Source organism: Bos indicus, chromosome 11 (genome assembly GCF_029378745.1).
Source record: "Bos indicus isolate NIAB-ARS_2022 breed Sahiwal x Tharparkar chromosome 11, NIAB-ARS_B.indTharparkar_mat_pri_1.0, whole genome shotgun sequence".
Lineage (NCBI taxonomy): Eukaryota > Metazoa > Chordata > Mammalia > Artiodactyla > Bovidae > Bos > Bos indicus.
The window spans coordinates 62,694,433-62,982,790 of record NC_091770.1 but is presented as its reverse complement, the minus strand read 5'-3'; the positions used below and the strand labels follow the sequence as shown (position 1 = coordinate 62,982,790).

At 41.4% G+C, this 288,358-nt stretch overlaps 2 protein-coding genes, 2 long non-coding RNA genes and 1 other non-coding gene across 14 annotated transcripts; 3 read left to right on the top strand and 2 right to left on the bottom strand.

The window, feature by feature from the left end:
• The first annotated feature begins 51,490 nt into the window (after positions 1–51,490).
• On the top strand, positions 51,491–167,702 carry SERTAD2 (SERTA domain containing 2). 7 transcript variants are annotated; one of them, XM_070798879.1, is made up of 3 exons: positions 51,525–52,315; positions 154,625–155,247; positions 162,457–167,702. In XM_070798879.1, exons 2-3 carry the CDS (start codon positions 155,237–155,239, stop codon positions 163,409–163,411), a joined length of 966 nt encoding a protein of 321 aa, XP_070654980.1. In that variant the 5' UTR covers positions 51,525–52,315; positions 154,625–155,236; the 3' UTR covers positions 163,412–167,702. The 7 variants fall into 7 exon arrangements, 4 of the variants coding, with proteins under 4 accessions (XP_070654980.1, XP_019825954.2, XP_019825952.2 ...); XM_019970393.2 differs by lacking the exon at positions 51,525–52,315 and adding an exon at positions 143,976–144,315; XR_011569307.1 differs by lacking the exons at positions 154,625–155,247; positions 162,457–167,702 and adding an exon at positions 122,836–139,280 and having other exon boundaries at positions 51,491–52,315.
• Positions 167,703–171,724: 4,022 nt separating this feature from the next.
• LOC139185664 (uncharacterized) lies at positions 171,725–177,406 on the top strand. Its single transcript, XR_011569157.1, has 3 exons — positions 171,725–172,209; positions 176,088–176,176; positions 176,921–177,406. It is a non-coding gene; the product is annotated as an uncharacterized lncRNA (long non-coding RNA).
• A 16,240-nt stretch (positions 177,407–193,646) lies between these two features.
• On the top strand, positions 193,647–207,148 carry LOC139185796 (uncharacterized). Of its 2 annotated transcripts, XR_011569304.1 has the most exons (3): positions 193,647–198,774; positions 199,842–199,901; positions 201,093–207,148. It is a non-coding gene; the product is annotated as an uncharacterized lncRNA (long non-coding RNA). The 2 variants fall into 2 exon arrangements; XR_011569303.1 differs by having other exon boundaries at positions 199,842–207,148.
• AFTPH (aftiphilin) lies at positions 206,601–281,161 on the bottom strand. 3 transcript variants are annotated; one of them, XM_019970392.2, is made up of 10 exons: positions 280,926–281,160; positions 244,951–246,904; positions 231,892–232,043; positions 229,917–230,043; positions 229,446–229,502; positions 225,951–226,073; positions 220,540–220,600; positions 218,933–219,016; positions 214,846–214,969; positions 206,601–207,745 (listed from the first exon to the last, which is right to left on the bottom strand). In XM_019970392.2, the coding sequence occupies exons 2-10, from the start codon at positions 246,871–246,873 to the stop codon at positions 207,598–207,600; spliced, it is 2,799 nt and encodes a 932-aa protein (XP_019825951.2). In that variant the 5' UTR covers positions 246,874–246,904; positions 280,926–281,160; the 3' UTR covers positions 206,601–207,597. The 3 variants fall into 3 exon arrangements, 2 of the variants coding, with proteins under 2 accessions (XP_019825951.2, XP_070654978.1); XM_070798877.1 differs by lacking the exon at positions 218,933–219,016; XR_011569302.1 differs by lacking the exons at positions 218,933–219,016; positions 220,540–220,600 and having other exon boundaries at positions 280,926–281,161.
• On the bottom strand, positions 239,485–239,557 carry TRNAS-GGA (transfer RNA serine (anticodon GGA)). The gene has a single exon. It is a non-coding gene; the product is annotated as a tRNA-Ser (tRNA).
• Positions 281,162–288,358: the final 7,197 nt, after the last annotated feature.

Here is a 288,358-nt window from a genome sequence, read left to right as displayed (position 1 = left end):
GGAGTTGGTGATGGACTGGGAGGCCTGGTGTGCTGTGGTTCATGGGGTCACAAAGAGTCGGACACAACTGAGCAACTGAAATGAACTGAACTGAACTGAGTGATAGATTTGGACTCATTATGTAGATTTCTCACTCTCTCTCTTTTTTTAAAAAATTATTTATTTATTTATTGTTTTGGATGTGGTGGGTCTTCGTTGATGCTTGGGAACTTTCTCCAGTTGTGGTGAGTGGGGGCTATTTTTTGTTATAGTGTGCAGGCTTCTCACTGTGGTGGCTTCTCTTGTTTTGGAGGGCTCTAGGCTCTCAGGCTCAGCAGTTGCAGTGTGTGGGCTCAGTCGTTGTACATGGGCTCAGTTGCCCCACTGCATGTGGGAGCTTCCTGGACCAGGGATTAAACCAGTGTCCTCTGCATTGCAAGGCAGACTCTCCTCCCCTCGACCACCAGGGAAACCCCAAATTTTTCTTTTTTGAAGTCATCACTTCTAAAATAGCGCCACTTGCAGCAACATGGATGGACCTAGAGATTGTCATACCGAGTGAAGCAAGTCAGACAGAGGAGAAATATTGTGTATGTTATCCTTTATATGCGGAATCTAAAAATAAATGATGCAAATGAACATATTTACAAAACAGAAACAGACTCATAGACTTAGAGAATAAGCTTATGGTTGCTGGTGGGGTGAGGGGATGGGGTAGATAGGGGTTTGAGGGGGAAGATGGGGGGAGGGATAGTTAGGGAGTTTGGAATCAACACATACACACTGCTGAATTTAAAATGGATAAGCAACAAGGTCCTACTGTATAGCATAGGGAACTCTGCTCAATGTTATGTGGCAGCCTAGATGGGAGGGGAGTTTGGGGGAGAATAGATACATGTATATTTATGGTTGAGTCCCTTTGCCATCCACCTGAAACTATCACAAGATTGTTAATTGACTATACTCCAATATAAAAAAAATTTTTTTTTAATAAAATCATTCTATTCTAAAAGGGAGGGTTTAGTAATTAGTCCTGGTTGTGACTCCTAGTTACATAGGTGATATTAACACACACACATACAACACACAAGCTGCTGCTGCTGCTAAGTCGCTTCAGTCGTGTCCGACTCTGTGTGACCCCACAGACGGCAGCCCACCAGGCTCCCCCGCCCCTGGGATTTTCCAGGCAAGAACACTGGAGTGGGTTGCCATTTCCTTCTCCAATGCATGAAACTGAAAAGTGAAAGTGAAGTTGCTCAGTCGTGCCCGACTCTTCGCAACCCCATGGACTGCAGCCTACCAGGCTCCTCCGCCCATGGGATTTTCCAGACAGGAGTACTGGAGTGACAACACACACACAAAACACTGCAAATCTTAAAACAGAGAAGCATGGCTGCCGAGTTAAAATCAGGTCAAAACCATCTGAGGCAAGTGACTAGGTTACTCAAGATCTGTTTGAAGGAGATGCATCTAAAAGAGAGGTTTGCAGTATGGATATGGAAAGGGACGGAATGATAAACCATACAGCACAATAGCGGTTCAGTTTCCCGTCCATGATAGGAGCTGAAATAAACACTCATACTAGTATCCTACCAACGGTATCTTCCAAAGTAAAGAATAGAAGAAGTAATTTCATTAACTGCTGCTTCAATGGCTGGCTAAATATTTATATACCCCACATGCCCTGTACTCAAAATTTGTACTAGCAAAGCAGCCTGCAGCAAGCAAAATATTGATTGAGTCATAAAAACTCAAGATTACTAACCCGAATATCTTCTTGCTTTGTATAAAACTAATTGCTCGGCCAGGGAACGCAATTTCTGAGACAATTACCAGGAATGGGGGCTTTAATGACTTTGTCTTAATGTTTTGCATAAGTGAATAGTAGCTGTCTGATTCAGGACCCTGAGTGAGTTTCCTTCCACTGTGCAGAGTTAATGGAATGCATTTCTCACCAGGAGCCCGGGTGATTCTTTACCTGAAGTCAGACCCGTGTACATCCCAAACTTGAAATTTCTTTGTGTTCCTGAAGCAGTTCCCACCCTCAGGTCATCCTCAGTGTCTGATGCTACATTATCAACTGTCAAATTGTGTGAAGGAAAGCAAACAGAAGTGTAAGTCATCAAACAGTGAAAGGTATTTCTATTACCAAAGCCCCAGGTACTCATTTGCTGGGTTTGACACTGCAAACAGACTGCAAGCCAGTTGGCTTCGGGACTGGTAGGGAAGTGTCAGGTCAGGGGAGACTAAGCACTCATATTATGTGCTTCCTGTCAGGAGCCTGACAACCCTTTCCCCACTTATCTCAGGACATAACCAGGCATGGCCTCGTTAATTGCTATAGGACAGGATGGACAAGGAGGAGTCAGGGCCTAGAAGCCAATCTCCTCCAGGAGTAGATAGACCCTGGGAAGGCCCAGCCAGCCGAAGGAGCAGTGAGGGTAGAGTTTAGCGTCCAGAGGGTATGGCAATAGGTAAACTTTGGTAGTGCCAGCAAGACGTCGGCAATAGGCAGCTCCACACAGAAGAGCGGAGGTGTCAGGACAGACAGGCAAAGTATGATGATTGCTAATCCTGGAGTTGCTGATGGTCAGAAATCCAGGAAGATGGTCAGTTTCACTGGGGCTGTAGGTCAGTGGAGTCAGGACTCCAGCACAGAGAATTTATAGGCAGGTAGAGCTTGAGATTGATCCAAACAGCATGGAAGCCCAATGTTTTAGTTAAGGTATAGCTGGATAAGTGAAGTGAAGTTGCTCAGTCGTGTCTGACTCTTTGCAACCCCATGGACTATAGCCTACCAGGCTCCTCTGTCCATGGGATTCTCTAGGCAATAGTACTGGAGTGGGGTGCCATTTCCTTCTCCAGGGTATCTTCCCGATCCAGGGATCAAACCCAGGTCTCTCACACTGCAGGGAGATTTTTTTTACCATCTGTGCCACCAGAGTGTGTCCAGCTAAATTTCACACCCTGATCAACACAGCAAACCTCACTCAATGCTGAGCACCAAACAATTTGTCACCAGCTCTTCCTATTTCCCCAGTTGGGTACTAGATTGGTGTGGAGCCTGAACTGGGCTAGACCCTGACTGGGGCCAAGTCAGGCAGGTGGCCCTGGCCATGAGGGAAGAAGGGCCACTGAACAAAGGGAGCAAGTAGGCAGGCAGTGTGTGCTTTGTAAACAGTGTCACCCACAGTGAGAAAGCTCAGTGACTGTTACCCAAGGGCACACATGAGGTTCCTGGACAACTAAGTAGGTACTGAGACCTTGGTACAGCCTTGTTTGCAGGTCACAGCCCCTTAAGACAGAAGGGTGCCTCCCACCTCCGCATTCCTTACTTTCCTCACTCACTGCACCCACAAATACCCAAACAGTCCAGATGCTTGTGAGTGAGACGGCAAAATCCCCTTTTACCCACTTCCCCAATTCGACTCCCCAGAATTCACCACTGTTAACCATGTGATCCTTCCTGACTTTCCTTCATGTGTTTATAAACACGAACACAGAGAAAAATACAGTGGTTCCTTTTCACGTAAGTGGGATTGTGACCCACATGTGTTTTATTTCTTCACTTAATAATATATCATCAAGAATTCTCTGGTGGTCCATCGTTAAGACTTGGCACTTCTGCTGCCAAGGGCCTGGGTTCTATCCATGGTTGGGGATCATAACCACCTTCTTGACTGGGTGCTGTTATTTTCCCCTCTTAAAAATGATAGTTATGGGGAGTTTAAGTGACTTGCTCTTACACAGTTGGTGAGAAGTCTAACTACGATTGGAATTCCGACCTCAGTCTTTTTGTGAGCATCCTTTGCTATCACACTTATGCTGTGGACATCCTTGTGCATCTTGTCTTGCAGTTCTTCCTCAGCGAACCTTGTCAGCAGTTGCACCAGAAAAGCTTAACTTTTGCATCACCACCTCTTAGACTCCCCTGGAAATGGAATCAGTCTCCCTGATTACTGGATCGCTGCTTGTCTCATAGGGCACATGGCTTTAGCTGCTCCAGTTGACTTGTGCTGGGAAGGGGCCCTCAACTCCATTCCAACCACTGTACCTGCCCTAGCTCCAGCCCCTAGGCTGTCTTTCTCTCTACCTCCAAACTCGTCCTCTTAAACACTAGTAGGTCTGACCCAGCATCTGTCACCCCTGCTCAGATAAGCCGACCCTGCCTGGTACCTTCTGCCTAAAAGTTTACAGCCATGAATGATGTAGATTTTCCCTCCCCTCTGCTGCTACAGCAAATAGAAAGTCTTTGAGGGGTCAGTGTCCATCATCCACCTTTCCTCCTCAGTCTCCCTGTTAGGCAGGAGCAGGTAGCAAGGGCCTGATACCAGGGAGACCTCTGCTCCCCTTCTGGGTCATCACTATGGAAAACAATGTTCTTCAGGGGCTATATCCCCCTCCTGTCTATTTCCCTTCACCTTTAGTAGGCTCTGTCCCTCTCACTTCCCTCTTGCCTATCTTCCTATCATTAAAACCTTCTTTAGCACATGTGAAAATGTGGGTCCCAAGCCCATGGCCTTGTCTTCCCCCGCAGAGAACAGGACTTTGATGCAAGGGTGAACTGCTCTGAGAGTGGTGGACATGGACATGGATGTTGGTGTCTGCTGCTAATGGGGTAGGGGGAATGTGTCCATCAAACTTTTGAAGCTGGTGGCTCTGATTCTGGATCTTTAGAAACTGAAGGCTCTGCCAGGCACACAGTGGCTCTGAGGTGTCAGGACAAAAGGCCCCCAAACCTATACTCCCCACCTCCCCCTGCCCTCAGCTCTCCCTGGTGTGGCTGCTTCTCTGGACCCTACTTGTGGTCACACCCTCCATGAAGCTGGTCTCCCTCATCTGTCAGGCGGAAGGCTTCATTTTCTGACCTGGCTGCCTTGTTATTTAGTTGCTAAATCATGTCCAATTCTTTGCGACCCCATGGACTGCAGCACACAAGGCTTCCCTATCCTTCACCATCCCCCAGAGCTTGCTCACACTCATGTCCATTGAGTTGACCTTCCAAAACGAGGGCAGATAAAGCAAGTAAAACTCAGGAGTTGCCACGACACCGGCCATGGAGATGCCATGGTCTCAGGGTGAGTCTCACGGTCTCAGGGTGGTTTCTCACAGGCCTGCTGACCTCACCCCTGTTCCACCCCAGATCCTCTGAGTCTGGGTCTCTGGGGTGCTGCCCACAATGTGTTTTAAGAAGTCCCCCGGGCCCAGGGAAGTCTGTTGCATGCTCAAGTGTGAGAACATTCTTCTGTGTGTGGCTCCTCATTCTCTCTCCTGGGCGGAAAGAGTGTCCACTTTCCTCACAAGACTAAGGGTTTTCTGTGGTTTGTCACTTGAAGCAAGGTGGTCAACCCCTGTTAGCCTAGGCTCAATCTGTTCTGGGCCATGAACCGAACATTTCTATCCTTTGTTTGGAGAAGCCAGGTGTATGCCCAAGAAAAGAAGGAAGTATCGCCCCTCTTGGGGGTACTATTGTTTCATGAGGCCAAGAAAACTAACAGTGGAGTCTTGGGATTTGGGGAGAGGAAGAATTTGAGGGAGGCAGCAGTTTTCCGGGTTTTCTGGAAACTGGCATGTTGAGAGGATCCCCTTGTTGCAGAAAGGGGGACTATACTTCTTAATCCTTCATGTACCACTCATGCTGAAGTCAGATTTCTAGTAACCAGTCTTCTAGAATTCAGATAGGGCTGGAGTAGGAGCCAGGATCATGAGGGCCCTTGAAAGCTGTTTGTAAAATGTTAGGTAGTTAGAATAGGGAAAAGGAGTCCAAAATGGCGGAGGCTAAAAGACAGGGAAGAGAAAAGCCTGCGAAAATAGAACAGAGGAAGGTCAAAGGAAGGTCAAAGGAGGTCCGAGGACCAGAGTGAGGACTTCAGGTAGAACAGCACTCCGGACTAAGCCCAATTTGCATAGGGCAGGCCCAGGGGGAAGGAAAAAAAAACATAAAAACAGGAGCCAAAGGGCTCTCTCTCTCTCTCCCACCCGCTGGGGCACTCATGTCTTCGCATCTTTGTATCGATGTGCCCTCAAGCTTGGAAGATGGATTTTCCTGCTATCTTCTAAATAAAATAGAGCTGTAACACTGAGCTGTAACACTGATTTGTCTAAGAGCTATAACATGGACCATTCGAGACCTGAGAGCTATAACACGGTCTGTCCAAGACCCGAGAGCTGTGACACGCTGAGGGGGCTTTAATGTCCGTCACTCCACATCTTTGTTGTGACGAGACAAAGAACCTAGGAACATACACTCGCCTGACATAACAGTTAGTCTTTATCCTCAGAATGATGGAGGAGCTTCCAGGCATGGGAACGGTATGCTCAGATTTGAATGCAGGGGACAGCTCTGTCTCCCTTGCAAAGAACAGATTGGAGTGTGGCATGATGGGGTCACAAGAGTGAATGTTCAGAAACCAGTCAGGGACACAGGTGAGGCGGAATGGCAGCTTGACTCAGGATATTGGCTGGGGAGATGGTCAGATTTTCAAGATAATGTATATGGAGGAAGGGGTGAGGGGAAGAACACACTTACATGCCATTCACTCTGTGTGAGTCACTTGACTGCTGACAGCAGCAACCTTATGTGATTTAGGTGAAAGTTTGAAAATTCAGTTGCTAAGTCATGTCCGACTCTTTTGCAACCCCATGGACTGTAGCCTGCCAGGTTCCTCTGTCTATGAGATTTCCCAGGCAAGAATACTGGAGTGGGTTGTCATTTCTTTTTCCAGGGGATCTTCCCAACCCAGGGATTGAACCAGTGTCTCCTGCATTGGAGGTGACTTCTTTACTGCTGAGCCACCAGGGGAGCCCCAATAGTATCAATAGCATTTCATACATTTATTAACTAATCCAATTTGATGTGATGTGTTTACCTAGGGAAACTGTGAAGTACTATCATAATACTCATCTTTTTTTTTTATGTTCTTTTTTTTAAATTAATTTATTTTTTATTGAAAAATAATTGCTTTACAGAATTTTGTTGTTTTCTGTCAAATCTCAACATGAATCAGCTATCAGTTCAGTTCAGTTCAATAGCTCAGTTGTGTCCTACTCTTTGTGACCCCATGAACCGCAGCATGCCAGGCTTTCCTCTCCATCACCAACTCCCGGAGTTTACCCAAACTCATGTCCATTGAGTCGGTGATGCCATCTAACCATCTCATCCTCTGTCATCCCTTTCTTCTGCCCTCAATCTTTCCCAGTATCAGGGTCTTTTCCAATGAGTCAGCTCGTTGCATGAGGTGGCCAAAGTATTGGAGTTTCAGCTTCAACATCAGTCCTTTCAATGAATGCTCAGGACTGATTTCCTTTAGGATGGACTGGCTGGATCTCCTTGCAGTCCAAGGGACTCTCAAGAGTCTTCTCCAACACCACAGTTCAAAAGCATCAATTCTTCAGCACTCAGCTTTCTTTATAGTCCAACTCTCACATCCATACATGACTACTGGAAAAACCATAGCCTTGACTAGACAGACCTTTGTTGATAAAGTAATGTCTCTGCTTTTAATATGCTGTCTAGGTTGGTCATAACTTTCCTTCCAAGGAGTAAGTGTCTTTTAATTTCATGGCTTCAATCACCATCTGCAGTGAATTTGGAGCCCCCACAAATAAAGTCAGCCACTGTTTCCACTGTTTCCCCATCTATTTGCTGTGAAGTGATGGGACCAGATGCCATGATCTTAGTTTTCTGAATGTTGAGCTTTAAGCCAACTTTTTCACTCTCCTCTTTCACTTTCAATAAGAGGCTCTTTAGTTTCTCTTCACTTTCTGCCATAAGGGTGGTGTTATCTGCATATCTGAGGTTATTGATATTTCTCCTGGCAATCTTGATTCCAGCTTGTGCTTCAATCAGCCATAGATAAACATATATCCCCTCCCTTTTGAAACTCCCTCCCATCTCCCTCCCCATCTCACCCATCTAGGTTATACAGAGCCCCTGTATTATCCTCATCTTATAGATACAGAAACTGAGGCACAGAGAAGCGAAATAACATGCCCAGAGAGTTTCTGATTGCATGAAGATACTGGGGGGTGGGTGGGGGGAGGGCGGGAGGAAAGAGTAAAGGAAGGCACTTTACTTTCTGACATAAACGCTGGTAGATACCCATACCATTTCCTAAAACCAGGAACCTGGGGGGAAAAGCAAGCTTTTTAGGGGGAAGATCATGAGCTGTCCCTTGGTCTTGGGTTGGAGAGACAGAGCTCTCCAGCCTTATCTCTTTAATGTTCTCTTTTTACAGAAGACACCATGGTGCAACCTAAGCATTTTTATCAGAAAGATCATGATGAAAAAATATTCAGGTATTGGGAGGGGGTGAGTTCCAGTGATGTGGATTACTTTTAAGGCTCTTGGGCTAAGCCTATCTTTGAGATTCTGATCCCTAAGTCATGAAAGACAAAACCTTTGTCTTTTCATTAGTAGCCTTGACCTCAGAGCATTTAACTCTCTCTCTCTCTTTTTTTTAAATGTAAAGCTGCTTCTTTAGAGAAGGATTCCTCACCCAGGAGATGAGCATGAATCAGGAAATATGTGTTTAGGCAGTTTCTAAAAATCTGTAGTTTAAGCCAAGAGACCAGAAAGGTTTCTGTCTCCTAGGTAAACAGCAATTAAATGGTATATTAAAATGTATATTACGTACCCAATTGGTGCATGGAGTAATTACGTATTTTAGGAATATTTTAAAACACGTGTTCTGCCTCCCTCAGCACTGTTTCAATCCATCAAGTAACTGTATACTTACAACATGTGTTCTGCATAGTAAGAGTCGTTTTATAAACCTCTCATTAAAGGGAACCAAACGAAAAGGCATCAGCTGCAGCCCATTTTTCAGAAGTGTTTATGCCAACCAAATGTAGACAAAGGAAAACAAAACCGTAGAGGCAAGTCATGGACCACGGAACTTCTGTCACTGACTGTAGAGACTCAGCAGTGATCCTGGGCTGGGAAGAGCAGAGGTCAGGACTCACTGGAACACCTTCTGAAGTGAGGCTAGAAGACGTTGATAAAGAAAACCAGGGGAAGTGTTAGAGCCCAAGCACAGTTTTTTCCCCCCAAGGGGAAACCTCACACTCCCCCGAAGAGAATGAAAAGCAGGTGTTCTCCTGGCTGGTTGGCAACTGAGAAGCAGTGGGCCAAGGTCCAGCTCTGTGGGGTGTGCTGTGTTTGCCAAGGGGCTGGAGCTGGCCAGGTGAGCTGGGCACCCGGGTCGGTGGAGGTGGGAGGGCACAACAGGAGAAGGAGTGGCAGGAGCCCCCTCTGAAACCCGTGGCCCGGGGCCAGTGGGATACCCACACCAGCCATGGCCTCATCACCGCGCTAAAGGACACAGCAGCATGCAGAGCACTTTCCTTTCCTGGTATTTCAGTCTCTGCTTAGTATTTGTAAAGTGCTGTTTGCATGTTAACTCTTTCCAGCTGTAAGGGAGCAAGGGTGTACTGAACGTGCCTTTTTCCTGGTCTGAGAGCCATTAAATAGAAGGCACCAGGGCTTCTTCTAACCTCGGTGGATTTGGTGGTTAAGGGAAGTTATGAACTCTCTGAGCCAAGGTGGCATCAACTATCACTGAAAGGCCAGAAGAGCTGTTACACAGGAGAGGAGCTTAGGAACTTGGGATCCCACGTGAAAGGACTATTGGGGGTGGAAATAAAGCAACTCACTGAAAACTAGGTACATAAGGCAAAGAAGAGAGATCACAAAAAGAGGGTGGCGGTGGGATGGGGGTGGCGGGGAGGAGCTGAAGAGGAGTACTGGAGTGGCAAAAAAATTTGTTCGGCCTTTCCCAGCTTATGGGAAAACCCAAACGAACTTTTTGGCCAACCAAAAAGTTGGCCAAAAATAATAGGAGGGAAAATTTGAAATGCAAAAGGGAGAAATGGAAAAGTAAAACCTTCAAAGGAAAAATCAGGCCATGTCAAAATATAGGCTTTTATGTGTGTTTGTGTGTGAAGTCACTTCAGTCACATAAGACTCTGCAACCCTATAGATAGTCGCCCCCCCAGGCTCCTCTGTCCATGGGATTCTCCAGGTAAGAATAATGGAGTGTGTTGCCATGCCCTCCTCCAGGGGATCGTCTCAACCCAGGGATCGAAACCGTGTTTCTCATGTCTCCTGCATTGGCAGGAGAGTTCTTTACCACTAGTGTCACCTGAGAAACCCATGGGCTTTCATGGGATTGATCAATGATTTGCTTGTTTTAGGGCTTCCCTTGTGGCTCGGGTGGTAGAGAATCTGCCTGCAGTGCGGGAGACATGTGTTTGATCCCTGGGTTGGGAACCCCTGGCGGAGGGCATGGCAACCCACTCTAGTATTCTTGCCTGGAGAATCCCCATGGGCAGAGGAGCCTGGCAGGCTACAGTCCATGGGGTAGCAAAGAGTTGGACACGACTAAGCACACAGCACATTGCTTGTTTTAAGTTCGCTAGTGGTGGAGACAACATTTTTTTCTCCATGTAAAAAGAGAATTCCCTCTGCCAGAGAAGATGGCAGCACCCATCTTGTTTTAATTGTGATATTATAACGGCTCACAGCAGTGGCTATTATCTGTGAACCGGGGAATTCTTTTGACATTATTTTTGGACCCAGTCCTAATCAGTTTTAAAGTATGACACATTCTTCTAATGTTTAATGTCTAAAGTCATTGATGCTGCTGGGTGAGGAAGGAAATGAGCTGCGTGAAATGCCTGAGTGGGTCTTGGCAAGGTCTTACTTGAAGTCTTAAGAAATAACTGTGTCCTCAGAACCTGCCGCAGGTAAGGCTGCTAAATGACCCCGGACTTTGCAACAAGTCACATATTCATTACCATCCATGTTGTTGTCGCTGCATTGGATAGGAGAGTGCTGACCCCATTTCATCATCTAATAGCCCTCATCTATTGGGCACACACCATGTACAAGCATTGCCATGGATGTGTCACATTCATCCTGCCAGATCCCAACAGCATCTGGACAAGGTAGAGTTTCTCGGCTTCACTTCACAACATGGGAAATCTATCATGATCTTGGCCCCGTAAATGACTGCACTTCAGTACTGCCTGTTTAACTACCCAGAGGTGGTGTCTTTGCTGAATGGTGTTTAATGTGCTCATTCTTTACAGGACCAGCTTGTCATCTATCCAGACTGAATTTCTGGCGGGGCGTAAGTGGGTCTGCAAGGTGGTGGCCAAAGAGATAAAAGGAACCCTAGGGCATCAGATCCAGGACAGCCCCCTCCCCAGGGTCCACTTGATCATCTGCCACATGACAAAACATGCTAGGTGCTACAGGGGTCATGAGAGAAGCCTTACGTCCAAGGAGCTTGTGGCTTGTTTAGGACGTGAGTTACAACAAATCGGTCCATCAGTCCACCATAGTTTTTTTGTTTTGTTTTCTGGCCTCCCAGCATGCCAGAATCTTAGGTCCTCAACCAGAAATCAAACCCGTGCCCCCTGCATTGGAAGTGCAGAGTCTTAGCCACTGGACAGCCAGGCAAGTCCAAATCTACCACTGATTTTTGAGCATTTATTCAACTCTGTGCTGGATAAGACATGATCTAGGCCCTGGAATAGAGCAGTGAGCAAAACAGACAAAAATCCCTGCCCTCATGGAGCTTATAGTCTAACGTGGACAATAGAAAAATAATTGAAATGTATAGCTTGTTAAACAGCAAGAAGGAAAAGAGCATTGTAAAGAGGGAAGGAGCTTCGAAATTTTTTTTTCAAACTTCTTATTTTGTATTGGGGTGTAGCTGATTAACAAGGTTGTGGTAGTTTCAGGTGAACAGTGAAGGGACTGAGCCATATATATATATGTATATATACATATATATATATATATACACATCCATTCTCCCTGAAAACCTCCTATCCAGACTGGCATGCAACATTGAGCAGAGTTCCATGTGCTATACAACAAGTCTTTGCTGGTTATCCATTTTAAGCATAGCAGTGTGTACATGACCTTCCCAAAGTCCTTAACTGTCTCTTTCCCCTGGCAACCGTAAGTTTTTCTAAGTCTGTGAGTCTCCTTCTCTTTTGTAAGTAAGTTCATTTGTATCGTTTCTTTTTCGATTCCACAAATAAGGGATGTCATATGACATTTCTCCTTCTCTGTCGGACTTCACTCAGTATGACACCCCCTGGGTCCATCCATGTTGTCGCGAATAGCATTATTTCATTCTTTTTAATGGAGCCTTGGAATTAACAGAGGGTCTTGCACTTTTAAATAGTGTGGTCTGGAAAGGCCTTGGTGAAGAAGTGACAACTGAGTAGAGACTGGAAGGAAGCAAGGTCACTAGCTGGGGGAATGGAAACTGCTGAGACAGTGGGGTGGGACAGTGTCATGTGGAGCTGGAGCAGAGGACACAACAGAAAAGGCAACAGAGTGGAAACTGGGTTCCAGGAGGAAAGGAGGCAAGGGATGGGGCTAGAGGAAGGAGGAGGACTCTACAGACCATTGTTTAGGAACTGTGGGCTTCCCTGGTGGCTCAGACAGTAATGTCTGCAATGTGGGAGACCTGGGTTCGATCCCTGGGTTGGGAAGATTCCCTGGAGAAGGGAACAGCTACTCACTCCAGTATTCTTGCCTGGAGAATTCCACGCACAGAGGAGTCTGGCAGACTACAGTCCATGGGGTCGCAAAGAGTTGGACACAACAGACCGACTTTCACTTCACTTAATAACTGTGGTAAGAATCACCAGGAAGAAACTGAAAGCTTCTGAGTGGAAGAGGAAAAGATTCTAGTTTTTTAATCAGCTCAGTGTGTTGAAAACAGCATGTATAGGTCTTAGGAGAGAAAAGACTAGTGCCAAAAGACCTGTTAGGAAGTTTCCAGATTTCCAGTCCTCCTTCCCCTTTTCCCCACCATTTAACTCATCATTCAAGTTTAATGATTCTGCCTCCATTTTCGTTTTGCCACTCTCTCTGCTAGTGACCTCTTGCAGAACCTTGTCGTCCTTCAGTGGGAGTGATGCCAAGGATCTTCTTGCTTCTAGTCTCTTGCTCCCCAAGCCTTCCTCCACATCACTGCCCGTGGAATTGCCTCAAAAATGCAGATCTGATACTGTCATTTTTCTGGACAGTTTTAATGTGCCAGTTGCTGGGGAGATTGAAAGATGATAAAGAGATGCCCTTTGCTGCTGAGGAACTCTGTCAAGTGAGACACACGAAAGAGCAGCGACCCGCAGCACCAGGTGACATGTACCATCTCAGAGCAGGGCACCAATCTCTGCTAATCAAAAGGGGAGTGTAGAAGTAGTCCTTGGGGAAACAGAACACCATTACACCATGCCTGGGCATTCACAGATGAGAAAAAATTCTCCTCTGGAAAAGAAAAGAGCATTTGAGGCTCAGAGAATCACCGGGTCCATTCATTTCAGTCCAAGAAGGAAGACATGCTGACCCTGCTGGCACACTAGATGGGACTCCATCTCTCGGCAGTGGACTCACATTAGCCCAACTCACACTGACTGACACAAACATTTCAATTTGAATTTTTTAAAAATATATAGTTGTTGTTGTTTTTTTTTTTTAACAGCAGTTTTAGATTTGGAGCAAAATTGAATAGAAGGTATAGAGAGTTCTTGTATACCTTATGAGTCCATTATACATAGTGCCTCCCCGATATCAAAATCCTGCACCAGAGCGATACGTTTGTCACAATCTTTGAACACATACTGACATAGCATAATCACTCAATACTATACTATACTATACTAAGTCGCTTCAGTCGTGTCCAACCCTGTGCGACCCCATACACGGCAGCCCACCAGGCTCCCCAGTCCCTGGGATTCTCCAGGCAAGAACACTGGAGTGGGTTGCCATTTCCTTCTCCAATGCAGAAAAGTGAAAAGTGAAAGTGAAGTCATTCAGTTGTGTCCAACTCTTCGTGACCCCGTGGACTGCACCCCACCAGGCTCCTCCATCCATGGGATTTTCTAGGCAAGAGTACTGGAGTGGGGTGCCATTGCCAGTAGTCCATAAGTTTCCCTAGGGTTCACTCTTGGTATTCTACATTTTATAGGTTTTGACAAATATGTGATGGCATGTATTATACAGCATATCATATAATATTGTATATACAGTATCATACAGAGTAATTTCACTGTCTTAAAATCCTCCATGTTCCACCTATTCATCCCTCCCACTACAATCCCCAATCTCTGGCAACCACTGACGTTTTTATTGTCTCCACAGGTTTGCCTTTTCTAGAGTTGAAGTCACACAGTATGTTGCTTTTCCAGTTTTCCTTCTTTCACTTAGTAATATGCATTTGTTTCCTCCGTGTCTTTCCATGGATAGAAATGAGCTTTGATAACTCATTTCTTTTTAACACCAGATAATACTTCTTATCTGAATATATCACAATTTTTTTAATCCATTTACCTATTAAAGGATAGGTATCCTTTAATAGGATAAAAGATAGGATAAAAGATATCCTATTAAAGGATATCTTGGTTGCTTCCAAATTTGGGCAATTATGAATAAGCTGCTATAAACATTTTCGTGCAAGTTTTTGGGTGGACATACATTTTCTGCTCATTTGGGTAAATATCAAGATTGCTGGATCATATGGTAAGAATATTCTTAGCTTTATAAAAAACTGCCCAGCTGTCTTCCAAAACAGCCGTACTATTTTACATTCCCACTGGAAATGAATGAGAGTTCCTGTTGCTCCACGACCTTACCAGCATTTGGTGTTGTTCAACTTGAATTTGAAATAAAAAATCTGGGGAATTCCTTGGTGGTCCAGGGGTTAGGACTTAATGATCTCACTGCCAGGGTCCAGGGTTTGATCCCTGGTCAGGGAACTAAGATCCTACAAGTTGTGCAGCACAGCCAAAAAAAAAAAAAAAAAATGAAATAAGAAATCTGAATACGTTACAAGCTGAAGGTAGTCTCATGTTTGCCAATTGGATTTCTCTCCTTATATGAAAAACTACTTAGGAAGCCACACGGAAACCAGCAAGTTGCTTGGTAAACAGGAAGGCTGAACTAGAGGAATTACCAGAATCCTCTTAATGTCTGGCATTAGTCCTAGTGGCCTGCGCCCTCAAAACAACTCTCTAGGACTTTGTGAGCTGGAAAAGAGATGTTATTTTTTTCATTGGTTCCTTAATTCTCCCACTGATTGTGACTTTCTATACAAAATATAATCATACCTGGGGCCATTCCTTCTCTTGCAGGCAAAGATGCTCAATCATTTTTGTGCCATGGACCTCTTCGACTATCCAGAACTCCTTTCTTGGATCCCTTTTTGTAATAATGCTTTTAAATGCATAAAATTAAATGAATGGGATTATAAAGTAAATCAAATATATATAGCAACATGTAAATTGTGATTTAATAATACACATTTCTTTATTAAAATATTAATTAACCTGATCTAATGGTGAGTTTAATAGCTATAGTAATTTTGAAAAGATAATGAATGTTAAAGCAGAGGAACCAGAGATCAAGTTGCCAACATCCATTGGATCATCAAAAAAGCAAGAGAATTCCAAAAAAAAAAACATCTACTTCTGCTTTATTGACTATGCCAAAGCCTTTGACTGTGTGGATCAAAACAAAGTGTGGAAAATTCTTAAAGAGATGGGAATACCAGACCACCTTACCTGCCTCCTGAGAAATTTGTATGTAGGTCAAGAAGCAACAATTAGAACTGGACATGGAACAACAGACTGGTTCCAAATCGGGAAAGAAGTACATCAAGACTGTATATTGTCACTCTGCTTATTTAACTTATATGCAGAGTACATCATGAGAAATGCTGGGCTGGATGAAAGCACAAGCTGGAATAAAGATTGCCAGGAGACATATCAATAACCTCAGATATGCAGATGACACCACCCTTATGGCAGAAAGTGAAAAGGAACTAAAGAGCCTCTTGATGAAAGTGAAAGAGGAGAGTGAAAAAGTTGGCTTAAAACTCAACACATTCAACATAGTTTTGGAGGTTTTGGCCACAGCAATCAGGGCAGAAAAAGAAATAAAAGAAATCCAAATTGGAAAAGAAGAAGTAAAACTCTCACTATTTGCAGATGACATGATCCTCTACATAGAAAACCCTAAAGACTCCACCAGAAAATTACTAGAACTAATCAATGATTATAGTAAAGTTGCAGGATATAAAATCAACACACAGAAATCCCTTGCATTCCTATACACTAATAATGAGAAAACAGAAAGAGAAATTAAGGAAACAATTCCATTCACCATTGCAACAGAAAGAATAAAATACTTAGGAATATATCTGCCTAAAGAAACTAAAGATCTATATATAGAAAACTATAAAACACTGGTGAAAGAAATCAAAGAGGACACTAATAGATGGAGAAATATACCATGTTCATGGATTGGAATAATCAATATAGTGAAAATGAGTATACTACCCAAAGCAATTTATAGATTCAATGCAATCCCTATCAAGCTACCAACGGTATTCTTCACAGAGCTAGAACAAAAAATTTCACAATTTGTATGGAAATACAAAAATCCTCAAATAGCCAAAGCTATCTTGAGAAAGAAGAATGGAACTGGAGGAATCAACCTACCTGACTTCAGGCTCTGCTACAAAGCCACAGTTATCAAGACAGTATGGTACTGGCACAAAGACAGAAATATAGATCAATGGAACAAAATAGAAAGCCCAGAGATAAATCCACGTACCTATGGACACCTTATCATTGACTAAGGAGGCAAGAATATACAATGGATTAAAGACAATCTCTTTAACAAGTGGTGCTGGGAAATCTGGTCAACCACTTGTAAAAGAATGAAACTAGAACACTTTCTAACACCATACACAAAAATAAACTCAAAATGGATTGAAGATCTAAATGTAAGACCAGAAACTATAAAACTCCTAGAGGAGAACATAGGCAAAACACTCTCTGACATACATCACAGCAGGATCCTCTATGACCCACCTCCCAGAATATTGGAAATAAAAGCAAAAATAAACAAATGGGACCTAATTAAACTTAAAAGCTTCTGCACATCAAAGGAAACTATTAGCAAGGTGAAAAGGCAGCCTTCAGAATGGGAGAAAATAATAGCAAATGAAGCAACCGACAAACAACTAATCTCAAAAATATACAAGCAACTCCTACAGCTCAACTCCAGAAAAATAAATGACCCAATCAAAAAATGGGCCAAAGAACTAAATAGACATTTCTCCAAAGAAGACATACAGATGGCTAACAAACACATGAAAAGATGCTCAACATCACTCATTATCAGAGAAATGCAAATCAAAACCACTATGAGGTACCATTTCACGCCAGTCAGAATGGCTGTGATCCAAAAGTCTACAAGCAATAAATGCTGGAGAGGGTGTGGAGAAAAGGGAACCCTCTTACACTGTTGGTGGGAATGCAAACTAGTACAGCCACTATGGAGAACAGTGTGGAGATTCCTTAAAAAACTGGAAATAGAACTGCCTTATGATCCAGCAATCCCACTGCTGGGCATACACACTGAGGAAACCAGAAGGGAAAGAGACACGTGTACCCCATTGTTCATCGCAGCACTGTTTATAATAGCCAGGACATGGAAGCAACCTAGATGTCTATCAGCAGATGAATGGATAAGAAAGCTATGGTACATATACACAATGGAGTATTACTCAGCCATTAAAAAGAATACATTTGAATCAGTTCTAATGAGGTGGATGAAACTGGAGCCTATTATACAGAGTGAAGTAAGCCAGAAAGAAAAACACCAATACAGTATACTAACGCATATATATGGAATTTAGAAAGGTGGTAACAATAACCCTGTGTACGAGACAGCAAAAGAGACACTGATGTATAGAACAGTCTTATGGTCTCTGTGGGAGAGGGAGAGGGTGGGAAGATTTGGGAGAATGGCATTGAAACATGTATAATATCATGTATGAAACGAATTGCCAGTCCAGGTTCGATGCACGATACTGGATGCTTGGGGTTGGTGCACTGGGACGACCCAGAGGGATGGTATGGGGAGGGAGGAGGGAGGAGGGTTCAGGATGGGGAACACATGTATACCTGTGGTGGATTCATTTCAATATTTGGCAAAACTAATACAATATTGTAAAGTTTAAAAATAAAATAAAATTAAAAACAAAAACAAAAACTCAACATTCAGAAAAGTAAGATCATGGCATCTGGTCCCATCACTTCATGGCAAATAGATGGGGAAACAGTGGAAACAGTGACAGACTTTATTTTCTTGAGCTCCAAAATCACTGCAGATGGTGATTTCAGCCATGAAATTGAAAGACATTCCTTGGAAGAAAAGTTATGACCAACCTAGACAGCATATTAAAAAGCAGAGACATTACTTTGCCAACAAAGGTCCGTCTAGGCAAAGACATGGTTTTTCCAGTAGTCATGTATGGATGTGAGAATTGGACTATAAAGAAAGCTGAGCACCCGAAGAATTGATGCTTTTGACCTGTGGTGTTGCACTCTTGAGAGTCCCTTGGACTGCAGAGAGATCCATCCAGTCAATCCTAAAGGAAATCAGTCCTGAATATTCATTGGAAGAACTGATATTGAAGCTGAAACTCCAATACTTTGGCCACCTGATGCGAAGAACTGACTCATTTGAAAAGACCCTGATGCTGGGAAAGATTGAAGGTGGGAGGAGAAGGGGACAACAGGGGATGAGATGGCATCACCGACTCAATGAACATGAGTTTGAGTAAACTCCAGGAGTTGGTGATGGACAGGGAGGCCTGGCATGCTGCCGTTCATGGGGTCGCAAAGAGTTGGACACAACTGAGCGACTGAACTGAACTGAACTGAAGACATATGCAGTAGTTTTTATATGATTTGAAAATATCTGAAGTTTCTACTGCTGAAAAAGTCATAGTTCTTGGTGATATTGCTGTATAGGTTGTTTATACTCAAAATGGAATGGAATTCTAAATTTCAATTATACATTAAGGAAAAGAGATATGTTAACTTTTTCCCACTCATGTTCATGGAGCCCCTGACTTTTTCCCTCAGGCCTCCAGTTTGAGAACCACTGCTTTAAGCATATTTTGCCTGCGTCAGCTTTCCTGATAGCTCAGTTGGTAAAGAATCCGCCTGGGTTTGATCCCTGGGTTGAGTCGATCCCTGGATTGAGACAATCCCCTGGAGAAAGGAAAGACTACCTACTCCAGTATTGTGGCCTGGAGAATTCCATGGACTGAATAGTCAATGGGGTCGCAAAGAGTTGGATGCGACTGAGTGACTTTCACTTTCACTTTTTTTGGCCTGCATCTGTTGTATATGGTTTTTATCATCGAATTTTCTCCTGTTTCCAAGTCTGTTTGCACAGGAGCTTCTCTTCCAGGAAGCTTTCTCAGGTTCATCTAAGCAGGTCCCTTCCCTGTGATTCCTTCCCAAGCACCATGAGCTTCTTCCTTCTCATTTTGCCCTCAGTCATAGCATCCTATTTGTGTGTTTTCCCTTTTAAAAAATATTAAATATGGGACTTCCCTGGTGGTCCAGTAGTTACAAATCCACCTTGCAATGCAGAGGATGCAGTTTCCACCCCTAGTCAGGGAACTAAGATCCCACATGACCCAGGGCAGCTGAGCCTGTTTGCCACAACTAGAGAGTCTGCATAACACAGCAAAGATCCTGCATGTGCCACAACTAAGATCTGACGCAGCCAGATAAATGAATAAATATTTTTTAAAAATTAAATGTAACTTTTTTCCTGATAATATAAATAATATGGGTTCATTGCAACAATTTTGAACATTACATAAAAGGACAAGGGAGACAATGAAAATCACCCAGACCCCAGTTCTTTGAGATAGCCACTGCTCATATTGTTTTTGTTTAGTTGCTAAACAATTGTATCTGACTCCTTTGCAACTCCAAGGAACACCAGACTCCTCTGTCCATGGGATTTCCCAGACAACAGTACTAGAGTGGGTTGCCATTTCCTTCTCCAGGGGATCTTCCCCACCAGGGATAGAATCCTCATCTCCTATAGTAGCAGGCAGATTCTTTACCATCTGAGCCACCAGGAAAGCCCACTGTTCATATTAGATCAGAATAAATTCTTGATCCCTGTGTGATGTCTTGGTATATGTTGGTCTCCCCTGCTAGAATGTAGCCCTACAAGTGGCGGAGAGTGAGAGGGAAAGAAACTTGTTGGTGTTAAAGGAAAAATAAAATCTGAGGGCCCAGAGGCTGAGCATTGAATGAATTTTTTTTTCTCTCTCCCAGGAGAGCCTGATCTATGGGGGATGAGACTGGAGGAGGGAAAAATTGTCCTTTAAAAGCAAAAATCTTGCTCATCATCTCTTTCCGATATTAACTAGCAAATCAGTGCTGGGTTTGTTGGTTGGGGAAATATTGGGCTATGTGGGGTGCTCACCCTGGGCTTTGGTGTCCATCTGCTTTCTATGGCACTCAGGTCTATCAGCAGCTGGGTGGCCGTTTCAGGCACCATAACTGGTGTCTGCTCTCCCCCGGGACCTGGAGTGTAGGGGATGTTTAGTAAATATCTGCTGAATCTTTATTCCCCATTATTCCCTCCATGTTCCACTTTGTGATAATGTTTGAAACCCCTCCTTCATCTCTTTGACTCTGCCCACTCCTAGTTCTCTTAAGTAATTGACTTCCCTTCTTTTGTCTCTGAGAGACCTCATTAAGTTTTTCTTTACCTCAGTGGTGATTCCATATCATTTTTCATTCATTTGAAAAATGAATGAAAATTTGTCAGTGATGTCTATTTACTTGGTTTTTGTCCTTCACCCCAACAAGAATAACAACTTATTGAGAGCAGAGACAGGACGCCTCCAGTCACATGTCCATTTCCCAGGAAACAATTTGTGGTCTATCACAGGTGCCCAGTAAACACTTATTGATGAAACTTAAAATGAATGATAAAGTAATTTCTCAGACCAAATCCTCCTTCTCATCATAGGCTACAAGACTTTCCTGGTGGGTCTGGGTATTTGTGTGCATGTCCATTCTTTTTTCTTTTTTGGCTGCTCTGGCTCTTTACTGTAGCATGAGAAGGCTTCTCTAGTTTCAGCACGCAGGCCTAGTTTCCCCACAGCATGTGGGATCTTAGTTCCCTGACTAGGAATTGAACCTGTGTCTCCAGCATTGGAAGGTGGATTCTTAACCACTGGACAACCAAGGAAGTTCCACATGTCCATTCTCATTGCAGAAAACCAATCTGCACTAATGTCTGCCCAAGCCCTTCCACTTTCCTGGCTCCTCTTGGTCACAGGTGTTCTAATAATTCAGTGCTGGTTTTGTGCTCACAACACATTTTCAATTTCTGAAATTTGGTTGTGTACTTGAAGAAATTTAAAGATTCAGAACAAGACTAAAGAAGTGAACAGTGATTACAAAACGACGTCTCATAGTAATTATAAAATTATCTATGGTTCCCGTGGTGGTATCAACATTTTACCTCCCCGACAATACATCTACATACATCTATCCATATGCTAACATTATATGTCGCTTCTTTAGTACTATAATCTCAGCAAGTTGCACAGACGCAAGTTGTGTCCACACCAAGTTGCAATACTCATTGACTGATACTGTTGCAGTGATTTTATGTCTCATCATAGCAAAAATACATTTTACACATGATTCTGAATTCACCCACCTATGCAGGTCTGGCAGCTCACCACTCGCACATCATGGTGCCAATCTATTGATTATCAGTTTTCTGATGCTTGGCCCGACCCAAATGCAAGACAGCCACTGTTGACCCACATGGGTTCCTCATTAAATATGTATCTATAAAGTGAGGGTATGGAGCCCTCTGTACATGTGGGGAGTGGTTGCAGATATTCTATTGAGTGTATTTCTAACTGTTAGGTAGAGCTGGGAATTTCTCTCCAACTGTGTAAATGGCAAAGGTTGGATAAAAAGAACTAAGAGTAAGCCAAATTGGCACCAGCCAAAGCAGGAACTGTATGAAGAACAGGTGTAACAGGTCGGCCACACCCAATAAACAGAGTGAAAGGAGATTAAAAGCCAAGATCAGCTAACTGTCCAGGAGAGCTCCCTAAAGACTCCCACCCACCTACTGTCCCCTAGGAAACCAACCCTTGCTTAATTATAATGAGACGGTACCAGACATAGAGAGAGAAGTAGTCGACTAAAGCAGGATATTCTAGGGTTAAGATGTGGTGGGCAATGGAATATTACTCAGCCATAAAAAAGAATGTATTTTGAGTCAGTTCTAATGAGGTGGATAAAACTGGAGCCTGTTGTACAGAATGAAGTAAGTCAGAAAGAGAAACACCAATATAGTATATTAACACGCATATGTGGAATTTAGAAAGACAGTAACAATCATTCTATATGCAAGGCAGCAAAAGAGACGTAGATGTAAAGAACAGACTTTTCGACTATGTGGGAGAAGGTGAGGTTGGGAAGATATGAGAGAATAACTTTGAAACATGTATATTACCATATGTAAAATAGATGACCAGTGCAAGTTCCATGCATGAAGCAGGGCATTCAAAGCCAGTGCTCTGGGACAACCCGGAGGGATGGGGTGGGGAAGGAGATGGGAGGAGGGTTCAGGATGGGTGGATACGTGCACCTGTGACTGATTCATGTTGATGTATGGCAAAACCATCACAATATTGTAAAGTAATTATCCTCCAATTAAAAGAAACAATTTTTTAAAAAAGATGTGGTAGACATGAGGGCAGAGAGAAGAGATGCTTGAGCAAAGGACACAGAAGAAGACGACAGGGTTGTGGTGCATGTGGGTTAGACTGCACACCATGTTGTTGAGGTCAGCTGACTCCCATTAGGAGTACACCCTGCCAGGTAGGATTACACACGGGCTATCAAGTGGGAATAAAGTGGAAGTATTTGGATACACGGCTTTGGCCTTTCACTAGGAGTGATCTTGATCGGTGGGTTCCTTTTGGGCTCCAGATGATGATCTTGAGAGTGCAAGCCAGTAATTAGGCATCACTGATACACCAGGTCTCTCCCATATCATCAACGCTTTGTTATTCAAGTGTGCTAATATCTCTGTAGTGGCTCATACAAGTGCCAGCCTCCTCCTCCCTCTTCTCACTTCTCACTTACCTATGATTTCACATCTTACAAGGTCTTCAACTAAAAAAAGGTGGGCTAAGAAACTCTGTGAAACCCCAAATAGTTTTACTTCTATACCTGTAAGCACTGGTTTAAGATTTTTTTCCTGGGGAGATTGAAAGAGATGGGAATACCAGACCACTTGACCTGCCTCTTGAGAAATCTGTATGCAGGTCAGTTAGAACTGGACATGGAATAACAGACTGGTACCAAATAGGAAAAGGAGTATGTCAAGGCTGTATATTGTCACCCTGCTTATTTAACTTCTATGAAGAGTACATCATGAGAAACGCTAGGCTGGATGAAGCACAAGCTGGAATCAAGATTGTCAGGAGAAATATCAATAACCTCAGATATGCAGATAACACCACCCTTATGGCAGGAAGTGAAGAGGAACTACAAAGCCTCTTGATGAAAGTGAAAGAGAAGAGTGAAAAAGCTGGCTTAAAGCTCAACATTCAGAAAACTAAGATCATGGCATCCAGTCCCATCACTTCATGGCAAATAGATGTGGAAACAGTGTCAGACTTTATTTTTTTGGGCTCCAAAATCACTGCAGATGGTGATTGCAGCCATGAAATTAAAAGATGCTTACTCCTTGGAAGGAAAGTTATGAACAACCTAGACAGCATATTCAAAAGCAGAGACATTACTTTGCCAACAAAGGTCCATCTAGTCAAGGCTATGGTTTTTCCAGTGGTCATGGATGTGAAAGTTGGACTATAGAGAAAGCTGAGTGCCAAAGAATTGATGCTTTTGAACTGTGGTGTTGGAGAAGACTCTTGAGAGTCCCTTGGACTGCAAGGAGATCCAACCAGTCCATCCTAAAGGAGATCAGTCCTGGGTGTTAATTGGAAGGACTGAGGTTAAGCTGAAACTCCAATACTTTGGCCACCTGATGAGAAGAGCTGACTCATTTGAAAAGACCCTGATGCTGGGAAAGAATGAGGGCAGGAGGAGAAGGGGACTACAGAGGATGAGATGGTTGGATGGCATCACTGACTTGATGGACATGGGTTTGGGTCGACTCCGGGAGTTGGTGATGGACAGGGAGGCCTGGCGTGCTGCAGTTCATGGGATCACAAAGAGACACGACTGAGCGACTGAACTGAACTGAATAGCATAAAATAAGATCTCATAATTTTCTGTACAGTTGGATTTCAATTAGTACTATCTATGAAAGCATCATCTCTCATACCATTAGTTATCAAGAATTAACTCTAGCAGAACAAGAATAAAACACAGTTATAGATATAAATAAGGACACATAGGCATGCATTTTAAATTTAATATTCAGGTGAGGTCATTAAAAATAAACAGAAAGATTTATTGTTACCAGACATTCCTGAGTTATTTTATCATGGGAAAAATTATAGAGTTTTGTATATTGAAATTCATGAATGCTAAGAAACCAAAAAAAAATTTTGTTGAAAGCTAACAAAGGTCCATCTAGTCAAGGCTATGGTTTTTCCAGTGGTCATGTATGGATGCGAGAGTTGGACTGTGAAGAAGGCTGAGCGCCGAAGGATTGATGCTTTTGAACTGTGGTGTTGGAGAAGACTCTTGAGAGTCCCTTGAACTGCAAGGAGATCCAGCCAGTCCATTCTAAAGGAGATCAGGCCTGGGATTTCTTTGGAAGTAATGATGCTAAAGCTGAAACTTCAGTACTTTGGCCACCTCATGGGAAGAGTTGACTCATTGGAAAAGACTCTGATGCTGGGAGGGATTGGGGGGAGGAGGAAAAGGGGATGACAGAGGATGAGATGGCTGGATGGCATCACTGACTCGATGGACATGAGTCTGAGTGAACTCCGGGAGTTGGTGATGGACAGGGAGGCCTGGTGTGCTGCGATTCATGGGGTCGCAAAGAGTCGGACACGACTGAGTGACTGAACTGAACTGAACTATAAGTTATTTTTAATAATACACATACGGATGGATGTATTAGAGTAGAAATCAGAAGGAGAATCAGATAGCTATATCTGCTTAAACCAAAAGAAAGAAAAGATTTCACTCGCTCATTGCTAACTAGGTACTGTAGAGAAACCGGGGAATTTAGAGTAGTGACACTATGATCATGTTTCTAAACTTTGATCTTCATCAAGCCAAAGTCTAACCTCCCTCTTGTGTTATACTGGGCATAGGAAAAAAATGGCTTCAATTTCAAAACCAGGTCACTACATCAACAGTTTTGAAATCAATTTTTATAGTTTAATGGCCGATTTCCTCACAGTTCACCAAAACACCAGATCTTGACCTATTTATTCCTTTCATTTAGATCAAATAAAAGGCTATAGAGAGTCTTGAACCTATTCTACACTTGTGAGTTAAATGAGGGTTCTTTTTAAAAAATCTTCGATTATACCATACACCTAAACAAGGTTGCAAGAAATAGCCCTATTTGAACACCATTCATTTATTTTTTGTATAATAGCATAGACATTTGGAGCTAAAGGGATCTTAGAAATAAAGTAGTCTGTATCAGTCAGGAATATGGATTTTACGATTGACAGAATACGATCTCAAAACATCTTAGGCAAAAAGGAGAGTGGATTGGAATCAATCTTAATGTCCCATAACTGCAGATCAGGCAATATACATGGGTCTCAGTGACACCTGGTCCAAATGCCACCAGAATGATCTCTTACATCTGCTTTTCACTGCATGTTAGCACTTCAATTTCATGTGCCAGAACCAGGACTGCCAAGTGGTTGTGAGCCCCATTCTACACACTTTACCCAGAGATGGTGACTCTTTTCACAGTTCCAGTTCAACAACAAAAACAAACAAACAAAATATCTCAAGTGAGCTTTCTGATCGGTCCAGCTTCGGTCAGGTGCCCCTCCGAACTAATCAGTGATGGCCAGGGAGGTGAATGAAGTCCTGTAAGAAAATGGAGGTCCAACATTTGGAGTGTGGGAGAGAAACAGCTCCTGGAAGAAGGGAGGGAGATGATGGGCAGACACCCCCAAAAAATCCATTCTGACTCATTTTACAGATGTGGAAATTTAGGCTCAGAGAAATTAAGTGACTTACTCAAGGTCACAGCTTGTTCTTAAACTTGGCTCATCTGGCAGTCTGTCAAACACTTGCCTCACTCCCCTACACTGCTGCTCATTCTGTACAAGCTTCATTTCAAGCTCTTTCAGCAGGAAAGACAGCAGGCTAGGGGTGAAGGAGGGTGGGATTAATGGTCTTATGTTGAACTTCTTGCCAGTCTTTTGCTAAAGTTCTAACTTCACCAGTCTTTCTGTTGTCCAGTTTTGCTTTATTTTCTTAGTGGGGACACCTGAAGCAGGAATCCCCCTTCTGCCCTTGTCAGTCCCAAGGGGCTTCAGCCAAGCTGAAGTTACATAACTATCACCATAACAGCCTACACTGGAGAGAGGACTCACAATATGCCAGAGACTGTGCTTTTGATACATTCTCTCATTTAAGTCTCCTAACAGCCCTGTGAGAGAAGCATTAATATCATCATCACCCTATTTTGGGGCTTTCCAGGTGGCGTTAGTGGTAAGAACCTCCTTGTCAGTGCAGGAGATGTAAGAGACTTGGGTTTGATCCCTGGGTGGGGAAGATCCCCTGGAGGAAGATATGGCAACCCACTCCAGTATTCTTGCCTGAAGAAACCCATGGACAGAGGAGCTATAGCCCACAGGGTTGCAAAGAGATGTGACAGAAAGGACTTAGTACGCATGCATCCCATTTTGCAGTAAGAAAACAGGCAGAGAGAGGTTAATTAATTTGTTGAAAGTTGTAACTGGGAAAGAATGTAGGTATTGTTGGAACCCAGGCAGTTTGATTCCAGGCCCACTGAAGGCCTGATTGTGTCTGAGACTCCTCAGGTGCCTGCTGACCTAGAGCAGGTTCAAGTCTGGAGATAAACTGTTTAGGCTTTGGAGCTAAATTAGAGTTTGAGAGCTGGTCAACTGCTCACTAGCCTTGTGATTTTGGGCAAATAAGTTCTTAGCCATTAATCTTTGCCGTGGTTTTCTTAAAAAAAACAACAAAACACTTATTTTTATTTATTTATTTGGCTGCATTAGGTCTTAGTTGCTGCATGTGGAATCTAGTTCACTGACCAGAGATCAAACGTGGGCTTCCTGCATTGAGATTGAGGTGTCTTAGACCACCAGGGAAGTCCCCTACCTTGGTTTTCTTATGTGTAAAGTGAAGGTAGTAGTATCTGCCTCAAAGTCTTGTAAAGATTGAGTGAGATAAGATGTTAGAGCCAACAGCAGAGTGCCTGGCAGAAAATAAATTTCAAAAAGGTCATTTTAGTTTTGAGTCTTATTCTTGGGGGCTGGGTCTGACTTTTGGGCACCCAAATCCTTACACTTTTTTGAAGAGTATGAGGATAGCTTATGTAAATAGGATTGTTCGTGACCTGAAGCTTGACCTTGATCCACCTTCAACCTGGGCTGGCTGGAGGAAAGTGGGTTTGGTAACTCAGGAAGGCATGTGGACATGGTGGCAGGAGAGAGGAGACCCTTGCCCTCCACAGATGGTGCTGAAAAAGACAAGGCTGCCAGTTACCCTCTACTCCCTTCTCATCAATCAGGGGACTCTTTCTTTCCTTTGGAGGATATTGCTGTGGTCCTTGTTTTTTTCTTTCCTTTGTCATGGCTGCACCAGGTTTATTTCTGATATCATCTGATTTGTGCCATATTCAGGCCCCTCCCAACCTGAGGGTTGGCCCTGGCAGAGCAAAATGCCTCCTGGATCTGTGTAATGATTGCACAAGTCCAACCTTACTTCCAGCCTCTCACATCCATTCTCACCTCCAAATATTTTAGCCACAAAAGGTATGCCTTTTGTTAAAACTTTAACCAGTTTTTGCCTGGATTTTTTTCAGGTCCGAGGTCTAGGAGCTCTTTCTGATTTGTGTGGCTGATAAAGGGTTGCATTTTTACTCCAGACAGGACCCACAGCAAAGAGGCAAGCGGTCAGCCATTTCACAGATGGGAACAAGAGCAAAAAGATGACCAAAGAGATGACACAGTGGATGAATGAAAGATGCCAGTGTCCTTTCAAATACTGTAATGATCAAAATTTTGCTTTAGAATGTGTGTGCATGTATCTTTGTATGAACGTCATATCTGAAAATACCTCCCCCCCTCCACCTCACTTTCCCTGCAGGCCTTTTTATTGTAAGCAAGCAGCCCAGCACCCAAAGACATTACAGAAGTTTGTGATTCCTTCAGCTAAGACGGTTTGACCTATATATAAGTAGAAAAATCCCAGCTAGTCCAGACTCTCCGAAAGTGGAACTATATAACACATTTCCCTGAGATAAAATGCCATGAAATCCTCTTGGTTTTTTCCAGGAACCCTTGAGTCCTTAAAGGGATAGAACTTAAGGCAATGGGAAGAGGGGGAAAACAAACAAACAAACAAAAACTCACGCAACCTGTGAAAGAAAAACGAAAGAACCGAAGGGAGCAGATTATGAGAAAGAGTGAAATAAAATCAACAGAAAAGGACAGGGAAACCCAATGGAGGAGCCAATCAGAAGCGAGAAGGAACTGCTGGACATGCACACAGACACAGACACACACACACACACACACACACATTTTCAAGAAAAAGGTGCAAAGGAAACAAAACTGTTTGTTGTGGAAAAGGGAAGGGGGCGGGGAGGGAGAAAAGAATGAAGAGAGAAGCAGATTGAAATCTCAAGATCTAGAGCGGGTCAAGCTGGAAGGACTGGCAGAGTGAGAACCAAGGACTTGGTGGGGAATCCCATAGCGATCTGTTTACAAAAAGATAGGCCTATGGAAATTCCACAAGTGACTTTCGAGATTCAAATCCGAAATAGAGAAGGACCCAAAGCACACACTATCTGTGTGTATTTTAACCGCCGGACGAGCTTCTATCTAGAGGAAATTCTCCCCAGCCTTGAACAGACACTGAAATTTTACGTTTCAACAGACCTAAATACCCTCCACGTGGCCTCCAACAGTGCCTGGGGGGCCGGCCAGTGGCCGCGGTCCCGCCCCCTACCTCCGGGAGCCCCGCGGGCACGCGCAGCGCGCGGGGGCCGCCCCCTCGGAACTCCCCTCGCATTGTCTGTGCGCCAGGGAGTCTCCGCTTCCCCTGCGCGCTCCGGGTTATTGTTCTCCCTGCGCCCGCGGGGAGAAAGGAGGGATGGGTGGGAAGGGGGCGGCGGTGGCGTGCGGTGGCCACCTGGGCAGGGGCGCCTGGATCCTGGAATCGTGCACACGGGGGTGGGTCCGTCCAATGCCACCTGAGGCGGGGGGGTCGGGAGGATGCGGGGGCCGCCTCGCGCCTCCCCAGGCCCGTTCCTGTCCCGCAGGTCCCCAGCTCCTGGGTGACAGCCGGACAGGCTGGGAGCGGGAAGCCGGGCGGGCGTCCCGGTGCCGCGCAGTGGCTCCCGCGGCCGCCTGGCCGCTTGCAGCTCAGGGGAGGGACGCTGTGACGCACCCTCCGGGTATTAGAACACTTCACCTTCTATTTATAGACACTCCTCCAACCGCAGACCTAGCTCTCCTTCCCTCCGTCGTGAAGGAAAGGACGAAAAATCCTACCTAGAATGGAAGCTCCTAATACGCAGTGATAAGGAAGAATTCCATTTTGCGCGTTCCTTTATAATTCCAACTATTAATTGCAGGTCTAGGGAGCTCTCTCTGGCACAGGGAATTTCTGAAGCTTTAAAACCTAGGCGACTTTATTTTATATGTCTCCTAAACATATCAAATAAATTCGTCTCTTGGGAGTTCATGAAATATTCGCCAAGAATTTGCTCAAACTGGGTAAGGCACAAACCCACTGAATTCAGAGAAAGGGTGCTTCTATCTGGTTTTCTGTATTTACTAAAAACTAGTAATTCTAACCATAAAATTTATTTGGGAGGGGACGTATTTGGAGGGAAAATATTGCACATTTCAAACAAAAGTAAAGTTTGCCTTAGGGTTTGGTGTTTTTTTTTTTTTTTTTTTTAATTGGTGCTTTTGGATACTGACTTTATGCTCTTAGATGTACACCATCCATGTAATTATAGGTGATTAAAAATAATTCTTACCTAGTCATAGTAACATTTGCAGTAATTAAAACAGGGGATTTTTTAAAACTGTAATTTATTTCTCATAATTTGGTTGTTTGTGCTGCAGTCAACACTTAAAAGGAAGCCTGATCGTTATCTTTCATCTTGGTTTCTATTCAGTTTCACTTTCTAAACTCCAGAGTCAACCAAAGAAATACTGCCCTTTACATTTATTAACAAAAAAGATATACATATGTAAATATAAGCATTTTCTATGCCTTTTTGAAAGGCTTTTTTTTAGAGCCACAAAATTGAGAGCAATGTACAGAGATTTGCCAGATAGCCTCTGCCCCTACCCAAGCATAGCCTCTCCCATCATCATTATCACTCACCAGAATTATACGTTTTTTACCAAGGATGAGCCTACCTTTACAAATCAATCACCCAAAGTCCATAGTTTACCTTAAGGTTCATTCTTGGCCTTGTACATTATATGGGTTTGGACATTATAATACAAAGTCTTTTCACTGCTCTAAAAATCCTCTAAACTCTCTATAGGTCCATTTTTAAAAGCCTAGCTTAACCACAGATTGCTTACCATGCAGACAATTCTAAGACCGCAAAATGCAAGCAGAATGCCCCGTGTGGCATTCCTGCTAACACCTAGTGTGTAAAGTGACGGGTATCTGTATGTGAAAGCAATATAGTTGACCATTGAACAAAGCAAGGAGGTTGGAACACTGACCTTCCTATGCCCTGTGCAGTCAAAGATCCCAGTATAATTTAAAGTGGGCCCTACATATCCCCAGGGCTTCCCTGGTGGCTCAGTGGTAAAGAATCTGCCTGGGATTCAGGAGACGCCAGTATTATCCCTGAGTTGGGAAGATCCCTGGAGAAGGAAATGGCAACCCACTCCAGTATTCTTGCCTGGGAAATCTCATGGACAGAGGAGCCTGGCCGGCTACGGTCCATAGAGTCACAAAGAGTGGGACATGACTGAAGCAACTTTGTACACACGCACACAGTTCAAACCTTGTTTAAGGGCCAACTGTATTAAAACTTTATTTTACTATACAAAAATCATATGCTATTACTGTAGAAGCATTTAATAAACTTTAAGAGCAAGCAAGAGCAACCACAATAGCAGTTGTTAGTGCTTTATAAAATATCCATTTGATAGTAGATCACCCTGTGAGAGACAATTTGGCAATAGCCATCACATTTTAAAACATATTAATATTTGCCCTTGGACCCAGCAATTCCTCTCCTGGGAATATATGCTACAGATGCAGTACACACATGTGAAGTCATTGGTTTGTTGCAGGGTTTGTACTAACAAAAAGTTAGAAACAGTATAAATGCCCTACAATTATGATGCATCCATATACACCCATATTCCATAGGCTTGAAGAAGATTAAAGCAACCTCTTTTTGTGCTGACACACTATTAAGTAAAAAAAGAAAGGTGCAGAAACAGTATAAAATATCATCAATTACATTACAAAAATAAATATAATGCTATGTTAATTTTATAAATATCAAATGGATATTTATATGGAAATATTTATAAACTGGTAGCAATGTTTGCCTCCTGTGAGGTAACTAAGAGGCTAGAATGGGAGACAAACATTTTCTATTATCTATCCTTTTGTATCTTTGAATTTTGTTCCATAAGGATGCATCATCAATTTGCAAGTTTTTAGTCTAAAATTACATTTAAATTCCTTTCTAAATTTACCTACATATGATAGGTCTCTCTTTAGTTTGTAGAAGTTCTACATTTGGGATTATTGTCATTTTAGAGAAGTTTACTGTGATGAAACAATATTAAATTAAACTAAACTAAGCTAAACTTTTATCCTCAGCACTCTTTTATTCTAGCTCTACCTGATCCGTGCGTGAGTCATCACAGAAATGCTTTACCCAGAGGTTGCTAGCACTTTAAAAGAAGATTCTCAGTTATTGATATATATTTTTCTCTATTCATGTGGCATGTTATGAATGGGAGTAATGGCAAAGTTAATGGCCTATTGAGTATCTATTATAAAATAATTACTTAAAGATATTTTTTTATAACTCATCTATTTTATTTTGCACTAGACTGTCACTTAATGCAAGGGACTGTTTATCAGAAGTCATATTTTTGTGACTACAATGACCTACAATGACTTTTTGTGCTAGAGATCAAGTGGTTAGGTTTCAAACTATTCCAGTGGGATAATGGTGCACAGAGTGTTTCTGCTTCTGTTTTTTTTTTTTTTATTTTTTTTATTTTTAAACTTTACATAATTGTATTAGTTTTGCCAAATATCAAAATGAATCTGCCACAGGTATACATGTGTTCCCCATCCTGAACCCTCCTCCCTCCTCCCTCCCCATACCATCCCTCTGGGTCGTCCCAGTGCACTAGCCCCAAGCATCCAGTATCGTGCATCGAACCTGGACTGGCAACTCATTTCATACATGATATTTTACATGTTTCAATGCCATTCTCCCAAATCATCCCACCCTCTCCCTCTCCCACAGAGTCCATAAGACTGTTCTATACATCAGTGTCTCTTTTGCTGTCTCGTACACAGGGTTATTGTTACCATCTTTCTAAATTCCATATATATGCATTAGTATACTGTATTGGTGTTTTTCTTTCTGGCTTACTTCACTCTGTATAATAGGTTCCAGTTTCATCCACCTCATTAGAACTGATTCAAATGTATTCTTTTTAATGGCTGAGTAATACTCCATTGTGTATATGTACCACTGCTTTCTTATCCATTCATCTGCTGATGGACATCTAGGTTGCTTCCATGTCCTGACTATTATAAACAGTGCTGCGATGAACATTGGGGTACACGTGTCTCTTTCCCTTCTGGTTTCCTCAGTGTGTATGCCCAGCAGTGGGATTGCTGGATCATAAGGCAGTTCTATTTCCAGTTTTTTAAGGAATCTCCACACTGTTCTCCATAGTGGCTGTACTTTTAAAAGTCAAAAAACAGAAGCATCAGGGTAGATGAGAGGTGTGCACCAAAAAGTTATACCAGACATGAGATAAATTATGTTTTCAATTCCATTGTAGATATTTCTTTTTTCCCCCTTCCAGCTTCATTGAGATATAATTTACATATAATATTGTGTACGTTTAAGGTGTACAAAGTGTTGACTTGATACCCTTACCTATTGCAAAATCATATTGCAGGTATAAGTTCATGTAAGTTTGTGCCATTACCCTTCAACATAACAACAGGACTAGGTGCGGGATTGACTTTGCCAAGATGGTTTTCTTCAGAGGAACCAGCACCAAAGCCTTGTGATGAAGGTGATGATGAAGATAAAGAGGAGAGATATCTTTGAACAAGCACAACTATTACTCACTATATGAACTAATGCACGTAGGGCACTTTGCAAGAGTCTGGCAGAGAAAGGGGGCTCAACATAGAATTATTATTGGAATGAGGAGAGGTTTATTGTCTCCTGGGTCACAAGTTGTGTTTGGGGTCATAAGGGCTGCCCACGTTCCACTATTCTTAAGAGCTGCCAAGTCCCTGTGCAATGTTTCCCACCTACAGGTACCACCACAGTGAACCGTGTTCATGATTTGTTCTATCTCTAGGCACCAGTTACACTACTGTTAATACAGGTAGAGAGTGCTGGCATGCTGCTGTCCATGGGGTCACAAAGAGCCGGACATGACTGAGTGACTGAATAACAAGAGAGTTTTTAAATCATTAATTCAAGCTGGTTTTGCTCTCTACTTTAGCTAAGCTTTGTTCAAAGCAATAATCATGGCTTTTAGGTGTCAGTGACATACGTAATATGCATATAATATTTTATGGCAGAAAGTGAAGAGGAACTAAAAAGCCTCTTGATGAAAGTGAAAGTGGAGAATGAAAAAGTTGGCTTAAAGCTCAACATTCAGAAAACGATCATGGCATCCGGTCCCATCACTTCATGGGAAATAGATGGGGAAACAGTGTCAGACTTTATTTTTCTGGGCTCCAAAATCACTACAGATGGTGACTGCAGCCATGAAATTAAAAGATGCTTACTCCTTGGAAGGAAAGTTATGACCAACCTAGATAGCATATTCAAAAGCAGAGACATTACTTTGCCAACAAAGGTTCGTCTAGTCAAGGCTATGGTTTTTCCTGTGGTCATGTATGGATGTGAGAGTTGGACTGTGAAGAAGGCTGAGCACCGAAGAATTGATGCTTTTGAACTGTGGTGTTGGAGAAGAGTCTTGAGAGTCCCTTGGACTGCAAGGAGATCCAACCAGTCCATTCTGAAGGAGATCAGCCCTGGGATTTCTTTGGAAGGAATGATGCTAAAGCTGAAACTCCAGTACTTTGGCCACCTCATGGGAAGAGTTGACTCATTGGAAAAGACTCTGATGCTGGGAGGGATTGGGGGCAGGAGGAGAAAGGGATTACAAAGGATGAGATGGCTGGATGGCATCACTGACTCGATGGACGTGAGTCTGGGTGCACTCCGGGAGTTGGTGATGGACAGGGAGGCCTGGCGTGCTGCGATTCATGGGGTTGCAAAGAGTCGGACACGACTGAGCGACTGACCTGATCTGATCTGATATCACACTAGAATAAAAAATGCTTGTCTGTGAACCTGCTGAAAGTATGTTGACTCATGTAGCTTATTGACCCAATTGCCGTGTAACTGTCTTCCGTAACTTGAAGTGGACCCTGTGAGCCACTTGGCAGATATTCCTCCTCTTCATGGCTTCCCTGGTGGCTCAGTAGTAAAGAATCCACCTGCCAATGCAGGAGATGTAGGTTCTCTCCCTGGGTCAGGAAGGTCCCCTATAGACAAAGATGGTAACCCATTCCAGTATTCTTGCCTGGGAAATCTCATGGACAGAGGAGTCTGGTGGGCTATGGTCCAAGGGGTCACAAAGAGTTACACATGACTTAGCTACTAAACAACAATAGTGACAACTCCCCTTCACATCCTAGATTTGGTTGGGGTGGCTGCTTCAGAAGCAGTAACAGTGTGCTAATCACTGTTGCACTGTGTGCAACTGTGTGCAACTGTGTGCACTGTGTGCACACACTTTCGGAGCAGAAAGCTCTTCTGGCTCCTGGCCATGTGTAATTAGACCTGCATGTATTCATGTGTCTGTGCGTCCATGATTCAGGTGGACGTTTGCACTGCAGTTGATCTCAGCTCAGAAAGGACACGCTCTGATAAATATACTCCAGTCAGTTATTGAAGAACCAGAGCACCTTATGTGGGTAGTGAAGATGTCAAAAAGATGGGAGTGTTTTGGGGGAAAAGCCCCAGTTTGTGTGACCTCTGTGGCAAAGCCTCAGGTTACAGAAGAGTGAGAGGTTGTGGAAAACCTTATCTTTGGGCATCAGCCTAAGATATATTGGCTTAGATTAAATCATGCATACAAAAGAATATAAGGCATACCTCGTCTTTATTTCACTTCAAGGTATTGCCTTTCCTGGATGTGTTTTCTGCAAATTCAAGGTTTATGGCAACCCTATATTGATCAAGTCTATTGGTGCCATTCTTTCCAACAGCATTTGCTCACTTTGTGTCTTTGTGTGACATTTTGGTAATTTGTGGAAATTTTCAAACTTTTTCCTTATTCTGTTTGTTATGGTGATCTGTGATCAGTGATCTTTGATGTTACTGTTGTTTTGGGGAACCACAAACAACAACCATATAAGACAGAAAACAATTGATAAATGTTGTGGTGTCTGCTTTACTCTTCTCCTGTCCCTCCCTCTCCTTGGGCCTTCCTATTCTCTGAGGCACAATGATGTTGAAATTAGACCAGTTAATGACCCTACATTGGCCTCTAAATGTTCTAATGATAGAAAGAGTCGCATGTTTCTCACTTTAAATCAAAAGTTAGAAATGATTAAGCTTAGTGAGGAAGATCAAAGAAGGCAATGGCAACCCACTCCAGTACTCTTGCCTGGAAAATCCCATAGACGGAGGAGCCTGGTAGGCTGTAGTCCATGGGGTCGCTAAAAGTCGGTCATGACTGAGCGACTTCACTTTCACTTTTTCTTTCATGCATTGTAGAAAGAAATTGGCAACCCATTCCAGTGTTCTTGCCTGGAGAATCCCAGGGACAGGGGAGCCTGGTGGGCTGCTGTCTATGGGGTCGCAGAGAGTCGGACACGACTGAAGCGACTTAGCAGCAGCAGCAGCAGCAGTGAGAAAGATATGTCAAAAGCTGTGATAGGCTAAAAGCTAAGCCAAGTTGTGAATGCAAAGGAAAACTTTTTGAAGGAAATTAAAAGTGCGACTCCAGTGAACACACAATGATAAGAAAATAAAACAGGCTTACTGCTGGCATGGAGAAAATTTTAGCCATCTGGAGAGAAGATCAAAGGAGCCACAACATGCCCTTAAGCCAAAGCCTAATCCAGAGCAAGGCCCTAACTCTAATTCTCTTCAATTCAGTGAAAGCTGAGAGAGGTGAGGAAGCTGCAGAAGAAAAATCTGAAGCTGTTAGATGTTGGTTCATGAGATTTAAGGAAAGAAGCCATCTCCAGAACATCAAAGTGGAAGGTGAAGCAGTAAGTGCTGACATAGAAACTTCAGCAAGTCATTCAGAAGATCCGGCAAGATAACTAATGAAGGTGGCTATACTAAACAACAGATTTTCAATGTGGATGAAACAGCCTTCTATTGGAAGAAGATATCATTTAGAGCTTTCACAGCTAGAGAGAAGTCAATGCCTGGTTTCAAAGCTTCAAAAGACAAGCTGACTCTCTTGTTAAGGGCTAATGCAGCTGGTAACTTGAAGTCAAAGTCAATGTTAATTTACCATTCCAGAAATCCCAGAGCCTTTAAGAATTATTCTAAACCTACTCTGCCTGTGCTCTATAAATGGAAAAATAAAGCCTAGGTGATAGCTCATCTCTTTAGTACATAGTCTTCTGAACATTTTAAGCCTACTGTTAAGACCTATTGCTCAGAAAGATTCCTTTCAGCTCCTTGACAATGTACCTGGTTACCCAATAGTTGGGATGGAGATGTACAATGAGATTAATGTTTTCATGCCTGCTAACACAACATTCATTCTGTAGCCCATGAATCAAGGAATAGTTTCTACTTTCAAGTCTTATTATTGAAGAAATAGATTTCACCATGCTCTAGCTGCCATAGATAGTGATTTCTCTGATGAATCCAGGCAAAATCAGTCGAAAACCTTCTAAAAAGGATTTACCATTGTATACTCTATTAAGAACATTTGTGATTCATGGGAAGAGATCAAAATATCAACATTAGCCAGAGTTTGGAAGAATTTGATTTCAACCCTCCAAATGACTTTGAGGGTTCGAGACTTCAGTTGAGGAAATAACTGCAGAAGTCATACAAATACCAGGAGAACTAGAGTTAGAAGTGCAGCCTGAGGATGTGACTAAACTGTAATCTCATGATAAAACTTTGACAGATGAGGAATTGCTTCTTATAGATGAGCAAAGAAAGTGGTTTCTTGAGATGGAATCTACTCCTGGTAAAAATACTGTGAAGATTGTTGAAATGACAAAAAAGGATTTAGAATATTACATAAACTCAGTTGATAGAGCAGTCACAGGGTTTTATAGGATTGAGTGCAATTTGAAAGAAGTTATCCTCTGGGTAAAATATTATCAAACAGAATTGCATGCTACAGAGAAACTTTTTGTGATAGGAAGACTCAATCAATGCGGCAAACTTCACTGTTGTCTCATTTTAATAAATTACCACAGCTGCCCCAACCCTCAGCCACTACCACCCTGATCAGCCAGCAGTCATCGACAAGAGGAAACCAGGAAACCAGGAAAGTGCTTATGACTCTCTGAAGGTGCAGGTGATGGTTACCTTTTTCTTTAAACAATAAAGTATTTTTAAATTAAGGTAAGTATATACATATATATTTTAGACATAATGCTATTGCACACTTAATAGACTACGGAGAAGTGTAAATATAACCTTTATGTGCACTGAGAAACCAAAAAATTCATGACTCACTTTATTTTGATATTTGCTTTATTGTACTGGTCAGCAGTTAAAGATTTCGCCTGTAATGTGGAGGAGATGCAGGAGACACAGGTTCGATTCCGGATCAGGCAGATCTCCTGGAGGACAGCATGGCTGCTCAGTCCAGTATTCTTGCCTGGAGAATCCCATGGACCTGAGCCTAGTGGACTACAGTCCACGGGGTCACAAAGAGTCAGGATACGACTGAAGCAACTGAGCACTGGTCTGGAACCAAACTTGCAAACAGTCTCAAATTTATTTGGGCCATTTCTTAAAATCAGTTAAAAACTCCAAAGCATTTGTCTCTGATGTGTGCCTGAATAAAATGAAAGGGTATTGTTTACGAAATTCAAAAATTGGCCACTCATATGTCTACCACACCAGCTTAAGAAACAGGCTATTACCAGCCCCTTAGGAAGTGCCTGTGTGCCCATTTCTGAACATATCTGCCTCCATGGCTTCTCTTGGGAACTACCTTTCTGAATTTTATTTTGCTTTATAGCTGTAATGGTTATGTATGTATTCCTGAATAACATAGTATTTGATTTTATCTGCCTTTGAACTAGAAATAGATGGAATCTTTGACAACTTGGTATTTTTTTGCTCTGCATTCTATTTTGAGCCTCATCTAGTTCCTTCTTTTCTCTCCTCTTCCCAGACCTCCAGCCCAGATCCCCTCTGGGATTCTTGCATTTATCTCCTGACCAGGATCTCTTGACAGACTCTTCCCTCCAGAATTCACTTTGCAAACCACCACCAAATCCTCACCTTCAAATGGGAAGTTATATTTAAAACTATTTTCTAGCAGTGTATTCAAGTGGCCTGAGAAATGTTTATCTTTAAAATTTTGCACACAAAAAACATTTTGTATGACTATAGATTACAATGGAGATGGAAATGGCAACCCACTCCAGTATTCTTACCTGGAGAATCCCATGGACAGGGGAGCCCGGTGGGCTGCTGTCCATGGGGTCACACAGAGTCTGACATGACTGAAGTGACTTAGCATGCATGCATGCATGCATAGATTACAAATCACACAAAATTTTAACAATGACTCTCTCTGGATGGTAGGATGATAAATAGCTTTTTTGTGTGTGTGTGATTTTTTCTATTCGCCAACTGTTCAGTGGAAGCTTAGGATGCAAGGTTCAGGTCTTCCCTGCTTTTATCTTCTCCTGGTGACTTAGCAGCAGCAGCAGCAGTGGTTTCTGAGGTCTGGCCTGGTGAACAGGTGGGCGTGTGGGGTACAAGAGCAGAACATGGAGACCCTTTCTCAACGACACTCGTATTCAAAGCCACAGCCTTTCTTTTCCATCCCCAAGCCAGCACATCATTATTTCCTCTGAGTGAGGCAACCGGGCCCTTCAACCATTCTTGGAAACAGTGCCAGGATCGTATGCCACCTTGCAAACACACAGGAGCCTGCACTCAGAAGGGCTTTCTGCTGCTATGCTGTCTTGATGTTATTTTTGAACCTATGTTTTGTATGTGAAATTGGGTGAGACAGTGGAGCAGAGGGCATATTCATGCATTGTATGTTTGCTGTTCCTGTTGCCACATGAGCACAGACTTCTGGTTGTCCCAAGTGTTTGTGAGTTCGGCAAGATGTAAGAGTGTTTCATCTTTGATTGAGTAAGCAGGGGCGCTGGCAGCCCTGAGAGGTCATGCCTTCCATTCAAACCAGGACTTGTTCTGAAGCAAGAAAAAGGGCCATAGCATTCTAAAGACATGAATAGCCACGGAATCTTATATCCTGAAAATGAAGACACAGAAGGAAAGGGAAATGTAGGGCACTCCATAGTTCCTTTTCCTTTTAGTCCTTCCTTACTCTTCAGAAAGTTGAAAGTAGAGGGTTGAGCATATATCAAGAAGTGAAATAAAAACAACTCGAATTGGTTTTGTGCAGTAGTTTCCATTGTTCTGGTAAGAATGGACTACATAAGCACCTACAATCTACAAAATATGAATTAGATCTTTTTAATGTTTCTGCTTATAAGTTGAATGCTCTTATACTTGCATTTAAAGTGGATATTCTAATATAAAAATAATGAAATTCAGGCTAATATTTTTAATTTTTGTTTACTTTTTGTTTTGTTTAGTCACTAAGTTGAGTCCGACTCTTTGGGACCCCATAGACTGTAGCCTGCCAGACTCCTCTGTCCATGGGATTTCCAGGCAAAAATACTGGAGTGGGTTGTCATTTCCTTCTCCAAGGAACCTTCCTGACCCAGGCATCAAACCTGTGTCTTCTGCATTGGCAGGCGTGTTCTTTACCACAAGCCATGAGGGAAGTCCCTTTGTTTACTTAGAATAACATGAAACAACAATTTTTTTTTAAACATGGCAAGTTGAGAGAGACTGTGGGAAAACTATTAACAGTACCTTTTGGGCCACCCCTCCCCCCACTGCAAATTATAATTCCAAACCTATAGTTTATGTTGCCTTGCAGCTCAAGAAACCCCAGGCTTTTTCTCTAAAACTTTTGTCTCTGCCGTGACTTCCTAAAGTCCATTTCAAGACCTAGAAGTCAAGAGATGACTCTTCTTTCTAAATCTCTGCCGTGTAGTAGCCGTACCCTGAGGGAACAGGCTGGGATACAGAAAGCATAGGAAAATCACACTGGTTAAAATCTCAGAATAGTGCCCCACCCCATATTAAAAACAAAAACGGAACACCTAGTGAGCATAAATTCCTTAGAGGCAAGGACCTTCTTCCTCTTGTGCTTCAGTTCAGTTCAGTTCAGTCGCTCAGTCATGTCTGATCCTTTGCGACCCCATGGACTGCAGCACACCAGGCTGCCCTGTCCATCACCAACTCCTGGAGTTTACTCAAACTCATGTCCATTGAGTCAGTGATGCCATCCAACCATCTCATCCTCTGTCGTCCCCTTCTTCTCCTGCCTTCAATTTTTCCCAGCATCAGGGTCTTTTCAAATAAATCAGTCACATCAGGTGGACAAAGTATTGGAGTTTCAGCTTCAACATCAGTCCTTCCAATGAATATTCAGGACTGATATCTTTTAGGATGGACTGGTTGGATCTCCTTGCAGTCTAAGGGACTCTCAAGAGTCTTCTCCAACACCACAGTTCAAAAGCATCAATTCTTTGGCACTCAGCTTTCTTCACAGTCCAACTCTCACATCCATACATGACTACTGGAAAAACCACAGCTTTAACTAGACAGACCTTTGTTGGCAAAGTAATGTCTCTGCTTCTTAATGTGCTATCTAGGTTGGTCATAACTTTTCTTCCAAGGAGTGTCTTTTAATTTCATAGCTGCAATCACCATCTGCAGTGATTTTGGAGCCCCCAAAAATAAAGTCTGACACTGTTTCCAGTGTCATCCAACAGTGTCATCCAAAACAGTGTTTCCACTGTTTCCCCATCTATTTGCCATGAAGTGATGGGACCAGATGCCAGGATTTTAGTTTTCTGAATGTTGAGTTTTAAGCCAACTTTTTCACTCTCCTCTTTCACTTTCAATAAGAGGCTCTTCAGTTCTTCTTCGCTTTCTGCCATAAGGGTGGTGTCATCTGCATATCTGAGGTTATTGATATTTCTCCTGGCAATCTTGATTCCAGCTTGTGCTTCATCCAGCCCAGCATTTCTCATGATGTACTCTGCATATAAGTTAAATAAGCAGGGTGACAATATACAGCCTTGACGTACTCCTTTTCCTATTTGGAACCAGTCTGTTGTTCCACGTCCAGTTCTAACTGTTGCTTCCTGACTGCACACAGATTTCTCAAGAGGCAGGTCAGGTGGTCTGGTATTCCCATCTCTTTAAGAATTTTCCAGAATTTGTTGTAGTCTGCACAGTCAAAGGTTTTGGCCTAGTCAATAAAGCAGAAGTAGATGTTTTTCTGGAACTTTCTTGCTTTTTCGATGATCCAAAGGATGTTGGCAATCTGATCTCTGGTTCCTCTGCCTTTTCTAAATCCAGTCTTGAATATCTGGAAGTTCACAGTTCACGTACTGTTGAAGCTTGGCTTGGAGAATTTTGAGCATTACTTTACTAGCGTGTGAGATGAGAGCAATTGTGTGGTAGTTTGAGCATTCTTTGGCATTGCCTTTCTTTGGGATTGGAATGAAAACTGACCTTTTCCAGTCCCGTGGGCACTGCTGAGTTTTCCAGATTTGCTGGCATATTGAGTGTAGCACTTTCACAATAGTGCTTACCATGTAGCTTTCCTATAATAGGGACTTAATAACTGTCCATTTTCTCAATAAACATTTTCTACCTTAAATTTAAAACACTCTTTTTTCATCAGACCTTTCTCAAACACCTTAAAAGACTCTCTATTGCTTTAACCTACAAATTGAAACTCCTAATCAGACATTTTAGGTTCTATAATCTGGGTTCAATCTACTTTTCCTAATTCATCTCCCCAAACTCCCTAGAACTCTGTTAGTAATGGTTGAACAAATATGGGATGATTGGATTACACAGCTCCCAGGAGTTACAGAAGCTACTGATGGATAAATCATTAGCTCTTTTTAGGGTTACGTAATACATGTGAGCTCACATTAATGTCCCAATACTGGGACCTGGTGATGAGTCTTACAGACCCTAAATGAGAGTCGTAAGATATTTGATCTCAAAAAAGTCATCTCTGCAAGATCACATCCTAGCTTCTGCAGAAATCGGGGACCAAAGCTGGTCAGAGAGAAGCCTGCACGTGTTTTTTAGTCCTCCTGGAAGTGTGTGGGCTGCCGCCCTGTGGAACTCCCCACCTGGACTCTGGCAAATTCTTGGACTTTGAGGGCCATGAAATCATAGCGTAGCATTACTAAGCACCAGAATTTCATATGCTAGTAATGAGCCATTAAGGATAGTTTAGGGCAGAGACAAGCTTTTAAGGCAGTATAACCCAAGCAGCGGCTGTTCTCGTGTACCTTTGTGGGAATCAATTGTGTTTCCCACATGTCTGCGTGGGGGAGATTCTTAACCTGATGGGGCTGGGAGAAACTTCAAGAGCCATCACATCCATTCCCCTTGTCTTGAAGATTAGGAAACCCTTAAATCTTTTTGAAAAATTACCAATCTATCTCCAAACTTAGGGGGTAAGGGGAAAGGACCTGCATGAAAACCTGCCACAACCTCATATGAAAACTAGAAGGAAATATTTGAGTTAAAAGTGAATCACAACAGCACCTTCTTATCCCTCCTTCAAAGTGCCCCAGCTAATAGCAGAAATGAAAAACACTCATGTATCCTTTAGTGAAAGACATCCCAAGGCCTGGGGCTTACACTGTTTTCTTGTTTCTTATCCTTTTTCAGTATAAAACATTTTAAAGATTTATCCATGTTGTAAGACATACATTTAGTGCACTACTTTTAGCAGCTGCTTGTTATTCCATAGTATCTGCTACATTTTATTTCCTCTCTGTATTGCACAGTGATACATACTAAGCTTGCCAACCACATGCTGCTACTTCAAGTGCTGCTATGATGACTATTCTCAGTTGTACCCTTTTATGGACATGTTTCAAGATTTTCTTAAAGGTATATATTCCCAGGAATGAAACTGCTGGGCCATTAGGAAAACATATGCTACTTTTTCTTTTCTTTTGATGTGGACCATGTTCAAAGTCTTTATTGAATTTGTTACAATATTGCTTCTGTTTTATGCTTTGGTGTTTTGGACAGGGAGGCATGTGGGATCTTACCTCCCCAACTAGGGATCGAACCAGCAGACCCTGCACTGGAAGGCAAAGTCTTAACCACTGGATCACCAGAGAAGTCCCCACATGCTACATTTTATTACCTATTTCCAGATAACTCCAAAATGACTATCAGATCAGATCAGATCAGTCGCTCAGTCATGTCCGACTCTTTGCGACCCCATGAATCACAGCACGCCAGGCCTCCCTGTCCATCACCAACTCCCGGAGTTCACCCAGATTCACGTCCATCAAGTCAGCGATGCCATCCAGCCATCTCATCCTCTGTCGTCCCCTTCTCCTCCTGCCCCCAATCCCTCCCAGCATCAGCCACCCAATAGCAATGCATGAGGATTCCTGATTCCCCCCATCCTAGCCAACACTTGGTGTTACCCAACTTTCACATTTTTGCCTATTTAATTGATGTAAAGAAGTGTCTTGCTTTAATATGCAGTTATCTGATTATAAGTGGAATTGTATATCTCTTCATCTACTTCTTTAAACTGAAATATGGTTGGTAAACTGGCAAAAAATTGGCAAAAGGAGAAGAGGGCAGCAGAGGATGAGATGGTTGGATAGTATCACCGATTCAATGGAGGTAAACTTGAGCAAACTGGGAGATAGTGAGGGCCTGGCCTGCTGCAGTCCATGGGGTCACAAAGAAGTGGCCATGACTTTGCGACTGAACAGCAACAATAGTTGGTATACAGTATTATATAAGTTCAGTTCAGTTCAGTTCAGTAGCTCACTTGTGTCCGACTCTTTGCGACCCCATGAATTGCAGCACGCCAGGCCTCCCTGTCCATCACCAACTCCCGGAGTTCACTCAGATTCACGTCCATTGAGTCAGTGATGCCATCCAGCCATCTCATCCTCTGTCATCCCCTTCTCCTCCTGCCCCCAATCCCTCCCAGCTTCAGAGTCTTTTCCAATGAGTCAACTGGTGTACAATATCATGATTTACAATTTTTAAAGGTTATATTCTGTTTATAGTTATTATAAGATATTTGCTATAGTCTCCATGTTATACAATATATCTATTCATCCAGTTGTCAGTCTCTCAAGCCTCCTTTCTGTAAATTTGCCTGTTCATTTCCTTTGGCTATTTTTCTATTGTGTTTCCTGTTTTTTTTTTTTTTTTCTTTTTCTCTCAATGATTTGCAGGAATTCCTAGCATATTGTAGACATTAATTTCTTCTTGGTTTGGAAACACCCCTCAATGTATCAACTTTCTCTTGTCTTATGATGTTCTTTGTTCACCAGAAAACTAATTTTGATATAGTCAAGTTCATCAATCTTTTGGTTTTATAGTTTATGCTTTCAGAGTCTTTGAAGAAATCTTTTCCTATCCTAAGATTCCAAAGAAATTCTTCTGCTTTTAATTTCTATTAGCTTTACAGTTTTCCCTTTCATTTTTAGGCAACGTTCAGAAAACTAACATCATGGCATCTGGTCCCATCACTTCATGGCAAATAGATGGGGAAACAGTGGAAACAGTGTCAGACTTTATTTTTGGGGGGCTCCCAAATCACTGCAGATGGTGATTGCAGCCATGAAATTAAAAGACGCTTACTCCTTGGAAGGAAAGTTATGACTAACCTAGATAGCGTATTAAAAAGCAGAGACATTACTTTGCCAACAAAGGTCCGTCTAGTCAAGGCTATGGTTTTTCCAGTGGTCATGTATGGATGTGAGAGTTGGACTGTGAAGAAAGCTGAGTGCCGAAGAATTGATGCTTTTGAACTGTGGTGTTGGAGAAGACTCTTGAGAGTCCCTTGGACTGCAAGGAGATCCAGCCAGTCCATCCTAAAGGAGATCAGTCCTGGGTGTTCATTGGAAGGACTGATGCTAAAGCTGAAACTCCGATACTTTGGCCACCTCATGCGAAGAGTTGACTCATTGGAAAAGACTCTGATGCTGGGAGGGATTGGGGGCAGGAGGAGAAGGGGATGACAGAGGATGAGAAGGCCGGATGGCATCACCGACTCGATGGACATGAGTTTGAGTAAACTCTGGAAGTTGGTGATGGACAGGGAGGCCTGGCGTGCTGCGATTCATGGGATCGCAAAGAGTCGGACGTGACTGAGTTGACTGAACTGAACTGAACGGATTCATTGAAATATTACCTTTGCAAATGGTATGAAATATGGATGCAACTTTATTTTCCTCTATGGTGAACCAATTTTTCCAACATTATCTATGAAACAAAACTTTTCTGTTAGGTTGGATTATTTTTCCCAATCCTTCACATCCTCCTGGTTATAGAATTATATACCCATGCTCTTTGCCATGTGGTTTTGCAGCACCTTCCACTACTTTGGTGGACTTGGCCATGTGACTTATTTGGCCAATGGAATATTAGGAGATGTGATGGCAGCAGAAGTGTTAAATGTGTTTGAGTGACTTGACTTCACCTCTTGAGCTCCTGTCATTGCCAGAGACATGTGATAAAGACCTGAATTTAACCTGTGTCCTGGGGCAAAACTCAGCTGAGTCCAACCAAGTCTTAACCAGATGGAATCAGCAGAGTCTCAGTTCACATACAGACCTGTGAAAGAGAAAAAACAACGGCTTTAATAAGTCACTGATATTTCAGGGTTATTTGTTATATGGTATTATTATTGTAGTGATAGTTGACTATCTCTACATGATTTCCTCATAGATTTGTCATGTTACCATTATCACATACAAAGTTCACATAGGTAAATGGGTTGTTTCTGAGTTGTGTATTCTGGTTCTCTGTTTTACATGTCTGCTACTATGACTTATAATATGTCATTATCTGGAAGGGTAAATTTCCCCTCTCTGATTTTTATTTTTAAAAATGACCAGATTATAATGGAATTTAATCTTCCATATATATTTGAGAATGTTTAAATTCTTCAAATCCTGTTACAAGTTTGAATGGTTTGCACTGAGTTTATGAATACATTTAGAGATCATTAAAATCTTAGTGGGCTTCCTCAGTGGCTCAGTGGTTAAAGAATCTGCCTGCAATGCAGGAGATGCAGCAGGAGCCACAGGTTTGATCCCTTGGTCAAGAAGATAGATGCCCTGAGGAAAGAAATGGCAACCCACTCCAGTATTCTTGCCTGGAAAATCCCACGGACAGAGGAGCCTGGCAGGCTACAGTCCATGGGTCGCAAAGAGTCAGACACGACTTAGCAACTAATCACACACACATACACACACAATTATCTTAGTAACGTTACTTCATCCTATCCACAAACATTATACACACCCCTATTTAGGTCTTCTTTGAAGTCTTTAAATAGCATTAACATTTTTTCTTTAGTCTGTTTTTTTTTGGCCGCACCACGCGGTGTGCAGAATCTTAGTTTCCCAACCAGGGATCGAATCTGCATCCCTTGCAATGGAAGGGTAGAATCGTAACCACTGGACCGCCAGGGAAGTCTAGTATTAACATTTTTTTTTTTCATGAAAGTTTTGTGCATTTTTCTTAGGTTAATCCCCGAAGACTTTTAGAGTTTTCTTGCTATTGTAAATAGTATCTTATTTTTAGTTTTTTAGTACTAGTATGTGAGTATACTTCTGGTTTTCATGAAATGATTTTGAATTTGGGAATGTTGCTATATCATGTAGGATTAGGTTTGGCTGTCTGTAACAACATACACGCATACACACACACACACAAACTAAAATAAGAGTGGCACAAATAAGATGGAGGTGTGTTCAAGAAGTTCCAGAAGCCTGGAGGTAGCTGCTTTAAGGTTGGTGCTGGTACAGAAGGTGCCTTCTTTCTAGTTTCTCTGTGTGTGGTTTCCATATCCAACCTCAGCTCATGGTCTAAGATGACTGCTGAAGCTCCAGCTACTGTATCTCATTTCAGATGGCAGGAAAGAGGATGAGGCATACTCTCTCCCTTTAGGAATGTGTGCACCAGATCTGCTTTTAACCCATTGCCTAGAACGTGGCAACACTTAGCTACAAAGGAGGCTAGCAAACATTGTCTTTATTCTGGTTGGCCATATGCCCCATAAAAGAGTAGTTCTGGAAAAAAGAGAAAAAAATTGCTCGCTGTCATTTTGTGGCTTTCTCATATTATTTCTAATAGCTTATTGTTTCTATTAGGTGTTTTATGTGGTTGATCATATTATTGCAAAAATCCCGATTTTATCCCTTTCCTTCTGATTCTTCCATTTAATTTCTTCATCCTTTTATTACAAATCTTATTTTGTCAGCCAGGACTTTCAATATCATTTAAGGAGCTGTGGCAAACTTGTCTTGATCCCATACTTAAATGGAATGTGTTAAAGTTAATCCATTAATAATATTTTGCAGTACATTTTTGGTCCTTCATAAAGTTAAGTACATTTCTTCCTATTCCTAATTTTTCTGAAAGTTTCTATTATTAATAAGGGATGCACATTCTCCAATGCTTTCTCTCTTAGCCTTCTTGAGGTACATATTTGGATAGGTTTTCTGATGTTAAATCATACTTGAATTTCTGAAATAAGCCCTACTTGATTTATTACATTTTCATGATAAACGGCTAGACAGGTAGCTAGACAAGTATATTCTAAAGAGGGGGAAAAAAATAAAGAGAGGGAAATGAATCTCAAGGTTTCTTCTAGTTTTTCTGGAGTAAGAATGTTGGATTCAGTTAGCTAATATTTAGAATTTTTTGCATATATGTTCATAAGCAAATGGGCCTATTCTTGTTCTTTTTCAGATTTAGAATCTAATTATAATTTTCCTTTTTTTCTGCCTCTGCCTCCTCTTGCTGATTACAACTTTTTAATTAATTTATTCTGTAATTTGGATTGTGAGCTAATGTTCATTTGGGCTCTATCTGTAGGAATGCTAATGAAACTCGGGTTGAAACTTCCATCTTCAATAAAGGATGTACTTTTGCTTCCTGGTTCATGTGAGTTGTATTTAAGCTCTTTGAGATAACAAAAATCTCATATAGCACTTTTTATTTTTTTTGGTAAACATAACAGTTCTTAGTACATCATTAGTCTCACTCCATTGTTTAGAAAATGATAGTAACAAATCATTTGTACATTGAAATTTGCATTTTGAAACATGACTCTCCCATGTAAAAAATTCTTTTTGTATACTTCGAAACCATAAACTAGTAAGTTTCACACATACTGAAATTTATACATAACATCAATTACAGTGTTATTTTTAAGCTTATACATCTATTTGACTTAGTATACATTTTAAATGGTGTAATTATAAAGTATACCTATGGTATTTATCAAAGGCAATTTGCCAACTTCACCTTTTTTTTTTTTTTTTTTAGGGATTACCCTGCCAGTGTATTATACAATCCTGTGCACAAGAAATATAGAAAGGTAAGTGAACACAAAAATGAGAGAAAAAATGTGTAAGAGAAAGGAATATATGTGGAAAAAAGGAAAGAGATATGTGTGAGAAAGAAAAAAGGAAGGAATAAATAAGTAACAGTTCTTAAATTTTCAAAAGAAAGGAATAAAATGGGGGTTTCAAATGAAACATTTGATTTTTTAATATTTATTCATGTCACAGGCATATTTGCTAAAAATGCAGAAGCCCATGACCAGCTTACAGAGATGATGATTCAGTAGGTCTGAGAGCAAACTCAGGAATCTAGGTGGGCCTAAGACAACCATTTAAGAAATACTGGAATAGGGTGAGCACAGAATTAGAAGATGACACATGGTGGGGACTGGAGGCATGCCAATAACAACTGACAAGGGAGCAACTTCTGCCACAGGAGGCTAACCCTGGCTATTTGGAGATCCTCTGAAAGATCCTCTAGTGTAGTTTAGACTCAAAATCTTATGTTTTTAGTGACATTCATAGTATGTAAGATAATACCACAATCAGTTATATTCACCTGAGTCATAAAATGACCTCACAGCAAGAGAAATATGAAATAGGCTTTCTGAAAGTATCATTAGCACACTCTTAAATGTAGTAGCATAGCCCACACTAGAAATGGAGCTGATTCTTCCCACAGGAGGGATTTAGTGTGTTTCAATCGTCACAGGGTGATCTGGCTAAGGGAACACAGCCCCCTCCTGAATATCATTATGTCCTGGGATGATGATGCTGGCGTCCTTGCATTGCCAAACTGCAAAGAAGTTTCAACACAATGAGGGGCAATGCATACACAATCTGGGCACTATAGGAAGTGTGTAAGTTGGTTCATTTTCTTAGGTGGACTCAGGATGCAGGCTGACATCATGGAATAAGGCTAAAATCAGAAAGAGAAGAGGCAAGAGGTGTCAGGCTGAGTGTCACAATTACAGTTTATGGGAAGGGTCCCTATCTTAAAACAACAGTAATCAAGGAAAGCCTCCGTATGACTAGGGTAAGCCTTAAGGCTTATTGTTCACTTACTACCTCTCCTCTGAATTCCAGACCACTGTAGGTTTTACTCTGATAATCATGGGGAAAACATGATCTTGCTCCCTTCAAGACCACAAGTCAATCCTGGGTCTCTCCAGTTGACTTGTCTAAAGAAAATGGATACTGAGTATTCTAAGTGGACTGGAAAATCTTTTTTTCTAGGGATGTGATACGTGATTTGTCTTTCCTTGGTTTTTTAATAGGAAGCAAATGTCATAAATTTCAATAACCTGCAGAAATGTCCCTTGTGGTTAAGAAGGTGGATTTTTGCCAGTGTATTTCTTTTGCCGGCACCTCTGTTCAGGTTCATTAGTGATCCCAGTTACTTTCAAGTACAAGTGCGTGCAGTGTTAAGGTGTGTACAATGATTCCTAGACAGTAGGCAAGAAACTGAGAAAAAGCCGTAGCTCCGGGGAATGAGCAGCGAGATCTAGTAGTGAGTACAAGGTGTCAGGGTCCAAGGTGAGGAGAGTGGGCAGAGAAGTGGGAGAAAAAGAGTAATGCATGCGGGAGCAAGGGCTGGAGGAAGCTGATATTTACAAGCACAAAACCCACACAGCTTCACTCACGTCAGGTTAAGTACCTTTTCCAGAAACCCAATAAAGAAATGTTATGTATTCAGGAGGTGTTTCAACCTGTCCACACCCTACTCTGACTTCCCCAGAACACAGGCAAGCAAGGAGGGAAATGCCTCCGGTCTTGGCGTCCAGCTCCCTCGGCTCCCGGAGCACAGCCCCACAGAACGTCACACGGAGCTGTCTGCTAGAGTGGGCACAGCATCGACGGGAGGCAAAGTTTTGATCCGATTTACTCCACATCTGTCTGCCACTCGGGAGTGGGGTTTGGCCGCAGGGGCTCCCAGGCAGCGCCGGGCAGAGGCTGAGCAGCAAGAGCAGCAGCTTGAAGGCTGAGTAAGGAGCCAGCCTTCTTCATCGCCTCCTCCGGTAGGTGCGGAGTCGGCAGCACAGCCAGTCCCTATCGCTGTCACGCCTTCTGTAGCGCGGCCCTCCGCCGCCCCACCCCCTCGCCGCACGGCCCCATCCCTCACACTGTTATTTGCGTGACTGACCTGAACAGGGCGGGAGGGAGGACCCGGGTGCCGGAGGGAGGGGAGGACCTTGGCCCGCCCACTCCTTCCCCTGTGGCTCGGAGCGGCACCTTCTTTTCCTCATTGGGCACACGCTTGCGTCCATCACCCCCATGCGGCCCTCGGATTGGCAGAAGGCGCACTTCTGGAGCGAGGAGAGCTGAGTGACTCCGCCGGTCTCCGGTGCCTCATCTTTCTCTCCACCGCTCCCTCCCTACTTCAACGTCCACCCACCACTCCCCACCCCCCACTCCACTTCCCCCCGCCCGGTTAGCGGCAGTGTCCTTAGAAGACTCATTGGGCCAGGGGCGAAGCCTGCCGCCTATCGAGCCGCACCGTCATTGGCCGACCCCCACGCCCGTCGGAGCGGCGGGCTTCGGCATTGAGTGATTCCGCTTCGCTCCCCGCCCCCCATAACGCCTCGCCCTCTCACTCTCCTCCTCCCCTCCCGGCTCTTTCACAGCCCCCCTTTCCCTAGCCGTCCCCACCGCATCTCCCCTGTCCAGCTGGGCGGGGACTGCTTTACGACTCTGTAAAGTCTGTGAGTCACTGCACAACCCATCAATCCAATTAAATGTCTTGAGCTAGCCGAGCAGGCGGTGCTGCTGCCGCGGCCGCTCGCCCCGCCGCGGCCGCCCCTGCTCGCAGCGCCCCTCTGATCCATGGCTGTCTGTCTGTACTTGTTACGGTGTAACCTCCTCCTCCGCCTCCTCCGCCTCCTCCTCGGGAGCCGCTGCAACTTCCCCTCAGCCAGCCTCCTCCTCCGCTTGGGGACTGCAAAGGCATGGGATAGACCTAGAGCCACTTCTGTCACCCCTCCAGACCTCGCTCAGTCTCCCCCCTTTAAATTAAAGTCTGATCCTTGCTTCTCATCGTTTTAGAGGTTTATTTGTCAGTCTTTTTATTTCCCCGGATTTTATTTTCCCTTCCTGGGGCAGGGGGGTCGCAGGGGCCGGTGGGCTTATTTTAGGGAAGGGGCTTTCTCCTCCATCCCCTCGTTGCTCCTCGTCCCTTTTCGGCAGTGACTTGGTTTCCCGGCTCCGCTCCACTCCCACCCCTCGAACTCACCGTCCTGCACTCTAGTGACGCACCGACACCCCCCGCCCACAGCCCAGACGTCCCCTCCCTCGCTGCCACCCCGACCCGTCTCGGAGCTGGACCGGGTGCCGACTTCGCTGAAGGGTGAGTGCTGTGTTGGGTTAGCGGGGGTGGGTGTTGGGGCGGAGGGAGGGTCTGGGCAAATGTAGCGGGTCCACTTTGGGGAGGGCAAGGGATCGCGCTGTGGACTGGAGGTTCCCGGTCCGGCGTGGATTTGAGGTGGCGACTGCCTTCCTCCCTCGCTCCCTCTTCCCCCGCCCCTCGACTCCTTATTCACCAGCCTTGCTGTATTTCTAGGTATTGCCAACGCTTATAAAATGAGCGGTAATGGCAAGCTTTCTTAGTGAGCGGTCATAATCAGCGAATTGAACTGATAGACTCTATGACCTGCAAAAAGTGTCAGACGGCTAATAATGGGTACGTTGTCTTCCAAATCAGAGTTAAACTTTTATTCAGTAAAGGCAAAGCAAAAGGTACGTCTGATTTGAATGAGATAGACCACGAGAAGACAGGTTGCCTAGTGGCATGTCTTGCTGTTTTTATTTTTAAATAGTTTCGTAGGTTCTCTTTTGGAAAAAAAAGAAAAGATAATTCAATATTAATGTAAAGATTACAAAGTCTTTGAACCTGTTGGAGGAAAACGAGGTAAGATGGAAATCCAGTTTGACACTTCATCTTTAGCTCACCTCTATTCTGGCCAGAAATTACAACACAGAATTTTTTATTTCCTGGTCACTGGGCACAGTGGGGTGTGTTAAAAGACAAATAGGGATTTTTTTATCTTTTGATAGCCCTTTTTTGTATACTAGATTGCTCTTGAGCAAAATTTTAATTTGGTTTCTTGGTTGCAGGCTGTTCAAAAGTACACATGCATGGCCGTATATATGCTTTATAAGACTTGCCCTATGCATCTTTAGTATTTAATTTGAGGTAAAAATAAGAATTATGAGAAATACTTACTCTGAATCGCCTTCTGAGGTTACGTTTGAGAATTCAGCCTGTTTAAAATGGTACTTATTCTTTTTGAATCAAGTTCTGGTCTACTTGTCCACAAGATTCAAATTAGGCCAAACCAAACATCTTTTGAAATATTAAAGTACACGAAAGGCCTCTTAGTAGTTCATTCTCTCCTTTTCTTTCAGACTAACCAGAATAAGTTGTTGCTAAATTTAATTGTAAAGAATAGACTGTTCCTGTACTGAAGTCTGCCAAGTTTCTACAGAAAAATTTCTTTTTAAAGAGGAGCAATGTGTTTATGATCAGCCCAAAGTAGTAAAGTTGACTCAAATGTAAATGCTGTCATAAGGAAATGCTTGTCATAAGCCCCCAAACCTGGCAGAGTGTTTCAGGAAGACTTATACAAAGCCTTTCTGAATTGTTTAATACATTTCATCATGTGGCCTTTTTCATGAGTGTTTAAGACTGAAATCATTCAGAGGCCTTATAACACAGGGGAGCCATGCTGCCTGAGTTTGAATCTAGCCACAGTCACAGGATGGCTGACTGACCTTAGGCAAGTTCAAACCTGGCCTGTGAGGGTTTTCTCCTGTAAATGGGAGGGATGACTTTCCCCTCTAAGGGTTGCCTTAAGGGTAAGTGAGAGGGCACAGGTCACCGAGCACTTGGTGTTAGCTGCCCTACCTCCATCATCATCATCACCACCCCCTGAGAGGGTGTCTGGTCTAGTGGTTAAGAAGGGGACCTCCATAACCAGTCTCTGTAGGTTCAAGTCTCAGTATTTCCTCGTGCTATCTTTGTGATCTTGGCCAAATCAACCTCAGATTCCCCATCTATAAAGTGGGGATTAATAGAAAAATTTTCTTCATAGGGTTATCATGAGGTCAGAATGAGTTTAGACCAGTGTTTAGTGCTTATTTTCAAGTTTAATTCTTTGCTCTGTTCCTAGTACATCTAGAAATGTGAGTGACTGTATTTTTTAGAAGTATGCTTTTTGTAAAGATAAAGAATTATTACTGTCGGATTTACACTTTTAAGTAAAGTTTATATGAGTTTTTATGAAATTTAGTTATTGGATGAGTTGAGCTGATTACTTTTTGATTTTAACTTGCACAACAGAGTATGGATACCTCTATTATAATGATACGTATCACGCATTTGCTGTTACATGTGATTTTCTCCTCTACTAAACACAAAGCTCTTTGAGAATAAGAGTAGTATTTCATTCATGATTTAATCTCAGGTGCCTAGCATTGTGCCTGGTACATAACAGTCTTGATAAATGTTGTGGAATGGATTAAACAATCTTGTTCTCGTAGTTAAACGACATTGTAAGTGATATTATGGAGAATACTATTATTTGTGTTGTTGAGTTGAATTTTTATGTTTTCAATTACTATTTTTGTAAATAGAAATGGAATTATAATGTTTTATTAGGAAAATAATTTTTATTTTGAAGATTAAACTTAAAATATTCTGAAAAGTACTTACCAAATATCTCATCTTAATACCTAACATGGTCTCTTTTTTAATTGAAAAACTTTCTGATTCCCAAACTTCCTTTCACTACATTGGATGTTATTATAATTAGTATAGATTATACAAATTAGATTTTGAATGTCCTTAATGATGATGTGATGTTATTATTGGCTTCAGAATTAATAATAATAAAAGTGAACTTATCAAACCAACACTGTGGAAATAAAATAGCATAATTTCCTTAAGGACCTAAGCTTTATTTCTTTTTTCATTCAAGAGTGAAATTCTTTCTCTTGAGCAGACTTAATAAATAATTAGCTTTTCAAATAGTTGTAGTAAATAGTATAACAGGAATCATAAAGAAGGTATATGTAATCAGTAAATAAAACACTTTAAACTTCATTACACACTTAATTAGCATTATACAACTGGGTAATACATATTTTTTCAATAAGCAAAATTGATGGGGCCTGCACCACCTGCTTCATTTATAGACTCATTCTGCTTTACTTGTCAGTAAAACCACTAATTACTGTGCCCTCTGAAAGTATAAAATGCAAGAAATGTCTTTCATGAAAGAGATGTCCTCGATAACAAAATCTGAATGCTCATCTACTCAGAAGTGTTACAGTGTTCCATAGCATTGTTAAAACATTTCAAATGGGTGAACTATCTAGCACAATGTGGGTAATTTTATATACATAATCCTTTGTTTAACCAAATAATCAGTTAATCCATTTTAGTTGAATATATTCCATTTTCATTGGCTAAAACAATTAATTTTAAAAACTTGCCTTTTTTGTTCATATACTTTGAAAGCAGTTAATCTAAAATGAAACTTTAAACAATTAATTTATAGGCACTTAGAAACTACACTGAAGCATATATTCTACAGGATGGAAGGTCTAATTTTTTGCTTGACAGATTTCAACATGATTTCTATAGCTCACATCTTTTTCTTTTATTTAACATTTTTTGGTGAGGACAGTTGAGTACTTTTGGTATTTTACAGATATATAGGATGTCCTCAGCTTTTAAAAAAACAAAGTTTCTGATGAAGAATTGTCTGGAAAGAAGAGGGAAAGAGGAATAAAAATAACCTTTAGGGCCTATCCGTGTCTTTTAGTATTAGGAAAATGGATAACAATATACTCTTGTCAGTGATCAAAAGGAGAAGAAAATTATTTTTGTGTTATGTGTTGCCATACACTTAGAATTAAAGTCCATGGAGGTCTAGACTGAGCCATGTTAACAACTGGCACGTGACCTTGAGCATTACACTTAACCTCCAAGACTCTCCCAGTTCTTTCAGTGTGAAGAGAGAAGGCAGTTGCCTGGCCCTCACTCGCAGGGGACATTGTAGGGGTAATTTGTAAGTGCTTTTTAAAAGCACTGGAGAATGACAAAGTGCAAGCAAATACAAAGTAAACATTCACATTTAGAAATGAACATTTGTTTTGTCATTATTAAAAAATTGTGACTTTAGATCTTTTGTCTTAAGCCCATTTTTTCCTTTTAACTTTGTATTTATGGAGACTTCTTATTGGTATGTTAAGAAGAATGAATAAGGTACCTAAAGAGGCGAGGAACTTTGAAAGGGATTTTAAATGCTAACATTAAGTTTTGGTGTATCCTGGGTTGTAGCACATGTTGATGTTCTAAGATCAAACTTTATGTGTCTAGAAGATAATACATTTTATTAAAGATTGTAAAACTTGCACGTATAGGACCCCCTCCTGACCCTCATTTTGTACCTTGAGTACAATGAAATGTGCATGTGTCAGAATATAGTAGCTTAGAGGATTTCATTTATTCCATATAATCTTTTATTTAGGAAGGTGAGTGAAGACACGTATGGAAAGGCTGTATTTTAAGAAACTAGTTCTTTTTTTTTTAACATCTTGTCCCAAAAAGTGAGTTCTGAGTCTTTAAAAATAGAAAGCCTAGAGTTAGCACATTATATCAGTTTCTTTGAATTCAGCTTTTCCTCTCTATGGTTATTAACAGAAGAGTTGTCACAACCTAATGGTATTATATCACTTTTTAAAGTAGAAATGAAATTCTGGTTTATTCAGAGTAAGACTTTATTAAAACAGGTGGGACATACAAAGAAATATTTCTTTTGTTCCAACTAAATATTAAGTATGGTGAACAGTGATCCTCAAATGCAAGGTTGCTAAGAAGAAAGCAACTTTTAAAAGTATATTATCCTTTTGTCCTTATTGCTGAACATTCAGTTGATGAAAACTCAGACTGATCAGATTTCTTTTCTACTTCTGAATGTATAGTCCGCACTGTTGTTTATAAAGTTTCGTGTGATGTTATGTACAATCCTTTAGTATTGAATGTTTGCTTTTAACTTACTAAATGGCCAAAACAGTCCACCTTTTAAATTTTATCTGATTTTCACAACCTTCTTTGTTTTGTTCTACCACTGTTTTTCAATTTTCTTAATATTACTGCATGAATTTGTCTTTTAACGCTGTGTCTTTCTCATTTTGCTCTTCTTCTCCACTGGTCTTTTTCCTTGATTACTGCAGGTTTTTTTCTTTGGCTCTCTTTTGCCTTTGCCTCTGTTTAAGGCATGGAAAAGGGGTTTTCATCTATTTCATTCTGCTTTTCTGAGACTGAGGCAAAGGCCTTCTATATAGAAAATTTGCTTTGCCCTATCTCAAAAGATGAACTTTCTGATCATCTTATCTACACAAAACTTAAGGAACCATTTTGTAAACCTAAAACCAAGTTTTAACTTATGTGAGGTGATAAAAAGGGACAATAATGATGTGTTTAGTACTTCTTGCTTTTCTGTTAATCTCTTTTTTGGAGAGATACCCACAGAATTTTTTATGTCTACATTATCTTAAAACATCTCAAGCATCCATTGCTTGGCACCCAGCGCCTGATGAGCACTGGTGGCTGTCTGAGCTGTGACTGTGGCCACCTGACTATTTGAAGGGGCGTGCAGGCCTGAGAACAGCACGTGAGACGTGAAAAGCAGGTCCTTTGTTTTGTTTTTAACTCTGTTCAAACCAGACAGAACCCCAGACTCTGTCCACTGAGGTTTTCCAGGGTTCGCCATTGTTGAATGATTAATGGTTCCTGATGAAGTAACCATCAGCTTTATTGTGTTCCAATAATTTCAACTCAACTGAAATGTATCCCTTTGAGTTAACTTTTGTTTTGATTTTTAAGACTTTTTACTGAGAAAATCAAGGAGTATGAAAATAAATATGTATTTTTAAATAAAAAAATTTATATGAAAATCCTTTGAGTAAAAAGATTTTCTAAGGACCCAAATCCATTGACTTGGAGAGAATGTTTAGTAGTTTCTTAAAATACTTCACATTATTCAGACATTAGTGGTAGAAGACCTTTCTATTTGATTAAATGAAATGAATCCCCCTTTTGATTTACAAAACAAATGCTCCATTATACCTTTATTTAAACAATTCAAATATGAGATTAGATAAACTGCATTTTGGAGTTGGTGGAATGAGACTTTCCAGAAATTATCCTTTGTAAAATCTATGCCTTTTAGAGGAAGTTTGGTCTTTTTTTTTTTGTACACCGGTATCCCATTCCTGACTTCTGTTCATTTCATTCAACAGATTTATTGAGCATTTATTATGTGCCAGCTACTTTTACGAGGCAATACATTACAGCAGTGAAGAAAATGAACAAATATTATTGTCCTTGTAGAAATTACATTCTAAACTATTTTGATATGTATTTAGAGCTAGTTGTCTACTACTTTGAGTAGTCACAGCTCCACATTGTGTAATAGTGGTCTACAAAAATGTTAAGATTTCTTCATATGGATTTTATGCCTTTTGACTTAGTGTGAAGGTCTAAAAGTGAATCCTGAAACAACTGCATTCGAGTTGACCATTTTTATTTGAGTTTGAGATGAAACATTAAAAGCATAATGTTGCCGATGTTTCCACCAGAAATCATGAAATTATCCTCGTTTATGAACCCCAGGACACCTTACAGTGGACGTGGTCTGAAATTTCTCCTAGCTTTTCTTTACACCTTTGAAGTTGTTTTCTCCCTTTGCTTTGTTTTCTTTGTGACAGAGCCTGAAAAAAATGTGTAACACTGAAAATTGCACAATGTAAATGTAGTCCTCATAGCTGTACTGCACAGTTTACAGGAAAATCTTAAATTTCCTTTGTCTAGTGTATGTAAAGAACTAATCTACTAATCTTTTGTTTCCATTATTATAAAAACTATATAATTTCCTAAACAAGTAAAACCCTTAGGGTACGTTTCACCTCAAATATTAAAATAGATACATGTGTTTTTATAGTATAACTAGCACTAATCTCAAAGAAGGCAATGGCACCCTACTGCAATACTCTTGCCTGGAAAATCCTATGGGCGGAGGAGCCTGGTAGGCTGCAGTCCATGGGGTCACAAAGAGTCGGACATGACTGAGCGACTTCACTTTCACTTTTCACTTTCATGCATTGGAGAAGGAAATGGCAACCCACTCCAGTGTTCTTGCCTGGAGAATCTCAGGGTTGGAGGAGCCTGATGGGCTGCTGTCTGTGGGGTCGCACAGAGTCAGACACGACTGAAGCGACTTAGCAGCAGCAGCAGCACTAATCTGAGATAATGACTTTTATTAATTATTTTATTTTTGTTTATAGATAACACTTGTCCCAAGTGTGTGGGGGTTGCTGCTGCTGCTACTGTTTAGTAGCTAAATCGTATCCGATTCTACAATCCCATGGACTGTAGCCCACCAGGCTCTTCTGTACATGGGATTTCCCAGGCAATAATACTGGAGTAGGTGGCTATTTCCTTCTCCAGGGGATCTTCCCGACCCAGGGATCAAACACTCATCTCCTCCATTGGCAGGTGAATTCTTTACCACGGAGCCACTTGGGAAGCCCTAATCAGAGACCGATAGACATGGCACCTGTCCATAATGGTGTTCACGGTCCAGATGGGAGAGAAAAGATCCCCACATGAAGATGGTCTCTTGTGTTGAACAATATGCGATCTAACTTGATGGGAAGTCTGGGAGAGGCCACTACAGTAAGCTAGGTCAGATGGACTTGCCTCCTGGAAATCCTGGACAGCCTTCATGGGAATCCATCCTTCCTTTTTTTTTCATCCTTCCTTTTAAGTTTGGCAAAGAGGGCCTTCTTTGTGCATTAGACACCTAAGGGTAGAACAGTCCCTTTTCTGGCCACTGCAGCTAGCTGCTCAGGGAGGACGGAAAGGAAATGGAGCACGCATCCTAGGCATTCATTACATTTGTTAGCTATCCCCATGGGAGGCAGAAACTGCACCCAGAAATAGAATACAGCTGAGCCAAATTACCGGGGTTCAGCTTCCAGTGATTTGACTTTACAGAGGTGTGAAAGTTCTACACATTCTGTAGAAACTGGAGTTTTGAGTTTTGACAGTTTTTCTGGACCAATGGTATGCTACCAGTGGTATGCTAAACGATGCTCTTGTGATGATAGTCGTGAGGTAAGTAACCAGGGTACTTACAACCATTCTGTACCACACAGCCATTCTGTTTTTCACTTTCAGTACAGTATTCAACAAATTACATGAGATATTTAATACTTAATTAGAAAATAGGTTTTGTGTTAAGTGTTTTTGCCCAGTTGTAGGCCAGTGGAAGTGTTCTCAGCATGTTTAAAGTAGGTTTAACTAAGCTGTGGTAGTTGGTAGTTTGTTTTAATATATTTTCAACCTAGAATATTTTCAGTTTACATGTGTCTCATCAGAATGTAACCCTCTTGTAAGCTGAGGGAGATCTGTGTATGGACACATAATGGATGTGGTTTGGATTCTTGAGAACAAAAATTTTTCCATAGCTTTGGGAGGGCTGGTACATCAGTGAGGGTTCTGTACACAAGGAGTGTTCCCTGAAAAATGGAAGAAACGCTGAAAGAGGAGGAAAGAAGTAGAGAGGGAAGTTTTTGACAGTTACCAAAGACTCACTCATTTTCCCTCAGTTTTGCCCAGACCAGTCCTGCCTGGGAGATGGGCATGTCCTGGGCCTAATATGCCAAAATTAGAAAGTCTGTATATTGCTGTAATATGTAGGTGTAATCTTTCTAAATTGTTTTGCTTTGCAGTCAGCTGAAATCTGGATGTGTATATGTTTAAATTCTCAAATATAATGCCTTGTTACTATGGCTTTTGTTTTCATTTTCCTGCACATTTGAAGATACCAAGATTTTCTTTGTTTTTTGAGTATATTTGTTTATTTGGACCTAAATCTAAGCTAGAATAATACAATATGTGCTTATCTCTTTAAATTAGGGGAAAGAATCTAAAGCTTTAATGTTTATTTTATCTGTTGATGAAAATATCTGGACACTTGTGTGGACTCTTCTTTTTTTTTAAAATAACAATTCTATCAAGAGTTTCTTTTCCTAAAAACTGCATCTGTGCTAGAACCATCATGTATCTATTTGACTTAAAGGCCACTTGGGATAGTTATGTTCATTATCCTGATTGCTAGTGGTTTCAAGGGTATATACCTATGTCATGACTTATTGAATTATACATTTTAAATATATGTATTTATTGCATATCAATGAAACTTAAAAAACAACCTATGTTGTAAGGTATGTTTTTCAAGATAAAAATCTCTACTGTAAGATTATATTTTTAAAGTTGGTCATTTATTTTTTATTTCTTTTAAAATTTTATCTACTGTTTGTTTACTTCTATCCCATACCCAAGACACATATAGTTTAAGAAAGACAAATGGAACCACGGAGACTCATGTGCCAGCTGAAATTTAGATATAGGACCTTAGAGAGCTTTTTACTCTATGTAATGCTCACTGGAGTATCTTTAAGTCATTTGCACAAATTTGAATTTGGAGAATTGGAGTTGTGTATTTTTCAAGGAATTCTCCTTTCCTTATAGTTTAACAAGATGATGACTCATCCTTGGTGTGGAGTAAAGAGCATGATTTTAGTAAGACTTTTTTTTTTTTTGAGAGGTTAAGTGGCTTAATACTTCTTCTTAAATATTGTTCCTTTTATAAAATTGCATTTTTGTAAGTCAAATTTTGGCATGTTGGACCATAGACTCTGAATAGATTTGTTTAGGGAATAACCAAGTCTACTGTATTCTTCTTGCCCTCCTGGTCTTGATCACAGCTTAGGACCCTGATGCTGGGAAAGATTGAAGGCAGGAGGAGAAGGGGATGACAGAGGATAAGATGGTTGCATGGCATCACTGACTCGATGGACACGAGTTTGAGCAAGCTCCAGGAGTTGGCAATGGACAGAGAAGCCTGGTGTGCTGCAGTCCATGGGGTTGAGTCAGACACGACTGAGTGACTAAACTGAGTCATATAGATCTGTTAAAGTCGTGGTCTAATTTTAATTTAGTTTTCCTTCTCTCACTCAATGTATGTTTCTAGAGAAGTTTCTTTGTTGTTGGAATTAATATGTTAACTTTAAAACAGCAACTTTTTTATGGATAAAAAACATTCTAGAAAAAAATTCAGAATTGTTTTTCTGGGCTTGGGACTGTCAGGGTATTAATGAGTTGTGACTTTCAAGCCCAGGCTCTTTCTACCATATAAGAGGGCCGCATTACAATCACCCTTCCCCAGGCCACAATCCAGGGTGGGGCCCTGGTTTCAGTATTTTTGAAAATCCTTAACTTACTCCAGTGTACAGCCACGCTGTGTTCTGCAGCGCTGTTTCCCACACCATATTCCCCCACACCCAAACTTTCTATTGTAAAACTTTTAAGCCATGTATAAATCTTGAAAGAGTAATTCAATAAAAGACCCATATTTCCTCCACCCAGATTCAGTAATTCTTAATCTTTTGCTATATTAGTTTTATGACTGTTTGTCTCCCTTTCTTTATGTGTATACTTTTTTGTACCAGGTGAAATTAAATTTTAGACATCCTGACTCTTTTACCATTAAATATTTCAGTATGCATCTCCTGAGAATAAGGACATTTTTCCTACTTAACCACAGTACCATTATCACACCTAGGAAAATTAATAATAACTCAGAATGCTCTTCATGGAGAAGGCAATGGCACACCACTCTAGTACTCTTACCTGGAAAATCCCATGGATGGAGGAGCCTGGTGGGCTGCCGTCTGTGGGGTCGCACAGTGTCAGACACGACTGAGCGACTTCGCTTTCACTTTTCACTTTCATGCATTGGAGAAGGGAATGGCAACCCACTCCAGTGTTCTTGCCTGGAGAATCCCAGGGACGGGGGAGCCTGGTGGGCTGCCATCTATGGGGTCGCACAGAGTCGGACACAACTGAAGCGATTGAGCTGCAGCAGTAGCAGAATGCTTTTCAAGAGCTCAATTTCATTTATTAAATGTGTATAAATTCACATTCTACTAAAAATTAAATGCAAATGGAGTGAGAAGTTCTGCAGAATATGAAAATCTGAGAATTTTTGCCAAAGATATGTGCAAGTAAGGTCACTACTTCAAACATTTCCATAAAGTAAATGCCTTTTTAATGTATGTTTGCGGTAAGATCCTTTTTTGGATCTAACATCATTTGATCTTATCATGAGAAAAAACATTTATGAAAGTTCAGCCACAGTGTGGTTTAGTGGAAGAAGCCCCATTTTGGGCCAGAATGACCTTGGCTCATTCTCGCTCTGCCTCTTACTGCAGGTGACCTTGGAGAAGTTAAATTCATGTATCAGTTAGGATGCTTTCAGAAACTACTCCCAAGCTTGCTAGAATCATCAGGAAATTCACTGTTTTACAACAAATCCACAGGCAAGGCAGGCTCCAGGGTTGGTCAGTTCTGAGCTCCGGTTCTTAGCTACGCTCAGCTCCCAGCTGGACTCCTTGCTGGCTCCTGCTTCTGTTTTGGCTCCTTCCTCAGGCTGGTTCAGAGCCGTATGTTCTGGTATTCAGAAGAAGTCAGAAACCTCCACAGGTGTGGACGGTAAGCAGGGCTGGCTGAGGTTCTCTCAGGGAGGGGAAGGGAGGAATGGATGTTAGGTATACCGCTAACGGTATTCATTACTCCTCTCTAAGTCTCCGTTTTCCTTGCTTTTGACTAGAAACAGTGATATCTACCTCTGTGATTATTCCTTGATATATAATAGGTAAAGCAGTAAACACATAACTGATTTTAATAAATGGTGATTCCTATTTTTTTCTTCTTTCCATTTTATGGCAAATCCTGTCTGCCTTTGACCCTGCTACACTACATTCTAGTAAGTATATACTAAGTGACTCTCTTTCAACTGGTTTTTTACCTGTCCTCTTACCTCAGTATCTAGGGTGTAGCATTTTATATGAATTTTTCACATTGGTCAGGAATCCTCCATTAATCTATCTTGGCCCTTCTTATTTTTTTCTTATATATTTCAGTTTATATTATTTCAAAGCCAGGGAAGGGAAACTGTCAACAGTGTATGTATATTCATCAAAATACAGATCTGATGGGAACAAAAATCTCTTTAATTTCACTATTCATAAAAGCAGCAGAGTTGAAATAGATTTTTTCCCCCTTTTATTCAAAGAAATGCACCATGTCCTGTGGAAAAATCAGCAAAAGTGCTGTACTTGAAATATAGTATCTTATTAGTTGAGGATGGACCAGGTCTTTGATGTTTTGGGGATGTCAGACTTATCATGGTAGTTTAGCTGCTCTGGTTTCTCTAGACCTTATTTTCTAAATACAATTGTGTCTGATTTACATGTCAGTCTTTTCTGGATTGTTTGGTCTTGAACCCTCTCTTACCTACCATGAGAAAACATCTAAACACATCTAAAGATGTGTTTTCCAGTATGTGTGCATGCTGGAAGGTCTTTGTTCAGGCATGCCCTTCTCAAAATATGTAGAGAAGGATTGTCACATTTTTTTCCCCTATGGAATTTCTAAAGCACTCCTGAATGAATCACCTATGAAGTCTGCATCACAACCCAATTACCTGGGAAGATCTTCACTTTTTTTTTTCCTAAATTTTCTTCCTAATTGATGGGATCATTCTCAAAGAAGAGCTACTGGATTCTTCTTGACCCCTCAAGAGACTAATTGCTGCCAACCTCCATGGCAAGAATAGAAGAAGGGTGCAAGTCCAGTGTCTCTTTTGACTTGAAAGATGCCAAGTTTTGGCCTGTCCCTAAATTTTCAGTTAACAGTTTTTTCACTTTGTCTTTAAGTTTTAGATTTAGTGTTGATGAGATGTCTTATTGCTGTAGTAAGCTCTGTGAATACTGAAACCTCTCAGATTTTGAATCATTCCATCCATAATTCAAAGCTTCTGCTGGCATGAATTGTTTCAGCCAGAGGGATGCTTTTTAAAAAAACTTAAGTGTGTTTTGATGTTTCTTACACATCTCAAGTGAAAGTTCTATAAACTGTAAATTATGAAGCAGTACATTGAATGTGGAACTCTGAAATACATTTTATTTTATTAAAGAAACCAAGAAGGGACATTGTGGCAATAATTTTAGTTAAAAGTGCAAGATTTTGGGGGCAGGGGAGTTAGAGCTTGGTATTGCAACTCCTCAAAATGCTATTGGTTACTTTTAAAAAGGGTGACATAAGACTTTAACTTGTGAAGCCTGGTTTTGTTTGGCCAATTTTTAATTTTAGTACCTTGCAGAAAAGTTTAGTGGGCAAGATTCCCTTTGCTGTGTAACAAATGTTTTTACTGTTTAGCTAAGGTTTGCTCCCGATGGCTCAGAGGCTGAAAGGAAAAGTGAAATGGCTGTTGTTTCCCATCTGACACCAGATTTTGTTTTTATTTCCACTACCCAGTGTTAAAAAAAGAAATGAAAAGAAAGCAAAGATCAAGATCCAAAAGCTCAAACTAAAGTTTAATTTCCTAACTAGAATAAGGCTGGTTTTGCCATGATGTGAAAAGTCATGGGTAGGAAACATTTGTTAATAGCTAAACAGTTGGCCATGCTGATTGCTAAGATGAGTAGTTGGATGGGCATGTATTCCTGTCTACAGATACTGAATCAGGCAGGTAAAAACCAATCAAGGGTAAGCAGTTGGAGCCAACTCAATTGCTTTTTCTCCTTCCCACAGGTAAATGTTTCAACTATGCTTCTTGTCCCTACTCTTTAGTCTCCCTGAGAGGTTGAAACGAAAGTCCGGGTGACAAGTGGGTTGGAGAGCAGTGCATTATCTGTCTTACTACTCAAGACTTACATACTCTAATGATTAGAATAATTGCTAGAGCTTTGTCTTTTTTTCTTTCTTGATTCTATCATTTCTGCATTGCCTTGGAGCTTCTCATGCTGCTGCTGCTGCTGGTGCTAAGTCGCTTCGTCCGACTCTGTGCGACCCCAGAGACACAGTGCATGGGCGGGGTCTAAAGTTAAGTGGAGTAGATTCTGAGGTCAAACTTCTTTGTCCCAGCTCATTTATTGTTTTCACTTTCCATAAGAAGTTCTTATTTTAGCTGAAAAATGGCAGTATGACCAACGAAAAATTGTTGACCAGCTAAGAAAAGTGTATTTATAATAGTTTTGAAAAAATTATTTGGAAAAGAGATTATACTTAGAGAATGATTTTTATTATTATTTCTGAAAGACCCACATACCACGGAGAAATTTTCCAGCCATGAATATATTATTGTATTAACCATTTGTGCCATTCAGTTTGTGCATTTTTAACTATACACTATATATTTGAACATGAAGCATTTGGGGACACTTCCTGGTCAACTTTGAGTTTTGAGAAATAATTCTTTTTAAATTTGCAGCTGGACAAAACCAAAGGATAGTTTGAGGGTATTATTGGAATTGTATCATGGTTAAAATTTTTTATTTATAGGAAATTTGTCTGTAATAGCCATGAATTTAGCTTTATTCTGGAGATGCAGCCCATCTTTCCTAACTTAGTGTGAAAACCTCGTGGTTCAGGGACTGTCTTGTCTTCTCAGCACTGTTGTCATGTTCTCCTGCAACCCGTGTCACCTGTTGTGGCCAGTATAGTGACTGCTGAGTGGTTAGCATACTAGGTCAGGGGGTTGTTTTTTGCAGTACTTATGCAATAAGAACAACATGATGAAAACGGAAACATTTTCTATTAGGGCTAATACATGATCACCAATAGACACATAGAGGCATTTGAACACTTCCCCTCCTCCCCCAGTTTTGCTCTTACCTGCTTGCTGGTTGGGGAGATGGCCATAGAATCCATGTTGAGAGAGGGTGGTGGAGGAGAGGTGCTTGGTGCTGCAGCTTTTTGTTCATCTGTGTAGTAGTCTACTGATCATTTCATATGATCTTTGGCAACTGTTCTGGTGACAAGTTTCACTTCTTTTGAAGGAACTGTGATTTTTATTTTTGAATAATTATATGAGTAAGAAAATGGGTTTTTTCAAAACAGATTTCCTATTTCCTAAAATAAAGTAGAAGCCTTTTCTTTTGTTCTTCTGCTTCATCTTCTATTAGCCATTTGTACACTTATAAACATTATGGTGTGAGAATTTCTCTTTTGAATTCCTTCAAGTTGCTTTTTGGTTCAAGTTATTGACATCCTACCTGACAGTGTCCCTGCTTCTTGTTTTAGGAATACAAAAGGAGATGTACTTTAGATTATTTGTACTTTAACTTGTGAATACTAGATGTAGGTATTAGTGCAAACTCAGTATGCCATTATGTGATGAGGAAAAAAAAAAAGACATGTTTATGACTAGGAAAACATTCTTGGTGAAAGAAAAGTTCTGTCCTGCTCAGTTACTGAAATGAAACTGAGTTTTCTTTTATTATGTGTCTTGAAGTTGCAGTGATTCAGTAGTCATCTACAAGCATTAGAGTAGTAAGTTCTTGGGACTCTTTATACTCCCAAGGAGGCAGTTTGTGAAGCAAATGCATAATGCGTAAATGTATTGTGGCTTTTCTAACTACATGCTATAAGAGCAGATAATGTTTAGACTAGTGGGGAACAGCAGTTAAGCTGCAAGGTGTCAAGTGGAAACTTAGTCCCTTAGCCAATTCAGTTATCAGAGGCTTCCCTGTTGGTTCAAACGGTAAACAATCCACCTGCAGTGCAGGAGTATCTGGGTGGGGAAGATCCCCTGCAGAAGGAAATGGCAACCCACCCCAGTATTCTTGCCTGGGAAATCCCACGGACAAAGGGGCTTAGTTGGCTGTAGTCCATGGGGTCTCGAGAGTCAGATATGGCTTTGCGACTAGCCATCACCACCACTCCTCATATGCCCTTATTTTCTCAGTATGTATTTGTAATTGTTTAAAGTGATCCTATCAATTTGAAAACCAGAAAGAGTAATGGAAACAAAGCCCAAAGAGTTGATTCTAGAGTTTTATAGAAGTCTCATAGGGGGAACATATTAAGTGTGAGGATAATCATCAATTTGATTTTTCTTACTCATCCTCTTCCTTATCACCTGGACTGACAAGTTGACTTCTTCACTTTATGTAAAGTTTTATTTCTTCTAAATTAAAAATAAACCTTCATGAACTTTGAACTATAACAGGATGTGCGATGGGTGCTTTAATCACTGCTCTGTTCAGTCAGTAAAATTCCTGTACTTTTAAAACATTCCTGACTGTCAGACTGTCAGTGTTACTGCATGCTGCCATTTTGTTACCATTGTTTTGCCTCATTGTTGACTCATGTGATCAGGTGTCCTTCATCACATAAAGGAATGAAGCTGGCAACAGCCATTTTATAATGGTGTGTATAAATGTATAATGTATAATCTACTCCATATCTTTCTACAAGATTTTCTCGCATCTTTTTTATCATTCATGTTTAGGAGGCACTCAGGATGGCCCTTCAGGTTTCTTGATGTGTTTAAGAATGGGTGGCCACTGTTACTTGCTGGAACCAGCCCTGGAAAAGTTGAACTGGTGCCATATATTTCTTGCTACTGTTATGTCTGACTACAAAATGAAGGAAGTGCTAATAACACTTCCTACTTGTTTAGCACGTTTTCCTCCCCAGCTTTCCAAGGAGTTGACCAATATCAGGCAGGATTCCCAGCCTGTGTTTCTGTTATTTTCTAATTCCTGTAACATAATACTGCATAAGGCCTCCACTCATTATCTTTTTTCCTATGTTCTCCTAAAGTTTGGAAAGTAGTATTTGCTAATATCATCCCCACTTCTCAGATGCTAAGAATAAGGAATATTTTGGCTAAGTATTTGACCTGGGATTATACTGTAATCAGCCGCAGTGCCAAAAACAGAGCTTGGGATTCTTCCTCGACTTCATTTTATTACTGAGCAATAGTTTTTCTCCTTCTCAGATGTACATTCTTACAACAGAACCAAAGAAAATACATTTCCAGGTTCCAAAAATATTTCCCACATCTCTTCTTCAGTGTTCGTTCCAATGTTAGGATTTATACTAGATTTATTGTCTGAAGTAAAGTTTCAGCGCCAGTTATAAACATGATCCATTCCCATATTATTCCTGATTTGACTGCTATCCCAGAAGGAACTGGATAGTTGAAGAAAGAGTGTAATGAATGCATCCCCTATTTTCTTTTTGCCCTTCTAAATTTGATTTAATATAAGGTTGCTTTCTGCCAGGAAATTTCATGAATGGGCATATGTTAATAAGCCAGATTTTTTTTTCTACTATAGTAATAAACTAAACAAAATATCTCCCTGAAGTGGATTTAGTTAAAGTGTGTTAATACTTAAGCAAGTACTTCCTGAACTTACAGGAGGAAGCAACTCCAACCACTCTGAAAATGAAGTTGTTCCTATAAAACTTAAGTTACCGCAGTCTGAATATATTTTATGCTTTGAAGTATATCTTCCATAATTCTTTTTGTTGGTGAATGTTTGTAGAACTTGAGGGGGAGTCTGTCAAAACTAGAAGAATTGACTGTTCTTGCTTTAAAAATGCTTTTTTAAAAAAATCTAACTGAAGATAAAGTTCCTGAGAGTGGCAGGTTTTTTTTTTTCCCTTTCAGAGTAACAAAAGTGAAAGTTGCATTTTGATCAGTTTTGCTCGGCCTCTTTAGTGACAACTCCAGGCGCAGAGCGTGTGCTGGTGCACACACAAAGCGGGCTCCTTGTTTGGGTGCCCCGCACGTGAACCACTGCATGTCCACACAAGCCGCGCATAAAGAGTCCATTCTTGCTCACACGCAGCCAAAGGAGGCTGGCCGCTGCCGTCTTCTGCTCAGTGGAAATTGGCAGGCTTTCTTCTCCTGTAAACAACAGCCTGACGTCACCCCATGCAGCAGTGACAGTGAACCCACTTTAGAGATTCTCAGTTGGCAGATCTGCTGAAGGCCTGTCACTGGCTTTGATCTTCATTCACACCTGAATCAGTGCAGTGCAGAGAGATTCGTTTATGTCAGGAATACTAGCATAGCCCTTTAAAAGTTTGCAAAGTACATGACCTTGAATTTTCACATATAATGCTAATGAAAAACCTGTGTGATTGGCAGGAGAATTGTAGTTATTTCGATTTTAGAAATAAGCTAACTCAGGTCCAGAGAATTCAAAAGTTAGTCAGGGGTAGAATGACTGAAATGTAGGCCTTCTAAACACTGTTTTGTCTCTCTTTTTACTATATTAAATCACTTCTTTAATAATTGTTAATTGTTCTGTTCTGTTACTTCCTCTCCCATCCAAAATGTGTGGGAAGATAATTTATGAGTTTTTTTTTTTTTTTTTCCCCAGTCAAGACATCTGTGCATTAAAATCAGATACAGTCTTGTTGCATTTGGGAACTCCCAGACATTACATTAACCCACTCCCTTGCCTCAGACAGAGCCTTTCGAAAAATCTAGCATAAGTCTACACTCACCAGCCTAATTGGGAAGATTTATTAACAAGGTGATCCTGTTCTTCATTTGGCCTCTGAAAGCTACATAAAATCATAATTCTTCTGTGTTGTTAACAGGAAGAGACAAAGCTGACATGAAGTGGCTGTTCTATTAGTTAGAAATCAGGATTTTATTGGGAAGGAGGAGAGAGTTGAGCTGCTGGTTAAAATATAATGTGCTTGTTATATAAATAGTTGTCTTTCTCATGTGCCCACTTCTAGTTTATTTTCAGACAGTTACAAAAAGTGAAAAAGAACAATGACCCTTCCTGATTTATAGTTGCATATGTGGTTTGGGAACACTTGAGGCTGTAGATAACTCTTGGTTTTCTCTTTTTGACTCCGAGTAGGTTTTTCAATGTGACATTGAAGAGTAGGCAGAAGGGTGTTTAGATGTGAGTGGACTATCCACGGTAAATTAGTGGGACCTTAACTTCTCTACTGAATGCCCCAACTTGAGCCAGCTCCCCTCATTTTGACGTGTGTGTTTAGGGAATGAAAATTAATGTTGATTTTAGCTTACCCCTGACAGAAAATGCATTTAAATCCTATGTATTAAAAAAGAAAATATAATTAAAAAAAAAAACTGCTTTCTAAAACTGCATTTTGGTACATAGTGGGCACTCAAAAAGGAATTTTAAATGAAACTGTGGTAATCAGAAATTAACTGTATTAGCAACCTCAATAAGTCTAGCATCTATATATAGTAGTTGACTAAACTATATCCAAGAAAAAAAGTGCATTTGGGGTGAAAGAAATATATTTTATTGCATAACTTAAAATGAACCAAAGAGCTGTTTGTTTTGCTTTTTATTTCACTGAATAGAAAAAGTCGTTTTGCCTTTAAAAGACGGTACTGCTAGTTTTAAAAATTATAGCAGTTTGAAGGAATAGAGGGGTAGTACATCAGATCTACTTTAACACAAGTCACTACCTTCTTAGCATCTTTTGCTTCCTTCTATCTGTGACAGTGAATAAGGAGCAAAGTAACAGCTGCCAGTCAGAACCCCTCATTTCTGTTGGGGAGTGAAGTCTCAAAGTCTGGGGGTGCTGGGGGAGTGGAATGGCCAGGGCAGTGAGTGGCTCCCGCAGTGAGGGCAGTGCCAACCAGTGCGGGGCAGGCACCAGTGTGGGACTTCCCCAGTGCTGCCCATGGGGGATGCCCGTGCCCACTGGTTACAGGAAAGGCCGCAGGGGGTCTGCCAAACCCAGCTTTAAGTTAAAGAACTGATGCCTAAGTGTCCCAGGCTATCACTTAACAGCATGGAGTTTCTCATCTCTGCAAGCGGCTGCTTGTAATTGTGAACGCACAGGAGCAAGGGCAGAGGACAGACGTTAGGTAATGAAGTCAGGGGAGAGCCAAGCTGGCCCTAGATCTTAACTCTTAAGTGATCATCTTGTTATGTGTCCCACAGTGCATAAAACATGAGCAGAAAACAAGGTGGAATTTGAATTTTAGCCCTCCATAAGAGCACCAGGTTTTTATTTCAGCATTTCAGAGTTGGAAAATACCATTTTGGCAGATTTGGTACAAATGATTATGCCACCTGAATTTGTATGGTGTGTTGCGGTTTGTAATCACTCTCAGGAGCATTATTTTATTTTATTTAGCACCCGCAGCCTTGACCACCTCATGAGGAACTGCCCTTTCTCTTTATAAATGAGAAAACAGAATTCTGAGAGGTTTGACTGGTCAAAGGGCACCTAGCTAGTAGGCAGTACTAGAGTTCAACTGAAATCTCTGGCCTTTGACTCCAGTGTTCCCTTTGTGGAGCTAGGAAGGAGCACCTCGATAGCGCCCAGCTTTGTGGTCTTCCCACCTCTCGCTCTCGCATCTGCACAGAAAACCACAGGCAGCAAATCAAGCTTAGTGACCAGTTCCTGTTGCTCACAGTAAAAGTATATCATCAAAGGGCAGCTTCTTGATTGACTTTGAAGTTAATAATCCAATAAAGAAAGGGGACCCTCGTTATTTCTTACTCAGAATTAGAAGAGCTGTGTGGAGTGAACCGTAGGGACCATTTGGTTTTAATACACATTGTTTTACCCAGAGTAAAGCCCTGTATAAGGAAAGTGAAACTCCAGTTAATTGCAGAGAACTAGAGCCCATTTCCCAAGCCTCAGACCAGGTTGCATTTTCTCTTAAAAAGGACACCTCTTTCAACAGAGACCACAGTTCTCATCCCAGATATTTGAGTTGAGCTTCCAGCAAAAGCATTTATCCTGTGCAAAACCTTGTGCTGGAACCAGCTTTGTGAGAGTTTAGGATCTTTGCGGGAGACTTAATCTGGGTGAGACGCCCGCATGTTAAGTGTTTAGTCATTTAAGAGACTGAGAAGGTCACAGATAGATTCATGGATAACTCAGATTTGGCCTCAGTCTTCTGGAAACATATGAAGAATCCCTTTCTTACATGACCTCTTTGTAAGAAAAATGACAACTGTGGCCACTTTGGAGTGTTTCAGAGTAAGGTTGCCCATCTCTAAGAAGCTGAAGTCTGAAGATTAGAAGTAAATCAAATCGTGATTGTTAGCACTGGATTTCTCTGTTGGCATTGTCCCTAGAAGTTTTGACTGAGAAAATCGTATATTGTGCCTTGTTGTAAAAGCTCTGCTAATACCTTTGAATTCCTTGGCATACATTTTCAAAGAACCAGTGGTGAGTGAGTCCAGCTGAGAGCCTGAAGAGCCCTTTTGAACCCCCTGGTGATTTGGGCAGTCTCCAAGTCAGGCTGAATTGATAGGGGATGCAGAATTGATCAGAATAATTACAGGCTCCATTATGTAAAACTTTGCCAACAAACACGCTCGCGGAATGCCTTTATAGGACCTAACTTGCACCAGAATTAAACTTGTCTTTCTTACTAGTTACTTCCAAAGCCAAACAAACTACGTTGTGTAACTGGATCAGTTGGTGCAGTATTCTGCATGAAATGTCCAAGTGTACACAAAGGCAGCTGGGTTATAAAGGGCAAGTTAGCGTCCAGTATAGGAGGAAGCTATCTTATATTCTTAGAGAAAGAGAAAATTCTCTTTCATATAAAAGTGGCATTCTATAAAAGTGGCATTCAAGTTCCCAGTGTCTTGGCTCAGATCATGCTCACCCCTGTCAGCTTCAGGTTTGGCTCTTCAGCCAACCTCCCTTTACTCTCATGTTTCACCTCTAAGTCCTTGACTTGCACTCAGCTGTGCTTGCTTAAAATCAGGTGCCCCTGCCCTCACTTGGTTCTTAGGGCCTAAGAACTGGATGGAATGATTTGGGTTTAGCTTTTAAAAAGATAAACAGATATCCCATTGACTACAGTCTGAGTAGTACCTTTCTGCTGTAATGTGTTTCACTGCTTCAAATCAGGCCAAAGACAGAGGTAAAAAACTATAAATGGTATGTATGTAAACTTTGCGAAGAGGCTACAAGGGTTCTACCTTCATTTACTACATTTACTCAGAAGCGTCCCTCATTTCATTTAGTATTAAAGCCCAAAATTGAATTTCAATAACCATCTTTGTATATTTGTAGCTTTCTGTGAGTTGTGTCAATTTTTTCTCTTAGGTGATAAATGGTGGTGGTGATAAAGGGAAGTTCCATAAATTTTTAGGCAAGACCCCAACTCATTATTCATTTTGTTAATTATTCATCATTTAAATTTTCGTTCATCGTGTTAGTCCCCAAAACTTTAGGAGAAAAACAGGCGTTGCCTTTTCTGTTTGTTTGACGAAAAGTGTTAGAAACCTGTCAAACTAACTTGGAAAATGGAGACTTCCTGAGACTTCCTGATTTGCCCTTTCGCCTGGGCCACCAGACTGTGGGAGCACCAGTACCCCAGTCAGCTTGAATATGGCCAGGACTCTCTCCATCTTTCATCTCTGCCTGTTTTCTGCATGTTTGTCTCATTCCTTCTCATAGCTAGAGACATGGCCACTGATAGTTTATCTTATAGCTTATGTCACAGAAAAGTTCTCTGGATGCAAGGTTAGGAAAAAAATCGAGCTCAGATCTGTTTGTGTCTCGTGTTCATCCCTGAGTCACTTGGCAGAATCAGGGAAGTAGGGGTCATATAGAAACATGGCGGCACATAATGTTTGCCCATATTACTAAAAATGGATAGTTATTTCCCAGGATAAGAGATGATGGTTGGGAAGAAAATTCCCTAGCATATATGCTCACTACAATATGTCAGACCACTGGCTTTTAAATATTTTGGCAGAAAACCATAGTGAAAAAAAATACACTTTACATTGAAGCACACATATACTCACACGTTTAATTGGGGGGAAATGTTGTGAAACCTTATTTACCCTCACTATGTACAAGGCATTCTGATACTTTCTGTTACATTCTATTGTAGTTCATTTTTAACAAATATTGATCATAATCTACCTAATTGATTTCATGACTCATTCATGGTTAAGATCTGTAGTTTGGAAAATACTGTGCTAGATGTTTAAAAATAGCGGTCCTTGGGCAAGGATATTTGTTCAGTCTTGTTGAAGAAATAACTTACATTCTGTAAAGATGCTGGGTCTCATAGGGTGACAGATATGTGATGTAAATGCCTTATCCAGATTCGTGGTGGATGATATGATGGTAGTTTTCCTACTGAGGAGAATTCTGGAGCCACTTCCTAGGCCTTTGTAAAATAAGCAAGGTGAGTGCCATGTGCTGTCAGCTGCACTCCGCTGTTTTGGACTTACCTTTTGCTGAGAGATACTGAAATCCTATGGACCTAGAAAATTTCCCGAAGTACTTTCAGTTCTTTCTTAAAACATCAACACTGCTTTCTTAAAAACTTTGTTGTGACAGTCTGAGAGGCATCTTTATTGATCATGGTAATACTGTAAAAGAATGGATGAAATCTTACTTATCCAGAAGTCAGTTCAGAAACTAAGGCCTCTTATTTTTCTTATTTTCTACTGAAACATTTGATTCCCTAGCCTTTGATCTTTTAAGCTGAATTGAGAAATTCAGATGGAAACTTAACAGCAGTAGAGAAGAAGTCACTCCTTAACGAGACATTTGAAAATGCCGAGAAGAGTGGTGTAGAGTTCCTTCCTGCAGAAGCCCATGGAGATCCTATGTAACAGCTGATTAGCATGTGGTGCTGTGAATCTCACTGTGAGGTGCGCACCCATACAACATTTAGAAGAATATATTGGAGAATATAAAATTAGACGTACAGAGCGGTTTCATAAACAAGATACAAAAAATGCTGACCATCAAGGAAAAGACTGATAAATTTGACAACCGTTGATGAACTTTTATTCACTAAAAAGACTAGGAAAAGTAGATTAGGAAAAATATTTAGAACACACATAATAGACAAAGGACTCATACTCAAAATATATAAAGAACTGTTGATGGGACTGTAAACTGGTATAACCATGTTAGGAAAAAATTTGGCATTATGTAGTAAAGCTGAAGATAAGATACAATGTGATCCAGCAGTTTTGCTCCTACTAGATTTATAACCTAGAGCAATAGTTCCTCAAACCTTCTAATCTCACTTTACACTTTTGAAAATTATTGAGGACCTCAAAAAACTTTTGTTTATGTGGATTATGTCTGATGATATCTACCATATTAGTAAATAAAAATTTTAAATATTGTTTATTCATTGAAAAAATCATTATGTATTAACATGACATTGTTTATGAAAAATAACTAAATTTATCCAAAGCAAAAAAGATTAGGCATTCTGATAGTTTCTATTACATTCTATTGTAGTTCATATAATGCAAAAAAAAATTAGTGGGAATACCTATGGCTGATCCATGTTGATGTATGGCAGAAACTAACATGATATTGTAATTATCCTTCAATTAAAAATAAATTAAAAAATAATTATCGGGAAGACTGGCATTGTTTTAGTTGTGTAGACCGATTTAATGGCTAGCTTAATAGAAGAGAGCTAGAGTCTCCTATTTGCTTTTGCATTTATCTGTTGTGGTGTGTTGTCTTGGTTGAAGTAGACAAAGACTATATAGCCTCACACAGTAATGTAACTGGAAAAAAGAGGAATATTTTAATAATCTTTTCAAACAATTGTGGATACTATTTGTAAAATCTGAAATCATATCAATAACCGTTTAGTTTACTTAAAATCTGTTAGTACCTTGCATATTTATTGAGTAGATCTTTCACTCATGCCTAATTTTGTAATGTCATACATTGATTATTTGGAAAATACTGTTTCACTGAGCTATGCAGATCTTTTCATTGTTGACACATTTCATTATACAATATTAAAATGTCACATTCTTTAACTTTATTACTGATCTCATCAGAAAAGTATTGAGATGCTATCAAGCATACTGTGGCAGATAAACAGTTTTCCAAAATTCTCATTTTCACTTGAAAGCCCAAATTTTATCACTGGCACCAAAACTCAGTTTTTCTTGAAGCGATAGGCTTCCTTGTCTGCTAGGTATTCAAGTCTGAATAACCACAGTTTGTCTGACTGTCATTCCTTCGGTAAGAATGGTGTCCCATGAAACAAGTGGCTACTGTTAGCTCAAAGGCAAACAATTGCCCAAGCCCTCTCTCCAGGCAACCTTCGTACCTTGGTATGTGGCAGGAGTGCTTTATGTGTACTCTCCCATTTTGTCACGTGGAACTTTAAAAAGGCATGTACTTAAGGGCTGAGATTTAATTGAATTAGTATTTTTCTCTGCTGTAGTGGGTGGAGGTCAGGAAAATAATGACTGCTAGTACAGTTTGGTGCTACTGTGTTTGTTCATGTCCTCCTGAATCCATCCAAGCTTTTCACTGTTTTTCCAATAGTAAAAAATGCAAATAATATCTTAGAATTATTATGAAAATAATTTGATTTTGTGGACGCTCTGAAAGGGTCTGGAGATCCCCAGGGATACTAGAACGTCCTTCCCCATCCAGGAGTTGGACCACACTTGAGAACTGTGCCCAAGAGAAAGCACGGCTCTTGTGTACCAGGACCGTTACACATCTGGGATACATGAGTGTGAGTGGAGGTCAGGTGGGGGCGTATGATCAAGAGGGGTATACGGTAAGGAAGATGCTTTCAGGATGTTGACAATGTTCTGTTTCTTGGCCTGAGTGAGAATGTTTGTTCTATGGTATGTCAATCTGTCCATTTTTATTTATATACTTTTCTGTATGTCTTTTACTTACAAGTCTGATTCTCTGACTTTTTTTAGCATCCTTAGTTAGTGATACAAGGGTGTTGAGAAGGGGAAACCACCCTCCAGTGCTCCCCTCTTTGTATTGTGTATGGGATGTATTTCTTCAGTTTTTTATGCATTTTGGGCTGTGGTTCCTTTGGTGATATTACAGCCGAGGTCAAGTACCTCTGGTGTGTTTCCCTCATCATAGTTTCTGACATGGCTAAGGCAGTGAAAATTATGAGGAGAGAGCTTTTCTCTTTTTTAATTGAAAACTTTATGTAGTTCTTAGTTATTTGAAACTTAGGAACCTTACTATAGAAGATACTCCCACATTCTTCTTTTCTGGGAGGGAAACAAAGTGAGAAGTAACTCATTAAGGACACAAGTAGAAAATAAAACCACTCCTTCTTTTGCTGTTATTAAATCATGAAACAATGGTGACCATACACGAAATAGGAAGTCATGATAAGATTTTGACATTTCTGGATAATCTTACTTATGGTCATGCTTTGGGAACATTTTCACTATAGTTGTCTAATTTTATCTCCACAACACTGATTTAAGCACAATAGATACTAATACTCCCATTTCATAAGTAAGAAAACTGAGGCACCGAAAAGATCAATGAATTAATTCAGTAGCAAAGTCAGAACTACACTGTACTCTAGATTTCATGACTCCTAAGGAATTCAAGATAGTCATCAAAACTTGGACATTTTTGTCTTGGCCTTGTTGGTCCTCCTGCTGTAAACAAAGCCATTCCACTTTTGGCCAGGAAAATCAAGTCAGTGTTCTGATGTACATCAGTAAGTACCATGTACCTATCATGCTTCCTTATGCTCTGATACTTGGAGTGAGAACATTTAGAAAACTGCAAAGACTTAACTGAAATTTCAGTTTTGCTTGTTAAGAGACTGAATCCACTGAGGTGTGCGTTCTACGCTACTAATCTTGACGTTCAACCTGAACCCGTGTGCCATAAGTGAGAGGAGTGTTTATGCTCCTTTTATTAGCTCTCAGGGTAGGTAACTGGAGGGTGGAGGATCTGGAGTGCAGATGAAACCAATTCACTTTGAGATGTACCTGATGTCCCAACAGTACCGTCTTTTTGTTCCTTGGCTGAGGTTTACACACATGGGATTTATGTGTGCAAGAATGTATTTGCACTAACAGAAAAGAATGATCTCAGTTTGGGGCGTTAGGCAAAGATGATCTGGACTCTGGAGGATGTGGAAACTGGCCCATAGAACTGGCTTTGTCTTAAATGGACGAGTGGCAACACTTGTTGGACAAGTGGATCTATATCAGTCCATCTCAGACCTGTCTTTGGGTTTTACCTAGGAATGCAAAGGCACAGAAAAAAGCTGGAAAAAAAATTTTTTTTTGAAAACTACCCTTCCCCCTACTTGAAATTGAATGTCGTTTATTGGGGGAAATTGTTTAAAATAAGATGTTTCTGTTGCAACCTGCTCATAACTGCTGACTCCTCCCAAATTATTTCTAAAAATCTGGCAGTAGAAAGGACTTCTCTGAAAAACCATCTACAGCACTCACTTCCCTGAATCGCATTCTCCCTTTGTCAGGCAGTCTATCTAATGTCCCAGATAAAATGAACTCTTTGGGAGAATCTGAGTGCATTTCCACTTATGAGCACAGAGAAATAGTTTATTTAGAGATAGGAAGGATTTTGTCATATGCCAGTCCTTGTAGCAGCAGAGAGCTCCTATCCAAAAATTAAAGAAGGTGGGGATGGTGTGGGGGCACCTCTCCTGGATTTGCCTGGATTAGGCCTAGACTCAGAAGTCTGAGAAGGGACAGTGGTTTATGTTCTTTCCAGTTAATATAAATATGAAGAGTGAGAAGAAAGGCCATTGTTAATTCTGCCTTAGAAATCAGATTAATTAGGCAGAACCACACATGGGAGAACTCTTACAAAGTTTCCTCCACTATAAAGAAACTAGAATATTGATACAAATGGTAAAGACAATAAAAAGACAATAGAATAATATTATTATAAGAAGTTTTTATTTTAAGAAAGACACATAATAACCATTAAACTGCCATTTTTACTTTTGACATCTGCCTTGTTTCATGTGTGTTTTAATATAGATATAAATAATATCTATACAATGATGTCAGGAATATATATGTATTTGAAATATAACAATAATTTTCTTGTATTTCTATAGCATTTTTATGATTGAAATTTAGTGTTATAAATATTCTATGTTGATAAATCATATTTTACCAAAAAGTTATCTAATGCTGGATTATTAGATTGTTTCTTGTTTTGAGCCGGTAAAGAACCTGCCTGTCAATGCAGGAGATGCAAGAGACACAGATTTGATCTCTGGGTTCAAAAGATCCCCTGAGAAGGAAATGGCAACCCCCTCCAGTATTCTTTCCTGGAAAATTCCACAGGCAGAGGAGCCTGGTGGGCTATAGTCCATGGAGTGGCAAAGTCAGACACGACTGGGCAACTAGTGCATGCGCACACACACACACACACACATACACACACACACGCACTGTGTTGTGTGTCTTCTATACATGTGCCTTTTTGCTCTTATTCAACTATATCTCTAGAATACAGTTGTAAGAGTAGATTTATTTACTCAAAGGGTATAATATCTTTATGGTGCTAGTCTCAGTTCTTTTTTGAAAATGAGTACTTTCTATAACTGCTTAACACGCTAATGATAATAAACCTAGAAATATAAAACTTCATTACCACAATTTTGATTTCAGGTTTTTCATCTCAAATTGATAAAAACTATTATTCCCTTAAATTTCAGAAATACAGTTCCATCTGTAATATAAGTTAAAAATAAATTCCATTTGTGAATGTATAATTATCTAAATAAGCTCTATCCTTTATTATCTAAAATAAATCTCGCATATTATCTTCTCTTTTTTTCAGTATTTCCAGGAGGTTTATATCACTAGTTTTTTAAAACTATAAAGCCCTATAAAATCCGAATTTTTCTTTTTTTTCATAATAATGCTAGATGATTTCAATCATATGAATATATACCTAGTATGTACCAGAATTTGCTTTTTAAAAATTGATGTTTGTGCATGAATGCATGTTTCTTTTGTTAATTTTTAAAAGGAAAAACCTAATTTTAATTTGCGTTATTAGATATCAGTGTGGAATATTAAAATAATGTTTTTCTGCAAGCTGCAAGTCATCTTGTGTTCAGGTGGGTCTTTTTCCGAGGACTTGTTTTCTGTGTGTCTGATATATAGCTGTGTTAAGACTAAAGTAAGCTTTGTGGCTTAGAATAGTCTCCTTGCCAGTCGGTTGCTGCCACACTTTTCTTTCCCCTTCAGTCCATCCTATTCATTACTCCCAGATTAATTTTCCCAAAACACTACTTACTGAAAAACCTCACTGGAAACCTTAATTGACTCCCTGTTTCTAGCTGAATTGAGTATAAACTTTTCACCTTGGCATTTAAGATCCATTACAAAACATGCCTTTGCAGACTTATGAGAACTACCAGCCAGAAGATGAGCATGCTACTGTGGTCCCCAATCCCAGATTTGCCTCATCATAAACTTCTAGATGTGGGAATTTCCAAAATATCTCTTTTTTCAAAGTCCCCCAGGTAAAGCACCACTGGGCAGGGGGATGCCCTCTGCCATTGGCAAAGGGGAGAAACAGATTTACATCCTGTCTTTGCCACTTAGCAGCCCAGTGATTTCTAGCATGGGTGCAGACCACTACACCTAGACTTTCTTCTCTTTTCTTAAAATGGAGTCAAATAGCATTTTGTGAGAATAATCTCAATTATGCATACCAAGGTTGGTGGAGGGTAAGTACTAAACAAATGCTGGCTGCTACTGTTTATAGTGGCAGGTGTTCAGTCACCCAGTTGTGTCTGACTCTGTGACTCCATGGACTGCAGCATGCCAGGCTTCCCTGTCCTTCCTTCACCATCTCCTGGACCTTGCTCAAACTCATGTTTGTTGAGTCAGTGATGCTGTCCAACCATCTCGTCCTTTGTCGTCCCCTTCTCCTCCTGCCTTCAGTCTTTCCCAGCATCAGGGTCTTTTCTAATGAGTTGGTTCTTTGCATCAGGTGACCACAGTATTGGAGCTTCAGTTTCAGCATCAGTCCTTCTAATGAGTATTCAGGATTGATTTCCTTTAGGATTGACTGGTTTGATCTCTTTGCAGTCCAAGAGACTCTCAAGAGTCTTCTCCAACACCACAGATCAAAAGCATCAATTCTTTGTCATTCAGCTTTTTTTATGGTCCAACTCTCACATCCATACATGACTACTGGAAAAACCATAGCTTTCACTATATGGACCTTTGTCAGCAAAGTAATATCTGTGCTTTTTAATACGCTGTCTGGGTTTGTCATAGCTTTTCTTCCGAGGAGCAAGTGCCTTTTAATTTCATGGCTGCAGTCACCATCTGCAGTGATTTTAGAACCCAAGAAAATAAAGTCTGTCACTGTTTCCATTGTTTCCCCATCTATTTGCCATTACGTGATGGGACCAGGTGCCATGACCTTCATTTTTTGAATGTTGACTTTTAAGCCAGCTTTTTCACTCTCCTGTTTCACCTTCATCAAGAAGCTCTTTAGTTCCTCTTCACTTTCTGCTGTAAGTGTGGTATAATCTGAATATCTGAGGTTGTTGATATTTTTCATAAGAAATATCTTGATATTTCTTAAGATATTTCTCCAAGTAATCTTGATTCCAGCTTGTGATTCACCCAGCCTGGCATTTCACATGATGTACTCTGCATATAAGTTAAATAAGCAAGGTGACAATACACAGCCTTGATGTACTCCTTTCCCATAGTGGCAGTAGTAGTAATAAAAATCAGAAGCTTTATAATCAGGCAGATGTGGACTGAACTCACAACTCTGTTCCTCCTCTCTTTATCTTATCCAGATTGCATTATTCTCTGACCCTCAGACTCCTCATCTACAAACAGGGCTAATAATGCCTCCCTTATTTAATATGAGAAATAAAAAAAATAGGCTTCCCTGTTGGCTCAGTTGGTAAAGAATCTGCCTGCAATGCAGGAGACCTGGGTTGGATCCCTGGTCAGAAAGATCCCCTGGAGAAGGGACTGGCAACGCATTCTAGAATTCAATATCACATTGACACATAGAGGCACAAAATGATAGCAACTGTTTTTATTGTATGTCAGTTGGTGTCCTGGGGAGCTTCCCATGTGGCACAATAGTAAAGAATCTGCCTGCCAGTGCAGGAGACACAAGAGATGTTGGTTGGATCCCTGGGTCGGGAAGATTCTCTGGGGTAGGAAATGGCAACGCACTGTAGTCTTCTTGCCTGGAAAATTCCACAGACAGAGGAGCCTGGCAACTACAGTTCATGTGGTCACATAGAGTTGGACATGACTGAGTGACTGAGCACACACAATTACTGTCCTAATAAGCTCTTTGTGTTTTAACTACTCTTGTTATGAACCTTGTGAGGTGATACGACTATCATCATTATTTTACAGATGAAGAAAGTAAGATGCAGAGAAGTTAAATAACTTGCTTAAGGTCACACAAGCTATGGATTTGGACTCACTCCTCTGACTGCAGAGCCCATATCACCCACCAGGCAGTGTTCCTTCTCATTATTGCATTGCATTTTTATTGACTTTATTTCTCCCCATTTTCCTCCTCTGTGCTGTATCTATCTATCCCTTGTGCTTAATCACTCAGTCATATCCAACTCTTTGCAACCCCATGGACTGTAGCCCACCTGGCTCCTCTGTCCATGGGGATTCTCAGAGCAAGAATACTGGAGGACTGCCATGCCCTTCTCCAGAGAGCTTCCCAATCCAGGGATCGAATCCAGGTCTCCTGCATTGCAGGCAGATTCCTTACCATCTGAACCACCAAGGAAGCCCGTCTATCCCTTTGGAAGGTGAGTAATTTTTCTTTATATCCCCTATAGCACCTGGTAAGTACCTCATCTGTAGAAGATAACTTTACAAGCATGTGTTCAGTTGAGCACAATAAGCATACCCATTTATCACATCTGGTCACAGGTGAACTACTCTTGGTTTTAGGCAACTGTCTTCTGGCAGTCTATCTTCCAGCCACAAATCAGGACTCTAATTTGCCCAGTTAGCTGCTTTCCCAGCCTCTTGCCTCTGAGCTTTAAAAATTGCTGTTCTGAGGAGGGGAAGAGGTATCATGGGTCATGGAACTTGGCAGGGACTCTCTGGAAAGAACCAGATACCTGGAAGCAGCTTAGCTGGAGTGCTGGGAGGTAAGAGGCCAGGCTCGGAAACAGGTGTCTCAGGGGCAGGCTGGTTCATATGCCACCCAGGTCTCCCCTCCCCGGTGACTGTGATTGCGCCAGGAAGAAGCTTCCTCCTGCAGTTAATCTTACTCCTCATCCATTGCTGACAGATGTTGCATTCATGTCTTCAAAGTATGACCCTGTTTTGACTTGCTGTTTTATTTACTTATTTTCTGATTCTTTAAACAAATGTTTTATTTATGTATTTATTTTTGACTGTGCTTGATCTTGGTTGCTGCGCGTGGGCTTTCTCTAGTTGCAGTGCACTGGCGTCGCTTACTGCAGAGCACGGGCTCTAGGTGCATGGACTCAGTAGTTGCAACGCATGGGCAGTTGCCTCATGGTATGTGGGATTTTTCCAGACCAGGGATCGAACAGTTGTCCCCTGCATTGGCAGGTGGATTCTTAACCACTGGACCACCAGGGAAGCCAGTGAGTCACTGTTTTCAAGGGTCCATTTCTGAGTTGATCATCTTCTCTGACCTCTTTCCCATTCTGTGGCATAATGAGAGTGTCAGTTATGTTCTTTTTTCATGCTGCTACACTTACTTCTATGGATTTCACACTTACCCCTTAAAGACCCTTTTATTTTAGTTTTTCTCCAAAGGAGAGGTTTAGGTGTACATCTTCCTTTATTTTATTACTTTTATTTTGATTGGAGAGTTCATCAAAATTGCTATTTCTTGAGTAATCTGAAATTATGTATTACAGTTGTGATTATTTTTCTTTGATACTAATGTTTTATCAGGATATTTGATTTCTGTTTTTCATAATACCTACTCTTGAATTTTTATTATTACAAAATCAATAAATATTCATTGTAGGAAACTTAAAAATTCAGGAAAGTGTAAGTTAAAATGTACAAACAGTGTTGCATTCTGGTATTGAGTGATATTTATTTTTAACAATTTGACACATGTTCTTCATGAAATTAGCATTTGACTATACATACTATATCTTAATTTTCTTTTATTGTATGACTAAGAAGTATGGTACTTTGACTTGTTTAGGAAAATAATGGCAATGAAAGACAGGGAGATGGTGTACATGGCCAATAATCAGCATTAGGCATTTTTTGCTAATGCATTTCTTGGGACCTAGGCAGCCTTTTGTCCAAGCTCCATTTGGAAGTCTGTCTCCATAGTAAGAGCGACTAAAAGAAAATGAGCTTGACGGGGCATTTTGAGGTGGTTCCCTCTGTGAATTGCCAGCACTGGCCTTTACCCTGCTGTTTGAGTCTTGTTACTGTAAACAAAGCTGGCTTTGGACTGTGCACTACTGTGTGTGGTACTGGGTTCTGTATGCCTTGGTTTTCCATATGCTTTGCCAAATTGGTTTCCTGACCATGACCTTGTAGTTCAGCATTTCCCTTTTCCTCCACCCATTTCCTGCCTTTACTTTGACCATCAGGCTTCTTTTTCACATGACTCCCACGGTAGTAAGGTATAGTAGTCAGACCCATAGTCAGGAGACCACCCCACCCTTGGTCTCCTGAAATTCGTTTTGGAAAAGTACATTTTCCAGGTCTGTACTCAATAATTGTAATTTCAAACTACAACACAATTTCTAAAATGTCTTTTTTGTTCTGTTCTTAGTAGCACATTTTGGAATAGACCATTTTTTTTTCCTTTCCTTTTATCAGTCCTGGCATTGACATTGCTCTTAAGGAGCTTTTTCAACTCTTACCTGTATGCACATGGTGAGTCCTACAGCTTGTTCAGTCCTCACATCTTCCCTCTGCTTCTGTCCTGTATTTCTGTTTACTTTTATTAGGACATCTCCAGTTAAGTATAACATTGTCACTATTTGACCTCATTATCTTGCATACAAACTTGCTTCAACTACCTTTTTTCTTTCCTGTGGAATCTAATACTCTTTCCCTCTCCCAAAGTACCAACTGTTAGAACTAGTAAGAGAAAACAGTAAAGCAGCCAGATGCAAAGTGAAGTATGCAGAATTCAATAGCTTTCCTGTACATTATCAGTGATAATGATGAAATAAGGAAAATATAATGATAAAAGATATATTTGAAAATATAATGAAATAAAGTCTCAATCACTATAGCCATTAAAGCTATATAATACCCAGAAATGATTTTAAATAATAGGTCTGCAAGACTTATAAATTTTTTTTTGCTAAAGGACTAAATATGGACAGAAACATATTCCTAGGTGAGAAGATGCCAGTTCTCCCCAAGATGATCTGTAGATTCAGTGCAGTTACAACCAAGGCCCTGATGGAATTTTTAATAGAATTTGATGAGCTAATTCCAGCATTTCTCAAAATGTGAATAGAGAAGAATGAAAAGCATAATTCTACCAGGTACAAACATCTACCTCAAATTTATAGTTATTTAAACGTGGCATTGGCACAGGAAGAGACCAACAGATCAAAACACAGAATAGAGCCCAGAAAAAAAAATGCAGAACCAAACTGAATATATGATAAATATAGCATTTACAATCAAAGGGAACAGGACAGACTCCAGTAAACTAGAGAGCACACGAACCTAGCAGAGACCCTCAGATGAGAGACCCGTGTGGTGCTTCTGTTGGAGCAAGAGATTCTCTTAACTGGAGAGGAGGAGTAGGGGCAGGAGAAAGAAATGGTGTTAAGGAGATAAGCAAGGGTCTTCGTTTGTTCTTCCAAAGAGTTTAGGCCTTTTATTCAAGTACCTTATTCATCCTGCTGCTGCTGCTGCTGCTGCTGCTAAGTCGCTTCAGTCGTGCCCAACTCTGTGCAACCCCATAGACGGCAGCCCACCAGGCTCCCCCATCCCTGGGATTCTCCAGGCAAGAACACTGGAGTGGGTTGCCATTTCCTCCTCCAATGCATGAAAGTGAAAAGTGAAAGTGAAGTCGCTCAGTCGTGTCCGACTCTTTGTGACCCCATGGACTACAGCCTACCAGGCTCCTCCATCCATGGGATTTTCCAGGCAAGAGTACTGGAGTGGGGTGCCATTGCCTTCTCCAACCTTATTCATCCTAGCTTAGTACAAATTTTCTCATATATTTTCTTCTATGTGCTTTTATGGTTTGTTTTATTACATTTAGATCTTTACTTCGAATTTATACCCATTCATTATATGAGGTAAGGGTACAGTTTTAATTTTTCCTAACTAAACAGCCAATTATCCCAATTCCATTAATTGAATCTTATTCCACTGCTTTTAAGTGCTGCTTTAAATGTCATCATATATATTTTTCTGGATTTGTTTCTGAACTCCATTGCATCCCATAAATCTTTTTGTCTGTTCCCATGCCTATATAAAATGCACCATCTTGAATAGTCTTAAGCAGCAGAATGACATGATCAGATTTGTAGAGAGATCCAGAGAGCCGTCCCAGTAAAACTCAAGAGATAGCCTCAACCTGAGCTGAACTGAAACAGTTGGGCTGGCATGGTACATGCTGGAATGTGGTGGGTTTCCAAAGAGAAGGGGATAAGGAAGACGCCACAGTTTCTCACTTGGGAAACTGGTTGGGTAACAGTGATACCTTTCACTGAGAAAGGGCATGAGCAGCAGCGTTTGAGAAGAGGATGAGTTCAGTCTCGGACACGTTGTATTTTAGAAACCCATACGACTTCTCACAGGGGAAGTAGAATCAGGCATTTGAATTTATAAATCTGAATGCCATGAAAGATCTGGATGGAAAATACTTGTGAGGCAGATTGACCTTAGGGAGTAGATGAGAGTGGAGAGGATGTAAGTGAGCAGGATAGTTTTTTGAGTTCCTTTTTTTTTTAAATGGGCATGACTTTACTATACTTAGATGCTGACGGGAAGGATCCAGAAGAGGGAAAAGGAAATAATTGATAAGTCCTGGACTCCAGGGTGACTGAGAACAAGAGCCCCAGAGATGTTGGGGTGCCAAGAAAGAGTGCATGTCTCTGTCACTTTCTTGGAGTGGGAAAAGTTAGGAGATTGTAAAGGCTTCTGTTTTCTCTGTGAACTAGGAGTGAGGTTTTCTGCTATAAATAAGGAGAGATGTAGTGGAATGAAGGGTTTGAATGAGGGGTGGAATGCGAAATGTTTGAAACAGCTACTGTGTGGAATGGAGAGCAAGACAGCTAGCACAATGATAGGATTTTGGACATGTAGAGTCCGAATTCAGAGGGACAGTGTCTATGTGAGGTGTGGGTCTGGAGCTGAGGCTTGAGTTCAAGATTAGATCTGGAGATTTGAGATCTGGGATTGTTAGAAATCTTAAATTAAGGGTCTAGAGGAAAAGGAACAGTTGGCAGAGCAAATGGAATCAGAGAAAGAGCCTCCAGTCAAGGATATTGAAGAAAAAACACTAGGAGCAAATAGAAATACCCAGCAAGTGTGATACTGTGGTGGCCAAGGGTTTCAAATAGAAGGGGCAAGTTACTGAATGGAGTCAGTACTGTAGACGGTGGTTCTTCGTCCTATAGAATCACCTGTGAAGCTTTAAGTGAGTACCCAGCCCTCTACCAACCCAAGACCAATTAAATTGGATTCTCCAGGTGGGGCCCTGGCATCAGTATTTTCTTCATAGTTGTAATTTGTAGCCAGGGTTAAGAATCAGTCATATACCAAGAGTTTGAAGACTGAGACGTAATTGGATTTGGCAACTAAGTCATCAGTGACTTTTGAGAGCAGTTTCAGTAAAAGGGTAAGCTGCTGCTGCTGCTGCTAAGTCGCTTCAGTCGTGTCAGACTCTCTGCGGCCCCATAGACGGCAGCCCACCAGTCTCTCCTGCCCCTGGGATTCTCCAGGCAAGAACACTGGAGTGGGTTGCCATTTCCTTCTCCAGTGCATGAAAGTGAAAAGTGAAGGTGAAGTTGCTCAGTTGTGTCTGACTCTTCGCAACCCCATGGACTGCAGCTTACCAGGCTCCTCTGCCCATGGGATTTTCCAGGCAAGAGTACTGGAGTGGGGTGCCATTGCCTTCTCCAAAAGGGTGAGACTAGACCCCAAATTGTAGCAGGAGGGGCTGGATGAGTATACGGAGTTTTGTGGTAAACATAGACTAAATGGAGGGAATTGATGCCACATGGCCCCCATCTTCTTACAAAATAAATGTTGTCAGCTACTATATGAGTGGGGTGTGGATCTATTTGAGATTGTGTGCAGAGTAGGGAAGAAGGTGAACAGATGCTCTGAGGAATATAAGAGACTGCAAAGCCACAGTAATGGCCCAGACGAGTGTGAATTGCATTTTGTAATTGGCCTCTATTATTCATGGTTATTGAGGTAATACATGCAGTGCTGATACGTAGCATGGAGTTGCATCTAAGACAGGAGGTATGTTTTGGAGTTAGTATGTAAGGCAAAAAATGCATTTGGTCAAAGTTGTTCATGTAAATCCTTTAGAAAGGTGTGCAGTGGGGACTGCCATTCTGTCTCCCCAGAGAGCCAGTTTCCCCCTAGGAGCAGTGGAATTATCACTGTTTATTCCACTGAGCACCAGATGAAATAGTTGACTTGTATATAAATAAAATTATATAAAAAATGTCTCTTTACACTAAAACCACACTCAACTTAATTAAATATTCTCATTAAAGAGAAGTATTTGGGTCATTAAGCAAGAATACTTAAGTACTAAAATGGATTATGGGTACAAAAGAATTAGTTTCCCATATCTGCCCTGGGCATACAATGAGTAGAACAGGGGGTACTGTCCTATTCTACCTAAATTGTTATTTTCCAGTTTTTTTTTTTTTTAAATCAGCATATAGTAGTTGAACTTGCAGAAATTACATATGATAATGTAACTCACACTACTATATTTTTTTATTTCTTGCTTATCCAAAATCATCTTGAAAGAGTGTAATACAATGGTTATGGGCCCCGGCCGACCTGGGTTCAAACGATGTTACTGTCACTCACAGTATGTGCGACTTTGGTCACGTTGCTTAATCTCTCTTCTCCTCTGATTTCTCATCTATAAAGTCAGTATGAAAATAATATCTACCTCATAGATATATTGGGAGGACTGGTAAATAAGTCAATCCATGGAAAGCACCCAGTGCTGTTAGAAATTATTACTGTGAGTTGTAATAACAGTGGCGTGTGCTGATTCATAAGTGTGATTCGAAGTTAGGCTAAACTTACATCACAAGGTCAGATTTTTTATTAGATCTTAGACTGTGGCCAGGAGATGAAAAAGCTGCTGGCAAAATTCAGATGTTTACTACCAAAATTGGGGGCTGTATTTATGACTTGTAAATACTCAAACCTGCCACAAAAGCATCTCTCTCAAATCTCAAAATTAAACAAATACATCCTTGACTAACAGGTTACATCCTGATAAAACCATTGTAAGTTGAAAATATCATAAATCGAATAATGCGTTTAATACACCTAACATACTGAGCCTGTCTTAGATGTGCTCAGAGCACTTCCATTAGCCCACAGACGGGCAAAATCATTTCACACAAAGTCTCTTTTATAATAAAGAGTTGAGTGTCTTCTGTAATTTAGTGAATACTGTACTTCAAGTGAAAAACACACAATGGTTACAGGGTCCAGGGTAGTTGTATAGATGGTTTCCCCTATCTGGGAGATCTGGCTACCCCTGCCCAGTATCACGAAAGAGCGTATCACTAGCCCAGGAAAAGGTCCAAATTCAAAATTCGAAGTCTGGTTTCTACTGAAGGTATATTCCTTTCACACCATCATAAAACTGAAAAATCGTTAAGTTGAAGCATTGAAGTCAGAGACCGTCTGTACACCAAGCAACACTCAAAATCATGGTCTTTGCACTAAGATAAATGGCAACTGTGTTGGGAGGTACTAGATTTCTAGAAATGTGGATTTTCTAGATTGTCTCTGTCAAAACCAACAGTGCTGTGTTTTAAAGACAGACTTTTTTTCTTCTATTTTTTACACTGACGTATAGTTGATTTACAATGTTATGTTATTTTTCAGGTGTACTAAATAGTGATTCAAAGGCACACTCTTTTATGTGAAATAATATGATGAGTTGGATGGATTTTTAGACCTTATGATTTTTTTAAAAATTGGAGAGACATTTTAAAAGACCTTCCCTGTTGAAAAGGAACAATGAAATGATGTCTAATGATGTGTTAATGAAATTAAAGAATGACTAAAAGAAGAATGATAAAGAAGTAAGAAGAAAGAAGCTTCATTTTGATAGAGTGGAGGGATTTTTTGATAGAGTGGAGGGAGAAATGTACATTAAGATTAGAGCATTTCTTAGTACAAGGTTTTTCATGTAGTTGAATTTTGTAATGGTCTCTTTCAAATTTGCAGTAATTACTGGCATAAACTCATTACCTCTCTTTTGAAGTATATGTGTCATGTTTGCAGAGATTTTTTTTTTTTTTTTCCAGAATAAAACCTGCAACTGGTAAACGTACCCACTTTCAGAAATTATCTATCTGAGGAAAATAACACCATGTTTTGGCTCAGAAAATAAATAACTAGATTAAACCTCTGAGTTGTGAAGATCCCCTGGAGAAGGGAAAGGCTACCCACTCCAGTATTCTGGCCTGGAGAATTCCATAGACTCTATAGTCCATGGGATCACAAAGAGTCAGGCATGACTGAGTGACTTTCACTTTCACTTTCAAACCTCTGAGCTCTTTGAAACAACTGTACTATATAACTTTATGAATAACATTTAGTTAATGCAAAGTGTTAAAGCATCTCAAAGGAAGAGAATCATTCACCACTTTTTTAAAAAGTCAGAACCATAATAAGTTGAATTATAAATGCCTTCAGTTCAGTTCAGTTGCTCAGTCGTGTCCGACTCTGTGACCCCATGGACCGAAGCATGCCAGGCCTCCCTGTCCATTACCAACTCCCTGAGTTTACCCAAACTCATGTCCATTGAGTCAGTGATGCCATCCCGCCATCTCATCCTCTTTTGTCCCCTTCTCCTCCTGCCTTCAATCTTTCCCAACATCAGGGTCTTTTCAAATGAGTCAGATCATTTTAATTCAGAAGAGCATCATTTACAAGATAAAACAATTTCAATTCTTGGGATGCTTTACCTGGATAAACTGCTCTAGCCTCCATTTTTTCCCTTGGGTTTTATACCTCTGGAATGAAAAGGGGGATTGTATTCCCTATTAGGCTAATATGATAAATTTTTGGTTTACTTTCCCATAATGAAAAGATTAAGATTCTGTCATGTCTTTTGTGACTTCATATTAAATTTAATTCCTTTGGAAATTGCACTAAGTCTGTATATATGAATGTGTATATTGTTTTTATTATTCTGTATGTTTATAAAGAGATTAGATACTTGTTCAAGCAATCCAAAGTATAAAAGTATACCCCCTCTGACTAAAATCCCTCCATTCAGAATCTACTGGCACCATTTTAATGAATAAGCTTCTAATCCCTCCCCCCGGGAGATATAAAGAGATAAATGGCTTCATTAAATAAAGCCACACTAGAAATACTGTTTTGCTTTTTGTTATTTTCAGTCATGGAACTCTTTCCATGTCAATATAGATTATATTTTTAAATAGCAGCATAGTATTCCAATGTGAATGTATATATAATAATTTATTCAGTAAACCATTATTTCCAGACAGACATTTGTACTGTTTTTGTTTGTTCTCTTGGAAATAGTATGCTGCTGGGAACAGCACTTATATCTTTGCACACCATTTTTCTCAGTAAGATAAGTTGATAGGTATGGGCTTGCTGAGTCTAGCAGCATATTAAAACACATGATAGATAGTATTGCTGATTTGCTCTCCAGCGTCTGTACCAGTGTGTGCTCCTAGTAGTGCATGAGAAGGTCTGTTTTATTACACTCAGTTGCTTCTTTCCTAACTGATTCACTTATTCAAAAAAAAAGTGAGTGCTTACTACATGCCAAGGTATACTAAGGTTTCAATAATGAATAATATAGAAAAGATACAGGATTTGTTTGGGGAGGCTAGTATCTGTTTTCTAAACCTTCACTTCTTTTCTTCTCATTAATTTGAATAGTTAAATATTGCATGTTTACAGACTTATTTTTCCTGTAATTTGTTCTTATTTTATTACTACTTTTAGCTTGTTCTATAGTCAGATCTATCTTTCTATGCAGGACTTCTCAACTCTTAAGACCACAAAATTGTTTGCTCATTGGACGAGCTAAAGTTCTTGGTTGGAAAAACAGAAACTGACCCTGTTCTTCGTAAGCCCAAAATGGTATGAGGTGCTCAGAGAATTGCCAGGAAAGCTAGAAACAGGTAGTCCAGAGGAGATGGGTGGCCTGCAGCTGAGTAAGAGCACATGGCTAAGACGGACTGGTAAGATCAACCTTCTCATCCTGAATCTGCTTCTACTAAAATAATAATGTCAGGAATATGTAATCTTTTCTTGCTTTCCTTCATTCCTCTCCCCCGCCCCCTGCCCCCCATGGTAGCATCATTCTTAGGTATATTGTCCCCATGTGGTAGTAATGACAGCCAGAAGTGATTGTCTTACCTTTTTAGCATCCTTGGCAGAAAGAGGGCACTTCTTTACCAATTGTTTGTGCAGAAGTCTTGGATTGAATCTCATTGGCCTCTTTGGGGACACATATGTATCTATGAACCAATCATGAGGGGTGGAATGCTTTGACTGGCCAGCCATAGGTCATGTGCCCTTCCCCTCTACTGGTAGTAGAATCAACTGGATTGAGGAAAAAGGGAGGAGTGGTTCTCACAGAAACTTGGGGTTCTGTTATGGAAGAAGAGGGACAGATGCAGCAAAGCAGCAGATGTCCTCTGTCATCATGATGTTTGACATTTTCAGTAATACTGCATTCTGCATTCTTTCGGAGGAACAGAATTTCGCTGTGCAACTTATTGTTTCAGAAAATGAAAATTTCTTTTTTTATTAAATTAGTTATTTCTTATTGTACATCAGTCACTGTGCTGTGCTGTTTGCTTAGTCACTCAGTCATGTCCAACTCTGCGACCCCATGGACTATAGCCTGCCAGGCTCCTCTGTCCTTTGGGATTCTCCAGGCAAGAACACTGGAGTGGGTTGCCATGCCCTCCTGCAGGGGATCTTCCCAGTCCAGGGATCCAACCCAGGTCTCCCGCATTGCAGGCAGATTCTTTACCAGCTGAGTCATCAGGGAAGCCCAAGAATACTGGTATGGGTAGTTTATCCCTGCTCTGGAACTTCCCGACCCAGGAATTGAACCGGGGTGTCCTGCATTGGCAGGCAGATTCTTTACCAACTGAGTTACCAAGGAAGCCCACAGGAAGAGGAAATATTAAAATCCCAATAAGGAAAGTAAGCTATATCCTTCATTTTAGAGTAGATTGTAGGCGGTAGCCTGTGGGGTCGCTAAGAGTCGGACACCACCGGGTGACTTCCCTTTCACTTTTCACTTTCATGCATTGGAGAAGGAAATGGCAACCCACTCCAGTGTTCTTGCCTGGAGAATCCCAGAGACGGGGGAGCCTGATGGGCTGCCGTCTGTGGGGTCTCACAGAGTCGGACATGACTGAAGTGACTTAGCAGCAGCAGCAGCGTATTGAATAAAAGACAGCTATATAGAGGAGCAAAGAATTGCTTTCTTTTTTTTTTCTGCTTCTTTTTTTATTATATACATTGAACACAGATCCTTAAAGATGCAAGATTCATATCTGGTGAAGATATACATCTTCCTAAAAATCCATTTGTTATTGAAATCTGATTTAGTGTTAAAATATGTTTAGAGGTCCAGAAACAAGGAAAGCCAAAGATATAAAACACAAAAGAAAAATACACATACCCTCAGTCACATAGCATGAAAAACCACTGCTGTGTGTTCCGAGACATTCCTGCAGTCATTCAGAACTGTTTCCCTGTTTGAGTCAGTACTTGCTTAATGTGTTTTCTCCCACAAGTGCCAGTAACACACAGAAAATATCAAGAAACAATGCGGAGTAGTGAAGCAAAGAAGGGTTTTGGAGTCAGCCGAACTTGAGTTTCAATCTGATCTTAAATGATGTGACTTCAAGCGTGCATCCCCATCTGACAAATGATGTAATATCTATCTCATGAGTTTAAAGATTTAAGTGACACAGTTTGCATAACAACAGTAACTATTATTATTATTGCAATTTAGAGTTATTATGTGGGGAAAAGGTAACATGCTTTCAGAAAATCCATTGCGTCAGTTAGCAAATTCAGAGACAGTTGTGTAGATGAAAGAAATACGAATGTGCACTGGAATTTTCTTTTAGAGTGTAGGTATTGCTGTGGTAAACCTTGGGGTGAAAAGATTGATTTACCAAAGACAGGCTCTGATGTGCTGATTTGGATTTTTCTAGTGTTCAGGATCTGTGAGAAACATCCTATACGTTTTCAGGTTCCAGGAAGAACAGCAGCAGCTCCAAGTGCCTGGTGACTATGCCATGGTCCAGCACCCTAGAAACTGAATGACTTATCTGTGGAGTGAGCCCAGTCTGGCCCAGCAGCATTTGAACTCAGGGTCATATTTTACTTTGATTAACACTTTCGCTTATTGATGAGCTTGTTGTTTCAGCACTTTGTAGTTGAATGATTTACACAAAGGCTTTATCTTTTATTTGTTGTCTAACTATGGAGTCTAGCAATAATTTTATGACAGACCACATTTGGCATGCCTAGTTATTCAGGGAATTTTCAAAGAACTGTAGTGGGACTTTTTAGTCACACATCCTCTCTGTTCTTAGTCATCCATTCCTTTTATGGTAGTCATTAGCAAATATCTCTCAACCACTTCTATAATAGTTAACAGTGTAAGCTCTCTGTTGTGTTGGCTGTTTTGAGCTCTGTGTACTTAATTATGAGGCAGTCAGCATATACTTGTGAAAACATAAACTAAATGTTGGTATATTCTCTGCATGGTTTCTTTTTACAGAACTACAGTTGTAAATACACGCATTAAACTAGTTCAAAATCATTAATTAAAAGATTTTTCCCATATACATAGTTTTGGGGGTTACTATCTTTTCTCTCCTTCAGTTGTACCCCTTACCTGAGTGTGATAAATTACTTTTAGAATTAAGGAAAAAGAGAACTGAAAATCAGGGTGATTAGAGGTTTTATTTTATTTAATAGGGAAACAGACATTTTGAAATTCCAGGTGATCAGAAGCACCTTTTCCATTTAACTGCTTGACCCTAACGGCCTGGTCAAATTCCAGTGTTGCACAATTGTATTCTACCTTCCCTGAAACCTAGTAAATCTAATTGTTTGGCTGCTCCCTATTTCCTTAACTTTAAAAACTGTTTATAGGCTATGCTCTTATTAATAGTAAGTGTACACCAAAAGCAGAACTTGGCACCTTCTTTAAAAACTTTCACTCCAACTCCTTCTTCCAACCCTCTACTTTCTTCCCAAACTCACAGACACATTTCTCCATACGTACTCAGTAGCGTTCTTTTCTGTATATCCAAAAGACGTTGGACACAAGGTCTGAAAGCTGCACCAAGGGTAATAATTAATTAAGGTGAGAAAAGGAGATACTGGGCAGGACCTTGCTCCTGATGTCAAGAAAGTATTACAAAGTGCTCTTCTTGGCTCCTTGCAGGCCCCTGACTCAGCATATCCTGAGTTAAACTTGCTAACTTGCCCCAGCCTCTGGCTCTCCCGTTATGGCATATCTCTCCATCCTCTTATCGTCTTGACCACATCCCAACTCTTCCTCACACTCCCTATGCAATGCTCTGAGCTCTTGGTGGTGTGGGAGTGGTCCTGGCAAGCCCCAGATCCCAGTGAACTCATCCAGCAACCAATAAGGGCATCCATTCATGTCAGTTTGCTCCACAGATATCACTGTCTTGATAATTGTGGGTCTGGTTTGAACAAGTTTGGGAAATACCACTCTATAGGATAAAATATTCTCTCCCATAAAGACTGTGCCAAAAATGACCCCGACTGACTTCTGGCTTCAGCTCCTCTGATTTCCCACAAGTGCATTTTATGTTATAATCTCATCAGACAAGTCTCAGTACTCTAGTTACACTTGGCTGTTTCATTCCCCTGTCAGAATTGGCTCATTTTGTAGTTGCTTTTCCTTGTTTCTGCCATGTGAAATTGTGTTCACCCTTTAAGCACAACCTGAATATTATGTCTTCGTCAGCCCACTAGGTGGGATTAATAGCGTTTTTTTCTGTGACTCCGGAGCTTAAGCTTTTTAACCACTAGACTGTGTGGGCCAGTAAATCTCTATTGCTTGGAGTCAGACTCCCTGAGTTCAGATCCCAGCTGTACAGCAGCTGCCTGACCTTGAGTGATCACATAAACCTTCGAGTACTCAGTTTTCTTTTTTGTAAAGGTACATCATAATAGTGAGTAACTCATGGAGTTTCCCAGGTGGCGCAGTGGTAAAGAATCTTCCTGCCAATGCAGGAGATGGAAGAGATGCCAGTTTGATCCCTGGGTCAGGAAGATCCTCTGGAGGATGAATTGGTAACCTGCTCCAGTATTCTTGCCTAAAAGATTCCATGGACAGAGGACACTGGTGGGCTACAGTCTGTGGAGTCGTGAAGAGTTGGACATGACTGAGCATACAGTCACTCACTCATAGAGTTGCTATGAGGATCCTTTCTAAAAAAAATTTTTGCCCGTGCAGCACAGCACGTGAGATCTTCGTTCCCCACACAGGGATCAAACCTGTGCCCCCCTTCAGTGGAAATGTGGAGTCTTAACCACTGGACCACCAGGGAGGATTAAGTGACAGGTAATTAGTGCTTAGTAAATGTTTTCTTACAATGATTATTTGAACTTCTGATATATTACTATGGTGCTTCTGATGGTGTGCCCTTTGCTGGGTTGTTAACTCCTCAGAGAAAGGGGCTGTGCCTTACTTTTGTCCAACGTCTGTGATAATGCTTGGTGCTGTTAGTAGTGGCACTAATGGTGCTGGTGGTGCTCTGTAGATCTTCCTTTGTATCAGGTACTATTCTAGGAAGTTTGTAAAAGTATCTCCTTCAGAGGGTTGTTAAGGTCAAATGCCCTGGTAACCACATTATAAGGGAAATTCTATTGAATCTGCTTAACTGATGAGGAAACTGAGGCACCTTGTCTAAAGCTACAAAACTGGTAAGAATAATAACCAGAATTTGGACCCAGGCAACCTGGTTAGATGCTGTGCTCTTAACTGTTACACTAGGCTCCCTAATAAAATGAGCCAATTTGGGCAGGGGAATGTAAGAGCAGAGTGTATCTAGGAGAAGGGGGTGGCAGAGGATGAGCTGGTTGGACGGCATCACTGACAGAATGGACATGAGTTTGAGCACACTCTGGGAGATGGTGAAGGACAGGGAAGCCTGGCTTGCTGCAGTCCATGGGGTCGCAAATAGGCAGACACAACTTTGCAGTTGAACAACAACAACAATACATATAATTGAAGTTTTAAGGGTATGGGGAAATAGACAAAATACAGGACAAAAATAGCCAACTTTGGTGAAAATGAAACCTACAGACTCAATAAACTAAATGAACCTGAAGGAGAATAAACACAGGGAAAACCACACCAAGCTACATCATAACCGAATTGCTGAAAACCAATGATAATAATAAAACTCTTAAAAGACACCAGAAAAGAGTCATATATACACAGTAAAATTTTCTTAAGTATCACAAACTCCTCATCAGTAACTACACAAGCAGAAGACAGAAACGTCTTTAAGATGCTGAAGGAAAAAGCAACCAATATAAAATTATATACTAGGTGAAAAATCCTTCAGAAATGAAGACTAAATACCTTTAAACCAACAAAAGGTGACTGAATTCATGGCCAGCAGACCTGCACACCAAGAAATGTAATGGGAAATTTTTCAGGCTGAAGGAAAAAGATCCCAGATGGAAAATTAGATGTCCATAAAAGAATAAAGAGCACTGAAAGTGGTAAATAGGAAAGACTTTTCTCCATTTAACACTAAGGGGGAAAAAAAAAAAAAAAACCCTGTTTAGATAACAATTGACTGTTTAAAACATCGATTTTATTGTGTGGCATGCAGCTTATGTAGAAGTAGAATGAATGACTTATTTGTCAGTTACAAGTTTGGTTATGATCTTTGTATTTACTTCAGAAACATTCCTTTGAAAGATAATTAGTTATACTTAGGGGAACCTCCACAATTTCTATGTTACTTTCTGTATTTTGTCTTCAGTTTTGAAGATTTTTGTATAAAGTGGGTGATGAAAAGTTTGAGCAATAATAAAAGTTCCAGGAAGATTTAGTTATAGATGTTGAAAAATGCATGTTGGACATTTGTAGACTTCATTTGTAAGAAACATTCTTTCATAGTACACATTTGCTATGAGGTGTTATTCAGTACTATAGATTAGCAAATATCTGCCAAAAGAAATAAAAGTGTATAGAAATGAAGTCACCAGCATAGCAAATGATACACAATTTTTAATAGTTGATTGCTTCAGTTATCTTCCTTGGTGGTTCAGGCAGTAAAGAATCTTCCTGCAATGTAAGAGATCCGGGTTTGATCCTTGGGTCAGGAAGATTGCTGGAAATGAGAATGGCTATCCACTCCAGCATACTTGCCTGGAGAATTCAATGGACAGAGGAACCTGGTGGGCTACAGTCCATAGGGTAGCACAGAGTCAGACAGCACTGAGCGACTGACACTTTCACTTTCACTTCAGTTTTCAAATCCATTGATAAATAATCTGTACCACTATTTGTAGTGTTACTTAGTGACAGAATTTTGATGAAACAAAAGGTAAAAGGTAAAGCAAGGTAAAAATGTGTAAGAACTAATTTTGTCCTTAGGAAAATGATCTTAAATGTTTAATTTTATCCAGAGCACAAGATTATAAATCACTTAATTGTACTGTTCAGCAAATTCTAAATACAAGCCCAAAGGAAAAAATAAAATCAAGTAAAATTCTCTTAATCACTAAGTATTTGGTTAATTTATATTCTTTCTTGACTATTCACTATCTGATAGTTTTATTCATGGATTTATACAGATTTTATCTTTTGCTTATAAAACTGTAGTATCAAATGACATAATCCAACCCCCTCCTTTGGCTTCCTTTTGCTCTTCATCTTTTGAAACACCTCAGTGCTTATGAGCCTCCCAGATAGGGGAAGCAATACTTAAAACCAAACCAGTCAGTTCTGCCACATTCTAAGTGTTTTTAAAAAGTTTCTTAAGGTGCCGGTGGGGTGGAGGAAGGTTATATAATGGTAAAACCACCAAGATTGAAATTTTAGGCTCATAGGTGAAACTCAATATCAAATTCTAATTTTTAGCTTTGCTTAATCAAATCTCAGCTTATAATATGCTTGTCCACCTGCTTCTCCAGAATATTTTATTTCTGTTTTTGATAATCTTCCTTCTGAAGTATGAATTTTCACCCCAGGCAAAAGATTTGTAGTTAACAGACTGATAGGGCCGACTCAAGGAAAACTTTTTAAGAATTCCCTTCCTGAGGGAGTTTTGATGGTTTGATTAGATAGGGTGCAGTGCTCAGAATTAGAAGGAAACTTTTTACTGGCCCAGAGAAGAGCCAGTTTTAAGGACGGGAGTATCATTCTTCTGGCCTGTTGTACAGTTTCAGCTCTTAGGAATTCTTTAAATGCTGTGAATCCCAGGGATTAAGTGTGACAGAGTAATAGTTACACCCGTTATTGTTGAGAATTGTTTGCACTCTTGTTTCCTATATGCATGTCCTCCTACATTCTTTGAGTTTGTTGTATTTGACAGCTGTGCATCAGCAGAGTTTTATAGTTCAAAATAAATAGAATGTGCTATAGCGGTAACTGTATTTACTATAATTTTCTCTCTTTTTTACTCTCTGGTAGGAGGGTTTGTTTTTGTTTGTTTGGAGCTGTATTTATTTAAAAAAAAAAAAGTGGGAAATAAACACCAAGCAAATTTGAATTCTAAGATCTATTGTTATAGTGGAAGAAGTCCAAATCCATTATAAATTACAAAAGAGATAAAATGACCATCCACACTCTGTTTTTCCTTTTGTTTTAATGAGTGTTTCCTTGTTCTGAGTTTAAGTTCTCTACTTCGGCTTTCCCTCTTTCTTCTTATTATACTTAGGTGTCTCCTCCTGGGTGAGGCAGTTGTTGATTATTTCTTCTTTACATTAAAACAAACAAACAAACAAAGAAGCCATGCCCTTGCTAGAACCTAGCTTTTCTTCCTAAGGTTTATTTGGGAGATAGTGTTTTTAAAAATCAATATTGTGAAATCTGTAAAATTTCCAGTAAGATGGCTTTCTATCAGTGGGCACTCATTATTTGTTAAATTAAATTAAATGAATTCTTGCGTTTACATTTAGTGCAGAATTGAGAAATAGCAGATGGTAGAAGTCCTCAGAAAAGAATCAATTAATCCCAGGAGACTAAAGACAAAGATTGCATGTTCCAATGGTTTTGTAACTCTGCAGAGCCTGACAAAAGTGAACCCTTAGCTGTTGGGTCACATTGCATAAGACGCTGAGTGTGAACTCCAGCCATTCAGCCACGTTGTTTACCACCTGGAATAAGCCAGGCCTGGCACTGGTCCTGGTATTGATACGGTGACCAGCAAGGCAAAGAAGTGGCACTTACCTTCCAGGTTCCCCAAGAAGGTGGTAGACTAAAAAGGAATCTGGGGATTTTAGTCAGGTGTTCTGAAGGAGAATAAGCTTTGGAAAAATGCCTGCAGGTTAATGTTGAAAGATGGGACTTCAGCCTTTCTTTCCACTTTCTTTCCATCCTGGTCTCTTAAAACACCAAGTGCAAAAAATAGTTGTGCAATTCTGAATATACTAAATGCCATTGAATTAGACATTTTGTATGGGTGGGTTATAGGATATGTAAATTCTGTCTCAATAAAATTGTTGGAAAAATTTATCTGCTGTATTTAAGTTTTTCTAAAAAATGAATCTGGAGAAAAGAAATTGGTTACTCTCTGTGTAAGAGAGTTTACTTAGGAGGTGGAATTACCAGAAAATGAATATTTAAATTACTAGTACTTAAAATATTTCCCAATATGAATATTTATGTTTGCTTATTACTATGGGTATCTGTTATAAATTTTATAATATTTTATAAGTGTTACAATTAGAATTCAATCCTCAGTTCAATTCAGTTCAGTCGTTCAGTCATGTCCGACTCTTTGCAACCCCATGAATTGCAGCATGCCAGGCCTCCCTGTCCATTACTAACTCCCAGAGTTCACTCAAACTCATGATCATCTAGTCGGTGATGCCATCCAGCCATCCCATCCTCTGTCGTCCCCTTTTCCTCCTGCCCCCAATCCCTCCCAGCATCAGAGTCTTTTCCAATGAGTCAACTCTTCGCATGAGGTGGCCAAAGAACTGGAGTTTCAGTCCTAAATTATGTTATAATCAAGGTACTATTTTATTTTAGTAGAAAAGAGTAAGAAGTCATTATGGTATGTAATATAGATCATTAGTCCTAAAAGATTTAATAAAATTAATTATTTGGTCATCTTCAAAGACTGATCTGTTAGTGTCCAAATTGCATGAGTGAGTGAGTGAATGTTAGTTGCTCAGTCATGTCCAGCTCTTTGTGACTCCATGTACTGTAGCCCGCCAGGCTCCTCTGTCCATGGAATTCACGAGGCAAGAATACTGGAGTGGGTTGCCATTTCCTTCTCCAGGGGATCTTTCTGACCCAGAGATCGAACCTGGGTCTCCCACATTGTGGGCATATTCTTTACCATCTGAGCCACCAGGAAAGCCCATACAAATTATATAGCTATAAATGAAATTATTTATTTCTTTCATTTTCACATAAGCACTACATTCAAATTTCTGGTATGTATAAAAGCAAAATTATGAAATGAAATTTATGTGTGACATTTTGAAATTATGTTCTCTTATTGTTGATCTGTGCTTTCAGCAGCTGTATTAGTTACCAACGGCTGCATAACAAACTGTCCCAAAACTCAACAGCTTAAAACAACACACATTTATCATCTTAGTTTCTGTGAGTAAGAAATCCGGGTGCAGCCTGTTTGAGTGCCTCTGCCTCAGAGTCCCTCAGTGTCAGGCAGGGCTGCAGCCTCATTTGAAGGCTTGATGGACGGAGGATCTTCTTCTAAGCTCACTCAAATGGTTGTAAGCAGGATCCAGCTCCCCACGGGCTGTTGGAATGGAGGCCTAGGTCCCTGCTGGGATGTTGGAAGGAGTTTCCTGATCTGTGGGCCTCTGTCTGGAGTAGCTCATGACATGGCATCCAGCTTCCATCAGAACAGTCAAGCAAGAGAGGGTGAGCAAGATGGAAGCCAGTCTTTTTGTAAACAATCTTGAAAGTGACATCCCACCACTTTGCTGTATCATCTATTAGCAGTGAGTCACTAGCTTAGCCTATACTCAGCGGGGAAGGGAACATCACAAGGACAGGAGGCGAGAATGGGTGGGAGTAGGGGGGCGTGTTAGAGGCTGCCTACCACAACATTCCTCTCCGAAAGTTCTACATAATATGTATTATAACTTAGAATTTGTTTTCTTGCTAGGGATATTATGGCATCTCTTGAAATATTAGTAACACTCAAAGGTGTGATGGATTAAGGTCTAGAGAACAGTAAATTAGAAGTGTTACCACATCACTTTCTGTCTTACTGCTCCAGTCTGCTGTGAGCATTACCCTTTGTCCAGGATGGCTCAACACCCTCTGAAAACAGCCATTGGAGAAGGGAAATAGAGTGAGGGGAACAATGCACACGGTCCAGAAGTTGCAGCTCTCATTTCAGCTCAGATTCCATTTGCCAGAATGTAATCACATGGCCACACTCAGCTACAAAAGAGGCTAGGAAATTTAGTCTTTGGTTGGGCTCCATCGATTATCTGGAAAATTCACTTAGGTAGGACATTCTATAAAAATGATCCTAAAAATAAAGCAGAGGCCTTTCTCCTCACCTTTGTCTAATTGCCACCACATTATATAGGAAAATTCTGAGTTCCATACAGGTTTCTGGTACTAGAATTGTATATTGTCTCAAAGTGGTTGACATTAGTAATTTTTTTTTGTTTTTTAAAGAAATTGTATTAGCCAATCACCATGTATTTCAAATTGTAAACACAAAGCAATTACTCGCCATTCCCACCATCCTGTCGAGTGTAGAACTTTCTGATCACACATAGACTGTTTTAAGTGTAGGATTGTCAAAGAGTTCTCCAGTTCTCATATTTTTAAAACCAACTAGTGTCACTGTTGCCATTCTGATACATTACCTTGAGTGTTCTTTCCCATTTCTCAGTCTGGCAAATTCTTACTCATTTATGACCTGTTGAAGTTCATTACAAAATAAAATGAATTACACATGGAAAGCATGATCCTTAAACGGAATAATCAATAAATTAGACAATCAAAATCTTAAAGTTTGCTCTGTGAAAGACTGCGTTAAAAGAATGCAGAGATAAGCCACAGAGTTTGAGAAAATAGTTGCAAAGAATGTATCTGACAAAGGATTAGTATCTAGACTATACAAAAAACTCTCAAAATTCAACAGTAAATAACAAACAATCCAATTTAAAAAGACAAAAGATATTAAGAGGCATCTTTTTCAGATGTTCAGCCTCAGTCGATTAAGGAAATGCCAGTTAAGTCAGTGAGATATGTATATACCTATCAGAATGGCTAGAATAAAAAATAGTGACAATACCAAATGCTGGTGAGGATGCCAAGGAACTGGGTCACCGGCCCATTGCTGTTAGGAATGTAAATGTTACAGGCACTTTGAAAAACAGCTTGGCAGATTCTTTTAAAAATAAACATGCCACTATCACACAACCCAGACACCTGGGCATTTATCCCAGAAAAATGAAACCTTTTAAGTTAGTACAAAAACCTGTACACAAATGCTTGTAGTAGCTTTATTTGTAATAGCACTAAACTGGAAACAACTCAGATCCATTGATAAGTCAATGGCTAAACTAACTACGGTATGTTCAGCACTGCTGTATGCTGCCGTGCTGTGCTCAGTTGTGTCCAGCTCCTTGTGACCCCCTGGGCTGGAGCCTGCCAGGCTCCTCTGTCCATGGAATTTTCCAGGCAAGGATACTGGAGTGAGTTTCCATTCCTTTCTCCAGGGGATCTTCCCAACCCAAGGATCGAACCCATCTCTTGCATCTACTGTCAGGCAGGCAGATTCTTTAGCACTGACCCACCAGGGAAGCCATGTTCAGTGCTGCTGCTGCTGCTGCTGCTAAGTTGCTTCAGGTGTCTGACTCTGTGCGACCCCACAGACGGCAGCCCACCAGGCTCTGCCATCCGTGGGATTGGCATGAATGCTGGAGTGGATTGCCATTTCCTTCTCCAATGCATGAAAGGGAAAAGTGATAGTGAAGTCGCTCAGTAAGTGTCTGACTCTTCGTGACCCCATGGACTGCAGCCCACCAGGCTCCGCCATCCGTGGGATTGGCATGAACACTGGAGTGGGTTGCCATTTCCTTCTCCAATGCATGAAAGGGAAAAGTGAAAGTGAAGTCGCTCAGTCGTGTCTGACTCTTCGTGACCCCATGGACTGCAGCCCACCAGGCTCCTCCGCCCATGGGATTCTCCAGGCGAGAGTACTGGAGTGGGGTGCCTTTGCCTTCTCCATGTTCAGTACTACTCAGCAACAGAAAAGAACCAAGGAATGATACATGCCGCAACCTGGATGGGTTGTGCTGAATGGAAAAGCCAGTCCCAAAAGGTTGAATATCATATGATTCCATGTATATAAAAATGGAGAACAGATTACTGATTTCCAGGAGTTAAGGAAGGTGGGGAAGAGGATAAGGGAAGTGGTGTAGCTATTAAAAAGCAACAGAAGGGATCTGTGTGGTGATGGAAAAGTTCTGTGTCTTGACTCTATCAATGTTGATACCCTTCCTTTGTAAGATGCTATCCTTGGGGAAAACTGAGTGAAGGGTGCATGATATCTCTCTGTATTGGTTTTTACAACCACACGTGGAAATACAGTTATCTCAAAATTAAAAGTTTAACTAAAAAATTATGAAGTCCTTAGAATTCCATTGGGCTGTGGGCTCCATGGGGGAAGGAATATCTTTATTTCATGAACAGCTAGTACAGTGCCTACCTAATGAAAAATGCTTTAAACTGTTTGATGAGTTGCCTTAAGGGAGAGAGGCTGAACATATGAATGTAATCATATTAAGCACCCGTAACTGACAGTACACCATCAGATGAAGGTTATTTCTCTGCTGAACTATTTATTTAAAACTACCGAGCATCTACCTTAGCTCATTTGTCTTCTAAGTGCTAGAAATACAACAGGGAACAAAATTGGGGTACAGGGAAGGAATTCCTGCTTTCACGGGACTTACAGTGTAACTGGGTCAGAAGGTAATAAACCCAATACAGAAATTATATATGTTAGGAAGTGGTAAGTGCTAAGAAAAAATTGAGCAGTGTTTAGGGGCTGAGAATATGAAAGTGCAGAAGTGAAATGGATTGCAATTTGTAATTTTAACCACAGTTTAAAGACCAAGGGACAATGTCACTTGAGTAAAGTTTTGAAAGAAGTGAGAGGAAAACCATCAGGTATATGGAGGAGGAGAGTTCCTGGAAGAAGGAGCAGTCAGTGCAAAAGGCTATGAGGCAGAAAGGTGTCTAGCACGTTCAGGCCTAGCAGGGAAGTGAAACCAGGGTTGCAGGACAGAATGAGAGATAGAGAGTAGTTCGGCCCTGAAGTTAGACAAGAACATGGAACATGTAGCGACACTTAGGGTGTGGCAGAGTCGTTGGGTCCTACTTTGAATAAATGGAGAGACACTGGAGGCATTGAGTGGAGCAGTGAAATGATCCGACTTAAAGGTTAAAAAAGGATCCCTCTGGCTGTTGTGTTGAGAAGGAACAGTAGCAGAGCAAGGTAGAAGGAAGGACGAGAACTTCAGAAGCTACTTCAGTACTCTAGGAAGGAAGTGCTAGTGATGTGACTGGGGTGGTAGCAATAGAGTCCTGAGAAAAGATCCATTTGTGTTTAGATTTTGAAGGCAATGACTGTAGGATTTGCTGCCAGGTTAAATGTGCTTTGTGAAGGAAGGAGGACTCCAAGGCTTTGGAGCTGAGGACTTGGGCAAATGGAGGTGTCATTAACTGAGATGGGGGTGGAATGCAGGAATGGGGGGCACCTAAGGGGGGCACATGAGAAATACATGTTGAATTTGAGATATCTGAGTAGAGATGTTGAACAGGCAGTTGGATATTCCCATCTGGAGTTCAGAGAAGAAAAGAGCCTGGAGATATAAACTTGCGAGTTGTCAGCATTTCTGTGATATTTAAAACCATGAAACTAAATGAGATCTCCAAGGGAGGAGTTTCGTGAAGTCCAAAGACTGAACCTTCTAAAGGGGCCTAAAAGCCTAAAAGGACCCTTGAGAAGTCAGAGGGAGAGAGATTGGGAGAGACCAGCAGAGAGAGGATGACAAGTGAGAAAGGAAGAAAACTACAGGCTCTTGGATCCTGGAGGCCAGGTGAACAAAATGTTTCCTGGAGTAGGAGTCAGTGATCAGCTGATCGACTCTGTAGGTTAAGTAAGATAAGGACTGAGAATTCACCACTGTATTTAGGAATGTGGAGGAAACTATTGACCTCCATATATCAGAGAAGAATTATTTTAGTCTTCAAACTAATCTGTGGCTCATTTCATGGACAAAGTTAACTTTTAGAAAATTTTGTTTAGAAAGACTGCTTTTGGTTCCTCAAAAAGTTATAGAATTCCCATCAGTTCAGTTCAGTTCATTTCAGTCGCTTGGTGGTGTCTGACTCTTTGCGACCCCATGAATTGCAGCATGGCAGGCCTCCCTGTCCATCACCAACTCCCAGAGTTCACCCAAACTCATGTCCATCGAGTTGGTGATGCTATCCAGCCATCTCATCCTCTGTCGTCCCCTTCTCTTCCTGCCCCCAATTCCTCCCAGGATCAGAGTCTTTTCCAGTGAGTCAACTCTTCACATGAGGTGGCCAAAGTACTGGAGTTTCAGCTTTAACATCAGTCCTTCCAAATAACACCCAGGGCTGATCTCCTTTAGAATGGACTGGTTGGATCTCCTCACAGTCCAAGGGACTCTCAAGAGTCTTCTCCAACACCACAGTTCAAAAGCATCAATTCTTCGGCGTTCAGCTTTCTTCACAGTACAACTCTCACATCCATACATGACTACTGGAAAAACCATAGCCTTGACTAGACGGACCTTTGTTGACAAAGTAATCTCTGCTTTTGAATATGCTATCTAGGTTAGTCATAACTTTCCTTCCAAGGAGTAAGTGCCTTTTAATTTCATGGCTGCAATCACCATCTGCAGTGACTTTGGAGCCCCCCAAAAATAAAGTCAGCTACTGTTTCCACTGTTCCCCCATCTATTTGCCATGACGTGATGGGACCAGATGCCATGATGTTAGTTTTCTGAATGTTGAGCTTTAAGCCAACTTTTTCACTCTCCTCTTTCACTTTCATGAAGAGGCTTTTTAGTTCCTCTTCACTTTCTACCATAAGGGTGGTGTCATCTGCATATCTTTGGTTATTGATATTTCTCCCAGCAATCTTGATTCCAGCTTGTGCTTCTTCCAGCCCAGCATTTCTCATGATGTACTCTGCATATAAGTTAAATAAGCAGGGTGACAATATACAGCCTTGACATACTCCTTTTCCTATTTGGAACCAGTCTGTTGTTCCATGTCCAGTTCTAACTGTTGCTTCCTGACCTGCATATAGGTTTCTCAAGAGGCAGGTCAGGTGGTCTGGTATTCCCATCTCTTTCAGAATTGTCCACAGTTTATTGTGACCCACATAATCAAAGGCTTTGGCATAGTCAATAAAGCAGAAATAGATGTTTTTCTGGAACTCTCTTGCTTTTTCCATGATCCAGCGGATGTTGGCAATTTGATCTTTGGTTCCTCTGCCTTTTCTAAAACCAGCTTGAACATCAGGAAGGTCACAGTTCATGTTTTGCTGAAGCCTGGCTTGGAGAATTTTGAGCATTACTTTACTAGCGTGTGAGATGAGTGTAATTGTGTGGTAGTTTGAACATTCTTTGGCATTGCCTTTCTTTGGGATTGGAATGAAAACTGACCTTTTCCAGTCCTATGGCCACTGCTGAGTTTTCCAAATTTGCTGGCATATTGAGTGCAGCACTTTCACAGCATCATCTTCCAGAATTAGAAATAGCTCAACTGGAATTCCATCACCTCCACTAGCTTTGTTTGTAGTGATGCTTTCTAAGGCCCACTTGACTTCACATTCCAGGATGTCTGGCTGTAGGTGAGTGATCACACCATTGTGATTATCTTGGTCATGAAGATCTTTTTTGTACAGTTCTTCTATGATCCAGCAATTCCACTTCTAGGTATATACCCCAAAGAATTGAAAGCAGGAACTCAGATACTTGCATGCCAGTGTTCATTAGCAGCATTATTCAGCCTAACATAAAGGTAGAAGCAGCCCAAATGTCTATCAGCAGATGAATGGATAAACAAAACGTGGTATATACATACCATAGGATGTTATTCATCCTTAGAAGGAAATGAAATTCAAATACATCCTACAACTTAGGTGAACCTGGAAAACATACTAAGTGAAATAATCCAGACAGAGAAGAACATGACTTTACTTACATATCAGTTCAGTTCAGTCACTCAGTTGTGTCCAACTCTTTGCAACCCCATGGACTGCAGCACTTATATATGTGCTTACATATGCCTGTGTTATGCAAAGTCACTTCAAAGTTGTCTCCAACTCTTTGCGACCCTATGAACTGTAGCCCACAAAGCTCCTCTGTCCATGGGGTTCTCCAGGCAAGAAAACTGGAGTGGGTTACCGTGCCCTCCTTCAGGGGATCTTCCTGAATCAGGGATTGAACCCACATCTCTTACCTCTCCTGCATTAGTCGGCAGGTTCTGTACCACTTGCACCACCTGGGAAGCCCCCGCCTAAGTTACCTAAAATAGTCAAATTCACGGAGACAGAATGTAGAATAGAGGTTGTCAGAGGACGAGGGCCAGAAGGAATGGAGATTTAGTGTTTCAGTTCAGTTCAGTCGCTCAGCTGTGTCGGACTGTTTGCGACCCCATGAATTGCAGCACGCTAGGCCTCCCTGTCCATCACCAACTCCCAGAGTTCACTCAGATTCACGTCTATCGAGTCAGTGATGCCATCCAGCCATTTCATCCTCTGTCGTCCCCTTTTCCTCCTGCCCCCAATCCCTCCCAGCATCAGAGTCTTTTCCAATGAGTCAACTCTTTGCATGAGGTGGCCAAAGTACTGCAGTTTCAGCTTCAGCATCATTCCTTCCAAAGAACACCCAGGGCTGATCTCCTTTAGAATGGACTGGTTGGATCTCCTTGCAGTCCAAGGGACTCTCAAGAGTCTTCTCCAACACCACAGTTCAAAAGCATCAATTCTCCGGCGCTCAGCTTTCTTCACAGTCCAACTCTCACATCCATACATGACCACTGGAAAAACCATAGCCTTGACTAGACGGACCTTTGTTGGCAAAGTAATGTCTCTGCTTTTGAATATGCTATCTAGGTTGGTCATTTAATGGGTATGAAATTTCTGTTTGGGATGATGAAAAAATCCTGGAAATGGGTAATCATGATGGTTGTACAACAATATGAATATACTTAATGCCACTGAATTGTGCACCTTAAAAAAAGTTGAAATGGCAAATGCAAACCACAATAAAAAGAAAATATGGGATACAGATAAAACACTGTATAAAGGGAAACTGATTATATATACCTATATAATATATGTAAATAAAAATTGATGAATGAGTAAAGAAAAAGAAAGCTTTTTTAAAGTTTCATTTCTAAGAAATAAAGTTTTATCTCTAAGCTTGCTTTAAGCATCGTCTATGACTTGACTTTCCTTTGAGATGCAGTAGTACATGTTTGTTATATACTCCTTTCTTAATCGCTCAAGACTTAGCTGTTGCAGTTAAAGAAGATAATGTCCCCTTATAAAAGACATTATCTTCAGCAGGGCAGGGAGGAGTCAATTGTTACAGAGTGATCGAACTAATTAAAATTTTTAGAAAAAGAGTTCATTTAAAAGAAATATCTATATCTAACTATATGTATATATAGAGATAGCCCCTCATTTATAAAACCTTTTTCTCTCATATAATGGTTCTTGAAAATAATATTCCTTGGATGCACATGTAAATAATTTTCCTGCTAAAACCAGCATTTTTGATAATTTAGCAGAGCTGATATGGAGAAAACCTTGAGTACTGGAAGGTTTCGTGGCACAGCATATTTAATAACCGTGACAACTCAAGAATTTTAAGCAGACTCGCCTCCTTGTCTGGGATCAGTCGGCACCAGCGTGTCTCTCCTGGCAAGCCCTTAAATGTACTATTTCAGCCAAAACTGTACTAATGATGGTCTAGCAAATTTTAACAGGATATTTTTAAGACTTGATATTCTCATAATTAAAAAGAAAAAAAAAACTTTCCCCCATTCCTTTCAGAAGCCACTCCTCTGAAATATGTGGCAAATTAAAAAAAAAAAAAAGTCTGAAATTGCTTTACAGCCTTGATGAAACAAAGACTGGTGTGTTGGTGTGGCTGCAGGGAGCTCTGCACTGCTTTTGTATGATTTCAGAGGTGAATTTAGATGGCTGGAAGATAGATGGGTGCCAGATGCAGTGTGACATAGATTCAGGCAGCTGCTCCTGGGCTAGGTTTCATTAGCTGGTAAGTGCGCCAGCAGAAGCAGCAGAGCGAGGCCCCAAATGCCAAAATGACAGTGAGAACAGTGGAACAATACAATATTCACTAAGTGATTTTAATCTCAGAGATTAAATGTCACCCAATCAGTTTCCAGGTTTTAAAAACCAACTTGTATGAAGCCATTAGAGGGCCCAAGTCTTTGTCCACGGGGGTGAAAAGTTTTACTTAAAAAAAAAAAATTTTTTTTTATTAGTTTTAAAACAGAAAGTGTTGTAAACCCATTTTGGTAATATACAATTAAAAGTCATATCCACCTCCTCAACACACACACTGCAGAAAAGAAATGTATTCATTATTGCAACCAGGCAAATACTCCTCAATCAATGGACCCAATGTTGGTTTGTTTATCTATCTTTCTTAAAATGAAAGTCTTGGAAGAACTTCCCAAGCCTGTTCCAGCTTTAGGCCCCCCTCCCCAACCACTACCACACCCATTCTTCTTCAAAGAAAGACCAAGATCTCAAAACAGAGAGCGTATATTTATTTGCTTTTGAGACTTTATGATCTGCATAGCTAGTGGTGAATTTGTACCCAGCCACATAATTAATCATGAATTAAAACCATTTTTTTTCCCCTAAAGAATTCCTGCTCTTACTACTTGTGGGGTCATAAGTAATTATGAAGCTGACTCCAGAACTCCTCATGCTTGATTTCAACTCACATGTTTTCTCGGCCGAGAAAAGGATCCTTTATTTAGTATATTAAACTTACTAAACTTATCTTTGCTTTCCTGTAAAGAGTGTTATGATCTAATACATCAGTGATGCAACCATTTTACTTGGGGTAATTTTTAAAATTAAAATGAACATGAAGTAAATAATTGATTGAACATGTACATATTTGAAAACTGTAAATCTAGCCAGTCTCTGCTTTTCTTATTTCGTTTTAGGAAGCTAACGCATCACTTATAATAGCTCTGAGGCATTACAGTGTATTTCTTTTTTTTCTTCCAAATGCATGTGCGCTCAGCTCTCTTAATAACAATAGGTGTTGTATATGTGCTCAGTGGCAAACAGCTTCCATTGTGTTTTAGTATTTTGCTTAGTAATAATATTGTGATACTACTCTTTTTTTAGTCTACAGCATGGTTAAAATTTTAGAAATATGCTCTGATTGAGGCAGAAACTCTGAATGTTCAGAAGCAATTATAATGTTAATTAATGGCTATATGATACCTACCAAATTTTAATATATTCTTGACCTGAATATATGGCATACATGTTCTCTGAAAGTTTAATTTGTTTGGGACAATACTTCCATCTGTGCACTTACATTTGAATTTAAGGGAATCATATCTTAGGTGACATGATTTTATTTATTTTTATTTAATTTGGGGGGAGGGGAAAGGATGATTTCTAAAATCTGTTAACATGTGAAATAGCATAGTTTAAAATTTGGTTAGAACTGTTAACCTTACTCATAGAGAATAGATTGATGGTGCCAGGGGCAGAGAGCAGGGGGTGCACAAGAGAAGTGAAGGCAGTCAAAATGTATAAACTTCCACTTAAAGAAATCCTGGTGACTGGGATTAACAATGTGTGTATGTATGGGCTGTCTCTTCAGTCATGTCCCACTTTTTGCGACCCCATGAACTGTAGCCTGCCAGGCTCCTCTGTCCATGGGATTCACCAGGCAAGAATAGGTTGCCATGCCTTCCTCCAGGGGATCTTCCTGACCCAGGTATTGAACCTGTGTCTCTTGTAGCTTTCCTGCATTGCAGGCAGATTCCTTACCACTGAGCCACCAGGGGAAGCCCATGATTAACGATTTTGTACTGTATATTTGAAAGTTAAGAGAATAGATCATAAAAGTTCTCATCACAAGAAGAAAGTTGTAACTTTATGGTGATGTATGTTAACCAGACTTATAGTAGAAATCATTTTGTAGTATATGCAAAATCAAATCATTATATTGTACACCTACAACTGATACAATATTTATGTCGTGAGAGAAATCACTCAGTCGTGTCTGACTCTTTGCGACCCCATGGACTGTAGCCTACCAGGCTCCTCCATCCATGGGATTTTCCAGGCAAGAGTACTGGAGGGGGTTGCCATTTCCTTCTCCAGGGGATCTTACTGACCCAGGGATGAAACCGAGGTCTCCTGCATTGCAGGCAGACACTTTACTGTCTGAGTCACCAGGGTTTCATTATATCTCATTAAAAAAAAAAAGAACTGTTGACCAGAGTCTGTATTTAGACTACAATTCAGTACAGTTATTCACTAAATGAATAAATGACTTAGCAATTAGAAAAGAAAACGAGTATTTGATGATCAGATAAAAATTATACACATCTGTATACATTCATTGGAGAAGGCAATGGCACCCCACTCCAGTACCCTTGCCTGGAAAATCCCATGGATGGAGGAGCCTGGGTCAGACACGACTGAGCGACTTCACTTTCACTTTTTACTTTCACGCATTGGAGAAGGAAATGGCAACCCACTCCAGTGTTCTTGCCTGGAGAATCCCAGGGACGGGGGAGCCTGGTGGGCTGCCGTCTCTGGGGTCGCACAGAGTCGGACACGACTGAAGCAACTTAGCAGCAGCAGTAGCATATACATTCGTGGCTTCTCTAATAAGTTTTTATGCCTGAACCTCACTGTAAGTAAACCATGAAGTCTGTCTGTGCTGGGTTTTTTAAAAGCCTCTTATTAAAAAAATTGAAATATAGTTGATTCGCAGTATTAGTTTTAGGTGTACAGCATAGTGATTCAGTATTTTTACAGATTATATTCCATTAAAAGTTGTTACAAGACAATGGCTATTATGCCCTGCACTATAGTGTATCCTTGTTGCTTATGTATTTTTTGGTGTGTAAAATACTTTACATTTACTACTTTATTTGCTGTTCATAATAACCATAAAAAGCAATATAACTAGTATTCACATTTACAAAAATGGCAAAATCTTTTTTTTTTTCAATTGGAGTATAGTTGCTTTATACTGCTGTGTCAGTTTCTGCTGTGTAGCAAAATGAATCAGCCATACATATGTATACATCCCCTCTTCTTTGGATTTCCTTTCTATGTAGGTCACAGCAGAACACTGAACACCAGTGAGTTCCCTGTGCTATACAATACTTTCTCATTAGTTACCTATTTTATACATTGTTGTTTTTAGTAGCTAAGTCATGTCTGACTCTACAACCCTCTGTCCCTGGGATTTCCCAGGCAGGAATACTGGAGTGGCTTGCCATTTCCTTCTCCAGGCGATCTTGCTGACATAGGGGTTGAACCTGCATCTCCTGCTTGGCAGGCAGATTCTTTACAGCTGCTGCTGCTGCTGCTGCGTCACTTCAGTCGTGTCCGACTCTGTGCGACCCCATAGACAGCAGCCCACCAGGCTCCCCCGTCCCTGGGATTCTCCAGGCAAGAACACTGGAGTGGGTTGCCATTTCCTTCTCCAATGCATGAAAGTGAAAAGTGAAAGTGAAGTCGCTCAGTCTTGTCTGACTCTTAGCGACCCCATGGACTGCAGCCCACCAGGCTCCTCCATCCATGGGATTTTCCAGGCAAGAGTACTGGAGTGGGGTGCCATTGCCTTCGAGGCATGTACATAATTGGTAACATGATTTTGTTGTTGTTATTCAGTTGCTCAGTCATGTCTGATTCTTTGCAACTACACGGACTGCAACACGCCAGGCTTCCCTGTCCCTTACCATCTCCTGGAGTTTGCTCAAACTCATGTCCATTGAGTCAGTGATGCCATCCAACCATCTCATCCTCTGTCATCCCTTCTCCTCCTGCCTTCAACCTTTCCCAGCATAAAGGTCTTTTCTAATGAGTCGGCTCTTGGCATCAGGTAGCCAAAGTACTGGAGTTTCAGCTTGAGCATCAGTCCTTCCAGTGAATATTAAGGATTGATTTCCTTTAGGATTGACTGACTTGATCTCCTTGCAGTCCAAGAGACTCTCAAGAGTCTTCTCCAACACCATAGTTCAAAAGCATCAATTCTTCGGTGCTTAGCTTTCTTTATGGTCCAACTCTCACATCTGTACGTGACTACTGGAAAAACCATAGCTTTCACTATATGGACCTTTGTCGGCAAAGTGATGTCTCTGCTTTTTAATATGCTGTCTAGGTTTGTCATAGCTTTTCTTCTAAGGAGCAAGCATCTTTTAGTTCTTCTGAATCCTCAGGAGTTGTTTCATGGTAATCAAAGCTCCACCTTTCACCCCCTTCCCTGTTTTTTCCCTCTACTCCATTGACCTAAATTTGGAAACCTTTTTTAGTTTCATTATACATGCTACTCACAAGGACAGGGCTTGCAAAACCTCTTTGATTAGAGGTGAGTTTGGGGTTCATGAAGAGTCTGTTTCAGCACATTCAGTTTTGGTGAACCTATCTAGACTCAGATTGCATTTCTCATGAAGCGCCATTAAAAGCCTGCCTATCCTTTTTGAATTTCCTCTGAGAGGAGAAAATGAAGTCACATGTGTAACATATTTAGCATAGTACTTGGTACAAGGACTCATTCTGTAGTTCTACATTCTGTTTCTTTCCTTTACCTTATACAAATATTCCCTGGAAAATTTCTCATTTAACTTTGTGAGAAATATGGGTAGAAAACATGGAGATCCTCAGAGAAAAGCGCTATGTGAATAAGTTTAAAGGTGTTATGTGGTTATTACTATTAATTACCAACAACACAAAGTTTTAATTGTTAATAATAATTTGACATTTTCCCCCCAGTGAAGTCACAAATTTAAGCCACAGTCTCCTACCACTTATGTCAAATTCTGTTAATTATCTGTGCTATACCTATTCCCATGTTCCTTTATTTTGGTTTTGTTTGTTTGCTTCTTTCGGTGGTAAAATATACATAACCTAGCATTTAGCATCTCAACCCTTTGTAAGTGTACAGTTCAGTGGTATTAAATAAATTCGTATTGTGTGCAGCCATCACCAGCATCCATCTCCATAGGTCTTTTCATCTTGTAAAACTGAAACTCGGGACTTCCCTGGTGGACCAGTGATTAAGACTCCAAGCTGCAATGCCGGAGACATAGGTTTGATCCCTGGTTGGGGAACTAGATCCCATATGCTGTAACTAAGACCCAGTGCGGCCAAAAAAAAAAAAAAAATTATTAAAAAAAAAAACCCCAAAACTGAAACTCCATACTCATTAAACAATAACTTTCCATTCTCCCCTACCTCCAGCCCCTGGCAGCCACCATGACACTGTCTTTATGATTTTGACTAAGTACTTCATGTAAGTGGAAGCATGTAGTATTTGTCTTTTTGTGATTGGCTCATTTCAGTAAGCATAATGTCCTCATCCATCAGTGATGTTCATCCAACTTGTGGTGCGTTGCAGAATTTCCTCACTTTTCAAGGTTGAATAATAATCCTTTATATGTATATAACACAACTTGTGTGTCCATTCATGTTTCAACGGATGCTTGGTTGTTTCCACATTTTAGCTGTTGTGAAAAATGCTATGAACATCGGTGTATAAGTATCTCTTTGAAACCTTGACTTTCAGTTCTTTGGGTATACACCCAGAAGTAGAGTTGTTGGAGCATAAGGTGGTTCTATTTAAATTTTTTCAGAAACCACCATAGTCTTTTCCTCAGTGGCTGTACCGGTTTATGTTCTCATCAACAGGGCACAAGGGTTCTGACTTCTCCACATCCTTGCCAGCGCTTGATGCTGCTGTTCTGTGCTGTCAGTCAATCGTGTCTGACTCTGTGACCCCATGGACTGCAGGCTCCTATGTCCATGAAATTTTCCAAGCAAGAATTCTGGAGTGGATTGCCATTTTCTACTCCAGGGGCTCTTCGAAACCCAGGGATCGAACTTGTATCTCTTGATTTCCGGCATTGGCAGGCAGATTTGTTACCACTCTGCCACCTGGGAAGTCACCAGCACTTGATCTTTCTAGGTTTCGTTTCTTTTGTTTTTGATAATATCCACCCTTACAGTTTTCATTTGGATTGCCCTAGTAATTAGTGAATTGAGCATTTTTTTCATGTCCTTATTGGCCATTCATATATCTTCTTTGGAGTAATGTCTATTCAGATCCTTTACCCACTTTTTTTTAAATATAAACTTATTTATTTTGATTGGAGGCTAATTACTTTACAATATTGTATTGGTTTTCCCACACATTGACACGAATCTGCCATGAGTGTACACGTGTTCCCCATCCTGAACCCCCCTCCCACCTCTGTCCCCATACCATCCCTCTGGGTCATCCCAGTGCACCAGCCCCGAGCATCCTCCTTTACCCACTTTTGAATTGGGTTGTTTTTGTTGTTGAGTTTTAAGAGTTTTATGTATTTCTGGATATTAATCTTTCATCTGATACATGATTTAAGAATATTTTCTCCCATTCTGTGAGTTGCCTTTTCACTCTCTTGATAGTGTCTTCTGATGCACAATATTTTAAAATTTTCATAAAATCCAATTTGTCTGTTATTTATTTGCCTATGCTTTTGGTATTATAGCCAAGAAATTAAGGCCAAATCCAGTGTTGCAAAGTTTTTGTCCTGTGTTTTCATCCAAGATTTTTTTATTGATTTAGTTCTTTTAGGTTCTTCATTCATCTTTAATTTATTTTGGTATGTGGTGTTAGATAAGTCCAACTTCATTCTTTTGCATCTGGATATCCAGTTGTCCCAGCACCCTTTATTAAAAGAGTGAGTAGTCTTGGCACCCTTGTCAAAAATAATTAACTGTATATGTGAGGGTTTATTTCTGAGCTCTCTATTCCATTCCATTAGTCTATATGTCTGTCTCTATGCCATTACCACACTGTTTTGATTATGGTAGCTTTGTTGTAAAATTTGAAATTAGGAAGTGTAACTCCCTCCAGTTATGTTCTTTTTCAAGATTCTTTGGCTGTTCAGAATATCTTGAGAGTTGGTATAAATTTTAGGATGATTTTTGTATTTCTGCAAAAACATGTCATTGGAATTTTGATAAGAATTTCATTGAATTTGTAGATTACTTTGGGTAATATTGACAGTTTAATAATATTAAGTCTTCCAGTCCATGAATATGGGATGTGTTTTCATTTATTTATACCTTCTTTAATTTCTTTCAGCAATGTTTTGTAGTTCCCACTGTCCAAGTCTTTTTCACATCCTTAATTAGTTCCTATTTTATTCTTTTTGATATTATCATAAATGGAATTGTTTCTGTAATTTCTTTTTCAGATTGTTTATGAAAGTGCAACAGATTTAAAGTAATTATTGATAAAAGAAGGACTTCTGTCATTTTGTTATTTGTTTTCTATCTAACTTACAGATTTTGTCCCTCATATTTTGTATTACTATCTTCTTTTTGTGTTGAGTTGAATTTTTCTTTCGTAGTTTAAATGTTTAAAAATGTTTAAATTCCCTTCTCATTTCTTTTTGGGTATATTCTATAGCTATTTTCTCTCTGGTTACCATGGGGATTACATTTAACATACTAAAGTTATAACATTTGAATATAAATTTGAATTTATAGCAACCTAGTTTCAATAACATACAAAAACTCTGCTCCTTTGTAGCTCCTTCCCAACCCCTTTCAGTTATTGATGTCACAAACTTACACCTGTAAGCCCCCTGTGCCCTAAACATAAACTAACAATTCTTTCAAATGCACCAGTCTCTTAAATTATAGAGAAGACAAGATTTGAAGTTAAAAACCAAAGTTACAGTAATACTAGCTTTTACACTAATAATTTTTTTCTTTAAATCTTATTAGTCTCTTAGATCATGTAGGAAACCAAAAGTGCAATTAAAAACCATTTTTAAAATAATACTAGCTTTTAAATGTGCCCATGTGTCTACGTATTTCTCCATATGACTTTGAGTTATCGTCTGGTGTCCTTGCATTTCACCTTGCAGGACTCCCTTCAACATTTGCTTTAAGACAGTCCTAATCATCGTGACGGAGAAGGCAATGGCACCCCACTCCAGTACTCTTGCCTGGAAAATCCCATGGGTGGAGGAGCCTGGTGGGCTGCAGTCCATGGGGTTGCTAAGAGTCAGACAAGACTGAGCGACTTCACTTTCACTTTTCACTTTCATGCATTGGAGAAGGAAATGGCAACCCACTCCAGTGTTGCTGCCTGAAGAATCCCAGGGACGGGGGAGCCTGATGGGCTGCCGTCTATGGGGTCACAGAGAGTTGGACACGACTGAAGCAACTTAGCAGCAGCAGCAGCAGCAGTCATCATGAACTCCCTTAGTTTATGTTTATCCAGGAATGTCTTAATTTCTCCCCACTTTTGAAGGATAGTTTTGCCAGATATAGGATTCCTGGCTGACAGGTTTTTTCCTTTTAATACTTTGGGTAAATCAGCCTACTGTTTTCTGGCCTCCCAATTTCTGATGAGAATTGTGCTGATAATCTTATTGAAGATCCCTTGTATATAATGAGTTGCTTATGTCTTACTGCCTTCGGGAGTCTCTCTTTGTCTTTTGAAAGTTGTATTATAATATGTAAGTCTTGTTGACTTCATTTTACTTGGAGTTTCTTGAGCTTCTTGGATGGTTATATTCATGACTTTAATCAATGTGGGAATTCCAGCCATTATTTCATCAAATATTCTCTCTTCTTCTGGGACTCCCACAGTGCACGTGTTGGTCCAGTTGATGGTGTTCTACAGGTCCCTTAGGTTCTCTTCACTTCTCTTCAATATTTTTTTCTTTCTCTTCTCAGATTTGATTATTTTCATTGTCCTATCTTTAAGTTTGCTGATTCTTTCTTCTGTGCAAATCTGCCTTTGAATCTCTCTAGTGAATTTTTCATTTGAGTTATAGTACTTTTCAGCTCTAGACATTCTTTTTGGTTTCCCTTTTAGGTTTTCTTTCTCTTTATTGAAATTTCCATTTTGTTCACACATCATTTTCTTGACTTTCTCCACATCTTCCTTTACTTCTTTGTGCAGTTTTGGACATTATGTTAAAGTCTTTGTCTATTATATCTCCATTAGATCTTTTTCGAGGATAGTTTCTGTTGATTTATTTTTTCCTTTTAATGGATCATGTTTTCCTGGTTTTTTTGCATGCCTTGTGGGTTTTTTTTGGTGAACACACGACATTTGAATCTAATAGTGTTATAACTCTGGAAATCAAGGTTTCAGACCCTCTTCCTCAAGGTTTGCTGTTTTGTATTGTTTTTGTTGGTCCTTTTTGCTTTTTAGAATGTGGTAGCCTGTCTCTGTGCCAAGATCAGCCTGAGGTGTAAATTTAAGGTTTTCTCGGGTCTTTTCTGAGCCTTTCTTTAGGTGTACATTGTTATGTTCTTATTTTCCCTATATATTACAATTTTTCAATGTCCTAGTCTTTAATGTCTAAGTGTGGCGGGTAGGTGCTGGCCCTTTAAAACCCCTTGGAAAGTCATTTCAGGTGGAAGGGGAGGGGTTTGCAATAATATGGAGAGGGGCAAGTGCAGCAACAATGATTTCCACTTCTTTGTCTGTACTAACATCATCAGAAGCAACAATGAGAGCCCAGACCCCCTAATATTTAGAAGACAGAATCCTTTTTGCTCCCCTAACTCTTACAAGCTTCTTGCAAGCTACTCAGGAGCATGTGCATCCCCAAGGGTAGGAGGGTGGCCAGCTGCTTCTGTGCTAAGAGTGGTAATTGACTGAAAGTAACCAAAACTTACTACAGTTTACCATGGAAGTCTTCCCCTGGAAGTTGGAAGCCTTCAACAGATGCCAGAATTTCAAAAGATTGTGCCAGTGCAATTGTTTTCCAGGTGGAGTCACAGATTCCTGGTGCTTCCTACTCTACTATCTCCCAGAATCCTCTCCTCTTCATTCTGTCTTTAAGAGAGCTCTGATTTTATTCGGGGTAGCTCTGTGCTAAGCTAAAATACATGATATTCTGACACCCTTCTAGATGAAGTGGCTACATTCTGCTCTGTTCTTGTATGTGAGATACGGGTAGAGGTCCCTGGGGAGAATGCTGCCACATCACTTCAGTCGTGTCCGACTCTGTGCGACCCCATGGACTGCAGCCTACCAGGCTTCTCTGTCCATGGGATTCTCCAGGCAAGAACACTGGAGTGGGTTGCCATTTCCTTCTCCAATGCATGAAAGTGGAAAGTGAAAGTGAAGTCACTCAGTCGTGTTTGACTCTTAGCGACCCCATGGACTGCAGCCCACCAGGCTCCTCCATCCATGGGATTTTCTGGGCAACAGTACTGGAGTGGGGTGCCATTGCCTTCTCCCCCTGGGGAGAATATGCCTTCTGAAATAAAAAGACAAAGCCTCATGAAGACAAGACTTTTGAAAAAAAGAAAAAAAAAGACTTTTGAATTTATTCTTATATAGAATGTAGATGAAATAGCTGGTGGATAGCAACTCTCTTGTGACCATGAGCTACCATGAGGATAGTGAACAGTTCCCTTTGAACCATCTTTCTAGTCCTGAGCTGTGAACCCCAGACTTACTAACTTCATGAGAAAAAAAATAAACTCTTAGTCATTTCAGCCATTGTTAGTATTTCTTTACTTACGTGGTGGTGATAAGTTGCTTCAGTCGTGTCTGACTCTTTGCAACCCTGTGGTTGTAGCCTGCCAGGCTCCTCTGTCCATGGGATTCTCCAGGCAAGAATACTGGAGTGGGTTGCCATGCCCTTCTCCAAGGCATCTTCCTGACCCAGGGATCAAACCAGGGTATCCTGCATTACAGGCAGATTCTTTACCATCTGAGCCACTACTTACAGCCAAGTAAATCCTAATATACTACTCAAGCCTGTAATCCATCAAACAGAATGGAAGCATAGACCAGTGGAAATATTTATGACTCTGATGAGTGCCAGTATTTTTCAGGGCAATTCAAGAGATTGAGATTTGGGATCTAAGGTTCAGTTGCATACACACATAATGGATATTAAAAAAAGATGGGTACGTCTACTCTTATTGAGATTTAAAGCTTTCTAAATTTTTTGTGTACATTCCTCATTTCTTGGGGTTCACTTGCAAAACATTATTGGCATTTTTTTTAAGTGAAAAAAGAAAGTATTGTAGCCCAGTTACAGCAATGAAAGTAGGAAGGGACATACATGTTGGTTTCTCCCATTACTTATGTTTTAAAGCATTTGAAGAAAGTAGCTGATCTTTTCTAGTCTTTATTATGCTTTGTTATGTATACATCTTTCCATCAGAGTATGAAGTGACAAGGAGGAGAAAATGATGAATAATTAACCAGCCAGAGATCTTACTTTCTCCTAGTTCTTTTCTTAAGCTTAGCCTAGGGCCTGACACAGTTGACAGTCAGTAAATGTTTGTTAGACAAAGAAGAAAAAGGTGGAGTTGGTTTTATATTGAATTGCAGGGACAGAGGTACATTTTGAATGCTAGTCAGATGATGAGATTTATTCAATAAAAATGTTTCTTTCCTGTACTCCAGTCTGACCTAATGCCTTAAGTAAGTGGAGCTCCATCTAATCTCCAGTGTGTATCCCAAACCTGTACATGAGATTCATCACGGCTGACAGCAGTGAATGAGGCCTGATGGCGAGGAGCAAGGGAGCTTGCCTTGCAACACCACGGAGCACTGGTGCAGTATTGAATTTAATGAGCATTATCTAATTAAGTAATTATTAATAACAAAACAGCTATAATACCTTACTTTATCATTTTTTAGAGACTGTGCCAACATCTTTACATTCATAATCTCATTTAACCCACATGATAACACCATGCCATAGGTTCTAATTCTGTCCCATTTTTGCAGTTGAAAAAATTGAGGCTTAAGCAAGTTGTCTAAGGTCAGATCGCCAGCACACAGTCAAGCTGGAACTTGAAACCCTGTCTGTCTCAGGACGATTTGACTCCAGAGTTAGTGTTCTTAGGCATGTCAAAAAATCTTAACTATAGTTTGTTTAATTACATGTTAAATAATCTCAAAATACTCTGTGTTTTGTACTTTGGTTTCTCTGCAAAGAACCAAAAGTTAATGGTATAAAAGTGGTCTAACTCATAGTGAAGACTTTTTTACTGTTAATGTGAAAAAGATGATTTCTGAGGAAGGGTGCTTTTCATGATCTTTTTTTGTTTACTTCGAGTGGGAGGGTGGGTTGGAGGTGGATGAATATGCTTTGCTGGCGTTACAGCAACGCATGGTGGGGGCAGAAGAGCGTGAATGTACATTACGCAGAGTGCAGCTTCACATCCGATAGGTGTATCACTGAGCTGTATGACTGTGGCAGCCTGATGAATCATGGCATTTTAAGCTCTGTGTGTGTCATCAACGTATGTGGGTTGAAATTGCACGGAAGCCTAGTAGTCCACAAGAAATAAATAAAAGCAAAAATACACCATTGGAGTAACTGCAGCATTTCATATAGCAACTGAGTATTTGTGAGATCTGTACATTTTGAGCTTTTTGTTTTTAGGGGTAATGATTTTATTAGCTTAGATCATTTTAGCATTTTCTCTTTACTTAAGTGTTTAAGATTCAGTCATAAAAATCTCACTCTGAACTAAAGCTGTTTATAGACACTAGTGTGTGGGCATTTTGAAAAGAAAAAGATATATTTTTAAAAGATATGTTAAAAATTTGCTGCTTTATAAATAGGTAGGTAGATAGATAAATGGATAGATTACCATACTTAAAATTCCCATATGAATCTGTTTGCAGAAATGTGCTTTGGCAAAGAGTCTTCATTAAATAGTTAAGTGAAGTGATATTTGCAATAACATAAATTTGAAAAAAAAAAACAAAAACCCTGCATCTGGAATCTGCGCTTTGCTGCTTGGTCATTGTGGCATTCTGAGAACATTTTCTTTGAACCTCAACTCCTCAAGTGTAAAGTGGGGTGGTAGCAGCTGGGGCTACTTGGAGCTTTGAGGGATAGGGAGCAACAAAGATGGTGATGTCAACGCACTTCATAATGTGTAAAAATAAGTAATTATACAGATTTAAAGGTGTGGTGTTGTTATTACATACTCCACAGCCAGCAGATGGACCAGTCTAACACCATCCTTCATCCATGAGAGTGACAATGTCAATTTCCGTCTCTCAGACAACACAGATTTATTGAACTCTTATACTGTGTGAGGACTTCCTTCACATGAGCGGAACTTATGTTTAGATTTACAACAGCTATGGTTTATACAGTGGTGTATTGTTTATTCAGACATTCTGTATACATGCATTTCATAGATGTTTGAACTTTCTCTTTAAGCACCCAAATTTGTTAAATGTAAACCTGTTCAATAAAAACATTTCCTTGTATGATTTCCCTGTATTGTTGTTATTATTACATTGTCCCCCCAGAAAGCATTGAACATAATGCTGCCTTTTCTCCATGATTCAGGATCATTTAGATTGCTGAAGTATTCCGTTAGAATACAGCGCCCTTTAGGACAGGGCTAGTGAGGGGCATGGTGCTGTTTGTCTCTATTTTAAATGATCCCATGCACTAAATTTTTTGAGCTCTTATGTCAACATTTTTTAATCCCCCAACCCTGGTTTCCCACCTTTTTCTTTTCCTTTTTTTTTTTTTGGCAGGGGAGGGGTTACTATCAGTGTGCTTCTTTTTAAATCCATTCTCCCCACTAATTTCCATTTACGATCTATTGTGTAGGGGAAAAACAAAATAATCTTTAAACTTAAATAGATACTCAGGGAGGGCATAATAACACATGAGGTTGATGCATGGGCTTTATGATTTCTTCTTTTTTTTCCTCAAGGACTTCTTTTTGCTTGCTTTATTGGTTCTGAGTAACTGGAGTCTCTCTGAATGAATCATTTTGCGCAACACCACCATTTATAGTCTGTATCAGTTTCCTCTAATAGTCACCAGTGATACTTATCTAGCTCATTACTAATTATAAAATTCTTCAGCATTCCTCGATCCTCACATGCTCATGAGAGATAGGCAGGTTGTATATATTTTTAAAAAATATTTTAAGATGATGAATGAGAAAACTAAGGCATAGTTGGAGGTTATTTGGCAGGTTATTTTATCCAGGGGTTGTAGCAGAATGCGTTCTCGAGGCTTATTCACCCAGACATGCATGTAGCCTTTACCTGGATGTTCTTGTTCAGTTGTGTCCGACTCTTTATGACCCCATGGACTGAAGCACGGCAGGCTTCCCTGTCCTTCACCATCTCCCAGAGTTTGCTCACACTCACGTCCATCAAGTCAGTAATGCCATCCAACCATCTGATCCTCTGTCATCCCTTCTCTTCCTGCCTTCAGTCTTTCCCAGCATCAGGGTTTTTTCCCAGCTGGATCTCCCATTTCACTAGGTCTGGGCAGGACTCGGATTACATTTTGGAAAAACATCCCCAAAATTCTAATGCATAAAGCTTTTCCTAACTCTTGCCCCTATTTTCTACACTCTTCCGCCATCTCTGCTCTCATTCAGAACCACTAGGTTGAGTTTCTATGACCAGTAAGTGATTTATTAAGATGTTTTCACCTGCATGTCAACAAATAGTGTCTTACATTTATGATTTTTAATGGTCCTGTAGTCAACTGAGGGCTTCCCTGGTGGCTCAGATGGTGAAGACTCTGCCTGCAATGCAGGAGACCCAGGTGATGTGGTGATCAGAATAGTGCCCTCTCTCCCCACCCATGTTACCCATAGTAAAAGAGAGTCTGTGAATGTTTCTAAATTAAGGATCTTGAAATTCTTATTGTCCAGATCATCCTGGGTTATTTGTCTGTGCTCCATGTAATCATAAGGGTCCTCATCAGGGGGAGGCAAGAAGGTTAGAGGCAGAAGAAGATGGGACGACAGAAGCAGAGGTTGGAATGGGACATTTGGAAGATGGAAGAAGGGGACACAAACCAAGGGGTATAGGTGGCCTCTAGAAGCTGGAAAAGTCAAGGAAACAGATTCTCCGGTGAAGCCTCCAGAAGGAACACAGGGCTGTCAACACTGCAGTTTTAGACTTCAGAACCTCCAGAACTGTAAGAGAATAAATTTGAGTCATTTTAAGGTACTGGGTTTATGGTAATTTGTTACAGCAGCAATAGGAAACCACTATAGCTGGCAAGTCCAAAATACAGACTCCTAGGCGCTCCCACAGAGATACTGTTTTAGCAGAGCTGGGCAGGGTCTGGGTTGTGGGGTTGAACCATTCCCCTGGTGATTCAGTGGTCTGTGTCCTTGGACCTCACCTGTGATTACAAACATACTCATAAGACCATGGACTGTCTCCCTTGGAGGTCTGAAGGTGGGTAGTCCTAGCCTCAGTTGTTCTTATCAGCTCATCGGCTCAGTGAACACGTTCAAGGACCCAGGCTCCACCTGGACCTTTCCCTACCACGTTTGGTCCTTAGCCTTCTAACATCGTGCACACAGAATGGCTGCCATAGCTCCAGGGACCACATCCTCCTACAGTCAGGAAGGAGACAAAGAGCTCTTCCTGCATGCCCATATGTCTTCCATTTTTTAATCAGAGAAGAAAAATTCTTCCCCAAGGCTCCCAGCAGACTATCCCCTCTACCCGATGGGCCAGAACTGCACCACCTGGCATTACCTCCAGCAGCAAGAGAGGCCAGACCAGAGTGCATGCGTGCTCAGTCACTTCAGTCATGTCCATTGTGTCCAACTCTTGGCGACCCTGTGGACTGTAGCCGGCCAGGCTCCTCTGTCCATGGGATTCTCCAGTAAAGAGTACTTGAATGGGATATGACACCCTCCTCTAGGGGATCTTCCTGACCCAGGGATCAAAGCTGCATCTCCTGCATTGCACGCAGGTTCTTTACTGCTGAGGCACTAGGGAAGCCCCCTAGACCAGAGTACTGTCTCAAAACGCTCTCCTGTTCTCCTCCTCCTGGGAACCCTTCATGTCCCTCAAAGGGCACTTGCCCCTCATCCACCTGGTGCCTCCCTCCTCCAGAGATGACCCCTTATGCCAGGTCTTTGTGCCTTTTAAAATCACCTCACATGCCACCAGTGGCACTGTTCACTTTGAAAGGAAAAAAAAACAAAAACAGCACATTTTCTTATTTAATCTTTATAACCCTGTGAGGTGGGTAGTATTTTCCCTTTTTTACAGTGAAGAACCAGAGATGGAGAAACATGCCCACAATTCACAGTGGAAATCTCACCAGTGGCCGATCCGCCTTAACTGTGAAGCTCAGGCTCTTAACATCACACCAGCTCCAGCAGTGATTCTCTGCCATGTGCTATTCCTAGTACATCTTTGAATATCAGGGTTTGGGCACAGTTGAAGAGAGTACAAAGTCACAGCAACACTAAACAAATCAGTCATTACAATGCAGTCACCATCACTGGAGGGTCTTAAGAGAGGAGTGAGGCAACCCAACTTTTGTTTTAAAAGGATCCTTGACCACTGTCGTGAGGCTACATGCTTGGGGCCAAGAGTATTGCAGTATTTGCTTCCCATCTGACTCAAGGTCAAAGCCAAAGCCATTGCGTTGGCTTCTAAGGTCCTCTGCACCCTCCCCCCTCTACCCGTTACCTCCTCTGTACCCATGCTCCTCTCCCCTCCTCCTCCACTGTGCCCTGAGGTCCCTGAACCCTTGGGCATACACCCCACTGCAGCCCTGCTCACTTGTTCTGTTCCTCGTGTCAGGAAAACTGGTGCTTGGCTTGAGTCTTCTCACCTTCAGATCTTTGCTCAGACATCATTCAGTGAGGCTTTTCTAAAGTACTTCTTCAAAACTGCCCCCCACCCCACACAGACACACCCAAGCACACATTCCCCATCCTCCTTCACTGCTTTATTTTCCCCTAGAACACCTAATTTCTGTTATGCTGTATAATTGACTCTTCTTTCTTTTCTCTTTCCCCTCACTGGAATGTTAGAGCCATGAGAGCAGGGATTTGGGTGTGTTTTGTTTGCTGCCACATTCTCAACTCCTAGAACCTAGGACACAGTGGACATACAGTAAATATGTATTGAATGAGTGTATTCTTTATGCATAGCTCTGATTGGTTCCATGGGCGGTAAATTCCTAGAAATGAGATGACCATAGTACAGGATATGGACCTTTTAGGAGATTCTTGATACACATGTCCAAACTCTGTCTTCCCAAGTTTGGATTCACTGAGAGTTTCATCAGTGGCTATGACAACCTGTCCGCGGTGCCTTCACATTGTTAGCAGTTTTATCTAACTTGCCAGCTTGGTATAGGGCAATTATATTTCTAATGTGTATTGCTTTGATTGGATGCATTTGTACTCATTTTTCCCCCTGCATTTCTTCCTTTTGTTGATCATCAGCTTGTGTCCTTTGCCAGTTTGTCTAATTTAGTTTCATTGTTTCTTAATGTACTGTAGTATTGGTGTAACTGAGCCATAGAATTAGGTTAGGTTACTAAGTCTCTGTTATCTGTTTGCACATATTTTTCCAGGTTTGTCATTTTTTCTTTTAATTTTGCTTATGGTGTCTCTTGATGTATAGTTTTTTAGTGTAATTCATTTTAATTTTATAGTTCTTTTTTTGCTTTATGTTTGGAAAACAAATCTTGTCTACCTCTAAGATCAGTTATTCATCTATATTTTTTTTTAGTTCTCTTACATTAAAAAAAATTATTTTATTATTTAGTTAATCTCTTGTATTTTTTCATGTGTGAGGCGAAACTCTAACATCCGTTATTGACCTTAAATTGTTAACTGTTGCACTAACAACGCCATCTTTAGAATATACTAAATCTTTATACTAAGGTCTGTTTCAAGTATTTCAATGCAGATTCATTTATATTTTTCTTTTGTCAGAACTCAACTCTGTTAGTTATTACAGCTTTTTAATACATTCTTTAAATTTTATTTTTTTCATTTATTGTTTATTATTAATAAATTTTACACTCATTCTGTCAAGTTCTGGAATAGATGAGGAATTAACATCCTAAAATAAAAATCAGATTGTGCCTCTCTCCCATGGGAAGTCTTTTAATGACTCCCCCCCACCTTCAGGATTTAAAGGCCAGACCCTTCAATGTGGCATCCAAGTCCTTCCTAGATGTGCCCAAACTCTCTGGTCTGGTTTATTGCTACTCCCTGCTTGCGATTTACACTTCAGAGCCTCACCCATGTCCTCTGCTGTTTCTCACTTTCCCATTTCTGCTAGTCCATCTGCCTGTAATGACCTTAACTAACCACCATTTAGCCTAAAATCCATCACCACCTCCCTTTTTTCACATGGTCAGTCTCTGTGGCCACTCGTGTGTCTCCATCGTCACCCTACGCATGTCTGTATCAGCGTGCAACCCGCTGTGTCACAGTGATGAGTTAGTCTACCCTGTGAACTCAGTGAGCGCATCTCTTGTTCATTTTGCATTTCTTGTACCTGGCATGCTACCTGTCATGGCGTAGGTGGTGTAGATGGATTAGAGGAGAATATCTAGGACTGGAAGTCAGGAAATAGATTGTTGCAGTAAGGAAAGTGAAAGATGATATGGCCTTGACCAGGGCAGTGGTGGGGAAATGGAGAGGAGTGGACATATTTGAAAAACATTTAAGAGAGAAAATTGATAGGATTTTATGTCTGGTTAAATGTGAGAGAAAGGGAGAGAGAAGAAACTCAGAATCTTAGATTTCCAACTTAAGACACCAGGGATACCTTATTGGTGGTTGTTGTTTAATTACTAAGTTGTGTCCAACTTTTTTGCTACCCCATGGACTGTAGCCTGCCAGGCTCCTCTGTCCATGGGATTTCCCAGGCAAGAATACTGGAGTGGGTTACCCCAGGGAATCTTCCTAACCCAAGGATCGAACCCTTATCTCTTGCATTGGCAGGTGGATTCTTTACCACTGAGCCACCAGGGAAACCCACCTTGTTGGTACCTTAACCGTATTTAAGCATTCAGAAGGAGGGACAAGTTTAAGGAAGATAAGATTAGGACAATCTTAGATGTGCTGTGAGTTGGAGATGCCTTTATACTACCCGGTGAAAATGTCTAATAGGTAATGAGATAGAAACAGGCTAATTATATACTATTATTGTTAAATCCTGGAGAAGGAAATGACAACCCACTCCAGTAGTCTTGCCTGGAGAATCCGACAGACAGAGGAGCCTGGCAGGCCATAGTCCATAGGGTCGCAAGGAGTTGGACATAACTGAAACAACTTAGCATGCACATTGTTCAACCTAGGACACTTTTGAGGTTGAAACAGGGTGCTGTTACTAAGTATGCCAGGACAAGCATATATTAGGTATGACCCTGACAAACTTGGATATATGTATGGTCTTTATAAAGCTTAGATATGAACCTCAAAGAGAAAGGTCTAGAATGTGATTAATGATTTGTGAATCATTAGCATATAGATGCCCTGAGAGTGGGTGAAGTTGCCTCATGAAAGTTCTGATATCCTAACCAACCATCACCATCATCCACTCACCTTTGTAATCTTCTCTGGTCCCAAATTGCAGTTCAGTTCAGTTCAGTTGCTTAGTCCTGTCCGACTCTTTGCGACCCCATGAATTGCAGCATGCCAGGCCTCCCTGTCCATCACCAATTCCCAGAGTTCACTCAGACTCATGTCCATCGAGTCAGTGATGCCATCCAGCCATCTCATCCTCTGTTGTCCCCTTCTCTTCCTGCCCCCAATCCCTCCCAGCATTAGGGTCTTTTCCAGTGAGTCAACTCTTCACATGAGGTGGCCAAAGTACTGGAGTTTCAGCTTTAGCACCATTCCTTCCAAAGAAATCCCAGGGCTGATCTCCTTCAGAATGGACGGGTTGGATCTCCTTGCAGTCCAAGGGACTCTCAAGAGTCTTCTCCAACACCACACTTCAAAAGCATCAATTCTTCAGTGCTCAGCCTTCTTCACAGTCCAACTCTCACATCCATACATGACTATTGGAAAAACCATAGCTTGACTAGTCGGACCTTTGTTGGCAAAGTAATGTCTCTGCTTTTGAATATGCTATCTAGGTTGGTCATAACTTTCCTTCCAAGGAGTGTCTTTTAATTTCATGGCTGCAGTCACCATCTGCAGTGATTTTGGAGCCCCAAAAAATAAAGTCTGACACTGTTTCCACTGTTTCCCCATCTATTTCCCATGAAGTGATGGGACCGGATGCCATGTTCTTCGTTTTCTGAATGTTTAGCTTTAAGGCAACTTTTTCACTCTCCACTTTCACTTTCATGAAGAGGCTTTTTAGTTCCTCTTCACTTTCTACCATAAGGGTGGTGTCATCTGCATATCTGAGGTTATTGATATTTCTCCCAGCAATCTTGATTCCAGCTTGTGTTTCTTCCAGTCCAGCGTTTCTCATGATGTACTCAGCATATAAGTTAAATAAGCAGGGTGACAATATACAGCCTTGACGTACTCCTTTTCCTATTTGGAACCAGTCTGTTGTTCCATGTCCAGTTCTAACTGTTGCTTCCTGACCTGCATACAGATTTCTCAAGAGGCAGGTCAGGTGGTCTGGTATTCCCATCTCTTTCAGAATTTTCCACAGTTTATTGTGATCCACACAATCAAAGGCTTTGGCATAGTCAATAAAGCAGAAATAGATGTTTTTCTCTTTTTCCATGATCCAGCAGATGTTGGCAATTTGATCTCTGGTTCCTCTGCCTTTTCTAAAACCAGCTTGAACATCACGAAGTTCATGGTTCACATATTGCTAAAGCCTAGCTTGGAGAATTTTGAGCATTACTTCACTAGCATGTGAGATGAGTACAATTGTGCGGTAGTTTGAGCATTCTTTGGCATTGCCTTTCTTTGGGATTGGAATGAAAAGTGACCTTTTCCAGTCCTGTGGCCACTGCTGAGTTTTCCAAATTTGCTGGCATATTGAGTGCACCACTTTCACAGCATCATCTTTCAGGATTTGAAATAGCTCAACTGGAATTCCATCACCTCCACTAGCTTTGTTCGTAGTGATGCTTTCTAAGGCCCACTTGACTTCACATTCCAGGATGTCTGGCTCTAGGTGAGTGATCACACCATCGTGATTATTTGGGTCATGAAGATCTTTTTTGTACAGTTCTTCTGTGTATTCTTGCCACCTCTTCTTAATATCTTCTGCTTCTGTTAGGTCCATGCCATTTCTGTCCTTTATTGAGCCCATCTTTGCATTTCAGACTTAAAGAAAGTAGGGAGAACCACTAGACCATTCAGGTATGACCTAAATCAAATCCCTTACAATTATACAGTGGAAGTGAGAAATAGATTTAAGGGCCTAGATCTGATAGATAGAGTGCCTGATGAACTATGGACTGAGGTTCATGACATTGTACAGGAGACAGGGATCAAGACCATCCCCATGGAAAAGAAATGCAAAAAAGCAAAATGACTGGGGAGGCCTTACAAATAGCTGTGAAAAGAAGAGAAGCAAAAAGCAAAGGAGAAAAGGAAAGATATAAGCATCTGAATGCAGAGTTCCAAAGAATAGCAAGAAGAGATAAGAAAGCCTTCCTCAGCGATCAATGCAAAGAAATAGAGGAAAACAACAGAATGGGAAAGACTAGAGATCTCGTCAAAAAAATTAGAGATACCAAGGGAACATTTCATGCAAAGATGGGCTCGATAAATTGCAGTAAGGGATGATTATTTTTTGAAGTGAAGACCTATAGGTTTATAGGGTAGTAAGAGGAAAAGGAGCCAGCAAAGGAACAAGTAGCCAGAGAGATAAGAACCAGGAGTTCAAGCAGAGTTACTGAAAGAAACAGTTGGAGGCAGTCATTAATGTCAAATGCTATAGATAGGTGTTCAGTCAGTGAGGAACTGAGAAGTCTCCAATGGCTTGGCATTTAGGTAGTAATGGTGCTCTTTCCAGAGGTGGTCAGTATAGTTTTTTTTGTGAAGCCAGAGGAAGTAGGTGGAACTAAAACCATGAAGGGTAACGACAGCAGCTGTTGTTAGTTGCTAAGTTGTGTCTGGCTCATTGCAGCCCCGTGAACTGTAGCTCTTCAGTCTCTGTCCATTAGACTTCCCAGGGAAGAATACTGGAGCAGGTTGCCATTTCCTTCTCCAGGGGATCTTTCCAACCCAAGGATCGAACCTGGGTCTCCTGCATTGTCAGGAGACAATGCCTTTACCTCTGAGCCACCAGGAGCCACCAACATTCCTGCAGCATTGAAGCAGGGGAGGAGTGTTTCTTGTTTTAAAAGTGAAGAGGGAGAACACCAAGTCTGTAATTTATTGACTGCAGGAAGGAGCCAGTAGAGAGGGCAAGGCTGAGTGTGTAGGAGAGAAAGAAATACTAGTCTCCAGTCATATTTAAGCTGTTTTACTCAGCCCAATTTTCTTGTCTGGAGTACCTGTGCTGTACTATAGTTGAATGCCACCAATCTGTTCCAGTAGCAGTCACCGAGACTTTAAAAACCATTCATTAGATGTTTTTCTGTTTAGTTGGCTTGGGATCTAGGTTTTTCTTCCTCTTTTTCACTACAGACTCAAGATGTGAGCCTTTGAATACAATATATGTCTTCTAGATGCAATGATTTGCAGAAATGTCACTGGCAAAGTGTTGATAACCCATCCGTTTAGGTTTATGGGTTGATAATGATAGTGTCTTTGTTGATAGATTTAGAAACATACACTGCAGATGAAAATATTCTTTTGGGATGTATATATGTGCATTTATGTGGTATTATATGTATTAGAAGGAAAAGTGAGTTTTACACCGAGAGTTGATTTTTTTTTTTCCCTCTTGAGAAGCTCCATTAAGGAAAAAAATGTTAAATTTCAGAATAGAAACCGTTCGTTTTCTGATCTGCTACCTCATAGTAAGAAGTTCAGTTGTAAGGTTAACTTCCTCAGAGAGAAGAAGGCAGGGACAGCAGCAAAAGGAAAAGGAAGGTTTAATTGCTCTGAAAAGGCCCAAACATGCTCTGAAAAGTAAAGATTTCAGGCTTAATGTGCACGGAACAAAAGGCCGTTGTGAGCTGTGTATAAGAGTTGGTGAGAGTTTGTATTCTGCCCCTTTTTTCTGTGGGAGTTATTTCCTGTTGTTGACTAGAGTTCTTTATTTAGAACCACCTAGCTTCAGAATGCCTGCTAAGAGAGCAGAAAAGTGTGTATTTAAAACATAGGCTTATTTCAAGACAGTCTCTGAAAAAAAAAAGTTACACTACCCATGTGCTGAGAGAGCACCACCTTCCCAGAGATCAAGAGGGTATGGGGCTTTATTCCTATAACCCTGCATGGAGGGACACAAAGAAGAGAGAATCAGAATGCATTTGGAGTAGCTGTAAATGGTCAACTGAACACCCAGTGGAAGATAGTTCACCAGGAGAGTGTTTTCTAAATTTTTTTAAAAAACAAGATTTCACTTTTTAGGGCTAGATGTATGTTAAGGAAGTCACAGGAAGCCTTACACATTTTGTAAGGAAGCCTTTATCCTTTCTAGCATGGGTGGGCTGCTGTCCGCAGGATCGCACAGAGTCGGACGCTACTGAAGCGACTTAGCATGAATGCATACATTGGAGAAGGAAATGGCAACCCACTCCAGTATTCTTGCCTGGAGAATCCCAGGGACGGAGGAGCCTGGTGGGCTGCCGTCTACGGGGTTGCACAGAGTCGGACACGACTGAAGCGACTTAGCAGCAGCAGTGTGATAGAAGTTAGCCTGACGGATGAGAAATACACCCCCAATACTGGCTTTAAACCTATTCTCTTATACTTGCCTTGTCAGTTGGGCTTCCTATTAAAAACTTCGGTTATGCTAGCATCGTCATTGAATTTTGCAGTCTGTTATTAAGAGAGAGAGAAGGACAGTATGCATGTGTGTGTGTGCTCAGTCGTGTCTGACTCTTTGTGATGCCAGGGACTGTGGTCTGCCAGTCATATCAAATGAGTAAAAGGGATTAGATCATTACTGAAATAATGAAGATAAATGCATGAAATATAAATATTACCCATTGCTTTATTAATAGATATAAGAAGTTGTGGGAAAAAAACCTTACAAAGTTCTATTTCATGGGAACCAAGAGAAAGAAAGGGGAAAAAATGTGTTTTTTAATGTCTTGAAATCTAAAACAACACATTTAAATGGTTTACTACAACATATTTGTTTGCTTTTCATGTTTTTAACAAAGAAATTAAATTTTATAGTATCTCTCCCTGATTCCAGTACTCCTCCATTTATGAAAATTAACCACTTTCCTGAATGTTTTTGGTCTGTAATGTTTTTATTCTATAATTACACTCATCTGTATTGATAAACAATATATAGCATTGTTTTGCATGTTTTAAAGTATTTTCTATAAATGATATTATACTGTACATACTTTACAACTGGCTTTATTTTACTGGGCTTCCCTGGTGGCTCAGAGGTTAAAGCGTCTGCCTGGAATGCGAGAGACCCAGGTTCGATCCCTGGGTCGGGAAGATCCCCTGGAGAAGGAAATGGCAACCCACTCCAGTACTCTTGCCTGGAGAATCCCATGCAGGGAGGAGCCTGGTAGGCCCCAGTCCATGGGGTCACAAACAGTTGGACACGACTGACCGACTTCACTTTCACTTTATTTTACTCAACATTATGTTTTTGAGATTTAACCATGTTGATATTTGGTAACTTTAGTACTTCTTAACCACCATAGCTTTCAAATGTATTGATTAATTCTCCTTTAGCTATTACAAGCAAAGCTACTATAAACATTCTTCTATGTCTCCATGGGGGATGAAAACAAGAGTCTCTCTAGATTTAGCCCTTATCATCCAGAATTCCTCCAGAAAATTAAGCCCCAGTACCCTAAGGCAAAGGAGGGCATGGCAGCCTACTCCAGTATTCTTGCCTGGAGAATCCTCATGGACAGAAGACCTGGTGGGCTGCAGTCCATGGGGTCGAAAAGAGTCAGACACGACTGAGTGACTAAGCACACGTGCATCGCATCCTAAGGCATTTGTTGTATGTAATGAATTGTCTTCTGTCCTCTAAGTCTAGAATGGTTCACGTTTGGGGATAGAGCTGGAGACTGATACTTGCTCCTAAGAGTGATCACACCAATCTCTTTGTAATTCTTGAGTTCAGTGGGGAGGTTTGAAATCAGCCCTGGTGGGGTATTTACACCACAGAAATCAGCAAATGCTTCAAAAAGGGCTTCTTTCCTTCTTTCCCATTCTCCACCCCCACCCCAACCCCAGCCAGTTGTTAAACATTTACTAGCAACCACTGGTTCTTACCTTTATACCACCCTTGGGAGAATTGAGGAAATAGTCACTTGAATTCTTTTCTGTAGGGCTTATTTTCTCATGGAACCCTCATGGAGAAAGACTGCAGGTATGTGGGCAGGGTGTGTGCATGTCCAGCTCCACTAGCTAATGTCAGATTATCTCCAAAGTGGTCAAGTGGAGAACTGTGAACTAACCTTTTATAATTTGCATTTTTCCTGTAATTGAGGAGATTGAGTATCTCTTCACGTTTGTTGGATATTTGAGTTTCCTCTTTTTACCCATTTTCTGTTGGTTTTATATTAAAAAAAAAACTGACTCGGAGTTCTTTTTTACTTCTGAGTATTAATCTTTTGCTGATTATATGAATTATATACTATCACTTGACAGTCTTTCACTTATCTTTATCTTGTTTATATTGTATTTTGTTTAATGGATGTTTAATTTTTAATGTAATCCAAGTTATTGGTCTTTTTCTTTATAGTTTGTGCATTGGCTGTCTTACTTCTTTTCTTTTGTTTTTGACTGTTCCAGGTGGCATGTGGGATCTTAGTTCCCCAACCACGGACTGAACCCACGCCCCTGCATTAGAATCATGAAGTCTTAACTACTAGACCGCCAGAGAAGGCCCTGGCTGTTTTGTTTCTAAATAGTCAAAGTCTCAGCAGGAAAAAGTATTCCACTCAAATGATTCAACTAAAGAGACATAAATGAAGGGACTTTTGACAGAGATGTGACAAAACTTGAAGCATGGAAGACCAAGAACTTAGATCTTACTATCCTCAGGTCTACAGGGGAAAGGGGAGGAAATGGTGTTGCTAGAATCTATGAGAGTGAGTGCCCTGGAGAAAGGGTCACCTGCAGAAGCTGTGGCTATGGAGGGATGGGTCCTGCTGTAACAGAATCCCAAAGTAGGAAGGAGCAGGGAAGAAACAGCCCAAGCTCTCTCCCCTCTGACCCACTGTTCTCTTTCGGGTACCTTCCTGTTGAGGAATCCAGCTGGAAGCTGGTTGGCAAAGGAGCTTGGTCCCTAGGGGTCAACATTTCCAGGCGCAGAGCAAAGAAGAGAATGAATCTTAAGAGACTGAGAATAATCACACATTCCTTATTCTGAGCCCATAAATATATTTTCCTGTATTCTCTCCTAATTGTTTTAAAGTTTTGTTTCACATATTTAGACATTAGTCCACCTGAAATATATATATATTTTTTAATCTGAGATACTAATTTTATTTTTCATGCAGGTATCCAGGTGACCTTTAGTCATTTATTGAATAGCCTATTCTTTCCCACTGATCTGTTGCCTCACCTCTGTCATACTTTATGCTTGCATACATGTGTGGGTCTGTTTCTGCACTCTCAATGCTGTTCTGCTGATCTATTTATCCCTTGCCAACACCACTCTGTTTTAATTACTAGAGCTTTATAATAAACCTTGATATCTGTTAGGCCACATCCCCCATCTTGTTCTTTAAACTTATTAAAGCTATCTTTTGTCCTTTGTTATTCCAGATGATTTCTGGATTTGCTTAAGTTCCTTGGGCAGGGGGAGGGGAGCATTGGGATTTAAGTTGGAATCACATTTAATTTATTGATGTGTTTTGGGGAGACTTGAATAGTATTAAGTATTCTTGTCCATAAATGGTGTGGCTCTCCATTAACTCTTTTCATCTGATGAACTTTTGGAAGGGTTTCTATTTTCTCACTTTTCATTTTTGGTTGTAATGTGGAAATAGTAATTCTGGAGTCTTTATCTTTAGAGGTTTTTTTTTGTTTTAATCACTAAAATTGAAAGCATGATGTCTAACAGTTCTAAAGTGGTAACAAATTAGGATTGAGTGAAAATGAATGTCTACTCATCAAAATTCTTTTCAACCTTTTATAATTTGGGCTTTAATTTCTTAAAGAAAAGTAAACAAATATAAATGATGTTCAAATTACCATTACTATTCCCACAAAAGCTGTTTATCAGCTGTCCCAATATGTACTATGCTGCCCTCTGTGTAATGAGGCCAAATGAATCACTGTAGCCAAAGTCAGGGAATCTAACACTTTTTCGATGAGTTTTTCTTTTTTTTTAAATTTGATATGACTCTTTCATATGTATATTTTCTTTTAAAAGAATCATCTTTAGCAACAACTAAATACATGCATTGTTTGAGCAAACTCAAGTTTGTAGAGTGTACATTATTTGTAACAGAACAGAACGGCAGTGGGCGTCAATGCTATAGATGATATTCTCGTGGTATTTGCTGCCATCCCCTCTCCTTTCTAAATTTGGTGTTACAGATTCAACTTCTGTTTTCAAAAAGGGAAGTTGCATATAGCTCATTCACACTATTATTTTCTCCTTAAAAGCCAGTTTCTCTGATAATTGACCATTTAAGGAGTTTCATACACCTCAAACAAGACTTCTCTAAAGACAGCAGTTTTGAAATAAATATTACTTAGAAAGATAATCTTTAATATTTAAAGCATGTTTAGGAAAACCATTAACGAGTTGCACAAATGTATCTAATGTAACATTGCTGTCTATCTGAATAGTTTACCTTGGTTTCTTCCTACTCGGCTTTCACTTTGCCTTTCTGAAATTTTAAATGTAAAAATATTTTTATTTAAAATATATATTTTTCAATTTAAAGCAAATATTATTGTATAGTTAGATAATTTTGGAAAAGTCTTGTTTATTCTGGCAACATGTCTTTAAAGGACAATTCTGCATTGGTGACTAAAAGATAAAGTCTTGCTTAAGTGTTCCCTCTCCTCCAGAAAACCAATAAAATTCACAGTGGCAAAGTACTGATTCATTTTTTTGTTGTATGCACTGTTTCCATTTAAACTGTGTTCTCTGCCCACATGTTTATTTTTAATGATACTTCATAGTATCATACTTCATAGTCTGAAGTCAGAGGTATTTCCTGGACATCTATACACATTAAAGCTTTGACCTTTTTTTCACATCTCAAAGTAGAAGTTTTATATCTGGGACTTCAAAAAGTGGCTTAAATATGTTATTTACACTCCCCAAATCACCCTAGTTCTCTTAAATGACCTCTTTACTCATAGGTGATTTAAAGGTACACAAGCTTAGATCACTTCTACAACAGATATGAGAATGTGTGTCACAGAAAATAGGATATGAAGTTGGTTTTATATTCTTCCAAACTCCTCTGTGAAGGTAGTCCCCATTGTAGCCACCTTTTCATAGACTCTTAGCTCTGGGAAGGGGCTACAGGAACCTTTGGGCCCTAGTGCCTCATCTGGCGGGAGGTGGACACAGCCCTCTAGATGGAAAGGCCCTGATTCAGCTTCCTTGCTGACTGTGGCTGAAGAACTACACTTGAGATCTTCTAACCAACCACATGTGCTCTTTTCACCAGAACCAGTGCTAATCCTAAATCTGTGATACGGCAGATTAAGAAACTAAAAAGTCAGTGATCAATCATAGTGATTTATTTGTACAAGATCTTCAGACTCCTACTCCAAGACTCAGGCTTGATGGTCTGGAGGCTGTACAATTTCTAACATTCACACAAGTTTTCTAGGGAAGCCAGAAGTGCCGGGTACCTTGAAAAGAAGGTGAATTGCTCAAGAAGGGAGCATGGTTTATGGACAGGAAATCCAAGGTCAACATGCAGATAGGCTAGCATGTAGAGGCCAGAGAGGTAGTGCTGTCTGGGGAACTGAGGACAAGGAGAGAGGTTTCTGAGGAGCACCCACCAGCCGTGGAGGAGCAGCATCTGACAGGAATGGGAGCACTGAAGAGTTGTCACCAGGGAAGGCTTTCTCTTTCCAGCTGAGAAAAGATGAAAGCAAAAGCCAGAGTGTCTAAGGAGAGCCACTCCATTTATCAGAGGATTTTACCAGGAAATAGTGGCCAGTGAAGTAGGGAGGAAACTCATGCTCAACAGAAGCCATCTCATCTAGAAATAGAAGGGACTAATCAAAGATGCCAGAAAAAAAGAAAAGGGTTTCAAGAGCGTCTTATTCCAATATCATCATTAAGATTTTGTTCTAAATTAGGATTTAAATATTGTCAGATCTTTAAAAGAGAAAAAGGTGTGTTCACTAACAGGAAAATGACTCTCTCTCAGAACACAAGGGGCCGTCATTGCAAAGCAGCCTAGTAACAGTGAGGGAAACTGCGAGAGTGGCTCTTCACTGGAGTTGAAACTCTGCTCTTGTGAAGCATGGCTGCAAGGACAGGCAGGAGAAAGCCTGACGTGAGGAGGTGGTCAAAGAGGTGGAGAAGGCTTTGCAGAGGCAGATGAGTTACCCGGCTCCTTTGGCACCGTCAAGTTTTAACTTGCTAGAGGCTGAAAAGTTCTGAGCCTGTTCGTGCTGTCTTTGTGAGAGTGTTCATTAGTTTTCCTAGTCATCCTATCCTGTGTCAATTCTCTGATAATCAGTTAGGTAATGTGGGACTTCCAGACTTTATTTTGAAGATTTATTAATAGATTTCAGTGATCAGTGAATGGGAAGTCTGCATTCAGTTAGACTGTCTGTATTTTCCAAGAAAAGATGATTTAACCCAGCTGGCTATATTATTGTGTTTAATAACTGAAACATTTATGGGGGGGGGGGGCATAAGAATATTTCCAAGGTATATAGATGGGTGATTGACCGGTATTTCTTGTGGAACTTGAAAGATAAAACGTAATAAAGGAGAAAGGATAAGTTTGCAAACTGTTGTGAAATCTTTCTCAGTTTATATAGCTAGCTTGTCCTTGTGTCAATTCTTTGGTGCATATTAATTAAGTGCTAAAAGTGGCCTTCAGTTAGTGCAGTCATCTGGTTGTTTGCAAGACGTGAGGGTACAGAAACTTTCAAGAGAAGCAGTGAAGTGCAAACTAGTACCCAGAACCACAAAGCAATGTTGAGAAGTACCTCTCTGAAATTAAACTTGTGAGTATTTTTAAAAATTACCATAACAGTCCTATACTTACAAGAGCAGTGTTTCTTTTCTCCCTAAACAGATATGTTCCTGATAGTTAAATGTGGATGACTGGCCTAATTTCTTGTATGTGCAAGTGAGAGGGAGAAACTCTAAATCCTGAGGGTAGGATTATTTTAAATGGGCTTTTAAGTGTCCCAGAGAGTGAAAGTGTGAAAACCATACTTATGTGTTCACTAAACATTTCTTGCTCATTTGCTAGGAATAAACAATATTTTTTTAAAAAAATCATGCATACTAAAGGGAAAAGGAGTTGACTTCAAAAGCTCTGGGAGGGCCTTTCCTTAGCCTCATGGAGTTGGATTCCCAGGGCCAGGCAGGAATTGCTGTGCTGGGCTGAGGGGGACTCGGCCCTAGGGGAGGGGACTGTGTACCACTTGGTGAGGGACCACATGAGCAGGTATTCAAATGGCCACTTCATGCTTTGACTTCATGGTAAAAGATGCCAGAATCTCAAAGTGGGGAAAGTGGGACACATATATAACATAGATACCTGTATATAACATATATAAAATAAGGCATTTACCTTCAAAAGTATGGGAAGGTGAAAAATATTTTACCTCGGAACTCAGATTGCTTTCCTAAGAACTCAGACCTTTACTGAGCACACACAGAATTCGTGCTTTAGCAAAATCATGCATCCACTCTGGAGACACAAAAATTGTCACTTTGATCTTTAGTTCTTCCAGTAATTCATCTGCTAGAAAATATCCACGTGTCACAAAAATTGTGCAAGTCTAACTTGGTGCTCACTTCAATTCATGAATAACAGTTTAAATTTATTTTAAATTCAAGAGAACCTCTGGCCTCTGCTACAGAGATATCACAGTATTGCAGCTTCTATTTCAATGGCTTCTCTTTAAAGTGAGTGGGTTGTTCGGAAACTGTTAGTAGTGTCCTCTCTGAAAGGCAGAATTCTGGAAATGAAAAATATCTTGGCCTCATGGCAAAATGTTTGAATACTGTGCCACTTAGGCACAAACTGAGCAGGATGCGCTGAGGGCCCGGAGCACGACTTCCATGATGAGTAATTTGGAATGCCATTGTAATGAAATTTTCCAAAGATATACACAGATCATTAGCTTTTAGCACTGGCTATACTTAAAAAAAATCTGTGTAACCTTTTCATTATATCGAGGGTCCAGTAAAAAATCTTTTTCATTCCCTTTCAAGATAAAACAAGAAACATTTTCTCCTCTACCAACATTTTAGCCCAGATTTAATTTCAATAATACCGTCAATTTGATTGATAACAAATCATTACTGAACAGTTCCAATAGGTCTCAACTTGTCTTGATGTTAACGACTTATAATCACCTTTATGTTAGGTCTTAAAGCTTTATTATCCTTAAGTATAACTAGTATAGTGGACCATTAAATTCCAAAGAGATCTGAGACAATATTGATTGGGGTGGCAGCCAAAATTTTAAGGTGCCTGAATTCCTTTTCATAACATGTTTAAACTGAATGTGCATGCCATTTTTAAAATAATCATTAATTTTCCAGGGGAGGTCTCCTGTCCTAGGACTTTTAAATTTGCACCACACACACAAGCCTCCCAAAACTAGTATAAATTTTCCTAATAAATATAAGTAGTTCAAAGCAGAACTTCTTAAGGAGAAGGAAAAGGCTATCGCTGTGAAACTGCGCCTAGGTCCCCCCTGCGTCTTCAAGCCAGGCGTCCCTACCTGCGTGGGCTCTGCCGGGTTTGCATCGCGGCCGAAGCCTGCCACGAAGCCTGCCAAGTCGTTTCCCTCCTGTTCCGATAAAGTACTCTTGACTTGGTGACCCATTTCAAGTGTTGGGCTGAGGACACCGCACTCAAGGGGGATTTGTCCCCACCTCCAGCCGGAGCCTTCATCCTACCTCTTGGACACTCTGAGGGCCACTCATATGTCCGGAGGCGCAGGCATCGGAGAGCGTCTCAGCAGCGGACGCGCTGCCCCCGCCCTCCCGGGACGTCTGTCTCGAAAACCCCGCGGGCAGCGCGGATACCGCGCCCCGCGGTCGGATTTTTCTCTTTCCCCATCTACCACCACCGCCCCCCCCCCGCCCCGGGACCCTGCCTGCCTGGCTAACCGGCCCCAAGTTGCAGAATAGCTGAGATGCTTGTCATATTTGCGGTCGCGCGACTCAGCAGGCTGTGCGCGCGCGGCACTCGTTGCCGCCTTTGTCACTAGCGGCTCCGTCATTTGCATGAGTGGTCTGAGGGGATTACTGGTGGTTAGTTGCGGTCCCCTGGCCGGAGTGTCTCGTTTCCTCTCCCCTTCTCCTTAAGCTTTTCCTTAAGAGAAAATCAAGGGCGCGCCGGCTGGGTAGGGAGCCGTGGGCGGCGCTGCCACCCGGCATCTCGCGTGCTCCGCCTGCCCCTTCCTGCTCCTGGGGCGGACGGGCCCCGCTCGGCATTTATCGCGCCTCCCGGGACCGCCGGGGGAGGGGGCGGGGCCCGGTCTAGAGGGCGGGGCCCGGTCGAGAGGGCGGGGCCTAGCGGCCGAGGGGGCGGGGCGGGCCGAGGGGCGGGGCCTGCTGAGCCCGGGGCCCGGAGCTCGCGGGAGGCTCGCTGGCCGCACGTCACTCCTGCACAGCTAGTGCTGGAGCAGTGGCTGCCGCTCGCTCGGTCAGGGCGCCCCCTCCGCCCGCCTCCGGCTTCCTCCTCCGCTGCCTGCCGCCGCCGCCGCCGCCTCCTCCTCCACCATTGTATAATGCTCCGAGCGCGCAGGCAGAGGACGGCGGAGTCTTAGCTTCGGTCTCGCCTCCTGCCCGCTCCTCGGCGCCACCCTTGGGCCCCCGGAGCGGGGGATTCCGCATGGAGCGGGAGTAGCTTGAGGAGTGGGCAGAAACCCCTCCCGATGTGCTAGTTCCCAGGTGGAGCTGCATGTGGTAAGTTCTCCCGGCGCCGGCTTGGAGGGGATTCTCGGATGCGCGGGGCTCCGGGTGGGTGGGGGCAGCGCTGGGACCTGGCCAGGGCCGGGTGAGCCTGGAGGGCGGAGGAGGGGCGCTGGGCGGCCGCGAGGGTCGCGGGAGCCTCGGCGAGAGGGACCTGGGCTGGAGCAGGTACCGGGAGGAGCGCTCCCTCCCGCTGCTCCCCGGCCCCGCGCCCTTGGACCCCCGGGGCCGGCGCCGGGTACCCCCAGCGTTCTCGGGCAGATCTGCTGGGGGAAGGGCCAGGCAGGGGACGGGCAGTCACGGACCGGGGTCAGGAGAGGGTCGGGAGCTAACCAGAGCCTAACGGTGGGGCGGAGGGAGCTTGGAGCTGTCGCTTTTACATCTGGGATCTGTGTGCGTGTTGTGGCGGTTGTGTTGTTGTGAACGTGCGAGACTTTTTTTTTAAGACTCGTATTGCTGGCGCGACGGCTGCTTCACTTTTCAGTCCTGTGGCCGGGTTTGCGTCCAGCTTGCTTTAGTGTATTTCTGTGAGTTGCCCTGTGTTTTAACTTAGAAACATCCCTCTCCGCCCTCTTTTCGCCCGTGCCCAAGTGAATTGATTTTGAATTTGTGTGTTAAACTTGATGTCTCATTAGTTTTTTAAGTTAGAAATCTAAAAGTCATCTTAGTGGTGACCGCCTATGACTGAGAGGGAGGGGGCCGAGGGGAGCCAGCTGTCCCAGGCCCTGGACTTTGTACCAAGACGTGGTGCCTTCAGAGCGCCCCTGCATCGAGAGAAAATCATAAATTCCCTCCACCCTGCCTTGGCCAGGAGTTATCTTACTTTTAGCAGAAATAATAGTAATAGATTGAGATGGGAGTAGAATTCTGTGTTTAGCCTTAAATTTCTCAAAAAGATTAGGTATCATTGTCTTAGAATAACTTTTTGCTTCCAAGCTGGTTAGTTTCAGGATGTTTCAGGAGGTGGAGAGTAAGTTTTTACAGGCACTTAATGGGGAAGGGCGATCAGCAAGGTGAGACGTCTAGTCTCAGACTGTACCAGTTTTCATTTGAATTAAGCTGGACAGCCTCCTTTGGTCTTAAGGAAGATAATAAATGTTTTCAAGCTTTGTTCATGAAATATGCTTTGTGATTTCTCAATATATGTTAAGAAATGTCCATAACGTGTGTAAAGAGCCTAGAAGTTGTACTAGCCAATCGGATCCCTGAGGCCTTAAGTGTTCAAAGTAGCCTTTTATAATTAGAGACGAGTCTCTGACAAGAGTGAAGTGGGCTCTTGGCTCCACTCAACCCCTGGAGGACAGTCCACCTGAGAGCCTCTGGGTTGTTTTGCTGATGGGGGCCTGGGGGCGGGGGCGGGGGGCGGGGGGGAGTTGTTCAGCTACCCAGAAGCCATAACTCACCCCTAGAGCTCCTCCCACTCCTCCCCCTTTTTATAGCAGTCTATTCTGATTTGAGTGTGGTAGGGTGTGCTCTGAGGATGAAAATACCCATCCTGAGATCTCAGCTTCTGGCAGGAGCAAGAAGAGCTTGTTCTTGGATCTCTACTTTAATGTTCATTTCAGCTATTTCTTCGTGGAAAAAAAAGAGAGAGAGATAAATGTTAGAAAGTCTGCCTTTAACTTTGTTGATTTACTTAGAGATATTATATGTTAATGTAAAGTTGTTTACGTTCTTCATCAAGTTTGAAACCCTTTAAAATAACTTTATTTCTTTACCCTCCTAATTAAAATGTGCATAACCATGTTGCTCTCAGGTGAGAAAGCTTATGAAATGGATCGGACAGCCTTTTTTTTTTTTTTTTTTTAACATTCAGCTCTGTTCTTTGGGTAATTACGATAGGAGACTTAAATTTTATAATACCAACCAAGTGTAGGACATGAATATCCTAGTGAACAGTTTTATTGTCAAGCGAGTGTCACAGCTTCTTAGGTAACAGCTGCCTGGGCCTGTTTCCCTTAAAAAACTAAGAAAGGGATATTAGCTCACATTTAGAAATCCTTTAGACTTCTGTTTGTTGAACTGTCCCCTTGAAAGCCTTTTATTTAATTGAGAAGCTGAAATATAAACGTTACCCAGTTGCCATGCACTAAATTATTAATAATGAGCATAGTTAAATGGTATTTATTTTGATATTTTAAAACTCAAATTTGTGTAGCAGCAGATAGCTTTTGGCATATGCTATTTTAAACAGTGTTCCAACGGCAGAATGAGTTGCAACACTACTTAGAAAGGTGCACACACACAAAATAGATAAAAAACATATAAGGGGACATTGAAATACATATGTACATATGTACAAATAAATCAAGATTTTTTCTGTCAAAAATTAAACTGATGAAGAAAATAAAAATAAAAACATACTTCAAATTATCAGTAACAAGTTATACTAAAAGTTTGCCCACAGTCAAAATATTTTACACTTTAGCTATTAAGAAAGATAAAAGCTACAACATAAACTTTTAGAAGTTTCTTTTGCTGTGATTTCTTGTTAAAAAACAAATACTAATAAAAGCATGAAGTTTTATTTTTTATTTTGTTATATCAAAAAAATCAAGACAATTTTGTTAGTATTGTAACATAGACTTTAAAAATGTGTAGGTTAATATATTTTGGAGTATGAACTCGAACTCACTTGTAGAATTTTCTAAAACTTTGTTGCTACAGAATTTCATATTTACTGTTACAGCCTATCCTGTAGGAGATAGTTATAGTTGCAGCAGTTTCTTGGCAAAGCAGGGGTGGGGTGGGGGAAGAGAGAGGACAGAGAGGTGTCTCTGATTACTGAGTGCAAAGATCAGGTGTATGCTCAAGGCACCAGAGGGCAAGCTCCAGTTTTAAGTGAAAATGGCCTTGAAATAAGGGTAACACCCACCTTCACGGTCTTTCCATTAATCTGCACTGACCAGCAGAACAGGATCATCTAAAAATGCGGTGGCCACTGCATATGTACAAGTCATGTCTTTTCTACCAACTGTTAATAATTATTCCTTAAACAGCCGACAAAAACCCCCGAGCTAGGACTCCTGCTTAAAGAAATGTGTGGATATTTAATTTAATTCTAATATTCTTTTTTTTTTTAATTTTTACTTGGAGGATAATTGCTTTACAATCGTGGTGTTGGTTTCATTGGCATGAATCAGCCTGTGGCAGGTACACATATGTCCCCTCCCTCTTGAACCTCCCTCCCACCCCTCACCCCAGCCCACCCCTCTGGGTTGTCACAGAGCCCCCAGTTGAGCTCCCTGTGTCTTACAGCAAATTCCCACTGGTTATCTACTTTACATATAGTTAGTTCTAATATTCTTGAAGGGAAGAGCAGCTCACCGAAGTTGGCATATCTTTTAAACAAAATGATTGTCTCCAATGGCCAGTGCAGTTGGCGTTAAAGGCAAACTTTGCCCCTCTATACAGATGCTGGGCAGTCCTGTGAGCAGCACTGTCCCCCAGAGCGCCCATCACTCATTGTGTGGAACAGTGTCTTTCTCTATGAGCACTGTGTGGCAGTTCATTCTTTGTATGAATCTGTGAATGGCATATGTCAGGCCAAAAAGACGACATTCCTATTCTGGGTAATAAATGGACGCCTTGTTGGTTTTTTTTTTTTTCCTTGAAGATCATGAGACAAACAAAACATGCTTGGCTGTCTAAAAATTTTCTTTGAAATAGAAATTCGAAAATAAAAATATCAGAATATCTTTGCAAACATATGATTGCTCATAGGACAAAACAGATGTATGTCATTTCAACAAGCACCCCAGACAATGAAAACTCCCTTTTGGAAGGGAATTCAGCTCTCTTTGTGGTCGGAGGGCCCTAGGAGCTAGAAAGCCTCCTTCGTCTCCTCTCAAGGTCTCCCGTCCCTCCTCTGAACTTAAACGGGGATCCCTGCCTGGAGTCCCAGCAGCCAGTCCCACAATTTGGTGTATCTGTCTTAGCAACCCAGGAGCACAGAAGCCGTGTTCTGCACCCACTGCAGCTTTCAGTTCGGAATGGAGTCGGCATCTGCTGTCTCGTCTGGCCTCCTCTCACACTTGCACGCCCGTGTGTCCCGAGCTGGGCCTGCCCCTGAGCAGGGACAGCAGAGCCAGGGCCGAGTGTGCCCGCTCGGCGCCGCCCCGAGTGGAGTGAGCCATGCGGATGCGTGGGGCGGGGGCCGGAGGGAGGGGAGCGGGGGACAGCGCCGGGCCGACTGCGCAACTGCTACAGCAGGTCCGACTAGTTTTAGGTGCCCAAAGGCAGCTTTGTTTCTCTAGTAACTCCGAGTAGCAAGCAGCAGACCTCAGTTGTGAACACTCATTTATGTCTGGCCTTACTATCTCTCTGTCCCCTTGCAGAAACCTGTAGCTTCTCAGAGTTGCTCTTTAATCCTCAGCTTTTTTTTTTTTTTCTTTCAAAAACCTTCATAGGTGGTTAACTGAAAAGACGAGGCTAAACCAGGCATTTGTGTGCTTCTGAGGAGTTTCATGAAGTAGAACAGTGAAGGGGAAGGGCTTCTGACTCTTTAGGACTCACATCCCCCCACCCCTCCACCCCCCCACTCCCCCACTCCCCCACTCACTCACTCACTCACTCAGTTGTCTCTGTGAACCTGTTCAACAAAAGTAAAAAGTATTACTTGATGGTGCCTGTGGTCAGAAAATTAAATAATGAAGTGTTACTTGCTGCTGATCAACCTTTAGCCCCTTGCTCTGCTCTTCTGGCTGACTGCTTATCATTCCACGCCAGCCACAGCTCCCCGGCTTCAGGCAGGCCGGCTGGCGTACCCCACCCTGGTGTTTAGAAGTGTTGAGTTAAACTCAGGGAATCTGAAAGTCCCAAGGTCATCTCTACACCAGGACAGGTTTGCATAAAATTCTAGCCACGCCAATGAGATAACGAGGTGGCAACTGTTTTAATCTGAACCTGTCTTAGTAGTTATTCCGTTTTTTAATAATACTTGATACAGATTTGCTTTTCAGATTTCTTCCCTTTTCTTGAGGAGGGAACCTCCATGTTTGTGTACTTCTGTGTCTTCCTTGCAGTCACAGAAAAAGGGTCTGGCAGAGGAATTTGAGCACCATGGTCTGTAGCTGATGAAGAAGTTTTTGCACTGCCTCTGTGCTTGTCACGAACCTGGTGATGGTCTTTTCCGAATAGTTTTGTTTTTTTTTTTAACAGACTACTTTTTAAAATATTTTTTATTATGGCCAGAAATAGAAAATAAAATAGATTTTACCAGATGACGGTTGTTAGCTGTCTAGCAGTAGTTGGTTAGCAAATTCAAAACGTGGATTCCTCAACTGGCACCTGCCTTCTTGCTTTGGAAGCCTCTAAAGATAGGCAGGGTGAACAGAATGTTCAGGGGTGGCAGTGGGGTGGGGTGGAGGCAAGATCTCCTTAAAGGTCCTTGAAGCTCCTACAGGTTGAAGTTCTGAGAGGTAGTTTCCTTAGAAAATAAATATGTATTGTTTTCAGTGTGGTATTCTGATTACTTTTATTATGTTTGACTGAGTGACTTTGAGTAAAGTTCTGTGGGTCATTAGTTATGGATGCTCAGAAATCCTTTGGAAGAAATACTTTTTATCTCAAAATAGCCCCAAAGTAATTATTTTGTTTATTAAAGAAGGGCTGTCATATTTACAAAGTATCATTCACTGCCTTCAAGCTTAATTTGTATCCTCCTTAACTTTTTCTACTCTGTGAATTATTCAAGTGTATGAAATAAAGTTTAAGTTGTCTTTGTAAAACCTTATCAGGAGTCTGCCTAATTTTTAGAATTAACTTAAACATTCTGAATATGAATGTTACTTATATGAAATAGATATTTACATAGTAGAATAGTTGTTTCTTCCCTTTCGTGTGTGTTAGTCACTTCAGTCGTGTCCGACTCTTTGCAACCCCATGGACAGTAGCCCACCAGGCTCCTCTGTCCATGGGGATTCCCAGGCAAGAATACTAGAGTGGGTAGCCATTCTCTTCTCCAGGGGATCTTCCCAGTCCAGGGATTGAACTCAAGTCTCCTGCATTGCAGGCAGATTCTTTACCCTTTGAACCACAAAGGAAGCCCTTCCTCCCTCTCAGGCGTCTCTGAAGTATATTTCTTTTACCTTGTACCTTAAATTTTAATATGCTTCCCTGGTGGCTCAGATGGTTAAGTGCCTACAATGTGGGAGACCCGGGTTCGATCCCTGGGTTGGGTAGATTCTCTGGAGAAGGAAATGGCAACCCACACCAGTACTCTGGCTGGAAAATCCCATGGGAGGAGCCTGGTAGGCTACAGTCCATGGGGTCGCAAAGAGTCAGACACGACTGAGTGACTTTACTTACTTACTTACTTAAATTTTAATACTCATATGTCATATTATAGAAATGTGATAGTTTTCTTTTTAGGGATAGTTTTCTTTTGAGGAATTCAGATTTAGACTATATACAATGTTTAGACTTACTCAACGAGTAAGTAAAGAATATTTCTCTGGTTTTTCTCTTTAGATTGCATGTAGAAGTTAGAAGATAAAGTAAGTTCTGTATTTTTGAGGAATATAAAGCATATCTTCTTTTAAGTGATTTTTCACAGTATTAAAGCATTCCCAATTTTAAAACAGAGGAGATTAAAAATTAATAATATCCCTTAAAAACACTTTCATAAAAACACTCCCTAATGTAGCATACTTAGTTTTTGTTAGTTTTATTCAGTGACAAGTTAGTTGGCTAACAAAACCTAGAAGGTAGTAATCTTTTGTTTTAATTAAGATGAAATTTTATTTTCACAGATTTGTTCTAGCAAATTATGTTTACCTGTTTTGGTGTGACCGTTTTATGTATCTGAAGGCCTTCTTTAAAAAAAAAAAAAAAAAAACACCATCACATACTTTTGGCAAAGCATTTGGTTTCAACCCTAAGCCTTTTCCCCTCTGACATTGTTTATTAAGGGTCTCTAGTGTGAGCAGAAAAACAAGGTATCTTTGGGGAAAAGATAGTACAGGAGAGTTGAAACCAGAATCCCATCCAAGCAATTATAAGTACTGGAGAAAAAAATGTTTTCATTATGCATGGTAATGGGGGTGGGACAAGAGTGGTTGGCCTTTACTGGCATATAATCTTAAGGGAAAGAAATTCAAATCTAAGAATTCCTTCCCTTAATGTTAATGAGGCTTTAGATTCAGCATGCTAAAGCTGAGTTCCTGACAACAAATTAGTGTGGAATAGCATCATAATTTTAATGTCTATAATAATATGTTATTTATAAAAATAATATTATAATGGTTCATATTTACCAAGTTTCCTATGGAAAGATTGGTGATAATAGGTCATCTCTTATGAACATACAATATCATAGAACTTCAATACCTCAAACAGTGATGTAGTTTGTAATTTGCATAGGGAGAATTCCGGCAAGTTATACAATCAACTTGCTTCATGATCTCTCTAAGGTTACCAGTGTTTTACAATTTAACGGCTCCTCCCCAATATTCTTTATGAAGTTTTCCCAAAAAACTGCCAGAAGCCATTTCTGTTCAGTGTGGAGGCAATTTCCTGTTAATACAAAGCAATTGGATTGTTGAAGGCTTTTCTATCCTAGTAAAATTCCTACTGCTAACCTTGAGACTCATTGTGTTGTTGGAGATCACTTTAGGACCCCCACTGGAAATTCTGAACTACTGGCTTCTCCCAGTCCGCATCTTATGACTCAGGTTGTATGTTTGTTGTGTGTGTTCTTGCTTCAGGAATCCTCCAGGGATTTTAGTCATGAGTTTTGAAACATCAGTGTTACTTATATACAGACAACAACCTTTTCTTTATACAATATTTCCAGATTTTGAACCATAGCATAATATAGTGTGGTCTTGGCAGGGCTCTTGGCTTGTCAAGCAGTGTCCTATGGAGACCTGAATTAGGGAACAGTCTTGGAAATGTGTATACTTTGAGATCTGTAGATAGAAATTGCGGTGAATAATCAGAATTCAGGAGTGCCTGTTGCTCTCCTGCGCCCCCTTGTGGTTAGATGTGATACTCTCTTTCAAAGCTGAAGAGGAGCTCCAACTTGTAGTGGGCATGCTTGTTTACAAAGAGCATTTATAGCTTTCTTCTGTGTAAAATAGCTTATCAAGTTAATATCATAGTTCTCACTGAGGGTATAAATAGTTTATTGTGTTTGACTTTTTTTTTAATTTGTAGAATTTTTAAAAGATGTATTGATGTGTGTGTACATGTTTTACCTTTTTATTATGGAAAATTCCAAACACACTCAAAAGTAAATAGAGTACAGTACATCCCCTTGTGCTCATCATCGGGGTTTAACAATCATCAATATTTTGTCAGTCTTGTTTCATCTTCATGGTCTTTTTTTTCTAGAGTATTTTAAAGCATATTCCAGGCATAGAATCTTTTTTTTTTTTTTTTGCTCATCTTAAATTTAGAAACTGTATAATTCGGCTCAGTCTTTTACTTTAGGTGTGCAGTGCTTTTAGTCAAAATTGTTACATAAACTAAGAGAACTGTAAACATCCTCAGTATCTTTGGAAGGTGACTGATGTCCCTAGATTCCTAAGAGTTAGGTCTAAAACCTATACCAGTAAGACAGGATATTAGAAATATTTTCTATTACTTAACAGTTACATTCTAAAAAACTTGTTTCTTTCCAGATGTTTATTAACAAGGCCATAATTTATTCCTAAGAAATATTCACTTGAAATATTATCTCTCACGATTTGTTTACTAAATGCGGTTATCCACATTTCAAAATGTCCTTTTCTTTTTCCAAGAGGAAAGGTTATGTTTGACAAACCAGTCAGAAACCGTCTGCAATTTCATAGAAGTAGATAAAAGTCCTAGGAGGGAAGGCAAGAGTTTCTTACATCCCCAAACAGTAAAAGCTGTTGTTTTAATTGACTTCAAGGTTGACTTCCTGGCCGAATTTCGGTTTGTCTCCAGGCTTTAAGACGCTGTCGAGAAAGCCCGGGGATTGTTCGCCGCGGGACCCGTCCGACTGGAGTCTGATCACGGATGCGCGGCCGCGCGCTACCCGCGGCAGAGAGCGCCGCCGGGAGAGCCCGGGGAGGCGCCTCCGCAAACAGTGGTGTCGGGTTACAGCCTCGGAGCCGCGCCGAGCGCGCCTAACTGGCTTGATCTAGTGACTGGCTTCATAATTACATTGCTGATTTGTTAGGGAAGGCTTTGTCTTACTTAGCAATTAGCATGGATGTTACTGCAGGGACCTCATCCTGGATGAGCTTGGGCTTAAAAAAAGAAAGAAAAAAAAAAAAGCTTCCCCGATTGGGGCAGCTTTAGGGGTTCAGTTACTTACCCTCCCTTGTCTTCTGGGAGTAAACACACAGAGGCTTTCTCCCTGTTGGAATTTTGCCCGTGTTTCTGCCATTCCCGGAGGCCGGAAGCAGTCGCTTTGGGGTCTGCAGGCAGCCTGGGGGAGTGCTGACCCCCGCACGGCCTCCCGGAGGCTCACCACCAGGAATTGGGGGAACTGCACGGGTCACAGTGCATGGAACATCCCCGCTGGCAGATCCTTGCAGGCACCCCACTTTCTTTTTTAAATTAATTTATTTTAATTGGGGGATAATTACAATATTGTGATGCTTTTTGCCATACATCAACATGAATCAACCACGGGTATACATATGTGTGTCCCCCATCCTGAACCCCCTCTCCCACTTCCCTACCCACTCTTTTCCTCTGGGTTGTCCCAGAGCACTGGCTTTGGGAGCACCCCACTTTCTGTCAGCTCTCTCCCAGATCTGCCAGCACCCCCCCCCCGCACCCCCCCCCCCCCCGCATGTCCCTTCAGGGTGTCCTCTAAGTCGTGTCCCCCCACCCCCACCCCGCGGCTTCTGCTTTTTCCCTGGGGGAGGAAGGGTGTCAAAAGCCTACCCATTATCAGATTCCTGAGTGTTGGATGTTGATTAAGGTGTAATATTTTAACAGTGTAGAAAGTTGTCTAAGGGAACCTGGCTTCCCCTGTGGAACAAGGAGGGGGCCTTTCCTTCCTGCCCGGGAGGTGATGTGTGGCCAGCTGACAAAAGAGCTCTTCCCAGAGTTCGCTGGAGGCTGGTGGCAGGCGTCCTGTTCAGGAGCAGGGGCTGCACTTGGACCACCTCAAGAGCAGGACCCAAAGCACACCCTAAGGCAGGCGTCAGAGAGGAGAGATGAGAATGTTCTGTGTTTCAGAAGTTGTCTCATCGGCATTTGTAGCCAGCCTCTCTCCTGCTCTGGAGAGACTGTCACCCACTCAGTTTTGCCAGGGGCAACTTCTTTCTTCTTCCATTGCCCCCGAAAGAAACTGAAAGCATGCGTGTGTTTCCATTTACAGGACTTTGGGTTTGGCGGCTCAGGATGTCTGAGTGAGGAAATAGCCTCTGCTAGCCTGGTTGAAGACACTCGTCACACGTCATAGCTTCTTTTTTCTTCAAACTGGGTAGCTCTATGAGGAAAAGGCATCATTCTGAGTCATTAGCGTTACTGTGAACGCCTCGTTTTTATAATTTTTAGTGTCAGCATGGGCACTTCTGGACCCTTCAGCAGCCAGTAGTCACACCACTTGTCACACAGGACGGTGTGGTTGAGGAGACCCGGGACTCTTATTAGGAGCCTTTCACTTGAGAGCTGTTAACCAGTGACACGGGCATACAGAAACGTGCACAGGTCCTGAGTGTGCAGGCCAGTGACTCATCGAACAGCAGACGCCAGCCTCTTCACCCTGGTGAGGACGTAGAGTGAGACCCGCTCCCGGGGAGCCCAGAGCCCCACTAGGAGCTACTCTTCCCTGACGGCAGACACCAGGACTGAGCTCTGCCCTGTAAACCGACTGTTGAGACAACATGTCACTTAATCGTGAAGCCCGCTATGCTCCTGAGAAAGGAAAACCCTGGATTTCTACTTGTCACTTACTGGTCCAAAAGGAAATTGGAACAAGCTCTTGAAAATGTACACAAGGTACAGACCATCCAGCCTTGAGGTGTTTTAAAGTAATAACTTTCAGGATTCCCCCGTGTGCCCCGCCTCTGTGTGTGGACGAACGAGTGTGTGTGAGCATCGGGTGGTGCGGAGCTGGGAGCCCTTTCCACGTCTGCCTTGGTGTGCTGGCCGCTTGCCGCCCCTCCTGGCTGCCTCTTTGATCATATGGTCAGTCTTACCCTCCCCAGTGATTTCCTCCCTTCAGAAATTGGAACTAAGCTATCAATCCTGACCTTCTTTTAAAACACCTTTTGCAGCATTAATTCCCGTGGTTACTGAGTAGGATTTTCCTTCTGGAGGGTTTTCCTTCTGTTTGGGGTGATAACTGTTTGGGGGGATAAACTGAGTTAAAGTCTTTTGCATCTTTTTTTGACCCCCCCCCCCTCCACCCCCACTGAGCCAGAAAGCCAGCCCCCATGGTGGGCCGGGGCAGGCTCCCAGTTTGGGCCTTTCATAAGCCCCAGCGGTGATGCTGCCCTCAGGGGCCACGCACAGCCCCTCCGTGCACCTATCAAGTCAGCGGCCCCCAGGCTCTGGGCCTCTAGGAAGCACTGGTGGCCACAGCGGGCTGCAGGTTAAAGCAGTGGGTTTTGTTGTTAGTGGGGATTACACAAGTGGTGGTTTGCAAAAGTGGATTTAATATTGTTAATTTTAAAATCATAATTAGTTCGTGGGGAACCTGGTGCTCAGCCATTCGTAGACAGCCTTTTGGGCTGGGGTTTTGTATGGAGCAAAGCAGCTCTCTCGCTGCGAGCTATTGAAAGTCAGCCCTCGACAGAAGTGTTTGTATTATTACAATAACCAAAAAAAGGAGGGGAAAAAGAAAATCGTAACATTTGACAGTTCAAATAATATTAAAGGACGGTGTTTTAAACAGTTTTTCCAAGGCATAGCTGTAAAATAATTGAAAAAACACTGAGTTTAAGAGAACTTTTTTGATTGCTTGTTTTTTCTTTTTTTTTTTTTTTAATGTTTGCGTCTTTTTCCTGTAGTGCTTTAAAAATGTAAAAGCTATGAAATGCTCCTTTTAACACATGGGTACTATTTCAGTTTCTCTCAGGACACTGGGCCTCACTACCATTCACTCTGTGATCACGGCAAGAAGAACCTAGGCCCCAGTGAGCTGGTGGTATCACATGTATCAGTCTGAGAAACTGAGATTTATCATTAAAATTGAGCTTAGGACATCTTACTTCTGCATGTAGTCTTTCTTTTTGATGTCAGTTGCCATCACAAAGCTACTCATTCTTTGTTTCCTTACCTGCTTAGGCACAAATAGGGAAGCAGTTTAAACTCAAGATTTAATTGAGTAAAGGTATTCTCAGGCTTAAATATGAAATAGCTGGGTGGAGAAAAAAGGAAGTCGTGGTTGTCAAAATGAGGTCCCTAGACCAGCATTACCTGGAAACTTGCTGAAAATATAGAGCTCGGTCCTCCACACTAGACCAAATGAATGAGAATCTAGGATAGTGGGGGGCGGGGGGAGCATTCTTTTACCGAGCCCCCTCTGTGAATCTGATGCTCACTCAAGTTTGAGAACTGAAGAATGAGAGAGGCACGCACAGCTTTCTGGATGCAGGGTCCTTGCCCACCCTCAGTGCCTCCGGTCCCAACAGATCTTACCCAACGCCTGCCCTGTACAGCTGTGCCCTCTGAGGTTCGTTCAGACTTCCCCTTTGTCATACCCTCCCTTCACGCCAAGTTTACACCCAGAGCCAAAGACACACATCTCTGTTTTTGTTTTACAGTCCGTCTCTGGCTGTCCCTCAATGTCTTTTCTCATTCTTTCCATTTACTATTCATCCAGTCGCTATTTCTGAAGCATCTTCTGTGTGTCAGGGACTGCCTTACCTTGAGGATACAGAGATGAACAGAACTGTCTAAAACCCTCAGACAGCTTACCGTCTGGGGTGGGACACGTTCACCGAGAGGCAATCCTGCCTTAAGTATAAACCTCAAATCCTATCTCTGGAAGTCTCTCCCCGGTCACCCAGTCTGTACTGATCTCTGATTCCTGACTGTGGGAGTCATTAGAATCTGGAATTGCAAACCCCCAAATAATATCTTTTCCTGCTTCTCTGGTTCTTTCTCTTCTGAGGAATCGCCTAGTGACATGTTACTGTTGACCATCTTCCCTGGGCAGATTTGTAGCATTTGAGGGCAGGGTCTTTCCTAGTGAAAGTGGCTTGACTGAAAGCCAGGTTTGGTATCTGGAGAGTTTTATTCACTATTAAACTTCCTGGAAAACTCCCACAGAGAAGTGTCCATTTGTATTGCTCCCTATGAGTTTTTGTTCTCTCTTTTCAAAACTTAGATTGCTGCAGTTAATACTTGCCAAAATTTATGTTAAGCAAATCAGAATGTTAGGGGTTTGTTTCTAACAAGTTTATTGGGGAGGGAAGGTATTTTACCTTGAACTGTATATTAACAGCCAGTGAATATTCAATCAAAAGAGTGACTGTGGTTAGTTTTAGACCCCTCTAGGTGGGCAGGAAAGGGAGCGAGCACGCACCTCACTCCTCCATGTCAGGGTCTCTAACCACCCTGAAGTTCCGGATCTCCTTTGGGCCTTCTACTGAAAGACTGGATAGAAGACCACGGGCTTTGGGCCTGGGTCTTCACAAGTCGAGGGAGGAGGCAAAGTGAGGTGCTGAGCCTCGGGGTAGCCTGGAAACCAACTTGTCACAAGCTCCTCTTTTCAGGGAACTCCAGGCTACCATCCGGTGTCCAGTTCCACTCCAAGGGGCCTCTGGTGCAGGAACAGCACACACCTCCTGCCACACCCCCACCCCTGATACCCTGAAGCCCTTAATGACCTCCAGCTACTGCTCCATCTTCACTCTGCAGCCAAGTGGGGCCTTTTAAAAGGTCACATGCCTCTCCAGTGGCCTGAAGAGCTACTGCTGTTGTCTTGGAGTGCCTGAGGAGAGGCTTTGGACAGCCTGGCCCTCGTATTTTTGAGAGGCTTGTCTTGTCTTTGAATCGTGTCTGTTCCATGTTCACACATCTCCAAGTGAGGGTCCTTCTCACCTCCCTCCCACTTCCAGGAATTGGAGGCCTCTTCTGAAAGTGGGCAGACAGAACTCTGAACAGCATGTTAAGCAAACTTTGGGAAAACTTTTTTTTTTTTTTTTTTACAAATTTTAAATTAAAAAAAAAAACGTAATGTTCTACATAAGAATGTGCGTTAGATTTTACCATGTCATTTTTCACTCCTTTTTGTAAAAATGTAGCTAGAGTTCAGATTACAAATCAGGATTGTGTGCATTTTGGAATCTTACTGGGTGTGTAGAGCAGTTTGCCTCATAAAACAAAATAGAAAAATGAAGCCAAACCTGCTTTGAGAGATACTCTATCATGGGTCCTTATTTACACATTTGAGAAGCATCCAAGATTCAGTTCATCTATCTGTTCCTGCTCATGGATTTGGCGTACCCAGGTCCTCCTCCTTCCCCTTCCAGACAGCATTACAGATGTCTTATCAGGCTTTCTCTAAATCATTCGGATCCATATCACATCACAGAGCTGTGACCAGCTTTGTTGTTGTCGTTGTTTAGTCACTTAGTCATGTCCAATTCTTTGCGACCCCCTGGACTGCAGCACACCAGGCTTCCCTGTCCTAAACTGTCTCCCAGAGTTTGCTCAAACTCATGTACATTGAGTCGATAATGACCAGCTGCTGCTGCTGCTAAGTCACTTCAGTCGTGTCCGACCCTGTGCGACCGCATAGACAGCTGCCCACGAGGCTCCCCCGTCCCTGGGATTCTCCAGGCAAGAACACTGGAGTGGGTTGCCATTTCCTTCAATGCATGAAAGTGAAAAGTGAAAGTGAAGTCGCTGAGTCTTGTCCGACTCTTAGCGACCCCATGGACTGCGGCCCACCAGGCTCCTCCGTCCATGGGATTTTCCAGGCAAGAGTGTTGGAGTGGGGTGCCATTGCCTTCTCCGAATGACCAGCTAGATCATTCTAATTGGAAATCAGGTGCTTCTCACAGTGAAGTATCTCTCTGAAAACTATCTCCATAGATCTCCCTCAGCCATGAGAATTTGGCTAACCATGCCTGTAGTCCCACGTGCTTTTTAAATAGTTAAGTTCTATGTGCTTGCTGATTATTTCTAGAGAAATGTGAGTTATTGAAAAAGTCCTGTTGTTTTTTTCCTGGTAACAAGTCTTTAAAAGACAGTTCTGTGTGAATGACTGAAAGAAAGGAAACATCTGCATTGTCTTTCCTGAGTGTTACTTCTCCTTCAGAGAGCCAGTAAACATTTAAAGTAGCCATAAGCTTACATACTTGTTTTGAGGCATGTGTTTGGTTTACATTTTGGGACAGTGCCTCTCAAACTTTCTGTGATGAAAGACCATCTTCTTTGTGTTTTCCTCCTTTATGGACTAATACTTCAGTGAAACCTGACAGAATACTGGAAAAATGAAATGAGTTACACGGATGTAAAAATAGAAGCCTCATTTTAAAAAGTTTTATTTACAAAATATAATTACTCTGTAAATCTGCCATAAAAATTTCTAAGCAGTACAGAATTTCTACTTACCTCATTGTGAACCAGTAATAGTTTGTAGACTGGTTCCATCTATGGATCACACTTTGAGAAACACTGTTTTAAGAGAGAGAGATAGTGTGTGTGTGTGTATGTGTGTGTGCGCGCACGCACGCACTTGTGTACTCTCACACACACTTGGGTGTATTGGGTACATTCAAATTATAGTGTATAACATAGGTTATGTAACTGCCTTATATGATAGCTAAATGCATATGGTGAGCTCTTTGGTAAAAGTGGGGCTTCCCTGATAGCTCAGTTGGTAAAGAATCCACCTGCAATGCAGGAGACCCCGGTTTAATTCCTGGGTCAGGAAGATCTGCTGGAAAGGGATAGGCTGCCCACTCCAGTATTCTTGGGCTTCCCTTGTGGCTCAACTGGTAAAGAATCCACCCGCAAAGCAGGAGACCTGGGTTTGATCCCTGGGTTGCGAAGATCCCCTGGAGAAGGGAAACGCTACCCACTTTAGTATTCTGGCCTGGAGAATTCCATGGACTGTATAATCCATGGGGTCACAAAGAGTTGGACACGACTGAGCAAGCTTCACTTTGACTTTTTTTTTCCTTTGGTGAAAGTGGAGTTTTTCTGGATGTGGCATTAAATTGTAAGCAAATACAAATGGTATATACTTGAATACAGTTATCTGTTTCAAAATACAGCTGTCCGAGTGTACTTCTGATAGATAAAGTAGCAAGTGTTTTGTACTGTGAAATGAAGTCGCCTCCTCTCTGATTCACACTCAGGTTTAAATGGGCACAGATACTTTAGATAGGAAATGTCCTATGCCGTGTGTACATACAAATGAGACAGCACTGAGCAGAGCAGTAGGAAATGCTGCTGTCATGTGAGGCACTAGATAAACCCTTTGTTACTATCATACACACCTTCTTTGCCTCAGAGAACAGTTAATTATGGGACTGGTCTTTGGTCCTAGTGATTGACAGCCATTTTCTTAATGTTTACGAAGTGGGGGGAAGTGTTTCCTATAAGTAACTCCACATTCTTTACAAGCGTTAACAAAGTCTCAGGCTGATTCTGACTTGATGGATTGCAGTTGTCTTCGTTCTCTGCTGGAGACTGAGCCACATGAAGGCAGCCACCCGGAATGGGACTTGCGCGCCAGGCTCTGTGTCCACCTGCACGTCTGGCCTTCTTCCACAAAGCCGAAGAAGGAAGTTTTATTATGGTTAGCCTTATCCCTTTAGGATGAGACTCCCACTTTAAAATGATAATAAGGTGTAGGAGAAGTTGTTAAGCTCCTTGAAGACCAGGCTTTATTCCTGTGCCGGACGACCCACTTTCTGGCAGAGTGCCCAAGGCAGTGTAAATGCGGGATGAGTTAAAGGATTAAAGGAGGTCATTCAGTAAAAGGCAAGTCACCTTTAGAAAAAAATGCTGGGTAACTGCAAAGCACTTTCTTGTGTGTGACATCATCAAAAAGAGTGAGTGGCCTTGAGGAGAGCATTAACACGCCCCTCTGGGTAAGCATTGTAGAGGGGGAAGGAACAAGCCACGGGCCTAGCTTGATGAGAAGCCACGGGCCTAGCTTGATGAGAAGCCCGTCTGCGGGTCTGAACGATGACACAAGGACAGCTTTCTTGGTTAAATCGTTATAAAGTGGGGTCTGTGAGACACAGACCGGTGGACTTGTGATTGCTTGGTTTAGATGCTGAAGTTCTGAGAGGAAGGGCCAGCTGCTCTCCAGAAGGCGCAGGCATTTGGTGGTGTCTTCAATCAGGACAGAGCACAGGAGGAGGCTGCCATATCAGGCAAGGTGGGCAGGAGTTAAAACCCATTCCCCAGTGCTCAGGGTGTGAGATAGGAGGTGGTTGTCTCTTTGAAATCGCTGCAGGAATCACAGTAGGTATTTTAAGAAATGTACCCAGTACTCAAACAGCAATACTTATAATCACAGGAAATTGCTTTTAAATTAGTCCAGTTGCACTCAGGTATGACAGCCTATGATGAAACTTAGCCACGGAAAAACTTGGGTTGGGAAATCCTGCACTTGATTCTTGACAGAAAAGCGATAGCAGCTCCATCACTGTGGTCATTTAATACAGCCTAAGCCCTTCACCACATGTCACCAAACAGTCAGGCTCTGTGCGTGATGGGGAAGAAAGCAGTGTTTTGAAAGCATATGCAGTTCTACCAAAACTGTACATGTTCCCCTTTTTCCAACTGCGTTCTTTTCATCATTCCAGGTGTGTTCAAGCTGTAACCTGTGACACCTTTACCTGTTTAGGTCATAGCATTGTCAGTGTTTTCTTGGGTTTTAAAAATAGATCTGTTGGAGGGAGGGAAGTTGAACCTGCTTGGTAACAGGGTGGGTAGGCACAGGCACACAAGCGAGAAAGTCAAAATCACGGTTTCCATGGTAATGTTTAACTTGTCTGTGTCGTACACATTTCTCAAGAAATACATTCAACAGACTACCCAGTGATAAAAATTGCTCCACCGCCACACAGAGGTAGATTTCCCAATGAATTCCTCTGTTGTAACCAGCCCTGGTCAGGGAACTCAGGTCCTGAGTCCTGACCTCTGAAATCGGCATCTTTTTTGAAAACGGGAGGGGGGCGGGGTGGAATTCGTTTCTGTAGGATTGATTCCATCTCCTTCCTTTCTCCTTGTTAGATATATGTTGGGGAAAGGAGGAAAACGGAAGTTTGACGAGCATGAAGATGGGCTGGAAGGCAAAATCGTGTCCCCGTCAGACGGTCCGTCCAAGGTGTCTTACACCTTACAGCGCCAGACTATCTTCAACATTTCCCTTATGAAGCTCTACAACCACAGGCCCCTCACCGAGCCCAGCCTGCAAAAGACCGTGCTCATCAACAACATGTTGCGGCGCATCCAGGAGGAGCTGAAGCAGGAGGGCAGCCTGCGGCCCGCGTTCCCCGCCTCCGCGCCGCCCGCCGCCGCCGCCGCCGACCCGCTGGGCTCCAGCTCCCGGGAGGCGCCGCCCGCCTTCAGCCAGCCCGCTCCCGCGCCCTGCGAGCTGGGCGGCGCCGCGGCCCTGGAGGCCTGCCTCACCCCCGCCTCGCTGCTCGAGGACGACGACCCGGACACCTTTTGCACTTCGTCGCCGGCCGCCCCCGCCAGACTCGCGCCTCCCGCCCTCCTCCCGCCGGAAAAGGACAGCTTCTCCTCCGCCCTGGACGAGATCGAGGAGCTCTGTCCCACATCTACCTCCACGGAGGCCGCGGAGGCCGACGGCCCGAAAGGGGACTCCTCCTCCGGGGGGCCCGGCGCGCCTCAGAGACCCGAGGGGCTGCAGGAGGGCGGCCGGCCCGAGGACCCGAAACTGATGGACTCCCTGCCTGGCAACTTTGAGATCACCGCGTCCACGGGCTTCCTCACAGACTTGACCCTGGACGACATCCTGTTCGCCGACATTGACACGTCCATGTACGACTTCGACCCCTGCACGTCCGCGTCGGGGACCGCCTCCAAGATGTCCCCCGTATCGGCCGATGACCTCCTCAAGACGCTGGCCCCCTACAGCAGCCAGCCCGTCGCCCCGAGCCAGCCTTTCAAGATGGACCTCACCGAGCTGGACCACATCATGGAGGTGCTGGTCGGATCCTGAGCCCCGGGGCCCCCGCACCTGCTCCCCACCCCACCCCCCGCACCCCGACAGCTCTCCGCACTGTGCATGCACCCTTGCTTGCCTTTTTCTGAGAAGAACATTCTACAAAAGGACCACACTAGTTTTTGCTTTGAGCAGAGTTGGAGTGCCTTCATCCAAGTATGACCACTTTTAATATGCTTTTTTTGAGTGGTTCCTCAGAGACCTACTACCCGGGAATAAGAAAGAATACATTTGAAGACGATGTGGCTGTGTTGAATGACAAAAACAGTTCAAGTGAAGCACAAGGAATAAGTTGGGAAAGCTGTAAATTGCATGTGCATATTTGTCTATTTTTTCTATAAGTTTTATTGCAAGAGTTAAAAAAAAAAAAGAATATATATATATATTATTTAGATAATCTCAGTACCTTTTCCGGCATTTTCGCCCTGTATAGGTTGACTTGGCAATTCAGCCTTTTTAGAGGCATTAACTACTCCTCGTAAGTGTTGCATTTACATGGCTGTTTAGAAACTGCTGCCCAAATTTATTTTATATTTTTGTACAGATTCTGCAGTTTATGATATTGTTTTTCTAAAAACAAATGCTGTTTATACATATGAGATAGCTATTTTGATAGGATTTGCTCACATAGTTCCTGCAAACTTCAGATGTACAAGTTGCACTTGTACTTTTATAGAGTTGTAATGTTTTATATGTGTTTGGTGCAAAGAGAAAATTGGATCAAATCAATCCGCAGTTGATGTCCCCAGATGCAAACACACACACACACACACACACACACACAGCGCTTTAAAAAGGGCCAGGAGATATCACACCCAAATTTCATGAGCACTGACCCCCTGGCATGAACACCCGCCAGCACTGTGACTTCCAAAGCCAGAGCCACGTGTGCTCATCAAGCTTGCATTAAGCAGTTGGCGGGAGGCAGCCATGGAGCTCTGGGTTTACATGATGGTTCTCTTTCGCTCGCTCTCTGAAGGGGAAGGCTACCAAGTATTCTATTTATGCCAAGTCTGCGCTTTTAATTGTTTTTATTTTTTTTTAAACAAAACCCCAGATCTTTCCGTTTTTGGCATAATTTTTATGAAGACCTGAAATTTTACACACGAACAGAATTTTATGAAAAGCGACCAACCTCTTCATGGAACTAAACCCTATTGCAATGTTTAGGGCTCACCAAGAAGGAACTCTTCCCCTGGAAGGCATCCATCATGTTGCTCAGTTGTCTTTTCCGGCTTCCCTTCCCTAGAGCTTTCATTCCCTCTGTTGCTAAGTGCTGAAAATGGCACCGTCACGATCACCACAGTGAGCCTGACTCTCCTCGGCCCAGCCTGGGATGCACTCGTGTGACGCCCATGGCTCTTGAACCAGGAGTTGGCCCCGTTACATCACGGCCTCTTATCTGGTTGCTTTCTCGAATCAACTGCTTTAACTTCACTTTACAAGGCTGTTTTACCCAAATACACAGGACTGTCTATGCATGTCCCCCTCTGCCCCCACTTTGCCATCCTCTCTCTGCCAGGAGAACTAGCTTTTTATTCCTAGTGATCTACTTTTAATTTTAGAATGTTTGCGATGTATCATGCTTGTTGCCGAAATTGTTTATGGCCTTTCTGTATCAGTTTTTTCTTTTCTTCCGATGGTACTTCTGCTGGTTACAACCTATATTGTTGAAACGCAGATGGCTTCTTTAGGAGTAACTTTTATATTTATTTAAGAATTTTTAAATTATGGGATTTGTGTTGTTGTTGTTGTCTTTGTTGTTGGTCATTTGTCAATATTCAGTCACCAATTCTGCTCACTTCTTGCCATGGATAAAATTGAGTCTTTCTGGCCAATTAAAAAAAGACAGCTTTATAAAATGGCACTTTATACAAGCCATAGATAGTTTTATTTTTATAATGCACATGGCAAAGCAAATACATTTGTGATGAAGGAACTGCTCATCTAAGCAGAAGATTCATGTATGATATGATTAAATCTTTCTACATTCTGATTTACTCCCCCCCCACCCCAACCCCCCCCCCCCCCCCACCTAAATGTGTTTTTAAAGGCTAATTATCAACTCATTCAAGCAGTGAGGAATCGATCAAATTGCACTGTTCTCCTGTAAGCACCCTCCACCAGACACCTCTTACTACTACAGATGTGTCATTCCCTATAATAGGACCAGGGACCACATAGTTAAGGTGAGGGTTTTTGTAGATGCTTCCAGTGTCACTGTGCCTGTCCATTTGAAGCGCTTCCTTTTCCTGTAGAGAACAAGACCGCCCAGACGCCACGCTTCTGCTAGCTGGAGGACCCAGCAAACCCTCCACATGCCGCACACAGACACATTCGTGTCCGTGCACAATAGTGTTCATTATCCCGGACAATAACAGGGTAAGGCAGCTGATTTGCCATTGTTAAAAACTGATTGATAGTAACTTAGAACAACTGTACTTTGGTTGGATTAGCAAATTGTGTGTTTAAACAAGTCCCATATGTTGGGCAGCAGTTCAAATAAGCACTGCGAAATGTTGCCCACACGTGGTTCTCCCACTCTCCCGCATTGATAAGGCTGGGCTTCAGGATCAAAACAAAAACCCCCAACAGCAGCACGCAAGTGCTTTTTAACTCTGGATACCCTTGCCATGAATTCTTGGTATTCAAGGTCTAATGAGGAAGAACAAGGGAAGTTAGTGGCCCTTTTTCGAAAGAACAAAACCACCAAGTGTTCCAGTTATCTTTCTGTCTTATTTTGACAAAGCGATGTCCCAACAGGGAAGAACGTGAGCCTGTGTGTGATCTCCGAGCCCCAGTTCAAGCATGGGACGTGCGTCCACATGCCACCGGTGGCAGTGCCTTCCCCCTCCTGAAGGACACCACATGGGTTTCAGAGTCAGGCAGGCAATGTGAGGTGCCTTTACGAGAGCGACATGCTGGGTGGGGCTGGGAGAGGACAATTATTGACAGTGATGTGCAATGAAGTGACAAGATGAGAGCAGAATAATAAGAGCTTTGAATTTGAAGTGATTTTTTTCATAAGTTATTTATTCCTTTTTTTTTTCTGTGTAAATATATTTATTTTACTGTGGAGCTCTAACAACATCTGGATGGTAACATGTGCAGAATGTAAGTAGGAATGTATTCTGTAGGAATGTCAATCTGTACTAGAAGGGGGTCTGAGCCAGACCCCTGGGTCTTCTCATCGTATGCACAGTCCATATTCATTTTTACTCTCTTCTCTAAAATATGGGTCTATTTGAAATATGCAAAAGGTATGGATGAGGAATGTTTTAATACCTCCAAATTTTTAAGAAAAGCATCAAAGGGTTGATATTTTTTAACTTTTTTTAGTCGCACTTTCTCTCTATGACAGAAGGGGCAACCATACCACTGACACCCTTGTTCACACCAAAGGGTGAGAACTAGCCAAGCCACCTCCACCGGAGGAGTGTCTTTCTCAATTGTGCTGTTTATTGCCATAGCCCCTCAGAGTGTCCCAACTGCCCTGAGATCAATCAAGGAAAATTTCTTAAATAAATAAACTCCAAAGAGCCAAGTGTCAACTTACGGATCATTTTTAAAGCTTAAATTTATTAACCACCCTTGGTGGTAAATAATGAATTATGAATCTGCAGGGCAGCCTTCTCAGATGACAGATGTTAAAAAAAAAAAAAAAACCAACCAGAGAGAGAGACTCTACGTTGTGCAACGATTGTTATTCTCTATATGAATTGTCTTAATTTCAAAATCTTGCTGTTACAAATTGAACCTTTATACACTTTCTGAAAAGAATTGAAAAGAGCATATTTAACCTTTTCTGGCTGTAAATGGTTAACTTCCTGTAACTGCCAGTGGCAGTGAGGTGTGTGCGTCCTGCTTATGTACAATTGTTTTCAGGGCTTCTGAGAATGAGTCTAAATGGTTCTTGAAAATTAGCCAGGATCAAGTACTATTGCAAACAAAGCCAATAAAAATTGTGGATGTCTTTTGGGGATAACAAGTTTGGAAGAGAAGTGCGGTCCATACAACCAAGATTTGGAACAGATGTACATAGCAACATGTTTGGTGCATGGTTTTTGAGGAGGGCTTTTGTCAAAAAGGAGGTGTAACCTTTCCCCCACAGACCTGAGAGCTGTGCCTTTTCTATGCAATATTACAGACGTTACATCAGAACCCAGATGGTTGTATTCACATGTAGGTTTGGGCTGTAATCTGAACAATTGGACAGATTAAATGTACATGGAAATGAGCAGTCTTACTTTTGTAGTTTTATATTATACAATAAACAGTTAAAAGATGAGAGAGGTGTGTTTGCAGTTTCCTTCTGCCTGGAGTACAGCCAGCTTGTATGTCACCGTCTGCCCGTGTCGGTGAATGGTGCCCCTCCCACCCCCCACTGCCTCCCCTCAAGTTGGTGCTATCACCGTCTCCCTCTGTCTTGTCTCAGAAGCACTTTTCTCTGTTGGTTCTCCCACTGCCCCTTGGGTGCTTCTCAAACCTCCTTCTCCAGCTCTTTCTAACATTGGGTTTTTCCCAGGGTTCAGTTGGTGACTCAGCTCTTTGCTGAGCCTCTACTCTGCTTGTTTTCCCAAGGGTTCCTAATCCATCCAGGACTCTGAAAACTTATTTCCAGCTCCTACCTCTCTCCCAGCTTCCCTGGTGGCTCAGACAGTAAAGAATCTGCTTGCAATGCCGGAGACCAGAGTTCAATCCCTTGGTTGGGAAAGTCCCCGAAAAAGGGACTAGCTATCCACTCCAGTATTCTTGCCTGGAGAATTCCGTGGACAGGGGAGCCTAATGGGCTACAGTCCATGGGATCGCAAAAGAATCAGACAGGACTAACACTTTCACTTTTTCACCTCTCTCCTGAGCTCTGGACTTCAGCCAAGCTTTGCCATCTCATACTCAGTACATCTAAAACAGCCTCATTTTCCCAACAGGGCTGGTCCTTCCTCTTTGGGCCTCTCTTTGGCCTCATCACCCTTCTCCTAGGTGTATTCCAGCAGCTTCCTTTCCGAACCTACTACAGCTTCTGCTTCCCCAGCTCAAGCCGTCTTCCCCCTTCACCTCCAATTATTCCACCTGCTTCCTAGCTGCTCTTCACCGCCGTTGGGTCATTTCTCTAACACCCTTGTGGCCAGGTTTGGCGTGCCAAAGCACAAGTGGTTCACAAATTTGTTGCACATCCTCTGGCAGCACCACCCCCCATTTATACAGTCTAGCTCCCCTCTGGCCCCTTCCCCGTCCTCCATAGGGTCGTGGGGGAGACCCAGTGCTATCTCCTTGGCAGCTGGGCCATCTTGGAGGGAGTCATGGGATGCCAGCCTTATCTGCTCTGGGTAGTTTTGGGCCACTCTTGCCAGCTGGTGAGGGAATGGGGCTGGAAAATGAGGGTTCTGGTCAATCAGCCATGGAATATGGTGGCAATTGGGGAGCACTTGAGAGCTGGTATAGGTTGAAATGTGTCCTCAAAAAAAGATCTGTTAAAAATGCTGACCCTCAAGACCTTAGAAAGTGACCTTAATTTGGAAGTAATTTTACTATTTTAACTTTAAAATTTATCAAACTTAAATGAGTCAAGTTGGGTGGGTCCTAATCCTAATGACTAGTGTCCTTATTTTTAAAAGGGGAGATTTTGACACAAGCACAGAGAACAAACACCCTATGAAGATGAAGGCGGAGATCGGGGTAGCATGTCAACACACCAAGGAACACCAAAGATTGCCACCAAACCACCAGAAGCTGGAGGGGGCAGGGGTGGCATGAACAGATTTCTTCCTCAGGGCTCTCAGAAGGGACTGACCCTGCTGACACCTCAGTCTCTGACTTCTAGCCTCCAGGATGATTTCTATCGTTAAGGCCACTCTGTGTTACGGCAGCCCTAGCAGACTCACAGTGGGGAGAACAGGCTTAGCTCAATTCAGACAGCCCGGTGGAGATGCTCATTAGGGCACTAGAAATAAGAGGCTGCTGCTCAGTAGAGAGGTTTGTGTCTGGAACATGAGCATCTGCTGCTAATTAGAGATGGGACTTGGGTGACTCGTTCAATTTCTGTGTTCCCGAGGAGGAGATAGTCATGGCTACTAAGTCTGTTGGAAGATGTTGACAGGGCAAGAAAAATGCAAGCTGTGGATGTTGTCCATCCTCTCGTGCCTCCACCTGCACCAAGTGCAGTAAGCACTCAGAACATGTGTTGAATTGAAAAAACAAACAGGGACTTCCCTGGTGGTCCCGTGGCTAAGACTCCACGCTCCCAAAGCAGGGAGCCCGAGTTAGATCCCTGGTCAGGGAACTAGATCCCACATGCCACAACTAAAGATTCTACATGCCACATCGAAGACCCAGCACAGCCAAATAACTAAATAATATTAAACAAACACTGTAGTTGATTCTTCTCTCCAGAGGAGAGAAGCACAAAGCCTGATCTTCCTTGTCTGGGTCCCAGACCCACTCCCATCCGGCCCTCTGGTGGCCCCTGTCGCCAGCACAGCATGCATGCTCTTGCTTGTGCCCCCAGACCTGCTGTAGAAGTTTCATCCATTACCCGCAGGCCAAGCTTAAGCGCCTGCACAGGAAGACTCCTCCTTTTCTGGAGGACTCTGCCTTTGCAAAGACACTTAGCAAGGCCAACTGTGTCTCAGGCTAGCTTCTGAGCTACCCGCTGCTACCTGTACAACTGTGCAACTGTATTTCCTGTGCTACCCCCTGATGTTTGGGAGAGCAGTCACCTTGTTGATGTTCATCTCTGACAGAGGCCAGCAAACTTCAGCCCTTGGGCCAAATCCTGCCCGCTGCCTGTTGGTGTGAGTTTTATTGGAACATGGCCACAGTTGTCCGTGTGTATTGTCTGACTGCTGTCCGAGTGCAATGGTCACAGAGACCGTATGGCCCTCAAAGTCTGAAATATTTGCTCTTTGGCCTTTAACAGAAACAGTTTACCAAGCCTTGATCTTTACAAACCACACAGTGCTTAGGACAGAATCTGACCATAGTTGAGGCCAGGCCATAGCCGTTTCATTCAGGGTCTTAGACCAGGACGTCTAGAAAGGGGTCTGGAAATTGGCACAGTACAGGGGTTGGGAGTCAGTGCTGGAGGGGAGGTTTGAGGGTTACAGAGGGCAGGGGAGTCATAAAAGTCACACAAAAATGGAATCTTCTGAGGGCTTAACACCTGGGGAGGCTTAGATGTGGACCTTCTGGCCAAAGGGCCCCATTTTACAGATGTGAAAGCTGAAACCCAGAGAGGGGAAGTGACTCTTGTTTATGACAAGAGAATGTAGTGTGAGGGTTCACGGTTTTGCAATCAGACTGCCCGAGTTTGAGTCCTGCCTCCATCATTGATGGCCTATATGTGACCTTGGACAAGTTTTCGAACCTGCCTACACCTCAGCTTTCTCATCTGTAAGATGAGGGTCATAAGTGAGCTTATCTCATGAAATGATAGAGATCACATGTGAAGCACAACAGGTCTAGGGCATTAAAAAAAAAAGAAATCCTCAAATGTTATCTGTAGCAAACATGGCAGTGACAAGGCTAAAATCCAGGCCTCCTCTTGATGTGGGGTTTTAGGTCAGGCCTTTAAGCAAACCTGGGGCCTCTTAACATTGAAAGCACGATTTACGGGGGCACCACCATCTCCCTAACACCACACTTGTCATCATGGCATTCAGTTGTGTATTTACTGAGGACACTGTGCTCCAAGCTTGTATGACAATATGGGGTCCCAGAGTCCCTATTGTCTCTTCTGTCTTTGCTTTTAATGTACATTTGCTCATTTGCGAGAGGAATCTTAGCTGAATTGGGAGGTTCGGGATTACCACTTGCTGAGCACTCACACAAGCCAGACACCACTGGGTGCCATGTGCATGATCTGGTGGACTCTGCCCGAGCCCTTTCAGGTTTATCTGGCCACCTCCACTTTATAGAGGAGGGAGTCTGGACTCAAAGAGGCTAAGCAACCTTCTGAAGGTCACACAGCTGGCACATGGCAGAGCCAGGATTGCAGGCTGGGCCTCTCTGACCCTTATAACCCCTTCAGCACACTCTCCTATCACCCATCATCACTGCTGGTGTCATTCCAGCTAGGCAGGTGCTGCCTGGAGGCTGAGCAAAGTGAGGGAGTCAGGAGATGGTGGCCCAATCAGAACTTCACCTCTGTCACTTGCCTGACCTTTGGACAAGCCGCTTCTCCCCACCTCTTCTCCACAGGGGTATGGCCCCCTCCCAGCACACTGAGGCACTACCCTGAGGGACAAGAGAGAAGGTGTCCCAGTGGGGCCAGAAGTGAACCAGGAGTTGGGACTGCTATAACAGGGCTGAAGACGCTGTGTAACCTTGGATCGGCTGCTTCTCCTCCCAGGGACTCAGTTGGCTCAGTGGCCAAGGAAGGAGGCAGGACTACGTTCATGCCACATGCTTTGGGCTGTGCTTCTTCCTGGCTGCAAGTTGGAATCATGGGGGCCTTCGCCAGCATCCCTGGGCACAGAGCCCCAGGCCTCGAGAGTTTACAAAACCACTCAGGTGGGAGGAGCCACTGCGCTCAGTCCCCCAGCACCAGCCTTCCCAGCTGCTGGGTGTGCATGACCACGACCGGGGAGGCGCACACACTGGCGCCATCCCTGGAGCTGGGAACCCCCTTGTAGCAGGCTGGCTGCTCCAGCCCCACAGCCGGCCTGCTGCCTCCTTCCCATCCTCCTCCCCCTCTCCCTGGGCAGGGAAGCCAAGCTGCCAGCTGCTAGCAAGGCCTATTGTTCAGCAGTGACAAGAAATGGCTGCAGGAGCCCAGGCCCCAGGAAAGGCTCGAGACGGTAAGGGGGAGGGGTGGGCCAAGCTGGGGAGATGTCTTCTCGGGGTTTGGCCTGCCTGCCTGGAGAAGCCAGAGCACAAACACACCCAACAGACTTCTTCACACTTGTCTCCTCGGGATGTCATCACCGGAAGAAGTGCGTGTCGATGTTCCTGTGTGTCAGCGTTGCCGAGTCAGGCTGCCTCTACTCGAGGATTTATGGTCACTTATCTCCCAGCTGAGTGCTGAAAACGGTGCCAGGTGGCCAAGTGCTTTGGAAATGCTGTTGTTCGAAGTCAGTCCAATCCACGCGCTCATGTGGAATGCTGCCTCCTTGGGCCTGGAGAGGTTCCAGGGAAGGCGACAGTCATCCTGGACGTGTGTGTGTGTGTGTGTGTGCGCAGTTTAGCAGTGTAGGAAGCATTTCACATACATTTGTGCTGTTTGATTCTCAGGACAAATCAGGAGTGGGCGGCAGTGGAGGGAGGCTAAGCTTGCTCGGGAAAACTGAGGTACACAGAGGGGCAGGGGTACCGGCCCAGGCTCTAAACGCCTACCTTTATTACCTTCTGGTGCTTCTGAATTTAAAGAAACTGGCCTGAAAGTTAACTATGAAAAAGAAGGGTCAACAGCCTACCTTGGAGCTTGGAGTCACAAATCTCTTAGAACTTGGTAACAGACTCACTAAGAGCTGCAGCCATTAGGAGCTTCCATTCAGTCCTTTCTGTCCCTGAGAGTCTTTCTCCCTTGCCCCCACTGGCACACACTCTCCCAATGTTGAGGGGAGCAGAAGGGGCTTAGCTAAGGGGGCACCAATGCCCTTCCTCAGTTCTCAGCTGTGAGGCTTACCTAACTGTGACTCCTGGAGCCAGCCCAAACACTCAGCCTAAAAAGACCCGCACTTGGAAGGTCAACCAGCTTATGGACAAATGCTGAGTCCTCTACTCGCCCCAAACCCAACTGCCGTTCACAGGCCTTGCGGATGTCGACCTTCTGCAGCAGTCCTGCCCCTGCGCTGGCTTCTCTCTACCTCCCGGGACTCCCCCAACTCCCTCCCACACTCCTCCGTCTCTGACTTGAAGCCTCTCCCTGCTGCCTTCTCCTCCTTTTGGTCTCTCCCTGCCTCCGTATGTCTCCTACTTTACTCCTTGGAAGCCATCTTTGCTGCTGCAAACTCTGCTGAGGACACCGCCTTTCTGCCCTGGAGTCTTCCCCCTCCTCTTAGGTCCAGGGAACTGGGCTCCAGCTTCTGGGCTTTGAGGCAAGCCTAGCGGGATCGGAGGCTCCAGGGCTTGGGTTTCTTGAAGTCCAGGACCTCTGAGTCACCAGGCAAGGGCCCTCAGAGTGTCTGAGCAGGGCTCCCCTGCTGCTCCAGGGCCCTGAGTACCTGGCTTCGCCATCTGGGGCCATCCAGACTCCCAGCTGTGGGTCAGTGGGGATAAGAAGTTTTCCAGCTGTTTTCCAGGTTGGCCTGAGCAGCTCCGACTGGCCTGAGTCCAGCTGGGCTGTGGGTGTGGAGGGAGTCTCTAGGCAGAGAGGAAAGGCTCCCAGGGCTGGCTGAGCTTGTAGGGTGCGGGGGCAGGGGGCCGGCAGAGGGGGGCTGTGATGAAGAGGTTGGGGGCTGTGCCAGCAGCGAGTGGGCAGTGGAAGAGGCTTGGGTCATTTTTCTAAGGGGCCCTCAAACCAACTGTGCAGCGTGGGCAGGGGCTGCTTGGGACGCTGCACGGGGGCCGACAGGTACAGGGAAAACCTGTGCCCACAGGAAGATGGAGGTGGGGCTGCTTTCTTCTGTAAAACACCTTCTCTTTGCTGGACACTGGACTAGGTCTTCTCTTGGCCACCCACTCACAAACTCAGGCAGGGAAACTGAGGCCCAGGAAAGCTAAGCAAGTTGTCCAAGGCAGCACAGTTGGTATGATATTTGGGGTCTGCGTGTACCTACAGGCCTCTGTTCAGCAAGACACGGACACGTCACACTACTGCTGATAGGGGCCTGGGCCACACTGTGGGCCGTGGTGGAGACAGTGCCATGAAAAAGCTTGTCTAGCTGTCTTGGGGCTGGCTCAGAGTGGCATGATCTGTCCCCTAAATCCTAGCAGTCTGCATCCCCAGCCTGCCAGACCCCTCAGTTTGGCTACAGGGAAGAATCAGATGGGCAAAAGAAACTTTGGAGGCCAAAAGAGCTCTTGCTCACTGATATTGTGGGTCATAGCAAACAGAGGAGAGAGCTCTTTATAGCTGGAAATGATCTGCAAGCTTGTCTAATGGTGGAGGCTGCAGGAAGACAAAGCTGGGGCAACTACAGGTTAGGGAGCCCTTGGACTTTCATTCAGTTCACCTTTGTCCACTAGTCCCTCAGTATCCTCATCACAGCAGATGGTGCCTGCATTCCTAACAAGCTTCCGGGAGATGCTGGTTCATGGACCACACGTTGAGTAGCCAAGTGTGCGATTATGCGATTACGTCACTCTTGCGCTCCGTCGACTTTCTTGGAATAAAATCCAAAGTTCTTATCGTGACTTTTGCAGCCCCTGCTACTTCTCCAACCTTACATCTCTCCTCTCTCTGTTCTCTCCTCTCTCTGTTCACTTTGCTCCGACGGCCCACGGCCTTTTGCTCCTACAGCATGCACTGCTTCCTTAGAGGGTGGCTCCCTGTGCTGATTGGGTGCTCGTATCTGGGCTGGAATTTGTGTGTTTTTGAGGCCATATCCCCAGCACCTGATACAGGGACTGACCCTCCTGGGTAGCTACTTGATGAAGGAATAGACAGACTAGATTCTTCTGGATGTCAGGGCTCGAGGACTGAGCGAAGCAAACTGGCACCTGCCCCTCTGCAACCCACAGCCTTGTTCCCCAGAAGAAAGCTGGGATGAACCAAGAAACCCATCAGGCATGGTCAATATTCCTGACTTCCTCCTATGTCTGACCAGGGCTGTTTCCCACCCACTGTCTCACTAACAGCTCAGCAAGGCAGGTGCTGCCATGACCACCTGCTTCTCATCAGAGGGTGGGCTTCTGCCTGCTGCTCTTTAGGGCTCCACTTGCTGTCCCCTGGGCCAGTGACCTGAGTGCCTCACCCCTTCCTCTCTCAGGACCAAACCTGGGGTGACCTGTGGGACTTGGAGAAGAGGTCAGCTGCCATGCCCTGTGTGCTTAGGCTGGGGGCCACACCCAGGCCCTGGGCATGTGAACCATCCACACTCCTCGCTCCCCAACACTGAGGTCTGGGAGGGGTGAGAAGAGGGAAGGTGAGGGCATGCTACCTCCAGTTTGTAGGGAAGAGCCCCCAGGGGCATCGTCTAAAGCCAGATAATTGATTGAGATAATGAGGTGCGTGTTGGTCTTGCTGCCAGGTAAGAGGTACTTGCCATTTCCAACTGGTGGAGTTGTGTGTTCCTAGTCTGCACCTCCCTGCCCCATCACCTAAAGGGAGCAGAAATCTCTTTAAAATTATTTTTAAAGATTTTTAAATTAACAGGCTTTTTTTTTTTTTTCAGAGCATGTTTAGGTTTATAGGAAAATTGTGCAAGAAAGCCAAGTTCCCTTATAGTCTCTTATCCTGCTCCATCAAGTTTCCCCTGTGTTGACTTAACATATAGCTCACAACCTAAAAGTTGAGAATTCTGTTTTATTCAGTAGGCATATGTAGGACTTCAAGCCCGGGAGACAGCATCTCAAGTGACCCTGAGAGAACTGATCTGAGGAGGCAGGGGGCAATGGGCGAAGGGGAGTTGTCAGGTTATATAGAAGTTTGCAACAAAGGGCAGGTAGTCTGAACATCAAAAGTATTTTTGTGAATTAAAGAAAACCATCTATCTCAAGTTAAGAACTTTAGCGTTTTTTTCTATGTATTGGAAGATGCAAGAGCCTGGGCTCACTGAAATCATTCCTTTCATAGGCATCTCAGCTATCTGGGGCCAGTATCCGGAGTTTTTCCTCAGTGCTCGCCGTAAGAGTGGTTGCAGCCTGTTGGCTGCCGGATTGCAGGTATTGTTCTTCCTGGTTGCCCTGGAGGGCTGGAATTGCTGGTGACTGTGACATCCTTGTTCACTGACGGCAGGAAATACTCTATTTCTCACCTGTTAGTAACATTTTGCATTCATGTGTTATATTTTTTGCAATTGATTAGCCAATATCGATACATTATTATTACCTAAAGTCCACAATTGATGATAGGGTTCACCCTTTGTGTTGTACCGTTCCATGGGCTTTGACAAATGTCATGTGTGCAACATTATGTGTCATACAGAACACTTTCACTGCCCGAAAAATACCCGGTGTTCCACCTGTTAATCCCTGCCCTCTCCTCTTGGCAATCCCTGATATTTCTAATAACTCCATAATTTTACCTTTTCCAGAAGGTCATATAATTGGGATCATACAATATGTAGCCTTTTCAGACTGGCTTCTTATTAGTAATACACAGTTAAGTTTCCTCCATGTCTTTTCATGGCTGGTTAACCCATTTCATTTTATTGTGGAAGAATATTCTGCTGTTTGGATATTGAAACCCAGGAGTACCCTCTGGGGCTCCTAGGCACAGAAGCCATTTTTTTGTCCCCTGTTTCTTGTTGGGTCTTCCCTGGTGGCTCAGACGGTAAAGAATCCACCTGCAATGTGGGAGACCTGGGTTCAATCCCTGGGTTGGGAAGATCCTATGGAGAAAGGAACGGCTACCCACTCAGGATTCTGGCCTGAAGAATTTCATGGACAGTATGGTGTTTTTTGTAGGCATGACTCCAACCTCCATGACCTTCCCTGAATTCCAAAGGGCAGATATGAACAGTTAATCTGAACAGCTAATCAAGGGAGGAGCAGCCAAGAAGCCACCTGAGACAAGATTACAGGGACCAGAGAGCTCATCAAGACTAGGAGACCACCTGAGACCCTGCACATGCCCTAATCTTGTCAGCAACCCCACACCCCACACAAATATAACTATTTGCTATAAAAATTCCTCAACATATCCTCCCAGGTTGGCACACATGGTTTCTCCAGGCAGAAGCCTGCTGTGTCCCCCTCTGCCTGGCAAAGCCATAAGGCTGTCTTTTCTGCTTCACCCAAATTCTGTCTCTGAGATTTGATTCAGCACTGAGTTATAGAGAGGCTGAACTTTCGGCATCAATATATGATGTTTTGTGTATCCATTCACCTATTGAAGGACATCTTGGTTGCTTCCGGTTTCTGGTGATTATGAATAAAGCTATTGTAAACATTTGTGTGCAGCCTTTTTGTGTGGGCATAATATTTGAACTTGTTTGGATAAACGTTGAGCATGATTGCTGGATCATGTGGAATCACTGACTCAATGGACATGAATTTCAGCAAACTCTGGGATATAGGGAAAGACAGGAGACTGGCGTGCTGCAGTCTGTGAGGTTGCTAAGAGTTGGAAACGACTTAGCGAATGAACGTGTATGCGTGCTAAGTTGCTTCAGTCGAGCCTGACTCTTTGCAACCCCATGGACTGTAACCCACCAGGCTCCTCTGTCTATGGGGATTCTCCAGACAAGAATACTGGAGTGAATTGCCATGCCCTCCTTGGTGGGGATCTTCCCAACCCAGAGATCAAACCCACGTCTCTTTTTTTTTTTTTTTTTTTTTTTTGACCTTCCCTCTGACTGGCAAGCTTCTTCCCTAGGAGTTCCATGAATCTCACTCTTTCACTTCCTCAGGTTTTTTCTCAAGTATGAGCTTCTCACTGGGGTCTGATCTGGTCCCCCTGCTGAAAATGCAACACTGCCCACTTACCCAGTGCTCTGTCTCTACTGCTGGTTCTACGTGCAAACTTTGATTTTTTAATTCCTCACTGCACCTCCCCAGTGCCCACAATTATACCTAAAACACTACAGGGCATATTTGATTAAGCTAGGTGCAAGACACTGTATAACCTACATGGAAGACAAAAATATAAACGAAAATAGACACAAGGCCCTTGTAGGCCCTACAAAATATGCCATGGATGGATACCAAAGTTGCTGCTGTAGGACTCGTGTGGCCCATGGCGTAGTGAAAGCAAATAAACTGGCAGACAGAAATGAGTGAGCTGCTTGCAAGCAGGTCGCCAGAGAACCTTGACAGCTCTTATTAGCCTGCAAGACCTGGCAGAGTTGGTGGAAGGGGGATGCCAGCAGAGGAAACATCTTGCAGGCAGGCCCAAAATAAAGGAGCCCACCTAGCTCAAGGAACAGACGAAGAGTGCGCCTGGAGTTTGGTGCTGAAGGTGGAGGACAGGCAAAGAACAGATGGGAAAAGTGGGCCTGTCATGTAGGCCCTGATCTCCACTCTAAAAGCTTCCAAACTTCCAAGCAAGGGAGGGGGTTATCAAGGGAGGCATGCGATCCGCAGCGACCTAGGTTGCAATGTCTGAGAAGGGGGTCACAGAGCTGGGATGGAAGAGGACCCTGTGACAACCTATTGGCATAAAGGGCAGCTAAAACACAGGGAAGGGATGGCATTACCCAGCTGGGGGTGGGGAGGTGGGGCGGGCGCAGCAATGCCTAAGACCCTCACCCAAGCTCCCTCTAGACCCCAGACATACAAGGCCTTTGTTCCGTGAACCACACTGGCCCAGAGCGAAATCATGTCTCTCTAACGCTCTAGCCCTTTCTGTTTCTCTGCAGGTACCCGTCCTACCTTTCGCAAGAGGGCAACGATTTTAAGAATCGCCCAGGACGCCGCCAGTAGGTGATCAAGCACCTCAGTGAGGTCTTTTGTTTCCTTCATCCCCTTACCTCCGAATAACGGAGGCAGAGACCCTTCATTAACGGCTAAAAACTCTACTGCAAGAATGTGAACAATCCCACGCCACGGCCCTCTACCCGCGAGGTTCAGCGAGGGTGTGCATCTCCACCGAGGAGATCGGCCAAGATGAAATTCCGAGCCAGTCCTACTCGAGCCCCAGCGCCTTCACCATCACGCGGGATTTTGGGACACCCAGAACCCAATACTGGGATTCAGGGACGGGCCAGGCTGCGCTCCCGAGGCCAATCCAAACTGTCACCCTCACTGGCTGGGACCCCTGAGCCTGACACTCCGGCGAAGGACCAAGACTCAATGCCGCCGGATAGACGCGAACTGTTTCAGACTGACTCGCCGCAGACCGACGGAAGAAGCGGCCCGGGCGGACCCACCAAACCCACACCCTCAGAAACGACCACTGCAGAGCGTGTCTGTGGCCTCAGACTCCCATAACCCACCGCTGCTGTAAAAACCCTACCTGCTCTTTGAAGGGCAGCAATTTAAACCTATCAGAACAAAGTGTCCAAACCCACGTCTCTTATGTCTCCTGCATTGGCAACATATCACTCTGTTTAATTTTCTTCATAGCTTTTTATTATCATGTGAAGTTATGTTTGCTTCCATCTTCTCCTCTTCTTCCTTCTTCTTTTTCTCTCCTATAACATACAAACCTCCTGACAATAGGGACCTGTCTTGGTCAATAAACTCCTCAGACACCAGATGGTCCGGCAACCCCAGATACTTATACCACACTGGGGAGGGGGATGCTAACCAGCAGCCCCTGAAACTTGACTGATGTCATGTTTTCAAGTAGCTCCCTGGTTGGGGACAGGACCTGATTGACCACACACACAATAGAGAAATATGATATTTTCCCCTGTGTGCTGAGGGCCAAATTCACAGCCTCCCGGGTGGTATGGAACAGCAGCATGGGTTGTCAGAACAGGGATTCTATCAGAGGCAGAGAAAACTGGGTGGGAACCGGCTTTGCCTCAGTTTACCACCTCCTCCAACCTGCCCGCGCTCAACAATAGAACAGCTTTCCTTACACTCACCGTTTTCCCTCAGCTCCTACTCTGTTGCACAGCCTTTAGTGGCTCCCTATTGCCATGAGGAAATATGTTAAAAAAAAAAAAAAAAAACCCTTTTCAGGCTTTGCAGCCCTGTTTTCTCCCATCCCACTGACTTCCCAGGACGCCCTCTTCCCAGCCCCCACCAGGCCCAGCCCACCCTCTGGAGCTCTGCTCACCGCTCACCTCCTCTGGGAAACTTCCCTGACTGCCTGCGCTCACAGGCTCCTGTGGGCCTCCTGTCAGCCCCCGCCCCCGTTAGTTTGCTCAGCTCGCGGGGTTTTGGAGGATTGCTGGGGCCTGTTTCAGAGCTCGGACTCCAGAGGAACAGGGACCGAGTCCAGGGCCTGTGAGCGCCAGCTGGCTGTGGAGTGTGATTTATTGGAAGGGGTAGGAGGGGAGACCGAGCCACCTTGGTGGGGCTAAGATCCCTAAGAGCGCACCAGCTCAGAGAGGTGGGGCCGGAGCCGTGGAGAAGGGTCCGTGCAGCCGACCCTCCTCCCCTCCGTCTCCTTCCCCCCGTGCGGAGCCAGGCGAGTTGACTCAAGTGGCAGGAAAAATGCTCCCCCCACCCTTCCAAGCTGCTGCACATCTGTGCCCAGACAAAGCCAGCTATTAATCCTAGCTTTTGTGTGAGTGTTTGGGTGTTGAATTCCACTTGGATCTGCCAGCTTTTGGAAGGGGAGTTTGGAGGGGATTTAATGACAACAAAAGGAACCCACTGAGGGGAATGGGAGGGGACCAGGGGGGCTAAGAAACCCAAGTGCATTCACTCTGAGCCTGGTGAGGGCTCCTGGGAGCTCAACTTCGGCCAGAGCCTAGCAGCCTAACGGGGCTCCCAAATTCCCAGGGTTTGAGTCACAAAAAGAGGCCACGCCCCAGGAGAAAAACCCCAGCTTCACCGGCCTACTGTCTGCTCCAGATACTGCCTGACAGGGCCTGGCCACTGCCCCTGTCCCTTTCAAACCAGGGTAGCCCCTTACCCCAGGGACCAAGCCCAGGTCAGGGAGAGCCTTCAAGGCACCAGGAGTCCCCAGCACAGCCATGAGGGCAGAAGGCCTGAGCAGTGGGCTGCCTGATGGCCTCGACCCACCCCTCCTGAGAAGTCATTGAGCACCTGGTCCCGGCCAGAAGTTCCACCTCCAGGAAATCCAGTCCCCACCAACCCTAACTCAGCTGAGACATTAGAATAGCCCAGGACACAGTCCCAGTGTGTGTGTGTGTGTGTGTATCTAAGAATGTTGGGTAATTCTGAGGGGGGAGGACCTGCCGCCCCAGGCAGGTGTTATTTGACTAGTTTGTGTAGCAGAAGCTCTGCTCTCATTACTAGATTAATAAGCGGCCTGAGGTGTGAACTGAAACCCCCTGATCTGCCCCTGCCCCTCCTGCTTTGTTAATTTCACTTTTTAAATGCATTTCCCATCTGTGGCTGTTTGACTCCCAAAGCTGGCCGAGCTGTCAGGTCACACAGTGAAGTACAAGTGGTTTTAACTCTATGTGGTGCAGAGACAGACCCAGAGCTTCCTCCCGGTTTTTCTACCTTAGCTGAGACGTCTGGTAATATTTATTCATTCATTCAATAGCTGACCGAAGTATTGCTCTGCAGCCCAAGTTCTGCTTTTAGCTGTTGGGCAGGAAACGCACAATGTGGCTGCCTGCTACAACTATGCTTCCGGGCTTAATGAACTGTTTTCTAGTGGCTGTTAGTATGTCCACAGATGTTTTATTCTACCTTAATTAATTCTAGGGCTTCCTGGGTGGTGCTAGTGGTAAAACAAACAAAAAAACAAACAAACAAAAAACCCCACCTGCCAGTGCAGGAGATATAAGAGACGTGGGTTCAATCCTTGGGTTGGGAAGATCCTCTAGAGGAGGTCATGGCAACCCACTCTAGTATTCTTGCCTGGAGAATCCCATGGACAGGGATTGGGCTGGCTACAGTACATAGGGTCGCAAAAGAGTCAGACATGACTGAAGCTCCTTGCTGCTGCTGCTGCTAAGTCGCTTCAGTCGTGTCCGACTCTGTGCAACCCCATAGATGGCAGCCCACCAGGCTCCCCCGTCCCTGGGATTCTCCAGGCAAGAATTCTGGAGTGGGGTGCCATTTCCTTCTCCAATGCATGAAAGTGAAAAGTGAAAGTGAAGTCGCTCAGTAGTGTCCGACTCCTAGCGACCCCATGGACTGCAGCCCACCAGGCTCCTCCATCCATGGGATTTTCTAGGCAAGAGTACCAGAGTGGGGTGCCATTGCCTTCTCTGGAAGCATGGCACAATTAACTCTAGAAATAAAAAAGTAAGCTTGAATCATTCATTCATCCCTTCACTCATTCAGGCCCACCAGGTCCTCTGTACTAAAAACCTGAAATGTTCTCCCAACACTTTCCTGCTCTTTGTGGAACAGGAATGCACGGGTGCTATAAAGGCTCTCTCCTCCCAGCATTGTTTCCCTGGACCTGGTCTCTGACAGCCCACAACTCCAACTGCCCTGGAGGCAGGTGGAGAAGAGGGGGGGCTGCCTCCATGATGATGGCTTCCTCTGGGTCAAGGAGGATGCACAACCCCTGTAACTCTCAGATGGAACCTTCTGGAAACCATAAAGCCACTTTATTCCCGAGGGCATAAAGCCCATTTTGTCAGACAGCACCTGCACCAGTTGTTGAGGGCCTCCCTGAGCCTGGGAGAGAGACCTCAGCCACTCCACTGACTGGGGAACCCCATGCCTGGGGACACCTCGCTCTGCACTAGGGCGTGTGGATAGGAGCTCCCCGCTGGGTTGACAGTGAGGGGCTTGCAGGCACAGAGATGGTCATGAGGGTTAAGAGGATGGTGAGCTTTTAATCCCTTTGTCCTACTTCATAAAGGTTGGGGGAAGGGTGAAATGAATCCATAGGTCTTGGGGAGCTCTGACACATCTGCCCATGAGCTGCAGTAAATGGAGTTATCATGGAGGGAAGGACAGTCAAGACGGACAGCAGTCCACAGGCTTCTCAGGATGCAGTGCCAGGGTGTGGAGAAAGGCCGGGGGTCCACACCCCTCATCAAGTGTGGCTCCTGGGGAATCAGTCCATGAGCAGAAGCTATGCAGACCCTTCTGCTGTCTATGGCTCTGGGGCTAGGCTTCTCTTTCTCCAGTTTCCCTCCCAAGATGGTCAGAGGACTTCAGTGAGGGTCACAACCATCAGAGACTCCCTGTGTGTGTCTGCTCAGCCCTGGGGCAGGAAGGATCCAGCTTCCTAAATCAGAAACAATCAGAAGTGCCATTTATTGAGTGCCATGTGCCAGGTGACATGCTAAGCTCCTTACATGGCATCAACTCAGTGAAGACTTGTAACCATCCATGAGGTCAGCACTACTATTATTCCCATTTTATAGCTGTGTACACTGAGACTCAGAGAAGTTAAGGGCCTGATGCCAGGTAATATGGCTAAATGGAGATGAGGCAGGACTTCAAAACCTGGACTCTTCTCTACTCTGCTGGGGATCCCTCAGACCTCTGGATCTTCTTCTTCCCCAGGGCCACCTCTCTCAGCCATTTCTCAGTCTAGCAATGTGGAAAACGCCTGGAAGACAAGGAAAAATCCAATTTGAGCCGCTAGTTTGTCTTCTTGGTCAAAGGTGAGATGCAATGAAGAAGATGAGTGGTCAGGAGATTACCTGGAGGTTTTATTGCCCCATGATGTTGACCTTTCCCCTCTCAGAAGAAAACAGATTAGCAAATTTTGCTCTAGAAAGTAAAATTTTAAAGTAAAAATGAGGTTTTTTTTTCCTTTTGACAAAAACAAGTACGCCCTTTCTATGGCAAAACTAGAAAAAACAGAGACAAAAATGTAAAATACTCCCTTTGTGTTACCCAGAGGTGATGACTGCTAAAACCTTGCAGATATTTTTGTCAATATGCACTTTCTAAGTGCGGATACCGGAGAAGGCAATGGCACCCCACTCCAGTATACTCTTGCCTGGAAAATCCCATGGACAGAGGAGCCTGGTAGGCTGCAGTCCGTGGGGTCACTAAGAGTCGGACTCGACTGAACGACTTCACTTTCACTTTTCACTTTCATGCATTGGAGAAGGAAATGGCAACCCACTCCAGTGTTCTTGCCTGGAGAATCCCAGGGACAGGGGAGCCCGTTGGGCTGCCGTCTATAGGGTCTCACAGAGTCGGACACGACTGAAGCGACTTAGCAGCAGCAGCAGCAAGTGCAGATACATACATACACATACCCCTTTTCAGATTCTATTTTCCTAACAGAGCAAAAATTTTATTATTATTATTTGGAAACTGCATTTTCTTTAACTCAATAATTTATCTAAGCATCTTTTCAAGTAGGGACATATTTATTCACCTACCCTAATGTATTCAACAGCTGTTTGGTATTCTGTTTTATGGCTGTACCATAATGATTCATTGAACTAATCTCCTAATGTTAAGTAATTAGGAATTTCTACTTTTTGTTCCTCCTGTGATCAGCAACTCTAGTTAAAATCTCCGTGCATCCTTGTCTAGAATCTTGAAGTAAAACTAAGGAATCAAAAGGTGAGAGCGTGTTGTCAGGTAGCCCTCAGGAAAGATTGTAGGCAGGTATCCTCATAAACAGAGACTCCTGCTCCAGTCACACACACACGCACACACACACACCATTGCTATTCCTAGAATATTCTTTCATTAAAAAAAAAAGGTTGACAATTTGATACATGAAACACTATCTCATTATTGTTTTATTTAGCATTTCTTTCATTATTAATTGGGGTCAACAGTTTTTCATGCGCTTATTAGCCATTTTTATTTCCTCTCTCAATTGCCCGTTCATGTCCTTTGTCTATTTTTCTATCGGATAATCTTTCTAACACGGTTATCTTCTTTAGGTGAGTAGTTCTCAACCCTGGCGTGTTAGAATCACCCGGAAGACTTTTTAAACAAAGAATAAAAGTGAGGGAGGGAGGAGGGGGAAGGAAGAATGACAAGGGAAGGAAGGAAGAAAGCAAAAAGGCTTCATCCCAGAGTAAATATTTGGTGGCGCCTGAGTTTCAATATTTTTTAAAGTGTCCTCGTGCTTCTAATTTGCAGTCATGGCTGAGAACCCTTGTTATAAATTAGGTTTCTCCCACTGTCTGGCTCCAGATGCTTTCATCGCTGAATCTATTTTCATTTCTTTGACACTCAGTTTTCTCTGGTGAAAAATGGGCAGCAGAACTGGGAAGCAACACAGCACCCTCCTCCCAAATTCTATAATCCCATTGAGGAGGCTGGAGTTTCAGGAAAGAGGGTGAGGCAGACGCTGTGGTCAGGCTCTCTGCCAGGTGGATTGGAAAAAATTAAAAATGCTCACTCAGGCAATTAGACTTTCCCTGAAGACAGCCTGAGCTCTAAGAGGAGGGGACGAGGCTGGGGTTTTTCCGAAACTTTGTCTGTCTACAGCACCCGCCTTCAGATGCACAGCAATCTTGCCCTTTCTGGGACTTCGAGGTTTAGAGTTGAAGTCTTCTCTGAGACACTTCCTCTCCTTTCAGAGGTCAGCATGAGACAGGAGGGGTATAGCCAAGGTATCAGCACCAACCCCCTGGCTTCCAGGCCTGCCCTGGGCATGGGAGGGCTCTCTGGAGCACCTCCCATGGGCTGCACCACCTCTAATCCACCTGAAGGGTTTATGGCAGTCTCCAAACAAAGTTGAGTACTGTTAAAACTCAAAGGCTCCATCCCTTTCCCCTGCAAGAGCGCAGGCCATGCCAGTCCCACCTGGGGGACAGGATGGGATGAAAGGGTCTTTCTGGTGATTCAGGCAGGAAGGTCCCTGGAAAGCCCCAGGCCGGCTCGGAGCCTCTCCAGGTCAGGAACATGCAGGACGGCCAAACATGGTAGAACATGGTAGAACATGGTTCATCAGCTTGCACCCTGGCCCACTTGGTGCGAGTGTGTGAACCCGAACCTCAGTTTCTTCATGTATGAAATGCTGATGTTTGGGCTGTTGAGAAGACTTTAAAAAAAGCAGTGTATGCACACTGTAGATCCCCAGAAAATGCCTGGGGCGCTCTGTGCCTGTCTCTCCATGGCCTTTCCCTACCCTCACCTGTCAGAGCTGAGGGCAATCTGAGTCCAGCCTGGGAATTTCCATCCCCCTTTCCATCCCCATGGCCCCCACTTATTCCATTTCTCAGGACAGAGGAAGCAGCCCTGCCCACGTGGTCTCCAGGCCCCCAGTGCTAAGTGAAACTGGGCCTCCACAGCTGTGTCCCTGCATGCAACCTCCCTGCCTTCTCTCCTACCCTCTCCTCTCAAACCCAACAGCCTTTGCACTTTCCCACTCAGACTAAACTAAACCATGTATTTATAACTGTAAACCTGATTTTTATCAAGCACTTTGCCCCAGGGACCAAGCTTCATTTCCAATACCTTATTGTTTACAGGAAGATTTTTATTACCCCATCTTACAGATGAGGAAAGTCAGACTAGTTCTTCCTAACTTGCCTAAACCCACAGGGCATTAAGGAACAGAAGTGGATTCTCATACTACCATGCTCTGTGTTTTGTACCATATATACTGACTGCCTGTGTGCTTACCCTACGTGTGTGTGCTATACTGTTTCAGTTGTGTCCGACACTTTGCAACGCTATAAACTGCAGCCTGCCAGACTCCTCTGTCCATAGGGTTCTCCAGACAAGAATGGGTTGTCATGCCCTCCACCTGGGGACCTTCCTGACCCAAAGATTGAACCTGTGTCTCCTGCATTGGCGGGATTCCCTGGTGGCTCAGACAGTAAAGCGTCTGCCCGCCATGCGGTAGACCCGGGTTCGATCCCTGGGTCGGGAAGATCCCCTGGAGAGAAATGGCAACCTACTGTAGTATTCTCGCCTAGAAAATTCCATGGATGGGAGGAGCCTGGTGGTCTACAGTCCATGGGGTCACAAAGAGTCGGATACGACTGAGCAACTGCATTCACTCCTGCATTGGCAAGTGGGTTCTTTACCATTAGCACCACCTGGAGAGCCCTGTGCCTGTCGCAAGGAGCTAAAATTCCAGTAGGAGTTCTCTCTCCCTCCCTTGGGCTCCCACTACATCTTGTTCAGCTCGCTCTTCACCATTGATCCCACCCTGCCCAGCACTGGCATTCTCTGGGTACCTCTCATTTCCTTTGACCTTAGGGCAGAAAATGTGTCTTTGTATCTTCATCTTTGAGTCTGGCAGGAAGCTTAGAGAATGGTAGGTTCTTAAATTATGTTTCTAATTTTAAAGTAATGTGTTCATTATAGAAAAAACAAAACAAAACACAAAAAGTAAGCAGAAAACAAGTATTACCTATAATCCCACTACCCAGAGAAAACCATTGCTAATATCTAGGCAAATTTCTTTCCAATCTCTCTCTCTACATATATATAGGATTTGTAGATATATAGTTTTTATATTATATATATTGTATATATATTATATTATATATATTCCTGGAGAAGGAAATGGCAAACCACTCCAGTATTCTTGCCTGGAAAATTCCATGGACAGAGGAACCTGGCAGGCTACTGTCCATGGGTCACAAAAATTCGGATGCGACTAAGTGACTAAACACACACACACACATATTTTAACTTGGGCTTCTCTGGTGACTCAGACGGTAAAGAATCTGACTGCAATGCAGGAGACCCAGGGTCGATCCCTGGGTAGGGAAGATCCCCTGGAGAAGGGCATGGCAACCTACTACTCCAGTATTCTTGCCTGGAGACAAGAGGAACCTGGTGGGCTACAGTCTGTGGGGTTGCAAAGAGTCGGACACAGCTAAGCAATTAACACCTTCACTTTCATATTTTTACTCGGACAAATAATACACATTTTGCATGAAGTGGACATCTTACAATACCATTTTCTATGATGCTTTTTTTACCTTATGAACAATTCTCATAATATTAGAAATTCTTTGAAAATGGCATTTTTGATGGCTGTAGATTAGAGATCCCACATGTTCTCTCATGTGATTGTGCCCTTCCTGTTTAAACCACTTCCATATTGTTGTAATTCATTTACAGCCTGTTTGATTATTCCTATAGGAGAAATGCCTTAAATGGAATTGTTGGGACAAAGAGAAAGGATATTTCCAAGGCTCCTGACACATCACAGTTAGCTCTGAACAAACCCTTGTCTATCAAACCCTCTCCCGACCCCACCCACCCAGATTTACTTAACTACCAGCTGGAGGGCCCAGTCCCCCAGGGTCCACCTTCTTCATTTCAACTCCCCTTGCTTTTTCAAATGGTCAGAAGCAGGGAGGAGGGTCCTGCGAGATGGGACCTGAGAGAACTGGCCAACCTATGCCCAAGTTTCCCTCCATTCTCACCTGAACTCCAGCATCAGAATTACTCCTTTGGGTTAAGGACTCAAAAGTCTATGACTGCAAATGGATGTGTAGTTGGAGACAGCCCCACTAAGCCATGGCCACTAGGCTAAACTTCTTTGTCACTAGATTAACAGCTGAGACTTGGGCTCAGGGGTTGGGCCCAAAGGTATGCATGCTTTTAATTTTATTGAAGACATTATGTAAACATATTAAAGAATATTCTGGGGGAAACAGACAAAATATGGCTACAGCTTTTTCCTTTTTCCACAGTTTTCAAGGTCAGGAAAGTAGTCTCTATGAAATGAGAATAATCTTTAGTGAGCCTTTAGATCAGTATCTTCAGAAGTGTTCCACAGTTAGTTGGATGGGTTTTCATTCAGTTTATAAATGACATCCATAAAGCAATTGTCCTGCTTCTCTAGCACAGGGCTGGATACATGAGCCTCCAGGGGCTGTGAGCGTCTCAGAGGCCGAGGACAATACAGCCAGAGTGCTTTTCCCACCTCCATTGTAAACAATTTGGAATTTAATCTAAAAAGACGCTAAGGGGATCAATTATTTGAAGCAATTTGTGTCAATTTCCAAGTCAACTCCGGGTCATCATCCAGGAAAGACAATTTTTAGTACGGAAACCCCGGCCTGCCTATGGGAACAGGTCTTCCCCCTCCCTCACCAGTCACTACTCAGCAGAGGCCGATGGCTGCGAGAAACAGCCGGCTACCTGAGGGCTCCTGGACAGGGAGACAGGATCGCTCCCCCAAGGAGGGGAGGGACTGCCCTCCCTCCGAGCTGGACCGGGCGGTGTCGCTGCTCCATAGCTGCGGGTCTCAGACTTCGCGACCGTGTGGGTCTCCGGCAGGGCCCGTGAACACAGCGCGCGGGGTCCAGAGACCAGTGCTGGCCCGGGAGTCTGCCTTTGCAAGTTTAAGCTCCGAGGGTGAGGGAAGCCGCTGCTGCTGGTCCCGGGGCCACACTTAAGAGCGCGGCCGCCCGGGAGCTCGGAGGGAGGGACCCAGGGGCGCGCCCCAGGGAGGCGGGCCAGGCTCACACCCCAGGGCCCCTGGGAAGGGAAGCGGCGGAGGAGGCCGGAACCGCGGGCGGCGGCGCGGCGACTTGGGCCGGGTGACACGGGGGCGGCGGGCGCCTCGGCGGCGGGAGGCCCCTCCGGCCACCCAGGGCGCGGCGGCCGGGCCTCCCTCCCCGGGCCCCGGGGCAGCTCCGGGGCGCCCAGCGCGGCTTCCCCGGCCTCCGCGCCCACCGCGCCGCAGGAAGACAAAGGCGCCACGGGGGGCGGAACTGGAGCGTCCCTCCTGACTGTCCAGACTGCCTGGGCCCCTGCCTCTCAAACCCGTCCACCTCCGCGGCTGCCTGTCACTAGTGCTGGGCTCCCCTCCAGCTCACAGAGGGAGGGAAAGAGAGACCGCTCCACGTCCAGCCCCCATGGCCCCTTTCCCCCGGCCCCGCACCCAGAGCCACCGTCTAGAGCCCCAGGTTCTATCTCCGGAGCGCCTTCTCATAGCCATGCGGCCTTTAGCAGCCCACTTCACTTCCCTGGTCCCAGTTTCTCCTTGTGTAAAGCAACTGGGTTGGAAGGGGCAGTTTCTGAACTTCCTTCCCCCTCTAGAGAGCTACCTCGTCCACCTCGACCTGTGAGTGGCAGGTGGTGGGGTGGGGTGGGTGTAGGGAGAAGAGGGTTGAGGCCCTGGAGAGCTGGGAGGTGGTGGAGGAGAGGGGGCCCAAGGGGGCCTCCTAGATACCTTCGAGGGCTCGCCCACCCTCCACCCCTCCCCCCACTCTTCCTGGCCTCCAAGAGTAGGTTGGCAGAGCCCCTACCCAAGGGAAGGCCCCCTGTGGGAATCCCCTGGCTCTCTGGGTGCTGGTTTGCAGCCACTGTTTGCCAGAGGATGAGGGAAGGAACAGGAAGGAACGTGCAGGCTGAACTGGAAAAGCCAGCTGGGCCAGAGGCAGTCCTTACTGTACCTCACACCTGAGGCTGAAGCTTTGCTTGGCTATGTCCCCTGCACCTGCCCTGCTGGACACTGGGGAGCCCCAGTCTGGGCACACCGCTGTCACCAGGCTGAGAGCTCCAGAGCAAAAAGTCTAGTAGCTTTTAGCTTTGAGGCTGCACACATATGCTCCTAAGACTGTGTGGAAATGACATTATTTTCAGCTTAAATCTATCTTCCTGTAGATTTACTCAGTGAGTTCAAAGATGCTAGTTCTTAATTTATAAGCTCGGAGGCAGCTTCCAGCACATTAACCTCAAGGCCTTCATGTCCTCCCCAACCCACTCCTGCTCCCCTCTGCAGGAAGGAAAGCTCCCACAAAATGTCCAGATGGTTCAGAGCAGTATATAAGACAGTCTGGTTGCAAGTGGCAGAAATGCCTCTTAAAGATGTATATACCTATGAAATATATACATCTAGACAGTATTTCATATGCATATTTTTCTTCAGTTCAGTTCAGTCACTCAGTCTTGTCCAACTCTTTGTGACTCCATGGACTGTAACACGCCAGGCTTCCTTGTCCATCACCAATTCCCAAAGCTTGCTCAAACTCATGTCCATCAAGTCAGTGATGCTGTCCAACCATCCCATCCTCGTCCCCTTCTCCTCCTGCCTTCAATCTTTCCCAGATCAGCGTCTTTTCCAATGAGTCATTTCTTCGCATCAGGTGGCCAAAGTATTGGAGTTTCAGCTTCAGCAACAGTCCTTCCAATGAATATTCAGGACTGATTTCCTTTAGGCTGCTGCTGCTGCGTCTAAATATTTGGCTTACAGAATCTAAAGAAAGGTTCAAAACTAGTAGGAAGGACAAGGATGTTGTTGGGCCCCCAAAGTGATAGGACTCTCTCATGACCACTTCCAAGCTTAATAATTTAGTCTCAGCTTGACTTGTCTTCAAAAATCTAAGCATGCTAAATTGCTTCAGTCATGTCTGACTCTTTGCAACCCCGTGGACTACAGGCTCCTTTGTCCATGGGATTCTCCAGGCAAAAGTACTGCAGTGGGTGCCCTCCTCTGGCGGATCTTCCCAACCCAGGGATCAAACCTACATCTCTTAGGTCTAGCTGAATTGGCAGGTGGGTTCTTTACCACTAGTGTCTCCTGGGAAGCAAGGGAATCCTTAGCAAACCTATTTGAGAAGGGTCTGCTGCAGGCCCAGACTGCTTCACCAGTATCTGGGTTTGAGAGAGGCTCCTTTGGATCTAAGTCTGTGCAGGACTTGGGAAGTCTTATTTCCTGGTAATGGCTCCAGCACACAAAGACTCCCACTGCCCAGGACTGATGAAGCCCACATGATTCTCAGGCTGAGACCCACCAGACAGTTCTGCCAGAAATCTGGGACCAGTAGGGTGGGGCCAATCTCCCCGAAGGGCTGGCAACCTGGGAATTTGACCTGTTCAGCGGAAGCGGTCACAATTACCCTGTGCAGTGGTGAGGGTTGTGCACCACAGCTCCAGAGGTGCTGCTGACTCTGTGAAGGTGCCTCCTGGAGTTGTGCAGTGCACACTGCATGTGGTCCTGGAAGCATTCCTGTCATTCAGGACAGCCAGATAGTCTTTTTTTTTTTTTAAATATAAACCTGCTTATTTTAATTGGAGGCTAATTACTTTATAGTATTGTGTTGGTTTTGCCATACATCAACATGAATCCGCCACGGGTGTACACGTGTTCCCCATCCTGAACCCCGCTCCCTCCCCATACCATCCCTCTGGGTCATCCCAGTGTACCAGCCCCAAGCATCCAGTATCATGCATCGAACGTGGACTGGCGATTCGTTTCACATATGATATTATACATGTTTCAATGCTATTCTCCCAAATCATCCCACCCTCGCCCTCTCCCACAGAGTCCAAAAGACTGTTCTATACATCTGTGTCTCTTTTGGTGTCTCGCATACAGGGTTATCATTACCACCTTTCTAAATTCCATATGTATGCATTAGTATACTGTATTGGCAGAGAAGGCAATGGCACCCCACTCTAGTACTCTTGCCTGGAAAATCCCATGGATGAAGGAACCTGGTAGGTTGCAGTCCATGGGGTCACTAAAAGTCAGACACGACTGAGCGATTTCACTTTCACTTTCCACTTTACTGCATTGGAGAAGGAAATGGCAACCCACTCCAGTGTTCTTGCCTGGAGAATCCCAGGAACGGGGGAGCCTGGTGGGCTGCCGTCTATGGGGTCGCACAGAATTGGACACGACTGACGTGATTTAGCAGCAGCATACTGTATTGGTGTTTTTCTTTCTGGCTTACTTCGCTTGTATAATAGGCTCCAGTTTCATCCACCTCATTAGAACTAACCAGGTAATCTTTAGAAAGAGATTAGCAACAGAGCTTCCTGAGGTACCTGTGCGCACATGGCCTCGTAAAGAGATGCCAGGCAGTGGTATGATGACGTGATTCCTCTGGGGGGGTCACACTGCATTCTCAAGGTGGGGTGCACTGGCCATGGTGGTAAACACAGATGGAAGCCTTCCTTTGAGCTCCACCTGCCCTGTGAACCTCTGGGGCCTGCCTTGCAGTGTCAGGGAACATCCCAAGAGTGTACCAAGCACAGATTTGTAGTTAGAAGCCCCAGGCCGCTGTGACAGAAGAGCCACGTGACCTTGGTCAAGGGTCATTCTATGTAGTAGTTTCCTAGGACTGAGGAACAAATTACCACAAACTCCTGAGCTCCCCTTACAGTTCTGGAGCTCAGGAGTCCAAATCAGGGAGGCAGGAAGGTTGGTTCCTTCTAGAGTCTCCGGGAGAACCTGTCCTGTGCCCATCTCCTGGCCTCTGCTGGTGATCCCAAGTTTTTTGGCTTGAAGACGCATCACTGCGATCTCTGTCTCCATCTTCCCATCACCTTCTCCTCTGTGTCTCTTTTCCCATCCTCTTCACCCTCTTAAAAAAAAATGAGTTAAATTTAAATTTTATTGTGGTAAAATATGTGTAACATAAAATTGACCATTTTAACCATTTTTAAGTATATGGTTCAACAGCATTAAGTACTTTCACACCCATCCCTCTTTCACAGAGGCACTTGTCGTTAGACGTAGAACCTACCCTGATCCAGAATGTTTTGTTCTGAGATTCTTAATTACATCTGCAAATATGACTCCAAATAAAATCATAGTCACAGATTTGGGGGAGACATCTCTTTTGAGGGGGCTGGCAGTCAATAGTAGAGCCTCCAAGCCTTGCTTTCCTCATCTGTGAAATGGGACTCCTCATGCTGCCATCTCCACCTCTTTGTAGGTTGGTTGTGGGCACTTAGGTGTTGTCTGTGCTGGGGGGTTGGCAGGGGGAGGGGGGAGCAGTGGGCCTGTCCTCTTTTGTAGTTGCCCTGTGTGTGGCCTTAATGAGCTCGGTCTCCATGTGGCCTGAGCTCCGGCACCATGCAGGCTCCCCATGAGGCGGGGTGCTATCCTGCAGAACTGCAAACAGGCATCTGGTCAAGATCTAAGGAGGTGGTTGGGGTATGGGAGGGCTGGCCAGGTTGCTTCATTAATCTCTCTCTACCCACAGAGCGCATTCCTCAGAGGGCCCCTGTGACTCTGATGCTGAGTGGAAAATGAGGGTGAATATTAACCTTGAGACCATCCCCTCCTCCAGAATCCATTTCTCCCGGCTGGGGCTCTAGAGGGAGGCAGACCGATGGGGGGCTGGGCCAGGACCTGGCCTGTTGGCCCCCAGGAGCTGAATCTCAGGAACACGCTTCTGAGCTGTGCAGCCTTCTGGATTTCCACTGCCTCGGCCCAGGGTGATTTCTTACCCCTCTCAATTCCTCTGGCTCTTCCTTGGCTCTGGCCTTCACGTGGGACAACCTTGGCCCACTTGCCCAGCCTCAGTGTCATCACCTGTGGAACAGCGATAGCATAGGAGATCCTTCAGGGGCTGATTGGGAGGCTCCAAGATGCTGGCAGAGCTTGGAGGCAATGCATGGATGCATGGACGGGCAGCCAAATCCTCCGGGTGTAAATCTGGTTTGCTGTATGCTTTGGGGCAACTTGTTTAACCTCTCTGGGCCTAGGTTTTATCATGGTATGTGTAAGATGGGATGAGAATAGTGCCTATATCATAGGGCTCATGGAGAGATTCCAGATATGCAGCTCCACAGGTACCATTTGTGCCTCTGTGAAGGCACCCCCTGGAGTTGTGCAGTGCACAGCTGGGGGTTTCTGGATGAAAAAATTTGCTGAACGCCCCCCCTGCTGTCTGCAGGAACCTTTCCTAGGGCACATAGGTCCTTCCTGGCCCTTGCTTTGGGCCTCCCTGCCATGGTAAGAGCACCTCCAGGGCTGTTTCTTTCTCACCCTTACCCCTCCCTACTGTACCTATGCCTTGCAGAGCCCAAAAACTTCTGCTGAAAGCTGGATGAAGTTGGCAATATTTCAAGATATTGACCTTTAGGAAGGTTATTGCGATAGATGAAATGTTTGTGTTCCCCTAAATTCATATGTTGAAATCTTAACACCCAGTGTGATGGTATTAGGAGGTGGGGCCTTTGGAAAGTGAATAGATCATGAGGGTAGAACCCTAATGAATGGGATTAGTGCTGTTAGAAGAGACACAGAGAGCTCCCTTCTCTTCTGCCATGTGTGTTGTCTATGAACCAGCAAGTAGGCTCTCACCAAAACCTAGCCAAGCTGGAGCTTTGATCTCTTTCTTCTGGGTCTCCAGAAATATGAGAAATAAATTTCTGTTATCTGTAAGTCACTCAATCTATTGTATCTCTCCGATAGCTCAGTTTGTAAAGAATCCGCCTGCAAGCAGGTTCCATACCTGGGTCAGGAAGATCTGCTGGAGAAGGGATAGGCTACCCACTCCAGTATTCCTGGGCTTCCCTTGTGGCTCAGTTGGTAAAGAATCCACCTGCAGTGCAGGAGACCTGGGTTCGATCCCTGGGTTGGGAAGATCTCCTGGAGAAGGGAAAGGCTACCCACTCCAGTATTCTGGCCTGAAGAATTCCTTGGACTGTATAGTCCATGGGGTTGCAAAGAGTCCGACACAACTGAGTGACTTTCACTTTCAATCTACTGTATTTTCATTAAAGCAATCTGAAGGGACTAAGACTCTATTAGAAGAAATATAGCGGGTAGAGGGACAAAGCTAAATGACACCAGGAGGAAATAATCAGATAAATCCAGAATGTGGAACATTCTACAACTGGCCTGGTCTCTTAAAAAAAAAAAATCAATGCAATGAAAATAAAAGGATGGGAGAACTGCTGTAGGTCAAAAGGAACATACAGTCAAGTGAATGTGTACTCCGTGAGCAGACACTGACTTGAACAGATGAGCTACAAAAGATACTTTACAGACTTTTGGGGGAATTTTAATAGACTGGGCTTCAGATGGGTATTCAGAAATTATTACTAATTTTCTTAGGTGTGATAATGGTATTTGCAGTTAGGAGAATATTCCTTTATGTTGGACATGCTGTTGGCATGTGGAGATGACAGGGGACGATGTCCATGATTTATTCTGAAATTCTTCGCGCAGTAAATACGTAAATAAAACCTAAGCATTCTAAGTTTCAGGGTGGCTCAAGGGAGGAGAATGAGATGCCCCAGGGGACAGAGCTCAGCTTCCTGGGCTTGGCTGGGCCCCCAGTGCTTGCCAAACCCAGGGGTGTGCACTTTCTGTGTGTTTGGAAGGAAATGTGCAGCAGCACCTGGCACATAGTAGGTGCTTAACCAAACTTCAATGAATGAAAGAACAGACAGTCTTTGTGGGATTCACCTTCTAGGATGGGTTCTGGCTGAGCAACCCTGTTTACATTCCACCTATCTTCCAAGCTCATCACAAGACAGTTAAAAACACTGGCAGGGCGTCAAAGGTCACCTTTGAGGGAAATGCCAGGGAGGGTTCTCTGAGGTCTCACTGGATGATTCCAGGCACCACCGCCATGGCCTCTCTCTAAGCCTCTTCAGCATCTCCTGAGCCCCCTCGTGGAGCTCAGCTACTTCTGCAGCCCCGCCATTCAGATCAAGAGTCAATTGCTCATAATCCTTCTGTCCTGAACAGCTGGCCTGCTGGTCCTTATTCATTTTATTGAATCAGGTGTAGCGTCAGAAGCAGTCCTGTTCCCTGTAAGGCTCCCAAGTCAGGTGAGACACATTGTGGGTACCCACTAAGAACCTGGGGCCCTAAGCAATAATAACAACGATAATGATTAATGAAATAATAATATGTTACATCACTCAGTATTTATTGTTTCCAAGTTTGTGCAAATTTGTTTAACAAAAGTTCTTTCTTTAATTATCCTAAGAGGACTGTTTTTGTTGATTTTTTTTTTTTTACTTTAATGCTGATCCCCATTTGGCAGACTGATTCCTAGTTTCACAGTTAAGAAGTGGCATACCAGGGTTCAAACTCCAGTTGCCTCATTCCTGCTTCTTTCCCAGGAGCAACGTTCAGCCCGCATTTCAGGGTTCCTTAGCCGTGAACGCTTGAGGACAGCTGAGAAATCCTGGAACAGCCAGGGCCCAAGAGCCAGTGGTGTGCTTCGTTCCCTACCAAGTTCTGTGTTGAAATGATTATCCTTAGTAATAGCTCCTGCCCCTTCTTTCACAATCTTCAGAAGCACACCACAGGGCGGTTCAAAGTCGAGCAGGCTGATGCGTCACCTTTGATGGAAGTGCCTGGGAGGACCCTGTCCGAGAGGCCAGCCCGCGGAGCTAAGTAACCTGGTGGCGAACACTCCCCTGCAGTCAGGAAGATGTTCAGGCTGTGTGGCTTTCTTGTCAGCCCTTAGGGAAAGGGCTTCCTGGTGGGTCCCCACTCTGAGCTAGGCTGGATGTTTCTCATCTTTGTTCCTCTCTCAGGGCCGATTGCTCACCCATCTTCCGGTCGGCAGAGGGTGATATTAGATAAAGACCAGCTGTTACTGGTGGGCTGTGCCCACGTATTCTACCCCAAATGCATCCCTTCAGTAGGTATCTGGTGACATAGGGCCAATGAGGCCCTGCCTGCCTCACAGATGTTAGGTTCCAGCCACAAGCCCCAAAAAAACCTGGGAAAGAAGGATCCAGTTTTCACTGAAAATGAAGCTTTCCAGGGCTGCTGACTAAGGAGTTTTCTTTCCAAACATCTGAGAGAGCAAACAGATTGTAAATTAAGAGGGAGTTACAAGATAGTAACTGAAGGGAAACCAAGCCGCCCAGCTCTCTGGTTGTGGCTGGTGTGGCACTGATGGGATCCAGGCGGCCAAGAAAGGTGACTAAGCAGGCGGGCGAGTGGGTGGGAGGGGACCGGGGTGCTGGGGACTGCGTTCAGGCTTCTTCCTTGAGCCAAGGGGCACTGGTTTCTTCTGACAGGAGGTGGAACACTGGTCTATGTCTTCCTGTGAGCCAATGAATTAGTGATTCCCACCCAGATCAAAGTTCAGTCTCCCAAGGCAACTCAGCAAAAATAAAGTGAAACAAATTCTCACCCACTCAAACCGGTCTTCCCATGACCAAGGCATTAAGCCTGGAGTCGGACAGGCCTTGAGTCACACTTCGCTACTCCTTCAGAGTGAAAATACTGGTTTCAGTCAAATGTCTCCATTCAGCTGAAGCTTGGATTTATTAATGGGAGGAGGGCCCCTGGCATAGTCGTCTCTGGCAGTCATCCTGTGGATTTGGGGTGCTGGGGCCGTACAGGGGAGCCTGCCTCAGAACAGAAAAGTCAGGAGCAACTCCCTCTGCTGTGACCACACCACCTCCAGCCCTAACTCAGAAGTCCTGCTTTGGAGAACAGAAGAGAAAAGGAGCGGTGGATATTGGAAGCAGACAGTTGGCTGGGCAAGTTTCAACATGGGCATGCCTTCAGTTTTCCCTGTTGTGTCCCTGAATTCAGTGACTGTCAGTGTGACCCTGTCATTCAGGGATATCAAGCTCTGTCTGAGGACCCCCAAGTCCGAGCACACCCAGGCCTTACTCAGGAACTTACTGCCCATCACCACCCACCGAGGGCCCCTCTGGGGAGAGGTCAGGATTCTGGGTTTGGGAATCTCCTTACAGAGCCATGAGCTTTCCAAACAGGAAAGGGGTGGGCTATGGAGCCATGCCCCAGGAGCACCTGAGATCTCCCCATGTCCAGCCCTTACTTGCTGCTTGTTCAAGGCAGGAATCAAGGCCAAATCATACCCAAACAAATAGCTTTCAGCAAAACCGAAATCCCACGGGGTTGGTGTTGGTGTTAGTTTCAGAGCTTGGAGAATCGAGTCAGTGATCAATGGAACAGGGTATCTGGAGAAAAATCAGACAGAATATGAGGCAAAGCTCTCATATTTGCAGGCCAAGGCACAGGACAGATGCTGGAAGGATCCCTCCATTTCGCCGAGGGGCTCAGTACTAACTGGTTCAAGACGCAAACAAAGTGAATGTCTGCCAGGGACCGTGGGCCCGATCGGAGCCAGACAGGGTCCCACCCTTGAGGAGCTCACAGCCTGAGGGAGCGAGGAGCAAGGCCACAGGTGACTTGACAGCCCTCATCACACCATGAAGCTTCTGGGATCAGATAGACCTGGCTTCTAGACTCTTCTGCTTCCTGGCTGAGTGACCTTGGGGAAATTACACAGTGTTCCAAGTCATGGTTTTATCCCCAGCAAACTGGGGTGAGTAGTGTTCAGGGACCTCTTAGAGTTCCAGGGAGGATTCTGAGGGCGTGTGTGTGCAAAGCACGTGCCTGGCACCCAGTGGCACTGCTAGTAATGCAGGCTGGTTGGATGACAATAATGTAAACCTCTTATTATCAGAGAACCCTGCCAAGCGCCCAGGGTGGCAGGAGACCAACCAACTGGTGTTGGGGATGGACGGGGCAGGGGAGGGGCAACCAGAAAGGCTTCTGGGGGTGACGCTGGCCCGGTGGTAAAGAAGAGCGACCCTGGGAGGGGGCATTTGGGTCCTGGAGAGCAGCTGGCCATCCTGGCAGAGCCTGCCGCACATGGGTGCAGCCCCAGATGTTTTGTGATACACCGAGGAGTTCAGACTTTGTCATGAGGGCAAAGGAGCACCGGGAAGGCTTTCTGATAGAAGAGCACTCTGAGCTCTGCCAAAGGTTAGATGCGAAGGGAGGCGAGGTGGGGTGAGTCAGCATGGGCTATCACAGTGGTCACTCAAGAGACTCTGGGGGCCTGAAGATGGAGGAGATGGGGGTGTAGGAGGCATCACTGGTAGGAACTCCAGGTCTGAGAGGATTAGGCATGAGGCAGGGGAGCAGGCCCTGAGCGAAGGTGGGGTTTGGATGGTTAATGGGGACAGGCCACCAAGGCCAGGGGTGAGGGTGTGCAGGCAGGGAGAGTGCAGCTTTGTGGTGCACATACTTCGATGCAGAAGTCTGTGGGATCCTGGGTTGGGGTGGCGGGTTTCAGAAGCCTGGGGCAGGGCTGGGGAAGGGGCAAGGATGAGGAGCTTGATCAAGACCGTGTGTTACCTGTTTGGGCTGAGGACCCACTGGGAAACACTACGTCGGCAACCAGGGAGCCCCTTTCCCGAGGCAGACGCAGCACCCACTGACCTTTGTGATTTTCTGTGGCTCTAGTCACTGACCCCCAGGAGAGAGATGACCACGTGGGGACAGGAGCGTGAGCGTGGTCCAAAGGTGGGTTGAAAGGTGGAAGCCAAAGGAGCCGACGTCGCCACTCACACTCTTGGTCAGGGTGGGTAAGGGGACCATTGTCTAGTCCTTAAATCCTAGTTTTGGAAAGCTGAAGGAAGGGAACAGTTCTTGAAAGTGGTAAATCTAAAATAAAATATATGAAATGATATGAATTCTAGCTTCAGAGATTGTCCTGTTGAAAAGATAAGGTAACATGATGGACAACGGAGACATGAGACACGGAGGGCATCCAGGGACTGTGGATGTCAGGCGGCCTTTCTGACTTACTGTCGGGAGGACAACCATTGCTCCCAGCCTCAGCCTTTTCTCTGTATCATCAGTGATGGAGTGCTGACCTGGACGAAGGATGATAATACAAAATTATTTACTGAGTGCTTCTTATGTGCCAGTGACTCTATGGATTATCCTCATTTAATCTCCCATCCTGAGTAGATGCTTTTATCTCTTACTTGTTTTACCACCCTTACACTTTGGGAGCACCAGGGCACAGACACTAAGCTGAGTGAAGGAAATGCTCAGGATGTCCATGAACTGCCCAGAAGCAGAGTGAGAGGGATTTGGCAAAGCTTTGCCTACTGTTAGGATCCGTGGGCAAGATGGAGAAATGTGAGTGTCCCTGTGCTGGGAAGATGTGTCCAAGTCTTCCTGGCGCTCTGCAAGGGGAGTTGTGGGGATTTGTACAGCTCAATATCTGGGTCGGTGATTGGATCACACAGGTTATTTGTCAATCTGTGGATGACAAAGCTGAGGAAGGAGGGGGAGACTACATGCTAGATGGTACAATTAAGATTTGATGAGATGGACAGGCTGAAATAGTCATCCAAAGCTAACAGAGTAATGTTGTAAAAGGACAAATGAAGAACTGTTTTTGGTTCTTAGAAACTCAAGGACACAAGTAGATGATAGAGAAAATCTGGCTCGATGGCAATTACGGGGAAAAGACTTTACACAATCTAAAGAGACAATGTTGTTGCCATAGACAGTATGGTAACATTACAATAATGCAATTGTAGGCTACATTTGAAAGAAGTGTCTGAAATGAAATAAATATGAGCCCTCTGCCAGTGATGAAGCAACATCTGGTCCAGTTTCAGGAGCACATTTAAAAACATTAATTTTATTTATTTATTTATTATTTATTTTGGGCTGCGCTGGGTCTTCGTTGCTGTACAGGCTTCTTCTCTAGCTGTGGCGAGCGGGTCTGCCCTCCAGTTGCGGTAAGCGGACTTCTCATTGCATGGCTTCTCTTGTTGATGTGCCCGGGCTCTAGGCACATGGGATTCAGTAGTTGTGGCCCCTGGGCTTAGTTGCTCCAAGGTATGTGGAATCTTCCCGACCTGGGGATCGAACCTGTGTCTCCTGCTTTGGAGCCAGATTCTTTACCACTGAGCCACCAGGGGAGCCCTCGAGAGCACATTGTAAGAGGAATTATGGTAAACTGGAATAATATGCAGGGAAGGATGACAGGTATAGGAAAGACCTGGCAGCCATGTTGTCATGGGTGACCTGGTAGAAGGCGGGGGCAGGGAGCATGATACTGGTCTTCAGTATTTATGGTAAAGGGATTAGGTTTCTCCCTTGAATCAACCTTATCCTGGCGCCCTTCTACCTAACCGTCAGTTCTGGCCTGCAAAGCAGGTGTGTGTGTGGGGGGGTCAAACAACCTGTGAGAGTCTGAGCTCACATGAGGTCTTGCAGTTGTTCGGACAAAGGCTAAACTGGCTGCCTGTTCAGAGGGGAGATGCAAGAGAGCGTAAAAGACCGAGAATTAGGAAACTGGATTCAGGTAGGGCCCCTGGTTATAGATGAGTAACGTTGTGAATGCCAATTTCCTTTTCCAGGCTTCAATTTCTTCAGCTCTGGGAATGTAATCATCATTGGCTCCCAACGTTTGACAGCAGTGGAACCCTTTGCTCCAGTGAATCTTCTGCAAATCTCCCTGCTCCCCATATAAACCCAGTGTGTTACTATGGACACCCCCATCACTGCAGGGCCCAGCCCTCCTGCAACACTGCTTCTGGGAGTGACTTGCAGAGCACTGGGCCAGCTGAACTTTCAGTTCTAAAATTCTGATTCTCTAAGGTTTCTCCAAATTCGCTTTTTAAAATTGTTTTTTTGAAAATCCATGTTTTTTTCATTTGGCCGCTCAGGTCTTAGCTGTGGCACTTGGGATCTTCAATCTTTGTTGTGGTATATAGGGCCTTTAGTTATGGCATACAGAATCTAGGGGGCTTCCCTGGTGGCTCGGTGGTAAGAACCCATCAGCCAATGCAGAAGACACTTGATCAAGAAGGCTTGATCCATGGGTGAGGAAGATCCCCTGGAGTAGGAACTGGCAACCTTCTTCAGTATTCTTGCCTGGAGAATTCCATGGACAGAGGAGCCTGGTGGGCTACAGTGCATGAGGTCACAAAGAGTCGGAAACGACTTAGTGACTGAACACACACGCAGGATCTAGTTCCCCACCAGGGATCAAACCCAGGCCCCTTGCACTGGGAATGCATAACCTTAGTCACTGGACCCCAGGGAAGTCCTCCTACTTTAGCTTTTGATTCTGTAGATTCCGACCCCTCATTTTATGCATCAAGTACCTGCGACTTAGAAAGGGATTTATCCAAGATCTTAACAGCTGATTAGTGGCAGAGCTAAACTTAGAACACACAACTCCTAGCTTAATCCAGTGTCCCTTCTACCTCCCCAGACTGCTCCCTACTTCCACCTGTGATTTGTCTCAGCGTTTGTGCCTCTGAAAGGTGCTGGTAAACCTGAGCTACCCACTATTGATCTCTCCCCCTTGGAAAAGCAACAGAAAGGTGACAGATCCCATTTGAGGCATTGCTACAGCCTGAGACAATGGTCCCAGAATTCATTTCGCTATGTACTACTTTAGCTCCATGACATACTGTTTCTAAGGACCAAGAAGTGAAAAGCAAGAGTGACTCAGACTTCTGGTTGTCCTACATCATCTGTTCTCTTTCCTCACTACTAGAATCCCTTTAAGTTGGCCACCCAGGATAAAGGTATTTCCCAGTCTCTTTTGCAGCTAGATATGGTACTGCACATCTTTTGCAGTTAGATATGGCACTGTGTGAATCACAACACTGTGGAAAATTCTTCAAGAGATGGGAATACCAGACAACCTGACCTGCCTCCTGAGAAATCTGTACGCAGATCAAGAAGCAACAGTTAGAACTGGACATGGAACAACAGACTGATTCCAAATTAGGAAAGGAGTACGTCAAGGCCCCACTTATTTAACTCGTATGCAGAGTACATCATGAGACATGATGAAGCACAAGCTAGAATCAAGATTGCTGGGAGAAGTATCAATAACCTCAGATATGCAGATGACACCACCCTTATGGCAGAAAGTGAAGAGGAAGTGAAGAGCCTCTTGATGAAAGAGGAGAGTGAAAAACCTGGCTTAAAACTCATCATTCAGAAAACTAAGATCATGACATCCGGTCCCATCACTTCATGGCAAATAGATGCGGAAATAATGGAAACAGTGACAGACTTTATTTTTGGGGCTCCAAAATCATTGCAGATGGTGACTGCAGCCATGAAATGAAAAGACGCTTGCTTCTTGAAAGAAAAGCTATGATCAACCCAGACAATATATTAAAAAACAGAGACATTACTTTACCAACAAAAGTCCATCTAGTCAAAGCTATTGTTTTCCAGTAGTTATGTATGGATGTGAGAGTTGGACTATAAAGAAAGCTGAGCACTGAAGAATTGATGCTTTTGAACTGTGGTGTTGAAGATTCTTCTTGAGAGTCCCTTGGACTGCAAGGAGATCCAACCAGTTAATCCTAAAGGAGATGAGTCCTGAATATTCATTGGAAGGACTGATGCTGAAGCTGAAACTCCAATACTTTGGCCACCATGTGAAGAAATGACTCATTTGAAAAGACCCTGATTCTGGGAAAGATCAAAGGTGGGAGGAAAAGGGGACCACAGAGGATGGGATGGTTGGATGGCATCACTGACTCGATGGACATGAGTCTAAATAAGCTCTGGGAGTTGGTGATGGACAGAGAAGCCTGGCGTGCTGCAATCCATGGGGTCACAAAGAGTCAGACACGACTGAGCAACTGAACTCAACTGATGGCACTGCAACTAAGTTCTGGTCAATGGGTTGGAATTAGAAATACTGTCTATACCTTATGGAAAGTGTCCTTAGCGGAAAGGAGTATGCCCTTCTCCCATGATGGCTGGAATGCAGACTTGGCGGCTGAATCCCCAAGAGAATACCTGGACCATAAGTGAGACCATGTGTTGAGAATCGCAGGACAGGATGCTAAGAGTTTCCATTTTGGATGAGCTTATGAAGCCTCTTTACTATCCCCAGACTGTTTTCTGATGTTGAACAGGCAAGAGAAATAGACTCCTAATGTGGAAGCCACCATTACCATTTCCAACCAACTCTGTCATTGAATGTAAGACAGCATTATTTTATATATCACTAAGAAAAAGAAACTGCTGCCAATTAAACAGCTACCCCATCCAATTGTATGACACACGCCAATTTCAGAGAAGTTCAAATGTGACGAAAGTATGAGTCTTATTATATGTAGTATTTTTGTTTTTTGTTACTCACAGCCAAGCCTAATCCTGATGCAAGAAACATGAGGGAGCAAAAAGACAACAAGTTCTAAATAAAGAGCATGACAATCATGTAGAGGGAAGAACAAGTCTCTCTATACGACTGACTCACAAAAATAGTAGTGACACATGACTCAACTTAGGGAAGTTTCTCCTATAACTTTGTCGTTTGACTTGAATTAACTGGGGGATTAGGTATGGCTATTTGGATTTGGCCATCAAGTAAGATGAGACTCTAGGGCATGAGTGTACTGGTTTTAAGATGTGGAAGATGCAAAGTGTGTTAGTCGCTCAGTCGTGTCTGAGTCTTTGTGACTCCATGATCTGTAGCCTACCAGGCTCCTCTGGTAGCTATCTGTGGGATTTCCCAGGCAAGAATACAGGAGTGGGATGCTATCCCCTTCTCCAGGGGATCTTCCCAATCCAGGGATTGAAGCCAAGTCTCCTGTGCTGCAGGCATCCAGATTCTTTACCGTCTGAGCCAAGGCTAAATCAGTCTTCACTGTGTGTGACTTGGCTTTTAGGGTCTCTGACTCCTTGGTTTCTTCTCCCCACCTCTGCAGGGTCCTCTGGCTGACTTTGAGAAGGACAAATGGGCAGCTGCTCTGAGAAGCAGCTGAAGATCAAGACAAACGTGCAGCCAATAAGCTCTCCCGTCACTGAGATTCCCACGGAGATGTGCAAGGCTTTCCCCGCACCAGCCCTGCTAGTTACTGCTTTCCGGTGTAATTCAAGCCTTGATCTGGTGCAAAGCTGAGCTGAAAAGCTGAAAAACGGAAAGCTGAAAAGCTAAGACTTTTGGTCCTCAGGACTAGACCCCTGACCTTAACCTATGACAACCAAGTGTTAATGTACCTGTTGTGACTAAAACATCAAAGGCCAATATGACACACGAAAGGGAAATGTGGCTTATTGAAAAGTTGAGTTTAAGGCCAATTATTTACTTTGTGTGTCATTAAAGCAGGGGCACTTTCTTGAGAAATGTTCACTTGACCACTTTTAAATTATAGCACAGTAACGTAAGTGATCCTGTTTCCTGTGACTGCTTCTTGAATCTACTGGGACCACAGGGGCCTTTATAGATTTTGTGAACTATGCTCTATCGTTTATTGATGGTTTCCTCATGTGATAAATGTTTTACATTTATTATTTAATACATCAACCCCACAGGTAGGTGGTATCATTCCCATTTTTAAAGACAGTGGAACTATGGCTCAGAGAAGTTGATTAACTTTTTCATGGTATCACAGCTAATAAATGGGCTCTGAATTTAGGCTGATGAAAGCTACCATTATACTTTAGTTGTAATGGACTGTATAAGCAGCCCTTCAGCTTCTATTTACTGAAACAAGTAAAAGTCTGCTGAGGAATACTTTTATCCTTCCATTCAGAAGGTCCACCGGGCACTGATAACTTGTGATTATTCTGAAGGAAAGCCTTCTCTGAAAAAAAAAAGTTGGGGGAAATGGCAGGAGATGGACTGGATAAGCATCGTTGCTTCAGGCCTTACTTAATTTACACTCCAGCAACTGTTGCAATGGCCCGTGTAATAACCTGGCAACACAGGAATCTCTTGTCAATGACAGAGGTACAGAAGAGTTCCAATGGAACACTCCCGTAGCCGATGAGGTGGACTACTGTTGGGCTGATTGCCTGCTTCTAATGAAATGGGTCATGTGACTTTGCTAAAGCAACACCTAATCTAGTAACAATATTTTAAAAGTGCTTTTGAGAAATTTTCTGCTCACCTTAGTTTCATGCATATATTTTCTTAGGAAGAAAAAAAATTCCCTATATATCCCTATTTAACTTCACCAGTTCTGCCAAAGATACATTATCATGAATCATGGAAATTTCTTGTATGCTCTCATGTTCTACATAAAAACAGCTTAGCTATTTAAAGGGTTGTTTCAAATTCTTATGGGTGAGAATCTAATTCTTCTTGGTTTTAATAAAGTGAAAGCCCTACCAAATGATTTTCTCTGGATTGAAATACATTAATATGAAATAAAACTTAATGTCCAAATTCATGACATTTTCCTTTAGATACCAAAGTACAGACACCAGGCTAAATTTCTTTTAAATTATTTTATTTTTGTGTAAGCTAAAAGGAAATTTACACACTGAAATCTCAAAAGACCTTAGGCATGCACATTAACCTTGTTAGAGGTTCTTCTACATGTCTTTCTTTTTTCCATAGGAATTTCCCCAAACATTTAAAACCCATAGTTTTTACTGTATATACAGCCTAAACCATAGCAATCTATGATTATGTCATTTTACACTGTGCAAAATCCTCAAAAAATAGTGGTACAATAGAACAAAAAAAAATCAGTAACAAGTAAATTTCATTGTAAGACATTCATGTAATTTGGTCCTTCTCCAAACCAAACTGATTTAAAACACACACAATCTCTTTAAACCCCTTCAATCAAGTTCTGACAATGATCCATACCCTATAACAAAAGACCAATCAAAGCAAGTACCTTGCAAAAGGTCAAACAGCAATAGGCCAGATTGAAAAGATTAAAAAAGAGCACAAAAATGATAACAAAAGCCAGACCTGAAACAAACCCACCACACATAAAATTAAAAAAAAAAAAAAAAAATTAAACAGGGACTTGGAGCTTATTTATGATAGCAAAAGTAATTCAATATACAATATGGAAAATTAATGGGACATTCAATGAAATCTGAAAAGGCTGAAGGGGATTTCATAGACAGTGGAGATTTGGGTTTTTAATTTTCATTTTTTATTTCAAAAGTTGTGTAAGAAGGACACCACCAGTGTATTTCACAAAGACATAAATGTATACACCCCAGCAACACAAAAAGAATAAATCTTCAAAAATGTTCACCCCCGATTATTTACATTTGTTTCTAATATAAATTTATGACTTCAGTATGTAAATAAATATACATTACTATGTATACCTTTCTAGTGCGGCTTACCAACAAATCAGCTGAACTTTTAATTTTTTTTTTTTTTTAATTAGAGCAGGTATGCTTTTGATGGTAGGGAAGGGCTGGAGGGAAGGAAAAGCAATTGAAACTGTCCAGTTCACATCAGTTATCCATCTGCCTTCTCTTGGGAGCTTGTGGAAGGTGTCAAGGTGGTCGGGAACATCAACACCTTGGCATGCATGAACGTTAGGTCAGGAAGGCTGGCGATCACCTTGATGGCTTCTTCACTCAGGTGCTCTTCTCTTTTCGGTTTCCTGTTGACAAATGAAGAAAGACAAGTGTCTTAAAGTGACTTTAGCTATGGGCCAAATGGGAGAAAATCCACTCTCAAAGCAGACAGCAACCTGTGGGGACCTGAGTATCTTCTCCTCTGCCAGTCCCTGAACCTCATCATACCTTGGTGTTGAGTGCTTTCTGTGCCCGAGGTGAAATTTCTTCTGAAAACTCACACCGCATTTATGTATGTTCATTACAGTTAGACATGCCTAACTGTACCCGTGTACAGCTCACAGCTCTATTTAAGGTTAGAAGAATCTACCCAGGCATACTTTTAAAATGCTAGGGACTTCCCTGGTGGCCCCGTGGTAAGACTCTGAGCATCCACTGCAGGGGGGCATAGGTTTGATCCCTGGCTGGGGAATTAACATCCCACATACTGTGCAGCGCAGCCAAAAATAAAAAACAGTTACCAAGAAGAAACATAATGCTGAAGCCCTAGTAAACTCCACCTGATTAGATGTCCCCCTCCCCACTGAGAAACTACCAGTTATCTCAACATAAAGTATGTCTGGCACAAGCCCTCATTAAGTAATTTTCACCTCAGGTGAAACCCCAAAGGGGAATTCCAGGACAGAAAGCCCTCAGCTCAAAAACACCCAGCCTCTGCTCCACTGGGATACAGATGGTTGGTCCAAAGCCTGCAGCACTAGGACCAGCTGCTGAGGCCAAGAATGCACCCAGGCAGGAAGGACTCAGGGAGAGGGGAGTCTCGAAATCTGATGGGTCCTGTAGATGAAATGCCCCTAGTATAAGAAATGAGCAGTGTGGGACCCAGGACAGAGAGGAAGAGCTCCTGCTGACCTGGGTCCTTCAGTGTGCTACAGAAAATGCCAACCGAGTCTCAACTGTGGCTCACATTGAGCACAGGACTGTAATTCAACCTTTATTTTTTCTAGGATGTTAAATACACTGAAAGAATAGTTGCAGTCATAATGATATTAATTTTAGATCAAAGTTCGTTTAAAACTGTTGACTCTACAAGGCTCAGTTCTCTTTATGGTACTCTATTAGGTGGGACACAAGTCATTTCTTCCACTTAAAATTTTTCTTTGTCCTTAGGATGTGGTGAAGGAAGTCAGGAGATGAAACAAGAAAGGAAAGATAGATGCAAGCCTTTAATACCTGCACTTTTCTGTTGTAATCACATTTGAGTTCAGGCTGAAACAAAAATATTTTACAGAACAACTGAAAAAACCAAACACCAGACTTTTAGGACTGGTCTTCCAATATGAAGGTCAGCTTCAGGCACACTGAAACCATCAGCAGATCAACCTCAGTTCTAGGGTTTCTCAGAAGAATAGAATTAACACTCCAAATTCTTTCTGATTAAAATCTACATTTTTAATGGCATTTAAATCACAGAAAAACTATGAAGTGGATGGGAAACTATCTGCGTTATTCCAAAATGAAACCAGAGAGGCTGGTGCACTTCTTAGTCTCAGAGTGAACAGCTGGAAAGCTCCACGGGAAAGGGCAGCCTCTCACCAGTAGTTGATCTCAGCATCACTCACAATAGGGTCAAAATGACATTGTGTCTTCTGATGTGACACAGCACCTGTGATATCTTCCAGCCAAAATGTTTTACCTGAATCCATCAAACCTTTAGACAGAATATCCAGTTGATAGGAAATAAGGGAAATGGAGAAACATTTGAAAACTACTTGAAGGAAGCAAATGGACAAATCCAGAGGTTGGGATGTCCTCTAGGACACATGGACTGATCTTTTCAACCAGCGAGTGTGGTTACACTGAGAAGCCAACAGGAGGGATGGAGGTAGATATACTAGGTTGAAAGTGACCTAGCCCTAACAGTTAAGTACAAAAGTCCTAGACTAGATTTTGATCTGGAGAAAGAAGAGAGAAAGGACACTCTTGGGAATTTGAATACATACAGCCTGAGTGTTAGATGAAATGAAAATTGACTGAAATCGACAGATGGAGACCACTGACTACAAGAGTAGGCTCAATTTGTATAGACTATAAAATCTCATTTTTGGTTAAAACAACTGTATGTGTATATTTGCAAAAATAAAGATCTGAAAGAACTGAACTAGGGAGTTATAGTGATATGACTGGTAAGAATGTGATACTTTAATTAAAAACATTTTGTCTGTATTTTCTTTCTATTCTTACTGCTTTTGTAAAGATAAAAAGGTATTAAAAACAGTAATAAGTAAAATCGCACTTAAATGCACTTCCTCATTTGTGGAGTGCAGCTGGGGTGTGGGGAAGGAGAGCAAAGACGTTTTCACCCAAGGAATGGTTGGTAAAGATTATTCTAGAGTTTCTACCAATTGCCTTCTTTCAGAGGCACTACTTGAAGGCTATCTGAAGTTGGATTTAAAAATAAGAGAAAGTTTACATAGTTGACATATTTTGTGCATTTATCTGTAGTCACTAAGGAATTGATGTGCTCTAGTTTTCTTACAATATAAGAAAGAAGAAAATGCTTGAGAATTTGAAAATAAAATGTTACATCGTGGCCTTTCCCCAAGAGGCAGAGGCAATGACCTATTTTTGATTTATATTCTCCCAAGATTTATCCTTTTGGCCAATGCAATACAATTAAGGGTCTAGAAATAAACCCATACAATTATGGTTAAACTGATTTTCAACAAGAGAGAAACTGGGAAAAAACAGTCTTTTCCACAACTATTGCTGGTATAACTGCATATCCATGTGCCAAAGAATGAAGTTGGATCCCTACCTTACATCATATTCAAAAATTAATTCAAAATGGATCAAAGAACTAAATGTAGGAGTTGAAATTATGAAACACTTACAAGGAAAGTTAGCGCAACACTTCCTGACCTTGAAGTAGGCAATGGTTTCTTAGATATGGCATCTAAGGTACAAGCAATGAAATACACATACATGTATATATGTACATATATAAATATCTATACAGGGCTTCATCAAATTAAGAAACTTTTGTGTTTCATAGGACACTAACCAAGGAAGTGAAAAAACAGCCTACAGAATGAGAGAAAACATTTGCAAATCATACCTGATCAAGTATCCAGAAGAACTCTTACAACAACAAAAATGTCCTTAAAGAAGAGACACAACTGTTCAACAAGCACCTGAAAAAATGCTCAATTTCACTGGCCATCAGGGAAACGTGAGTCAAAATGCCAATGAGATGTCACTTCATACCCACTGGGATGATTATAACCAGAAAGTCAGACAATAACAAGCCTTGTGAGAATGTAGAGACATTGGAACTCTCAAACATTATTAGTGGGGATGTAAAATGGGGCCACTGCTTTGGAAAACAGTTTGGTAGTTCTTCAAAAAATTAAGTGTAGCATAACCATGTAACACAGCAGTTCCACCAACAAGAAAACTGAAAGCATTTGTCCACACAAAAACTTGTACATGAATGTTCATGGCAGCACTACTTATAACAATCAAAAGGTGAACACAACTCAAATGTACATTAATTGATTAATGGATAAGCAAAATGTGGTACAGCCATACAATGGAATATTAGGCAGCCATAAAATGGAATGGAAAGTACCAAAATATGCAACAATATGGCTAGCTTGAAAATATTATGCTAAGTGAAAGAAGTCAGACACAAAAGGCTATACAATGTATTATTCCATTAGTATGAAATAACCAGAATATGAAAATCCATAGACATAGAAGGCAGATTAATGCTGCCAGGAGCTAGAAAAAGTAGAATATAGGGAGTGACTGCTAATGGGTATGGGGTTTCTTTTAGGGATGATACAAATGTTCTGGAATTAGATCGTCGTAATGGTTGCACAGTGACAGACTTTATTTTCTTAGGCTCCAAAATCACTGCAGATGGTGATTGGAGCCATGAAATTAAAAGATGCTTGCTCTTTGGAAGAAAAGCTATGACAAACCTAGACAACGTATTAAAAACCAGAGATAATACTTTGCCGACTGTCTTTACCGTCCGTCTAGTCAAAGCTTTGGTTTTTCCAGGAGTCATGTATGGATGTCAGAGCTGGACCATAAAGAAGGCTGAGCACTGAAGAATTGATGCTTTTCAACTATGGCACTTGGACTACATACAAGGAGATCAAACCAGTCAATCCTAAAGGAAATCAATCCTGAATATTCACTGGAGGGACTGATGCTGAGGCTGAAGCTCCAATACTGTGGCCACCTAATGTGAAGAGCCGACTCACTGGAAAAGACCTTGATGCTGGGAAAGACTGAAGTCGGGAGAAGAAAGGGATGACAGAGGATGAGATGGCTGGATGGCATCACCGGCTCAATGGACACGAGTTTGAGCAAACTCTGCGAGATGGTGAAGGACAGGAAAGCCTGGCATGTGCAGTCCATGCGGTTGCAAAGAGTTGGACACGACTGAGCGACTCAACAATAACAATGGTCGCACAACCTTGCAAATACACTAAAAGCTACTGAATCGTATACTTGAGGAGGGTGGATTTCATAGTATGTGAATACATGTCAATTAAAAGGTCAAAAAAAAAGAACAAAAAAACCATGTATGCCTTTTGGCAACTAGTCCTTTGGCTTATATAAGCTTCAGCTAAAAGTCTGTGGCTATTAACTAGCTGCTACACACTGATTAAGATTAGGAAGTAATTTTTCTCTGTATTAGAAAAGGTAAGCTAGAAGATGGAACTATTTTAAAACTTGAGAACTTCTATTTCTTTAAAAAGTAAGTCACTTTCACAACCTATGTTTAGAAAGAGAAGAGCACATGTATTTTCTCTTACGTATATGCAAAGGCGTTTGAAAAGAGTATGGAATGTTGTTTGCTATATGGCAAATTCCCTCTACCTAGACCACTGTTTCTTAACCCTTCCTCACACTACAGTTCCTCAATGCTTTTTCACTGTGTCTTCTGTGTACTGACAAAAGCCAATATTTTGCTGGGGTGTACGCTTCAAATTTTGTTTTAATCAAAAACAAAAAATGAAACAAAACCTAAAAATAACAAAGACACTTAAAAAATCCTGTTGCAACTATGTCACCACCCTCTCTCTTCCCTGTACAACTGAGATTCACTCATGGGGACATTTTACAGTATTACCTTCTAATAGTAAGACCTGTGAATATTTGCACTTCTCACCATTTTCAAATAGTTAATTCCTCAAAACAGAAAATTCAAAGGTGGCAACTTGTTTTCCTTTCAATTTATTGTGTTTTAAATGTGAAGCTGGACAGGTATTAGTGACCAATTCAGTTACGGCACTAACCCCAAGATGCACGCTATAGTTTCAGTTCATCCCATAACAGTACAGAATAAGAGAAAAAAATGAAAATAACTTAAAGTTATTTAAGTTGGAAGAGTGGAAGAGTGCCTTAGTGTACAGAATGTTTCAAGGGTGAGCTGAAAAGTTAGGAAAGCAAGCAGGTTAACTATGTGGCCTAGAGCTCCTCCTAATGGCACAAACAGTGAATTCTCACCACAGAGACTTTCAACATTACTACCGTTCACTCAGTGAGACTGCAGAGGAAACACCAGGACTGCCCTTAGAAAAGGCTGTACACAAAGCAGCAGGACAAAGCCCAAATGATAAAAAGAGCATCGCTTGTTTGCTTGTTTTTAAAGTCATTAGCCTCTAGCTAACATATATAGAAAAAATGGATGAGAAATTTGTGTAATAAGAACATTAAGTTGAAAATACAACTTATTTGGAAAGAGAAAAAATTAGAAAGCAAGCAAAAAATCCACACTAGCTTGATAGGAGGCTTAACTGTGCCAGGTAATATTACCACAAAGAAATGAGTGACGAGAACGAGGGAGACAATCTGTGGCTAAGCAAGAATGAGCAGACTACAAACCCATTCCTGGGAAGAGTTCAGGGCAGCCTTGCTTACAAAACATATAATAATGGATTTTCTTAATTATGAACATTAAGTGTATTAATAACAATAGCGATTGAATGGATACTTCAGCACACAATACAGTTTAAAAGGCCATGTGAAAATTCAAGCCAAAGTGTTAAGACAGGTAAGCATTTATTATTCACAAAGAAAAGGGTTAGTTTTTAAATGGATATTTTTCTACAGAAGAATTGATTTAAAAGATAAATCAGAATTTGACATGTGAATGGAATGTATTTACCCAGGAGAAAGTGCTATAATATCTCTGCCTAACTGGGCAAAGGTAAATATTTCCACTTTTTTTTTTTTTGCTACACCATGCAGCATGTGGGATCTTAGCTCCTCAAACAGGGACTGAACCCGTACCCCCCCACCTTGGAAGCGTGGAGTCTTAACCACTGGACTGCAAGAAGGGTCCCAATATTTTATTTTAAAATGTTGATGAATCACAGATTTGGGACAGCAGAGTTGGTATCCCAATCAACACTGGTATTTGCTCTTGCAGTAGAGATTACCTTCATAACCATTCCTTTATAATGATTACCTTCTTATTAGAAACTGCCTTATTCTATGGCTAACATGTCAAAGCAGCAGGTTATTTCAGAGCTTAATTATGTAAAACTAAAGGTTTTTTGAATCCTACACACAAGCCCACATGAGATTCCTGGTATCTGAGAAAACTGCTTTTCTAAAGGTCATGAACCTAAGGGGATCCCAGAAGGCTTGTTAAAAAACAAGGCTTCAGGACCTAAATCAAAGGTGCCACACGTCAGCAAATATTCAGAAAACAAAACAGTGGCTGTGCCCTTCTCTCTTAGCCTGGAGGTGAAAGGATTAGCTTACATGACTCTGGGATTATCAAACTCGGACCCCAAAGATGATCACCGCAGTAGTTAGGAAAGAAAAGGAGGAGCATTTGTGCAGTGGTTTTATGATCTCAATTCTTTAATCAGACTCTTCTTTTGTTACAAAGTTAGGTATAGGCGTAGGGAAAGAGAAAAAGACCACATCTGTCAGCCCTTTCCAGTCTCTCATGAAATAGCTCTCCTCTTGTAAATTCATAATTAAATGTAACTTGATACTATTTTCTAGAATTGGGCATCCATTGCATTTATATAAATGTAAAGTGAATTTTTAATACAGTATATTGAAATACCACCAACTTATATGCTTTCCCATCTGGGCTACTTTGTTCAAACATAGAATTCAAAATTAGGGTGTAATGAACACTAGCTTTTACCTGGTAGATGTGCTTGTCTTCTCTACTGTGGACATGAGTCTCGCAAATGCATCAGTCACTTTGAGGCTTGAGGTGGAGATTTCCAGCTTAGAAGTTGTTAATTCATACAACTCTGGATCCACACCTTATAGTACAAAATGATAGTCAGTGATGGTGCGCTGCAATGGCTTACTCAATTAGCCACAATCCAAGATGCAAAAGGCAATTATTCTGTAAACATCTGAGTCTTTATAAGTACAACACATCTTTAGAACACTGTAACACTTTATTTATTTCTTAAATTATGAATTCCACTTTTCAGAGTTTCTATAAAGTAGGAAAACACTTTCAAAATTCCACTTTGGTATAAATATAGCCTTAATTAATCTAACATTTATGTAGCAGATATCATTCAAATACTTCTAAAAAAAAAACTGTCTGCTATAGGAAACTCCCTAAGCACTGGATTAGTCTGTGATACGAAAGTTAACAATCTTTTACAAATAGAATGCACAATGATTTGTTGCACAATATGACACCTCAGTTTTTAAATGGACTGATTTAACAGTTTTTGAACTTCCATTTTCCCTTATCTCCATGACCATTTTTCCTCCGTGTTTTCACTCACATCCCCAAATTTGGAAGTTAATGTAAAGTCTCACATACACTAAATGATTTGGTTAATTTAAATACATTCTGACTATCTGAGGACATGAAATATTATCCAAAGAATTAAATTATTACTAAAGAAAAGTTATATATCACAATGTTCTTCTTTAGGTAAGAAGAGGGGAGGTAAAATGTTTTCAGAAAAAGTGAATAAAACAGCTACTTTTGAACAAATGAAAATCATCTCAAGGGTTAATTATACTCCTAAAGTTTCACAGCTGAATCTAGTGGCTAACAGTTCAAATATCTTCTTGGAAAAATTCAAAATGAAGCTGAGTTCATTAGGATTAGGTTTATTGTAAAAGTCTAGTAAAATCCTTCCCGTCTGACTTCCTTAAAATACACATACATATTTTAAAACTTCCTTGAATATTAATTTATATAAAATATGATGACTACAAAAAAACAAGTAACAAGTATTTTCAACTCATGCTAAGCTTAGGAAAATAAAGACAATCAGACAAAAATTTTTTAATTATACTCTTTCTTTGATTTCAGCAAAATCAGTAGTTTTGAATAGAAAAGCAGATTTTAAGTACAAATGTCTTATAGTTTCATCAATCTCTACTTATTATTTCTTTAAAAAGAAGATCAGCAGATAAAATTATATATAATAGAGTCATATATTGATGCTCACAAGTTTTCTCCTTTTAGGGTATTTCAAGGTTAAGAAGAAAATCAGGAACTGCTTTCTATGAACCAGCTTTGTAGCTGACTAGCAGATATAAACACAGATCTCAGATGTTTACAGCAATTACACCAGCAAAAGCGGCTTTCACAGTCACCATGTCCAACAAGGGAGGAAGGCTATAGAAAATGTTGACTCTCCCAAGTTCTTAATAGTTCATTAAGGTACAGTTTCAAAATATACTTTAAAAGCCCCTTTCTTTGTATTTCTATAATAAGCATAAATATGCAGCTAAAATGCAAAAATTTACAGATGCTTGTAAAGCAGGACCAGATGAACCCAAAGCACCTCCTTCCTCTACTGTGAAAGGTTCTATTCCAAGTAACCACAAAATTTAGGTAGATGGTGAATGCATAATGCAGAATAAACAACTGCAATCTGACTGGCAACAGGAAAGTGCTAGTGAAAATTTAGTTGGGTTTGTAAAATACTGGCCACTTAGCTGTCAAACAGGAAAGTGGGAGATTGAAAAAAAACAACAAAACAAAACCCAAATCCACCTCCCTCAGCCCTGCAAAACCATTATCACCAAAAAAAAAGTACTATGGCTCTATTTTTCAAAACCAAGATAACTACACAAAAAACCGGAGAGTAAATTTTTTTAATGGAAAAAGATTCTTTTTTTTTTTTTTAAACAGAACCTTAATGAGGCATAGTTCAGTTACAGAAATAAAGCTAGCCAACCAAGTTCTATGCCAACCTCCTAAGTCTCAAACACAAAATAAACAACTGCAAGCTAAGACAAAATGACTTTCCCAGAAACAAGTCAGAAAAAGTGCAAGCAAGTGGTGAAATGGAATACTCAGGAAAGTGTTTACACCTACAGCTTGATGGAAGTTTTAACAAAACCCAGTAGCAATAAAACAAGTCCAAGCATATTTATAGTAATCAGGTTTACACAGAGGCTAGAGCATATTGATGAAAAAATGGAACAAAAATATTTAAGAGGTTCCGAAGTAAGGATCACAATCGACCATGCTAATTTCACTTCTATTACAGCTCTAAACCTCGGAAACTGCTTGCTCTTCTCTAAGCTGTGTATGTATACTGAACCTGGTTATCAAGTCATTTCTGTACTTCTTTATTTGGTCAGATTATTTGTGCTCTTATGGATGATTTTTAACTGAGTTTGAAATGTAACCAAAAGTTAAATTTAAACCAGGTTTTTAGGCATCCAAAAATAGTGACCTCATTTAAGTTATCATACAGTTCATGACAAAACAAAGCTGAGAGCAAATTAAAAATAGGAGCTTGGTTGGTGATGGACAGGGAGGCCTGGTGTGCTGCGGTTCATGGGGTCGCAAAGAGTCGGACACGACTGAGCGACTGAACTGAACTGACTTCATTCTTGGGATTATAGTAATAAGGAAACTGATACACAAGTGTTTTGGTTCCCCTACCCGCCATTAAGTATTAAAAACTACTCAGGTCATTCCACAGCTCACATGTATTTAGAAGTAATTTAAACAGTGAAATACCATATTGAAGTTAAAACCAGACACAGATTAGTTTCTTATATGCTTGTAAAATCTTGGAAACAATGAAAATGATAACCAGGGGATTAGATTTGAGGAATCCATTCATTCTACAAAATGGCCTTGGAACATCCTTATAATACAATCATATTTCCATAACCAGACTTGGAGATGGGTATCCTGGGTCCCAGCCTCACCCTTAGCTGACTATTCTCTTAGCCTCCCCCATTTTCCATTATAGCTCCTGAACTGCTAGAAGTGGGTGGCAGGGTTATCTAGTTGAACAGAACAAAACCAGCAAATTCTCAGGAACCAGGCTGGCTATCTACCTGATCCTAGCGGGGACTGAGAGGGACCCTCACTATGCATTCTGGGCATCAGCATCTACAGGGCACTCTAACAGCCGTCTGGTGATCAAAAGGCGTGATTACCAGAGCACAAGTAGGGATAAGAGAGAGTCATTAAAATCATATTAAATAAAATATAAACATAAAAATGCCATTGTATTTTAATTTTTTATTCAGTTAGAAAATGACAAAGTACATTAGTCCTTGGGTCAATGAACTGAACTTCTGCCAGGCTGAACATTAACAGGCACTCCAATAAGTTTTAATTTCTAGCTTTTAGTATCTCACAGCAATTATTTTCTACTATCACCTTTAACATTTTTTTTTCCCTCCATGGAAAACTAACAGTAAGCTTTCTATTCAAGAGCTACATAAAAACAGTAATAATTCTATGTGGGACTATATAACTAAGTGCTAGACTCCAACATTTTGGAACCTAATTATACATTTAGCAGTGCTAATAAATAACTAATTGAATGCCAGAATCTGTAAAGGTTCTATTATCACAGACACTATAATGTCACTGTGTACTAAAATATTCTCATATATCTAAAGTTGTATTTTTTCAAATGGCTTTGTAGAATATGCTTTAAAAAATAAGCATATAAAAGATCACATTTTCTATTTACAGGGGAAAAAAAAACCACCCTGCCTTTAACTGTGTAAAGGACATTAGGGCTGTTTTATATCTAGAAACTACTTTCAGCTCTGACTATTACACCCTGACAAACCTTTTCTTAAAATACATTTTTCATATAAGTCATTTGTTATAGTCAGATACTAGAAAATAACAGTAGAATAGATGAAAGAAACATATTAGAAAGACATTACAGAGAATACAATCTGTTTCCTTGTTTATAGGAAAGTCAAGTGATGTGGTCATGCTTTTAGTAAATATACTAGAATTGTGGTTTTAACACTCTGCTGACCTGGGATTGTGGTGCTGCTGCTAGAGCTACTGTCATCCACGGGCCCAAAGAAATCAAGGTTCAGAAGAGTGGAACCTCCACTAGCTTGAAATTCAGTGACCGTGTTGGTAGGCAGCCACACAGAAGGTAAGCCAAGGGAGGAGGGGTTATGTGTAAAAAGGGGTAAGACACACACTTGAACATGCAGGTTATAATTAGTAGTCATTACACATTTTAAAATCAACATTAAAACAATGTGTACAGTATTAGTTTTTCATTGCTAAGGACATTTCTAAAGTAACAGTTTAATTCAATGTACATTTTCTCATGTACAATGTAAAGAATTTAACACTTAGTAAGGTTTTAGTTAGGAGTTCAGTTCTTTCAATTGCAACTTGAAGCCAGACCAGAAAGACCAAGGGGAAAAGTGTACCCGTTAAAGGGAAACAATACTTTAATCTCAACCCAACATTAAATCACTGTACATGCCCAAATCAATCTTTTATGTTAGTAGTGTTGGTTTCTAATGAATGATTTTAAAAGTGACAAAGTTGTCGGTTTCAGGACACACACCAATACATTAACTTAGTTTAAAATAAAATAAGGTAATAGAAATGTCATAACTGCCCTACCCTGATGTGCAACCTCAAGCTGTACTGTTCCCCTTTAACTCTGAAACAGTAATCAGAAATAGTATACATTTTTAAAGAAGTTGTTAATAAAAAGCATGATGATTTGACTGAATAGGACACCAGACAACAGCAAAAGGTGCATCCAGGCTTTCCTTCAGCACTGTTATTCAATTGGATGCTTTCCAGATACCCTAGGATCCCCTACTGTAAGGCAGAGCTGATAAGAGTAACAGCTGTTTCAGACCATGGCTCAAACAACTTATGAAGTATAAGGACTAAGAATAATTGTACTTTAGAGTCCGATTAAAACTTGTGATATCAACACACAGGAAACCTAGGATTTTGTGTTATTAAAAGACCCCACCTTATTAGAATAAGTTAATCCTTCCTCAGGATTTTCTTTTAAAGCTATAGGAAAAACCAATTATTTCTGGAACTACCTACTAGTATTTTGAGCTAAGTTTTAGAAAAGGAGCATGAAAATCATTCATTCTTCATTTGCATACAAGTGCTCTATAAAATATTATTAAGTCTGAAAACTACTTTGAGTCAATAAATATGGATCTATTTGCACATTGTTTTTGGTTAAATAATTGTGCTTTGTGCTTTAAAGCAGCCTCTAGACACAAGACTTGGCATCCAAGAAAATTCCATAAACTAAAACTACAGAAAAAAATTTCAAATAAATTGGTCTACCTAAAATGTTATTTAAACTACCTAGATATTTGTGAGAAATAAAGAAGCTTTTCTTTGACTTAAGATAAAAAGAAATTAAAATTTTATCTGGTTACTACTACTTATATATGGACATTAATAATGTTAATAATAGTAACGGCTGGTTTCTTGAGCAATCACTATTCAGAAAGAAAGCCTGAATTTCCAAAGATAAGAAGTTATGTTCAAACAAAAATGGAAATCAGCAGAGAGAAGTCTGTCTGAACTTTGTAGCTTTCTTAACTCTAGCTCTGGCGCTAGAGGCTCTACGGAGAGACGTACCATCTAAAGGGTTAGTAAGGCCACTGCTACTCCAGTCAAACTGGACGGGTGGTAGAGACTCCTAGAGTTGAAAACCAAAAAATCAAAATTAATCAGTATAGGTTGTAGCAACATAAAGAATCCTTAAAAACAGAACAAAACACTATTATAGCAAGATCATTAGGCAATAAAATACCTAAAGACAAAGTTGGGATAATTTACAATTTCAGATGGTTATCTACAAATATTAACACAAACTGAAATTGCAAAATTTATAAGCAGTACAGCTTGTTGACATTAAAAATGGTGTATCTGAGAAATGGAATTATCTTACGTTTTCAAACAGAAGTTTATAGACTGATTCTCTATCAAGATTTCAATCTATTCTCCAATCATAATTTAAACTACTGGCTTGAAAACCTCACTGATCTTTTTTCACTAAAGAGTGATCTATTTTATTTTAAATAATTAACCACTTACAATTTCTTAATAGATAATACAAGGCAACAGAGAAGGTAGCATACTGAATTGGAAGCAAGCTGGGTTATTAAGGACTAAGTAACTAGCTGTATAAACATGGATGTTAATTTATTTGGTTTCCTTATATATATACAAATTAAAAAAAAACTTATAACCTCTAATTTAGAAATTACTTATAATCAGTATTAGAATTTAATTTTTAAAATAATGTACTGAAAAGTAAATTCAGAACTCATTTGAATATTCTACGTTTAAAAACTCTGTTAACTGCCAAACACATAAAGATAAAATAAGCAAATGATAAATATAAGATGGAAGGTAGTACAAAACATTAAAAAAATGATCCATGCTTTAAGAATATTCCTGACAGGGAAAAAAAAATGCATTTTCCTCTTTTATTTTGGGGGTGGTGTTGGCAACACTTATTGAAATAACCTTTTACTAGACTCTTACTATCAACATGGTATCATCTTTTTTTTTTCTGTTTGCTCATTGTAAGGTAGGCACTTATTAAAACTTTATAATCATTTTTTTCTCTGTAGACAAAGACACTGTTCCCTGTAGGAAAGGAACGTGAACTGGCTAATTTTGAAAGTCTAACCCTATGGTATTATAATACAATTGTTTTAATAACCAATGATGGGCATGTTACTATAAACATTTGGTCTCCCCCATATCAAGTCAGGCCTGGAGATATAAACAAAATAAAATACTGGTGGTAGTGGCAGCCAGGATGAGAGAGAGGTGGAATAGGGGGTTGGTGAGGGAGACGGAAATGCTGTATCTTGACTGGTGGTGGTCACATGAAAAAATAGCATAGAACTATACACACATATTGAGCAAATGTCATTCTTGGTTTTGATATTATTCTATAATTATGCAAAATTGATTGTGGGGAAAACTGGTGAAGATACAAGGCACCTCTTCTGTATGATCTTTGCAACTTCCTGTAAATCTATAATTGTTTCAAATAAAATTTTAAAAATCCTGGTGAAAATCTAGTTCATAACCTACCTGCAAGACTGATAAATAACATTTATAAAAGATCTTCTTTAGCTGAGCTCAAAAACAAACAAAAAGCTCTAGGTATTCCAACAGATTCAACTTGTTCTACTTCTCAGTCAGGAAAAAAACCTTTAGAACTATTCAATACTGACTAGATGGACAGAACTCAGATTTATGTAATAACAAAATTTCTGGGTAAAGTGAAGCAAAGCTCTTTCATTAACATGTTTTATCTAAACGATGTCAAGAACCTGTATGATGTCAAGAACCTGTATGTTTTGAAATATTTCAATGATTTTCTGGAATTTTACTTTTCACAGACATGTATGGCATTTTTAAGATACAACCAATATTATAATAATGAGGTACTAAATCATGAATCAAAATTTAGTGGAATTGAGACAGATGAAAAACAGATACCTAAATAATTACAGGTTAACTAATGGAACTGACACGCAGGCAACTCAAAGAGAAAGCACTGGAATGAAACATTTAAAAACAACTTTATGTGGCATGAATGATTACTGCAGAGACGAAAGGAGACAAGTTCATAATAAAAAGAGGGGGAAGAAAAGGCTAGAGACAGGAGACTTTGGTTCTAGTCCTAAGTACAGCACTGACATGTGATTTTAGGTAAATTACTTTGTCTTTCCAAATATGTTTTCTAATTGTAAAACGAGAGTACAGAGCTAGACTGTCATTTTTTTCTTTCTTCTAACTCTCAAATTCTGATTCACAACTGAAACAGCAATATAAAGCAGCCTAAGAGAGGAAATCTGCTGGTGGTAACCAGCCGGATAACTGCTAGCCAGAGCGCTGACTCCACTTGGCAGTGAATAAAGCATGGTTAACATCCTAACCTTACTAAGGGGGAATCAGTATGGCGCTGTGATTGGTGTGACCTTGAAATTCAGTGAAAAAAGATGTCAACAACAACAAGAAGTATCACTACGTGCTTTTTATCTGTAAACTGTTTTTTTTTCCCAGGTAAAATTATCTTTTTTTAAAAACCCCACATTATTAAAAATCAAAAAAATAAAAATAAAAAATAAAAAAAATAAAAACCCCACATTAACAGATATCAGTAAAATACTGAATTTCTAAACAAGAGATGTAATGGCAAAAAGACTGATGAGTACAAACTCATTTGAAAGAAAAGATAGACATTTAGCAGGTACCAAACTGAAATAGAAAAGACAGATCAAAAAGCATGCAGACATAATGAGAATTATGCCACTATGCTAAGTTTGAAAGTCACTGTTCAAGGATGCCAAAACATAAAAGGAAGGTTTGCCACATGCTTTTTTGGGGAAAAAAATTCAGGTATTGAACAGGTCTTTGCTGACACATTTTGCTAAGCTTCTAGCACTAATGTTTATGGTTGTTTCACCTGAAAATTATCATTAGGAGGAAGAATGAATAGCCAAAATGTTATGTGAAAAATAATAAATACACTGTATGCCAAGGAAGAGTGGTAAGAAATACACTTTATATGGAGAACCTTTAGAATGTATTTCAGATGTTTGCTGAGTATTTTAACCTTAATCAAAAGTATGGAGCCAAAGCAAAGATCATGCAATTTAGTGATGGAGGTCAGGCATCTCAGCACAAAATTCTGATATGCATGCTGAAATCTTCAGTTTGAATGTTAGACAGCAGACCTACATAGGCTCAACTCAATTCAGAAATAACTTTGAACTTCCATTGGGAAATACTGTTTTCATTGGTTTTCCAAAGCCTAAAAACTAAAGCCAATGAGGATCACAAAATACCATAAAAAGTATAGAATAAACTTGTTAATTCAATATTGATGTGTATTTTTAAAAAAGAGAAGTGTACATGAAACACAATAAAAGGAAGTACTTGATTAAAAAGAGCTTTTAAAAAATATAAATAGCAAGAGACCAAGTTCCATCTTCCAGCAAACAAGTTAGATATGCTTCAATGTCACTGAAAATTCCCATACTTGCCTATAACTAGGGAGACAGTCCTTTGATTATAAGTACATAGGGGTCTATATGTATATACAGAAATGGCAGCAGCTGAATCCTTGTGGAGCTGCAACTAACTGCCATCAAATTAATACACGCTGATTTCTACTAAAAATCTTCCATTAAATTAACACACATGCTTTTTATTAGGTTATCTAGACTTTTAATCAAGTCTGTAATTAAATTATATCGAGGTATGACTAGGCAAAAGTGACAGGTGACAGCTAACTAATAAAATAAGCAATAGCTTATGGGGTTGTAATACATAGAAATGGCTGGATGGAGGAGAAGAGGAGAAGGCAAGGAAAAATAACAACAAGTGGCTCAAATTAAGAACTGCTCCATTTCCAGAAAACATACCAGGCAGTTAGTCAAATTACTTTCCTAACACCTAGCACTGGAATAAGAATGCTGACTGAGGCAGAAGTGAGAATGTGCTGTAATTCTGCAATCTGCACAGACACGGCAGGCCTGTGAGAATAGCTGATAGCCAAGAGGGCAATATATAGCCAATGAAAGGAAGAGAGCTAAGGACAGATTCAGCCTACTGAGACATCTTGCCCAAGGCTCCTTGCCTGTTGCCCAATCAGTAAGGCCAGGCATTTTATGCATTAGGTCTCCATGCCCATGAATTCAGTGACAGTAATAAACTGGTTTCAGAGGGACGCTGAAGCTAAGCTCAAGTATAAACCACAGTGGTACACAGCAGTAATATTACATGTTTCTTGAAACACACCTGAAAAGGCAGGACCCTGCTTTACAAAATCATTTGCCAAAGTATGTTCTTCAAAACACTAGTTCTACAGGTGTTAAAAGCTCTTCTTCCTTGATCCCTACAGAAAAGGGTTCTATGGCCAAGTAAATTTGAGAAATGAAATAAAATTAAATAGCGTTATTCACTGCAGGATTTTTCAGAGTCCTTAATATACGTGTTAGGAACCTCCAAGTCTTGTTTAGGGTTTGATATGAAATATTTCCTGATCTCACTTCACTATGGAACCCTTCTTTAGTGAATCAATTCTGGGGATTAGTGTTCAGTGGAACACATCTTGGGAAAGGGTGTCCAAACATGCATTTTTGTGTTAGACATAATTAGTGATGATATTTAAGGTTAAGAAATGACAAACACAGCAAGAATATATTTTAGAAATGGTAATATTCATTAAGAATATTAATATTTTAAAAAACAATTTTAACCTGCACTGAGTCAGTTGCTAACTTGATGTCAAAAAAGTAAGCAAACCAAGTAAGCTATGTTCTCCGAGGAAAAAAGTGAGAGGAAGGGCTTTAATATTAAATATATTTTTAATACTAAATATATTTGACTGAAGTATGATTTGTGCTTAAATGTGCCAAAGAAGTAAAGGGTAAGAAGGGTAAGAGAGCCTTCTTTTTCCCTTAATCTATACAATATTTTGTTAAAGGCTGTATCATTTTCAACTTAACAGCTTTATTCAAACTCTTAAAACAACAGTTATTGATATAATAACACACCTAAATTTTATAACTTTATAAAATTTTTGCAAGCTTCAGGAAAAACACATAATGGCAGACTTGAAGAGCTGGTATAAATGCAATGTTTTCCTTTTTTTGAAAATCCAGCACTTACCAGATTTATGTGTCAGTAATAGATCATACAATGTACCAGCTGTAAGCGATTTTTTGCTTGCTACAAAGTTCTTATTTTACAGGTAAAAAGACTAAGGCCTAGATAGGTTTAAAGGACTTACCCATAACCAGCCAGTTCTCAAACTGTCTTTTCTATTTTTTAAAATTAAAGAGAATTTTCTCATTGTATTTCAAAGGATGTTAATAAGAAGTGAAATCACATCATGAAACTAAATTTTAAAAATATTTTAAAAATGAAAAGTTATATATTAAGGGAAACAACAATGTGTGTGGACATATGTGTCCATACATGCATAAATGTATCTATATACATCCAGATATTTTTACCTGGAATTGGTCAGGTGTACATGTGTTCATTTCTGGTGACATAGTGGTGGTCTGACCGATGGAAGCGATTTTTTCTGCAGCAGATAGTGGTTTCAGTGGTTCCTTGGTGGGCTCTAACATACCCTGAAAAAGGCACATTAGCTATTAGTTGGGGGAAGGATTGGCTCATAAACTTCACAAGAAAGTTAAACTAGCAGAAAGCAGAAAGAACACAGGTCATTTGGAAAGTACTGAAGACAAAAAGAAACTAGTCTTAAATTTTGTTTAGTGAAAATCTTACAGCACTCTAATGGGAAATATTTCATAATAATACCTTTGTAATCCAAACTTTTTGAAACAAGACCTTGTAATTTAAACTGGATTTGCTTTAGAGTGCCTGGCTATCACTGTCACACAAATGCACAAACACATGGAATGGTGGGGGAGGGGATGCTACATCGCTTTAGTCGTGTCCGACTCTGTGCGACCCCACAGACGGCAGCCCACCAGGTTTCCCGTCTCTGGGATTCTCCAGGCAAGAACACTGGAGTGGGTTGCCATTTCCTTTTCCAATGCATGAAAGTGAAAAGTGAAAGTGAAGTTGCTCAGTCGTGTCCGACTCTAGCGACCCCATGGACTGCAGCCCACCAGGCTCCTCCGTCCATGGGATTTTCGAAGCAAGAGTACTGGAGTGGGGTGCCATTGCCTTGGTGAGCAAAACAGTATATTACATCCATGTGCTGAGAATGCAATACTGTTCTGATGTTCAGACGTAAAACTGCAGGAAAGGGCACTCTTCATACATGTTACACCATGGTGGTACTTAGAGAGGTGGGAGTGGATGTCTAGTGTGATGACATCCATATGCTACAACGTGAATTTAGTGTCTGATCCTTGCTCACTACAGGATGGGAGCCTTAGTTCTTTGGACTAAGGCTCCCATCCTGGGAGTACTGGAGTGGGGTGCCATTGCCAAGTTACTGGCATGGAAGAAGGCCCAAGCTTTTATGAATTTTAGAAATTTAGAATTCATGTATTTATGAATTTTATGACAAGCTCTTGAATAGTTACCAACCAGATAAAAGTCTCCTTTTATGGGGATGGGGGGGTGCAGGGTGGGCAGGGAAGCTGCTAAGTCTAACAATCTTATAGTTAGAATCTATACATTTCTTAAAACAAAGCTTTCAGGAGAATCCCCCTACTTTCATAAAATTGAGCACAAGCTAAAATAAATAATTTATATATATATCAATAGTTCTTAACAACAGTACATGTGAAAGGCTTTAATCTAGCATCTTGAAAAATGAAAATAAATTCATGGTCTAATTCAATGTCATATATATTATAAAGGCGTGTGCCCTTCTAGAAAGACTCCATGTGTTTGGTATACCATTACTAGTCTTAGCCAACTTTTCTAATGTGAACTCTCCCTAAAGCCAGTGGTTCTCAAAGTGGTCCCCATCAGTAGCTCCTCTATCATCTGGGAACTTCTCCTACCCCAGACCTACTGAATAAGAAACTATGGGGGTGGTGACTAGCATTCTGTGTTTGAAACAGGTCTTCCAAGCAATTCTAATGCACATCAAAGTCTCAGAACCAGTGACTTAAATGACTACTTCAGGTACTATTCCTCCAGATGAGATCAAAAGATATTGAACATCTCATGTGTGTAAAGTACTATGGAAAAAATTCAGGTATCATTAAAATTTGAAATCAGATAACCCAGATATGAAAAAGAATGCTTCTAAATGTAAGGCATCAAAAAGAGAGAGGAGGAGAGGATATAACCACTAAAACAACTTTGGTATTAAAAGCTTACAAAAATGGTAAAACTACATTACTAATAAAAGGTTGTAATTAAGAGAGGGGAAAAAAACATAGATATGAGTCTTTAACTCTTCATAAAACTTAAAAAATTGCCTAATGTGCTGAGTCTAACACAGAAGCATTAAATAGGTTACTGTCCCCAACATGCAGAATGAAAGTGCCCACAAATTAAATTCCTACTTCCTATTCAGAATGTGACAATACCACCACCAACAATCCCTAGAAAGCTACTTCTTGAGAAAAGAGATCCAAATAACCCAGAAGTTAGAAACATTATGGACTACATTTACCTACAACATAAAAGAAAGTAGGGATGATCAAGGTGTTTTGAAAATACAAGATAACCATTCACAAAGGAGCAGAAATTGATTTTTAAAAAAAGCTCAAAGAAGCTTTTGTCCAATCTCACAAAACAAACCAACAAAAACAAAACAAAGCAAGATTTCAGTTCAGTAACAATAATTAGAGCTTTTTCATAGAGAAGTTTGCAGATTAAAATAAGGTCAAGTTCCACAGCAAATTCATTTTCACATGCACATAAAGGTTTTTAAATTTAAATTCCATACGAAGTGTTCCTTAGTTTTTTTTTTTTCCTTTCTTAAACACAGTATTTTTCTCCTTATTTTCAAGTTATTGGTGAAAAAATTTTAAACTATTTTTAGTTTAATAGGACATTTTTATCCACCAATAACTCAAAGACATGCCAAAAACCACCAACACATCAAACTTTAAAATGTGACTGAGTCTTGATAAGGTACGGAATGAAAATTCCTCATTTTCCAGGACTACCTGGCATATCTGAAAAAAGAAAATTTAACATGTTTAAAACATTAATGGAAAAACTAAGGACCAATTATAGGTCCTGGCTCATTTTCATTTGTTATAATTTGCTATCTACAACCTTTTGTATATATCCATGGCTTCAATATTGCATTATTTAAAAACAATCAGAAATGCATTTAAACAAATGATATCTAAGGCTTCAGATACTTCAGTTTCTTTTTAAAAGCAAATTAAAAGAGACTTCCAAAGGTGAATTTTACAAAAGTTATAAACACTGCTGCTGCTAAGGCGCTTCAGTTGTGTCCGACTGTGCGACCCTATAGATGGCAGCCCACCAGGCTCCCCGTCCCTGGGATTCTCCAGGCAAGAACACTGGAGTGGGTTGCCATTTCCTTCTCTAATGCATGAAAGTGAAAAGTGAAAATGAAGTCGCTCAGTCGTGCCCAACTCAGCGACCCCATGGACTGCAGCCTACCAGGCTCCTCCGTCCATGGGACTTTCCAGGCAAGAGTACTGGAGTGGGGTGCCATTGCCTTCTCTGTTATACTACTATTATAAACACTAGTTAGTACTAAAAGTGTCTATAATACATAAAATACAGAAAAATGTCCTCAGATCAAGACTTGAAGGGATTTATGAGCTCAAAAAAGGATATTATTGTATTTATTCTCTTAATGGTCCCATGTTGCTGCTGCTGCTAAGTCGCTTCAGTCGTGTCCGACTCTGTGCGACCCATAGACGGCAGCCCACCAGGTTCCCCGTCCCTGAGATTCTCAAGGCAAGAACACTGGAGCGGGTTGCCATTACCATACCTTAAAATACACTTTCCATGTCATGCTATGTAAGTTGATTTTACAGAATAAATGCAACAATAATAAATACATGCAAAAGCATCATTGTACTTACCAATCCTGCTGCATACATGGGCACTATAACAGGTTGCTTCTTATTGCCCGTGAAGAGCTACATATGTATATTAGAGAGAAAGAATATGTATTTAGAGAATGATCTGTCATACAATGAAACAGTTTCCAAAATACTCTGTAATGCTTTATTATATACATTGTGAGTGAAAAATTGAAGAAATTGTTAAATTGCCCTTATGGGGTTACAGTTTTGATCTCCTAGCCCAATTCCTTCATCTCATAGTTAAGCAAAAACACGAAAACATCTTTTCCTAAAGATAAGAAATTTCAGAGAAAAACCTAGATAGATTTACACTTAGACGTTGGCGTATTTAAAATAAATGAACATTTAAACAAATTAGTATCTATTTTTCTGAGAAACTAGCTTATCATAATTTGTATAGAGGTGTGAAAGAATTTAAAAACATCTGTAAGTTGATTAAAGGATTTTCTAAGGTACTAATAAACTTACAATGTTTCGGGTGTCTATGCCCAGGGAGCATAAAAGTTTCTTGTTGCTATGGGAGCCACCCCACTGATATCTCAAGCCATGTGCATCATGGACATCCTGTAGCTCGGTCCACACATCCAGCAGTTCCCTGCAAAGGTCACAACACAATGAAGCCACCAACAATGGGTTACTCAGTAGCTCTCACCATGAATTCTACTTTTAAAGTGACTATAAAATATTATACATTCCAATTAATTTTGTGTCTAACATGAGTAAATATATGTACCTATTACCTGAATGAAATCAAGAGCCAACATTTAGTCATGAGGAAAGTAAGTTAAACTCATCTGAAACAATCAAGCAAAAATTTAGCCTGTATGTTATGCTTAATTTGAAAACAAAAGCATTTAAAAGGAGGATAGAAATCACTGAGCACTTCATCATCTTACTAGAGCTATTTAATGTTTTCTCCTTGAGTCTTGACCCCCCCCCACACAGTTGCAATTACAGTATACAAAAAAATTCTGTATTCTTTTTTCAGACTTTAAGCATTTCCTTATCTACATATGTACCCTTTTCAATGGTTTATTATGTCCTTCCTATTAGACAGATGCATCATCATTTATTTAGCCACAATCCTACAGTTTTAATTAAGTTGTTTTTACTGTTGGCTCCAATTGCTAGTAAGGCAAGAATATCTTCCTGTACTTTACAGTGTGTTACTGTAGAATTCTGTTATTTCCTTAGAATGAATCTCATGGGTCTAAGAGTATGAACTGTCTGTACAGCTAGCATATTTTTAAAAAACATATCTAAATGGTTTCAAGATGGCAAAACATCAATCTTTTTATCTCCTTTTATTCTCAGAAATCACCCCAAAACAAAAGTCAAGAAGCAAAAATAATATTCATCTTAAATGAAATTAAGAAATACTGCTTCCAGAGGTGGTGAGTAATGAAATATAAGAGAAGCATCCAGGAATAACTTTGAAATTAAAATTAGAAAGTCAATCTAGACCCTCTAACATCTAAAAATTAATAGCAGTTTTGGAAAGAAAACAGAGGCACTGGAGGGAAGGTAGCTAGCATTGTAAGACAACTGCTCAATGCTGAAGAACAGAAGCTTCCTGATTGAAAAGTTGTGCCTAGTACTCAGTCAGAAAATGAAAAAAGACCCATACCAAGATACTTCACTGTAAAACATCAAAACACCAGCAATGAAAGACTCTAAATTATAAATGTGAAGTGTGGGTAGAATAAAGTAGTATTTTACTTCCTGGGAACCTTTTCTTCCCCTGCCCCCCCACCTACCCCGCAAGAAGGCTATTAGAGGACGTGCTTCACCAAAATGGGATTTAACTGAAGGGAAGTGCCAAGACAACATGTGACAGGACGCCTAGACTGATCTATTCCAGACTGGAAGGAACTGGAAGATGGAAGACTCCAGGTTAAAAATGGATTGGCCAGTTTGATAGGTCTTATCACAAGTAAGATTGTATTAACAGGCTATTCAAGGGTAGGGACAGATTAAGTAAGTTTAAAAAAAATAAGAGGAAATCATTAAATCCAGGAAAAAAGTGTACTATAAAAGAAATAGTGGCTTAGCTTTGAACATTATTTACATGATCATAATAATGAACATACCAAATAACAATTTAACCAAAAACTATGACATAAGTGTATTGGGAAGATGAAGGGAGGAAAACAGTAGATGTAAGATCTAAATTCTCATCTATCATACTAGGAAATAAAAAAATAATATACAAAATTTGACTGAACAGAATAGTGCTTTAGAAATTTTTTTAAAAAAACAGCTCAAAAGTGGAGAGGTAGAGAGATTTTTTAATTACATCTTTAGGCACAATATGGTTTTTTAAACTTAAACAAGTTAATGTTTTAGAACCTTAACAGTTTAAAATAACCTTAGATAACCTTATAAATGAGAACAGTCAAACTAACAAATATACAAGTAGACCTAAAAAGTGTCTACTACTTACCCACTTTCAGCTAAGGCCTCTCTTGTTTTTATTGGCAAGGTGCTTGTTTCCAGCAAGTGCTTCAGGGAAGTAACTACTTCTTCAGTATCAGGGACAAATATGGAAGGAAAACATGCTTCGAAAATTCGCTCCAGGCGGTTTAGTAAAGCTGTCTGTATCAAAACACCCCCCAAAAGTTTATTTTCACTTTCATAATTTTAACAGTGTCACAGCTTTATCATTAATATAGACACACTCACTCCCACAGACCGATATTCTGTCCACTGCTAAGGGGTGGAGGAACTACTAGACAGATACAGGAAGCACTAAGTGGAAGAAGCGTAACTACTCATAAACAAAGAAAGTGAAGTCGCTCAGTCGTGTCAGACTCTTTGCGACCCCACAGACTGAAGCTTGCCAGGCTCCTCCATCCATGGGATTTTCCAGGCAAGAGTACTGGAGTGGGTTTCCATTTCCTTCTCCAGGGGATGTTCCCGACCCAGGGATTGAACCCGGGTCTACCTACATTGTAGGCAGATGCTTTACTGTCTGAGCCACCAGGGAAGATAACTACTCATAGAACACTTTAAAATAATTGTGGTGATACAATGATGACAAATAAATGTAGTTACACATCAAGCATTATGCCTGTCACTTTACAAACATTACCTTACTTAACTGACTACAAAATTCTACAAAGAAGAAATTATTACCCCCTTATACAGTGAGAAAGCAATCAAAGTTTGAATTATCTTCCCAAAGCAAAAACAAAACAAAAAAACCCAGTCAATATTCATATTCTTTTCAATACACTGGGGTGTTTCTTACTACCACTCACATACTCTCTATTTAGAACAATAAGACTGGATGCTGGCAAGAAGTGTTATGCTATTATATAATAGTTGAACAGAACCTAAATACAAACACTTGAATTTTGAAAATATTTTTTAAAATAAAAAATTTTTTACTGAAATATAGTTGATTTATCAGTTCAGTTCAGTTTAGTCGCTCAGTGGTGTCTGACTCTTTGCAACCCCATGAACCACAGCACGCTAGGCCTCCCTGTCCAACTCCCAGAGTCTACCCAAACCCATGTCCATTGAGTTGGTGATGCCATCCAGCCATCTCATCCTCTGTCCTCCCTTTCTCCTCCTGTCCTCAATCTTTCCCAGCATCAGGGTCTTTTCAAATGAGTCAGCTCTTCGCATCAGGTGGCCAAAGTATTGGAGTTTCAGCATCAACATCAGTTCTTCCAATGAACAACCAAGACTGATCTTTAGGATGGACTAGTTGGATCTCCTTGCAGTCCAAAGGACTCTCAAGAGTCTTCTCCAACACCACAGTTCAAAAGCATCAATTCTTTGGTGCTCAGCTTTCTTTATAGTCCAACTCTCACATCCATACATGACCACTGGAAAAACCAGAGCCTTGACTAGACAGACCTTTGTTGGCAAAGTAATGTCTCTGCTTTTTAATATGTTGTCTAGGTTGGTCATACCTTTCCTTCCAAGAGTAAGTTTCTTTTAATTTCATGACTGCAATCACCATCTGCAGTGATTTTGGAGCCCAGAAAAACAAAGTCAGACACTGTTTCCACTGTTTCCCCATCTATTTGCCATGAAGTGATGGGATCAGATGCCATAATCTTAGTTTTCTAAGCTTTAAGCCAACTTTTTCACTCTCCTCTTTCACTTTCATCAAGAGGTTCTTTAGTTCTTCTTCACTTTCTGCCATAAAGGTGGTGTCATCTGCATATCTGAGGTTATTGATATTTCTCCTGGCAATCTTGATTCCAGCTTGTGCTAGTTGATTTATATGTTATGTTAATTTCTTCTGTACAGGAAAGTGACTCAATTATACATATGTATTATATATATATATACACACACACACATATATATATTCTTTTCCATATTCTTTTCTATTATGGTTTGTCACAGAATATTGAATGTAGTCCCCAGTGCTATATAGTATGACCTTGTTGTGAAAACCTTTCAGAAATATCTCTGCTGCTAATAGAACAAAGGGGGAAAGAATGTCCATTATGACTAAGAAATTTAACAGCTCATTTGTCATTCTGATTATCTGTGTTATCTTTTAGATATTCCATTTCTCTACTCTTCTATGGTGTGTATATTTGGGGTTTTGAATAGTACACTCCCTTTCCTCCAAGCAAAGCTTGCATACTCCCTAGAGTATTTTCTCTGAGAACACTGGCATTTTGGACTATTTTTACTGATTGAAACTTGTTGTATTTAGACTAACTTAGATTTGGGGGGTACTAGTAGGTTTCGTGTATGTGCAACCTACAAGAACATTTATTCCCACTTTCCTAACTTTATTTCAGATACATGTAAAATATTTTCAACTTAGCTTACCTTACTACTTAAAACACCAACCAGAAATACAAAATGTTAGGTTAAAGCTTACTGCAAGATTAAATGCACCACTGAAAATGCCACTCACTGTACAAGAAAAATGCCACAAAATGATGGTACTTTCTGCCAAGTAACAAAAACAAGTGAATGCTTGATTTCTGTTGTTTAGTATAGTCAGCAAACAGGAAGATGAAAAACAAAAGGAAAAACTTTCATACACCTATTTTCCAAAGCAAAATCTCTTTTGAAAACTGTTATCAGAGCAAAAAACTTAATGCTGCATAATTAGTCTCAGGGTACTTTTTTGCTATCTCTACAAAAGTTAGTCTAACACCTTCATTATATTCATCTGTGTGATATGGGAAAAGGTTCTCAGTATCAATTATGAAACCTACAGTAAAGAGTAGAGTCAAGATCCCAAGGCTTGTGAAATTTGAGTGCGTCAAGGGGACCCCCACTTACTCGCTTCAACAGAGGGAATGGACAGACATTACTTTTAAAGGGATCAGATAACCATCTAATTGGAAACATAATAAGCACTTGCTCCTCCTGGGCAGGGAAGGTAAACAAAAACTCACACATGACCAAATTTTAATTCTCTGTAAATTAAAACAGAATCTTCTTGTATCCTCTTTGTTACCCGTTTAATGGGATAGAAAAAAATATGTATCTCTCTAGGGATGAAAGAAAGGATTTCAAAGCATATTTAATCATTTTGATCAATCATTAAATGTAACTACCAGGTCTTACATATGAAAGTGTTAGTCGTTCAGTCGTGTCTGACTCTTTATGATCCCATGGACTGTCCATGGAAATAACCAGGTAAAAATACTGGAGTGGGTAGCCATTCCCTCCTCCAGGGGATCTTGCTGACCCAGGGATCAAAGCCGGGTCTCCTGCACTGGAGGCAGATCCTTTACCATCTGAGTCACCAGGGTCTTAGGTATACTAGTGAGCAAATCCTCACATCAGTGGAATGTATTGAAGAAATAGAATGTTATTTAAACCTAACCACTTTCAAACTTTGCTTTAAACTTCTTCCCCAACCTTTTTTCATAAATAATAAAATTACATGGAAATTTTAAAGGAAAGTTCCATATGACTTTAGGATTAGATATGACAAGTCAATTGCTTCAAATCTTTTTGTTGAATGAGGTAGAGCAGGAGTTGGCAGATTTTTTTCTCTGTAAAGCCAGATAGTGAATATATTTTGTATTGCAGGCCATCCATAAACAAATAAGTGTGGGTGTGTTGCAATGAAACTTTGTTTACTAAAACAGGCAGCAGGACAGATTTGTTTTCTAGGCCATAGTTTGTTGATCCCTGCTGCTGCTGCTGCTGCTAAGTCACTTCAGTGTCCGACTCTGTGTGATTCCATAGATGGCAGCCCACCAGGCTCCCCCCGTCCCTGGGATTCTCCAGGTAAGAACATTGGAGTGGGTTGCCATTTCCTTCTCCATGCTGATCCCTGAGGTAGAGCCAAAAATTTAAAATGAAGATTCAAATAACCAGAATCCACTAACTGAACGTACGGTACCACCCACCATAAGGAGGAACTCTTTAACAGTTCAATAAGAAAGCAGCTAATAGAATTAACAAATATTCTGATTAAAATTAAACTTCCTAACATTTTATTTTTAAAAATTAAACTGTATATTAAAGTATAGTTTATTTACAATGTTGTGCCAATCTGACTTACAACAAAGTGACAGGTATACACATATATGCATTTTTTAAAAATATTCTTTTCCATTATGGTTTATCACAGGATGTTGAGTATAGTTCCCTGTACTATACATTAGGACCTTGTTGTTTATCCATTTTAAATGTAAACAGTTTGTATTCGTCAACCCCAAACTCACGGTCCATCCCTCTCCCTCTCTCCCTCTCTCCCTCTTGGCAGCCCGAAGTCTGTTCTCTATGAGTCTGTTTCTGTTTTGTAAATAGGTTCTTTTGTATCATATTCTAGATTCCACATATAAATAATATCATTATTTTTTAAAGTATATTGTTTTAACTATCCACAAGACCAGTTTGATGCTAAAAGGGTTGTATTTTGTTCATGGTAATAAGCATTGCCAAATTTCATTTACTACTAGTTAATTCCAGTAAGTAAATGGCTGATGTAATTATAATACTTCAATAGAGGACTGTGGACCCAAGGGGCTGAGACTCAGTTTCAGAGTTTATAAACAGAAGCTATCAGGGCCTACCTCACAGGGTGAATAATAAATTAGAGGAGTGAATGTTTGACACTCAGTGTGTTCTCAAGAAGTGATAGCTTTTATGACTACTGTTGTTATACAGATGACACATACAGACAAAATGGCATGCCAAGGAATAAAATAAATGTCAAAACTAGGTTCAAATCTCATTAAGCCTATTTCTCTACCACTATTTAACATTCTATATTATGATTAAAATACTTGTCTCAATTTATATCAATTTCTACCATATTGTAATAAGAAATTAAATAACCAAATATTCTGTGTGCTCCCTAAGGTCTTCCTATCAAGTTAGGAGTCAAGTACCTAAGTAAAAATATGTCATTAAGAGCTGCTTATATAAACAGAATCTGTTATTGCTACTTCTTGAGGATTTTAAAATTTGAAAATTGGTGATCATTTTGGTTGATAGTTGGCATTTGTGACTTAAATCTTGATCATATTATGAAATACAAAGAGTATAAACCACACATTAGGGGTATTAAGTGCTTTACTTCCCAAGAAACACAATAAAGCTCAAAGATGTGATGGAACATAGTCCAAATAACTTAGTAAGTAGAAGAGGTATAAGAATATAACATTAATGCCAGAAGAAGAGAAACTAACCTACCACAAGAATAGCTTCTCCTGTGATCAGGCAGACAAACTTCTTGGGAAAAAAAAAAAAAAACAACGAATTTTCTAAAACACTGTAATCAGACACTAAATTTTAAAAAACTCACTGCTATTTTGAGCAAGATTGATACTGCCAAAGGTTTCAGGTTTTTGTCATGCAATTTTTCCCTCAACACTGCCAGCCAAGGAAATTTAACATGTGCAACAGCCTTAAAGTCAATAAAGTGAAATATTTTTTAAACTTTGATTTAGTCTACTATCGGAGAAGGCGATGGCACCCCACTCCAGTACTCTTGCCTGGAACATCCCATGGACGGAGGAGCCTGCTAGGCTGCGGTCCATGGGGTCGCTGAGAGTCGGACACAACTGAGCGACTTCACTTTCACTTTTCACTTTCATGCACTGGAGAAGGAAATGGCAACCCACTCCAGTGTTCTTGCCTGGAGAATCCAGGGACGGCGGAGCCTGGTGGGCTACAGTCCATTGGGCCGCTGAGAGTCAGACACGACTGAGTGACTTCACTTTCACTTTAGTCTACTATACATGAGCAAATTATTCATCTAACACTACAATTTAGTTTCTGACAAAGTAAACTGTAAATTTTTACTAAAGAGTCAGTGTTGCACTCCTAATCAATGTGATGGTAACAAAAAAAAGTACACACACATTTAGCATATCAAATATTTAGCTGAGGTTATAACAGTAACTAAATAGCAACTAAATAAAAAACTACCCACTCCAGTTACTTGAATTTCAAATGCCTTCAACTTCAAAGAGGAAAAATAACCATCAGTTCTCTCTTGAATTTAGAATTAGAAAACTGGTGACTGAGCCATGTTTGTCACGTTTGACATATCAAATTCCAGCCTGCAAACAGCAGCGAATCTGGCCATTAAACCTTTAAAGAAACTTGGGCTCTGACAAATGTGGGGTACTTGCTCTTCCAGGCAAGTACCAGGCTCCATTTTATTTTCTCTGTTGTGTCCAGTGCTAGGAAGCCAAGGGAGAAAGTTTGCTACTTACAGAGAAGTGCACTTGTGCTCAGAAGAATTCCTACTTGTCAAAACTATTCTGAGAAGGGAAACTAGCCAGAAGCAGCAGTTTCACTCTCAAGATAGTCTGACAGATGAGTATACAGGCCAACTAGGGGTATCCTACACAAATTATCATTTGCCTATTACATTTTGCTATTCACCAAAACAGTTGGCAACACTATTTCTTGCACCTTTAAAAGCCATTTTAAAGAAATGTATTTCTGAGATTATTCACGAACAGCTAACATTTATTAAATACTTGTTATGTGCAAGACACTGTGCTAAGCACCTTCACATGTACAATTTCATTTTATCTTGAGAGTTTTGAAGTAAGTCTTATTACCGTTCTCTACATCTCAGGTTCAGGGAAGTAGCTAATGCAAGTCAGTGCTGAACCTGGATCTGAATCTAGGAGGGTGACTCCAGAGCCTTGATTTTTAGGTATCAATAATTTCACATCATGGCAAATAGATCGGGAAACAGTGGAAACAGTGTCAGACTTTATTTTCTTGGGCTCCAAAATCACTGCAGATGGTGACCGCAGCCATGAAATTAAAACACACTTGCTCCCTGGAAGAAAAGCTATGACTGACCTAGACAGCATATTAAAAAGCAGAGACATTACTGACAAATTCGTATAGTCAAAGCTATGGTATTTCCAGTAGTCACATATGTGAGAGTTGGGAATATAAAGAAAGCTGAGTGCCGAAGAATTGATGCTTTTGAAATGTAGTGTTGGAGAAGTCTTGAGAGTCCCTTGGACTGCAAGGAGATCAAACCAGTCAATCCTAAAAGAAACGAGTCCTGAATATTCATTGGAAGGACTGATGGTGAAGCTGAAACTCCTGATGCGAAGAACTGACTCACTGGAAAAGACCTTGATGCCGGGAAAGACTGAAGGCAGGAGGAGAAGGGGACAACAGAAGATGACATGGTTGGATGGCATCACTGATTGGATGAACATGAGTTTGAGGAAGCTCTGGGTATTGGTGATGGACAGGGAAGCCTGGCGTACTGTAGTCCATGGGGTCACAAAGAGTCGGACGTGACTGAGCGACAGAACTGAACTGTATTATAACCAGGACCAACTTCTGCAGTAGGCACAGGGCCTGGGGTCCACAATAATTTTAAGGGTTCATGAGAGCATTTTAATACTTAATATCAGCATACTCATTTTTATACCAAGTTATAAAACAGAATTTATGGGGAAGGGGCTCACAAAAATCATATGTGAAAGTGAAGTCGCTCAGTCGTGTCCGACTCTTTGCGACCCCATGGACTGTAGCCTACCAGGCTCCTCCGTCTATGGGATTCTCCAGGCAAGAGTACTGGAGTGGGTTGCCATTTCCTTCTCCAGGGGATCTTCCTGACCCAGGGATCGAACCTGGGTCTCCCGCATTCCAGGCAGATGCTTTAACCTCTGAGCCACCAGGGAAGCCCAAAATCATATGTGGTCATGGCTATACTACCTTCCAAAGGTTCACTGGCTTTTATAGGATTTCTCTATCTTTCCCAATTTTCTCATTTCTCATATATTTGTTTTCCTATTAGGATCTTTATTACCTTGGATGTCTCTATATTTTATTTTCTTCAACCCATACAGGATTTCTGGGAAAGCAAAAATGATTACCAAATAAATGATTACCAAATGTTTTAATTCATCAATGAGGGCAAAGCACTAAGCCTGATTTACACTCACTCCCAGTTCTGTCCTATCTCCATGTCTGGGTTTGGAGGAAGAAAGCCCTCAGATATACAAGCAATCATTTCATTTTATTCACTGACGCAAATCATGCTATCTAATACAGGGCTTCTCAGCTGATATGGCTCAGTTACAAACAGGTTTACAGGTCTTCCAAAAATACTGAAAACTATATATGGACATATGGTATTATTCCCTCTTGTGATGGCTAATTTTATGCATCAATTTGACAGGGCCAAGAGGTGCCCAGACATTTGGTCAAACATTTTTCTAGATATATCTGTGAGGGTGTTGCTGAATGAGATTAACATCTGAATTGGTAGACTAAGTAAAGCAGATTGTCTTCCTTAATATGGATGGCCTTCAATCAATTGAAGACTGTTTGCGGACTGTAGATCTTAGGATGTCCATGATCACCTCCATAACTGCATGAGCAAATTCCTTATAAAAAACTGGTCAGTCTGTCTCTCCATGCATGCATGCATCTATGCATCCAACTTCCTGGTTCTATTTCTCTGGAGAACCTTTGACTAATACACCTCTGTTTTGTATAAATGACTACACTGGGGTATAAAGAGACTGTGTACTGAAACTCTCATTCAAAGTTCCAAAGGAGTGTATAATGCCAGCACCAAAGATCCTAGAATCTGGCTCTTAGGCTAGACAAAGGCACACCTCCTTTAAAGCACCTTGATTTTTTAAGGTAATTTCTAAAATTCCTTCAACATATTTCTAGTTAGTTTTCCTTTCTCCCTTACAAACAGTAGTCGATCGTGTCAACAGTTTTAATATTGATAGCATTAGGTCTTGTTCTTAAGTGGAAGTTTAGAAGAAACATAAAATCCACTGGGCAATTTAATCTTCCATTTAAGAGGCTATCTTATGCCTTACCATCATTAAATATTAAGTAAGATATCAAGTACAATCTACAATTGTATACTTATCAATCCCTAATTTCAAGCTATATAAGAAGAGTAACCACTTCCCTATGCTCTAAAAAAATGGTTTGCTGCTTTTGCACAATTTCTGGATAAATCTAATAAAGTATTTCTATTTTGGAATTAAAGACCAGAAATTCAAATTTTCTGAAGGAAATAAAACAAAAGTAATTGCTGTCCAAATACTTCAAGCAAGCAAAGAGCTATAACGCCTAAAACCTCCATTTCTTTCTTTCTTTTCAAATTGAGATGTTACTGACTTATAATATTATGTTTCATACGAATAGTTCAATATGTGTATATACTACAAAATGATCACCATAGTCACATATTTTTCTTTTCTTGTGATGAGAACTTTTAAGAACTACTCTCTTAGCAACTTTCAAAACAAAACGCAGTATTACTAACTCATCACCATGCTGTACATTGTATCTCTAGGACTGATTTATTTTGTAACTGGGAGGTTGTACCTTTTGACTACTTAATTTCTTTATTTTGTTGCTTACTTATGTTTTCAGTCATAAGTTCAAGTGTTTACCTACAGAAAGGAAAACCTGCACAAATCTCAGGCAGGTGATTAAATAAACAAAGGTGAATATGTCATTACACTCAGTATGAGAATGCTGGCTCTGCTAAGCAAACCAATAACTGAATCTCAAAATAACATAAGCCAAAGTATTAGTGATTCTCTTCTTTTTCCTTTTCGGGACATTCAATTTTTAAAGCTCTCAAGATAAATCTTCTTCTAATAACATTTTCCCAGTAGTGTTATCAGTTAGATGGCTAATAAAAGAAAATGATTCATAGCTTCCTTTTCTATAGTCAATTAATATAAAGAGATTACTTACCCCAATTACCTAAATTCTCAAATAACACCCAGAGAAACATTTTAAAATTTTTACAAAAGCTCAGGGTTTAATGCAGTGTTCATGACATTATTGCCTTTACCATATATCTAGGAAAAAGCATCTTGACTATTTCAATAAAGGTTCCTTCCTAGAAGATTAACAGATTAAAAAAAATAAAACTGTTAGAACAATATACATAATGGTCTTTTGAAAAAACACTGCTTTCAAAGTAAGGAGATTTTTATTATTGTCATTTTATTTTGTTCAACTCTTAGCCCCAAAAGTGAAAAATAGTTTTGACCTTTTTCTAATTTGTACACTAGAGACAGCACTAATTTGCTTTTCTCTACAATTTATAAGAATGTTAACAGGAAAATGAAATATACTGAACTCCAGGCTCTCAGAAAAAAAAAAAATTCACTGAGGGGGAAGAATATTTCTCAATAAATGGTCATTATGGTTTTTACATCAAGGTCTGAACCCTCTGAGGCTTGCTGGAATCACATTTGAGAATTGGGTTGACTAGGAGCATTTTAGAAATTTGAAAGAGTTTTTTCTAGACTCTTTCCTAAGTAACAAATTATTGCAATAAGGTTGCAATAATTGATTGTCTCAATCTAGGAAAGATATATTTTATTAAAATGTTAAGATATCCCTTTGTAGGCTGAAAAAAGGAAAGTACTAAAAATAGGGACCTGGACAATGTCACATAGATAGTGAAAAGTCAAAGAAATTTCAAATAACAACTATATCATTTGTCTGACTTCACAAACAATGAACTGTTGCCTGTGTTTGCTTAATTGCATTAACTGAGCTCTGAATTCTAAAAGACTCTCACAACATTCTGTCAAAGTACACTTTGATGGCACTCTGTTCAGGACAGAATTGCTGTATCTTGGTAAGATTCAATCTACAATCAAAGTTTTACAACTTACAATTAAAAAAAAAAACCCAATGTTTACATTAATATGTGAGGATTTCTGCGCTGTCCCCCATTACATGGTAGCAGCTAGGATAAAGATTTTAGGATAAATATTAGTAAATCTATTCCTCTCTAAGAGAACTAGATTAATGTGCATTTCAGCAGATTCTGAAAAAGGAAGAAATTACAGGTCACAGGCCTCCTTCACAATAGCAGGATAAGGATGAAAGTCACTTTCCATCTCCCCAACTCAATTCCTTTCCAAATTCCTCTTCTAGCCCCACTTCCAGCAGTTTCTCCTTTCCAACATCCATCTCCAAGTTTTGCTCATTTTGCATAACCCATTCAGCAAAAAGAAAAGCTTGAGGATGGAACCAGACAAATCTCAGGAAGTCAATGCATCCTGCTATATCTATACCATTTGTGTTTTATTTTTACAAAACAGAACCATACTACAAGATTCTTATTTTTCAGTGTATTTTTTTCACTCATTAAAAGATTTACTGTCCTTTTATCTTCACAAAAGTCTGCTGCAACAGATATTATCTACTTTTTATAGACAACTGAGTTCAGAAGTAGTTTGTCCAAAATCATAATGCTATATGACACTGAGTCAAAATTCGAACTCAGATCTGTAAGATTCCATAAAGCCCATGTACTTTATTTCCTCCTAGTATATCTAGTTATCAAATTATACATAAATAACTAATCAGTTCATAGGTTGCAAAAAAAAAATCCTTTTTTAAGTGGTTATACTTTAAAAATTCATTATATAATGACAATGTTTAAAGTTCTAAGGTTATAAATTAAAGACCATCCAATACCAGTGTCACCCTATACTCTAGTAAGATGAAAGTAAACAGGGAAAGGATTAGGTCAAAAACCAATAGTCTTTGCTTTGCGTTATATAATTAATTCACTCTTTGTTTAAAATTGTAAGCTTCTGCCTCAATAATGAATTCAATAATGAATTACTCAACAAGAATAATACATATTAGCCAAACCATGTAATAACAGAATTAGCAAATTAAGCTATTCAGACACTCAATGTCAAATGAAAAGTGATCCGTTGTGCACTCCAATGGGTGGTACCATAATTTCTATAAAATCTTAATGTATTAGAGATATCAAAGCAATGATGTATAACCATTTCAATTAACCAGACTTCGGAAATATTTTCAATTGAAAATGGTTTGCTTAGCAAAAGATAACTGAAGAATTTGTTGATTCTGATTCTCAGTATCTTTAAAATAGGCCTGTGGACCAAGTTAATACTTGGTAATAATACATGTATCAATAAAAAGCAGTGATTTTCAAGGAAATGCTCTCTTCTACACTCCTAGGGTTGAGGAAAGGTTAAATGTAGCACAGGGTACAACTCAGGACTGCGGAACAATCTGAATAACATACTGCACCTCTACTTTAGGGGCTACTTTAGGTCAAAATAAACCTTAATGAATCTTCTATGAAATTCTGGACCAGAAAAAGATAAAGGACAAGGGCTAAGGGGTACAAATATTCTCCCTGACAAGGCTAATTCCTAAGAAAAGTAAACATAAACACACATTTGCAAGAAATTTTAAGCAAATAAACAGTCACATTAAGTCAAGGTATGGCTGTTTCCTGTCCTAGGTCTAACCCTCAGTTGTGTCCTACTCTTTGCGACCCCATAGACTGTAGCCCACTAGGCACCTCTGTCCATGGGATTTCCCAGGCAAGAATACTGGAGTGGGTTGCCATTCCCTTCTCCAGGGAATCTTCCCAACCCAGGGATCCAACACCGGTCTCCTGCATTGCAGATAGATTCTTTACCATCTGAGCAACCAGGGAAGCCCTCTTGTTCTATGTCTAACCCTTAATTTATCTCACAGCCTCATCCCAGGTCTTTTATTAGCTATTAAACTCTGAGGCCCAAATCTGCTTTTTTCAAATCCTTTTTCTAACCTTCAAGTCCCTATAGCCTTCAGCACAGACTGAGGTTTCAAATTCTGCTTGCTCTTGTCTACAATCAAAATTTGTCCTAGACAAAATTAAGAGATTATTTTCTGAAGCTTAAATCTTAGTTTAACCTTGTAAAATCACTCTTAAGGTAGAAACTGAAGGATTTGGTGGAATAGTTCATTAGCTAATTAATGAATTTTTACATAAGTGGTATTTATATCTACCAAAAAACTAAGTTGATGAATTTCTATAAATATTAAAGAAACAGATAAAGAAAAATCTTACCAAGCATTATTATAGGAATGTCTCTTTAATCAAGTGATTGTGAAACATGTAACTAATCTACAAATCTGGCAAATATTATGTATCATAAAGAGACTCCTTTAACAGGTACCCAATTACAAAATGCTCTTTGAAAAGCTGAATTACAGACCTCCACAGCATTGTTATACAAAACAGAGAAAAATCAGTAAATACCTGAACTGAAGTGGTTGTTTCGTGTAAATGACCACCAGCAACTGCTCCTTTGGAAGCTGCTAAGGAGACACTGTGCACTTTGGGGGTTCCCGGAGTATCAATCTTTCCATCTGTCCTATGTGACTGCCAGGCTTCCTTTCGATGATGAGATTCAGTGGCTTGCTGGTCTCCAAAAGCAGCCCAGGAACAGCTATCTTTCTGTTCATCCTCAAAAGCATTCCAATCTACAACCCGGTTAGGACCAGCTGAACTGAAGTCCGCAAAATCATCTGAGTCTTGAAAAGCACTGCAGTCATCTTGAATATTTGGCACAGAATCAAAGTCTTCAAACTCACCTTCTTGCCCAATTTCCAGTTTTGAAATAGGTTCAGTGCCTGTCCCAGTAGGTTTTCTTGCCAAACTGCATCCCTCTGATAAACTATCAGAAGTCTCTTTTAGGTCTGACTCAGTAAATATAATTTCCTCTTGGCAAGAGACAGTATTTGATTCCCCGAATTCTCCAAAGTCATCACCTGGTTCACTCAAATGTGGAAAGTGCTCTGAGGACTCTTCAAAAGTGACATCACTCATTGAGTCTTGTGTACCAGCAGTAACAAAAGGTGGAGTTGTGCCACTGGCTGTGCCAAAGTCACCAAAATCATCCTCAATGGTATCGTTGCAAGTCACAAAGTCATTACTACTATCACCATTTTTTACACTCACAGAATCATCTAAAACATTTTCTTCTGTAGGATCAAAGCTGAGGCTCTGGGAGTCAGTAAACCCTCTAATTTCTTCTTTGGAAGAACCAACTTCATCATCTGCATCCAAAGTTTTAGTAGAAACCATGCACAGATCAGAACATTTAGAAGTGAATATATCAAGATTTTCCTCAATTTTACATTGTTCTCTCCTACTGGCTTCTGAATTTTCAGCTGGGTCTGCCAAACTCCAAGCCTCTGACTGAACACTTGAATTGAAAAATTCATCTTGTTGCAATGTGGGAAGGCCTTGCTTTCCCCTGCTGAAACCCCTGTCACTCGCTACGCTTATTTTTGAAACACAAACCTGATCCTTTCTAGCAGTGTCTCCTTTATCATCACAGCTTCTATCCAAAGACACTTCTTTTATAGAATTCAGTTCATTGACTCTATTAATTTTGTTTTCCTGAATGGTTAGTGCCTCATCATTTAAAACTGCACATTCTATTTCTTCTAGTTGTATCCTTTCTTTTCTGGAAAATGTGGCAAAATCTGCAAATTCCTCAGCAGGACTAGGTGCATAGTCTAAATTATACTCAGTACTGTAAGTGCTAAGAGGCTTTCGTCCTTTTGAATCAGCTGCAGCGTCCAGATCATCTGTTCCCTGAGGATTTACAGTTTCCAACACTGCAAACCCATTTGTTAGAATCTCCAGACAAGGCGGCTTTTCACCATTGCAGCTCTCTAACTGCTTGTTCTGATGAACAACATTCAGGTCAGTTCTAAAATCTCCTGGAGAGAAACTTTCAGGTGTTCCAACATTCTGTCTCTGCTCCACTTCTTTATCTCGTGGACTTTCTATGCCATCAATGGAAGTATCTAAAGTTTTAGATGAAATTATTTCTTTGCTGGTGGTAGAAAGTAAAACATCAGACTGTCCTTTCACAGGAGAAGAAAGTTCAGCAGTGATGTCTTTATCGTTACTATTTTTAATGGACTTAAAGCTTGTAAGGCTATCTACATTTTCTGAGAAATCATGAATTGGCATAAAATGGTTTGAAGGTACAAACTCTTCCTTGGGACGAGTGTAATCTGGTGTATCAAAATCAACAAACCCTACACCAGAAGGGCTAACTTCAGAAAACCCACCAAATTCCCCAAATTCATCGTCATCATCATCCTCAGCTCCGTTGTCTAGTGGTGGTGGGGACGAAGAGTACATTCGAATGATGTCTGGCTCCATTGTTCAATTGCTTTCAATACTTAATTTATACCTGGAAAAAAAAAAAAAAAGATTTCTTTTTAGGGAACAGATTACATACAACAAAGTCATTCAGAATTCTCTCAAAGAAACTTCAAAACAGTGTAAATTTACAGTGCTCTGCTTTTTATTTTTTAAACTATTTTTCTGTAAAGCAATTATCCTTCAATTAAAAATTGAATTTTCAAAATTTAAAAATTTTTAAAAAACCTAAAAAAAAACAACTATTTTTATCTTAGGTAAGATTACACAGCTATAATATAATGGCAAAAAAACCAAAACAAAACAGCTTTTACACTGTACGTTTCCAAGGGCATTGGTAGCATATTACTGAATCTGAGGATTCCAGAAAATTTCAAATAAACACTTACAAAAGTACATCTATAAGAGTCTCTCTTGGGGCACATGCTTGTTCTCTTAGACTCTCCTTCTAGTTCACTGGGGATTCAGGGCTTGCCTTGTGGATTTGTAGGAATTCTTTATAAATAAAATGAAAATTCTGTCTCTCATAATGACTGCAAATATTTTCCTCAATTTGCTTTTCAATGTTTATTTCTGACTCAAGTTAATTTTTTCTGATTTTAAAGACTTTATTTTTTCAGAGAAGCTTCAGGTTCACAACAGAATTGAGCAGAAGATATAGAAACTTCCCATACGGATCCTACTCCCATTAATTTGCACAGTCTCCTCTGTTATGAACATCTTCTACCAAAGTGGTAAATTTGTTACAACTGATGAACCTACACTGACGCATCATTATTTCCCAAAGTCCATAGTTCATATTAGGGTTCATTCTTGGTGCTATACATTCTGAGTTTGGACAAATACATAAAGACATGCATCTACCAGTACAGTATTACACAGAATAGTTTCACTGTCCCTCAAATCCTGTGTTCCACCTCCTCTATTCATCTGTCCCTCTCCCCTACCCTGGCAACCACTGATTTTCTTACTGTCTCCATAGTTCTGCTTTTACTAGAATGTTATTTAATTAGACTTATAGAGTATGTAGCTTGTATATACTGTATGATTGGCTTCTTTCACCTAGTAATATGTATTGAAGGTTCTTCCTCCATGTCTTTTCATGGCTTGAAAAATTTATTTTCTTAAACTATTGAATAATATTCCATTACCTGAATATACCATAGTTTAATTTTTTATAACTTTCCATTTTGAAATTGCTTAGGACTCACAAGAAGTTGTAAAAATAGTACAGAGTTCTCACATATGCTCTCACCCAGTTTCCCTCAGTAAGAATACGGTAAACAACAGTACACGATCAAATCCTGAAACCGACATCCGTATAACCTATTAAATCAGCTACAGACCTTGTTTAGATTTCATCACTTTTCCTCTCTTAGGGTGTCTGCGCAGTTTTATGAAACTGATTATACGTGCAGATTAGATTTCACTGTCACTATAATTGGGGTTAGAACTGTTGCAAAAATAGTTCAATAATATCAGTATAAAGTCCTTTGTGTAATCCCTAAATAGTCATGCCCTTCCATAAACCCAAACTGTTGGAAACTACTAATCTGTTCTCCATCATTATAATTTTGCTATGTCAAGAGTGTTATCTAAATGGAATTATGTAATATGTAACCCTGTGAAGTTGGCTTTTTCACTCTCCTTAATGCCCTCAAGATCCATCCATGTTGTTGTATGTGTCCACAGTTAATTCCTTTTTATTGCTAAGTAGCATTCCACTATTTAACTTAAATGCAGAGTACATCATGAGAAACGCTGGGCTGGAAGAAGTACAAGCTGGAATCAAGATTGCCGGGAGAAATATCAATAACCTCAGATATGCAGATGACACCACCCTTATGGCAGAAAGTGAAGAGGAACTAAACAGCCTCTTGATGAAAGTGAAAGAGGAGAGTGAAAAAGTTGGCTTAAAGCTCAACATTCAGAAAACGAAGATCATGGCATCTGGTCCCATCACTTCATGGTAAATAGATGGGGAAACAGTGTCAGACTTTATTTTTTTGGGCTCCAAAATCACTGCAGACGGTGACTGCAGCCATGAAATTAAAAGACACTTACTCCTTGGAAGGAAAGTTATGACCAACCTAGATAGCATATTCAAAAGCAGAGACATTACTTTGCCAACAAAGGTCCGTCTAGTCAAGGCTATGGTTTTTCCAGTGGTCATGTATGGATGTGAGTTGGACTGTGAAGAAAGCTGAGTGCCGAAGAATTGATGCTTTTGAACTGTGGTGTTGGAGAAGACTCTTGAGAGTCCCTTGGACTGCAAGGAGATCCAACCAGTCCATTCTGAAGGAGATCAGTCCTGGGTGTTCATTGGAAGGAATGATGTTAAAGCTGAAACCTCAATACTTTAGCCACCTCATGCGAGAGTTGACTCACTGGAAAAGACCCTGATGATGGGAGGGATTGGGGGCAGGAGGAGAAGGGGACGACAGAGGATGAGATGGCTGGATGGCATCACCAACTCGATGGACCTGAGTTTGAGTAAACTCCGGGAGTTGGTGATGGACAGGGAGGCCTGGCATGCTGCAATTCATGGGGTCACAAAGAGTCAGATGCAACTGAGCAAGTGAAATGAACTGATTCCACTATATAGATGTCACCACAGTTTGTTTTTCCATTTACTCCATGTAAGACATCTAGGTTATTTTCAGTATTTTTACAACTACGAGTAAAGCTGCTATGAACATTTGTGTACAGATTGTTATGTGAACATGAGTCCTCATTTCTTTAAGATGAATACTCAGGAGTGCAAAGGCTGGGTCACATGGTAAGTGTGTAATTAATGTTATAAGCCAAACTGTCTTCCCAAGTTAACTTTTAAGGGGTCAAATTGATTTTCCATTAGTAGTTTTCTTCATTATTTTGCTGTCATAAAGGCTTAAATTTTAAATTTAATAAATATTCACTTTTATTTTCTTCTATTTTACAGGGGTTTTTTTTTTACATTTAATAAATTTACAATTTATTTTGGCATATGGTCTAAAGCAAAGGTCTAAGTGAATTTTTTTGTAACTAGCAATTATCACAGTCACATTTCTTGAATAATTCTTCCCAGGCCTGTTAGTTTATGATATCTCCTTTTTTTTTTTTTTACACATTCAATTCTTAAATGGAATCTGTGTATGAGTTATTATTTTCCTCTGTACTAAACAGTCAAAAGTGTCACAAGACAGACTTATCAGTAAAAGGAAAGGGAAGATTAATATCAAAGTCCTAGAATAAAACAGCCCATAAACAATAAATTGATCCTCACAGTTGTCAAGTTAGACACAAGAGGAAATTGTTTACTACAAAATTTAACCAGTTTTGCAAGATAACAACAATAAATTCTTTCAACTCTCAGGATAAAATTTCTTAAGATCTTCCAGTTTTAGAGAGAAGGTGCCTTATAAACCACATAATTTGATTCAGAGAGGAGGAAAATGAGGCTCACTGATAAGCAACTTTACTGAGTTATAGCTGGTTAGCAGAAAATGGCTTCAGAATACAAAAAGATCTTTAGGTTAATGACTGGTCAGTGCTGAGAGAAATAAGCAAGTCAGAAGAAAAAAGATCCCATTGTAATGTATCTACTTTAAATTGTGTACCTTACAAAATCAGCATTATGAAGAAGGAAATAACTGCTTTAGTTCCAAGATACTTTTTTTTCCCTGACGATTTAAAGAGAAAATCATACACACAGTAAAAGATACACATAAATTCTATTTTCTTCCCTTGTTGAGCTTCCTGATAACTCCTTCTAATGCTGGGTGTACAAGGTCATTTGGCCTCTAACAGTTTCCCTATAATTATGAAGTTCCTAGTGTTTAAAAATATTCTCCAATTGTTAAAGTGTGGAGAAAGGGACACTTGCACACACATACAGAAGGCAATTTGGCTATACTATGTGAACTCTATTTTTTTTTTTTCGTTAAAACGCTCCAGAGGGATTACTTAAGCAAATTATGCCATATCATTAAAATAGGATCCTTCTGAATCTTTTTAATATAATTCCTTTTTTAAATTTAAAAGCAATCATAATGATGCAGACATGTCAAAAGGACACAAAAACCAGCTTGAACGGATTACTACTGTTTAAATCAGGGACAACTTCAGGATCAAAATAAAGATGATGATGGATTATAAGTCACTGAATAAAATAATAAACTATCAGCCCTCATGGATATAAACATGTAAATAAATAAATTGAAAGTTTGATTAGGAACAAGATATTGCACAGCTTCAAAATACCTCCCCACAACATACTTAATTACAAAGGGAACAAGGGTAACTTTCCCTTGGTGAAGACTGACACTTAAATTAAGTGATCAAAGTCAGTATCATTAGAAGCAGAAATACAGAAATCATGCATCCACCACCTGATAAGATGCAATGAGGACACAGACTCCTTTCTGGAATCCCTGCCAAAATATACACAGTCTGACTCGATTCATGATGAAACTTCAGACAAATTCAAATTGAGAGATAATCTATAAAACAACTGGTCTATAATAATCTTCAAAAGTATCAATGCCATGAAAGTAACAGAAAAATTGGAACTGTTCCAGATTGAAGTTGACTAAAAGAGCTGTGGCAAGTAAATACTACACTTGATTCTCAACTGGCTCCCCTTTCTATATAGGTCATTATTGGATGACTGTGAGACTTGAACAGAGCCCAAGGAGTAGCAGCAATGCACTGATGCTTTCTTGATTTTGATGGTAGTGTTGTGGTTATGTAAGAGAAGTCCTCAGTATACACACTGAAATATTTGGAAGAGATGGGGCAACAGTCTCAAACTGTTCTGGGAAAAAAAAATCTTATTTGTACTAAACCCGCAACTTTTTATAAGTTTCTGATTACTGCAAGATGAAAAATGAAAAAAGTTAAAAGCATCCCAGGAGATTTATGCTTGCATTTAAATATACCTATTTTATAATAAAATGTGTTACTTACACAATAATAATGCTTTATTAAAAATTACAGCAGATATGCATAAAATTTACCAAATTTAAACTACTTTTAAGTGTACGGTTCAGTGGCTTTAAGTGTATTGACACTGTTGTACAACCATCACCAGCATCAATCTCTGGAACTTTTTTATCCTCCAAAACATCAAAGTGCCTTTGTACTTACTAAATGACAACTCCCCATTCTCCATCCCCACCCCCAGCTCCTGCAGCCACCATTCCACTGTCTGTCTCTAGGAATTTTGACTACTCTAGGTGCCTCCTGTAAGAAGAATCATGCAGTATTTGTTCTTCTCTAACTGGTTTACTTCACTTTCCATGATGTCCTCAAGGTTTATACATATTGCAGCATGTGTCAGAATTGCATTCTTTTTAAGGTTGAATACAATCCTATTGTATGTGATACTATCATCTGCTGATGGACAGATGGGTTGGTTCCACATTTTGGCTACTGTGAATCATGCTTCCATGAATGTGCGTGTATAACATATCTTATTTTTTAAAACGTTTTACTTTGAAAGAATAATAGATGAACGAAGTTGCAAAAACGGTAAAATCCTGTGCACCCTTCACCCAGCTCCTTCTAATGGTGACATCTCAGATAGTTCTAGCATAATAGCAAAACTGGAAACACTGGTATTACCATCAACTGAACTACAGACCTTTATTCTGTTTTCACCATTAAAAAAAAAAAAAAAAACTTGCATTCTTTTGTGTTTGTGACTGTGAAGAAGGCTGAGCACCGAAGAATTGATGCTTTTGAACTGTGGTGTTGGAGAAGACTCTTGAGAGTCCCTTGGACTGCAAGGAGATTCAACCAGTCCATTCTGAAGGAGATCAGCCCTGGGATTTCTTTGGAAGGAATGATGCTAAAGCTGAAACTCCAGTACTTTGGCCACCTCATGTGAAGAGTTGACTCATTGGAAAAGACTCTGATGTTGGGAGGGATTGGGGGCAAGAGGAGAAGGGGACGACAGAGGATGAGATGGCTGGATGGCATCACTGACTCGATGGACGTGAGTCTGAGTGAACTCCGGGAGTTGGTGATAGACAGGGAGGCCTGGCGTGCTGCGATTCATGGCATCGCAGAGAGTCAGACACGACTGAGCGAATGATCTGATCTGACAGTTCAATTTTACGCCATGTACAGATCTATGTAATCACCAGTATCAAGATACTGACCTGCCCCCACTCTTCCAACCCATTCCTGTCCCTGTTGAGGTTGTTCAGTTGCTCAGTTGTGTCCAGCTCTTTGCGACCCCATGGACTGCAGCACGCCAAGCTTCCCTGTCCTTCACTATATCCTGGAGTTTGTTCAAACTCATGTCCATTGAGTCAGTGATGTCATCCAACCATTTCATCCCCCTTTTCCTCCTGTCCTCAATTTTTCTCACCATCAGGATCTCTTCCAATGAGTTGGCTCTTTGCATCAGGTGGCCAAAGTGTTGGAAGTTCAGCTTCAGCATCAGTCCTTCCAATGAATATTCTGGGCTGATTTCCTTTAGGATTGACTAGTTTGATCTCCTTGCTGTCCAAGGGAGTTTCAAGAGTCTTCTCCAGCACCACAGTTCAAAAGCATCAATTTTTTGTCACTCAGCCTTCTTTACAGTCCAACTCTCACATTCATACATGACTACTGGAAAAACCATAGCTTTGATATATGGACCTTTGATGGCAAAGTGATGTCTCTGCTTTTTAATACACTGTCCCTGGGCAACCACTAAGCTATTCTACATCTCCTTTAATTTTATGAAAAGTATTAGGTAAATAGAATCATACAGCATGTAACCTTTTGTGGTTGACTTTTTTCATTCAGTATAATGCACTTAAGGTCCGGGGCTGGATGAAACACAATCTGGAATCAAGACTGCAGGGAGAAATATCAATAACCTTAGATATGCAGATGATACCACCCTTATGGCAGAAAGTGAAGAAGAGCTAAACAGCCTCTTGATGAAAGTGAAAGAGGAGAGTGAAAAAGCTGGCTTAAAACTCAACATTCAGAAAACTAAAATCATGGCATCCGGTCCCATCACTTCATGGCAAATAGATGGGGAAACAATGGAAACAGTGACAGACTTTATTTTCTTGGGCTCCAAAAATCACTGCAGATGGTGATGACAGCCATGAAATTAAAAGACGCTTACTCCTTGGAAGAAAAGTTATGACCAACCTAGACAGCATATTAAAAAGCAGAGACATTACTTTGCCGACAAAGGTCCGTCTAGTCAAAGCTATGGTTTTTCCAGTGGTAATGTATGGATGTGAGAGTTGGACTGTGAAGAAAGCTGAGCGCCGAAGAATTAATGCTCTTGAACTATGGTGTTGAAGACTCCTGAGAGTCCCTTGGGGTTGTGGTAAGGACTGCCTGAGTAGATGCATACTGGAGTGGGTTCAGTTCAGTCGCTCAGTCATGTCTGACTCTTTGCGACCACATGGACTGCAGCATGCCAGGCTTCCCTGTCCATCACCAACTCATTAATAATACATACACTGTGTATTTAAATAGTATTTATAATAAAGATGCTAAAGACATTTACATATAGGTTTCTGTGTGAACACAGGTTCTTATTTCTCTGGGATAACTGAGCAAGCACAGGATCACTGGATCTTATGTTAGCGCATGTTTAGTTTGGTAAAAAACTGCCAAACTATTTTTCAGAGTGCTGTATCATTTTCCATTCTTACAACATTTTATTTGTAAAGGACCATCTGTGATGTTTAAGTAGAATCTGTTCATGGTTAATCTACTGCCTTTTCTGTTGTTTGAAAAATGAAACATTTTATTGTTTTCAGGCTTACTTCAAACTGGGATGTTAAGGCAAATACAAAGATCTGAATCAGGAACTTTGTAACCAACAACAGAAAGTAGTTTTTCTTCTTGTCCCACTTTAGCAAGGTATTCTCTCTCTCCTCCTTAGGTGTGACAGGCTTTATGAGACCCCCGGACTATGAACGTTTCCCCATTCCTCAAAACTGTGTCACCTATTGATGAGAAGAACACGGGTTGCACATTCACGTCAGCAGGTCTTGGCTCTGGTCCACCTCACCCTTCAGAAACCTGAGAGAGCCACTGCTCCTGGGTCTCAGCTAAGAATGCCAACCAGTCAGTGTGGAGGAGGTCTGAAATTTTCCAGAAAATTCTTCTGTGCCCAAGCCAATTCAGTAAAATTTGTTAACTGAAGTATATTTGTTCATTTTAGCTTAAGTGTAATGAATTTAAATATTAAGTCTGACTTAAACAAATCTACTATTTTTTTTTAACCACAGGAAAATATGGATTTTTAAGTAGTTCTTTCTACTGAACAGAAGTATAGATGAGCTGACATTAATACTGTGCCTGGCACACAACCACCTCAATAAATATTTCTTCATCCTTAATAAACTACTTACTTCACACACAAGGAGTCCTATCTATTATCCAATTTCTTTACAATCTGAACAAGCACTTGTGGGTGTGTGCATGTGGGTTTTGCAGGGAAGGAGGGGTATGCTCAACTTGCCTTTTTCTTGTCTGCTGATTCCAAGATCTGTTAGAGGACAGTAAACAAGTAACGGGGATATCTAGGAAAGACTGAAGTCACAGTTTACACAAGGCTCTCATGACTGAGTAGTCATGGTAGTCCTAAAGGTAGTCAGAGCAACCCTGTGTCAGAGTGGCAGCCAGGAAGACAGGGGTACAATGAGTGAAGGTGATTCAGAATTCATCTCTCTCAAGAGGAAGAGCCACATTTGCCTAACGAGCTCTAGCCAAGTCTGAAATGGTCTTGGGAAAAAAAAGATGCTGAGTCTCCAGGCTGAAAGCTCTGGGCTCAAGTGGCAAGATGGGCTTGGGAAGGCAACGGAATGAAAAGAGGGATGGGGCCGATATCATTTAAGACTATCAACCCATTTAAAAATAGTTTCTCAAGAAGCACAAAGTTGGAGGACTTAACCTAACCAGATACCAAGCCTTTGTTTAAAGCTATATGGCCATGTGATAAGATGCCAGTGCAGAGTGGTGGGGGGGAAAGAATAGGCTTTCAACAAATGGTGCTAGATCATCAACTGGGAGAAAAAAATCTTTGATTCTACCTAATATCTTACTCAAAAGTTAGTACCATACAGAGTGTAGGCCTAAATGTGAAAGATAAAATAATCAACCTTCTAGGAGGTAATTTAAGAGATTATTTTCATGACTTCAGGGAAGGTAAGGTGCTTTAAACAATAGAAAGCAGCAATCATAAAAGAGTAAATTGATAAATTGGACTCAAGGTTAAAAACTTCCATCAGGAGAACATTAAGAGAATGAAAAGGCAAGCCACTGTCTGGAAGATACTTGCAATACATGTAACTGTCAAAGAACTCACACCCAGAATATGCAAAAAATTCCTACAAATCGATATGAGACGATCTAAAAGAAAAATGGCCAAAGTATTTAGACAAAAGAGTACTTCACAAAGGAGGATGTCCAAAAAGCGAATAAGCATATGAAAAGTCATCAGGAAAATGCACATTAAAACCACAACAAGACACAACAACATCCCCACTAGGATGGCTAAAATTAGAACAATTTAAACTATAGCCACTGATGGCAAAGACTGGAGCAACTGGGATTTTCATTCTTTAATGGCGGGAGTGTAAACTGGTATGCCCAGTTGGAGAACGGCTCAGAAGTACTTACTAAAACTATACCAGGTTTATATTCCACAAAAGCGAGTATTTACATGTGCTAAAAGACACGCACAAGACCGTTCTTGACAACTTTATTCTTAACTGAAAATAACCTAAATGTACATCATCAGAATGGTTAAAATAAACCACGGTATAAGCAAACATGGCAATGAAATGAATTATTACTAATATGCAACAACACAGATGAGTATTACAGACATAATGTATAAAAGAAACCAGATAAATATATATATAAAATACACATTGCATGATTCCATTTCTATGCGGTTCCAAAGACACAAAACTGATCTATGATGGTAATTCAGAACAGTGGTTATCTGATGCTGGGAAAGACTGAAGGCAGGAGGACAAGGGGACAACAGAGGATGAGCTGGTTGGATGGCATTACTGACTTGATGGACGTGAGTATGAGCAAGCTCTGGGAGTCGGTGATGGACAGCCTGGTGTGCTGCGGTCCATGGGGTTGCAAAGAGTCGGACACAACTGAGAGACTGAACTGAACTGATAGGGAGGGGTAGAGTACTGACTGAAGAGCAGCATTGAAGAGCCTGCTGGACACTAACAGAGATAATGTTATTATCGCTCCACTGGGTAGTATTTATACTGGCACATACTTTTATAAAAACTCATCCTGTTGTACACTTACGGTTTGTGTGCTTTGCTGTGTGTATGCTATATGTCAAAAAGTGTTTCTCAGAAAATCAACATACTTAGATTAACAGCAGTTATGTTACAAGTGAATGACTATATGACCATAGTTAAAAATATACTACTCTAGAAAAAAATTTTTTTGCTTATTAATACCTTGCCTTATTCTGGGATGTAAATATAAGGCTGTATTTATATAGATATAATATATCTCAAGAGGTAGTATGGCATGAGGGCAAGATCTTGGATCTGGAGTTAGACAGAGACCAGGTTTAGGTTCTGGTTTCCCTGTTTACTAACTATGTGAGTTTGCCCTCTCTGAGCCTTCAGTTTCCTATCTATAAAAAGCGGCTTGCAGTGCCTACTCTACAATGCTGTTATGAGGATTTTAGATAACAGACCTTAAGTACCCGGCACATTCTGTGCACTAAGTTATCAACTATCATCACATTTAAACTTATACCCAAGTCTGTGGCTCAAATCACAATCTAGCCTTAACAAGATCTAAGCCAATGTTTGCTTACTTGGCTCAAACATTCACACTACTCTGCATAGACTTTTAAAAGGTCACTGAGGGACTGCCTTGGTGGTCCAGTGGTTTGGACTTTGTGCTTCCAATGTGGGGGTGCAGGTTGGGTTCAATCACTGATTAGGAACTAAGATCCCACATGCTACATGGTGCAGTCAAAAATTTAAAAATAAAACAGAATCACACAGCTTAAAAGGTCACTGAAAGAATAAATCATTTAAGAAAACTATTAGTAACCACATTAAAGATACAGGAAGTTGACTTTATTTCTAATTTCTATAACCAATCCCAAGAAAATATGAAACAATGCCCAAGGTTAAAGGACTGAGACCATAACCTCTGAACTAATTCAAAGGACCGGTAGTAGTCTGTTAAAAGATAGAGGCTTTGAAATAGAACAGGATAGTGTAACCCAAAAGTTCTCACCAGTAGTACCTTGAAGGATACTGGCTGTAGATACTTCCAAGTTAGAGAAAAGACCACAAGAGGAAAAGCTTCTAAGCAGGTGCTTAGAATGATTCTGCATACTTCTCTGAGAGAGAGAATCCTCCACCAAACCTCTGTCCTTCATCATCCACACAAAGTATCCTCTACCCCAAAGAACCTTGAGCACACATTTGGTGGTAATGGTGGGGTCTCTAAGAGGCCTCTAGGGAATCCCAGAATCATCCATTGAGAGTTCCTTCTGGATAAGCTAAAAACTCACCAAAGAGAAATCCCCATCTTTTACAATAGTGGTCCCCAAACTTTCTGGCAGCAGGGACCGGTTTCATGGAAGACAGTTTTTCCACGGTGGGGGAAGGGGATAGTGCAGGAGGTAATGTGAGAGAGATGGGGAGCGGCAGATGAAGCTTCCACTCACCTGTTGCTCACCTCCTGCTTTTGCTTTTTGCTTCCACCTCCTGTTGCTTTTACTCCTGCTGTGTAGCCCAGTTCCCAGCAGGCAAGGACTGACACTGGTTAGGGAACAGGTCCAAGGTCTGGGGATTGGGGATCCCTGTTTTATAGGACACCAGCCCAGCTTAATCAATGTATACATCAACTTTCAAGGCCAGACAGCACTTTCAGATGACGTAATCCAGCTTTACCAAGGACCCTTCACCCCAAACACATTTTTATAGGGACTGAGTTGGAAGTGGATGGTTGTGGTGAAGAACACAAGCAGAAAGGTTAGTGGTAAGAAAAGGGAAAAGACAACTGTATCTGAACGTATGCTACTGACTTAAATAGTACAAATGACACTGCTACTGCTAAGTCACGTCAGTCATGTCAGACTCTGTGCGACCCCATAGACGGCAGCCCGCTAGGCTCCCGTCCCTGGGACTCTCCAGGCAAGAACACTGGAGTGGGTTGCCATTTCCTTCTCCAGTGCATGAAAGTGAAAAGTGAAAGTGAAGCCACTCAGTTGTGTCCGACTCTTCGCGACTCCATGGACTGTAGCCTACCAGGCTCCACCATCCATGGGATTTCCCAGGCAAGAGTACTGGAGTGGACTACCAAGCTTTATTTAATGGAACACACACACACACACACTCACTACCTTTTTACCACAATATGTTTGAGGTTTATAATTAATCACTTGTTTAAAAAAATATTTTTTTTTAGAAAAATGAAAGAAAATACTATATAAACAATTAACATCGATTTGCATTACAAATGTTGCCTGTTATTTCAGTAGTCTAAATTATTTAAATCTTTACTGTAATATCCTCATGGGAGTTTTCAGATACTATCACTATCAAAATGCACTGTCAATGAATCCTCCCAGCCTGCATTCCTGCTTAGGAGTCATCTTGTCATAAAAACCAAAAGAAAAAGCTTTTCTTCTGAGCCATATGAAGATTTAAATTCAGTTAACTCTTTGTTTTCAATATATCTAGAGATGCCTTGGCCATGATGTCACAAAAGTTTTCATGCTTCTAAAATTTTAAATCTATAAAATGATCATTTTCTTTTCTCTTTTTGAGTGGTTTATTCTCAGTGTATTAAATTGTTCAGTCGCTAAGTGGTGTCTAACTCTTTGCAATCCCATAGACAGCCAGGCTTCCCTGTCTTTCACTATCTCCGAGAGATTGCTCAAACTCATGTCCATTGAGTTAGTGATGTCATGGTGCTCAACGGTGGCTAGCAAAACATGGTGTTCAATGGTGGCTAACAAACCAAAGAGAGCCCCTAAAAATAAAATCTTTTTAGTAAAGACCTGAGAAAGGTGACGGTGTTTGTTTCATTTTAGGATTATCATCCTCCCTTCAACATAGGGTACAAACTTTAAAACTCCCACAATTCCAAAGCTGAGTATTTTTCAGAGACCTCAAAATTTCTCTGAACTTGCCATTTTAAAAACAAAAATCCAAGACACTACTGGCATCAACTGTACCAATAATACACAATATTATTTAAAATATCTGTCAAATAAATAGTATATTCTACATACTTTTATTTCCTGCTTCCATCAATATTAATATTACTTTGGCACTATGTATCAATACTTATGTGAGAAGCACTCGTGAATTATCTCATTCAGTCCTCACACTATGGTATGACATATGAATGATTATATTCATTTTACAGATAAGTTTCCTGAAACATCCACAACAATTTGGAAGGAGAAAAAAAGGTGCTTATAAGGTAAGATGAAGAAAGTATAACCAACAGAAATGCCAAGAAGTGAATCTCTTATTTCAATATTAATGTACATAGTGGCAAAAATGTGGCAAATAATGAAAATAAGCAGCAAAATATCTTTATATCTAAGTTGTGCATGTGTGCTCAGTTACATCTGACTCTTTGTGCCACCATGGACCTTAGCCTGCCAGGCTTCTCTGTCCACAGAATTTTCCAGGCAAGAATACTGGAGTGGGTTACCATTTCCTACTCTAGGGGATCTTCCTGACCCATGGATCAAACCCAAGTGTCCCATGTCTCCAGCATCGGCAGGCAGATTTTTCAAAAGAGAAGACTGCCAAAAGTGACAACTGAATTATTTGTCTTCCTGGTTTTGATGTAAGGATGAGTCACAAAAGTAAAATATCCTATATGTAAGATAAATGACACCCAGAGCAGCAAAACACATTTACTCTTCAATGAAGGTGGCTAAACAGCAGTAAGAGTTATTATGGAAGCTAGTTTTCAAACATTCCTAAGAGCTTTTCTTTCATTGTATACTTTAACCTCCTATGCAAATCCATAAGTACTGTACTTATTTGCATGGTTTTATAGCAAAAATTAAAACAAGATAAATAAAAATATTAGAAACTGTTTTCTCTTTAACTTGTTATATCAACAGACCATATTTAAGAGTTTACTAGCCATTTTCCCCAGAAGGTTTAGTTCAGTTGCTCAGTCATGTCCAACTCTTTGTGACCCCACAGACTGCAACACATCAGGCTTCCCTGTCCATTACCAACTCCCAGAGCTTACTCAAACTCATGTCCATTGAGTCAGTGATGCCATCCAACCATCTCATCCTCTGTTGTCCCCTTCTCCTCCTGCCTTCAATCTTTCCCAGCATCAGGATCTTTTCAAATGAGTCAGTTCTTCGCATCAGGTGGTCAAAATATTGGAGTTTCAGCTTCAGCATCAGTCCTTCCAATGAATATGCAGGACTGATCTCCTTTAGAATGGACTGGTTGGATCTCCTTGCTGTCCGAGGGACTCTCAAGAGTCTTCTCCAAAACCACAGTTCTAAAGCATCAATTCTTTGGTGCTCAGCTTTCTTTATAGTCCAACTTTCACATTCATACATGACTACTGGAAAAACCACAGCTTTGACTAGATGGACATTTGTTGGCAAAGTAATGTCTTATGCTTTTTAATATGCTGTCTAGGTTGGTCATAACTTTTCTTCCAAGGAGCAAGTGTCTTTTAATTTCTCAGAAGGTACTTCAACTTAAAACTGAATAAATGACACTGGATAACTGTTGATAACAAAGGCAATGGAAGAGAAGCAGCAGTGCAGGCAGATGCACTAGCCCTCAGAAAGCCACTTTTCCCCTAGTACCTTCTGCTCTTATGTAGTTGCAAAATAAATTAAGCACTCTAATTTTCCACCTTAATATCCCTGAAATGTTACACTGAAAGTAGAGTCTAAAAACAGAAACTATTTCATGTCCCTTCACTAAAATCTTGCTTACATTCACAGTATTGTGTACAGATAAACCCTGGACCTTCTGTTTTCTTTCTCAGCTGCTTGCTCAGGGGGCTCTTTTTAAATTCTCCATTAATACTGATGCTTTCAGCCAGTAAATGTTCCAGAATCTTCCATCCTCAAACAAATCAGAGCGAAACAAAACAAACCCCTCCCTTCTGTGCCCTTTTAGCTCTCCTCCTCCTCCTCACCACCAAGCTGCTTGAAAGGGCCCTGTCTATTCACTATCTCTACTTCCTAACCTCCCACTCACTCCTCAACCCAGCACAATCTGGCTTCCACCCTATCACTCCACTGAAACTGCTCTTTCAAGAGTCACTTTATTTGAGTGCAAAAGACTATCAAGACAGTGCAGGCACAGGCCTATGTTTCTGACCACTGCATCCTCAGGGCCTGGCTCACACTACTTCAGTTTCCTTCTGGGGCACGTGGTCACTGACCTCTCTTTTGTTTTGAAAGCCCACAAAGTATGGTTTGGGGATTTGTTTCTCAGCATAAGGGGAGGTGTCAGCCGGAGTATCACCAGAGTGTAATACTACTCTGGCTGTTGCTGTTTAGTTGCTGAGTCATGTCTGGCTCTTGGTGACCCCATGGACTATAACCCGTCAGGCTCCTCTGTCCATGGAATTCTCCCGGCAAGAATACTGGAGTGGGTTGCCACTTCCTTCTCCAGTGGATCTTCCCAACCCAGGGACTGAACCCAGGTCTCCTACTTGGCAGGCGGATTCTTTACTGCTGAGCCACCTGGGAAGTCTGATACCACTCAGGGCAGAAAGCTGCTGGGAGCAGAGAGCAGGAGCAAGGGAAATTAGCTGACTGAAACTACTCTGGGCAGTCAGCTAATTTCCTTTGCTTCTGTTCTCTGCTCCCAGCAACTTTCTTTAGTACTTCATGTAAATTTTCCACAGATTTTGCCATCAGCTGACAAGAATAACTGACACGTGTTGAAAGAAATTTCTCACTGTGAAGTTTTAAATTAGCATTCTGGTCAAGACTAGCAAGAGTTCAACCTCCAGAGACCAGGGTATTCTGGGAAAAACAAACAAATCCCAAAACTGTACTTTGTCGGCTTTTAAAACGAAAGACCCCCTTTTAGTCTGTAAGTAAAATATGTACACCTTGTAAAGCTCTTGGCAGCTGCCCTTTCCCTAACAGTGTTGTTACTCTCTATATCATGAATACCTATGAAAGCAACTCATCTTTTGGAGGAAAAAACATCTAGCAAAAGTTATAAAACTGCAACCAAATGCAGTTAAAATTCAATTATCTGAACTAAAGAAAGCAATGTCCAAGATAATCTAAAACTCACAAATCTGGCCTTAAAATATGACCTATGGAACAGAAGATTTACCTCACAAATGATGTCTTTCCCGAGTACTATTAGTTTTAATTTGTTCCCTGACCACCCATCAATTGAGAAGAAGACCTAGAGACATGTGAGGTAACAGAAGGAAGCCAGACAATGAACCAGGCTTAGAAACAGCCATAAATTATCCAAAGACAATAACACATAATGGCTCTCTTGGGGTAGATTATCACAGAACAAAAGTTTTGTATATCTGAAAAAATCAAATGTAAACACATTCCAAAACAGTGCTCATGACTGTGTGTGTATACAGGTAACATAGGTAATAACCATAGGCGGATCTACCTGCACTGATATCTTTCATGGAAACTACAGAAGGAATTCCCATGACAAACAAATTTCTAGCTAGCCAACCTTTTAATGTTGTTATGGTTTAAAGTTTTACCTTCTTCTGAGAGGTAGAAAGACTAAAAAGGGTAAAAAGGAAAAACAAACAAACCCAGACAACATTTATTATTTGCAATGTACTATTATACTTTTGATTAGAAATGACTTGAGAATTAACCTATTGGATAAAGCCAAATTTTTCAAAAATCTCCCCTCTGTAATTTACAGAAGAAATGTATACAAATTTCACCAAACAGTATTTACTCTTATTCTCTGTGTACTTTTGATATTTTTAATGTTTTAAAATTTTTCTTAAAATCTGGTCATGATCCCCTATAACTGATTTTACAAACCAGAAACAAGTCATAACCCAGAAAGCACTGACTCTCTCCTATGATCAGCTTTCTAAGAATAACTCATTTTACAGTCTTGGGGCCATGGCTGCAAGTTTATATAAGAAGCGAAAAAAAAAAAAAATCAAAATATCTCTGTACACAATCTTAGCACAGAATTTGTGTTGTTTATGTCATTATGTCTCCAACTGCATCCATTAATTCTGTTCAAGTTTAATTCACCTCACAATAATATTATCATCTCCTTCCTTCTGATCCACTTCCTCTAAATCCAATTATTGCCTCCAACATATAAGAAGAGGAAAAAGAGCGTCTTTTAAAACAAAGAACTCCTTGATGTGGTACTTACAAGGACAAAATGCATTCCTAAATAATATTATTTGAATGAAACAAGTAATCTGATAAAGTGTTCCCTTTCTCTTTATAGAATTTTGCATAAAAGTAATAAATAAAAAATATTATTCATTTTTCAAGTTCATACTACCCTCAGTCTAGGAAGCAAGCCACTTTAAAGATAAAATTAAAGATACCATCAGTGGGGGTATATTTCAGTTCACATATTCCAGGCAAATCAGTAATATATCAGAAATTTTATAAGGCATATTCTTCTGATTAAGTAATTTTATCTCCAAGAGTGTATTCCACAGATGCAGTCATATAAGTATGCAAAGATATTTCCACAAAATGTTAATTCCTGCATTGTTTATTTTTATAGAAGCAACTGAAAACTTAAAGGGTAAATAGAAACTGTAGCCTTTTTTTTTTTTTAAGACAAAGCCATATTGCTCATAGGGAAAGGTGTTTAAAACACATTTTTAAGTGAAAAAGCCTTACTGAAGAGGCATCCTCTCTTGATTCTCCTATCTATCATATCCTTTCTTTCTCCTCCTCTAGTGGATCTGCTTCTTCTGCTTGCCTCATAAATGTCCATGTTCCTCAGGCTTTGGCTTCCTTATATTCTTATCCCTGAGAGATCTCTTCCCCATTTTGTTTGATAGTATATGCCCACAATGCCCAAACCTCTATCTGTGGCTGCCCAATCTCTGTATACCCAACTACCTTTCTGAATCTCTCTACATGGATTTCCCACATAGATCTCATATTCTCCAATTTCCAAACTGAAGTTAACCTCTACTCAAAGAACAGAAACCACTTGTTCTTATACAATATTCTGAATTCTAAATCCAGAAATCTGAGTTATTTCTGTCTGTTCCCTCTGCCATCTTCTTCCATCTTCCTCCCTCAAATTAAATCAACCACAAACTAACTCCTTAACATTTCTTACTGTATTTAACATCACACAACCAGTATCGGATTTCAAGGCCTCATTATTTTTGGCCAAGATTCCTGTAGTCACTTGAAATTCCTTACCTTACCCAGTATGGCTAAGATACTCCTTCTTTCCTCCAGCCAGACAAAACTACCTTCTGGTTCCTCTACTGGCTCCACATTACGTCTAAGTTGTCCTATATGCCACTTCTACCAATTTACTATTCTTATAGTTACACAGAACTCATTTGCTAAGCTTCCAAAAGCCTATTCAGGCACAATGTTTTTCTGTGAAGTGGTATCAGCAATATTTATCAAGTTATTATGTGATAGGAACTGGGCAAGGTACTTATTCATACACTATCCAACTTAATTTCAACCATCCATTTTTAGAAGAAGGAATAGGCTCAGAGAGGTCAAGAAAATCTGCTCAAGGTCCTATAAAGAGTTATGTTCGGAAAACAGGGCTCTAACGTTAAAAAAAATCAGTGTTCTTTTCATTACGTCAGGTTGCTTGTCTGAAATAATTCTTATATCTATTTCATTTAACAAAGTGAATCAAATTTATTTCCATTTTTTTTTCTCTAGTAGGCAATAAACCAATGCTTCTCAAGCTTAACTTTTAATAAAGTATCTTTTAACAGAATATGGCCTGAATATCTGCATTAAAAAAAAGTTTCAAAAGTAATTCTGATGGCAAGTGAAGGTTAAGAACCACTGTGTTAAGTTTCCAGAGAATATAAATATTACTGGAGTTTATTACTCTTGGGGATACCATAAACGTCTCTAAACTCCACTGTTGAACTCAGTAATATAGGTAAATCAATGAAATAGTACTTTTTCTTAAAAAACATTTTCCCTTACTTACAAATGATTTGATTACACAAATATTTCTTAAAGTTCTGTCAGTATACATACATGAGAAAATCACTATTAAATTTAACTCTCTTAAGATTTCAAAAACAAGAAGTTTAGGATAAATCTTCAACACTTTTCTTAAGAATTAAAATCAAAAATTTTCCTTTAACGATCAAACTTAAATTACTATACTAATCCTTGAAACAGTTATAATTATGTATATAATTTAAATCTTATAGAATTCTTGGAAAAAACCCCACATTTTTTAAAATTAATCACGATTTCACTTGCAGTTGAACACTAAGAAATAAATATGTGAATAGCAGTGACAGAAACTTTTCTTCACTTCCAGAAACCAAGGTCACTGGTAATCTGATTAAAATCTGTTTTTTTTATTCAGGTGTAACACTTGCACTGTGCTTCAAGTAAACTTCTGAAACCTAATGGGACAGAAAGCTGTCATCTACTGGCTCATTATGATACAGAGGAATAAGTCCTAAATACGGAAAGAAGTAAGAAGACATGGTGATTTAAGTACAAGTAAAAAGTAATGAATAATCAAACATTCTGTTTTGGCTTCAGCTAAGAGAAAATTTGAATTTGGTACTATATATATATATGTATATATGTATGTATCTTATATAGTTTTTTTTTAAGGAACAAAGGTGCTACTAAAAGTATCCAGTGTAAAAAGTTAGGGAGCTCCCTGGTGGCCTAGTGGTTAGGATTTCATGCATTCACTTCCACTGCCCAGGTTCCACCCTAGTCAGGGAACTGAGATTCTGCAAGCTGCACAGCACAGCCAAAAAAAAAAGAGAAAGAGTTAAATTATTTCTTAATAATAGGCTCATTATTGTTTAAAAATAGCTACTAAAAACAAAAGCCTTAAGAAAACTAATCATTGCTTCAGATTTTGAGTGCTGCTGTAGCAGAAGTGTTTATCTGCAAATACTCCATGTTAATGTTTCTGCATGCATACAATAAACAATCACTGATGCTGAAGCTCCAATACTTTGGCCACCTGATGCCAAAAGCTGGCTCTTTGGAAAAGACCCTGATGCCGGGAAAGATGGAGGGCAAGAGGAGAAAGGGGCAGCAGAGGATGAGATGGTTAGAGAAAATCATTGACTCAACAGACATGAGTTCAAGCAAACTCGGAAACAGTGAAGGACAGGGAAGCCTGGCATGCTACAGTCCCTGGGGTCTCAGAGAATTGGACACAACTTAGCAACTGAACAACAACATGTAACATGATAAACTGCAGCAAAACAAAAAATACTACAACACACAAGCAATGATCAAGAAGACAACAACAACAAAATGCCCACTTGGGAGGTTGGGTGAGGCAGAAATGTTATTCAATGCATCCATTTAAAAAACTGTGGTCGCACTAAGATCTAAGATCTTAATGTAGGATTAAAGATCCTACTCCTAGAAGTTTTGTTTTGAAAAGTATCGTTTAAAGAAAGCATTTAAAGAATAAGAACATATGACTCAGGATGACTTCTATTATCTAAACACAGACTTGTTAATAAAATTGAAGTAGCAAAGTAGGGTTTTTACATTTATTATTAAGTTTATTGTTAAGTATTTTACCTTTCTTTTTTTTTCCCCCTTCTGCTCACTTATCTCTGAGATTGTGATGAACAGGGGAGCCTGGCTTGCTGCAGTCCACAGGGTTGCAAAGAGTCTTGGACACAACTTAGCAACAACAACAAAAAGGCAAAAGGCAAAGCACTCGCTCAGTCGTGTCTGACTCTTTGCGACCCCATGGACTGTAGCCTACCAGGCTCCTCCATCCATGGGATCCTCCAGGCAAGAGTACTGGAGTGGGTTGCCATTTCCTTCTCCAGGGGATCTTACCAACCCAGGGATCGAACTCGGGTCTCCCGCATTGCAGGCAGACGCTTTACCGTCTGAGCTCCCAGGGAAGCTCTGGCAGCTTCCTACCAGAAGCAACAACAACACATCTATCTTTTTTTCTAACTGCTGAGCACTGTTTATAAAACCAAATCGTGTACCATCACATCATAAACAAATGGGGGTAGTTTGCCTTTTCCTTTCCAATTCTCACCTCTCTTGTTTTTCCTCATTGACTGTCATGGCTACTGCCTCCCATATGAGATCTAATAATAGTGGTGAGAGTCGGCATCTAATATTTCCCTTTAATTAAGACACTGGTTTTTGGTCTGAGGTAAATATGCTTGATCATATTACAGAATTTTCTAATAATTCTTAAAGTTGTTTTGTTTTAAAAAATCAGAAAATGGCTTTTTAAAAATATCTTTTCAGTACTTAGGGAGATAACTACACAATTTTTCCTCAGATCTACTAACGTAGCAAAAACACCAATACATATTCATAAATATTCTCAGCCTGTTTGCTATTAGGGAAGCCCAGTTTGTTTTCTATTGCAGGAAAAAGGTATGTTTCCAAATAATCAAATAAGAAAGGTGTTAGATTATCTATTCAAATAAACATAAGTCAAAAAGAAATATTTAACTTATTTGATATGGTATGGACCCAACAGAAACAGAAGATATTAAGAAGAGGTGACAAGAATACACAGAACTATACAGAAAAGATCTTCACGACCCAGATAATCACGATGCTATGATCACTCACCTAGAGCCAGACATCCTGGAACTTGAAGTCAAGTGGGCCTTAGAAAGCATCACTACGAACAAAGCTAGTGGAAGTGATAGAATTCCAGTTGAACTATTTCAAATCCTAAAAGACGATGCTGTGAAAGTGCTGCAGAAAATATGCCAGCACATCTGGAAAACTCAGCAGTGGCCACAGGACTGGAAAAGGTCAGTTTTCATTCCAATCCCAAAGAAAGGCAATGCCAAAGAATGCTCAAACTACCGCACAATTGCACTCATCTCACAGGCTAGCAAAGTAATGCTCAAAATTCTCCAAGCCAGGCTTCAGCAATATGTGAACCGTGAACTTCCAGATGTTCAAGCTGGTTTTAGGAAAGGCAGAGGAACCAGAGATCAAATTGCCAACATTCGTTGGATCATGGAAAAAGCAAGAGAGTTCCAGAAAAACATCTACTTCTGCTTTATTGACTATGCCAAAGCCTTTGACTGTGAAGGCTTTGACTGTAAAGTCTTTGACTGTGAATCACAACAAACTGTGGAAAACTCTGAAAGAGATGGGAATACCAGACCACCTGATCTGCCTCTTGAGAAAACTGTATGTAGGTCAAGAAGCAAGAGTTAGAACTGGACATGGAACAACAGACTGGTTTCAAATAGGGAAAGGAGTCCATCAAGGCTGTATATTGTCACAGTGCTTATTTAACTTATATGCAGAGTACATCATGAGAAAAGCTGGGCTGGATGAAGCACAAGCTGGAATCAAGATTGTCAGGAGAAGTATCAATAACCTCAGATATGCAGATGACAAACACCCTTATGGCAGAAAGTGAAGAGGAACTAAAAAGCCTCTTGATGAAAGTGAAAGAGAAGAGTAAAAAGCCGGCTTAAAGCTCAACATTCTAATAGTAGAAACAGTGTCAGACTTGATTTTTTGGGGCTCCAAAATCACTGCAGATGGTGACTGCAGCCATGAAATTAAAAGATGCTTGCTCCTTGGAAAAAAAGTTATGACCAACCTAGACAGCATATTAAAAAGCAGAGACATTACTTTGCCAACAAAGGTCCACCTAGTCAAGGCTATGGTTGTGAAAGTTGGACTATAAAGAAAGTTGTGTGCCGAAGACTTGATGCTTTTGAACTGTGGTGTTGGAGAAGACTCTTGAGAGTCCCTTGGACAGCAAGGAGATCCAACCAGTCCATCCTAAAGGAAATCAGTCCTGCATATTCATTGGAAGGACTGATGCTGAAGTTGAAACTCCAATAGTTTGGCCACCTTATGCGAACAGCTGACTCATTTGAAAAGACCCTGATGCTGGGAAAGTTTGAAGGCAGAGGAGGGGACAACAGAGGATGAGACGGTTGGATGGCATCACCAACTCAATGGACACGAGTCTGAGTAAACTCCCGGAGTTGGTGATGGACAGAGGCCTGGAGTGCTGCAGTCCATGGGGTCGCAAAGAGTTGGACACGACTGAGTGACTGAACTGAACTTATTTGATCCAACTTACTCCTTACTTTCACATTTATGAGTAGGCTATAAAACAAATATTTTCTTGTAAGTACTGAACATACTCAAATTAGTAGCAGAAGTTCCTCCAGGTTTCATCCACCATCTATTCTTACTCAACTCTCCCTCAATCAATCTCATCCACCTAAGCCTTAATTAGTACATTCCAGGATTCCTGAGTTTCCCCTGCAGCCCAGCCCTCAAACCTGAACTCTAGTCCAGACAAATCACTTCTTCTCAGTCCTCTCCATTTGAGCTCCTCAAAGACCTGGAACTCAATAAGAAGAGAACCCAAGTTTTTCTTTCTCAAACTCGGTCCTCATTCACAGCTCCTTCACCCCAAGCAGATGGCCCTACCACCCACCCAGTTCTAAGTCAGAAAATCCAGAGTCTTTCTTGACAAAGCTCCCCTCCCTTTGCTATCTCTAAGGAACAGTTTTTATCTCATGAATCCCTCAATTATGGTATACCTGTGAATGAAGTTGCTCAGTTGTGTCCGACTCTTTGCGACCCCATAGACTGTAGCCTACCAGGTTCCACCATCCATGGGATTTTCCAGGCAAGAATACTGGAGTCGGTTATACCTCTTTCCAATTCCCCTGACTCCATTCTGATGTAAGCTGTCATTATCTAATTTCCCCCATTAGTACTTAATCATGCCCAACCCAAGTAATCTTTTATTTATTTATTTCTTTGATTCCCGCCCCCACCCCAGGCTGTGGTATGCAGGATTAGGGATGGCATCCCTGATTAGAGATGCTAAGAACTGACTTATTGGAAAAGACTCTGATGCTGGGAAAGATTGAGGGTAGGAGGAGAAGGGGACCACAGAGGATGAGATGGTTTGATGGCATCACCGATTCGATGGACACGAGTCTGAGCAAGCTCCAGGAGTTGTGGAAGGACAGGGAAGCCTGGTGTGCTGCAGTCCATGGGGCTGCAAAGAGTCGGACATGACTGAGCGAATGAACTGACTGAACTGATCAGGAATCAAACCCAGGTCCCCTGCAGTGGAAGCCTGGAGTCTTAACAACTGGACCTCCACGGAGGTCCCCCAGGTAACCTTTTAAAAAGTTAACCTAATCACATTAATCCCCTGCTTCCGATAAAGACTTTTAAAAGGTCTTTAATACAGTTTACGGAGAAGGCGATGGCACCCCACTCCAGTACTCTTGCCTGGAGAATCCTATGGACAGAGGAGCCTGGTAGGCTGCAGTCCATGGGGTTGCTAAGAGTCGGACACAACTGAGCGACTTCACTTTCACTTTTCACTTTCATGCACTGGAGAAGAAAATGGCAACCCACTCCAGTGTTCTTGCCTGGAGAATCCCAGGGACAGTGGAGCCTGGTGGGCTGCCATCCATGGGGTCACACAGAGTCGGACACGACTGAAGTGACTTAGCAGCAGTTAATACAGTTTAAGCCATTCCTAACAGAAGCAGAAGATATTAAGAAGAGGTGGCAAGAATACACAGAAGAACTGTACAAAAAAGATCTTCACGACCCAGATAATCACGATGGTGTGATCACTCACCTAGAGCCAGACATCCTGGAATGTGAAGTCAAGCGGGCCTTAGAAAGCATCACTAGGAACAAAGCTAGTGGAGGTGATGCAATTCCAGTTGAGCTATTTCAAATCCTAAAAGATGATGCTCAATATACCAGCAAATTTGGAAAACTCAGCAGTGGCCACAGGACTGGAAAAGGTCACTTTTCATTCCAATCCCAAAGAAAGGCAATGCCAAAGAATGCTCAAACTACCGCACAATTGCACTCATCTCACAGGCTAGCAAAGTAATGCTCAAAATTCTCCAAGCCAGGCTTCAGCAATATGTGAACTGTGAACTTCCAGATGTTCAAGCTGGTTTTAGGAAAGGCAGAGGAACCAGAGATCAAATTTGAAAATCCAACATCTGCTGGATCATCAAAAAAGCAAAAGAGTTCCAGAAAAATATCTATTTCTGCATTATTGACTATGCCAAAGCCTTTGACTGTGTGGATCACAATAAACTGTGGAGAATTCTGGAAGAGATGGGAATACCAGGCCACCTAACCTGCCTCTTGAGAAACCTATATGCAGGTCAGTAAGCAACAGTTAGAACTGGACATGGAACAACAGACTGATTCCAAATAGGAAAAGGAGTACGTCAAGGCTGTATATTGTCACCCTGCTTATTTCACTTCCATGCAGAGTACATCATGAGAAATGCTGGGCTGGAAGAAGCACAAGCTGGAATCAAGATTGCTGGGAGAAATACCAATAACTTCAGATATGCAGATGACACCACCCTTATGGCAGAAAGTGAAGAGGAACTCAAAAGCCTCTTGATGAAAGTGAAAGAGGAGAGTGAAAAAGTTGGCTTAAAGCTCCACATTCAGAAAACAAAGATCATGGCATCTGGTCCCATCACTTCATGGGAAATAGATGGGGAAACAGTGAAAAAAGTGTCAGACTTGATTTTTTTGGGCTCCAAAATCACTGCAGATGGTGACTGCAGCCATAAAATTAAAAGACGCTTACTTCTTGGAAGCAAAGTTATGACCAACCTAGATAGCATATTCAAAAGCAGAGACATTACTTTGCCAACAAAGGTCTGTCTAGTCAAGGCTATGGTTTTTCCAGTGGTCATGTATGGATGTGAAAGTTGGACACGACTGAGCGACTGAACTGAACTGAACTGAACTGAAGCTATTCCAGGCTGAGATCTCTCCAGTCACAGAATCCCTCTCCCTTCCCCCGAGATTTTCAATGTTATAAACTATGCTTTCAAACAGTGGTGCTGGAAAGACTTGAGTGTCCTTTGAACAACAAGGAGATCCAACCAGTCCATCCTAAAGGAAATCAATCCTGAATATTCAGTGGAGGTCTGATGCTGAAGCTTCAATACTTTGGCTTACTCACTGGAAAAGATCCTGATGCTGGGAAAGATTGAGGGCAGAGGAGAAAGGGGTGACAGAGGATGAGATGGTTGGATGGCATCACCGACTGACTCAATGGACATGAGTTTGAGCAAACTCCTGGAGATAGTGAAGGACAGGGAAGCCTGGCGTGCTGCAGTCCACAGGGTCACTAAGAGTTGGATACGACTCAGCAACTGAACAACAATAACAAGGCCTTCTTTCAATTTTTGAAAGTCAGACAATAACATTCTTTTGTGCCAAGGGCTTTTGCATCTGCTGTCTATTGCACAAAACATGCCCACAAATGCTTAAATTCTTAAAAGAGTAACCAATTCCTCAAGTAAGTGTCCTGACACCCTCCCCCAACTCCTACTACACATATTTCTTTCAGAACATAAGAAGTGCAATAAGTTATAGTTTGTAAAAAGAAACATAATTTCAAAAATCACTGTGCAAACTGAGTATACTGGGGAAAACACATAGATAGGCTTAAATGTGGAAGGTAATTTTAAGAAACCTATTAAATACTTTCTAAAACAATGAAGTTACCTTGTATTTCCCTTCCATAGATAAAAATGTCATGCTCTAGAGCAGCACTATCCAACAGAAATACAATAAAGCCACATATACAATTTAAAATATTCCACAGTTGATTAAAAAAGAAACAGGTGAAATCTAATATATTTTAATTAACCCAAATATCCAAATATTATTTTAGCACATAATAATGTATGGATGTGAGAGTTGGACTGTGAAGAAAGCTGAGCGCAGAAGAATTGATGCTTTTGAAGTGTGGTGTTGGAGAAGACTCTTGAGAGTCCCTTGGACTGCAAGAAGATCCAACCAGTCCATTCTGAAGGAGATCAGCCCTGGGAGTTCTTTGGAAGGACTGATGCTGAAGCTGAAACTCCAGTACTTTGGCCACCTCATGTGAAGAGTTGACTCACTGGAAAAGACCCTGATGCTGGGAGGGATTGGGGACAGGAGGAGAAGGGGACGACAGAGGATGAGATGGCTGGATGGCATCACTGACTCGATGGACATGAGTTTGAGTGAACTCTGGGAGCTGTTGATGGACAGGGAGGCCTGGCGTGCTGTGCTTCATGGGGTCACAAGGAGTCAGACACAACTGAGTGACTGAACTGAACTGAATGTAAATCTATATTTTACATTAGTTTTTGAAATCTGGTGTGCACTTTACACTTAATAAAACACATCTTTACTTTGGACTAACTTTATTTCAAGTGCCACATGTGGCTATTGGTTTCTCCTCTGCTCAACATAGTCCTAGAAGATAATATTCTATTTCTTATAACTAAAGTGAAAGCGAAAGTTGCTCAGTTGTATCTGACTCTTTGCGACCCCATGGGCTATAAAGTCCATGGAATTCTCCAGGCCAGAATACTGGAGTGGGTAGCTTTTCCCTTCTCCAGGGGATCTTCCCAACCCAGGGATCGAACTCAGGTCTCCTGCTTTGCAGGCGGATTCTTTACCAGCTGAGCCACAAGTGAAGCCCAAGAAAACTGGAGTGGGTGCTGTGTGCTTAGTCGCTTAGTTTTAGTCGTGTCCGACTCTTGCCACCCCATAGACTGTAGCCTGCCAGGCTCCTCTATTCATTTTGCCTTCTCCAGGCAAAAATACTGGAGTGGGTAGCCTATCCCTTCTCCAGGTGATCTTCCTGACCTAGGAATCGAACCAGGGTCTCCCGCATTGCAGGTGGACTCTTTACCAACTGAGCTATCAGGGAAGCCCAAATAGCATGCTAACAGAATCAGAGTTATTTTTAAAAGAGCATGAAATTAAAGTTAACCTCTATCAACAAGGATATGCCTCACATTTAAATCCTTCAAAAAATTTTAAATTATGCAAACATTCTATGCTGCTGAAAAGCCTAAATTCAAAATAAAAATTCAGGTAAACAATTTAAAAACTGCATATTTATTGACCATTTGAGCAGACTGCGGGAAGAGCAGTGCTCTAAACCACTGCTGGTAGGAGTGACTTTATCACAACCTCTTGGAAAGCCATTGACTTTCCCTTTGATTTAACAACTCCACTTCTAAGACTTAGTCATATGGGAATAACCAGAGACAAAGATTTACCTACAAACTGTTCACTGAGATACAATATGACTCATACATACACATAGTGTGTGTGACACTCATATGTCCATAGGGAAAAAAATAAAACCAAGTGTAAAACACCGAAATGCTTACAGTTCTTTTTTTGTGGTGTGATGACTAGTAATTATTTTTACTATAATTCATTTAAATATATATAATGAGCGCTACTCTGTCCCAGGTGGATGCTGTTTTGGGCAAGTCAGCTATAAAGGAACATTTTTGGGTCAAAGGGGGGAGAATTTGAATATGGCCTTGAATATTAAATTTTTTGAAGTGGTACAGGAGTCTAACTGAATAAAACTAAACAACCTACAAAACAGTCTGTATGATAAGATTGCATTCTGGTAAGAAGTATACATATATATGTATGGAATAATAGGCAATAAACTGTTAACAGTGGGATTTCTGGGTAATGTGAATGTAAATTATTTTATTATTTTCTACAATGCTTTTATATGCTTCTATAATAAGACTTTAGAAAATTAAACTATATATACACCTTATTGAGCATCTACTACATACAATACCGCTAGGTTCTATAAGGGGTAGAATTGAGTAAATGGAGTCACAGGCTTAAAGAAACTTTAGTTAGGAGGAGCATATAAGAAAACAGTACAAGTAATTAATGAAAGGCAGAATGTAAACATCAAATAAAGTAAAATGTGGTTATGAGTCTAAGAAAAAAGACCTCACTTGATTGGGAACAGTAGTGGATGAAAATGAGGAAAAACTTCATCAAAGAGAATTTGAAATAAGGATTTTAACTGACAGAGGAAATGGCAGGCACAAAAGATAAAGCATGGAGCAACTGTCAGAGCAGGAAGTCACATTATAGACTTTGGCTGAAATGCAGGATATATGAAGGGAGCAGGAAGTGTACTGGGAAAGCAGGCTGTGAGGGCCTTGACTTCTCAGAAGGGATCAAGTACCTCTAAGATTTTTGAGTTTAGCAATGGGCAAATTTGCTGAGGTTCCAATTCAAGAAACTGTCCTACCACTTCTCGTCATCTTGGTTCCATCTTGCTACCATCTTGGTTCAAGCCACTACTATCATCTATTCATTTTTAATTTCTGCAATAGTATACAGGTGTACTACATATAGAGCCGACATCTGTATTCCTTATGAAATGATCATAATGATGATGTTTAGCTGTACCACTCAACAATTTCTAATGAAATCTTCTGGCTGCCACTCTGGTACTCCTATAATCTACTTTCTCTACAGCAGCCCGACAGATCCTTTTAAAAGATAGATTGTCACGTCGCTACTCAAAACCCTGCAATAGATTCCCATCTCACACAGCAGAAAACCGAAGTCATGAGAGTTTCCACAAAGCCCTAGATAGAGCACTGTCCTCTCACCCTCTAAATCACTGAGTCCCATACACAAACACAAACGTTCATGTGCACACACACATATACAAAAATGCCAAGACACTGAAGCTCTATGACGGCTACTATTTTTGTTTAAATTTGATAATTTCAGTGTTTCCAGCACTTAGAACAAGGCCTGACATATAGTGAGTGCTCATAGGTATTTGCTATATGAATGGAAGGAACAGAATACCATGATATCAGTAGATATTTAGTTGGAAAGGTTTGTGGCATGCTATAAATATTTATATAAATAGAACACGCACTGAATTTATTCTAATTACAACTTAATTTTCCTCTGGGAACTACTCACCAAAATAGTGCTTGTAAATTAAGTTCTAAGCATACAGACAACCTTTAATTTATTAGCAATTTATCTTCACAAGGTTTATTTAAGTTAGTTATTTGGAACAGGAGTGGTGGTGAATGAAAAATAACAGGATGGAGCCTTAAATTTCCTATTTTTCCTCTTTTTTCACTTTTCCCAAACTCCTTACTTCCCTGCGTCCCTCTTCTCCTCCATATAGTTTCAGATCTTTCCCTTTCCCAGGGAATAGGTCTAATCCAGACCCCTAAGCCCTACCCTAGGCTGAGGTCAGAAATAGAAACTGGAAGTGTGATACAGGGCTGTTGAGATGGCTGGCAGCTGGTAAAGGAGAGCCTAAGCAAGAGAAGTAACTGCAGAGGAAGCTCAGGAGGCCAACAATTCTTCATTCAAATATTTTCAAACTAAAACTTTTTATATTTTAAAAGGAAATCAACACAAAATAACACTAACTCCTTCCTGTCCTCTTTTTAAATACACACTGTTGAAAGACAGAGTAATACTTTGTTTTTAAAGGAAAAACCTGAACTTTGTATTTTACTATGATTTCAAGGGTACAACCAAGTTTAGAAAAATACATAGGATGAAAGATCAAGTACACACCACCTGGCTGTGTTAAATCTTAATCTTTACCAAATCTGCCTCAGATTTAAAAGTTACCGTTGAAAAGCCATGGGCTATTCCTAGATCCTTTATTCCTCTCCAGTTCTCCAGAGGTAACTTTTACTTTGATTTGGAGTTTATCATTGCAATGCAAGTTTTCATACTTCTGTCACATATTATTTGTTGTTGTCATTTAGTCATTAAAAGTCGTGTTTGACTTTTTGCAACCCCGTAGACTGCAGCATGTCAGGCTCCCCTGTCCTTCACCATCTCCCGGAGTTTCCTCAAATTCATGTCCATTGAGTTGGTGATGCTATATGATTCCTATAAAATATACTGTATTGGCATGCTTTAAAAACTATATAAATATGGGAGAATGGCATTGAAACATGTGAAATGTCATGTATGAAACGAGATGCCAGTCCAGGTTCAATGCACAATGCTGGATGCTTTTTGCAACCCCGTAGACTGCAGCATGTCAGGCTCCCCTGTCCTTCACCATCTCCCGGAGTTTCCTCAAATTCATGTCCATTGAGTTGGTGATGCTATATGATTCCTATAAAATATACTGTATTGGCATGCTTTAAAAACTATATAAATTTGGGAGAATGGCATTGAAACATGTGAAATGTCATGTATGAAACGAGATGCCAGTCCAGGTTCAATGCACGATGCTGGATGCTTGGGACTGGTGCACTGGGACGACCCAGAGGGATGGTATGGGGAGGGAGGAGGGAGGAGGGAGGAGGGTTCAGGACGGATTTTCTTTTAAAAATTTAAAATAAAAAAAAATAAAAAAAAAATAAAACCAGCTTGAACATCAAAAAAAATAAAAATAAAAAAATAAAAACTATATAAATATGATAAATAGACCTATTAAATCCCACCTCTGTCATCACTTGCTTGACCTCAGCCAGGTTACTTAACATCTATGTGCCTAAGTTTCCTTTCTGAAAAGTGGGGATAATACCATCTCCTAGTTTACAGGGCTGTTGTATTAAGTGAGTTAAATGAATGTATATAAATCACTAAGAAAAGAATCTTGCTGGGAGTTCCCTGGCAAACCAGTAATTAAGACTCCCCACTTTCACTGCCAAGGGCATGGGTTCAATCCTTGGTGGGGGAACTAAGATCCAGCAAGCTGCAAGGGCTAAAAATAAATATCTTGCTCATAGGAAGTAATGTGTATTTGTTTAGTAACATCATATAAAGTTGAAAAGGAATCTGTGACTGTGTGTGTTATGTATATGTGTGCATATACACTGATTGAGAAAAGATTAATTATCAAAATGATATGTATATATAATCCATGCTGCTGCTGCTGCTGCTAAGTCACTTCAGTCGTGTCCGACTCTGTGCGACCCCAGAGACGGCAGCCCACCAGGCTCCCCCGTCCCTGGGATTCTCCAGGCAAGAGTACTGGAGTGGGGTGCCGTTGCCTTCTCCGATATAATCCATATAACACCATATATTTTCAAAATTGTGTAAAAACTAGAAATACTTATGAATTTCAGGCTGGGAATACTTAAGAATTTCAGGCTAGCCTACTTAAAGAGGAATTGAAAGTACTAAGCACAGAGAGAAAAGGGTATTTTTTAACTCACAAATTCTAGATAAAATTAAACAAGAATATAAACATTTGATTTAAATAATGTGATCGTTTAAAAATACCTAAAAATTTAATGTCCTCCTTTTATGAGTTTTTGGGGGTAGGTAGGGAGAGAAGGGGTAATCTCTCAATGAGATGCTAATCAAAGATTTATTAGACTGTTAAGGGAGGCACTTTAGAATTTCACACAAAATAAAACATTATTTGATAAATTTCACTATTTCTCTGAACCAGTTTTTCTCTAAGTAGGAAGAAATTAAATTTTAAAATGATCTATTTTAAAATAGGATTCACCTAGATTACAAGATTTTCATAGGCAACTGGATTCTGTAAAATTTATCAATGCAATTGTGGATGTATTTTCTTTGAGTACAAGATTACTTTTATAATAGTCTCTAGGTCAAAAGATCAGAAAATATCAAAACTTAAATGTCCTACATACTATGTGAATTCTAGTGAATTTCTTTCAAGCACTTTAAAAAGATTTATCTATGTTTTTAATAGATATCTATAAAAAGATATCTGTCTTGAAGATTAATATATCTAAAGATACATAAATGGAAGAATTCGATCTAATGAGCACTTAATAAAGGTTAACATTTACTGGTCTAGATGTTATACACAGATCTGTTTTTTAATCCATGTGAGATATCTTCATGAACAAAATTTTGAAGACTACTATAAATTCTTTAAATATTTCTGCAAAGAATTAAAAATGACTACTACAAAGGCCAATACTGACGAAGTCGGCAAAGCACATAAAATGTAGAGTGTGTAGATTCTGTCAACACAACAGCGTTCAAACAGCTGTTTCCCTTAGAGTTTTGGCATATACTCACGTCTAAAAGGTTAACGGAAAGCAATAGTTAAATGCAACCTCAATGATTAAACTATCTCCGCCTCCCATTCTACCAAAAAGACTAAAACGTAGCTGGTGAAAGGGAAGATTAAAGTTCAAGAGTTTACTTCTCCTAAAGCGAGAACTTTGAAACGGAACTACCGATTTTGTTTCATTTGCCCCCCAGTAAAATATTTCCAAGTCTGGGTTAGTCCTTCCCTTGGCCCCAACGGAAGATTCAGTGGGAAATCAACGTGAACTAACCAGCAAAAGTAAAACCTAAACATTCTCAGTACTTTCCCACTGGGGAAAGGATCCTATCACCATTTACCTTATACTATGTCCCCTGCCCAAGCAAGATGTTAGCACCTGCCAAACTGGGCGCTTCAAGAATAATGGTCCAACTTTTCGCACGCAGTCTGGGAAGGGGACTCAGGCGATTTCTTAGGCAGTGCAAGAAGGGAGTAGAAAAGGTCCTCTCAGGAAGGGATGAATGAGCTTTGGTGCCGTCTCCTCTGCCTGCTGGAGGATTCAAAAGCTGTTTGCTTCAGAGACCCTAGGAAGCAGCACAATCTGGTCGCCGCTGGCCTGGGGCCTGGGCGAAGCAGGCAGTGTTTACACCTGTCACGAGGGAGGGGGAGGGAGAAAGAGGAAGCCGGAGCAAAGCCCCAAACTTCTCAACAAGCTCCGGGAGGGAGCGGCCAGTGCGGAGCCGAGGGCAGGTGGAAGCGGAGGGGCAGGGGGAGCCAGCGGCGGCCAGGGACGTGGGAAAAGCTCTCACTTCGTCGGCCGGTGCCCGGGAGGGCAAGGAGGGGCCGTGCGCCTCAGGCGCCGCGGCCGCCGGCGTCCCCACACCCGCTGTAGAAGAGGACAGAGCCGGGAGCCCGCAGGCCCGCAGAGCCGGCAATGTCCCCGCAGCCCCCGGCTCCGCAGCGGGCAGGTGTCCCCGGCCCAGGCGAGGATCCGGCGGGTGGGCCTGGCCAAGTCCCCTAACCTCTTTCCCCCGCGCGGCTGGGAAAGCTGGTGAAGCTTACCTGGTTCGTCCGGGGCGGCCGCGATGGGCATGGCTCAGGGGCCCGGGGAGGAACTGGCTCCCCGGGGAAGGACCGGCTATTCGGACGCGGCGCTGGTGAGAGCGGAAGGCAGGCTGTTCACAGCCCTGTCAGCGAAGCAGCGCCATGGACGCCCACCCGGAGTTTCAGTGCTGCCGCGAGACCCCCATCCCATTACCCTCCGCCCTCTTCCGCCGCCGCCGCCGTCGCCGCCACCGCCTCCACCTCCTCCTCCGCGGAGACCCCCCGCCCACTCCACACACTCTCCCATCATGCAGCGGGGGAACCGCTGCCGCTGAAACGTCACTTCCGGGCGCAGGTGGCTAGGTCGGGGCCCGGCGCTTGGTGGGTGCAGAAGGGGTGGGGGGGCGGCGGAGGACACACAGAGGGAATCAGTGTCACAGAATGCTTACCCCTGCGCAGGCGCCATCGTGCAGAGCGCCGGCAGCCATTTTGGGTGCGGGCAAGCTGCCCTTTCCTGACTTCCTAGCGAGTCATCGAGCTGTGGGGTGGGGGGAAAGACGTCCTCCTGCACTCCGCCGTTCCTGAGACAGCGCTCCGAGCAAGGGGCAGGTGCTCCTCAGCCCAGTAAGATTAACGTTCAGCTCGGGACCGTCTTAACTCTCTTGTTCTCCAAGTAAAATTTGCAAAGGTTTTGAGGTACGGAACTGTATCTTCACCAGAAACCTACTGGAGAGCACTTATTAGCTTGCCCTTTTCGCCACGAAAACCGACTTTTTCGTTCACAGTCTAAGTCCCTTCCTCTTTTTTAATTTACGCTGACACAAGAGGAAGTTGATATATAAGAAGAGTTAAATCAAATTTAAAATGGGAAGCAAGAGGGAAAGCACCCGCCGAACTGAAAACCGTCTTTGAGACCAACAATAACAAAAATTTTGGGGATTCTGCTAACAGATTGACACGGTGGTCGTTTATTCATATATGCTGCGTAAGACTATTCGATTAAAGTAAAGAAATAAAATTAACTTGCGCGTTTCTATAACAGCGGTCATAACATTTTTCTATCGTCAGTCTTGATCGTTTGCGTTTTTATAACCTTTCCCCTTCCTTTGTAATGAATATCTGTTAGAACACCAGCCACTGTAAAAACCAGACTGCAAGACTGCGGGGATTATTATCGTCTGGGATGATGAGCCTGGGATCCTATCCGGCAATCGTGAGCGCTACCGGCTGCTCCTTCTTACTTTCGCCAAACCTGAACGGGCAATTTGAATAATTTAAAATAGTTCCAAAACAGCAAAGCTCAGCAGCTACGCAAAGAAACAAGGATGGAAAACACCTTCCTCAGCCACAGAGAAGTGTCCACCCTTTTGAGTGGAGGAATTACACAAATCAGGGGGAAGATAAGGACAAAAGCAGTTCATCACGGTTTATCCCGCCTCTGCAATGTTCTAGACGACTTAACTTGGAGCGCTAAAATAGACCCTCATTTGTCTCTTTACAACTCAATGGCTGTAAGATATACGGAGACTGCATCACTTTAAATTGGAGTATCAATTGTTTTGCAATGGTGGTGCTGGATTTTTGTTATTGCTCAGTCACTAAAGCAAGAAAAATCTATACAGCTTGTCAAATTTATCCCTATTGTATTTCGCCCCCTGCTGGTATGGGAGCTTGTTGTTCGTGCTCTATCTCTCAGCAGAGTCCGACTCTTTGCAACCCCATGTACTATATAGCCCACCCGACTCCTCTGTCCATGGGATTTCCCAGGCAAGAATACTGGAGCAGGTTAACATTTGCTTCTCCAGGGGATCCTCCCTATCTAGGGATTGAACCAGTGTCTCTTGCATTGGCAGGCGGGTTCTTTACCACTGAGCCGCCAGGGAAACCATGTGTGTATATGTATATGTATGTGTATATGTATATGTATATCACTATAAATGTTTATTGACTGGGAAGGAAAGAAACAAAACTATTTGCATTTGTATGTATGTGTTCAGAGACTGGAAATGAATTGATTTTAGATGTATTCATAGCTGTTGCAATTTGCTAGTTCAACTAAACAGAAATAGCAGAAGAAGAACATATGACAAAAAGCAGACCCATCATCAAGAAAATGTTTAAAACGAAATAATAAATTTAAACATCAAAACTTTAAAAAGAAAACTCTGCTTTCAAAAAAATCTTCCTTATTTCATACATAAAGTATTACAGAATGATTTTTGTGAGGTAACTGCAGAAGCCAGTTCTATTCACTTAAGGACAACAATAGAGAAGTCAGTGTCCAACATTGTGTAGAGCTGTTGAGTCCCTGTTTGGCCAGCTGACTTGAGAGCAATCAACCAACTTGTAATTGGTAATGTTACACATAATTTTGGAGGCAGCATTCCAATGCTTATGAAATTGTATTACAAAAAGAAAATACCTCTGAATATTTTTAAGATGAATGGAGGAGGAAGAATTATTAAAAACCATTGCATTTGGATCCAGTGGTCGTTTTTACTTACTTTTAAAAAGTTAAGGCCATAATTACTTAAGATTTTGCATCAAGAAACATTGAATGACTAGTTACCATTTGTTGTAGTTCTAATTTTTTCTCTTGTGCTCTTTACAAAATTGTCATCATCGTGTAAACCAATTTTGTATCCCTTTTCTCAATATTATGTTGTAAGTATTTCATCCTGTTTCTTAACATTTTATAAAACTTTGATTTTAATTGCCTACATAGTATTAAATGGAGTGGACATACCATGAGTTACCCATTATCCTGTTTGTGGAGATTTTCCACTATTACAAATGATACTGTGTTGCTCTTGTGCTTGTGGCTTTGTCCAGTTTTAGGAATTTTTTTCTCAATATGAAAACAATTAAGCCAAAAGGCTCAATGTTTTATTGGCACTTCATCATCTCATATTATTTACCAAAAGACTATGTTGATTTACAACACCACCAGTAATACAGGAGTATACCAATTTTACTACTTTCTCGCCAGCAGTGAATAATAATTAATAATAATTAAAAGAGAAAAAAGATTGAATTTTACTTTGTAGACTAACAGTTGAAAGAAATTTAACTCATATTATATTGTGTGAGAAACCAAGAAACAAGCAAGCACAAAACCCCACCAATGTGATGTATTGCAAAAGCAATAGGTAGACCTGCGTCTACCAACAGGCTCTTTTGTCACTTTGATTTTGTGTGATTTTGTGTCTTCTTATATGTCAAATACGGAGAAGGCAATGGCACTCCACTCCAGCATTCTTGCCTGGAAAATCCCATGGACGGAGGAGCCTGGTAGGCTGCAGTCCATGGGGTCTCTAGGAGTCGGACACGACTGAGCGACTTCACTTTCACTTTTCACTTTCATGCATTGGAGAAGGAAATGGCAACCCACTCCAGTGTTCTTGCCTGGAGAGTCCCAGGGACGGGGGAGCCTGGTGGGCTGCCGTTTATGGGGTCGCACAGAGTCGGACACAACTGAAGCGACTTAGCAGCAGCAAGACATAACTATTTAGCACATTTATCCCTTTGAGAATATGGTCAAAGCTTTGGTTCTTTATGCAAAAAATGCTCATTCCACGAATGCTCGAATTTCTTAGATCTTGTAAATCTCAATCATAGAAGAGATTCTATGAACTCAGTTTAAGAAACCCTGTACAAGATGATCTCCAAGGTCCTTTCCATACCTAAACAGTTCCTATGATTTTATTTTATAATCCAGTGAATGCTGTCTAAAAAAAATTTTAGTAGATAAACAAATTGTGATATATTCATAAGTGGATTACCATTAGAACTATGAGTATGATTAGATTATGAAAACAAAAGTGAATGAAGTTCAAGCTGAGTATAATATATGAATTTTACAATACATGTGACTTAAACCAATACCTTATTATTTACAGATGTAGTGTTTTTCTGCTTTACATATTTTAAATTGGAATATAGTTGCATTACGGGCTTCCCAGGTGGCACTAGTGGCACTAGTGGTAAAGAATCACATCCGTTCTCTACGTCTGCATCTCTATTTCTGCCCTGCAAATAGGTTCACATGTACCATTTTTCTGGATTTCACATATATATGTTATTATATGACACAATATTTTTTTTCTCTTTCTGACTTACTTTTCTTTCTGACTTACTCTGTATGACAGACTCTAGGTCCATCTCTACAAATGACCCAATATACATTTTCATAATAAAATATAAAAATATGGACTGGGATGATATACACAACATTCATTAGGGGCTAGGATGGAATGGCTCAGATGGTAAAGAAACTGCCTGTAATACAGGGACCTGGCTTTGATACCTGGGTCGGGAAGATCCCCTGGAGAAGGGAATGGCAACTCACTCCAGTATTCTTGCCTGGAGAATCCCATGGACAGAAAAGCCTGGCGGGCTACAGTCCATGGGGGTCCCAAAGAGTCAGACACAACTGAACAACTAACACTTTCCCTTTTTTTCACATAGAGCAGGTCAGAAATCACTAAAGAGGATTTTATATGTTATTTCAAAGTTTTATATCAAAAAATTTTGAAGCAAATGTGAAAAACCATGTACATTTTTGTTTCCAGTTTTATTGAGATATAATTACAAAAAATCATATGGATTTAAGGTGTGCAACCTGATGTTTTAATCAAACTATTTACATTAAATTCCAGGTAGGGATTACATGAGTGTTTGTTACATAATTCTCTGACATATTCTACATTCATTTTTTCATGGTTAAAAATAACTCTTCCAGAACCAGTTAGTTTAAAACCATGAATTGTGAGCAGTATCCTAGAGATAATTCCTAAGGTACTATGCTAATGCTAATATCTTAAATTTGTGCAACTTTTCAAAGTGCTTTTAAATATATTAGCTCTTCTGACTCTCACATAGACACCCTTAGAGCCAATTAATCTCATTTTATAGAACATGTGATCACAGATTTAAGGATTTTACAAAATTTAAAAAGTTAGGGCTGGATTTAGGACTAGAATCGTGATTTCCTGATTCACAATTCTTTCCCCTGAAACTCTCTGGCTTTTTCACTTTATAGAAGACTACTTCCTCAGTTTCCTCATAGTAAAGACATTTTCATCATTTGAAGCCTTGTCCCCATTTTCCTCATGTTTGAATTGCTTTCAAATGGAGTTTTTCTTCTCACAAAAAGTGTTGGTTAATAAACGGAACATGACTTCATTATAATCTAAAATATTGTGTTTATAGAATTTGGGCCATTGAAAACTTTCCTGAAAAAGTTTCAGGAATTTGAGAGATCATCTAGTCCAAAAGTAGTCTCATTCCTACCTACCCTTCCAGTTTTATAGGTTAGATCAATAATGTCCTAAGAGATAAATGACAGCAATGTCCTCAGTCATCCCACTAATTTGTAGAGAACTAGGTATTAGAAACTAAAAGCCAGATTCCTAATCCAGTAACCTCCATTTATTCTCCACATTATTTCTTGTTTGTTATTATCTTCTCTTTTATCAAAATACATGAGAAACCAAAAGTATTTGGGACCCTCATGAACTTGTTTTCTATATACTTAGCTGGCTGTGGTCATAATATGCACTGAAGATAAATATTCATGTTAGATATAAATTGCATTAATCATGTGGAATAAAAGCATAAAAAGAAACTTGTTTCATAGTGGGAATACAACTAAATTTTTTTGTTGCTGGTTTGATGAGGATTTTGTCATTTTATACTTTGTAAAGATGTGATGAGCATCAGAGATATTGTTTCTTATTCCCGCTGGTCCTTCTTGAACTTGCTTATCAAGTTTATTGCAAAAATAATGGGAATTATAATTTAATGCTGTGGTACTTTCTGGACTACTGGATAACTAGACCATTCTGGAAAAATACTCACTATGTCTGGGCAATATAGACCTTTCCAAGGATGAAGTTTTGAAAGATAGGCTCCTGGGAGTAGGAATTCACATTAATATATCACATTTAAATTAAGGACTCCAAAGACATTTCCAGGGTGTAGGGGATAATGCCTAAACTTAACTTAGTTGACTTTATTAACATACTGATATAACCATCATAAGGGGCTTCCAAGGTGGCGCTAGTGGTAAAGAACCCTCCTGCCAATGCAGGAGACACAGGAGATGCAGGTTTGATCCCTAGATTGGGAAGATCCCCTGGAAAAGAGAATGGCAACCCACTTCAGTATTCTTGCCTGGAGAATCTTATGGACAGAGGAGCCTGGTGGGCTACAGTCCATGGGGTCTCACAGAGTCAGACACAACTGAAGTGACTTAGCACACACACACACACATAACTATCATAGAAGAGAGAGGCTAATCAAATAAGCTACTTAAGAATGACTAGATCTACATTATCCAATATGGTAGCCACTAGCCACATGTGTGTATTCTGTATTGAGATGTGCTGTTCTATGATATACACACAGGATTTTGAAGACCTAGTACAAAAAATAATGTAAATGATCTCATCAGTGAAGATATTGATTATATATGGAAATAATATGTTAGATACCTTTGATTAAACAAAATCTTTTGAAATTAATTTCACCTATTTCTTTTTACTTTTCTAAAAGTGTAGCTACTGGAATTTTTTACATTACATATGTAGTTCAAATTATATTTCCATTAGATAATGCTGAACTAAAGTATTACCTTTGTGAAAAGTTCATGTGTATCTTTAACTTTGTGTGGTAGTAGGATCCAGGGAAATATGACAGAGATAATTTCATGTGGCTTATACTTGCATGAGGGCAGAGATTTCTGTTTTATTCACTTCTGTATTTCCAACTTCAAGAACATCGATGACAATATATACTTGTTGAACAAATGACATTCTCTTAAATCAGTGTAATGTTTCCAGAAAAAAAAATTGAAAAATACTTGTTACTAGCTTTCTTTTTTGAACCTTTGCTGTTTACCACATTCTTCAGTGATTTTATAGTTACCCTATCCTTGATTATTTTTGTAATTTGTCTTTCAAAATCAATTAACAATTTACTGAACACCTTTATGCACTCAGCATTGGCGGAGGGACTATCAAGAAACAGGCCTTGGTTCTTGACCATAAACAAAAGAATTTACAGTCCAGTTAGGAAGACAAAACCAATATACTTGAAACAAGTGCCACTTGAAAACTGACTCTCTAAAACGGAGAACAATAAAACTCTGAGGACTGCAAAGGACTGACGAAAGTAACCGGAAGTGAGAGAAGAGAACGATCTACTAGAGTAGTTGGAAAATACTTCATTTCAGGTATGTACTTGCCTCAGTGTATCCCATAGGTTCTATTGGGGGCTGGGTACTTCTCCAGACTCCTTTGGACTCAGTGCATCAAGCCCTGGCCTGCCTTCTTTGCTAGGGTATCTGCTGAATTGCTTTCAACTCCACTGTTTCCATGGAGGTGCAATCTGTCCAGGTACTGTTCTCATGCTGCAACTCCTGAATTATCTCAGGCTTCTTTGGAGCCAGG

Bases quoted from the DNA above. Each gene is read 5' to 3' on its own strand.
- AFTPH (XM_019970392.2), bottom strand. From the start codon at position 246,873: ATGGAGCCAGACATCATTCGAATGTACTCTTCGTCCCCACCACCACTA. The intron at 232,044-244,950 runs GTATTTACTGAT...GTTTTGATACAG, and splicing joins AAACAACCACTTCAGTTCAG to ACAGCTTTACTAAACCGCCT. The intron at 230,044-231,891 runs GTAAGTAGTAGA...TGACCTTTGCAG, and splicing joins GAGGCCTTAGCTGAAAGTGG to GGAACTGCTGGATGTGTGGA.